The sequence below is a fragment of the Netta rufina genome (genome assembly GCF_964035555.1).
Source record: "Netta rufina genome assembly, chromosome: W".
NCBI lineage: Eukaryota > Metazoa > Chordata > Aves > Anseriformes > Anatidae > Netta > Netta rufina.
The window spans coordinates 960,902-1,244,571 of NC_140139.1; the positions used below are offsets into that span (position 1 = coordinate 960,902).

Sequence of the window (283,670 nt, forward strand, 5' to 3'; positions counted from 1 at the left end):
TCTGCTCTGGGAATATGACTTGCTCCCCCTTTGAACTGGGACATACGTGCTCGAGCGAGGTCCGACAAGGGCTGAGGCCCACCTCCGCGGCACGAAGGAGTGTTTGTTCCTCTGCTGCCCACGGCACGGCTGCTGTGCTCAGGAAAAAGGAGCTTTTTTAGGGGTTTGGTTCCTAAAAGAACAAAGTGAGGGGCTCGCCACCTCCCTGGGGCCTCGGCAGGGACAATAACATCATTTAGGTTGCTGTCATGCCTTCAGCACCTGGAGGCAGCACCTCGGTGAGTGTTGTGCTGCTGCCAGCATGCACCATGAGGAACGTGGCTGAAGGCCGATGGATGCATCTCCTCAGACACCCACGGGTTTATTGCTCTGGCACCCCAAATGCGCTGGAGGGAGAAGCACAGGCAGTGCTGCCATGGGAGCTCCCGGTGGGGAGTACCAAGGGACCCCTCCCCATTGCATTATTCAGGCTCTGGGGGTGGGAAGGCCTTCCCCTCCTCCAGCTGCACCCCAGGAGCTCAGCACCGTGGGACGTGCCCGCTGCAGGACTCAGCCCTTCACCAACACGCTTGGATGGAGAGGTTGCGCCAAAACCTTGGCGCTTCGGCACTTCTCCCCTGCCGAGACGCAGCTCTCCGGCTTTGTGCCACCCCATTAGACGGCACTTGCTAAACCCACCCTGACTCTTCTCCTTGCGAATAGCCCCTCATTTCTCTCCCGGGGTTTGCAGGGAGCTGTGGCCAGGCTGCGGTGCCCAGCGGCACGGCGAGGCCACCGGCGGAGCGGGCTGCGTGCGGCAGAGCAGCAGGGGGAGCTCAGACATCCCATTTGGCTCTCTCAAAATGTCAGTCCTTGAGACCTTCTGAGCAATTAAACAAAATTTAGTGTGAATCAATCATACAGACATGAGGGTGTAAAATAATGAAGATAGATGTTGTTTAAACCCTTCGAAGAGTTCCTGCCTGCGCCAGATATCATCCTGAGCAGTATTAGATTATCCAAGTGACCTTAGAAGCGTTCAAGTGTCCACATCAGCACGTCGAGATAGGAGGAAGCGGGTGGCGATGTGCAGCTCCACCAGCTCATTTGCCTCCTGGTTTTGGTCCCTTCTTTTTCAAAGCACCTCCTTCCCCCAGCTCTGTGGGCACGATTTGGATCCACATAGAGGCTGAGCACCGCGGCGAGCGGTGCCCGCAGCTGGGCGGCAGCAACTGCTGGAGCGAGAGGAGCTCTCCTCCCCTGCGTTCCTTCTGTCCTGCTACAGGGAAATAAATCTTTTGCTTTGAGAGTGAAAATCCGCCTTAAAAACTTCCCAGATGTGGGACCAATATATTCAGTTTCACTCAAGGTTCCTGAATCTGAGGTCTGTGCCGGGCTGGCCGCTCGCTCCTGTTTCCTCATCTGTGCTTTACAGAGGAAGCAGGTGGGTTTAAAGCTCTCTAAAGACACCAAAGCAGTTCTTTACAAAGTGACTTGCAAAGCAAAAATGAAAAAAAAAATAAAAGATTATTTTTTCCCAGGGATTTTTGAGCATATGAAGCACAAAAATAATCACATAAATGGCACAAAGGAAAAAAAAAAAAAAAAAAAAAAAAGCAAGCATTAGTCTAAGTCAGCAATCCAAATGCAGCCTCCCTGCTGCTTCGCCTCCATGCCACCGTGACACAACACGTATGTCTGGATTGCAATGAGCTCTTCTGCTTAGTGCAGACCCCTGTTCTGGAGCAGCCCCCATCTCCCTGCCCCTGGCCACGCACGCACAGGCACGAAGTGCTCTGTGCATCCTCCAGACGCCTCTCCCAAGCAGGGAGGTTTCCATCCTTGTTTACAGCTCTTTCCTCCTTCTGCCATTTCTTAAATTAAATAAATAAATAATGTGGTAAAAGCATTGTTTCTCCTGCAAAAAGCCAGATCTGTATCTCCCACCTCTAGGAAAACACGTACAGCATCAAGAACCTGTGCTGGCATCTCCTTTTGTCTTGACCTGTGCCAAATATGCAGGTGGCTTTGGAGCAGCCAGCGATGAGCACACGCAACCCCATCTTGAGCGGTTACCGCCCTTGGTCTAGACAGTTGTTTTTTTGCTCCAGAAATTCGTGATACTTTTCATTGAGAAATCTCTTCGAAAAAGAAATGCCTGGGGAGCAGCAGCCGGGGTGTGGTGAGGCCGGCAGGCTCGCAGCCGAGCGCAGGGCTTCCTTTTCCTTGTGCCTTCCTGTGGGGATCCTGCAGCCCCGCGTGCCCCAGAGCCTCACCGGGGTCTGTGCAGAGCCTCAGCCTCAGAGCTCACCCCCCTGCAGGGCCGTGAGCCTTCTCACCGAGCTGTGCTTGGCTTCAGGTGCACATTGCACATTGCACTGGGGAGTCGGTTGTTTTGTCTTGGGCTGAAACAAAAGTGGCATAAAGTCAGCTTCATTTCTGTGATTTCACTAATGTGGTGGGAAAAGAGGAAACTGGCTTCTTCCAAGGAAGAAATGCTGATGCTCTTTCATAATTTCTATAATGACATTTGATATTATGGTGATGAGTGCCTTAGAAATACATATGATAATCATTATAATCAAGCACATGTGTCTGGAGAGTGTAATAGGTACATTCGATAAATTGGAAAATAAACATGTGTTAAGGAACGACTTCTAATATTAATTTCCATTTTTAGAAAGCAAGGTCCCAGATCCAAACGGGGATTAAAGAGCCAAAACAGGACTTTAAATGGGACAGATGCCTAAATCCAGAATCATAATCCCCAGCCCTCACACTCGGCCGCTGCTCACGGTGGAAGCAACTGCTCTCGCGTGGTGACTCAGTGTGGGAGCGCGCACGTGGCCCCGCCACCCAAATTCTCCAGCAGTGAGGTGTTCCACACGCCTGCCTCCCTTGGCGGCTGGGTGCTGGTGGGGGCACCCTCGGGTGGGTGGGTGGATGCATGGATGGATGGATGGATGGATGGATGGAAGTACACCAGGGCTGGCTCTCGTGCCGTGGCTCTCCCATATTGTCGGGATGCCTGTGGGCAGAACCCGAGTTTATCTCTCCGTGCTGAAACACCGCTCTGCTCCTGCAATTAAATGCAAACATCCAAATGTGCCACTGCATCTCCAGTTTAGCAGTAAGTAATGGCAGGCCTCTTACAAGAGCCAGTAAATAATGATAAGTAACAGCCCCGACCCACCTCCACGCCGCTGGAGCTTTGCAGCGATGTAATGCGGCGGCGCGCAGCAGAATTACTCCGGGACAAAAGTAGGGCAATGCTCTGCTGAATGAGGCACATCGCATTCTTTCTGAATGGAATAAAAACAAAATCTCACTTCATGGACTTCTCAGGCAAGTCCAACAGCTGTTGTAAATCAGAGTAACCCCACTGGCTTCAGTGGATCTACTGCAATTTATAGCAGCTGGGAATCTGGCCTCGCGTTCCCCAGATAGGTACTGGATTTTACCATTAGCAGTTTAATCCTGTAAGTAGGGATTTATTACAGAAAGGAAAACATGAATAACTGTGAACACAATGAGCAGTGCTATATTTTGAAAAGAGTCAAAGAATATTATTAGAAGGCGCATAATAACTCTTAAGAAACAAAATTAATATAACAAAGCCAGGCGCTGCAGTTATTTGGCCTCCTGAGCTGAGGAATTTAACTTTTCCAGAAAACCTTGGCCCTTGACTGAAGTGCTGGTAAGATGGAAGACACTGTCTCCATCCCACTACACAGCCTATTGATTTTATAAGTCATCAATGTATATTGTCTGTCTATACTATTAACAGGACAAGCAGGAGGTGCACATAGTCATTTGACTGCATAAGCCAGTTGTCCCATGCTGTGCCCTATGGGAAGCCACTGATTCTTACACTTGGAGCAGGGACAATGCAACTTAATCAGACTGACAGGAAACAGGCAGCAATTACAGTGTGCAGCTACATCTGCTGGGTTCCACTTCACTGAAGGAAGAGTTATCTCAATTTTAATGTACATCCCTTTTTCATGTTTCATTTAACCTCTGCTGTATTATTAAACACATCAAAATATAATGACAGTCGTTAAAAAAGAAAAAGAGAACATTTTGGAAATTTTGGACTCTCCCCCTTTATCTGTAATTTAACAGTACCGGTTTTACTCTCCTGTAACGTTCTGCAGCAGTGGAAGTCTAATTTAATATATAGTCGTGTTTATTTTAAATAGCGAGCACAGACCCAATCCCTCTTCTCGCAAAGTCAATGGCAAAATAACTACTGATTCGCTGAGAGCAAGATGTGACCTGCTGATACCACGTCTTATTAATTTAGACAGCGGAGTGAAGCCTTCCCAATACTTTGCTCATTTTCACAAATTGTGTTGCTAACCTTGAAAGGTTCTTATTGTTAGTGTTTCACTGGCAAAGGAGCAATTTGGGATTCTTGAAAACGTCGGTGTGAAAACTGGGGTCAGGAGAGGGAAATCTGCCTATTGAAAACCAAGAGGAGCTGCCCCGCAGGCAGTGAGGGATGGAGCCTTGTCCATCCTGCCTCAAGCAGGCAGTCACGATGCCACATGCCTGGGGCCAGGACCAGGGATCCTGGAGATCCTGGAGAGCAGGGCGATGCTCAACCACTGAGCATCCCACCAGGAGTGTTTGTGAGATCAGGGACAGCTTCGTGCTCACGTGGTCAATGGTCAGACACCTCCACCCATACGAAGAACAAGCCAGCATTGAGCTTCGTTTAGCAACAGATACAAATTGAGATGCAGGAATCACTGGGCTGGAAATGGGACCAAAACCTTGGCTTTTCAGGTCTGTGAAATACCAAAACTCTTGGTTGTGGAGCCTGATGCAGATGTAGTTGGGTCTATCACAAGCCATAGAGCATTGTGCTAATGCTGCAGCGTGGTTTATTAAATACCTTTAATAAACTGCCTAAATGTGTTCAGGTATCCACTAAGAACATTCTTAACATTTTCTTTTTTTATTGCCACTGAAAACAGGACTGAGGGCTTACCATACCCAACCTGCCTCAAACTTTCAGAAATATCCTTTCTGGTCAGATGTTTATTTCTTTATTTCTTCATTTTATTTTTACACAATATTTCCAGTACATATGAAGTTCTCAATATTGTTGTAAAACCTATCTGCATGACATCTCCAGAGGTTTACAACCTGGCAGCAGCTGTCAAGACTTGGTGCTCTTTCCTCTCCAGCTGACCACTGGCTACCTTTCAGTTTTATCTGGGACTTTTACAGTCAAAACCACCCCAGGTGCCCCCAGGGATTCAGCATGGTCACATTTAACCTGCCGAGTGCTCCAGCTGGGGACCAGCACGGGGCAGTGGCCAGGCCCGGCCGGGAGCTGAGGCCAGCAGCGGCCACAGGGCACAGAGCTGCCATGGCCAACTTGGGCCATAGCCACATCTCTGCCTTGATCCTTCCTGTTTGCTCCCTTCTCCTCTGCTGGTGTTACCAGCCCGCTACAGTTTACGGTTTCCTTCTGCTCCTGTGTTCACACTAAGGCTTGGTTTGGTCCCTCATTCAGCGGCCTACCAAGCATCGCTGTCTTCTATCTGCCCCATCAGGCTGTAATTTGTAAAGCTAACCAAAGAGCGAGTCAGCACTATCTCTCGAGTTTCCAGTGTCATCTTTTATCAGTGTATATCTTCCAGATCCAGCCAACGCTGCCAGTAATCACTCTTGAGCTTGTGAGAAGTCTTACTGAATCACTTTCCTGGGTCAGCAGGGCCATTTACACGCTTCCAGCCCGGCGGCGTGCACTGCTGCTTGCAGAAACAAAGCTGCCTATGGCAAGCTCTCCAGAACCAAGGCTGAGTTTATTTGTGTAAAAAAAGTAAGAACAAACCAAATGAGTATGATGATACCATTGCACTAATTATTACTACTTGGTAATAATCCTAGAATTGGATGCAGAATAATCCCGCGGGAATATATTGCTATAATTTATTTATGTAATATTTCGTTCACTGAGGGAGGCATATGAGTTGTGCATCTTAAGTCAGATTCTCAATCGATTAAATCTAGACTGAATTCAGAAGAAATAAAGTGATTTACACCACTGAAGGATCTCTGTTTTGCAGAAGCTTCCAGCGAAGTCTTTCCACTGCAGAGACCACACAGTTCTCCAGGGTGACCGCATCGCACACAATGTCTGAATTGTTACGCAGGTAGTTCTGAGCAGCAACACCAGCTCATTTCGTACCGATGAGCTTTCTTGCCATAAAGGAGGGAAGCATTCTGACAGATACCAGTGTGAGAAGTCAGCGTGGTGAAGCTCTACCAAAAGCTGCAGCCAGGAGTGCAGTGGAGTAAATAACTCCATGGCTACAGCCCTCAGTAGTAGGGACGCGGCAGTGACAGAACACTTCGGGTTTCATTTCTGGGTGGCAGAAATGCATCTAAACCACAAAATCCATATGTTTGAGATGTTTCATAATCATAGTGCTTCACAGCGGTGCCTTCATAGCATCTAGGATACCTTTGGTATAATTCAGGTGCCTTGTAAACATCGGTCTCAAATTTTGACGAGCAATATGAGAGTACAGATACATTAGAGGCAAATTTGGGCACAGAAAACAATTAGAGCTCCAATATCAAGAAACTTTTACTTCATAGCAAGAGGGTTATTTCTCTGCCAGGGTGCCGCTGGGACCTGCTCCCATGACAACCCCAGAGGCTGGAACACCTTACCGCGATGTCAAATTGCAGCCCCTCATCCTCTGAAAATAACTCTCAAGTACAGGCCAGGTGCATCCATGCTGCATGCCAGATGAAACATCTTAGCTGAAGCCAACCAGCACATCTGGAAAGGCCCTGCTGACTTCTGCACGAGGCACAGCCTTTTTGCACTGTGCAGCTTCCACGATGCTGAGTGCCCTCCTGTGCCACATCTAGAGAGATGCTGCTGGGTATTACAATAACCTGTTCTATAACCAGGTTAATCAGACAGCACGCCTACAACCTGGGGCAGTGCTCCCATAACATCTTCCATGCAACAGAGGCCACCCTACCCCAACTGTACCAAAGCACAGACTGTTTGACAGGCGCTAACGAGGAGCCCCAGAAACCCACCAGCAGCAGAACCAACCCATAGGCCCAGAGAAGCTGCTAGAAAGTTGTCTGTGTCAAAAAGTTCAAATTAGTCCAGTAAGTGCAGGGCCACAGCCCTCTTCCCATCACACGGCTGAGGCAGACAGCTTACTCATGCCTCTGTAATGCTCAACAACTGCTCACATAACCCACAGCCCACTTGCGTTACTGACATCTCCCTGCATGAAGAGCACTGGCCGTGCCTTGGGGGTTTTTGCACAGCTTAATTCAGGAAGATGCTGCTTGACCAGCTCATCTGCTCAGGGAGAAGCTACTTTTAACAGGGCACTTTGAGAAAGGCCTAATACATGTTCAGAGCTAAGCAGGGATCAGGTCTGCAAGACCTTGTGCTGGAAAGTCTCTTCATTTTGGAAAACCAGCACAGTGCTGTAATAGCAGGGCAACTTCCCTGAGAAGCTGTCACCCGGCTGGCCTGGAGCTTACATGATCCAGCAGCTGAATTTGCACTGCTTGGGCACCCTCGGGGTCAGGCAGTGTGGCCAACAGGCTGATTTGGTGCTAAGGATGTGACTGCAGGGCAGAACACAAACAAACAAACACCGTGGGTAATTTGCGCAGGGAATTACTGCAAAATAAGCACGTATTTACATGGTATATCATGTTCTGAAATTGTGTTACCTGGCTGGGGCAAAGGCACAAGCGTTTTAGAGTATGTTCAAGACCTCCTGGCTTTCCCAAGCTGTGCAGGGCACTGGTACTACCCCAGCCCTGCTGCAGTGCCGACTCTCCTCCATTTACTGCTCCAGCTATCAGGCACCGCTTGCTGAAGGGCATGCAGAAAGCAGCTCAGCAGCAGGTGAAATGCTGCAGCTGCACTGATGTAAATGTTCTCCTTTGTGTAACCAAAACGTGCCAGGACCCATCGCCGAGGATGACAGGTTTTTTTTCTAGCTGGAAACCAGCTTTTCTAACCCTTTTTTTTTATGTGTGTGCTTCCAGTCTATTTACCCCAGCTACCTTGCACTGTCTCACTTAGTGCAGGGCTTGGATGTGGCCATTTAAAGAAGGGAGGGATCACTTTTCTCAAAGGTTTTACCTTCAGTTTTGGAACAGGTTTGTTCCCCCCTGTTGGAAGATAAGACTCCTGGCATGCATTGTGAGGCCGAGGTGAGAGGCACCCCACACCTCCGGGTTTATTACAGCTCATTCAGAGATGATTGCAGCTCCCACCAGTCCTACCTGGGTTGCTAATAAAGTCTGACCATTAAAAATTGGATCCGTTCTACCACTTCAGACGAAGGGCATGGCATTTAAGAGGAAGAAATAATTATCCGTTCTGGTTTGCTCTCTGTGTAAGCACGGTGCACAGTCTGTTGCCCAGTTCTCCTTCCCCGAGAGGCCCAGGACAGCCTCCACCATGCCACGATTCTCACCTGCTGGATGCCTACCCACAGTTCTTGCCTCCAGCCTCATTATGCACTTAATTAAGAATCACTGGTTTACATGTGCCAGTCTAAAACTGGCTTGTCTAACATAAATTGAAAGCGTTAAACCAAGATGATACTTTAAAGCTGTAACCTAAAGAAAATATATGAAAGCAAGTACTCCGCCTGGAAAACAATGAAGAAACCAACCGGAGGGGGTAATCAGCATTTGAGGAGTCTTTAATCTAACAAGGACATCTTAAGTGAAGTTGCCTGAAAAAAAAAAAAAAAAGAGAAAAAAAAAAAAAAAAAGGTTATGTGCAATTGCCAAACACCTACCCATATTCAGAGGATTCCTCTGAAGCACCACATGTTAAGTGGAAGGAAGTTGGAAAGCTTTCTATCAGGATCTGATAATAAGCTTCATTAATATGGGGTACAGTGGTGCATTGCATATTAATAAAAAGGCAGCCTCAGATAATTAAAGGGTGAGTTGGTGAAGAAGTAGATGTCTATATGATGTGGGAAAAAGGTCTAACCCAGCACTATCTGACATCCACACGCTTATCCAAATAAATATTTATATATACAGATAAGAGAACGTGCACCAGTAAGAGAGGCAAGGTGGTACGGGTAGCTGAGGAAAGCGTGGCTCAGCCGGAGGTGCTAGACAAAAGCAAACACCCTGAAGAAATGGGGGTGAGTACTTCCATTTCCTGAAGACTTTGTGAGTGCAGGGCCTGAAGAAGTTGTCTGCCTGGGACAAATGACCCTAACATGTAAAAAATATTGCTGCTCAACTCTAAGAACACAACTAAAAGAATCGTTCTGTTGAGCAAGACCTTAGATTAGATATGAATTATTCCATTTTCATTTCATTTAGTTTGATTTTCTCTCTATTTCCTATTTTCTAAATTAAATAAACCTTGCTTGATTTAAGATAATTTTCCTTTACTGACTATTACTTAGGGATAAGCGTTGCAAAGCTGTTCCATGAGAGGAGGAAGACAAAACTGGAGGTTTAGAGGAACAGAAGTAAAGCAGATATCCAAGTGAGATATATGGCAAAGGGTGAGCTGTCTACACCTCAGCCCAAGAACTGCTGCAAATCCAGGGAGATTCTGGATAGAAAGGAAACAGGGGAAAGTCTTAAAGCAAAGGTGTTAGATAAAAAAAGACATGGTCTAAAAAAGACCATGTACAACCTGTATATGATAGGTCTTGTTCAAATACTTCATCTCTTTCTCCACATCTAACATCACTGCCACATTGTACCACTCCACACACATACCCAAAACTCATATTACTGCCATCAATTAAATTAAATAATCATTTAGATAACAGAATTGTTTCATATTTCCGTCTTTTTCTGGTTGCAACATCATCTGTGAATTAAAGTTTTATTAAAATGTACTGCTTTAAGAAATAAGCTGGCTTTGATCTATACCATACTCTTTTCCAGTGCTTCTAGAGACACTGCCGAGCTTCCTTTGCTTCTCCTATCCTTAAAATTTTCATAAGTTGAGCTACTCTTGTATTTACAGATAGTACAGCAAGAGGGACCCATAACTGGTAAATAGAGTTGGATGCTGTACCTTTTTTCTTGGGAGTTATGTGAAGAGATTATGGGCTTCAACAACTTAACTGCCTTGTTTTATTTCTACTTTATATTGCAGTTGCATCTGGAAATCAGAAAATTCAGTTCTGAAAAGAAGAGAGGGAGAGAGAGAGGAACAGGGGAGAGGAGGAAAGCAAGAAAAAAAAAAGAGAGAAATTGGAGCGGGTTAGGCTGGACATGCCCAGTCGCTCATTTGGCTTGATTCAGTAACAGTTTTTTCCCAAACTATTAATGTCTACAAGCTGAATGGCATTTTTAATCCTTTTATTTATTTTTGTTTGTTTGTTTGTTTCATTTTTCTGCTTCCAGAGAGACGGGCAGCAAAGCATCTCTCTAACACTGTACCCCCAACCCCATGAGCATCTTTACCAGATTAATGCCTCCAGTCTCGTAGCTCTTCAGCAGCCACTCATGTATGCAAAGCAAATTGGTTTGGGTTTACCTAGAACATCACTGCCCACCCTGTAATTTGTAACTGCTGTTTGCAGTGACAGAACCTCTTAATCACGCGACAGGCCAGAAGCATGCCTTAAACTCGTGAAAAGCAGCAAACTTTTTAAGGACGAAACACCAGAAGCGGCTAACCACCACCTGGGCAATCAGACCCGAGCCACGTTTTCCCAGGGGACCAGTATCCATCCCATGAACCATGCTGGTGGGGTGGGCACCCAGAGGCTTCTGTCCCCCTGCTGCTCCCACCCCGTGGCCCCCCTGCACCCACCTGCACCCAGAGGTCCGGGTCCATGCTCAGTGCTGCTGCTGCGCCTGCCCGAGGACAGCCCCGATGTTCCCCCTGCACGGAGATTTTCCCTTTGCATAGGTTTGGATCCGAGAGCTGGCTTTGCATGGAGAGGTGCCTTCGCTCCCAGCTGTGCACAGCACGGTTCTGACACCGCTTGCACTCTCCAAACTCTTGCTTCACCGGAAACAACAACCGAAGCAAACTACAGGGGAAAAAAAAAAAAGAAAAAAAAAAAAAAGACAAAAATGAGCAACAAATAGAAAAAAAAAAAAAAAAAAGAAGGAAATGCTGAAGCAATCACTCCTCTTTATACATTTGTTTTGCTGTTTGACACACGCAATAAATTGTCAGAGTTACCAAATAACCATTGAAGTTCAAATGATGTACACAAATCTATAATCTTGGTTAGCTGCTGGCTGGCATACTTCAGGAATGCCACTGTGTCCTCCAGTGTAATTCTGTATCAATGATTTTTCCAAATAAATCTCGTTGCTGGTTTATATTAATGAACTGTCACAGTTCCCATTGTTTTCCCATGGTCTTGCAGCTGCATTCTTTCACAGGTGCTTGGCAAATTAAAATGATGCTGGTTTGGGGTTTCAGCCTGATACAAAATCACTCCTTCAGCAGATTGTTAGGGAGTTATTCAAGCAAGAAACACATCTTTCCTTCAGACATTCTGCTTTTCTCCTTAGCCTTCCCTTCCTTCACTGACCCTTCACATTTCTGGTGCTTCCTGGTGATGAAATAAAAAGCAAGATTGCTTCTTGTTCCTACTTAGAACTCATCTGACAATAATAAGCTGGGGGAGGAAAGCATGGCTCGAGTCTGCTCGGCTATCCTGCTGTAAATCAAAAGCCCTCCCAGTGCTGGACCCGGCGGTGGTGGGAAGTGCCATCGCCCTGCTGCTTCGTGGAGCTGAGCTCACTCACCAAAGGGCCTGGCACAGCTCAGACGGGTAGAGCTGGTGGGATAATTGGGCTGGAGAATTTGTTAATCCAAAAAATAAATAAATAAATAAGCTGTGCTCTCACCCCTCGGGCAAGGCCGATCTCAAGGGCGGGTGGAAAGGGCCACGGAGGAGCCTGCAGAGCCCACTGGCCACCGGGCTCCGAGGACCTGGGGGCAATGTGTGCAGCAGCTGTGCTCCGCGATTCCCCGCCGAACCCGAAGGCTCGCTGTTAAAGTCACGGGCGAGGATGAGCTATTAAATATTTGCCATGAGGTTCAACGGTTCTTGAAACAATCCAGTAGGGCATCGTTGCTTTTATTTAAAATCTTTCACTTGTGACTCGACGTTAACAATAACAATGAGAACATTTAATATGCAAGAGCATATTCATTTACACTAGCCAGGCGCAGTTTTGCTTTGAGTTTCCTCCCTCTAGTGCTTTTTCTTTTTTTAACCTAATCCCCTATTTCTTTTCAACTTTTTAAGCTCTCTCTCGTTTTACAGACAACACAATCAATGTATCTGAAAAAGGCTCTAGAGTTCCTGCTGGGGAACAGGAGATTATTATATTTTAGGGATAACTTCATGCGTTTCCATTACTCCTTCTAAACCAATTTGAAGATATTTAATTATATTGAATGCATATTAAGCAGCAAAAGAAGGTTGTGCTGGAGATGAGACGCTGCAGCAGCTAAGTTCTGAGTTCTCTTTTCCCAGCTTTGCTGCCCGGACCTCGTGGCAGTGCCCTGACAGATGCCCCGGAGCTGTCACCCAGCAAGCTTCCTCCAGTTCCCCAGTCCCAGTGTGATTAATGGGGCAGGTTCCTAACAAAGATGACAACTTACAGTAAATTATATGGATTCATACGCTTTTGAACTCGTAATAGGTTTATGCTGCAGGCCCCGGTGTCCAACACAACACACCCTGTCTATAACATGTTTTGCCCCCAGATTCCAGCTCTTGGTTTGGGTCCCAAAAGACTGGGATGTGTGGGGAAACTGGCCAAGCCATGTTGTTCTGAATGGGACTGGGGGAGAAAAGTGAAGGTCATTTTATTTTTCAGGAAGGACAGCTTACACCAAAAATAACCCCACATCTTGATCCCATTGGTTCTCATGCCAACCACAAGCTTTCAATGCAACTTCTTCTGTTTTTAGTCTTCCTCCCAAATTTACCAGTTCTGAGCACGAGAAAGTTCAGCCCATTGTGTGATGCTCATTGTGTCAGTAAAAATGACATATCACAATCCCATTTTTTTGCAGAAATTGTGGGTAGGTTTCTGTAAAAAAGGAGATGCCAGAGATTTAAGATTCCAGAGTTCCTATTATTAATATCACATTAGTTATCAATGCAGGACTCTTACCATGGATACACAAATCTGTCTAGTTTATTTTTAAAAAAGAATGGGAGAATCTTTGACAAAAATCCTAAAACTGCAATGTTTTTGCAGTCAACATGATAAAGGGATGATTTCAAGTATTTGAGGATTAAAATTTAGCTTTTTATTGCATTGAAAACATTCTACAAAAGCCAAGCCCTGCTTCACTCTCTCTTTTGAGTCTTCTTCCGGCTAAACCTTGACTCATTAGAAAATCTGCCCAGTTAAAGATGGAAAAAAGCTTTGGAATTTGATCTCATTTTTACTAAAAATGTCCTCTTGCCTTTTAGGAACCACTGCTTAAAATAATATTTACGTTGGATTTAACCACTGCCCTACGATGCTATTTTAGCCCACAGAGGGCTTGCTACTGGTTCGTGCAGAAATGACAAGACATGGGGTGTTTCATCTCTTTCTCACCAGCTGCTAATTGCATTACAAGATGCGAACCTTAAGCGTATGAAAGTGTTATTTCCAGCCTCGGAGCTGAGAGGCAAGTCCAGAGAGGTGCTGTGCACCTGCAGCTCCAGCAGGATTTGCTCTCATCGGGTTATTCTCCCTCTCCTGGGTGCTTCCAGGCAGCCTCTTATCTTAGCAGTGGGGTATTTCGGTTCGAACCCAACACTCCCCGGTATTTCAGGGAAATAACTCCGTCCCCACGAGACAGGGAGGCTGTGCTGAAGCTTAGCTACTGCTCAAGACCGCAGCAGGCATTCGTGAGGTTTGACCCAGTCTGCTCAAGACAAGTGGGAGCTTAGACATTGTCCATCCTTTTTCCCCTCTCTGTGAGCCAGTGAGATCCCGTTGGTGCCTGAATTACAGAAGTGTTACCAAAGCACAGGAAACAACCCTTAGACTTATTCCAGATAAGCAAATTCAGCAAACACAGCACTAAGACACTTGGGCTTGATTTTGTGCCATTTGTCAGGAATATTTCTTCCTGATCTGCTGGCTTATCACTATATCGTGCTATCCCATCTTTTCCCTTTGCCACGGGGTGAGGCATTGTGTCTCCTTGGTGCTTTTTGCCGGGATGTCTTTGATGTATTTTATGGCTTCTCGTAGCCGGAGGAAGTTTCTCCTTGCACTTCCTCAGATTGGACACTGGGTTGAAAGGCACGGCACAGGATTTGGTCACGAGTGAAGTGCAAAAAGTAAACAGATGTTAAAAAAAAAAAAAAAAAAAAGGAAAAAATCACACTAAATTAGATCGTGGAATATCAGAATTGTTTCATTTCCCAGACACAGCTGGGAAGTTATTAGGAACATGTAGAAATAAGGATTTGTATTTTCTTTTGCTAGCTTATTTTCAACCTGAGACAACTTGCTTGAGCTCATCTTAGCACTGTGGCACTACAAAGCCACCTCGCAGCCACTTTCACGTTCACCTGTTCTGAGGGTGTCAAACCCATCAAAGACTGTGAGGTGGAAATTTAAGATCCCCCCGTGGCCAGCGGAGATATGTGGGTGCAAGGTGGCCAAACATAGGTGTCTGCAGTAGGGTGAGCAGACACATACCTCCCATGTAAACATCCAAAGTGCAGACAGCCTAAATTTAGATATCTGAGTCAAGAGTAAATCTTCCCTGCAGCGATAAGAAGCACTTCATCGGGATCCAAGACCAACAGAGGTTTGATGCTAGAAAACTCATGCCGCTATGGGTTTTCTGCTCTTTGTATTACTGTTTCCTTTCCAAAATCATGAAGATGAAAGTTAAGCTGTTCCTAGGTCTGTGCAGTAATTGCACAGTGGAATATAAACCAGCTGCCCTTATAACTTGTGAATAAAAATAACAACAGAGCTGGGGAATTCAGATCTCACAGTTCAGCAGGAGCCTTCCCACTAATCCTGTTATGACTCCACTCTCTCAACAGAAATGTAACGCTTTATGAATCGACTTGCATAAAGATTGTATTCTTATTCATTGTTCCCCATCACTTGTTGAATGATACCGGCTAAATACGCCGCTTTTAAAATGCCATTTATAATTGGGCTGCTCTCCTTGAGCAGGGCACGTCTTCAGATAAGGCACGCCGTCGGTTTGCATTGTTAGATGCGGCACCTCAGAAGTTCAGAAGTAGGTTGAAGAGTGGACAAAAAAAAAATAATTTCTGCAAATATAAAGCAGAAGGTACTAGACTGACTGTTTCTTGGCAGAGGACACACAGACTGACTGCCTGTGCCCACACAAGAGGCTGGAAACCAGTGACAGATCTGGCTTCGAATGAGAGCAATTCATGTTCTCAGTTGGTTAAAGGAGCTTACGTTTTCACTGCTTGGGGACCTCTAAATCAGTCCAGCGATCTGGACTGAGATTAGAGCAGGTTATTTTAGATAAAATAAACAATAATTTCTGGGGTGATATCGATCAAAAAGATTACTCCAGCTTCTTTGCCAGAAGCATAACAGAATTCTGAGATCAGCGGCGCTCCTCTCGACAGTTGCCATGCCCATTGCGTTAAGGGTTCGTGCGTCCATCATTCCCCTACTGCCCTGTCCCCTCTGCCAGAGGCAGCCTTCACTCCTCTCTATCTCCACCGATTACAGAAAATCTATAGGGAGAAACGGCTGCCATTCCCTTCTCAAATCTTTCAATGCTGGCACTATTAAAAATCCAGAAATCTCCATGGGAACACGACCTTATTTTGGATGTTGCATTCCCTTTCTTTACCAACGTCAATGGGAGTGACATAGCTACTAAATGTGGGCGCACCACATTTGGCCCCCAAATCCCAACCTCATACACCTGAAAAGCTCCTCACCCAAGTGCAGAATAATTCAGGGCCAGGCTCCTGGCAGAGCAAAGCCCCCACATACAAAGACCCACGGCTCATGAGATGAAACCAAGACCCTCAGCATGGATAGCCTGGGCTGTTGGGACACCAGACAAATGCAACCTGTTTTAATTAATAAGAATTTCAGTCAATATTCATCATCTGTGAACGTACACACAGGAAGAAGTCAGCAGAAGAAGACAATGTACCAGCCCTTCCTTTCCGTTGTTAATACTCTTGGAATTCAATAACAGTAAAAGAAACAATTACGCGGACAATTATTTCAGTGTTTCCTTTTAAAACAATATAAAAGGTACAAAATGAACATTTTTATATGAGATACTATATTCGCTCCGATGGTATTCTGATGTTTTCAATTACTCTTGTTTCCAAGATTACTTTGCACAGATAAAATAGTCATCTTGGAACATTAAAAAACAAAAAGAAACAACAACAAAAAAAAAAAAAAAGGAAAAAAGAAAAAAAAATCACTCTCCATTTATGTAAATTTTATTCTTGACTTTTATAATAAAGGCCACATAGAGAAGTTAGTGCATTTGCAATATCATTCTATTCATGCCTTCATTTTTTTTTTTTTTTTGGCGTGATTGTTCAAAATTCCACTGAACAATTGAATGAATAGATGATAGCTCAGAAGAAATATATTCTTTTAAAGAAGACATTTAATTATTATGTTTTACATACTGTGGAACATTAAACTCACTTGGAAACAGCTTCAAAACAGTGGGTTATTATTTATTTCTTCATTTATTTATTTATTTATTTTACAGTGGGGTTTGTTCAGGATTATTTGTTTTGGGTAAACGGGTGTTTTAAAAGTCCACAGGTGACTTAGGAGCCTAAATCCAGGAAAAAGGCAATGAAAGCAGAGCTGCTGAGATTCCTAAGTATCTTTGTACAAGGTATCATAAATAATTTTGAACAAGGAAAGATTGAGATGAAGACAGGTTTGTCTATAATGTAAATAATTTGTCCATGAACTGGAGATGTCTTATGTGAAATGTCTTATGTGAAAAGTGAATGTGCATATAGATGTAAGCCTTATGTACACCTGAATGTGTTTTGTAAGGTCATGTATATTACACTTTTTATTATGCCTAACTTCATGTCCATGATTCAAAGGGGACCTAAGGAAAGGATTCTTTTGTGCGAAGCAAAACAAGATACAGCAGGAGCAAAACGAAGGCTCGCTAAGCAAATAGAAAATCAAATATTAATTTCAGGAAGAATTTGTGGCCCCCATGTATACTTCCAAGGTCTAAATCAGGGGCAAAGGGAGAACCACAGTCTTTGTGTTACCGAGTGCCACGGACAGGCGGAGGAGCCCCCTGTGGAGGAGTATTTCCCATCCCTGCGCACACCGAAGATATTTGGGCTGAATGGAACTGAGCACAATTTGCCACAAAGTGCTAAGCCTGCTCACCTGAGCTTTCTTACCCTTTTTCTGTGGAATTAGGTCAACAAGTGCCGTTTTGGCGCTGAAGAAGCTGCTTTACGTTCGTTTTATCAACTCGCCGAGGCTGAGGCCCCACGTGGGTAAGCACTTTGCTGGTGCCAGATACAGCTGGGTTAGATTTGCGAGGTGCTTGGGAAGCAGAGAGCTGGTGCAAAACCAGAAATTATGCCTGGGACACCCCACCCTGGGCCACCAACCCGTGCCCCTGCCCACCGGGTGCTCACAGAGGCAAGCTTGCAGGAACCAAGGGGGATCAGGCAGCCAAACGCACACCCAGCCCTACCTCTTCACATCACTGGCGCTACAATGGAGATTAACTGAAGTCAGTACGCTTTGGTTCGTTCTTTCAGTAATTGTTAGGCTTTACCCAGCGATCTGGCACTCAGATTTGCTTGGAGTGTATTATCCGCTGCTCATACGGCTCCTGCTCGGCAATAGCGAGACTCAGAGCTCTGCTCGTGTCCTATCTCTTTTTTTCAGAAGAGCTACTTTTAAAACCTGGTGCAGACTGAATTTCTAATCCTTAAAACATTTGCAGAAATAGAGATTTCATCCCACACAATGGATTATCCAAAAGAGAAAGAAATATTGGCACAAATATCACTCTGGCTGGGGTTTATTCTACAGCAAAGCAAATAATCTGAAAGAGCAGAAGAAGCCTGGTGGCCTGACTCCCATGTGTAGGTAGCATTGATGAGTAACGTCAAATTTCAATCTGCAATGCTTAACTATAACTTCAGCTAGTCATCTCGTGCCTTAAATAGACCAGAAAGCTCTTCATTACAACAAAAAGATATGTCAGCCTTTGAAAGCCGAGTCTCCTTTCAGGAAACAAGTAAATTTTACAGCCTTGTGCTTCACCGTGTTCTGACAAAATCTGACCATCTTCCTGCACATCTCTTGTGTGCTGGCTTTTCTGCTTTGAGAAGCACCCAGCCCAGCCAGGCTGAGGTTTTCCCGTGCAGTGTGTGTGTGGATGCTCAGGTTTTTCCGTGCCCGAGTTCACAGCCGCGTGTGTGCTCGGGAACCTTCAAGATGTGGACATTTGGGAAAGTGCGATGGGCTGCCACCACCACGGGTGTGACAGAGCACAAACAGAGTCCTCAGAATCCGTATTCATGCCAAAACTTCTTCGGGCTCCATGGAAAAAGTCATCACCCCCTGGTCTGACTGCCCAAAGGATGGACAGACAAACAGACAAAATCCTTATGTTCATTAAAGGAGCGCACGCCTGACCTCAGTCCTATAGCAGCGTTTTATATAGCTGCACCTTGGGGCACAAAGCACTCATCCCATTTCGAAACGAGCAGGAAATTTCCAGAGAAGCATGGGTAGAGAACAGTGTGTGGAGTTTAACTTCATGTGTTGATTGGTTAGGCAGCTTGAGAGAAAAAGGTGATGAGCATCTGCTGAGCAAAAGCAAAGAAAAAAAAAAAAAAAAGAAAAAAAGAGGTGGTAAGCTTGCTAACCCCTATAGCATATGATACAGTCATATATTGTCAGTATGGAAATCTGTGGTTTATCGAAAAGTAGGTGTGCTTGGATGAGTAATATAAATTATGCCTAATTTTATAACGTCTATATAACATGGGGACAAAGTGGCATTACTTGTACCATTCATTGCCACACTCCAAGAAGAAGCTCAGACTGAAATTCTAAAGGTAAAGCTTAAGTTTTAAAATCAATTACATTTTAGAAACAGAAAATGTGAAATTTAATTTTAAAGAATTAATTATTTAATTCTCAGCTGGCAACACCAGGACTAGAGGATGACAAGTGTAATGCAGATTTCAAAGGAAGATCTCCTACCTGAAGTATTGTGCTCTAAACTTTTTATTTAATCTTTGCAGGCAGCCTGGTCTTAGCCATCATCTCAGATTTTACCAGCGTGTTAGAAGTGAGGGGCAGATTTTCTGTGGCACCCAGATATAAAGTAAAACTTGGAAACTAACTGACATTTAAGGGGCAGATAACTTGATTTTCATATATTACAGCATTCAGTAGAAAGCTACTGTCTTATTACGTTAGCAACATCATACTGTTATCAATTTTAAAGCACATAAAAAAAATCCTTCTTTGGGAAATCACTAAGTAGAGGACAGAATCTTCCTTTCTGTTACATCGGTTTTCATAGCTACTAATTAATGTGAGTTTTCAAAAGCTTCAAACAACAGCAAGTCTCTGAACTTGGAAAGGTAATGTAATGAAACGCCCATGAAATGTAATTGTGCATTTCACTTCGTCTCGCAGAGAAAATCATCTAGAACAGTCTCGTTTTTTGCATGATGACTATATACACCTGTATAATACATGCCACCACTGCACAGGAAGGATCCTTGGCCTGTGGTTCACATACCAAGAAACTCATTTTTCCCTCTCATAGTTCTCAGTGCCATGATTAGATTTGCATTTCTATAAAGTCTATCGTTAACATTAAACTGAAATAGTTCTTTAAAGTCTTGTGATGATCCACCAAGCCTGTGGATACTTTACAACAGCCTCCTGTATGTAGACTGGAATACAGGGAAACTACCATGATTGAAAAATCATTGCCCTCTATTTCCGCATTAACGTGTAGCAACCATTAGCTGTTCTAACTGGACAGTTAGATGTTACATTGGACACAATATTGGATTTTTATTATTATTATTTTTGAATATCTGAAAAACATAACCAGTCAAAACCGTACCAGGTTTCTTTAGCAGCAAACGCAACTCTGTTCTGCTGGGGGAGTTGCAGGCAGTACTTGGTACAGGAGTAGCCAAAGAGCTATTTTTTTAAATCAACCAAGGCACTGAGATGCATTCTGCAAGCCAGGTTTTTTACAACGTAGCCCCTCAAAGTAAAGATTAAATGAAAGATGATGAAACATGCTGACACTAAATGGCCATAAACATTTTTCTTTATTTTTTTCCAGAAACATTTGCATGTGAGAGTGAATAGTTCAAGGAAGGGCTCATGATGGGTGCAAGAAAGGGAGGTTTTCTACACTGATTCATATCTAGGGTAAGCTTTTATAGGACACTACCTGCTCTAGGCTGCCACAGCCAGGACGCAGTTACAGAGCAGTGCAGCAAGCTTCTTGCTACGCAGCCATCAAGGTGCCCAGCCAGTTGTCTCATTACCTACTGAAAACAGCTTGAACTTTCTCAAGGCTCAGGGGGTGCCTCCTTTAGTTCACAGCTGACGTTACTGCTACCAAATAGGCCATTCGGCAAAGAGAAAAAGAGGAATATTTTTTATCAGGAAAGGTTGCTGTAGTCCTGAAGTCGCAGGAGGGAAAGAGGGCACAGTTTCTGAGGCAGAGCCTAAAAATAGCAATTTAGGTTTTGACTCCAAAAGAGCACTAAATACATGTTTAATTTTAACCACATGTGTGTTCCCATCTTGATTCAACACAATGTTTTAGCATGAAGCACATGCTTAACTAGGATTTAAAAATACACCCAGGGAGCTAAGCACATACGTGTGTGTTTCAGACCACAGAGATAAAACTGCTCATGGCCCTACTTCCGAGCATATATTTAAGTGTCTTCTCGTCATTGTGCATCAGAAAATGGAGTGCTTTGTTACAGTCAAGGCTGCTCTACTGCCACGGAAAGCACCACAGTGGTCCAAAGACATCTGCTTAGAGTGCTTGTATCATTGCAATCCTCTGAAGTAAAGCCTGGGGTGTGGAAAATAGAGGGAAGAAAGTAAGCATCTGTTTTCATACGGAATGTACTCCTGCAAGAAGATAGACTTTTTTTTCCCCCCCCTCCAATATCAAATCCTGCAAAGAAGGCCTGTGAAAGAAAGAAACTCACTGCAAAGCCAGCTGCGAGAGCAAAGGGTTTAAGAGAGCAGAGGAGACGTTTCATTAGGAAAAGGGAATGGGGTGGGAGGCCCACCTAGGGCTTTCTTGCTGCGAAGACAGAAATCCCTGAGGATTTGGGGTGGCTTTTTGCAGTGATCTTGGACGTCGGGCAAAGTGGGAAATGGGAAACTCAGCAACACCGCACCGAGCCGCTGTTCTGTCAGAAGGGACGGTGCTGCTGGTGCCCAAGGAGGAGAGCCTCACCTCCGACAGTGACAATTGCGATTGATAGCGGAGGTTGTGGGGTGAGACTGCAGGGTGTATGCTCACCCCGCCGAGCGAGAACGCGATCCTCCTGCCTTGCACGTCCGTCCGCATGACACACCAGTGGGAGAGCGTCCAAGGCACTTATTAGCCCAAAGTGTGAATGTTGGCCAGATGGTTTCCTTGGATTCGGAATAGTCAAGAGGATCAGACCTGTGATTTATTGTAGGGCCGCTAAGATGTGCGGCTACGATGGGCCTTGCTGCTGTTGTGTGGTCAGCGATGGTCGCACGTTCATGCTGCTCTTGCTTTCCTGAATCCAGATGCTTTGGGTGAAATGGTGGGCTTACCAGAAGCCAAAACAGCAGTAGCCAAAGACAGCCGAACAGATTGTCTTGCAGCTCTTTGAACTGTCTCATTGGTCATTTGAATATCTACTGCCAACTTTGATACAGCATTTTCCTTTCTGTCATTAGCAAGAGCAGTCAGTTTAAATCAACAGGCCAGAAAATAGCCCGAAATGTATTTCCTGAACGCAGGGACACAAGCTCTTTGGACTCACTCCCCAAACGTTTTGGCACTGGTGGAAAGACTCCCTGGGGATTTAATTTTCTCTTTACATGAAGAAGTTTTTTCATTAACTGCACCAGAATGAAAAAAAAAAAAAAACAGCTTTTGTAATATATAGCTGGTCTAGATAGGCATGTTCAATACTTAACTCTCTGATGGCTTGTTCATAAGTCTAAAAAAAACATTTAGAAAGCAGACCAGCCTTTTCTGCTCTCAGTTCACTTCACAGATTTAGTCCCCACTATGGGCTTTCCCTGTGCACGCTCTGAAATGCAGAATTAGCTAAAAAATTCAGACCAGCTCCCCAGTAGGAAACACAGTAATGTTCCCGGAGTTGCATGAAGCCCTCTGGTTTTCCATTAAGTACTGAGTTGTTTTATTGCCTTTGGTAATATTCAAATGCGATGTGAGAGATGCATATACGTTTACTCTTTCAATATATATATTTCCTCTTTCTGTGCTTATTTTATGATTGTTCAAACAATCATAAAATGGATTTAATCTATTAAAGAGTATCTCACATACCCCATCTGCAAGTTCAGCTGTGTTGCTAAATTCAACTGGGTTTGTACATCAGTATTTTATACAGAAAAACAAATATAAATCCATAAATACATGTTTACACTTAGCCAGTGTCATTTTTCCTCTTCCTGGCTGGATGAACAAAGACCTACTTCCACCCTTAGTTTAATATGAAACCTGCTTCCCCTCAAATTGTTGAAAATAGTTGGCCATGGATCGTTCACTTGGAAAGCAGACCTTATCCTAAATCTAGAAATAATAATATATATGTGTGTCCAGTTCAGAGCATTTAAATAAGCCCTGAAATTTTATTTTCAGTATCTTTGTTAAGCACAAATACATGAATGCATGTTTTGTTGTTGTTGTTGTTGTTGTGTTTTGTTTTGTTTTAATTAGGTTATGTCTTAAGATGTTCCCAGAAAACTTAAAACAAAGGTTGAAATTTCTGTCATACGCTGTGTGGTTTAATAAAAGGGGCTTAATACTGAAATGAAATAAATCTAGCATTAGAAAAATAAGCAGAATCAAAATCCATTTAACTGAAACCTGAAGCTCTTTATTTTTAAATCATAATACACTCACAGTAGAAGCTTCACTAAACACTGTCCCTGTCAGAGATAGCCCTTTATTCTTTCTTCTCTATCGCTTGTCAAGTAGCTAATTCAAGTAGCTAATTGTGCAAATAACTAATCCAACCACCATGTATTCTGTCAATTATTCTCTTTTTCATTCCCTTTCTGTCGTTACTCCCATGTATTTTTACATCATCTTTTAAGTAGATTATAAGGACAAGCAACACACATCACCACACAAAACCCCAAACCAAGGATCTCTGATCATCCTCAATGCATCTGGGCTCAATAATAAAAATAATATTTAATAATAATAACAACGATATGCCATTTTCTTCCACCGATGTTGAGCCTTCAAATAACACTACATTATTATATGTTAAATAATACCATTTTGGAGAATAAACTACTAAATCTCACAAGCTCTCTAAAAAGTCCCTGCACATGATGTACAAGCCAAGAAAATGCCATCTATCTTGGCATTTTCTAAGCAAGCTTTATAAAATGTTGTGAACTTTCCCCTTGGCCTTAGATAGTTTAAAATAATTTGTCTTGTAAAAACGGTGAGGTTGGAAACTCTGTAAAAGAAGGTTATTAGACAGAAGACAATCCTCGTTGTCTTAGCCTGACTTCAGTTGGGCAAAACTGGAGAAGAAAACTCTTGCCAACCTACTCAAAACTACTTGGTGCTTTACTTCGTGTTGAAAAGAAAAGCTAAGCAGCTATTTTTATAATACTTGGCCTTGAGTGCAAACATATCACCTCCAATGAATTGGCCATCAGGTTTTTAATCACTTAGTCATACAGCAGCTGCACGCTTGTATTCTTTCATGAAGTGTGTCACGTTGAAAGAAGTTTCCTATTTTTGCAAGTGAAGAACAAGCATGTTTGATTTCAACAAAAACAAGTAACTACGTTATTCTTGTTCTATCAAATTCTAGGAAGAAAGAATATAGAGGGGAAAAAAAAAATCTTCAAGTGGCTACATTTTCTTTAGCATTCTTCCATTATTGATTCAGCAAAATTGTTCCTGCGTGAATTGTGACACTTGTCCTATCTCTCTGAAGACATTTGAGGCTGCAGCACATCACCACCAGCTCCTGTGGGCTTGGGGCTGCTGACGACCCGAGCCCAGGCTCCATATTCTAATCCTCTTCCTGTGTTTCTTTAGAATGCTTTTTCTTGATTTAAATCATGCAGAAGACAGTGACAGATAGCTCTTCTGCAGATAATGAGGAAAGTGGTAACTTTTTGAAGCATTGAAATAAATTCATGTTTCGTTTCCCATGACATTTGGGAAATGATTGTAGATGCTCCCATGTGACTATTGGCACAAGATGCTAAAACCTTCCATGGCACTCATTCCTGCCTTAGATGTCAAAAAGATTTAAGTTCTTAGTGCTTCTTAGAAAAAAAAAAAAAAAGTCCATGATGTCTAATTCATCAGGAAGCATTTCTTTGCTGTGTGGGTGATGGAGCCCTGGCACAAGCTGCCCAGAGGGACAGTGGAGTTTCCCTCCTTGGAGATCTCCAAAAGCTGCCTGGATGAGGTCCTGGGCACCCTGCTCCACGTGGCTCTGCTTGGGCAGAGGGGTTTGGACCGATGGACCCAGAGGTTCCCTCCAGCCTCAACCAGTCTGTGACCCCATGATGCTGTGAATCCGACATCTGCTAGGATTAAATAAAAGTCTTACAAATCATAAGTCTGTTTTCAAATGGCATCATTTATATGAAAAAAAAAAATGTTTGAGACAATAGCGGTGACTTGTAGAAATTGCAAGCTTCGTCCTACCTTTGCGCAGATAAAAACAAATATTTAGCTCGGTGCCAAAAATACAGACAGAACTGCTAATGAGAATAAATTCATAGAAATTTAAATGATAGCATCTGAGATGGAAGCTGTACGCAAAAACTTTAATATGTGCTCAATCTGGGGATGATCTCCAGCCCAGAAGACTTAAGGAGCTGGCACACTAAATCATCAGTCTGTCAAACCAGGAGTGCAGACATATTATTGAAGCATAGCAAATGTGGACAACTTTTAAGAAAATGGAAGAAAAGCAAGCTTAGCAGCCACCAAGCTATCCGAGTTCAAGCTATACGGTGTTTAAGTTTCGAAGAAAACAACAATAAGCTCGTGGACATAAATGGGAGAAAGATTTATGAAAGACAGATCTTATTAGACAAATCTAATATTTGCTCTGATAGGAAACATTATGATTTAAGCAATCTAGACCTAATGCTATTGGACTGTGGAAGTATTTGATGTTGTAACACGGAAAAAGTAGTAGGTAGCTTTACAAAACATGATAATTAACTCACAAAGAGAAGGCGGCGGTGGGTTTTCTGAATGTATTGATAGAATGTAACCCACAGTATTCATCACGGATTAGTGCTGAAAACGATCTTCCCGCTTATTTCAACAATGATCTCCGTAGCAAAGGGAGGAGTGGGCTAATGAAATGTTCCCGTGACAAATTAGAGGAGCTAATGGCAGTGACAGGTGCACCACACTGGAAGATCTGCTCGTTGAAGACCGAAGCAACGCAGAGGAGATTAGGTTCAATAATACCTAGTGAAAAATAGACTCGGAGAGTGATTCACCTCCTCACACAGAGCCAGCCAGGAGACAGGTCTCTGGGCAAACGTAGCATGGTCAGGGACCTGCCAGGAGTGATTCACCACAGATAGTGCTGAAGACTCTTCTAGAGCTGAGCATCCATACCCGGCCCGCTAATATCAGGTGAGTTGTTCAGGTTGGTAACTGTTAAGAAAAAAGCTGAAAGGCATCGGAGAGAGATGATACAGGAGAATGATCTGGCCATATTGCTGAGTTCCAGGATAAATACCAGTGTGTTATAGCTGTAGGAAATCCAAGCGATCCTAGCTTGTGATCCAGGTTACTACTAGCATATGTAGGCAGCTATAAATTGCATTGTTCCAGACACGATATTGTCAACCTGTTCAGAAAAGATGAACTCAAAATGAAAAGAAAATGCAGAGAAGGGCTACTCAGAAGAGAATGGAAAATCTGTCATGTAGGGACTTACCATTTCTCCTGGCATGATGATTATTATTGCCCATAAACAAACAAAAGAAGCAAACAAAAAAGAGGAAGCACTACTTAAGTTAAAGGATGATACTAATAACGAAAATATCGTCACGAGGAATTAAAAGACATTTTTATCAAACAAATTACTGGGTTTCTGAAGCAAAGGGAGCAATACAGTAAAATTCTATATTTGAAATAAAAATGTTGCATGAAGTTAAAACATTAGTTGCAACTTTGATATAAGAAAAACAAAGGCATTAAACATTTCACAAAATACATTCAGAGTTAAACTTTTCAGACAAGCAATTTAGAAAAAGTTATTTTATCACGCTATATCATAGTTAAAATCTTCTTCTTTTACTTAGAAAACAACGTTTGTCACGTCTCATTCCAAACATCTCTCTTTATTTTATTATTTTTAATTGACCTAATTTGTGAAAAAAAGCCAAAAATCATATTATTATAAGTAGAATATTGCTGTGTAAGTAGAATTGCTGTACTTTAGTCATTAAAACTAGATGACAAGCAGTAGACAAAGAGTAACAGTATTTCTAGTTTTACTGGCTTGTCACTAAGTTAATTGGCCACAATATGCACCTCCAAATAGCATTTCCCCGTCTTTTCTTAAAATAAATAAATAAATAAATAAAAGATAATAATAATATAAAAGAAACAAAACCAACACTAGTATTTTTAAAATGTTTCCAGGGAAAAAAAAAAAATCATTTTTTCCAGATGCTGGTTCTTTAGGAAATATTAAAGATGCCCGCTGAAATCTTTATAAGAAATTGCTTTATTGCACATTTTGTATTCTTAGCCAACCTGTCATCACGACCTCTGCATTTCCATAACTACCTACATATGCCCATTTACTCGAGTGGAGTAAACTGACAGAACTAACTTCACTGCAGCATGGCTCAGGAAGAAATTTTCACATGCCAAACTTAAATGGTAAAAATATAACAGAAACAGGAAGCCTCTTTGCATGAAAAACTAAAGATTTTTTTTAAATTCTTTTGAATTAAAAATAATAATAATAACAATAATGTTTTGACCGGAATACTTTATTCAAAAATATATTTTTTTCTATGGTAATTTCAGGAGTGTAGACTTCCCTCGACTACAGAACATAGTGTACAGGTTTTTTGAGAACAAAACATCCCCAGCTACCGCTGCCAATTGGTACAGTGGGTGCTTGTAGCACGCAGCATTTCCAACCATCCATGGCTGCTCACACCCATGGAAACAACAACAAAATTAAGAAATCCATCAGCAGAAGGGTCTAATAAACTCCCCCAAACACCTGCAACTACAAGGGACGGCAGGCAAGAGGAATCCTCTGCCCCTGCTGAGCTCGGCTGAACACGGTGCTGGGCGAATACCTGAACCCAAAGATTTCCACGGTGAGAGCGAAGCATCCTGTGTACCTGCTGGCCTTCTTCCAAACCCACCCCCTTCTCCCTAATGGACTAATGTAATGCATACCCGCTAAAACGATGCAGGATGTCCTAAAATGATGACATTTCATTTTAATTGAAATCAAACACACGCTTCCTCCAGGGAATAAGAAAGTAAACCGAATTTTAATAGAAATTCACACAAGTACGGGAGAATATTTTTCTCCCTCCTATATTATCTTTCCATGGAAATCCAAGAACAAATATTTTTGAGGCAATAGATGAAACCTACTCTCAGTTAAACTGTAGTGAAATTAGTGAAGTTATATTGGGTATTGATTTGGTGCCTGTGCTTCTGTGGAAATGCAACTGTAGTGGATATATGTTTACTAAAATATACTACTTATCATAAACTTCACAGGGTATCCCTACCAGATTTTGGCTCAAATAATACAACTTTTCCTACTTATATGAATCCTAGCATAATACCTCAGATAGCAGGAAACTGTTCTCTGAATTTCCCTCCATACTCTCAAACCATCAGTCCAAAACTGGTTGTATTTGAGAACAGAAGAAGGGTGAAGGCACAAGTTTTGTGTCTGTGTTTCTCTGCAACGAGACGCCAATGTATAATTAACCAGGGACTGCAAAACATCAGGATTCAGCCCTCAGAAAGGCCAGAGCTGATAAGGTGCTGGTATCACAGCAATTACAACCTCTGGATTTTCTGGGCTTCAAAGGAGTGCTACGAACACCACTGGCTGCTGGTAACAGCTGGGCACAACAGCAACACAGATGCCAGTGGTCAAGGAATTTACAGTCCTACAAGCAAAGGAATAAGCAGCCTCTGAAACACCTTCCTAAACCAGACACTGTTAATACACCCTGCCTGCTCCTGATGCTGGTTGCATCCAGAGATGATGCCTTCAACTACTCCTTGCCATCAAACGATGCTGTTCTGCAGAAAGAAAAAATTATGAGCCAATCAAGAGCTCAACTACAACTTGTTGCATGTCAGTGGAAAACAGATTGCACTTCTCACAGCTGTAATTCTGACTCTACCCTCAGAACTTCAGTTAGCAAAGTTAAATAAAACTTAGGTTGGTTTGCTTATATTTCCTCTTTGTACCTTCCTCTCAGGAAAGCACAAAATCCCATGATCTTCCCATTGAAGAGCTATGAAACCTTTAGCTTACAAGACATAAGGGAAGAACTTGACAAATGTTTTATTGCCATACTTTCAAACCTGATCTCTAATCACTATCCAAAATTCAAGTACACTTTTATTTAATTTTAATTTTTATTTTTTTTTTAGGAATAAATCCTGTTTGACTGGAGAGTGGAATATGTGGAAAGATACCGAAAAAGACAAGTAGATCAGTTCGTATTGAAGAAACATGTTGATAAATACCTGTGGAAAACTAATGCATTGCAAATAAAGAGCAAAGTCATGATAAGGGAAAGACAAAGAAATGTCAATGGTAGAGTGCTGAAGTGTCACAAAACTTAAAATGAAATAGAGGTCCCAGGTGATGGCGGGGGGATGTCTTCGCTCTCCCAACAATGAAGTGGTTTTCTTACCGGCTCATGGGCTTTAAATCTGACATCCAGATAGGATTTTATTATTTTTTTTAAATACCACTTTCATCCCATCAAAATCAACAGTAGATATGCAAAATGATTTAACCACGTATCTCATAGGACTTGGACACATCCCTCAGGATGTATCAAGAAGTCTCTCTGCTGACAACATATTCTCTGCATTTTTTGAAAGGGGAAACATTTGTGACAAGAGCACAGTGAATAGGACCACTATGTGACACTTCAAACGCTCCTGAAGACATCAGAGAAAGCATTTTGATCTTCTAAGGCCAATTTTCTTCCTCCGGTTCACTTCCTCAGACTAAAGTTTGCAGCAAGGATTTTGAGGTTCTTGGGAAATTTCTTCGTTCTTTGCAGAAGTGAAAGTTTTCAGCCCTTCCTTAAACCTCCCATTCATTCTATTGAGAATTTGGCTACAGTGACTATGGGATTTAACCTCTAAAAATACTTACTGCTTACACAGTCTACCATGGATTCAAAGTTCCTTGGAAATATGAATTAACACTCATATACTTGTGAAGTCAAAGAGACTCTTACATATTTCTATAATTGTAAAATAAACCACAAACCATAGAAAAAAAATAATAGCTATCTAGTTAAGCCATAGAAATATTTACTGATGTTGCAAATACAAGTATCTCAACCTTATTCTGTCCCTCTTTTTTTTCTTTTCTTTTCTTTTTTTTTTTTTTTTTCATTGTTTTCAGAGAATGATTCAAAGTATAGCAAGAAAACACAAAGAACTATAGTAGAGGTTGCATGGAAATGATGAGCATTTTCTGTGCTTCTTTTTTCCATTTTTTTAAGGGGGGGGGAAAGTTGCTTCAAGAAGCATCCAGTTTGGTGTAGTTTGGTGTTGAGAAGCTCCTACTTTGTGGGATGCTGATAGGCTCTGAGCAGTGGCTCTGAGGTCTTCTGAGCTTGGTCCCCTCTCCTCTCTGCTCCATCTCCTCAGGCTGAGGTTGTGCTCCCCAGCTCCGCAGGCAGCGTGGCTCTGGGTACTGAGAAAGTTCTCATGTATTTAAGCAGCTCCAAGTGAAAGAAGAGAAATGACATTTTTTTACCAGTTTATAATTCACCCAACGTGAATCCTGACACATCTCAAACGTTGAGGGTGTTAGGTTTTCTCCCCCCCAAAAAAGGCCAGTAGTAACTTTTTCCCAGGCATGTGTTATGTAGCCTAAAAATACACGTCACTGCCATCTCTATCTGCAGTAAAAACTTGCAAGGTTTTTCCTCAGAATGTTCCACAATACCTGGCCTTTGTTCTGGTGAAGGGTCCCTAAATTTACTACTGCTGGCTTCCTGACACTTCCATGAGCCTTCATCGTGGTCACACAGGAGCAGTGAGTTTGTATCAGAGCAGCTTTGCAGAGCACAGGATGGGCATCATGGCATGAGAGTATTTTGAAGAAACTCACCAGGTCTTATCTGCTTATTTCTAACCTGGTGAAAACTACTGACTTGCTTTTTGATTCTGGGGGTTTAGCGCTTAATATCAGAAGCACCACCATGAATAATGTGAAATGTATTTTATAGGGGAGTGTGGTTGGTAGTCCTCTGTCTATTTTCAGTCTTAAACAGTAGATAAGTGAAGGGTGGAGGGAATCAACTGCAAGGTCTTATCTCTGGGCAGAACACGGCTGTGTTCTAGATTCAGTGCCAAAAAAATACCCAGTTTTTGAAAACTACCTCTCCCTACACATTACTTGAAACATACCCAAGCAAAGGAAGGCCACACCCAGGGAAGGAGTCATTAGCAGTAGTGTGGTTTCAGCCTCGTTCCTCTAAAAATGACTCACCAGAATAAAAAAAAAGCTCAGAAAAGACCTCTGTCATAACTGTTGTCCTGGCTCCAAGGCGGCTCACGCAGAGCCATCACGCGAGGAAGTGGCCGAGCAGCAGGCTCGGGACCCTCCTGCCCTGAATCCCACTAGTGGCATCAGGCAGGAGAGCAGCACTGCAACGCCGCAGCAGCCGCCAGCTTCCTCAGCATAAATTGTTGAGGCAGGCATTAATTACCTCCTCGCTTGCCATTTTTTCCAGAGGGCCCCTGCTTGGTCCCGTGCACGGTGCTCGCCGAGCAAAGTGCTGTTACGCCACTTTTTTTGTCGCCCTTATTCATATGGATGGCACGGCACGCAGGCTGGGCACGCCACGGCTCCAGCATTTGCAATTTCCACTTGGGTTCTGCCATGGCACCAGTTGTTGTGGCAACACAACGCCTCATAACATTAATAGGTTTATTTTCAAAACACCCTGGTAAAATTTCCAAAGAGCGTGTCTGCAAACGCCGAGAGAAAATCTACCGAACATGTGCACACTCAACTTTTCGCAGGCTTATGATACGGCCAGATTTTGCTGGATTTTTATAGCAATGAAAAAGGGCACAATCATAGTCCCCAACTCGAACAAAACGCAGTCTAGTACTTTGCTGTTGTGCTATTAAAGTCTGCAGACAGGGTGAAAAAATTTCTTTGGAGACGTATAGTTAACAGACACATTCGGGAACCTAAAGATGTGAATTTTTGTCTAATGCTCTTACTTGTAACACCGCTTATCATGTTAACAGCGCAATTCAGCGAGCGTTGCATGGATCCAAATTGCTTCACATGTCTTCAGAGGTGGGAAAAGACCCAACTGCCAATAGCTCCTGCCGGTCCGCAACAACATCTGCACTTGTGAATTGTCGATACGAAATTCTGTGGCACGTTGAGAACTGAACATATGGGGACAGTATAAAATACAGTGGATTAAAATCTCAAAATAAATAATACTGGGGCCAGTATGGCAGTTGTGTTATTCTTTTGCCTATTTAATTTAAAAGCAAAAACCCAAAGCCTATTATTACGCGTAGCTTCTGCATTAATTTTCAGTCTGCCAACCCAGTGTACTCCAGAAAGACAGGGTCTTGCTACAGAAACTAGCTGCACTTGTGTTACTATGTGTGAAGTCGTACATGTCACCGTGAATTTACATTTTGTGTTCTATGAATATTTCACTGTTGTGAGGTGAATAATTATATTTACCTCTATTTTCCCTGAAAGTACAGCATTTTTATATTACTTTAATGCAACCAATGTTTCAGTTATTGCTAATATTAAAAATGGATTTAATTATGACTTGATTCATCCAGAACTAAAACATGGCTGATATCTGAACAGGCCAGGCACAAATCAGGTGCAATTTACATCCCTAATTATTATATTAACAATTTCTTGCTTCTGAAACACTGAAATGACATGCCCAGTATAATCATGATGAAGAGCAGCAGCAGGCCAGGAAATGCGGCAATCTTAAATAAGGTACACACTGCACTGAGATATGTAAGCACAGCAGACAGGAATTACACCAGTGAAGCATTCAGAAATTACAAAATGGGACCTGGACAGCCCTGCCTGCCATGCTGGCATGTAATCTGTGGGGTTTCCCTATTGCTCCGGGGGGAAATTGTCTCATGGGAGGGTTTATGAAACCTTATGAAAGGCCAGCATCACGGCAAGCAGTGATCAGCACCGAGGGGACCCTCAGTGTTAGCAGCACTTGTTGTCCTGCTCCTTCCTGGCCAGGGGGGAACGAACCTTGTCCAGGTTGGCAGAACTGCTTTAAGTCTCTACTGGTGCTTCAGTTCATCAGTGGTATCTGGAGATCCCAGGTTAAATAATAAAACAAATGTGTCTCTCCTCTGTGGGCTCACACCATTTTTTCATCTGGTTTTCTGTGTATAGATTTACTTGGGGAAAAAAAAAAAAGAAATCTGCATTTTAAACAATAAGCATTTTGGCACTGGGACTGTCTTTTCTTTGTACCATGTATACTGCTAAGGCTATTGTTGGTGCCACAGGAACAACTCACAGATAAAAGAGCTCTAATAATACAGGGAAATGACTGTGCTTTCAGCCCTACCAGGCTGCCAGGCCCTGTGACACCCACCTCTGGGATATGGGAAATGAGGACCCCCCCGCCCTAACCTTCCCCCTCCTGCATCTGCGTCACCTCCAGGCAGAGCCGCTCCGTTCCTGCTCGTTTCCCCACCTTTCACCCCCTGAAACCCGCTCCCGTCCCCTTGCAGGGGCTGCCGGCTGCCAGACGCTCTGTTGGGCACAGCAGACGGGTGGGCACAAGCTCTCCATGCTCACGGGATTTTTTGGGTGCCCTCAGGCCTCCCTTGGTGCCGAACTTCATCTGGCAACCACAGCAGTGATGGTGATTTCAGCCCAAGGCAGGAGCACGGATGCAGTGCCCACCAGGTCCCCGCCAGCAGTTGTGTTCAGGGGCAGTCTCGGTGTGAGTCGCACTTAAGGCAGTATTCCGGTCACTTAGGCAGTCGTTGAAGACAAATTGAAGCTGATATGCTAAAAGCACTAAGTCATAATGGCTGTGTACACTGCCCTTAAATGTTCCCATCAGTGCCCCGAGGCCCAAATCCTGACTGCCCACATTATCTCTGCCACGGACTTCTTTTCTTCTTTTGTCATCCCCTTGTGCCCCTGCTCCTGGATGTCTCACACCTGCAGAGCCCATCATGGCTCTGTGAATACCGTCCCATGCAGCGTCACCCACTTTACATATTCTGGCACCACACCACTGCCAGGCCCTACAAACAGGTTCCTCTTCCTAACATCATGTCTGGGCCCAAAAACAGAGCCCTCATGGCAGCAGGTGCCACCTCCTCCTGGGAGGAGGCCTGTGTCCCTCTTCCCTCGTGGCAGGACACACATCAGCTTTGTGAAGCTGCTCTGAAACCGGCTCTCGGTAGCCCACAGCACCAGCAATGTCATGGCAACACGTGCTCGAGCAGTACAGAGAAGGGCATCCTTGACCTGTATGCAGTGTGTGATGGAGTTGTTGGAGGCACTGAACGTGAAGCTCTGCTCAGCACCCCCTAGGAACAGAAGGGAAGGCATTGGAGGTGTTATGTGGGACTTCAGCTTGTCTTCCATGGGGCCAGCAGCTCAGCTGGAAGCACGAGGAGCAGGTGAGTGCTCTCTGAAGCATTACATCCCATACAAAATGGGGCTGTGGCGGCCTGGGGGCTCTGGAGAGTCTATTAGAGCAGGGTATGGGCTGCTCTGACTGGAGAACAGCTGCGAGGGGGCACACCCCGTGCCTGGGCATGGTCTCCTCCATCCTCATCCAGGCTGAGCCCAGGGAGCACTGGCAGGGGCATCCCCAGCCCCATGAGGCCATTTGAGCACCCCAGTTCCTCACGTGCTTCAAGGCCAGGCCGAACACAGTTTGACATTGCACTGGGAAAGCCCCTGTGCTGACACCCTGCTCGTGGGGCGCAGCTGAGGGCAACCAGTGCTAAGTGGTGAAGTTTTTGTCGTTGTCAGTGACCGGTATTTTTGCACCATATGTCTGTACCCACCGCCCTCAGGATAGGCCCTTATCTGCCACGTGCTTTTTGCTCTTCCCTCGCCTGTTCGCTGTGGGGTGCCGGTGACCATGTCTGTGTGTAGGAACAACCCCTGAGCGTGCTGGGGTGCGTGCATGGCAGACACTTCGGGGGGAAACTACAGACCCATGAAAACAATGCCCAGGATCTCAAGAGACAGAGTTTTGCAGTGGGGTGCACTGGACAGGCCTGGTCACACTGCAATGCCAGAGCTGTCCTGGGAGGAGGAGGACATCACCCCTAAAGGCATGGGCACCGTTTGCATCGGGGTACGTGGTTAGTGCAGGCCTGGGAGGACGACAGGTCTGTGGTGACACTGAGTTGTTTCTCATTATGGTGGTGATGGGCAGCAGTCTGGTATGTATCGTGTATGTTTCACCTCCTGGGGCCAGGCCAGCTTCCCCAGCCCCATACCCTGCCTTTTAAAAAGGTTTGGATCATGCCATCCTTTCTCTTCCACTGCTGCTGGCAGGTTTGGCCGTCCATCCACAGACCCAGCAGAGCAACGCGCGTACAGGGAGGACTCTGCTCATCACTGAGGGTCTTTCAGTCACCCCTGCAGCCTCTCACTCATCACTGAGGGTCTCTCAGTCACCCCAGTGAGCTGAGGAGGCAGAGCAGGGGTCCACAGACCCCAGAAGAGCACCCCACTTCTCATTACGACCTCCTTATGACCAAGGCCATCTCCCTCCTCCTGTCCACCCGTTCCCCTGCACTCCCACCCCAGAACCCATTGGGCGCACCATGCGCTCACAACAAAACCCCACAACCCCCCGTTTGGGTCCCCGACCCCCGCCACCCCAGAGCCGCTCGCATGGGCTGCGTGGGGCTGCGTGGGGTTGCGTGAGAGCGGCGTGAGAGCGGCGTGGGGCTGCGTGGGGCTGCGGGGCCCCTCCATCTTGTGCGCGGCACCCCGCGCCTGCCCGCTCGCCTCGCCTCCCTCCCTTCCTTCCCTCGTCATTGTCTGCGAGCGGCGGCGCGGCGCTTATAAGGCGCGGGGCATTGCCCGGATGTGAGCGGCTCGCGATGGGGCTCCCAGGGAAACATGCCATTAGCCGCGGCTCCACGGGGGAGGCCGTGCTGGGGCTGGTGGTGGTGGTGCTGAGGAGGAGAGCGCTGTAAACTTGGAACAACAACAACTTGGGGGAACCGGCTGCTCCGCTCCCGTGTGTGCGTGTGTGTGTGGTGGTTCTTTTCTTTTTTATTTTTTCATTAATTTTTTTTTTTTTTTAAAGGAAGGACGGAAGGGGGGAAAGTCCCAGAGCCGCCACGGTGCGAGCAGTTTGTCAGTCACCATGTGTCTGTAAAAACAATAGGGGCAAAAGTTGCTGGACTTTTTTTTTTTTTATTTTTTTTTGCTTTTTTTTTTTAAATTTTTTTGAAATTTTGTATTTTTTTTTTTTTCCGGCCGGCTGGTGTTTCGGCTGGCCGGGTGGGGGAGCGTTTGGCGGTCGGTAACCCAAAAACCCAACAAAGCCAGGTGTAGGGTGCCTGTAAAGCTGTGGAGTACCCGGAGCAGCACTGACCCCCCCAGTACTTCTTCGTGGTTTCGGAGGGTCACACACGTGTGAGATAATAAAGCACTTTGGCAGAAGATTTCCTCTTCTTTTTTTTTTTTTTTTTAATTTTTAATTTTTTTACAACATTTTTCCTTTTTTATTTTTTCCTCCCTTGGAATATTGTGAACATATTTGTGGCCATTTAAGGTAAAGTTACAATTTGCTGTTAGAGTAACTTGTGTCGTTTTTTTTTTTTTAATTTTTTTCTCCTTTTTTTTTTATTTTTTTAAATATCTCTATAAATTGTCGATCCCGCCGTGTTCTTGTACAAAGAGCTGCAAACTTCTTCCATGGGGTGGAAGTGCAAAGGGAGCGAGCGGACACCGCGTGTGTGGACGTGTAACCGTGTGGCTAAACCGCTGTGCTCTGGCCACGGCGTGCTTCCCTGTGCGAGATGTACACCGAGGTGCAAACGCTGAGCTCCACAGCTCGCTGCTTGCTCTTTCCTACTGGAAAAAAAAAGAAAAAAAAAGAAAAAAAATATATATATATGTAATGAAGTCGGACTCGTTTCGGTGGAGTACGGCCGGGCCTGCGCTAGCGAGATGCAAAATAAAAAAGTGCTGCAAAGGAGGGGAGGGGAGGGGGGGGCTGGCAGCGTCCCCAGAAACTTGAGCGTAAAGCGAAGGCGACGGTGGGGTTTTGCAAAAGTTTTGCAGCGATGCTCCCCGTAAATCGAGGCGAGGGCGCTTGGGCAGTTCAGTAGCTGGAGGCAGCGGAGGGGGGGCACAAACAAACCCAAACAAAGCGGGATAGCGAGATCTGTGTGTGCGTGTATATAGATATATCTATATAAAAGAAACCGGACTGGATAATACGAGGGGAAAAATATTGTTCCTCTTGGCAAAGTCCCCGCATCACGTGTACGTGCAGCCTCGTATAAACTTGCTTTGCCATGTGGATGTGTGCGAGCTCGGGGAAATTTAAAGTCTAATCCGTGCAAAAGTGCGGCGCGGGCGGCAGTCGGCGGCTCGCCGGGATCTGCAGCTCCATGATCTGCGGGTATGGAGGCGGCGCTCGGCTCCGGGGCCTTTTGGGGCCGTTCGGGGCCGATTGGGGCCGTTTGGGGCCGCTCGGGGCCGTTCCCAGCCGGGCGCGGGGGGCGCGGGGCCGGGCGCGGGGCTCGGAGGGGCCGCGGGGCGGGAGGCGGCCGCTGCGGCGGGCTCCGCGCCCCTTCCCTTCCCTTCCCTTCTTTTCCCTTCCTTCCCTTCCTTCCCTGCCTCCCTTCCCTCCTTCCCTGCCTCCTCTCCCTTCCCTCCCTTCCCTTCCTGCCTCGCCTGCCCTCCCCGCTCGTCCCTTCCCTTCCCTTTTCCCTCCGCCGCCTTCCCCTCCCCCCCGGCCGCTCGGAGGGAACTGATGACTTCGCCCAGGCCCGAGCCGCCGCTCCTCGGTCGTTGTTATTAACCACCCGTCTCGGCACTAATTAGAAATTGGGGCTAATTGGCAAGGGCTCTCCGCTCGCCGCTTCCCTCCCGGCCCCGCCACCCCCGCCCCGCGTCCCTCCAGCACCGGCGCCTCCGTAGCCTGCGACTCCGCATCTATTTGTGTTTTTTTTTTTTTCTTCTTAATTATTATCATTTTTTTTTCTTCTCGCTGTTTTTTTTTTAATTATTTATTTTTTATTATTTTTTTTTCTTTCCGTTCCTCGCCTCCCAACGCCCCGCTTGGCGTGGAAGAAGGAGAAGGGGAAAAAGTTGGGAGCGGATGGCTGTAGTTTGCTTCTCTGGGATCCTCATTCATTCCTCGCCGAACCTCCTGTTGCATAAATGATGCTCCGGGAGCGAGCCTTTCGCTTTTTTTGCCTCCTCCGCCTTTGGGTTTAGAGTGGATGTTACCGGCTTTCCATCGCCTCTTTGGAAATACAAGATCGCCTTTTTTTTTTTCTTGTTGTTGTTGTTGTTTTTGCTGCCCCTCCATCTTTTTTTTTTTTTTTTTTTTTTTAATTTCCCTCCCTTCTTCTCAACCACCCCCCCCCGACCCCTCACCCCCCCTCCCCCGACCAAACCCGATTGTGTTTCCTGCAAGGCTCGGGACTGGGTTTCTGATTGCGGTTATTTCCATGTTTCTAGGTTTGTGTGATTTTGCTAAAATGCATCACCAACAGCGAATGGCTGCCTTAGGGACGGACAAAGAACTGAGTGATTTACTGGATTTCAGTGCGGTAAGAAACAACGGTGGAAATTAACAACAGCTGTAAAAAAAAAAAAAAAAAAAAAAATCTTCTAGCTGATCTGTTAAACTGGAAAAAAAAAAAAAAAAAAAAAAAAGCAAAAACCAAACCCAACTGCGATCTGAGTCCATTGGGTAATTTTTAATCAGCAGCTAGAACCGTGCTAAATATATTTTTTTTTGCTTAAAAACGCAAAAAAAAAAAAAAAAAAAAAAGAAAACCAAAAATTAGCCTTTTTTTTTTTTTTTTTTCTTATTTCTTATTGTGTGTGATGGGAGATGCAGTCGTGTGCACGGCTTATTTTGTAATGTCTTGGATGCCTAAAATGAGAGATATATAATTTTTTTGGCCGAAAGAGACGCCCCTAAAAGCGACCGTTTCTCATCAGCAGCCGGTGCCACCGCCGAGCGCTCTCGCCGTGCTTCGCGTTGGACGGCGTGCTTGGCACATGAGCTGCTCCGTGCCTCATGAGTGCCTGCCATTCTCCTGGCCCGTTCTTCCCTTGTTGCGAGTTTTTTTTTTGGCCCGCGGAAAAGTGCAAAGAAATCCATGAGCGGCTCAGTTGAAAGTTTGCCCCCCCAACCTGCCCTGCCTGTAGCTGCCCCCGAGCCCCCCGGAGCCCCCAGCTTGGCTCTCCCCGGGCCCCGTGCACTTGTCTGGCTCCTGGAGGCTCGGCTCCCCTCCCCCTGGCCCCTTCCTTCCTCTCCCCTTCCCCTCCCTTCCCCCCGATATGTCAGGAGTAGCTCTCTCCATTTATTTATTTATTTGAGGGGGGAACCGGCTTGCTGGGAGATGCGTGTGTGCCTCGAAATGAACCCCCCGCAAAACTCCGCAGCACCCTGCTAAATGAGGCTGCTCCAGGCTGCTGCTGCTGCTGCTGCTGCTGCTGCTGCTCCAGCCTTTGCTTGGGAGGAATGGCTTTGGGAAGTTTGGCCAGGAAACGTAGCCTGAGGCAGCTTCGCAGCCCCCTCTTTGCTTGTTGCACTTTTTCCATTTGTTCCTTGGCTTTTTGCAGGCTCTGACTCAGGGAAGGTGCGTATTATCCACTAGACACGTCGAAGAAGAGAGAAACCAATTAGGGTCGAAATAAATGCTAGAGAGAGAGAGGGTGAGAGAGAGAGGGAGAGAGGGGGAGAGGGAGAGAGGCTCGCCTCAAACTGCTCTCGTGGTAGAGACGAAATGAGAATTTAGGGCAGGTGGCACTTTGCATTATTATTATTTGGGTGCACAGATGACAGGCAAACCCTAAAGCGGGCTGGACATGGACGTTGCTACCTTTATGGCCAAGGTTTCGACCAACAAACTTTTTTTTTTTTTTTCTTTTTTTTTCTTTTTTTTTTTTCCGCCTTTGTCGACGAGCGAGCAGGAGAGGGGAGCGAGCCCCGCTCCGGGGCTGCGGCCAGCCCCGCGGGGGAACGGGGGGCTCCCAAATGCTCGGGGAGCAGAGCTTATCCGGGGAGCTAATGAGCCCGAGCGAAACGTGCTGCTGGTGGTGGTGAGGGGCCGGGGGGGGGGCTGCAAGAAATACCGAGTTGGCTCTCGGGGCTGTGGGGGACGATGCCTCGCATCAGGCAAACTGCGAGCAGAGTTCGCAGCGAGCGCGGAAGGAACTTTTTGGCGAGCGGTGGACCAGGAGTCGCTTCTTCTCCACTAGTAATGTCTCTTTGTTTTTCTTGTCGTTTTTTTCTGTAGATGTTTTCACCTCCTGTGAGCAGTGGCAAAAATGGACCAACTTCCTTGGCAAGTGGACATTTTACTGGCTCAAGTATGTAACGTTTTTGTTCAGTGCGGAGTTGAAATGCTCTTAGATATTTATCCATAGGCATTACCTTTGTTGTGGTCGTGTTAATCTCTTCTGGGGAGCAGATTCATTCAGATTTGAGCGGAATTATTCCTAAGTGCTGGCTATTGTTATTATTGCTGTTATTATTGTTGTTATTGCTATTTCCACAAGGCTGGGGTGTTTTCACAATATTTCCTTGCATTTATGATTTTTTTTTTATTTTATAAGAACTTTCCCTCTGTGTAATTCTTCAAGGTGGGCTAGTTTAAATATTTTTCCTTGTTTATTTTATTTTATTTTATTTTTTAATTTAGCACTGGAGATTTTGATTTACAATTTCGGACGCTGTCTTTTCTCTGTGAGAACCGATGATCGCAACACCTCGAGTGAGAATTAATTTTGCGAATAAGAATGAAGGCTGCCTAAATTAAATAAATAAACGAGCGAGTATCCGCGTGTAAACACCAAGCCCTTCCAGGAAAAGCACTCTTTGGTGTCAGAGATCGGAGCTCGCTGACCAAATATTTTTCCTTGAATTAAAATCTCCAGGCTGGTTTCTGGTCCTGACCGAAAGCAAGGCAAATATTCCAAATATTTGACTGCTTTTGAAGAGTCCCTGAAATTTCCCGGGCGGATTTGTTTGTTTGTGTGTGCGTGCGTGTTTGTTTATTTGGCTGCAGTGGGACTGCATGGGCAACTTCTGCATTCCATAAAAGCAGGAGTCCTGTTTGATGACAAAAAGCAACACCCGAGCTCTTTGCGGTACAACATATGTGTGCAATAATTGTCTGGCAACTGACGTTTTATATAGAGGCTTTTATATGCCTGACAAATTAGGAGTAAAACTAGCGAGGATACTGACGCGTTTTGGAAATTGCCTTGCTCTTCTCTGAAGTTTGTTTAAGAGGGTTCCCTGCTTTGGGGATGCGGGGTTTTGAACAGGACACAAATCCTGTTGCAGTGTTTTAAAAGCCCAGGCAATTCCACATACCAGCACACCGTACGTAGTATTGTTAGACTCAGGGAACTGTTCTAAATCAGATGGGAAATTTGGACAAGTCTTCACTGCAAACTGCCAGTGGATATCTAGATACAAACACGTCACTGCGTATAGTTTCGTGCCTGGTATTTGCAGTTTGTGCTCAATTAAAGGAACCTCTTCTGTGCACTCAGTATAGGCATTTTTATTAAAGGCACTGCTATATTAATTAACTTAGAGAAAGCCTTCCAAATCTGAAGGCAGCCTGTAATAGACAGTTTTAGGACACTGTATCAAGTGCCACCTGCAATTATTAGGCACTCATTTTAGGCATTTTGTTCTGTCCAGACTCGCGAAATAACGTGCTTTATTTTCATCAGTTTGGTTATATTCTGACTATAGTGACTTGGAGAATTTCATTGTCAGGTTCGAATAACTTTCCAAATGTGCTTTGCCTCGTGTCTCGCAAGCTGAAGATGTGAATCCCATTTTGTGTCCTTTTCTGAATTGTATAATTTAGGTATGCGGTTTAGGCAAATTTATAATGCTCGCTATATTTGTTTTCGCTGGAGACAAGTGAAAAGTATTTGTGCCAGGCAAATCAATTTGCCATGCTTCTATCCCAGGCAATGCAGCAACCAACACTTGGTCTAACAGCAATTAACTAGATAGCTGTATTTAATCAATGCATCGCAGACCTCACCTATGAAGTCATTTTGCTCCGAAATAGCAAAGCCAAGCCAGGCAGTGGGTGAAATGGAGGGGCTGTGGTTGGTTTTTTATCGTTTCTGAAGCCGAGAGCATTCAAGTAACTTTGACACATCGTTTTAGACGTCCTGAGGATTTAATGAGCTGGGGTCAGCCGGTGATAGGGAGATGGGGAGCATCCTAAATACCACCTGAAGGCTCCCACCGGGTGACAACTTGTGCGTGCTCAAACACACCGGTGGCTTTGCTCCGCTGCTTGGCGTTGGGGGTGGATTTTTGTGGCGAGCGGTCAGTGGTTTCCCAAAAGTTGTCAAAAGCCACGGACTGGTGAATCGCCCCGACCTGATCCTCGCAGAGAGGGTGGGTGCGTGGCCTGGAGGCAGAGGGGCGTGGGGGAGAAGTGGGGCCGCTGCTGCTGGCCAGCTGCGGGCGGTGGTCTCGCTTCCTAGAGATCTTGGCTGTGTGTTCCTCTAACGAGCCTGGGCTCGAGAAATTTGGGGTTTATATGACAGTGCCCAGACAGCTGCTTCAAGAGATGGGCTTCAAGAGATGCTCCATGCAGCTATCTGGAAGGTTTAAAGGTACCTTCGTTGCTGATATATGGATGGAGGTGATTATTCTAGCTGGTAACCTGGAATTTTAGCAATCAGCATGCAGCACGTTCCTCCTCCTGGACAGATGCCCTTCTCAAGTTTGAGCTCGCCATCCCTTAGTGGTCTTTTCAAAATCCTATTTGCTGTGACAGGGAAGCACAGCTGTCATTCCTCTGCATTCACCTGAAACTTCACTTAAAAAAAAAAACAAAACAAGTCCCCAACAAAAAGTGATCCCAAGCAGTGAAGTGAAACTAACTGGACTTTACGAAGTGTGGTAATATTTCATGCTTAAAGTCATCCTAATGGCTTTTTACTCATCTAATATATGATGCTCCATTGTGATTTGTAACGTGTGAATGAAAATAAAGTAAAGCCACATTTCCTTTTAATCTTTAATTTCACAAACATGGCTCCTTACCACGTTAAGAAATGGTGAGGGCTGCAAGGGAGAAAGGAATGTAACCTGAGCCACAGCCGTGACATTCCCATGGAGCATTTTTCACATGAAAGGCTTTTGTCAACCCAGTAAAGGACCAGGAGTTTTTGTTTGATGTTTGCAGGTGTTCAGCAGAGAGCACTAAAACAATTCAGCCATGCTGGCTTAGAGACTCTGACCTTAACGGGGGGAATTGGTGAGGACTGAAATTATTTTTAAGAAAACTCCCCTGGAGTTACCTCAAATTTCTGCTGGATTTGCGGAGTGATTTAATACCTGTGACTTAAATTGAACAATGCACGTCCATTGGAATGAGGTTTTTTTTTTTTGTTTTGTTGGGGCCGTTAGGACAGTTGCCAAAATCAAATGAATTTTCCCGGATGTTCAAAAATTTTCCGAATAGTTCGGCTTCCGCACCAAGAGCGTTTGTCCTAATCCGAGTGTGAGCCAGTGGAAAACGAGGCGCGATTGCTGAATCAGATGCTCGCTGGTGCTGGGTTTGAGGATGGGTTTCGAAGCAGCTTTGCAGCACTTTGTGATGCTGAAGGATTCGCCAGGTCTGTCACATCGGCCACGCTCAGGTTCCTGAACCATTCAGCAAACCCCCCAGCTTCCTGATCAGGCTCGATTTCTGCATCTTCTATTTTAAGTATTTGATTTTACCTAAGTTTTTGGGCATCTGTGCGAGGTTGCCCACTATGGATGTGCCTGAGTAGTGTGTGGGTGGGGGTAGCCCAAATTCCTCTCGTTGGCCTTTCCGACTGCCCCAGCAAATCTCTGCTAGCACAGGCACCGCTGAATCGAGCCAAGTCAGGTTTTAAAGAAAAACTTGCTTTTAATTTTGCCGTTGGTTTGATTAAGGCTGCGCTAGAATAACGGTGATCACAAATTAATACATCTTAAACGAGGGAATCGCAAATTCAGCTCGGTTTTGAAGTCCTTATTTACTTTCCACGTGCCTGTGAGGAAATTTTAACAAAATAGAGGTTATTTAGGTCCAGGTCAGTGTTCGGAGCGTGGCCTTTTGGGAAAGGTGCATCATTTTGCCGTTCTCAGTTGATCAAGGAGAAAAAAATGAAGTGAAATATGGAGATCTGTGAAACATCTCCATTACCTGGAGGCGTTTGAACAGCCCCTCGGACTGGGCGCCCCTCGGCACATACGCAGGGGTCCCACGGGCGTCCATAGGCACAGGAATTTTTAGCCTGTGGATCAGCCCCGTGGGTTTTAGTACAGAAGGACAAGAGGTGTGGGGACGTGGCTCTGGTATTGGGGTGGGTGCCGGGCTCGCCGTGGCAGAGCCCCGCGGCTCCCGGCCGCGCTTTGCCTTCTGGAAACGGCGCCAGGGCTTCGCGAGGGAGCCGCACAAAGGCGACCAAGCGCTGCCATCTTCCTCAGCCCTCCCATTTCGTAATTATGATTAAGGGGAAGAAGAATGCTCGTTACCTCCCGCCCTCCCAGCTCTGTTTCCTCGCCAGGAGCCGATCCTGCTCTCCTCCTCGCGGCGCCCGGGGCAGGACGGGACCCAAAGGCTGGGTTAGAAAGGAGAGGGGATCCTCCTGCCCAGGGCGGTGAGCCGAGGGCATCCCGCCAAGGCCAGCCAGCAGCATCACCCCAGCTAAAGTCAGCCGCCTCCGTGCTAAATCTGGAGGCGAGGCTCCTCTCTTGGCGACTAAAAACCGACCAAATAATTCCCCCCGATTTCTGATCCTGGGGAAAGCAGCCCCGGTTGGTGGCAGAGGGTCTGAATGAATCGGCTCCAAAAGGGGATGGCACAGGAGAGAATTGTATCCCAGGCAGTGCAGTGGTGCCCCTTGGATACTGTTGCTTCTTTAGAAACACTTTTTCTCCTAATCACTGGATGTCTACCTTGTCAAGGCTCCTGCCTGCATTTAATAATTCAGAAACACACACATTAGCTGTCTGGGAGGCTGAAACGCTCGGGGGCCAGATTCAGCCAAATGTCACTTGGAGGAGACGTTTGTGCCTGCCGCAGCCAAATTTAGCAGCGGCAGCGCTGCTGTTTGAGATGATTCAGTGGATCCAAGTTCCCTGTGAACGAGGGCTCTGATAAACGGGTGAGCTCGGGGCTGGCTGGGAGGTAGGTAGGTGGAGGAAGCTTGTGTAACGCGCTCGGGAAGGGATGCAGAGAAAGGAGGCATTTGGGAACAGGAGCCACAGTTTGGCTTCTTCCCGTTCGGGTTTGCGCTCTCCCCGCTCCCAAATTCAGATCGATCCGTGTCGGGCAGCTTCTAGTGCCTGAATTCCCACAAAACACTAAATAAAAGCATAAATAATGGCCAGCCTGTGCACCTCCTGCATACCAGCTCCCACAGATTTTAACCTTTCACCACTTACGCTTATTTTTTGGCTACTGCAGCAATACTTTGTGATTTAAAAAAAAAATATGAATTTTCCCCCATGATTCTACAAATTACCGAATTTAGGATCACTTCAATATTTAACTTACCTACTAGGTATAAAAAAATAAAAGCTTTTAAGCACGCACGCTTTGAGATCCGAGGAGCGGAGCGGAGCGAACGAACTGCCTGGCGGTTTTCTACAAGATCAGCAAATATCTTCACCCTGCCATTGTAATGAGGAGATCACTTAAATAACAGATGAACAACTAAGCCACATAAACATATATAATAGAACTATGTAATGAAAGTTTATGCCGTTAATTGCTTGAATCTCTCTTAAATGCACAGAATCATGGAGCACTAAAAGCTGTCATATAAACAGTTTTGTTTTGAGTTTAAAATTATTCCTTTTTTTTTTTTTTTTTCCCCCTTCTTTCATCTGCTATGATAAACAAAGTCGTTTTGTAAGCTTTACAGATCAAACATTTACTCCTAATGGTAAACTACATTTTGGATCTGGCAGTTTGTGTCTGAGGAAGGCCCAAAGAAGAGGAGAGCCCCGGTGGCCCCAGGCTTGTGGTTTCCAGTGTTTGATAGCACGATGCTCTTCGGATCGGTTCCCATAAGCCGAGATAGCGGATCTGTGATTGTTTAGCAGGGAGCAGGGGATGTGTTTGCAGTGGTTTAAAGGTCTTGTACCCAAATTCTGCCGGATAAACCATAACCAGGGAGGTGGACGCAATCGGAGCGCAACTAAAAAGGGCCAGAAATCATATTTCGAGAGGTGGGAATTATTTTTGATGCTGTGAATCCCAGGCAGCCTTTTGTTCTGAAACCCAGAAAGCACTGCCAGGTGCCTGCACCTCTTGGGGCTCCTCGTGGCTGCCGGGGGGAGGCATCACCCCGGGGCATCACCCCAGGGCATCACCCCGGGATGTCCCTGTCCAGGGCCCCGCGTCGCGTCCTGGAGGCGCCTGCCGAGGGGTCTCTGCTCCCTTCTGCATCCACTGTGGGACCCAGCCCAGCCCTGAAACCTCCACTTGTGCTGCTCGAGGGTCCCCAAACCTTCAGCTTTGGGGTTCGTGCCTGGCTCCTATAAGGCTGGCCAGCAGAGCTGTTCCCTTCCACCTGCTGCTGGTGGTGGGAGCTTTCCCCCAGCGAGCGCGCTCGCGGAGAATTTTTCCAAACATTCCCAAAGACGTTCCCTAATCTCTTTTCTTGAGAAAGCTTGTTGTATTTACCCTTCGTGCCAAGGTAAACGGCGGTGCCGTCGCTGTGCATATCAGCCAGGCAGGTGGATTTAAACCGGGGTTATCTCAGGGTCTTAGGGCGGTGAGGATTTCCCGCAGAGGTGCAGCGGGCCCATTGCTGGCGCCGAGCTCTCGGGACGGTGGCCGGTTAACGATGTCTTTTGAGGCTGCTGCTGGTGGTGCTGACAGTCTGGAGCTGCGACCCATTGTTGTCTGGCTGGGCATTGATCTATTTTGGAAACAACGCTTCCCCGGCGCTGCTGTGGTTGTGGAGCACCCTCGTGGAGTTTGGCTAATCCCCCGAGGGTTGGGTTGTTGGGTGGAGTGATTTGCTTCTCACCTGGGGAAAAGGCTGCCGGGGTTGGGGTAGTGAATCTGGGTGCCTTCAGCCTCGCTCCTCACCCGCAGCTGGGTCCTGGGCATTGTTTTCTCATTTTGGGGCTGTGCTTGTAGCATTGTCAGCGTGCCGATGGTGCTGCGGGCACCCTCAGTGGTTGCCCGTGCCTGCAGCAAGGCACCAAAGGCGTCGGGGGTTCCCGAAAAATTAACTTCAAACGGTAAAGCACAAAAAAACCCTATTGCGTACTGCATCCATCGTGAAGTGATGGGTGTGTTCACCGGGGTAGTTTTAGGGGTCTGAAAATTGAGGAAAAATAAAATGAAATCATTGAATTGATTCATAGGCATGTGTGTAACCCCTGACAAAATAGGGATGGGGTTCTTTTGGTTGTGTGGTGTCTAAAAATCAGACTCCCTCCTGTACAAACCCCGGTTCCTGACTAAAAGGCTGCCTTGTTCCCGAAGGTTTGGGGTTGTCGGGTTAAGGCGGCACGGGGCACTTTTCCTCCTGACCGTACATTTAAATCCGATCGACCCGTTTGATAAATAACCGGTACAAAGGTTTTGTTGTATTAAAAACAGCTAAGTACGACTCCTGATCGAATATCAGGGCTGTAATTGAATCTCGGGGGTTCTGGTGCTGTTCATAAAGCATCGGGGTTGTTTTGTGCTTCGTGACGTCAGCCAAAAGCTTGATTGAATTATGTCCTCGCATTGTGGGAGCACCTGCCAGTGCCACTAGAGCGAGGGGTCCGTCAGCATTTCCATTACAAACCTCGCCGATAAGTCGGTGACTCGGCTGCAAGTGATGCAGGGAGAGGGGCCACGGTCGTAGGAACCTGTCCCGAATTATTTCGGGCTCCTTGTAGGTCTGCGGCCTCGATCGTGGCGGCTCCACGTGGTGGTTGACCCCGAAAGGCGCAGGAAATGTTGGGCGCCCTGCTGCTCGAGGGGCAAGAAATGCTCCTCAGCCCTAGGTGACTGCGGGCCATTAGGCCTCGGATCTGGTTTAATGCTGCGGATATTTGGAGAGAAGGGCAGGGATGAGGCGGCTGGCTCCGTGAGGAACAGCCCCAAATGCTGTTGCGTGGCTCCACCTGATTTTTCAGATTTTTTTTATTTTATTCTTCAGACCCCAGGGTAGTTTTTCAGCGCTATCCCAGCGCTTGTGGCAGAGATCGGAAGGAGAAATGGAAGCAAGGGTTTGGAAAATTGCTTTTTTTTTTTCCTGAGCTTTTCCACGTAAATGAATTCCGTGCTGGGGGATTTCGGATCTGCCTCTTGCTCGGGTGGCAGGGATGCAGATTTTCTGGCCAGACCTCACGAGCTGATCTTCCCCGGCGCGTTGCCAGCAGTTGGGTTGGGTTTGCCCTCACCTCGTGCTGCTGGGGACCGCTCGTCCTCGCTGTGCTCCTCTGGCCTCTCCTCAGCCAGCTTTCTTCACCAGCATTTTGCCCGATGACACAATCCTTTGGGGAGAATCGTGCGTTAGGTCCTGATGAGAAACTCGATAACGCATTATTCTGCGGGAGCGAAGCTGTGAGCAAAAGCCTTGCTTAACTTTTGTTTTCTGGGCCTAATCGCTTTGTTGATTTTATGCTCTTCGGAAAGATTTACTTACTTAGGAAATACTGTGTCCTGCTGTATAAACAGGGGAAAATTCACGTTCCTAAAATTAGATATTTTGTAAACATCAGAAATTAGAGCATTTAATTTAGGAACCAGCTTATTAACTAATGGACATTGTCTTTCTCCCTCGCCTAATTTTCTCATTTATATTCCTTTTTTTTTTTTTTTTTTTTTTTTCCCTCTTTCATCTCTGTCTTTTTTTAAAACCGAAGCAGCTAATTGGCACTAGTGGCAGCGCGGCGGCGAGAGTGCTTCAGGTTCATGCTCGTGTCAAGATGTGATTAAGCGGTTTGGTCAGTGTGAAATGCTGATGCTTCTTCGCATCTCCCTGCCTGTGACTGAAGTACACAAGCTGCTGAAAGCGCCTTGATGCCCCATTAGGAAGTTAAGGTGGCAGAATTACCCGTTACCTGCCCGCTGGTCAGTGGGTGCCCTCTTCCCATGGGACTGCTGGTTCCCTAAATCCTTACCAGCAACGTTATTGGCAGGAAAATAGCGTTTATTTAGTTATTTTTTAAACCACAAACCTCGTTTAATTGAAGCACGAGAACGCTGTCACGTTGAAAATGAAATTGTTAGGAGCCACGTGTTACTTCTGGTAGTCTCTGCTGAGAATTCAGCTGAGTTTGGGCTGCTTCAGCATCACGGTCGCTTCTTGCCTTCCTGTGCATCCCTGCTTGGCCAGATGTGGCGTTTATTTTCACCATTTCTTCCCCTTTACTTGTTTGTAATCTTTCCTTGGACTTGTGAACGTGAGCTCTGTAGGAAAGGAGAAGCACTGCAGCCATTAAACCTTCATTCTCTGAGCTCTGTAGGGCAAGATTTAGGCTTTTTGCAGCTCAAATCCCATAGAGAGAGCTCTGCCATTGCATTGAGTGTGGGATGGGGCAGCAGGGGAACACTCTGCTAACAGTGAGGGTTCTCCTAAGTCCAGAAAAAAAGCCACCACTGGCCCACATCGCAGGCTGGGTCTGTCTGATACAGCCACCTGAAGCTTGGCTCCCAAATCCTCCCCTTTTATTCCAATATTGCTCTGCTTAGGGTTCAGGAGAGGTGATTTGTTTCAAATTTGGAAGTGGAGACAGGGATAGAGGAAAGAACTGAAAAGACCATAACCCAAAACTTCAGCAGAAAAGAGGCAAGGTGATTATTTCTCTGCTTCTACCTTCTGCCGCCCAAGTGTTTTATGTGGCCATCACACCCAGAGTGTCTTAGCACAAAGAGGAGATGTTTGTTACGCCAAAAATGAGATCTTTTAAACTTCTGGAGACTGGTATCTCTTTTTCAACATATTCCCAGCTGTACAAAATCATCCGCCTCAGTGCCACTGGGCGAACTGGGGGTGTGTTTGAAAGCAGGGCAGTGTCTAATGCCGTGCCTAATGGAGAATTGTTATTTTCTTAATCCAAAAGAGAAAGAGCTTAAATAGAAAGTGCGGGATTATAAAAGAAGCAGCTTTATTCTCTTTAATATAAACTTGTTTCCTCCCGCTCAGCTGAGTCCTGTCCCCACGGCTGGATCATCGAGGCTATCAGTGGAGGGGGCCAGGCCTCTGTGCAGAGATCAGAAGGCTTTTCCCTTTTTCAGGTAGTGCTTTCAGATGAGTTTTGCAAGGCACCCGCCTCCTCGTGCCGACTGTAGACAGAGCTTGGTGACCACACGCCTGCTTTTTAGATGGTTGGAATTAAATGAGATGAATCCAGTCTTAAAGGTGCCCTGGGTCTACTTGAACCCTTATTTTTTGTCCTTTTGTCCTTATTTTTTGTAGAACACAAAACCCTTCGTTCTCGTGTCTGAAGAACCAAGAGCCCACATCCCATGAGCTCGAAAACCGTTCTCTCGCCGCGGCGCTCGGTGTTATTATTTCTGTATTTATTATATTTATTAAAGACTGCCACTGTGCTTGGCGTGGTGCGTTTCGGAGGGTTAATTGCTTCCAGTTGCAGAGTTAATTGATTTCAGTGGGCTCCCAAGGAGGAGACGTGAGATGGAAATCCTTCCGAGGGCGACGCTTCCCGGGAGGAGGAGAGCCCTCCTCTCCCCTTCGCCTTAGGTGCGCGCGGCTTTGTACCTCGGGAGGGGAACAGATCCCCACGTTGCCATTTCAGCTCGTTTTGAGCAGCCTGTCCTCCAAAATGCCTCCTTCCGAGTGGCAGGGTGTCTGTGCAGTCCTGAATGCGCATCGCCGTTATTAGCAGCTTTTGATTTTCGTCCAACTCGGTGACTAATAGCAACAGATTCCAAATAGTTATTCTGAGCCTCTCGATTCCGTCCAAATTTTGCCTTAAAATGGGTTTGCTTACATACAAGAGCTATTTTGCTCTCCTGCATTCATTGTAGCCGTTTCAAATGATTTTCGAGTTGAAAAGGGGTTTGATCTTTTTCTAATTTAATCAGAGTTTCCCGCGAGGACTTCAAGGAAGAACATCTCATTTGCCCATCGGTGGAACGGGAAAAGTTCCTTGCAGAGGATCATCACAAATTCTGGCCGCTTGCTGCCTAGTGCTGGATTTATGAACCCCGCCGAAACAGTTTTTCTGGTGGATATTCACACTTCTTGTGTCTGGCTCACTCAGAAATACTGCAAATATCGCACTTCTCTTTCTCATTAAAGGCAGCTAATTAATAAATATGAGGAAAGTTAAACAACGGATGGGAAAACGTTGTCTGGGCATTGCAACTTGGTGACCTTGACTTTTCTTTGGAGCAATAAAAACTAATAGATAACATGCAGAAGGAAGTGGTGGTGGATTTATATAATCTGTCAGATCCACAACTGGAATAAATCAGCGTAACTCTGCAAACACCCACGGAGCTGTGCCATTTTACCCTATCTGAAGATCTAGCGTTCTGCTGGGAAACTAATAGGATAAGTCTAAAATATCTTTATTTTAGTTTGGGCAGCGGGGAGACTCGTTGCTTTCTGGGAGGAAGACGTGCGCCAGCTCTTTAGGTACTTGTGAAGATGCCGCCTCGTCCCCTTCCTTTTCATCTTTCATTGTAAAATTAAAGTACACATTTCCTGGTTGCTTATTTGGTTGAAGCCTCCTTCAAGTGCACATTCAATAATTTGTCTTATTCATCTCCTCATCATGCTCATGGTTATGTTACATTCACCTCCAGTAAGGGTGCAGTGAGAGAGGAAGAATGAATATGGATGAATCAATGAATACAAGTGCTGTAAGTGATTTTTAGAGCTGCTCGTATTCACTTTGACAGTCTCAGATGGAAGACTGTCAAGATCAGGCCTATGTTTTGAATCGTCAAGTGCACTTTATGTGCTTCTCCCCCTGAGCTGGAAGCCGGGCTTTTGGATAGCGAAAGCAATGGGAATTTTCCTGCTGACTTCCCTGTGCAAAGGATTGGGCTCTTTGTCTGCCCGGCTTCTGCAGCTTTACACATTTCATTGCCCTACATACTCATGCTAATGAAGGAGATAGGTACAGGAATGGAAAGGCATGATATGAATAGGTGGGCTTGGGAGAGGAGGCTCCCAGTCATTTATTTAGTCTTTGGGGCTTGCCCGGAAGAATTATTTTCTCATATGCTCCGCTTTAGATTTTGCTGGAAGAAGACGTTTGCCAGGATTGGGACGGCCAAGTGAAAAGTTGTTCCCTTTCAGCATTTTAAAGCGATTCAAAAACGTTTTTTCCCCACCAGCTCCACGTTAATTTGTAAGGAAAACTTCGCTTCAAAAGATTCACCACCGTCCGCATATAACTAGTGTGTGCTTTGTATTTCCTTGTCCTACTGTTTGGGTTATAAACATATTTAAAAAAAAATATATTCACATACACAACATTATCATGATTCGGCTTAAGCATCTGTGGTTATAAGTGCACTTCATTTCACCTAATTAAGTTATTTAGTCATTTACACATTAGCAATGTACTACATATTCCACTTTTACAGGAACTTATTTTAATTATACCCACAGTTCTGTTCTGCTCCATTATAGCCATAGATCAAGCTGAATAATAACCATTCTAAAAGCCATATGCTAAAAGAGATTATAGGTCATTAAGGCCAAATTAAGGTAACATTTCTGATGGTCACAAACAGAAGTCTAACCAACAATTATCTTCTTTCAGGTCTGTAGATACAGCCCTCTCTGAGCTTTTAAGATGACAACCAAAGGACAATCTCTGATTCCTAATTGTTGGCATTGGTTTCAGAGGTTGTAATTTCTGAAATTAATAAGGTTTGCTAAGGCATAACAATGTTTGTTTGTTTTTCCTCTCTCCGATTCTGGTATTTGCCAGAGGGCCCCGATGCAAACTTGATCTCCCCACCGCTCGGCTCCTGCTCCGCGCAGCATCCGCGCGCTCGGCTCCTTCCCGTGGCCGCGCCGATCGCCAAAGCTCATTTTCACTGGTGTTGGGTTCTACAGCTCTGGGCTTAACTGTCTTCTGCTGAATAGAGTTGAATCTAATTGTCTCAAGATTAATTTTGGCTCGGAGCTTGCACCTAAGAAGCTTACCCGTAATTCCCTTTTGACTGAGCCTCGGTGGTATTTTCCCCTGGAAAGAGCTGAGCCACAGACGAGCTTCCCGCAGGGAGGGACCTGGTGTCGTGCCTGCTGTGTGCTGCCCTGCAAAGAAACATCCTCCGCCAGTCCCCAGCATTTGGAGTTAACTTCAGGTGTCATCACTTGCTGTCCAAATGCAGTCACACCCACAGAAAATAATAACAAAGCCCCTTTGTCTATAGACAGCAGATGTGTTGCAAGCAGAATTACCTACCCACCGACGGGAATGCAGGTTCCTGTCCACCCAGAAGGATGCAGAAAAGCCCTGAGGATGTGGTTCAGGTGGGACAGCACTCCTTAAAGGTCAGAGATGACCAGCCAGTAGGGTGAGGAGGGCCCTGTGAAAGCTTGTGAGGGATTTCAGGCAGGAATATCGCAGCCACCCCTGCTGCTTTGGGGTCTGGGAGGCTGTGTGCAGGGATAGAGACCCCTCTGGAGCACTGCAGGTTGTCCTGCCTGGCTTGTAAAATAACACATTTATTTTCCTATGAGAAATGCAGATTTCTAGCCAGAAGGCTTACAGACAACACTTTTCAGCAAAATAAACTGGAAACCATTCCCGTCCACATGTTATTGCCTTTCTGCTCTTGGGGGTATCTCAGCAAACTATTGACAATACCCTTGCTGGAGTGAAACAACTATTTTAAATATATCTATGTATAAGCAGAAAGAGTTGTTGGTCATATCTAAAATGGTGCTCGGTCCAAACCAAGCTCCCATAAGCAGGCTGGAAAGGAATCACGCTCCTCTTCTGTCCAGCGCCATGCTGGCGTGTCCCATAATGGTTGGCCCACCCTTTTTTATGTTGGAGCGTGCTGTGAGATGTTGTTGCGTAGGATCCACGAACAGCCGGGGTTCCTGTTGCGTCTCACAAGTAAGAGCAGAGAGAAATCCCCTCTCTTATCTCAGGGATTTGCTCCAAACAGGTAATCCCGCATTCCTGAGCAGTTTCTCTCCCTAGATAGCTGGCTGGCCACTCACAGTTCATCATTCCCATGGCTGTGTCTTCGCTTGCCAGCCATTGGAGTTCCTAATATTGTATTGCAAAGGGCTTCTTCAGCGTTGGTAGACATGGGGACGTGTATCAGTAGTGTCTGAGAAGGGAACCGGGGCTGGAAGGGAGGCTTTGGGTGCGTAGGGCCAGGTGCCGGGTATTGATTAGGTTGTCACTCTCTGTCTGAAAATCCTCAGGGTTTCGGATCCAAACATTGCCTTGGAATAGCGTTCCAGCATCTCAGACCTGATGGCCAGAAGTCTTACTGGGATGTTTTGACAAAAATTAAACACGGCCAGTGTGTGCTTGCTGGTTCCTGTTCCAGCACTCAGACAGCATGTTTCCCGTCTCCATCCCACCCCAATACAAGGCACATCTCTATAGGAACGTGCCTTTTTTGATGGGAAGCCCCAACCAGGAGGCATCTTTGCCTCCCAGATGCAGGCAGGCACTTGTCCTGGCTGCCTTTGCCCTGTTCCCATCCCGGGAGGGAGCAGAGCAAGGCCACGATGCGAGGTGCCAAATCCCTCTGTGCCGGTGGGCACCATCCAAACCATCTGCAGCTGAGAGCCCTGGGGGGAATTCAGCCCCCCCTGGGCGTGGAGGCACCCCAGGTGTCGGTGGGCTGCTTAATTGCAGTGATTAAAGCAGGGGCAGCTGGAGGAGGCCAGGTTTGGGTGGTGGAGATGGCTGCTGGAGCGTGTGGGGGCTCTGTGCTGGGGAGGTTGCTGCCTTCCTGAAGGTAAGAAGGGGCGAGCAGGAGGTTTCCAGTGATGTATTCTGGAAACAACAGCACGGAGACTGGGGTGCCATGCCCTTTGTGCTCTTATTCTGTGGGATTGAGGGTTTTGCACAGTTTTTTTTTTGTTAGGGACTCTTCCTTTGCGATTTCTGACTTGACTATTCCTGCTTTCCTTTAGATTAGAGAGGTGATGTGGGGTGCTTTTGTGGCAACTCACGATGTGCAAATCTATCTGTACATCCATGTAGCTGGTTTTTGCTGCTTGTTTTCAAAATCTTGTTACTAAAATGAAACAATTGTTACTGAAATAATACTAAACTTGCTTACCCAACCTATAGGTTTTGGTGTTTTAAGAGAACTTTATTCACAGGAGACTAAAAACCTTTTCATTATGAGGGTTAAAATGGTTAAATCCTGTCTCCTGGCTGGAGATAAGATAATGACCCAAAATACAGCCCCTGTGGACTTGATAGTGTGGGATTCCTCTGCTTCTGTGGTGAGAGGCCCCTGGTGCCCCTCTTGTCCCTGTGCATCACCTGTGCTGCTGCCCTCCTCTAGGGTGAGGCAGGTCCTTGCACCATGTCATTCACCATGGGGGTTGTAGAGGCTCAAGAGATAAGGAAATCTGCCTGGGTATCAGTGATGAGATGCTTAACTTAAGCGTGTGGGTTTTTTTCCTCCCAATAACTCTTAAGCCTTTCTGTGCCCTCCTAGTTCAGCCAACTAGCACAGTCCTTTTGCTTGCACTGATGCTGTTGGGGCTTCTGCCCACCGTGGGTACCGAGATGAGCATTGTTTGTGCGTCTGAAGTTCTGTAAATGATAGCAGGAGCAGCTCTTCTACTGTTAAACCTTTGTTCAGGGCTCTAAATGTAACACGCATGGGACTTTTCTTAAACTGTGGTCCCAATCCTAAAGCATCCTACTCAAGGCAGCATCCCGCTGGCTTTGCTAGAAGAAGGATCGCGCCCATTGGCGATGTAGCGTTGAGCTGGGCTCTGCTTGTACACAATGGCTCGAGCTGGGCGTAGCTTGCCTGAAGTCAGTGGATTTGTGCCAGACTCCTGCTCGTGCAACTAAAAAAACTTTTTTTTTTTTTTTTTTGTCACAGAAGCCGATAAGTAGTACCATGGAATCAGAAGTGCGCACAATGTGCAAAGTCAAACTCTATTTAAAGCGTCTGATTCGCAGAGGAACACCTCTAACCTTTCAATATGTGAATAAGATGTCAACCTAGTTCTGTAGCTCCACCAGGTTTTGACATGGGAATGCATTTGCCGTCGCTTAGAGGCTTGCATTGGTGAAGTGCAATGATTTGCCCGTGTTTATTTAAATAGTGCAAACTTTGAATGTTATCACCTTTTTATTTAAGAGAGGAGAGGATGAAGATGACATCACGGGAGCATCATGCGCTTCTAAATGGGACTGTCTATGCTTGGATTTGAAAGCCTTCCCTGCTCCTCCTCCTCTCCTCTTTGAAACTGAATTGCAATATCCATGGAATTCAGACTTTTTTTTTTTTCCCTTAAACTGAAATTTCTATGTCTACAAAAACAGTTGTAGCTTTCCTTTTTGTGTACTTAGCCATCTAAGTAGGTGATTGGGGTTTCTCATTCTGGTAGCCGTGAGTTGGAAGTAGATGGCTTTCCTTGCTAAAACCCAGCCACTGATTGAGCGAGGGGAAATAAAGGTGTGGAGTACTGGCTCGAAATCTGCCCTTCCGAATAACGAGGGTTTTTTTTTGGTCCCTGGAACCGGCGGAGGGATTGGTATTGAGAAGTGTACATTTTAATTTGAAATTTCAGGAAGACTCCATGGCAACTGTGATATGAAAGGAGCAGGGTCTTTCATGAATCCTTTGGTCTTTTAGGTAATCAGGCTTTGTTTACTGGCTTATTTGGTTTTTCGGGGAAAATAGCCCGCTGGACTGCCAACTCCTGTGCAGTGGTCTTTCTTCAACGCCTAAATTATTTTTGAAATACAAATTTTGTGCTGAGGCAGCCTCGGAAATCCATAAACCCCGTTGCGCTCTTGTATGGAAAATATGGACTGGGATGGTTTTGCGAGCCAGAGATTAAAATGAAGGAATTAAACTGAAATTTTAACAGAGCAGTAATTGTGAAAGTGGTAAGAATGTGGACAACTATAAATATAGTTTGTGTAGGGGACCAAAAATAACTGTGGAGTGATATGAAAGCAATGTTAAGAGTGATATCAGATAAATCTAGTATTTATTCAAGATTTTACTCCTTGCTTCATTCATCGCAGCGTATCATTAATGTTTATTTGGGGTATGAATGCAAGGGACAACTTGACCAGTGTGCTTGTCACAGAAGTTGATATCTGAAGAGAAATATCACTGATGGAAAACCAGAAAGACTAAATAGATATACTTGGTCTCACAGGCAGTCCATTAATTTGCTCAAATTAAATATTATCTTTAAATATTGAAAGGTTAAATGTACACTGATAATGGATTTAGACAGCCATTAAGTCATAATTGCTCTCTAATGTAGTTAGCAAAAGACATTATTTGATATAACTTATTGAAAAGGGACTAAAAGCACCGGGATTTTTTTTTTTTCCTCTTTGGCTTGCCCTTTCTCATATAAAAGTCCGAGATTAAATTCCATTTTCATTTAATGCTGTGGGCCCTACCGGGGTGCAGGTCGGGTGCTGAGCCCCACGATGAGGCTTTGGGGGATGTGGGGCTGCTCCTGACCCTTTTGGGGTGCTCCAGGGTCCTCGGGGGCTCCTCCTGGGGCTGCCCCCTTGGCTGTGAGATGTGAGGCATTGAACACAGCCTGGCCTACAGGTGTGTTATGGTCAGCACGATTTTATTTGGGTTGCGATGTAAATATTAGGAAAGCTTCAAAATATTTCTCTGCAAATGTACGTTTGCGTCGCTTCCTGGCCGGGTTTCCCCGACCGTTTCGGGGCCGTGGGTGCTCCTTGGCATGGTCATCCTTCAACTGAAGGTCTCCTGGGGTTCAGCCATTATCAGGTGCAGCTCCTTGCTTGCTCCGAAACCCTCTGGGGTGTTTTGGAGGTGACTGCCCTCAGCTGGAGGATATCTGGAGAGGAAGGATGCTCAGAAGAAAGCTGGGAGCCTCCACGGTGGCTCTGGGTTGAGGTCTGGCCATGTCTCGGAGATCTTGCAGGGCTTTCTGTAATGTCAGGAAGAAAAAGATAAATATCAGTCTTTTCTTGGGCAGCGTCTTGGGTTTAAAGCCTGGAAGGGGCTTAATCCTAAGTGGCTGTTATCCTGCTGCAAATGGGATGTTTTTCTTCTCTGGCGATATTTAATGAGATGGTATCAAGGAGAAAACTTAAAAACGAAGGAAAATGCTGCTGTCATCTACTACAGATGTAAAAAAGCAGAAGTAAAAAAGTCTCTAGAACTCTGTACTGTTGGATTTTTTTGCCTTTTTTTTTGCCTTTTTTTTTTTTTTTTTTGTAGTCCATGTAAGGCTGATAATGAATCAGGATGTTTGTCAGTTTTTCTGAATCTTGGGAGGTTTTAAAAAAAAAAAAAATTGCTGCAGAATGATTCACAGTGAGAAACTTTGGGAGGTCTGAATTAGCTGCCAATAACAAGGTTTGGAAATGAAGTTTTTACTTCTTAAAAATGCCCCCAAATTGCGGGGTTGTGATGAGGACCTGACCCTTCCTCCCTTGGCTAGTGGCAGCAGTAAGTAGCCGGTGACTCCGTGAATGGGGAGCACATTTTTCCTGGGTTAGGGGATGCCTATAAATAATAAGCAACGTAATTGAGTCGTTGGGCTTTGGCTCTGCGACCGAAATCGTGGATTTGAACCACCGCAAAGTGCCCTGATTAGATACCTCCGGGTATCTCCTGCGCTCCGGCACGTGCGAGGAAATAGCTCACATTTCTCACCAGTGCAATGAGTCAATAAACCCCCGTCCTAATGAAGCAGACTCTTCCTTTAAAACTCATCACAAGCTTCTTAATTCCCGGTGTTTTATTCTTTGCCCAGTTTAATTTGGGGTCGGCTTTTTAGCTGTTAGCGCTGGTGCTCTGAATTGGAGGGCTGTTGGTGCTGAGTCCACACTGTCTAGTGGTCCCCGTTGCTCTCTCTGGGTATATTTTGGTAGTTGGGCTCAAAATGAAGTTTTCTGCTTGTTTCAAGAGCTACGTGCAGGCTGTGTGCTCGCTGTGCACCCGCTTCCCAAAACCCAGCTTGATGCGTGCAGCATCGCCCCTAGACCAGCGGTCTGTGGCCTCGTGAGCATCCCCTGTGACAGGTTCCTGCTCCTTTATCCCTCGTAGCTATTAAACAACATCCAAGCTCCTTTTCAGAACAGGTAATTTCTGTCCAAGCAGAAACCAAGAAAAAAAAAATGAACTACTTTTTCCTTTTGGTCAGCCTGCCCCTTTTCCTGACGTGCTGCTTTTTTTACCAATTTGTGTCATCTTTCTTACATTTTCTTCCAAGCGTTTGGAGAAAAATGTGGAAACCAGGAAGCAATAATATCACTGGCTTTCTGCCTTTGTCCAAGAAAAGTCTTGCTACATTTTGTAATTGTTTGCTTCCCTCCGTCCCCGTTTTAGGCAGAATTTCCCGGGAATCGATGTTGGATTTTTCTGAGTAGGTTGAGAAAAATTCTGGGAAAGTCACTGCTTTGACTAAGGGGAATTATTGCTTAAAATTCGAAAGTAAAAAAGGTTTTAATGAGTTAGATGCAAGTAAAATTTGGATTTTATGTATGTGGAAAAAAAATCCTCGCACCGAGGTGGTCTGCTCCTGACCTGCAACCTCGTGGTGACGGAGCGAGCCCCGAACAAAGAGAAGGAACCTTCCCCAGGAGCTTAAAACCGGAGTGTAAACCCGGGGAGAACAGATGGATGGACAGATTGGGGAGCAGGAGAGAACAAAGAGACGGCATTGTTCGGTGGAAATAGCTGCGGTGGGCTCGTCCCCGCAGCACGGGGCTGGGGGATAATTGGGGCTGATCCCGTGAGGACTGGGAGACCCTGGGGTGCAGGGAGGGTGGCCAAGGGGGTTTGTGGCTGGATGTGGGGTCAGAGCAGAGGAGGAGGGGAGATGGGTGGTGAGGGTAAAAAAGGTGTCGGGCTTGGGGAAGAGCTGTCCTTGGGACAGGGAGAGGGGGAAGAGCAGTGAGGACAGGTCAGTCGGCCACTCTGGGACTGAAGGTGATGGAAATGTGCGTGGATGAGAGGCAGAAGTGTCCCCTCTGAAGGTGTCTGGCTGGTTTGGAGGTGGAGGAAGGATGGGTGGCACCGTGGTTCAGGTGGGTAAGGGCTTGGGAAGTTGGTGAAGATGAAATAATTATTTCTGGTGCCCAGGAGTGATTGGGGATTGCCCACCAAGTGCCTGGCTATTGCTCTGCCAAATGGAGCCAGCAGGTAATGGCCTGGCTCCATGGGTTGGCAAGTGGAGGAAGAGAAAGACGCCACCTCCTGAATCCCCAAAAGAGTAGAAATGCAGGGGAGAGCAGAAGTAAAATGAGAAATGGAGAAAAAAGCCAGCTGAGGAGTTGTAGAGGCACGGCACCGAGATAAAGAGGTGGGAAAAAAAAAAGTGTTGATGATATATTATTCAAATTAAAGAGTAGGGAGGGATAAAAGGTAGGGCTTGGGAAGGGCAAAAGGGGATGGGAATAATTCAGCATCCTTTTCTGGGCTGCAGAGGGGCAGGGAAGGGCAGGTGTCCCCAGAGGCAGCTTGGAGAGAGGAAGAAGAGGGCATGGGTAGGATGTGAGCCCCTGGGACCTTCCTATATCTGCGTCGAGCCCCCTTTCCCTGGATAATGGTGCTGCTGGGATGAGACCTTCCCCAGAGACACAGGAGGGGTGGGCAGAGCAGTGCTGCCAGGTTTTTTTGTTGTTTTTTTTTAGCGTGCTGTCTTCCAGGTAGCGAAACGTGCCAGTCGCTGCCTCCTTCCTCGGATAGGAAGCCGCTGCTGCGGAGCAATGGGAGGGCTCTGAACAAGAGAGGAGCCTCTCCATCTGGTACCCTCCTCGTGTTTTGTGTGTAAAAATGGGAGAAGGATACCCGGGCTGGGTTCGGCGGTGCCCTGCTCATCGTCACCGGCCTCCAACAAGCGGAGCTGGTGGCCACCAAGTTCGCCGCTCCACTCGAGGTGCGCTGTGATTGCTCCTCTCCCCGCCGGGTGTCACTCAGCCGGGATTTAAATACCTAATGGCTCTCATCAAACAACATTTAAACTTTCTATGAAATCCCGCAAATGTTCCGTTAGATCACATTCGGAGGAACAATGGGTGAAATGAGCTTGAATGGGAGGGCTGTGTTGCAGGCTCGGGGGTTCTGCAGCTGCTGGTGATGACAGTGGAGCACTTCAATTGAGCTGCAGCCTGGCATTCAGCAGCTCCCTGCCCATTAAACGACGTAGAAAAACAGCCTAAATGGGCCGGCACATTTCCTTTGCCACACTTATTTTCATCTTAGTCACCGGAGTGTTTCTGTAGAAAATAATTTATTTACCGGGAAGCTAACAAGGAACGGTTTTTGGGGGGCGCTGGGAGCACCAGATGTGGCGCTGGGCTCGTGGCACGACCCAACTGGAATCGGACAAGGAGCTCTTTATGCATTGAGAGGGACCTCACGCCGCGGGAGCAGACCTGGCCTCGGGGGGGAGCGGGGCGGCCCCGAAGTGGGGATTTATTGGTGTTTGTTTATGCGGATGGTGCCCTGTTTGTGGTAGGAATTTCACGGGGACGTGTTGGGTCGCCCAAGGATATTGCGATGCGGCGTGGACAGATGTCACGTCGAGGGAAGACATCAAGCCGTGAGGGTGGGAGAGCGGCGATGTGATAACGCAGGGGGAGCTGGGGAAGCGTGGCTGGGAAAAAATAGGTTTATTATTAAGAGTGCTATTAGGGAGAAGCTGAGTTTTGAATATAGCTGAAATCCCGCTGTGAGGTGTGTTTTAGTCGATAGCAGTCGCATCCGTGGCCATAGGTAATCACGCTTCCCCCATCCCCGTCGCAGTTCAGCTGCCTTCTAGGGTTTTGCTGCCTTCCAGAGAGGAATTCACACACCCACCGAAGCCACTGTCATTAAGCAGGAGAAAACAAAGGAATAGGATCAAGGGCAGCACCGTGTCTTATCCCCCAAAATACTCAAATGGCAACAGCCCCGGCGAGCAAATGCCCTCCTACTCCTTGTGTGCCCCGCTGCTCTGCCCAGCCCTGCGCTGCTGAATCGCTGGCAAAATCCCTGAAACTGGATTTGTGCTGTTGGGTCTGGGGTTGGTGGGATCCAGAGGAGGCTGGGGTGATGGAGAAGGTTGCCCAAACCTCTCGCTCCGCGATGCAGAAAGCAGAAGGGTTTTGATCTTTGTTTTCGTACGGCTTATGAAATGTTCAGCCACGTTTCCTCAAATGGGTGACTTCACATAATATGGATGGGAAAAAATCCACCTCCTCAGCGTCCTGGAGGGCTCCTACAGTGATAGTGCAGCTCGAGACACCTTTATCTCACTGCAAGGAACCCAATGGAAACGTAATTCAATGCTAGTCCATAAAAGTTTGAATGTGCACCAATCCAAAGTTAAATATAAAAGCCGCTGGTGGCTTGGCTGCTCTTAAAAAGCATTCAGTGGGGTCTTTGGGAAGTTGATAGGGTTCTTGTCCACCTTGTTGGGCAAACACCGGGATGATATTTTGTGCTCCTAGGGCAATGGGTCCTCTAGAAGCCTGGCCGAGGGCTGCACCCGCTCGCCTTCCCTTTGTCTTCGTTCCCTCCCCACTTCTCATTGATGATTGATGGAGATGCTCACTGGGAGTTGCTTCTTGACATCCTTAAAAAAAAAAAAAACTACCACCAAACATTTCATGCTTTTGTTGTTTTTTTATGATAGCGTTCTGTCTATTTTTGAAAGTAAGGCTGCTCATGTTAAAAAAAAAAAAAAAAAAATGGTGCTGGAGTGAATTGTAAAGGCAGGATTATTAAATCCCTGCAAATTGCTAATTTATTAGTTTTCTCACCTAATTTTGATTTCTGGTGCGTGATTGTAGTGACACCCATCTTCAAAAACAAGTGAATTGCTGAGAAACTATTTGCATATTGCTGAAATTTTTTTGAGACTTGATATTCAACATTTGCCAAAAAAAAAAAAAAAATCCATCCCTCCGGTTCTCTGCTTTCATTTGAAAACTACAGGGCTAAAAAGATTGAGGTTTCATTTTCATTGCTGCCTTGGACAAGGAAAAAATGGCCTTATCTTATGAGTAGTAAGGTTTATTATGGGGTTTGGCTGTTAGGTTTGCTGCCATGGGGAACGTTTTTGGGTTCCTGTTGCTGTATGTTGCCCGTTGAAAGCTCTAGCGCCTTCATACATGGAAAGATTTAACTAAAAATGAACCAGCACAAACATGTATTAAAAAGAGTAGTGAGAACAGGATCGTGGCATGTTTAGTTCTAGGAAAATCGGTGGGGTTGGTTTGGTTTCCTTTGGGTGAACGAGGATCTCCAACGAGGGTCTCCATCCCCTTGGAGAGGGAAGGTGCTGATGCATCCCACTTCTGCGGGGCTTTGTGCCGAGGCTTTGACCAGCACCACCAAAAAAAAAAATGTGTGTGCGTGGTGGGAGATTCATCAGCAGGCCCCAGAAATGATGGGAAGCATCGCGGCATGGCTGGGCGCACCTGAGTCTGGCGCGGCTCCAGGCTTCGACAGATGTGGAAAAGGGCCCAGATTAGCAACATGCCTTCCTTTTTTTTGTGGGAACGCCCACCTAGGAGCACCTCGCTCTTTGTGTGCGGGAGATAATTGAATCAGCGCCTTCATTTAGGGCTGCCTCCATCCCCCTGGAGTTGTGGGGAAGCTCCCGTTCCCCGTAACAGCACGGGATCGGGCTCCGACAGCCGGATTTGTAGGGGCTTTGGGTGCCTGGGCTGGCAGACAGGTACCTAATAGGATTTTAAGAAGCACAGAGACATCTAGCCAGTGCTGAGAGTCAGGTATCCAGGCACTTGTAAAAATCCTGCTAAGCACCTCTCTGCACCTTTAAATGCCCTTCAGCTGTCTTGCTCTGAAAGCCAAATCCGGGGGAAAAAACAAATGAAATCAGTGGCAAAACTGACCTTAGTGTGCAAGCAATAAAGCAGCTGAGCATAGGGGAAAACCGCGAGCCCTTGGATTTTTATTCATATATGAAACGAGCCCGAGACTTGTTAATTTTGCTTAAGTGCCATGGCAACATACATATCTGTTTTGCAGCTTATGAAGTGTATTTTTGGAACTACTGACTCACACGCTTGCATATTGCTGCTGCACCAGGCCAACGTGGTTCCTTTTGCTTTCATGGGGTGCTCAGCTCGAGATCAGCCTCGCTGCTGCCCCGTGCCCTGCCGGCTGGGCGCTGGGTGACCGGGACTGGCAGCAAAAACACGTGAATTAACAAAATATTAACTCAATTTGGACACAAATCACCAGATTTCCAGGCCCTCTGCCATAGACGGGGTGGCTCGTGGTGTTGGTGTGCCAGTGAGGTGACCCCAAACAGCCCACCGGGGCTGGTGCCTTTAATCCTGCTCCCACCACAAATGTTCAGGAGAAGTTTCTGCCCTCAAATACTTGCCCGCGAGGTTTTATTGTGTGCTCTGTGCTTCTTCCTGATGCCCTGTGCTGCCATCCTGCTGGAGAACTTCTCCTGCTGCCCTGAATCGGAGGCTATAGGGCTGCCCTTGTCCATCAAACTGAGTTCCTTCAATTTTGGGTTGGCCCTTGCCGGGCTATAACAGTACCTGCTTACCTCCCAGGCTTTTACAATTAGCATGGAAGCGCTTTGCAGCGTAGTATGCAAATTATTGCCTGTTATTTCCCCTCTAAGCGGTAAATCCACGCGTGCGCTGTCATCTGGAGAGCATCAGAACCCATTACTTAAGATATCCGCCTAGCAATTTTGATTAGTTTATTGTACTGCTTTAATAATAATAATAATAATAATAAAGTAGCAGTAGGAAAAAAAGTGTATTTAAAATGGGAGTTTTCTGTGCTGGGTTTGGAGGCCCTAAAAGCAAAGCCCTGGAGATGAGCGCAGCGGGGTGATGGGGTTCTGTCCTAGGGGACTGAAAATGGGGTTATCCTAGGCAAATTTTGGCAAGCTGTAGCCCAGGGAAAGCTTATTTTTTACAGGGAGGAGGAGTGGGGTGCTGTGAAGGAGTTTAAGGACTTAGATCTTGTTGGAGCTCGGCTGTCCTGGCGAATAAATGGACAGGGTGACCCCAGCAGGGCTTCTTAGGGCTCTGGCTTTAATTGCGTTTGTCACTGGGCTGCGTCTCGAGGTAAAGGATCGGTTTTGTAGCAAAAGGCTCTGGGTTGTGCTATCGGGACCAGGTGGCGGCGGTTTTACAGCATGCTTTTCCCCTTGCAATTTTCACCACTGAAACTTGTAGAATGTCTTTAACTGATAATTTAACTCCCTACCTACTAATTGGACCTAGGCGTAACTTTGGAGCTTTATCTCTTTCCTATTCCTCGTTTTATTTCTGTTTCAATTAGCGAGTGTGCCTTTAGCGAGAGACTAAGATTGTTTTTCTATCTGTTACAAGATTTGCCTGCGAGAGAAATACATTTTATTGCCTGTCTTCTCAAATGCTCAGGCAGCATCCTCCCCGTTACCATCAGCGAGGAGACCCACGAGCTCGTTTGCTTTAGGTTTGACCCCGTGACACTTCTGTTTTAACCCCAAATCGCTTCAATCTCCATCTTGGGTCAAATTTTAGAATTGAGAAGAGTGGGTGTGGGAGCTGGAGGAAACATTTCAGCCATAAACTGCTGGGTCAGTGCCCTGTTTCCAGTGGGGGCACCCGTTCTGAGATTAAATAGGGGAAACGGGAGCAACTGAGGAACCTGGAAGTGGTCCCGATCCAACCTGCAGGATGATGACGTTGTGCATTATGGCACGTGGATTATTAAGCTGGATCCACGACTGTTCCATCCTTGAGGGGGTGGTTTGCACTGAAGTCGCTTTGTTTTGATGGTTATTTTTGGTTATTTCAATCCCAGAAGTTTGGGAGCTGCTGGCAGACCCCTCCGGGGCTCAGCTGTGTTCGAGGCAATACAAAACGGGTAGCGAAAACTTGAGGCTTGACCAAATATTTAAAGTTCTTCTAAACAGCAAATCTCCCTCTGCTGACTTTGGCACGAGACCGAATGCGATGGAGAAAATAAAAAACCCACTGGGTAGTGGTGTGCGGAGGTCCCGGGCAGGGACACCGGCTCGTCACCCATGCGGAGCTGGCGGTTGGACACGTCTTGGAGACAGCCAGCGTGTCCTCACAGCTCCTCACAGCTGCTGGGCTGCTAGAAAATGTAAATTCCCGTTGCCACGGTTAATCAGTTAGTACTCGATGTTTGTTTAATGCCCTTGTTGACCACTCGCTCAACTGATTTGAAAAGGCTTCGAAGAAATTGTCTCGTTTCTCTTGGTTATTAACGAGCAAAATAAAAACATCAGAAGTCCGAAACTTTGAAGCCTTCTGTTTCGGAGCTCATGGAATAACTCAGTGGATGTAGGCTGTCGGTGTCTCCAGGTACTACAAAAAGCAGAAGCTGTGCAATTTGGGGTCCTGCATTGACCTGTAGTCTGTGTGGGGATGCTCCTGGTGGTTGGTGTTGGGTTTCTGCTCGTCTTCTCCAAGAAGAGCATCTCAGGTGAAAACATGCCTAAAAAGCACCCAACTTCAAACATGTCATGCTTTGTCCTGGTGTACCTCACTTTCCTAATTATTTTAATTCCTTTCAATAATTAATCTGTTCTAAGATGGCTTCCAAATTACATCTCTGCCCTCATTCCAACCTCTTTGGTGGTTGCGCTGGGTCTACAGGAGGTCGGATGTGCCTGGGTTCGCACCCTCACTGCTGTCATCTGTGGCTCCTCATGGATCCTCACTCTTCCCTCAACAGTTGCATGTTGGGGATGAATTACTAATTTAATCCCTTGAAAACTCCATCTTTTTGTTCGTTTCTTCATAATTTATCACGGCTCATTCAATTTTAAATAGCTTCTTCAACCTCCGTGGTGGTGGTTGTCTGTTGCGCAAAGAGCAGTCCGAGCCTCCCTTCGCCTCAGGATCAGTGCCCACGGGTTAAATAATCAGCTTCCTCCGAGGAACTTCCTAATCTGCTAATTTCTCTTGATTTTCTTCTCTCGCGTTCTCCACCCTCCTCTTCCTGGCCTCGTGATCCCCGTTTATCACCGCGTAATGTTATTTCCCTCCAGCCCAGGCGAGCGCATCTTCCTGCCCTCCTGCAGCTCCGTGCCGTGCCCGTCACCGTCCGTGACCCCCTTCAAAATTTGGGGGTCTGCTGGGGGTCTCTTTGCACCTCTCTGCTCCCCAGCAGACCCCCTTTTATTGGGGAAGCTGAGTGTTTCTCCAGTCAAGGTTGTCTGTAGCTCATTTATAGCCATCGGTTCTGCTCGATCCCTCCCTTCCCTGGCAGCCAGACATCTCCCCTCTCCTTCCGGGGGCTTTTGAAGAAGAGGGAACTTGTCCCGTTTGCCCTGAGGATGCATAAAGGAGCCCGAGATGCTGCAGCTCCTTGCCTGAAATTCTCCTGTAGCCGATGTTTTTCACAAGCTGGTGGCAGAATCTTCTGGTGGCGTTTTTTTTCCCCGTGTTTTGCTCCGAGCACGCCTCTGCGCTTCCTGCTTTGGCCGGGACCAGAAGTGGAAGTGCTGAAATGCCACCAGGCAGGCTGCTCGCGGGAGGTTTTCCACTCGTTTCCCAGACCCGAGCGGTCTCAATAAACATCTGAAATTGTGGCATGCCGATTTGACCTGAAACTTGTGGCTCTGAGGTGCTTAACGATGCCCTTTTTTTTTGCTGGCTGACTCTTGGTCCTCCTCGAAAGCACACATTTGGCAATCCCTTGCACGGTTTTGCAGGCAAAAGAAACCTTTTGCACCGCTTACCAGATAATTCTGTTCATCTGCTGCTCTCCTTCTACATTTTGTCCCCTTAGACCTCAAGATCACCTTTTGGCCACTGTAGAGGTCTCGTTCCCGAGGGCTTTTCCTTGGAGCTTGGCCCCTGCAAAGCGCAAACAGGCGATGCTCCCCTCCAGGTGGAGAGGTTCGGTAGGGAGGGAGCTAAATCCTGTGTCTGAACCACAGGCATCAGCTCTCTTCCATTTATACCGTGGATTATTTTTATTGGAAATAGCGATCCTGTAAGGTATCGCTTGCGTTTCGACAATTATGGCACTAATTCGGGTAGGTAATCTTTGTATTTGCACTGCACAAAAAAAGGGTGAATGAAACTTTCATTATTTATTCAGGCGTGATTTTTTGAATTGTGGTTTCCAGCAGGTTTTGCTTTTGGATGGAATTTAGGTTTCAATTATAACAGGCAAAATCCAGCAGTTTAAATCAGTGTTTAGGAACTTGATGACTAAGCTTGTGCAATCGTTCCGCGTTGAAATGTGCAGAGGCACTAAAAATACAAACTATTAGCGATTTGTATTAGCCGGTGTATTGAACTGATTGTTTTTTGGTGCAGGCATCCTTCAGCGTGTTCGAACTGGCAGATCTCATGCTCTGGGGTTTTATTTCCATTGATAGCTTATCCTTTACTGCAGTCTCTCATCCATTTTCCAACCCTAGCCTTGGACAGCTGAGCCACGGAGCTGTACTGGTAGGACAAATGGGAACGAAGGAAATGTTCCCCGTGTGTTAGGGGAAGAGGCTGGTGATGTCAGGAACAGTGCTGCTTTTCCCCACGCCACAGTGCCAGGGATTGGGCTCCTTATTTCCACTAGTGGCTTATATTTTGAAATACGAGCACCAGATTTGCAATGTCCGAATATTAACTTTTCATTCCTGTTGTTTAATTCCTGCGGATTTAGATTTTAAAAGAAGCCGAAGTTTTAAACGTACTTTGAGTTCTCTTGTAAATATTTCGTTCAACGTGTTTGCAGTTTGATTTCTGACTGATAAAAGTAATTGTTTCCCCTCCCCTTGTGTTAGTTTTCCCCTGGAGCCCCTGGTTTGCAGTCTTGTAGCCCAGCCAAGGAGGCTGGGGGGAGGCAGTGGCAGTGAGAACTCCTTTAAGACACTAAATATTGAAAGATTAAGTAAAATAAATAAACAAAAAAACAGCACCAAAGAGACTAAAACCTCCCCCCCAGTTGACTGTAAACAAAATGACTACCAAAAAACCCTCACACCCCAGCATAATCTATAGCTTTTGTCTGATATCTTTAAAATTCAGTCTGAATTTTTTTTAATTTGCATTTATTAGGTCAATAATTAATAAATGCAAATATGAGTATTTGGTCAATACCTAATAAATGCAAATACCAGCGCCGTAGTAATAAGCACAGGTTTTGTTCTCCCTATTCTTCCTTGTTTGTTTTTTTCTGCCAGGTATTCCCCCTTTGCTGAAAATGCATCTGTGTCAAGACATTTTTGCCAGCTCTCATTATTAGTTTCCTACAAAATTATAGCTGACAAAGGTCAGGGAAAAATAAATGGGAATCTCTCAGATGTGTTCGTATATTTGGGGTAATTTTCCTGTATTTATTTTCACTTCTTCCCTGGCAATCCCTGCTTTGACAGGGCAGACATAGGAGAGAGCAACTCTTCCGGCGTACGGCAGGGATGCTGCAGCTCCTTCTGGCAGGGGCCGCAGGAAGGCTGCTGCTCGCCTTCCTCAGCATCTTGGGGTGCTGACAACGGCTCTTGCTGGTCATAAAAGTAACCCCTCGCCAACCCAATTTTCTTTTGGGATCCCAATGTTCTTGTAGTTTATACAGCAATTCATTCAGCCCAGCCATTGCAGGTCCCTTCTAGAGTGTGGCCACACGGTGCTGAGCCACATCCTTCACCTTGTGCCCTCAGCAGGGTTCGTTCTCAATGGAAATGCTCCAGCACAAGGTCAGAGTCCATGCAGCAAGGCTGCTTTCCACTAGACAAGTCAGGCCAACCTATTTTTTATTCATTTTTTCAATGGAGAGCAAATTTTATATGGAGTGCTTTGAGGGGTGGGCTAGGCGCAGGGCTAGTGGGCACCAGCCTTGATTTTTGGCGTGCTGAATCTAACACATTATTCATTTTTTTTTGGATCTGAGTATAATTTTCCCATCCCTTTGAAGTCCAGAGGGAGTGGTGGGATCAGGGAGTGAAAATTAAAGAGGGGGGAGTGAAAGGGGTTGCCTGATGGAGGCGCTGGGTGCAGAACAACTTGGGGCCCCCCTTGGTTCTTTCCCCTTATCCTCCCTGTCCCCAGCGTGCTGGGAAGGGACCACGATAGAAAGATTGCTAGAAATGAAAAGCACTTGTGTTTATTCTCTCTAAAACACATTTCAAGCATCAAAACCTGTGCTCAGTGTAAATTCTAAATGAGAGAGAACGGAACGTATTAGGACCGAGGAGATTATTAAAGGCTTGATTTAACTAGTCATGTTGCAGCCCATAAACCATATCTAAATCTCCAGAGTGAGCTTAAAAGACGACATTGAGGTCAATCTTTATAATACCTGGATTTAAGGAAATTGAAAACAAATTTGTGTGCGGAGGAGTTGAGCAGAAACCTCCGGTTCCTTCGGCGGGGCCAGCTCCTCTCCCCGGCCCCGCTCGGCACCCAGCGCTCGAGCCAAGGGCTGCTGCTGACATAAGCAGCAGCGGTGACTCATTAATGCAGCTTTGGGTGGTTGGGCAAGCAAAGAGGGGGAAAAAAAAAAGTGTCCTAATCCTCTTACGTGCAGGAGAGGTGCTTCTGGGTGCCGCTGCTTGAAGCGTGTCCTCTGCAGCCCGCTCCGTCCAGCGCCACCTGCACCGAGCATCCTCATCGGGGCACTGCCTGGCAGCTCCCAGCCCCGTGTCCAGCCATGGTCAGCATCACCTGAGGTCCTGCAGGGGATCCCCAGCGGGGTTTGTGGCTGAGGGCTAATGTTAAATGCCTCACTGGGTGCCTGCGCTGTGCCCTAACCAGGGTTTGTGCCTCGGGAGCTGCGGGACCTTACAGCCATCTCTGGGATTCTTAACCATTTTCCTTTATGGGGCAGCAGGGGGGGGAAGGACAAAATTAGATGTGTTTTCACTCATTTTATTGTGGATTCTGGCTCTGCCTGAGCAGGGAGGTGGGACCAGACGCCCCTTCCCACCCCAAGCGGTCCGTGGCTCTTGCTTAAAGCCATTTCTCCTCCTGTAATCCTTTCCCGTGCTCAAGCACCAGCCCGGCGCATGACATCACCTCGCTTCCCAGGAAAGTACTCTGATGTAGTTCCTGTAATTCAAGCAGTAATTGGGTTAATTTGGAATTAAAAGAGTTATTTCAAATGAGTTTAGTGCAGGATCAGAGGCCGGCTGGGAAGAGTTTTTCCTTTATAGCCGAGGTAGGCTCGCTAATTACCTGACGGTAAGGAGGGATGGGGAACGGCACGGAGGACAGGAGGACCTGCATTTGTCCTCCCCTCAGCTTGCACTGATGCCCACGGGGTTTTTTCTCTGCGCAGTTTTCTGTCAATCCCTGAATCACAAGCCCTGCAGTGGTCAGATGTTGTTGTCTCTGCCCATCCCGCAAGCACAGTAGTGGTTGTCATTGTTTTTAATGTGACCAAAACAACATGTTTTCCCCTTGACTTGTTCCCAAGAGCGGCCAGAAGTATTTTGTTGTTCCTCTCAGCCACAACAGGGGCAGGAGGCTGGAGTCTTTCAGGAATTGTTGCTCCTCGGCAAGCGAACATGCAAAGTAACCATTGCTGCTTGTGTGTATCTGGGAAATGCCATATTTTTTTTTCCCAATTAATATATTTATGCAAGCCCCGAAGTGTCCCTTAGATCTTTTATGTTTTTATTCAATGAATTTCCAATGCTGGTGTTTAGTGATGACCATGGAGCTACCAGTCCTGTTACAAACCCCGTGCTCTTAAAGGCAAGCGAACAACAAATTAAAGTCACCGTGTAATAAACGGAGATGCTTTGGGGCAAGCAGAGATGTTCCCCTCCCAGTCAGCCCCTTCCAAGGGTCTGCAAGCAGCTCCTGCAGCCCTGACCCTAGTTTTTTTGGGTCCACGCTGCCCCTGCTCCTGTAGGGTGCTGCATCAGCCCCATTCAGCTATGGGATCTGGAGGGGACCTGAAGCTTTGCAAATTGATTTAAAACCCGTTATAAGTATGCGACATCCATCACCTCTACTGGTCTATGCAATGTCTGTAAATTGAGCTGGCAAGGGATATTATCAAATATTGGGGTTAACAGTCAAAAGAAGCAAATTTTATCGTGGATCTCACAAAGGGCTGTGAGGACAGGACGGGCGAAGTCCGGTGTTGAGCCAGGGTACTGAAAATGGGGAGAGGAATGATTAGGGAGTGGTGTCTGATTGCTTCATTTAAAATAGTGAAAATAATGCTTTGTACTGCCCCCAAGCCACCCAGGGGTGCGGGATGTGGAGTGTAACCGAACAAGAGCCTCAGATGCACGTCTATTTAGGAATGGTCCTAATATTTTATAGGTTATTTCCAAATAACCTACAAAATTGGGAGGTGGAGGTGTTCCTGCGGCCGTGCCTGTGTCAGAAGCGGGTCATGAGGGCAGAAAGGGGGCTGTATTTTTTACCCACACCTACAAATTCACTTTGAACACCAGAACCTGTGTAAACCTTGTCCTCAGACCCTAAACTCAAGCAGGCTTTAATGACGGCGAAATAAAATCACCCGAAATCCCCCGGGCAAACAGCACACGCAACTCTTCCAAGTGCCGAAGTGTTAGCTGCAAGGCACGGGTGGGAAGAGAAGACTTCCTACTGAATCCTAGAAAGAAAGTTGAGACACACGTTAGCGGCGAGGCAATTCCAAAAGGTGAGAGGAGAGACAGTGATTATGGGGCTTTCTGACGGGAAGTCATCGAGCATTTCCTGCGAGAGGTGGAAGAGGAGCGCGCTCGCGCTCTGCTCAGCGATTTGGGAGCACTTAGATATTTATAGGAAAATTCCGAGGGGTTGCGTGTGTTTTCCATTATACAGATTTCCTATAAAAAATAAATGTTGCCCCAGCCGGCTGATGGCTGTGTTTGCTGCTCGCTGCTGCAGAACTTGCTTATTTTAGCTCACACCGGGGCTGTTTTTTTTTTTTTTTTTTTTTTTTTTTTTTTTTTTTTACTGAATCATTAATTCGCTTTGCAAGTTGGCAAATTTTTATCATCCAAAATCGGAAAGTTCTATCGTGCTGTAAAATTGATAGGGCTTTGAAAAAGAAACGCCAGCGAGCCTTGTAAATGACGGTAAAAGCTAAACGGAGCACCTGCTTCTCCCTTTACCTGTGGAGCCCTTACCACTTCCACTTCTTTTGTTGTTATTCGGTAGAAAATCCCATGCCTTGTAAGGGTAACTTGGACACGAGTTGGCTCTGTGGGTGACCTGAGTGTCCTGGAGTGCTGAGGATGCCCTTGCCCTCCGTGCAGCATCTCTCCCTTCTGCTGCTGGCCTTTCCACTTTGAATTTGTTCATCCCAAAAACATGAATAACCACACGGGAGGAGGAAGGGGAGTGGGATGTACACAGAAATACACATATAAACTTGTAGAACTTCGCCCCCCAGCCTCTGGGATTTTAAATAGCCCACTATGTCCTGACATGTACATCTATTTGCTGCGTGGTTCCAGGCAAGTTATTTAGCGTAAAGGTGCCGGCACCCATGTGGATGCCTAATTCCCTGTGTGAACACTGAGATACGTGGTTTTCAGAGAGATGTGGCTTCAAGAACATGAGCCTGCGTGCCCCTCTTGGTTTTAATTCCTGTATAAACCAAGTCAGAGCCACTTTCCCAAAGAGAGGAGAAGGAAAATATTTCCTATTGTTCGATATGGGGTGAGGAGGTCACAGTTCCCCTAAATCAGGAGGGGAAATCTGATCCTATCGATTTCATTTGTCCCGTAAACAAATCTTCCCCCTCACATCCCAATCCTCCTAGCTCTGCCTCAGTGTTTTAACAATTAATCCAAGCCACATCAGCTCTCGTTAGTGCTGCTCCCTACACAATGGCTTTTGTTTGGCTCCCAGTTGCGCTGTGTGTGCGCTTCCTCCTCCCGAAGCTGGAAAAGCCAGCGCTGCTTCTGGGGACCCGGAGCTGACTTCCCAGCCCCGAGGAACTCCTCTGGCAGCGTTTATCCTGAGGATCTGAAGGTTTCTGGTTCAGAAATGGAGTTTCTGGTTCAGAAATGGAGTTGGGTTTGCTGTGTGGCTGCCTAGGAGGTACAAGCGGTCGATATTCTTCCTTTGGAGCTGGTTCCCTGGGAACTGTGCGTGCTCTCCGTGGTGAAATTCAAAATCCCCCATTATTGAGCTGAAGAAGAGCTGGAAATCCTCAGAGCTGGTCGGCTCGAGCGAGTTTCATGGCTCTGTCCCTGGATTATTCCCTTAACCAACACGTTGTGTGCACAAAGGCCCGTACATCGCCTCTATTTTGTTCCGAGGTCGATCAGCACGGGCATCAACAGGATATTATTAGTCCCCCTGAACTGACGACAGTTTGACAGCCTGATGCGTAGAGGAAGGAAGTTTACAAACATCTCGGAGAGAGCCATGGTGAGCAGCCGAAGGAAATGAGGCATGTCCTGCTGTTATTGTGCTTATAGCGCTGGGATCCCCGAGGGACGGCGCAGGCCCATCTTGAGCCCTCAGTCTGGCAAAGCAGGAGTTGACTCATATTTTATTTCTGTTGGTTTTGTGACTAGTCTGTTATTGTTCCAATTGTGATGTTGCTTGTAAACAAACTGCTGCTATAATTTTATTTACAGCTATTGGAGGCTGGCTTGGGCACATAGAGAAAACAGGCATCTGAGGCTCGTGCTTGTTTTTCTGCGTGTTTTTAATGTTGCTATACATCGGCTCTGCAGTCTCCCAGATTAAAAAATGGGAATTCTACATCCGATTTGCCCGGAATAGGAAGCTCGGTGTGAAACGTGGTGTCCTGAGAGCTGTTTGTCTCCCAGGTGGGCATGCCTCCCCTTCCTCCTGGGGACAGCCCCGTGCCACCTTCTGCCACCAAGCGCGGTGCTAAGGGGGTCGAGGAGTCCCCAGGCTGTGTAGACAGCTGCTAAGATCTTGTCAAACCCAACTCCTGGCCCCGAATTGCTTGGTCTTGGAACAGCAAGTCAACTATTGCCTCTTCCAGCATTTTTTTTTCACTATTTTTTTTATTTCAGTAGCTAAAGTGAATCAAGACGTAAGCAGTCGTTCGCAGGAGGGAAGTGAACTAGGCTTCTAAAACTTATATGCTAAATAAAAGACTTCATGCTGGCACGTTGATGAGTATCTCTAGCTCTTTCTAAAGCCAGTAGATTATCGCTTGTGTTATGATGAACAGTTAAAACACCCCAACCCCCCCACCCAAACAAGGTTAGCGCGTATCCTATCTTCACGGTTATAGCACGGTTTTATTACTGAAGGTAAGACAGATAACTGGGCATTACTCCAAATTCCTGGCAGTTCTCCCTTTCCGAGGCACTAATATTGGGATTAGCGTGTTGTTTTAAAGCCGTTACCTTTCTTCACCTTCATAATTGCTTGTTCTTAGGGGAGAAGACTGCAGACTCGGTGCTCGTAAAGCAGCCTTGTTATGCAATGCGTGCACTTAGGTTTTATCACCTGGATTTACCGGAGCCTTTCTCTGGGTGCATCTTCATATACTTTGATATACATCTGCGTGTTCTTCGGATCAGGGTATATCTGGTACACAAGTAGCGAGGAAAAACCAGAACTCGAGGCTTTGAGCTTCAGAAAGCTGCTACGACATCTTATGGGAAACTTATTTGCCTGGTTTGGGCATCAGGGTGGCGTGTCCTGTGCTGGAAGCTGTAGATATGTATGAAAGGGAGGAGACTTGATGCTGCTTAGTGCTGGTTTCTGCATAGAGAAGCAACTGAAGATCCAATTCCTTTGGATGCTCCTGGCCTTCCCGGAGTGAAAAGTGTCACAGCTCTACGTGGAGAACTGAGCTAGGGAGCAAGCACCATCCACATCGATTCACTGCCCCACTGCTCCGGGGAAAGAAAGCCAGCTCTGCCTAGCGATCCCACTCCCGTCTGGCTTAAAACAGAAGGAAAAGAGCAGAAAAAAGTGGCCTCGGACTGGGAAATAGGTAGGCAGCGAGGCAGCAGCAACCTTGGCTCGCCGCAGCCAGGAGAGGCTGAAACAGGCTGACAAAGAGACAGCAGGAGAGAGCATTTACTGCTAACAATTGACTGGATCCCGTGCCCTTGGGGAAGTTTTTGTTCTGTTCTTGGTAGGGGAAATAGCTTGGATGAAAGATATGAGGATATGAAATAAGTTTAACAGCGGGAAGTTGTGTAAACATGATTAATTCCATTAATGGAAACTTTCAAATTGAAGGTTGTCAGTCCTTGTGTATATACCTCTTGTTTTCTTACCCCGTGTCACGCAGAGCATCGAAACGCTCTTCTACAGGAAAGTATTAAAAAATTAAGAGAAGAATACGCTTGGTTAGCTGCCTGGAAAGAGTAAGAAAAGTCTGCTGCCTTGCCCGAGCTTCTAGCAGCTTTGGAAGGCTTCATGTTGTATTTTCCTGCGATGCTTTATAACAGGGCTAGTTTGCTGAGCGTGTTTGGGGACGAGGCATGCAGAAGAACACAACCAGCTTCTCAGCGGCTGCTGGTGAGAAGTTGTCTTGAAACCAAGAAAACCCCCAAATTCAGAAGCTGGTAGCATCGCTCAGCAGGAGGACAGCTTGGGTTTTCGAGATGGAGATGGTGTTGGGAAAAACAGCCAGTGTCACTGTCCCATAGTCTGAATTCAGAGGTGATGAGGTCTGCAGACACCAACAGGCTACCACGGGAGAAGCACTGCCACCAAATGCCTTGGCTCTCCCCAAAAATCAAGGCAGCGCTGAGATTTATTTCAAAGGAGAAGCGTACAAGGTGCTGTACTCTGCTTTGGAGGAGGTAATGAACCTGCGCTCATTTTCCTGATTAATTACTCAAGGAAAGACTAAGCGTACACGTGTGTGTGTGTGTATATATACACATGTATGTGCACGCGTGAATTCATGGACAGTCCTGCTTTTGCTCCACGAAGCCTCCCCCCCGTCCTGCACGGTTGAAATAAGATGCAGCTGACGACATTCTCTTTGCCTTTTTATGATATGGGGATGCGGTGGTATCAAAGCAGGCAGGATGAAAGCACAAAAGCTTCCTGTTTCCAGCTGTTTTCCTCGGCAAAGACTCTTTTTTCCAAAGATGATGCTTCCTTTTAAGGGGTTTTTAATCTGCAAACTGTTTCCTCAGTTTATTTCACTACAGTAAAATGTGTTCCCTTTAGGTCATATCTGTCTCTTAAAAACCAACCTGCCCTTTTCAGTAGTTTTATTTGCTACTCAAAAGAACAAACATGACTTTATAAAAAACCTTTAATGAAGTACAAAGACCAATAAACCTTTTGCCACTAGAGCTGAAAATTTATAGTGATTTTTTTTTTTTTAAAGAGAGACCTTGAATAAATTAAATGGGGGAAAATATACCGACTACATAACACTTTAGGGTTTTAAGCAGTATTTAATACTGCATTTGTACCTGTTTAGCATACAAAAAAAAAACAGGTTTAGATTTATTTCAAATATTAAAAAAAAAAAAACTTGGACACAACTTTAAATAATGGAAGAAATGGTGATTTGGATTTAAAAAAAAAAAAAAAAAAAAAAAAAAAAAAACCTTCCAGCTGCTTCCATTACGTTAGTCTCTTTTCATTAAACTGATCTTTGTTTACTTTCCTCTAAAGTAAACATGTATAATTAAAATATATTGTGCCTCTCTCTGCGGCTCTGGTTCTGAATGTGGGCTTGTCGCAGTTGGAAATACCCGAAAGTGCTGCCAACAAGTCGCTGGGAGAGGGGCCCTGAATTTTAAGGTAAAAACGTCAAAAGGGGGAACCAGGGGTGGCTTTGGGCTCTTGGCCAAGCTGTTCCTGCCCAAGCTGTCCTCCCCAGTGCTTGGGCAGCTGCTGGTGGAAGCCCCTTGGTGGGTTCCCACCCGTTCCCTTCCCAGGTTGGATGGGGAGCAAGCAGAGGAACCCCAAAGTGAGCTCTGGATGCCGCCACCAGAGGAGGGTGGCAGGTCCCGAGATGGCATCGAGGTCCCGAAACGGCAACGAAACCGAAAGCATAAGGCAGAGAAGCACCTCGGCTGGGTTGTGCTGCAAAGCTTTCTCTAACATATGTTTTGAATGGCGATGGTGTCCCAAATGCCAAGACGTGTTGAAGGATAGCTGGTTGTTTTTGGATGATTGTCCTATATTTACTGCTTACAAGTTTCATTGTTGTTGAAAGTCTGCTGTGGTCTGTAAATATGTTCTGGAGCTGTATAAAAATATCACAATTAACATATTCAGAAGGACAACAATTGTCATGGTTGAATGACTTAGAAAGTAGCACAGGCTGTAAACAGGATGTGCTGAAATGAACTAGCACTCCCTTCCCTTGCAATGGTCTCTTCAACAAACGTCTGCTTGGTATCAGCACTTCTGAAAATAAGCTTTGGATCCTCTAAAGGACATAATGCTCTGGTTTCAAAACCAGCTCCTCTAAGACGAGAAGCGTAGCTGGCATCGCTACCCTTGGAGGTAGCCAGGTTCGGTTGGGAAGTGATGGCTGGGTTCGTGTTCTCTAGCTTAGCAAAGTGCTGTGAAGGGAGAGGGGGAGGACAGATGAAAGTTCTCCCCTCAATTCTGCTGGAAAAACCCTTCTAGAAAAAAACCCTTCTAGAAAAACCCTTCTGTTGGCAAATTCAGAAGTTAAGAGCAAGGCAGGATGTCCTGGGAAGGACTTTCATCCAGACATGGTGGGTGTAAAACTTCCATTCCTTGAGCTTGTGGTTGTTTTTCCACTCCGTAACCTTAAGGAACGTAACAGCAAGAAGTATTTTATCGGAGTGGTGTAGTGTGCTCCACCAAGACCTTGAATAAATTGCATTGCTCCATGGAGGACACGTTGAACAGCTTCCCATCTCTGCAGGTTTAAGTGCTGTACCTTCATTTCAAAGGCTACTATCGTTCTTTAAGGTCAATTTCTTTCTTGATGGTGGAAAAAGTAATGGAAGAGGAGAGAATTAGCTAAAAACAGCTTTTAGAAAGCTATGGGCTCTTTCACAGGTTGAGTTCTCAGCAGTGTTCTCCAAAGTCCCTGTAACTTAAACAGGAGACTTGAATGACGAGCTAAGGACAGGATTTCCAGCAACACGTTGGAACTTCTCCTCTTGGCATCGTTCCCTGCTGGAGCTGCTGCTTTCCATAACGTTGGGAGGAGTAATTTCAACTTGGGTTTGGGTAGACATCTGGGCCTCGAGTCCAGCAAGGAGGACCAGCTGCTGAAACGGTTTCCATCCTTTCCTTACAGGTGGCTTTTGTGTTTGTTTGTTTTTTTCTGAGTTCCCTTGCAAAGGTATTGGGGCCTTTTTGGGAACAGCGAGAGACTCGAAGCCCCGTAAGTTTCTTCCGAGCATATGGCCAGGCTGAAAAATAGCAGATGCTGCCTGAGCAAAGGGCAGTGCCTCAGAAGGTGGGAGATGAAGGAGGCTTCAAGAGCCCCTCTCTCAGTGATCTCTCAGTTCAAAATCAAACGCTGCCATTATGTAAGTTATCCCTGGCACAAGCTTCAAGGCTTGCAGCCATGCCTCAGCTGTTCCTGGAGGAGTGGAAACTTTCCAAAAGCGCAAAACAATTTCTCAAACTTGAGTTTTGTCAAATGCAGTTGACTCAAGAGTCCAGCGAAAAGACCTTGCTAACAGCCTTAATGTTGGATCCCAGAAGCTATATAGGAGAGATGGTGAAGACAGAGGAATTGGAGCAGATTTATTTGGGGTATTCCTTATTATCCTGTAAAAGGACAAAGCCTGGAGAGTTCCTGGAATGATCTGGTTTGGAAAAAGGAAGCGTCGTTGCTAATTCTTTATATACTAGGGAATAACGTGTGCTGGAGCTGGCCATGCTCATAGTCTGTATTTGAAACCAACCCACGTGTTGGGGCAGGTGGCTGAAATCCGTGTCCACGTGCAAGATTGCTCCTGAGCGGGCAAGGCAGCGGTACCTGTGACCTCCTGCGGCTGTTCGGCGAGGATTGTCATCCCTGTATTGTCGTCAGCAAGCCTAACGAGTGGGTAGTGCTCTGTGTATTCTGCAGTGATGAATTAATTTGGTGTTCATTGTGGTAGCGCTGATCATAATGAATTAATTTGGCATTCATGCGGATGTCATGCTTTTTTTTTTTTTTTTTTAAAGCTTTTCTATTACAATGCAGAATTAGTAGACACTTAAAGCATTACGCATCCGATTCAGTTGTCATCATAACCTGTTTATACTGTTCCCTTGTCTGGATGTTGCAAGTGCATTGTGTTCGTTTTCTGGAGAAAGACTTGCTGGGTGGCAGCGGGGAAGGCTTGGATAGTGGTGATGTGGCAGCAGCGAGGCGTTCAGGAGTCGTTTTCCTCTCCTGCCCTCCCGTTTTGGAGTACCTGAGCAAACCACAGGGGTGTAGGAAACACGTGGCTGGTCCTGGACAGCTTGGGGTGAAAAAAGGGAGCTTAGTTCTGCTACGTAGGCCCCAAATCAAAATGCATCACCGCTAATTAGTGGCGACATTGAAGAAAAATAGACTTCCTTTTGTAAATATTGAATGGTGAAAATCGCATGAAGCGTTTTGCTCCTTTCTTTGTGTTTTATTCCCCAAATGTGTCCGGTTAAGATAAATAACGTGGGTGTATGTCTCTCTTTTTGAGAGTTGGACTGCACATGCTTTTTCTTTTCCATTACAACGTGGTTTGGGTGAACTGGGAGGCTGCTGGTGAGCTGAAACTGTTGGAGTTGGTCTCAAACTGACTTTGCATGTCCTCCTCCTGCAGGAAATGTGTTTAAAGTCCGAACTACTCTCTTGATGTGAGCCAGAAGTCTTTGAACAAATACATATTTTATTAGTGGATGCTCTTGTATTTAGTTCTGCGTATAACGTACATTAAAACTTAAGACAAAAGATGGAAATCTCACTAGAGACCCCGTGAGGAGGTGCCTTACACACGTGGTACCATTACCTGGGATTTCTTGTTCATGAAGTGAGGAATTGTGAGTGATCTGGGCCTGAAAAGGTACAAGCAGTGGGAAGAGAACCAGAGCTGCAGTCAGCAGAGCATTGCGAGCCTCCTGTGTCGTGGTGCCAACTTGACATTGCACCACGAGATTGGGCCAGAGGAAAAATGATGCAATTATCCCAGCATTTCTTTTCTGCCCTGAATCAAGGGGAAACTTCTAACTCTTGTTTGCAGTTGAAAGAAAAAAAAAAAAGAAAAACACACCAAAAACCAACAAACAAACAAAAAACAAACAAAAGCCATGAGCTGAGGTTAAGACACCATGAAAACTAAAAACAGAAATCAAAGAAAGGAAGCTTTCTTTGAACATTGCGGAGTTGCAAAATTGCAGGCTCAGTCTGAGGTCTTCCTTGGGACCAAGGAGTCTCCCTCCTGACCTTTCTCTCCTTGCAAATTCAAGTCTGCGAGAGTGGAAAGAAAAAATTTGCATCTGCCAGCAGTTTGCTCAGGTCCGTAGCCAGAGCCCCCCCTTGGCCACCAAATTGATCCCATTCCGATTTCCAACTTTGATGGCAAATGCATTTTAAGAAGCTTTGTGAGAGGTGGTGACTGTTGGAAGCCCAGACCTGTACCAGCACCACTTGTGCATGAATTTTGGTGGTTTCCATCCCCAGCCCGTTCCCAGTCGAACCAGCGGTCTGTCCTTCTGCCAGAGGCTGCTCGAAAGAGAGAGGATTAAAGTCAGGTGAAGTCACAGCATGGCCTTGAAACCGTAATAAACTCCCTTGCCTGGAAAATCCTTTCTCATTACAGCATGATGGATCAGTTAAAATGTCTGTAGCATTGATTTCTGGTGGATTTCTCCCTTGTCAGTTCATATTCGGTGCCCAGAAACACACGGCTCGTCCTGCGATAGCGAGGGGTCCGGTTAAATAGCAAGTGTTGGCTACAGGCTGTCGTAATGCACTTTAAATGCAAATACATCCAGGGCAGTTTTAATGGCATTTTCATATAGATGAAGTCATTCTAAAGTACACTTAAAATTAAAGCGCTGTTCTCCAAAGACTACAAGTGTGGCAGAAAATGTCCTGTCGTTTTGTTGGAGATTTTTCTTCTGTCTCCATCTGATTTGCCTTTCATCGGCTTTGCATGGTGTGCAATCAGGATGGGATCATTTCTTTTGTCGTCCATCTAATTTGTGACTTTTGCAACAGCCAGTTGGACGATCTGGACTGGTGGAGGTTGTTTTTTGGTTGTTTTTCCCTCTTTTTAGAAAAAAACCTTCGCCTTTTCCAGTTACACATTCCTCACTAATCTTTCTGTTTCCAAGAAACATAAATATTGGGAATTAACCAGTCATGTACTGGCCAGAGAGGTACAGAACCCAGCTGCTGGTGTGCTCTGCAACAAAATCTGGTTTCGATAACGGCATCGCAGCGGAGTGTATACAGAAACGGCCCCAGCAGATGCGCCCGCGATCCCGAGCCATCCGCTCAACGCAAACTAGCGATCCCTGAATTTATTCCCCACCCAAAACAGAAAGAAGTTTGCATGTTTTTAGGGTTTTTTTTCCTGTGTAATGACCCAAGCCAGCCTTCATCCCTTGTGTCATGGGCAGGGGTCCTGCTGGAGATGCAGTGATCCCCAAAGCAGTGGTGAGGAGCTGGAAGCCCCCAGCGCAGAGGGGTGAGGAGCCGACCCCTTCCCCGTGCTGCTGCGAGCTCGCTTCTGCCTCCAGACCTTGTAGAAAAGAGGCCTTAAGCCCTCTGGATTGCCTCCACTAATTATGGCTTTCATTTATTTGTTTTTGCACCCTCAAAGTCACCAGTCAACTTTAACAGTTAGGGACCGTTTGGGTCAAAGTGAAACTGCACGAGTGATAACAAATATTTACATCTTTTATTATTAGGTAGGAAAAGTCCCTAGATGTACCTTGCACCTACGTGCCTTTACCATAAACCTTCCTGCACGGTCTGCTTGTGGAATTGGGTCTCAGGGTGAGCTGGAGATCTGTGCCAGACCCCATCCAGCCCTATTTAGATGCCAGGACCCTGGTTTTTACAGAAGTTCTTGGATTAAGCTGAGGGTGCCCCCGGAGCCCTCCCCAGGAGGGTGTGATGTATGGCAGCGGCACTGCCCATGCTTAACGAGGTTCCCAATGCAGTGGAACCGATCAGTGAATTATTAGATGCTGTTCCCTACAATTATTCAGCTTATTTTAGCAATCTGGGAGAGGGGTGCTCCTTGTGAATCCAACTCTTCATGTATTTTTGTTAATTAGGAGCTAAATTAAATCCAACGTTTGGAGCTGTCACTGCTCGTGTTTCCTCCGTGCCTGTCTTTGCTCTATCAAAAGGCTTTGGGGTCCTTCTGTGGGTAATAAATCCTACAGGTGTAAACCTCAGGAATTGTCTAGTTTTCATGACTAAAGCACAAATTTACCTAATGTTTCATGGCACAGTAAAACGTGCATCGTGGTATTACTGCTCTGCTGGAAAAACTTTGGATACGGAGTGCCAGCTTCTTCATATAACAACTCGGAGTGTTACTGTGCAAGCGTGCATCACTTCTTAGAAATGGCATCTGTGTATCAGGCTAATGACACTCCTTGAAGCTTGGGTTCTTGAAAGAGCTCGTCTTACGTGGCTAAACATGAAATCATTCATTTGGCTTGGGCAGCGAAGCCGCGTTTCTGTGATTCTTCTCTTCCACAAGCCCATGTGCTTTGTTTATAGCATGTTAGCACACGGCTGTCTCACAGAACGTCAGGGTGTTGGAGCTGCATGCGGATTTTCCATGGAAAGCCCATGCTTCCATAGGCTGCACGAATGCACAAAACAAAAACGTCGATTTAAACTCAACGCAGAGCTCCCAGAATCATCTAGGTTGGAAGAGCCCTCCAAGATCACCGAGTCCAACCTCTGACCGAACGCTAACCAGTCCTCCACTAAGCCGTAATCAGGATTTTAATCAAATGTCTGCCACCACCTCTTGGCTTTGACTGCTAGTTTGGAAGTCAAACGCCCCGTTGCTTCACGCCGAGACCTTCATAATCTGGGAACACAAGGAGAGTGGAAGTAATCTGCCCCTAAATATTTCTAGGATGCAGTGTAGAATGCATGTATGGGGTTCAGGTAAAATTAAGTACTTTAGTATAGATTATATACAAACATACAAATTAAACACTGTTTTATGAACTCTGTAACTGAGAGAGTCCTAAGAAATGGATGCTTTCCTGCTAATGTGTCCTCTCGGGTTAAAATCAATCAAACATTTTGCTTCGAACCCTGTGTCCAGCACAGCACTGTCAACACTAAATCGATCCAAAACCAGGACAACATCAAACCTAGAGTATCCTGATGAGCTGCAAAGGGCGTTACAACACTTGGCACCTCGGTACCTTAAACTTTATTGTACTGTCTGCTTACAGTTTCATCAGATCTGATAGGAGCTGATTAAATGCCGGAGTTATGCAAATGGCATGGATACGTGAAAGTCGGCTGTCCTTACAGGCAGAAAGGCTGTCGTATGTGTGTTAGAAAATAGCTTATGTAACTGTGGAAAACACAATGTGAGGTTTTATGACCTCATCCGAAGGCGGGATAATGCAGTCCTTTGTGATGAATATTAAGATGGAGAACAGTTTAGGTTGTTTACCCTGTTGATGTTTTATATAGCAAGTGCTGTCAAGTGGTGCCTCAGACTGTCCGCGGGTATTTGTATAGACTGTGAAAATCCAGGCGTAAAGTAAAATGACCATCTGATTCGAATGAATTTTCCAATTATTTGTGGCTTTAACAGAAGCTATTGAAGTGTATTGTATATATTTGGCAGCTGGTCCTATTTCCTTGGAAGAAAAAAACAAAACAAAAAAAACCCTAAAGCTTTGTATCTAATCCCTTGAGCAAACCAATAGTAAATTGTTTATCAAATAAGTCGTAGAGTTTTTCCCATTTTGAGCCTGTGCTTTCTTTACGTTGCTCTCACGGAAAGGCTAATTGTATGCAACTTGACGCTGGAGGTGCACGGCGTCGCTGTTTGTGCTCTCCTCTTCCCTCACCGAGCTGTTGCCTGAGCTTTGTGCAACTTCCCCCATCCTGTGCCGCAGTCTGTCAACATCCTCTGCTGCTTCCCGTGTCGGAGTGAAGTTTTCTTCCCCGGCTTCCAGGGCCCTGCAGTCTGTGCTTTTGTTCGTGCCTCCATCTCCTGACTCCTTTCTCTCGCTGAAGTCAGTCCTTGACTTCTCCAGTCACCTTCCAGATTCATGCAGCCCTTCTTCCAGATCCCCCCCCGTCTATTTATTTATCACGTCCTGATGATATTTAGCTCAGAATCTTCAAAAAGCCTTGCATCAATGGATCTGCATTTTCAACTTGCCAGTCCTTTAGCATACGAAATGTCCAGGTGACCAACTTTTATTCTTCCCTTCATCTGCTGGCCTTTAATCCTCCTTCTGTACTTCGTCATTTTCCGCTCGGCTCATTTGTTATTGAGTTCTTCAGCCATAATGCTCCGAGGAAAAAAAAAAAAAAAGCAAAAAACAGTCTTTTGGAAAATCAAACGCTTAGCAGAAAAGGTCTCAATCCACAAGATGGGTTTGTTTAACTTAATTTGTATTAGCAGTATCTGACACGCTGTTTGTAAGGTGCTTCAGAGCACAAAGGGGTAATAGCGATCCCGAGGTATCCGTTTATCATACTTGTCTGCGGATGGTAATCATAATTAGAGTCTCGGATTTTTCCCACCCTTCTCATTTTTGACACAACTGTAATTCATACAATGGGAAATGCTAATCAAACATTACTGTGGTGCGTACACAAATCTCTCTTGTGTAGAGATCGCGGTCCTCTTCCTTCTAGTTTGAAGATATTTTGACTGCTAAATCCCTTATAAAATTACTTTGGGTTAATACGCTATTTTTTTCCTTGAAGATAAAAGTGGAATTTTAAGATATTTGTCTCTTCCTTCACTGTTCTGTGTATTTTAGCTCATGTTAGCAAATCAACCCAGTTGGCAGGCTCTTCAGGGGAAATACTCGGGGTTAGCATATAAAAGGGGTTTCTGATACAGGTCAAGTTGTACTGGCTGGCTTCAGAAGTGAAGTGTGTATTTTGCAAATAGACCACTTGCCATACACACTCAACGTATGGGCATAATTATTACTTTATGTATATATTTTTTTAGCAAATAAACTGTATCTTTGGTTGTCTATGGTAAAATTATAATGATGAAAAAGGTGGTGGTTTTATTTGTAGTCCATACCCTTCCTGTTTCTCCTTTATCCAAACTCCTTTCCTCAAGGACCTTAGCGCTGAAGCCCTCAGAGATCAGCTCATACCACTCACCCAACCTGCTTTTATCATTCTTCTGTTCTGTCACTCCAAAACCAGCACCACAAAAGCCCGTCTAGGGAGGGATTTTCATATTTTCGAATGTACTTTCCCCAGTAAACGTGGGCTACCTATTCCTGAACTGTCACTCCTGCTCCTCTTAGCTGCCTTGGGTACCTTTTTTGTGTGTTTTTGTGCCATTTTTTGTAGCAGCCTCACTGCCAGACTTTCCATTGCAATCCTTCTGGTGTCATCTTTGCCCTCTGTCTTTTGGGGAGGTCGGAGCATATAACATGTTACTCTGATTTTATGATGCTACAAACGAAACAACGGTCTGAGCCAGCAAGCCTCGACCCAAGCACGGCGTCCGGGAAGACGCCCACTCCTCACATGCAGGACGAGCACTGCTTTTTTAACACCCTTTTCCTTGGCACCTTCCCCCAGCGCAAACACATTACGCCACTTTAAGGGAGGTTAAGCAAATGTATTAATTCTGAGTACAGTATGTTGCCTTTTGGCTTTGGGAAATCATATTAAGTAATTTGCGTTCACCAACAACTTCTTGGGAGACTTCCCTTTTGCTCTAGCCGTCCATAACTGATCCCATTTGCTGCATAGGTAAATTCAAGAGCACGGCACTTAGCATCTGTGAAACGCGTGCTCTAGTTGGTCGCAAAGGATAAAATGTCATTTCAAGCATTTTTGTGCGCTTGAGTGTTAAAATATTTTCCAAATTTGTTATAGGATTTTTGGATTTCTAACACAGTTCTATTTCTGAGCTACTAACACAAGTAACTATATCAATATTATTTTGCACTTGCACGAAATTATCGGTCTTCAGGAATTATCTTTGGCTTGCTCTGTCGTTTATTCAGCCCCTTTCAAAGAATACATGGCCCTAGCACTAAGTTAAAGAAAAGTTAAAGAAACAATTCTGTATTTCTTGCTCTGAAACTGATGGGTAAAGGCCAGATTTTTCACGGGCATGCTTCTGAGTACAGGCTGCTCATGCAGCTACTGTTTTACCACGTTCTCTAAAAGTCATGATTTCGATTGTGCTGCTTCTCTGGATATTGCTGTTTAAACATGCAATATTATTTATTCTGGATTCGGCGAACAAAAATACTAAAGATGAAATTTCAGACTTAACTGAAATCAAATACAAATCAAATGGAACTCCCACAGAAGCCAAAATTCACCCGGGTCCTTTCAAAGCAAGGAGGTTCAGCCAATGAAAACAAACTGAATTTGCCCTTTCGGCTCTCTTTATTTGAGCATCTTAAAAAAAAAAAAGCATATAATGGGTGCCTCTCTATGTACTTGCATGAGCATAGTAATCAGGTTACTTAATTTGTGGGCAGAAGTAGGGATGACAGCATGAGAAGGGTGGGAAGAGGTGATCTTAGATGATCTTTAAGGTCCCTTCCTACCCAAGCCATTCTGATATCAGTGTTGCCATTTACTGGGGTAGAGCGTGAGAATATCATTTTCTAGCTTGTGATTTTAGGATTTCATGTACGTGCTCGAAATTGTTATTGGAAGTGGTGGGAGGCTCAAATGAAATTATTTTCCAGAGTCATCTAATTTATTGTCCTGCGTTATTGCTATAGTGTTGGATGATTTCCCAAGTATGTTGGCTTATACCTGCAAAGAGGAGGGTTTTTTGAGGGTAGGGTGGATTTCCAGAAAAATATATGCATATATTAATTTCTAAGCCTAACGCCTCCCTTTAGGAAGCTCTTAAGGGAATGAAATGTTTACCAAAAAAAAAGTTGAAGGAACTGGGTGTTACAGCCAAGGTCTAGAAGCCTTGCTTTGTGCTTCAGGATCATCGAGAGAGGTGGCAGGGCTTGAATCCAGCCAGCCTCAGCCTCTCTTTTAGGATCCGCAGGATTTGCTTTCCCAGGTTGTGAGGATTTGCTTTTGGTAACGTCGCATTGCCTCGTGCTTCTGATTAAGTGAGGTTAATTTCCAGGAGCCAGATTCTGGAGAAAATTACATCTGTGTCCAAGTTCGTGCACTGTGGGATAAACCCAAGCGCTGAGAAGAAGTCACTGGAGATTTCTGCATTGACTTTGGTGGCATTAGGGCTTCGGTGTCCTAATTACCTAAGTGGCAGTCCTCACGGGGTACTTAATAAATTCCCAGCGTTAGGTTTAGGGGACTGCAAAAAGATTTGTAAGATCTGCCGTGCTAAATTATTAGCAATCCAGGCTAGATTAACTAGGTAGCAATTACTGGGGCTTTTTCTTCTCGTCGGAGGGAGAAGTGCTGTTGGTTTGAGCTCCGTTTAGAGGGGGACAGAAGTTAGCTGGGTTGGCCTGTCGATAGCTCGCTGGATCATGCTGAAAGAATATTTTTAACTGTGATAGAGAGGCAAGGTGCAGATGTCCATGTATTTATTGAGTGCTCCTGTGTTTTGCCCCACCGTATAAACCCTTTGTGGCCACAGGCAGAAGGAAGGGCTGAGAGCTCTGGGTGTATCACACAGGTAAATGGGAATTCCACTTGAAAATGCAGGAAAAAGAATATTTCTTGGCAAATCTACAAACAGAGTAAAATTATTATTTTTTTTCTATTTCTAACACTAGTTTTCATCCTAGTAAGCTCCTGATTTCCCAGCTAAAGAGCTAGTGTTCTTTTTTTTTAAAAAAATAAAAAATCTTAATACATCTTATTCTTCAGCTCTGGCTTAGGTTTTTATAGGGCTCCATGATGTGTTTGAGACCAAGTTCCTTCTTTTTTGACTGTAGCCGAGATAAAGAATTAGTAGTTTAAAACAATAACTACATGTTCCACTGTGATCAAGGAATTAGATAATCTGGCATGTTTGCTTAAGGGGTCTGTATCTTGGGGCTTTTATAGGGCAGTATTAAAGCCCTGAGCCTTCTTATTATGCCAATACCCAGAAGATTGCTTTAATGAGAAGTAAAGGGCCTTTTTCCAATTACAAGGGAATAACTGTATTAAGTTCCTGTGTTATGTCAACCTGCTTTGATTTGATTACTGCGAAAGAAATGGATTTATCTGTCAGTGTTACTTAATTAAGCCTTCTCATTGATGTTTTGCAGAGTAATATAGTGTAGTTTGCACATTTAAGTCTAAATACAAAGAAAATTGGTCGAAAGCTAAGACACGACCCCTGAAGATAAGGCACAAGAGCCATTGCTTGTCATTTTCTGATCAGAGTCCAGAACTTTTAACTTTGGTGGGCGAACTTGAGCTTTGTATGGACTCAAATTAAAGCAAGACAAATTATAAAGAGCAACCCAGCCCTGAGGTATGTGTTCTTCCCGGGTCATTTTAAGGATCTGATGGTGCCCTCTGGCCATGGGCACCTTGGCTCAAGGGAGGAATGGGGATAACACAGCAAAGGGTGCCAGAAAGGACAAGTGGGCAGGGTTCACCTCTTCCCCAAAACCATCTGTTTAACTGTAAGCCCATAAGTAACCTTTCCCTTCTTGGGAAGGGTGCCTGGGGCTGCGTGTGATCCCCCTCTTGCCTGTTCTTAGGGCCACTCGGTAAAAAAAGATCCCAAAATGCAGTTCTCAGGTGTTTGCTTAGGTGACTCATTGCCGTGCCCCAAGACCACGGCATCTGTATTCTTAAAATATAAATAAAAAGTACGGTATGGCAGCCCAAAAAGCCTGCTAAAGCACTCAGATCTTGCTCCTAGCCCTGACCATAAACCAGTGTAAGGGGCCTTGGTGGCTCGGCACTGCTCCTAGCACACGTGTTGGGGTACATGAAATACAAAGCAGAGGTGTAGGAAATATTGAGGGATGTGCACGATGTCAGCATCTCTGCGTGTGCGTCTCTCTTGCTAATTTTTCTAATGGGTTTAATATGGATTTTGGAAGCTGTGCTCCAGGGTGGTGCGATGCCCATCAAAGTCAATGGGATAATATCCATTGATTTTTAACAGGCAATGGATCAGGGCTCTACAGAGTTAATTGCCTGTTACATAACACAAATGATTTTTAAAAATATGCCTAATTAACCTAATAGAATGGTTGATCTGATCTGTCAGGTAAATGATACACATTTTCTTTCTTTTTCTGGAGCTTAATTAAATATTTACCTAAGAGTGTCTTGTGCTATTAACACGTTCATCTGTTATTGAGATAATAGGAATTGTAATTGAGGGAAAGTATTAAACTATACACTTTTTTTTTTTTTTTTTTTTTATGTTGGAAACCAACCAGATTTGGTCACAGCACCTGTATTTCGAAGTGCTAATGACCATAGCTGTGTCTCAGGTGACTCAGGTTCCCGCTACTCCTCCAGGAGTGGCTGAAGCAATACCAGGTGGGGAGGTAGCTCTTGTGTTTGTAGTCTTAGGGAGCACTCAGAGTTTCTCCAACCAGCAAAAAAAAAAACAAACGCATCTTTTTCCAATTAGATTAAAGCTACTGTTTGTGCGTGGCAAAAGGCAAGCAAGGTTTTTATTTCATTAGGGCGCTGGTGGGCACACGGGAGTAAGTTAGAAAATAGCACTGAAACGTGCAATAACGCTATAGATCGACGCCAGGCACATTCCTTGATATTTAGCACACAGTATGTAAAAAAACAAAGCAGTGTGGTCCATCAGGGTACTCAAGGATGTGTTTGTGTTGAGTGTGAGTGATCTCAGCTGAATTCACACCGGTGTGAACTGGGGTTTTGGTGGAATTACTCGCAGGCTTCCCTGAAACGTGTGCTGAGGTTGCTGGTGTACGTCTACCCATCCAATTTTTAGGCCAGAGGAAAGTCTCTTGAGGCTCCCAACTTGCTTTGGTAGAGGTTTTGTGGTGGCTGTGGTTGTTTAAGTGTACATCTCCTGGGCAGAGGGTGCCAGGCCTGCAGGAGGTGGACGTCAGTGACTTCTCCTGGGCCGTGGGGCGACCTCCGGCCTTGAGGTGCGCGGCCTTGTGTTGGGCACCCATGGGACACGGCCTCAGCAGCTGGGGTGTGTAGTGAAGAAGGTCCTATGTCTTTTTTTTCATTGTTCCCACAAACGTGGAGCCTTGAAGCATCACAAGGAAGGTTTAATACTAGTAAATTGGTTTCATTGACAATATCTCATTTTTTACTGGGAAAAACCCGGGGAAAGTGGAATGGAAATACCACCATCAGAAGAAATACTGGGGATTATGAAATGTGGAGAGCACCTTATGCAAAACGTTTGATGTGATTTTTGTCAGACTGTCTGAAACGCTGTGTGTCTCCTAACGATTGCAATGAATTTTGTATTAAACAGTGAAGGCAAAACCCGAGCTACCTGCTATGTGCTGAGCTTTAGGAATGTGCTTTTCTGTGCCAAAACGTTTTTCTAAAATGGTAGCCTCGCCAGGGCGGTGAGAGTTAACACCCTAAATACGTCTTTACTTGAACTTCCCAGTTGCTCTGTTTTCTCAGATTTTGGTTTTTTACTGTTTGACCATACCTGGTTTTGTGCTGGAGGCTCTGGCAGGACTCGAAGTGGTCGAGTGCAGCCACTCCTCAGCGGCGAGGAGCGCTGAGCCACTGGAGTAATTTTATGCTCAAACCTCAGGTTCCTGAGGGTCCGGTTCATTTCTGCTGTGAATTTAAATGAGTTAATTTAAGCAGTGGGTCAGAAGCCACTACCATCGTAGTAGCCCTGTGCCTGATTCTTAATTAAAGGCAACAGGAGATTAATTTGAAACATTAATTTAAAAGTGCCTATACAAAAGGAAAGAATTATTGCAATAAAGCCTAAAGAACTTTTTTGTCCCTAGATGTAGAAGACAGAACTAGCTCAGGGTCCTGGGGGAATACAGGACATCCTAGTCCATCCAGGGTAAGTATATCTAATCTTTTTCCCCAAACCAGACATCCTGCATATGTAAATTTGCAATCTTAAATATGAGTTTTACACCTGATTGTGCAGAGAAATGGGCATGCGAAGTTGGCAGCGGTCTTGTGTTCCCTTTAAAATTGCCTTTTTTTTTTTTTTAAAAAAAAAAAAAGCATTCAAACCTGATCCTGTGATTGAATTTGGCACCTGCTCCGCTGCTGCTAACAGGTAGTGAGAAGATTAATTAATCATTTTGCCTGGTGTGGTAGCAGCCACCTGGCCGTGGAGCAGCGAATGCTGGTGTTGAACATTTTGTAGTGAGTTTTTTTTTTTGGGGTGGCTGGTGCTGATGCCCCCAAAGAGGGCCGAGGCAGCGCAGCTTCTCGAGGAGATGGGGAAGGGACCCCGAGGGCAGGCTGGTGTTCACAGCACCAGCTCCCAGACCCTTTTAGAGACCCTTTAGCCGTGCAGACCCTTCAGCCATCTCGGGCTGCAGCGGGGCCGAGCGCTGCTCCGTGCAGAGCCCCCCTGCACGCCCGGTGCTCCAGCGTCACGATCGTTATTTCTGTTTACATCCTGCAAAGGCATGAAGTACTCTTAGGCTGGGCAAAAAGTGGCTGAGCTCTCACTCTACGCCCTTATTCAGCCAGTTTGTTTAAATTGCTTTTTAATTGTTTTCTAATTAACGTGAAGGAGCCAGGCTGGTGAGCAGCGCAGGCTGCTGCTTGGTGCCCCCGAGTGCTTTTGCTGCTCGTCCTTGGGCCCGTCTTTCCCCTCGGGGTGGGTTTTTGGTAGGTGCCCACGTTCAAAGGGGGTCCCCAGGTGCTGCCCGGCGGGGACCCTGGCCCTGTCACCGAGGGCTGGAAGCCCGACACCTTTTCTTCCCTCCCGCTTAGCATCCATTACGTCATTACCGCTCGCGTCTGTCACTTTTATTTTTATCCCCTTTTTTTTCGCTTGACACTTGTATTGCTTCCCGGGGAAAAATGTTTTGAAAAGTAAATTCTAAATTTGCACACACAATTATTTATGCATGCAAAAACTTGAATGTGAGCGCACAATTAAGTTTTGCGATAGAAAGAAAAGAGCACGAGCCTGGGGAGAATTCTGGACTTTCAATCAAGGCTGTGCATTAACTTGCAGAGTTACACCCCAAACAGCCTGACCTCTCTCTGTTTCCCTTTTTGTGAAGTGATGCTGGTGTTTCCACGCTGGGAGAATGAGTTTCTTGTGCGCTCTTCCGAAGCAAAGAAACAAAACATTACACAACTCCCTGCGCGGCCAATATTTGCAGTTAATTTTAAGATTTGGCTAATCTGCTGGCTGAGAGGGGAAGGTTACTCTCAGGCTGTTTTTGAAAGTTAGGGCCTGATCCTGCCAAGGTTTGATAAATTCATTCCTCTGTGGGTACTGTGATGCTGCTGATCACCCCAAAAATACTCACAGGCCAGCACAGGAGGGGCAGCAGGCACTCACAGGTCACTTAGAGAAGTGTGTGCACAAGCACTAGCACCACGGAGGGTTATTTTTCAGTATAAAGTTATCCTCCACACCCACTGTGTAACAGTTTTGGAAATTCGTTTTATAGGCACTTGCACGCATATAGCAGCGAAGTGATTCAGAGAGCAAACTTCTACGTAGAAATAAATTTTAAAAGCAAAACATTAAAAGAAATACTTCTTCCTTTTTTTTTTTATGTTATGGGTAAGAAGATTTTCATGCTAAGAGGGCCTTTTGCTGCATTACACAGCAGAAAGCTCCAGGAACCTCATCTCAGTCCCCCATTCAGGATTACCCACAGAGCAAACCAAAGTCAATTGCTAACAAAATAAAAATTTGAAACAGCTTTAAAAACGCTCTGGAACACATCACTTCCAGCGGAATCAATAGAGGAAAACAATAAAAGGACTAATATTTCTTATAGATGACTTAAGACTTAGAAGGGGAATATGGGCCTGTAGGTTTTGAAAAATGCTGTAAAAATGTGTAAAATTGTTTTTCCCCACTTTGTTAACAGAACTATGGAGATGGGACTCACTACGATCATATGGCGAGCAGAGACCTCGGGTCACACGACAATCTCTCTCCTCCTTTTGTCAATTCCAGAATACAAAGTAAGAAACGATTTCCTAACTTAACTGTGTTTTTGGAAGTGGAATTAATGAACGAGAAATAAAATTCTGAGGGTATAAAATCCTTATCCTCATTCTTGGGGCGATTGCACTCGGTATAAGGGTGGGAACATGCTTTTTTTTTAAAGCTTCCGTATGATTACAAAACGTACATGAGTTGCATTTACGGAACAGGCTGTTTTCCTCTGGTAAGGGGGGGGGTATGACTTCTGATGTGGTGACTGTTTGCTGAAGGAGGTAAATCTATGCGTCCTAAGGCACAGCCTTTCCTTTCTAAGATGTGACCGGTTGGCAGAGAAAATAAGGATGTGCCCTGAGCAGGACTTGAAGAGTAGGAAAGGCTTTCTGAAAGCTTTAGAAGTCTATGTTCACAGAAGGGAAGAGACAGATAGCTGCTGAGGGACACCGAAACCCTTGTTTGTTTTGGAGCGTGATGGGTCGCTGCCTGCTGGGACCTGTGAGCTGCAGGCTCCCGGGTTGCACATGAAGGTGGCTGCAGCATGTTCGGCTCAGAGCAGCAAGATCTGCCCGAGGCGTTTGGCAGGGACCCTCCTTCTGCCCCACGCCCCATGATAGGAAGTTTTGACACCCCTGAATAACCATTTAGCTTTAGCAGCAAGCACCACGGCAGTATGAAGCGAGGCTGTAATTATTTGTCAGTGAATGATAGCTACTTTCTTTAATTACGGTTGATAAATGAGTTTGGTTAAAGTAAATATATGATGTAAAAATATTAGTAATGTTTGCGCTTGGCCAAGATCACACCCTTCTTCTGCAGTTGTCAATGAACTAACCAAATGCTTTGCTTTAAAGGGTTGAATGCAAGCCAAAAAAAACATGGAGCTGTAACTGTGATATATCATTCTTCAGCTCTAATATATGTCCCTAAAATATGCCTTGTCTTTTAATATTGGGAAATATTTGTGAGTTGTTTAACATATGGGACAATGTTGGAGCTTGTAGTCATTTGTATGTATTCACGTACAAAACATGGTTACAACAGTTTTAAAGGGTCTAATATAAGCCAAAAAAAGCATGGAAATTTCAACACTCCCTTCTTAACTCACGCCATGGGGCTTAGGTAGTGCACAGAGACACTTCACAAATAGCCACACACTTCTGTGAAACCCACTGGGCTGTGGGATGCTTTCAAGTTTAACCTTTAATTTGAATCTGAAGAACTTAAAAGTGTCTCTTGCTTCTGCCTGCCCTTAGGTTACAGAAAAATCTCATTCCTGTCTGATTGTTTTTGCCAATCTTACTGAAAATACTGGTTTCGCTTGGTTTAAGACGTTTGTTTTCTAGAAGCGTGTTCAGAGGCACACAGTGAATTAAGCCATGTAGGACTCTTAGAAATTTGGGATCCCCCATTTCAGTGTTGTTCAAGTCCCAGTTGTCCCCAGCGGAGAGGTTTGCACAACCACTGCTAGCCCAGCTGTGGGCTCTGTGCTCCAGATGTCTTCTCCTGCCCTTGGTAGGGGCTAGGAGCATGGCAGGTGTCCTACAATTTCGTGTTTCTGAAGCACCCTGAAACTTTTGTCTGCTTATACAACTTGAAATTTTCAAGTTGTTATATGTGCAAGCCTGTGTTATTGTGTGTGTGTGTGCTGCTGGGGCCATCAGCTGCCTCCTGCAGCCGAGTTCAACATAATTGTCTGGTAATTGGGGTGGACTCTTCTTAATCCGTTTTGTCAGGCAGCAGAGGTGGCAGGGCCCATGCCCTTTTGTGCCGTGGTGTCGGTGTGTTTCTCGATGTGGGGCATTTATCTGGAGGAGGTGGGGATGATGTGATGTGGACATTTCCCTCCAGTGGAAATTCTGCTGGGCATCCTTGGCCAGGATCTTCGTTTTGTGTGGTGTTGGACTGGAGATGGGGCTGTGAGTAGCTCTGCTGGGCTGGATGACACTTGTAAATCCATGCTGATCACCTGAATCTGTGATTTGGGGAGTATTATAAATATTGCTGTGATGAATAATGCATGTTGTTGTTTAGCAGAGGTGTCCTGACCCCAGGACTTTGAACCCTCTGAAGGAGAGGTCCCCATAACTGCTGGTATAGCATGACTTGCACCTCCACAAGCAGGCAGTAACTTTCTTTTCATGCTGTTATTTCTCTTGGCAACTGATAGAGCCTGATTATCATCCATTTTGAACCAGTTTCGTACTGGTGCATGCTCCTGACTCGAACGAAGCTGCTCCTAACGCGAGGGGTGTGGCAGCAGCGAGGCCTTCATGTCACCTCTGGTTTTATTGCTCTTAAATAGCATAATTGGTACATTGATTAAATGTCTTGTCTTTACGAGTAAGAAGTTATTAGTAATGCTTAAATCAGAAACAGGCTAGATAGCTATATGGTTAATATGTTTCACAGAAAAGAACCACAAATGGCAGTTCGATCTCATGTGCTGCTGCTTCTGCTCTCGTGCCGGTTTTAGAGCAGCTCGTTGCTGTTAACACCGACATCCCCTGAATCTTTGCAGCTTTTCATTTGCTGACATTTGCTTGTGTCCCAGACAGTGGTCTGGATGGGTCTGGTGCTGTCTTTATGGATGGAAAAGACCCCAAAAGTCCCAGGTGGGAATGGGACGGGGCTGCAGGCGGCCAGGCCCTGTTCTCCCTCAGAGCTGGGCCAGATGAGTGCCTCCCTGTCACACTCACCGTGTTCATTCCTTAAAATCTGTGAACCACAAACCTCTGCAGGGAGTGGGTGTGCTTAAATGAGGGCTTACGTTGTGTTTTATTCTCCAGATGCTTATTTTTAACACACATTGTGCTGTGGCTGGCATCTAGCAGGCAGCCTGTGCCTCAGGCTTCAGGGCCGGCTGCGTGGTGAGGAGCAGGTGAAGCTGCAGAGCTCCTTGCGTTGCTTACCGTTTCTCAAATCCTTCCTTAAACTACTGCCTGTGTGTTTTCAAACACAGCTTCTTCTGTGCATTTCCGAAGTCCAGGTACTCTACTGGGTATTTTGGTTTTGTTTTAAGAGTAACCAAAGAGTACTCGCTTGGCCCAGAAATGAAACATGCGCGGGCTGATAGCTGCAGCGGGCATGGCGTTGGTTCTTGTTGCCTCTCCATTTCCACCTGTGTCTTTGGTGAGCACTTTCTCTCTTGCTACTTTGGATATTTTGCTAGTACATTGTATCAATATCGTTTACCAATGTACAGTAACTTGTTTCTAACCCCGTTGTAGCTTAAAGTAGCATTTCACTGCAAGGATTACGCTGACGTTTTGGGTGCTGTTGAAGAAAGCTGCTGGCTTGCGTGGTGACCTTCGAGTCTCATCTGGGCTGGTGGTTGATATTTTGATTTGGTTACTGTGGTCGTACTGTGACAGCTGCTGGGTTGTTGTAATTCAGTTCCTCTCCTTGGTTTGCCTACCAGGAGTATTTAGGTTTGTGCCGCTTGGAGCTGCCGCAGCCTGGTGTGCTGGGATGTGCTGTGGGTGCTCTTAGCTGGAGTGACCGAGGGCATGGGGAACACTCCACGAGAAAATTGTCCCTGACTTGATTAAGTGTTAGGTATAGTACTTCTGAAAAGAGATAATGGAAATAGAAAATATGGAAGTAATAGACATGAAAATAGAAAAGAGCAAAAATATTTTATTTGGCGGCATGGACGGTTTGTGTGCTTCTCCCCTCCACCTGTAATATTTCTAGTGTTCAAAGCAGTGACTTTGATACCTTACTGAAAAAGGTCCCACCCCACTCACTGCCTGCAGTGCTGGAAGGTGGATATTTTACTTCTGATACTGTTGTGAGACTCTGAAGGGACATAAGCTCACTGAATGTACCTCTCAATTTTTATAGGAGTCGGTCAGTGGTCTGGTATGTGAAGACAAATCTCTATTGCTAAATGCAAAATAAAGAATTTCAACCTTTTTCCCTCCTAATCGTCTACTTCGAATTGATCCTGCGCGGTGTGGGGTTGTGCTGTTACACAATCGCTTGCTTGCCATGCTTTTTGGAGGGCTGGCACTTGGATTTTCCAGAGGCGGTTGTATCACGAAACAAATATTTTCACCTATGGATTCTTCCCTCCTTTTAAAAAACCTCCAAGTCGATTTTTTTTCCTCTCTGCATTGTTATTTCTGAGAAGGTGGTGTTTTCTCGCGGTTAAGTGACCGAGCCCTGACCATGCCAGGAGGTGCAGCTGGGCTGCTTGGTGCTGGGAGTGGTGCTTGCTCCCAGCTGGTGTTCCCAGCAGCTTGGCTCCGCTGCCCGGCTGCTGCTTAGCGAGTTGCCGAATGTCTTTGTACTCGAAGGAGCCTTCCTATTTATCTGTCTGAAGAATGCGCAGTGTATATTTTGCAGGGATATTGTGCGATTTGATAAATTACTGTCTGGAAAACATCCTGAGTTCATTGGATACTCTGTGTATATGCCAAATTTTAATATTATTTTTAATGCTATGATAGCACTTGTCTCCATATGAATATTGCTGTGGTATTTGCTTTTAATCCGGACAGCTTTGATTCTGTTACTGTTATTATAAGTAGAGCTGGAATTTTTGCAGATTAGTTAAGTTTACCCAACACAGCATTATAAGGCCTTGCTTTCAATTGCTAAACTATAAACATTTGGGATGAAATTTTCCATGCTGTGTATCTGACTCAGCCTGATTATTATTTTTTTAACCTTCTGCAGAAATGATTTCAACATTTCCTAAAATGAGATTACATTTCATCCTGGCAGATTTTTGATTTTCTCAGTTAGCGCCTGGCATGTCATGAACATTAATTCTTTTTCACACCGCCTCTGTTATGTCAGGTGGCTTTGGGTCCCCCCTTTGCAGCTGGAGAACTTAAGGTACGTGAAGAACCACGAGGGAAACGTCAAAAACTGTCTAGTAATAATTCAGAAATGCAGAAGGTTTTGATTCTCGTGGTTGTGCTGCTTCTTTCTGGTCATCCATATTACGAGAACACACATTCAACAGCCACTTATTTACCATAGTGTTGTCTGATTTTTTTTTCTTATTGTATTTTTTTGTATCGCTATTGCTTTTTTTTTTTTTGGTATTGTATTATTGCTTTTTCAATGCAGTGTAATTTCTTAGTATTACAAAGAGGGTCTTTATTAAAGGCATCAGACAACTTACAGTGGATAGAAATTAATACATACGACTATGATAATTGCAAAAAATAAATTCCATGTGACAGACAGACAGAACCACATGACATTGCTTTTTGGATAGCAGTCAAAGGTGGATTTTCAGGACTCACAAGCAGCATCTCTTCCAGAAATATCTGTCACTCTCTGGCTAGTTTTACCATCAAGTAAGATGTTTTTCAACAACAGAAAAACTGAATCTAGCAGCTTGAAAGGCCTTCAGAAACCAAAGAACTGGAAATCCCGGGCTCCAGTTTTCACTTAAAATATTGTGTTTTGGTGCAGCTGGCACAACACCACACTGGCAGCTTTAGGAGGAATCGCACAAGGGGTGAGGAAGGGGCTTCCCCTTCTGCGTGGGAGCTGTGGGGAGTGGTGTGAGCCCACGCGTGCCCAGCTGGGTGCACTGGATCCTAACCCCAATAACCCCAATCTGCTGCGGAGGGCATAGGCTTAAGTGTGACGAGTGTCAAATCCCCCAAGGAAGCTGAGGCGTGATGTGGCTGGGCTGCAAGGAGACCTTTGACGTGGTCCGGTGTTTGAGGATGGAAAACATGCCGGGAATGCCAGCAGCTCTGCTATATTTATCCATAGCAGCTATGACCTGGAGAAGACCGGTCCCACCACCTAGGACTGCGGTGTCCTTGCTTGTGCTCGCAAGAGAGGTGGGAAAAGGTCTGAAACCCTGGCTTCAGTCGCCACCTTTGAGCTATTGGGCTGATCTGTCACGTGCTTCATAATCTGCCCCTGGCATCTCATTTTTTGGGCAGTTTTATTTACCTCTAGACTCACTTAACTCTCCTTCCACCCACCTTGTTGAATGTCGCATGGATATACGTGCTCACCAACATCACTTCTGCTCCTTGGGAGTGCAGGAGGCTGTCCAGCCGAGGCGACTGGAAGGTCTGAGATAGCTTTCAAATAGCACCCAAATTCAGAAAGAGCAGTGTTGAATTTTTTTTTTTGGCCAAATCTAGAATTGCTTCACCAATCAATGTTTCTTAACATCTCCGAAATTCAGAAACAAAACTGATCTGAGAAATAACTGCATCCCCTTGAGTATTTTTCAAGTGGGGCACTCTAAATGCATCTCTGAGGACCAAAAGTCCGAGTTTTAGCTACGCGGGGTGTCAAGGCTGAGACCTGAGGTGCTTGGATGCAGCATTTGGGCTTTGGAAGGTAACCACAATGGAAATCACACCATTTTCTGTTCACGGGGGCCTTGAAAGAGGCCTTAAAAATGCTTTGTGGAAGGCAGGGGCTCACATGCCTCTTGTCATGCAGTATACCTGCTGCTCCTGCCATGTTTCAGTTATATACAAGCAAAATTATCAGTACAGATCTGTGCTGAAAAGCATTTTGTAGATGAAGATGGAAGTACATCGTGGTTCCTAAGCACGAGGTAATGCATTTTGCAGCGTGTCGCTTTGCAGGGCTCTCAGCTCCAAGCCTCTCGTACAGTCCCAAAGAAAAAGAAATTGCAAGGACATCTCCATTTATTTGGGGCGCGAGCAGCAGATGTATAAATAGAAACCGTAGACTGTGGCAATTAATGTCTGCATACTGAGCGAAGAATTGAAATATTATTTTGTCCTACATAGTTTCAGCGCAGTTTACATTCCGTTGCGTTTTGTTCTTAAACAAGCCCGAGCCTTTTTAATAAGTTATTTGGGGCGACGGTTGTGTTCTGCATAGTGTGGCACGGGCTAAAGCTGTGTGAAAACGGGGTGTTGAGCTGCAAACGTGCTTGATCGGGCTTCGGGGTGCGAATTGCAGCGGGTTGAAGTTGGCAAAATGCTGGCTGAAGTTATTAAATAGAGAGGGGAGTCCCCGTGCTGGCAGCCCAGCCCTGTCTCGGGAACGGAACTGGATTTGAAGGGAACATCTGTAAGGCCCCCGAAATGGTTAATGAGCTTCTGCCCTTTTTATAGATGAACTTAGTTTGGCTTTCAAATCAGCATTTGCTGCTCTTCTCCAGCTGAGCTGATATTCGTGGCAGAGGGAATTTGAGCTCACACCTGTTTGAGCATTAAAAGAAACCTAAGAGTGACTTCCTTCAAATATTCATGGAGAGGAAAAAATGCAATTTCTAGGAAGTTTTTCAGCACCAGGAAAAACATCGATAGGCACATTTAAAGGAGGGGAGGGATCAGCAACAACAACAAGCTGGCGTTGGTTTGTGAATTACTTAAAATCTTGATATTTTCCAGGGCTGGTGATAGTCACGTAATCGGGGAGCACGCACTTAAAGGTAGAGGCGTGCTTCTGGAGGACGCGGCCGGCCTGGACGTGGAAGGGATTTGCATTACAGCTGGAAAGCATACATGTGGGAAAATCTGTGAAACAAAACAAATTTGTTGAATTACTGGGTCATTTACATAGCTGCTCCAGTCATGGTCCGTTAAACAGGCAAAAACAATGGTTTTGTTCTGCTCTCTAGTTAAGGCACAGAATGTGTAAAACAATGCGGAGTTAGCGGGATAATTAATGATGATTCGGGGCCTTGCTCTTACCTTAGGCCCGAGCTTCGCAGCGTACAGAGACGTTGAATCGAGTAAGGCGTTAGCTAAATAGGGTCGACTTCCTTTGTTTAGGGCCTGGCGCGTTCTCCTCCAAAAAAACAGAGAAAGCTGCAACCGCCTGGGCTAAGCGCCGTATTTCTGGAGCAGATTTCCTCCAAGCTTTTTGTCTGTAACCTAGGGCACGTCCGGGAGTGAAACGTATCCCGTTGGCTTCTGCAGGAGGACGGGATTGTCTCGTGACAAAGTCGTTTTTACTTTCCCGGTTGCATTTTTAATCCTCTCTCCCGGCTCCTGCTGCCAGTTGGTGTGCTGGTGTCTCTATTCCCGTCCCCGCTCTCCGGCACTGCTCTGGGTTTTGCACGTTTGGTCAGATGCACAGAATATAGAAAATCAAATATAAAAGAGCTCGGATGAAAATGATAAAAAGGGTATGACAGGAGGGTACAGTAATCCTCCGCCGCACCATGCCAATAGATACATCTTGCCATATGGTCGGAATTAAGGACAGCACCAGTTCTCACACTACACGAGGCTGCTGGTATACTAGGTCCGTGCTTTGATCCTTGTACCATGTGAAATAAAAAGATATGGAGCATGCATTTAACAGGAACCATCAGTACTTTAATTAGATTATATTTCTTTTTAACTAAAATCAGAGTCCCCCAAGCCGTTGCGTTACTTTGCAGACTTTTACTATGTGATTGTGGTCTGAAGCACATTCGATAGATCTAAAAAGAGTGCAGAAGGGAAAGCGATAAAGGAGGGTATTCTGGGGAGCAAACATGCTGACTGGGTGTGCTGAAGCAGAAATCAGGCTAACTATCAAACACTGCAAGTGATATTATTTGGAAAAAGCAGTTTTGATTCCTGGATGAGGAAGCTGTGTGGTTAGATCAGCAAGAATTTAGTTACAAGCATTTTTTAAACTGTTGTTTAAATAAATTTTAATTATGGTGTTTAGTTCAAGCATTCATATCTTTCCTACTCTCTCTATTTTCATGTGTGTTATATCCCTGGAATTGAAAATGCCAGCTTCTGCTTCTCACAGACAGCAACTTCTGTTTCCCCAAGTACTTCCAGGACAATATTTTTCCTTCCCTAAATGTTCCCATTCCCATAAACCTCCTAGGGAATTATTCCAAGGCCAGTTTAGACCTGGATTTGCAAGTGGCTGAGATTACAAATCCCCCACGGCAGGGGAAGAGGCACCTGAAAGATAGCAAAATCTGACGAGATAAGAGCTTATTTTAGGAACTACTACGTGAAGGAGTTTGCAAGTGTCCATAAAATTTGGCCCAGTGGCAGTGCTCTACGTAATCGGTCTCCATTTCAAGAAGCAAAGACGATGCCGTGTAAATACACACCATCAATATAAGGTGGGAAACATCGAGTACTGCTCAGAGAATGCGTGGAATGAGGTGAAGTGTTAAAAAATAATAACACGAAAGCAAAGATAAAGAAGGGAGAGACTGGAGGTGAGGTGAGGATAAATAATCGTGAAAGATTATTGCAATGCATAAGGAAGAAGAGGTCAGTAAAGTAGATTTTAGGACCTCTTAGAGATGGAAAGGGTAATTTATTGACAGATGATGTAGACACTGCTGAAAAATAAATGGATTTCTCGCCTCAGTGTTCACAAAAGAGGATGGGGAACAGATGCCAGAATCAGATATAAATTTCCCAGGAGAGAGTCAAGAAATATTGAAGGAAATAGGGATTATTCCAGAATGGGTGATCACACGGTGGGTGAGAACATCAGTAGATGGATTAAACCCTGTAGAGGAGCCATCACTGAATGCTTAAATAAGAAAAGAGAAAGGGGTATTTAATGCTGTGGGGTGGGGGGAAGGAGGGATGAGCAAACCCAACAAACCCTCTCTTCTGTTCCTTGGTGTCCTCGGTTGTCCCCAGTGGTGACCATCGAGGAGCTCTAGTTCTCCGTAGTGGCACGTTGATAAAGTCCTTAAGGGACAAAAAAAATAAGTTTTGTGCTTGACTGCTTCAGTCATTTTAAAGTAGTTTTAAATACTTGGAATATTTTTTTTTTTGGAATGAGGAGTCTGATCTCCACAAAATGTGCCGTCCTGGATGGAAAGGGCGACCATGAACTTGTGGCCACCTGGAAGGAACGGCTCAGATGGGTGAGAAGCCACACTTGTGGCCTTCTTCAGCGCGGATGTTAGAACAGCAATTAAAACGGATGGATCTGTGGATGGAGGGGAATAAAACGAGGCAGGCTGAAACTGAACTTAGGTTGTCCGTCTGGCAGAGGAGATCCTCACCATTTGGATACCAAGCTGATTCAGCAAAACCCTTCTTTTAAAAACCTCGCAGTGCTTTAGAAACAGAATCCAGATCAAACAAGATTTCCCCCCGAGCAGAAGTTGCTCTCTGGTCCTTTGGAAAGCTTTTGCAGAAGCCCAAACCCTTTCTTCTGTCCCCCGAGTGGAGGCTCACCCTCTTCCCGAAGGCAGCTGCCGGCAGATTTCCTCTGCTGCTTTCTCATCCCTGCAGCTGCAGGGCAAAGGTTGCAGCCGAGATCCCCTTCTGCCTTCATCTCAGCTTCCCCCCTTGACAGATTTGCTTTGTTTTTGTTGGGGGACACCTCCTACCTCCACCCATCCTCTTTGGGGGCGTTGGAGGTGATGGTGAGTGGGGGGAATCTTTGAATAGAGACAAATCGTCTCGTAAGCCCTGCTTTGTGGATGGCAAAACCTCAACTGCTTCCAGAGCCTCTTGCCCGTAGCCATCCACCCATCTGCATTTTAATTCCTCGGACTCCGTGTCACCCTCCTGGCTGTGACCAACTAGCATCCCTACTCCTCAGTGTCCTAAATCTTTCATAGAGACACTTTTGACCCTCTCCGGTAAACATAAAATTCAGCTTTCCATGCCCCTAACCAAAATTTTCCGTATTTTTCCAAAATTTTCCAGCACTCCTGCCATCGTTAAATCCATTTTGTGCCTTTTTGGTGCTGCTGGATTCACGGCGCTGCCATTTTAGCCTTTGCATCTTTCAGCTTCTCTCCTCCTGTGGTTGGAAGAATTACCAGAAAGTCCCTATTGAAATGTTTCTGCTTTTCTGGGGAATAAAAGCCTTTTATCTCCCCCAAAACCCTTGGTTTACGCTCAGAATATTCTTATTTTGGGTCAGAATGTGCTTGGGGTGGGGGGGACCCAGCTGAGCCTTGCTCCTTGAAACGGCCCGTCCCTTGCAGCGTGTTTTGGTCGCCTGGACTTCACCTCTCGGAAGGGCAGAGCCGTTCTTTGTCTAACTTTGATATTTTTTTCACCACGCGAAATGGTTTTGATCACGTCCTCCGGAGCTGTCATCGCAGCCCGGCCGGTTGCGATCCCCGTGCCTGCTCATGTGGCGCACACCTGTAACATGTTGGGAACGGAGCGGGCTTTGAAGCTCGACTCGTTCCCTCATCAGAGCCCGCATATTTCTTCCATCGTGTAATGAGATTTGCTGATGATACAAAACGGGAGGGGAGCAGGCTGCACTTAAAAGAGAGGCAATATAAAATCCAGCTTTGGCCGTGCTCCTGCGCTCGGACGAGCCCTGCCCCGGCGCAGAGCCCTCGCGCACGGCTCTGTAAAGCAATAAACCCCCCCCTCGCCGGTTTCTCCTGCTGCAGTTTGGTTTTAATGCTTTAAAACACGGAGTAAAATAATTACTGAAACGCCGAGGGAGAGCAGAAGGATGAGGGGAGGGAGGAAAAGATGGGGAAGGGGAAGGGTGACGTGAACCTGCTTTTTCTCTGATCCTTTAGAGGAGAAGCAACGCCAACAGCAAAGCGAAAGGGAAACCAGGCTCAGCTCTCAGGGCTGTCGCGGGGACTGGTTCTTGAAATATTTTGCTGCAGGTAGGAGCAGGCTCCGGTCCCCGTGTCCTGTTCAAACTGGAAGGGACCTCAAAGTGAGGCGGCTCCGTGGTGCGTGTAGGCTCGTGGTGCTGGGTAACGGACAGTCAGACCCCAGGACTGATGGCAAACAGTCCATCAAAACCTTCACCCGCGTACAAAACAGGATTTTTTTCTTTCCTTTTTTCTTTTTTTTTTGAGCTAATAGGCTCAAAAAAATAGGCTCGTGAGCGAAGGTTGAATAAAAGTCAGAGGAAACTATGTTGGCACTTCATAAGGGACGAGCGAGGCCACATCCGTAATCCTGCGCACGGTTCTTGTCACCTTATTATTAGAGCTGTGTAAATCTGGCAAGGATTTGTATTTGCCAAATATACCTCTGGCCTAGATTTGGGCTTATATTGGGAATTCAGGCCAGTTTTAACGCCTGTGCAGTTTGGAATTTTTGCCAGTTTTAAGCAAAATAACAGGAAAGAGGATAATGAAGGACAGAGGAGTCAGGAAAGCAGAAAACTACGAAAGGCAGGAACTGGAAAAAGAGGAGAGGGACAAAGGAATATGGAGCCCGTTCCTTCTCTTCCACCTTCATTACATCCCTGCCTTAACAGAGCTTTTCTCTTCCCTTTCGTGCTTCAGCGTTGCTCTCTTTGAATTCAGAAGAATTAACTAAAGCTGGGGTTAGGGTTTAGGATCTGCTTTCCCCGAGGGCAGTGAATTGGATCCGAGTGGGCCAAGCAGATCCCAGAGCAGCCAAACATCCTCTGCGCTCGGGGCACTCGAGATTTGCCACCTTCTTCCTTTGGCACCTTTCTCGTGGGGAGACGGACGAGGGGATGGGGAAGAGAACGGGAGTGTGAGAAGCTGCCCCTTCCTCAAGGTCACCCAGGAGATCAGAGGGAAAACTGGAACAAAACCCAGCAGCAATCAGAGCAAGAAGCGCTGGTTCTGCTTGTGGAAGTCCTCAGTGCACGTCCGTGACCATATTGTGCCGGGAGGCCACCAAAATCTTCGCTTTTAAGCCCAAGATGCCTCTGCTGCTCCTCCTCTCAATGAATCGGCGCTGAAGTCGGCCGTGCAGGTTTGTAAGGATGAAAACACGGCAGGTATGCAGAAGGTACCCGTGGGGTGAGATAAAAGGAGTGTTGAGAATTCCCCCATTTAACGAGGTGAAGGGGCTGCCCTTGCTGCTGTGGGCCTTTGGCAGGAACTGCATGCAGAAGTTCTTGACCAGAGAAAATAATACAGGGATGTGAAAATGGCCAGCCCTAGACCCAGATCTGAGATAAAACGGGGGTGTTTTGGTGTTTGCGGGTTGCTCAGAATTTCCTCTCTTCGCGCACTTTTGGCTCCCCGCGTTCTCCGTGCCGGCGCTGCGGACAGCATCGCAGAGGGCTGCCGTGCTTTTCTTTCAAAACATCCCTTTTTGGATCCGCTTCGTGTGCCGTTGTGACTGCGCGCTTCTCCCTTCGGAGGCACGTGGGAAGCCGCTACGTTTTCATCCCTTTTTGACAGCATCCGAACTCGCAAGACTCCCGCGCCCTCCCTCACCGCCTCTCGTTGTAGCAGTGCTAAAATCTTTGCTTCTCCACTGCCCCAGCCTCGTGCCAGCCCGCGGCACATAACCTCGGCTGCTCCTCTCAGCAGCTCTGGCACGAGGCTGGTGGGGAGCAGAAACCCGGAGGAGCCACGCCGCAGCACACGGCGATCATTATTCCCCAGGTTTTCGGGTTTACCTGTTGTGCTCGGCGCAACAAAAGGAACGAAATCTCCGTAATTATCCGGGAAGGGGGAGGAGGTGGCGTTTTAGCCCCTTTGATCTCCAGCCGCAATAAGCTCGGCGTTTGGAAATTCGATTTGAAAGATTCCGCCGCGCGCATCTGCTTTGCGCGCCGCGATTTCTTTTGAGCCAGAAAAGAGAAATTTATTAATGCAAATGTACAGGTTCTGTTTGTTGGGAGGGGAGGAAGCCCGTTCAAAACACGAGTTGAGTCTCTTTCTTTCTAGCACTAGAAAATCTTAATGGGTACAACGGGGTGTTAGCGTTCTGGAGTTGATAGCAAAGTTTTGGGGGAGCAAGCGGACAGCAGAAAATGGCAGGACACTTCTGGGAGATAAAATACATGAGCAGTTGCAAGGTGCTAAGGACAAGAATTGGGGAAAAATTGAAGAGAAAATTGAAGAGAAAGGAATTGGGGAGCGGGGCTCGCGCTCAGTTGCTCTGCGGATGCCCAACGTGCTGGAAAATGAGTCGCGCCTTGCCAATTGAACGGGATCCAAAATTCAAGGTAGATACTTTTCAAAACATTACTTCAGAGATGCGACTTGTGCTTCTCGAAGCTCTGCACACAAACCCAGGGAAGACGGGTTGGACAGCGAAGCAGGTAGGAGATATACCTTGGCTCTAGTAGATGTTCCATCAGAATTTCCCCTCTGCGCCTTTTTTTTTCCTCCTCCCTGTCAAAACCTGCCAAACAGGAGCTTGGTCAGCCTGCAAGAATGCCGTATAAATGAGAACGTATATCCTGAAGCATATGTAAAGAAACCCTGAGCAGTCTGGGTGACAGCAGAGAGCTAAAATAAACCCGAAAGGTTCCGTTTGTTTGTTTTGAAATTAGCCCCTTTTTGTGCTTTGCGACTGGAGCGTATTGTCAGGATTTCAATGCCATTCATTCGGCGTTTGCCTGGCCAAGACCTTGCGTCAGGTGAGCCTCTCTGGACCAAGAGCATCCCTCAGATCTGTGCAGCCAGACAGGACGACTGCCTTGTGCTTGCTTTCAAGAATTTGGGGTCCACGCAATGCCATGGGAAGTGGAGACGTGGGCAAGTACCCATGGCGTTGGCTGGCACGAGGCTTTTGAGGCTTCTTTTTTTATTATTATTTTATTTTTCCCCATGGTTAGGAATAGGATTCACCCCGTTAAGTTTATCAGCACATCTTTCCTTCCCTCTCTGGTATCCCATACGACTTGGCCATGGCTGGCTGGGATTCCTGTTGCTCTTCTTGGGTTTCGTTGGTAGATGGGAAGCAATTTCTGCTGGCACGAGCAGAGGTGGCTTTGCTGCCCGATGGCAGACGGTGCTGGAGCTCAGCTTTCTAGCGGGGGCGATCCCTTGAATTCCTTCTCTTCCCCTCCAGTTGGAAGAGTTGGTGAGCGCTGCTCCCCGGGTGGGTAGGTGGAAGCTCCCCTTTTGTTGCAGTGCCGCCCTGGGCATTTTGGGACCACATCACGGGGACCCGGGCACCCCTTGGTGTCCGTGCGCTCCTCCGGGCATCTCCGGAGCCCTCCAGGAGCATCGCGGCTCCTGCTCCCCTCCTTTCCCCTCGGCGCCCTCGCCCCCGGCCCCGCGTCGCCCCCTCCCCGCGCGGCGGCGCCGAGACAGGGCGATTATGAAGACGTCAGTCGGAGCGGAGGCAGGCGAGAGGGGAGCCGCGCTCCAGATGAGGTCCTGGGGGAGCCGAGGAGGGTCATTCATGTACGACCATGTGTATGTGTCTGACAGACTGTGAAATGGTGCGTTGTTGCGCGGCTGCGCTGCACCTGGGCCCTTCATCTGTGATTGATTGGTTTGGTCATGTGTAATGGTCCCATCTGCTCCGTGTTGTTTTTCTTTTTTTACTTATAAACACCGTTCCCAGCGGCTGGGAGAGGATGAGCTATGTTTTGTCATCTTCACTTACACTTTAGCTCAAAAAAAGTGGTCAAGGAGGTAAGCTCGAAAGTCTGTCCAGGCAGCACGGAGCGGGAATACTTTTTTTTTTTTCCCTTTTCTTTTCTTTTTTTTTGATTTTTTTTGCCGTTTTTTTTCCCCTCCCGCGTGGAATTGAATCCCGACTGATATTTGACTCGTTCGTGAACCAGGAGAGACCCCAAACCGGCGAGCGAAGCGATTTGCACAAATCTGCCGATAGCGACTCTTACTGCAGCGAGGAGTTTTTTTGTAACCGAGCCAATACTTAATTAAAACCGCTGACATCATGGTGTTATAATTAAGCGTGGCATTAATTAAGCTGGAATAACGATTTTTTTTTATTAAGAGCCGCTCCAATTGTATAAGCGCGCGATCGGCAAAAAAACAAAATAATTTTTTATTAAAGGAGGAGAAATCCGGCCCCGCGCTCCGGCGCGCTCGCGGCACGGCGCCGCCACAAGTCTCGTCCCCAGCACCAACTTCGGGGGGCTGCGGCGCGAGAGAGGGGAGCGGGAGAGGTTGGGAGCGAAATTTGGTTGTTTTTCTTTTTTTTTTTTTTTTTTCCTTCTTTATTTTCCTTTTTTTTTTTTTTTTTTTTTTTTTGCCCAAAAATGCTGATCGGCTCCTGGCATTCTGATGGCTAATTATGCATCGGAGAGCTTCGACAGCTGCATTCATCATCATAAAATGTAATAATTAATGACATTCCAACAAAGAAAAATATGCAAATGAGAACTCATTAGCATTTTCATATTCAGCTTTGATAATGCTTTTGCTGACAAGGTTGTAATTAATGAAAATTCATGTCGCAGTCAGGAGATTGGATCGGTTTCATTCCGCTCACAATTCCCAAATGCTTGCATTATGGAAAATCGGCGGCTCTGCCAACTTTTCAGGGAAGAAAAAAACACACACACACACACTAAAAGCACCAGATGCAAATTAATGGTAGGGAGCCTTTAACTCTTTAAAGTCTTCTCCCCCGAGCCCCCCTCCCTCCCCGAAAAACGTGAAAGCAAACCAGCAGCCCCCGTGCAGGAATAGTTGGATGCGCAAGTTTCGGGGTCTTTTGGAAGTAACTCCGGCTTTCTGCCCAGAATACAAAAATTCCTGTTAAACTTTTTTTTCTTTTCTGTTTTTCCTTGTTCTTATACCTGCACGGTAATAAACTCTGAGAAAACGAGGCTTCTCGAAAGGTCTGCTCTCCCCTGCCCTTCTTTAATTAACTCTACAGTTGTTTCTCCACCCGAGGCTTCCCAGATCTGTGGCATCAGCTGGATGCCGTGGTGATGGGTGCAGGATACGGCCCCGCTATTTCCTGCTCCTCAGAGGCCAGCATTCGCCCGGGTGTGTATAAATCCCTGCGAGGCCTTGCAGAAATGCTCTGCTCCCTTTTTCCTCTCTGCTTTTATTTTGGTTTTGCCAAGCGGCCGCCCTCGGGTCGGGAGCGCTGGTCGCGCCGAGCCCAGCTCCAGGGCTGGCAGCAGCCGGGATCTCGCTGGGCCATCACGGCCACACCAAGAGCCGGTCACACCTCGCCGTGCCACATGGGAAGCTCCGGTTTTGACAGCAAAATGACGGAGGAAGGGATGCGAAACACAGCCAGGGCCCGGTGGTGGGAAGGCAGCGATGCTCGACGCGCAGCGGCAGGGAACCGAAGCGTTACTTCGAGGGCTTGGGGCAGCAAAAGGCAAACTTGGGGCCCTTTGGGCACCCAGCCACCACCTGTGTGTGCTCCCAGCCTGCAGGTTTCTCACCGAAATGCCACTGTCCCTTTTGGTGCCGTGGTCGCGCTCTGTCCCCACGGCACCGCCGGGCGCCACGTGCCCGGTGCCGGCGTCTTCGCAGCCGTGGGATTTTCGCGGAGTGGCTTAATTTGTACTTCCCTATAGCATCGCACGGATTTTTTTTTTTTTTTTGCAGAACTATTTCTTTAAAATGCAGCAGGCTTTACTTTTCCCTCTACTTTCCCTTTGTGCGGGCAGACTGCCCAAGCAGATGGTGTAATGTCACCTGTAAGCAAGCTGAATAGATAGGTTCATTCTTAGGTTTTCGAGAGCTTTTATTTCCTTTCTATACGGTACGACCATCGCTGGGAGCCTGCTCAAGATGGTGTTTCTTTTTTGTTTCCCTTTAAAGAGCTTCCTGCTGCCATCGGGCCTTTTTCTTCCCCCCCCCCAAAGTCTCCAGTTTTGGGCTCAGTTAAAAATCTGTGACTTGAGAAACTTTCCCGGGATTGTTGTAAGAACATCACAGGAAACCCTCGCCCATTTTTCAAAAAGCGTAAACGAGGAAGGTTAGAATAAGTCAAAAATGCATTGAATTGTTCAGACGCACGCTGTTTTAATTTTGTAAATTCAATATTTGTTTTAAAAAAAACAATTAACTACTTTTAAAAAGAACATCTTTTAATTGCTACCCATTTTTGTAAGCCCGGCTTTGCTGGCCCGCAGTCCCGCTCCTCAGTGGGACCCCCGTTAATATAGGTCTTAGTGATCCGAACCGGGGCTGCTCTAGATAAGCCTCAAATTAGTTAATTTTGTACTAATAAGGAATTAGGGATTGTTTTAGTGAAGGTCCTGCTTGTATTATCATGCAAAAACTCCCCTCGACTTCAGCGGGGCCGCTGGCAGGAATAGGGCGAGGAGATGGGTTTGCATTTAGAAAGCTGCAGAGAAACTCTGGGCATATTATCGGGCTTCAATACATTTCTACCACGCAAGCTCCTTAAAAAAACAATCGTTGGGGTTTTTATAAGGCCGTATTTGCAGGTTTATCCGTGGGGAGGAGCTGAATAATAGGTTGCTTTTTAAAATTGATGGTGAATGGGAAGCCACGGGATCTTGAACGGACTGAGAGAGGTGGTTTTGTTCTTGGAAGGAAAGGAGAGAAGCTTTTACATGTAAGCTTGCTCTATCTTTTATTTGTGTTTATTTGATGGTATAAAATCCCGGGGTACTTGGGGGGAACTACTCGGAGTTGCTGCTGATGGCAGCGTGCGCCGGGTGACCTCTGGGAAGCCAGAGAGCCAGAGTTGGGATTTTTTTTTGGAAAAAAAAAAAATCAGGCCCAGTTTAGCATCGTCTTTATTTTTATAGAAATTTCATAATTAACCTGGATGTTTTATGCTTCTAATTGATGCCCAGTTACTGGTTAGTCCACCAAAACCCTCCTGAGAAAATTTTTGGGAAGAATCCGTCTTCAGTGCGGTTCAGGAAGGCAAAAACTCGCAATTCCTCATCGCCCCCAGTAGGAGCTGGGAGAACTCAACGTTTCTGAAAACCGAAGCGTTTTGGTAATAAATACGTATATTGGGGTGCAATTAAGAAGTTGCTATTTCTCAGGAGGAAAAAAATAGAAAAAATTGCTCTTGGCTGGAGCGAACGGGTTCTCAGGGCTCTAGTGCCCATTGAGATCAACTGGGAACTTTTGTGTGAGTTTCCAGCCACAGGATCGTTCCACCTCCCCTGTACGGCCCCAAGGAAATGCGTTTAGTGCAGGTGAAACACACAAAAAATAGGCTCGTTTTCCTACGAGGCAGCCCCCGGTGTTTCGATGGCGGTGAGCAGCCCGAGGAGCAGGCTGTGAGCGTGCGGCTGGGTGCTGAGATGCTCGGAGCCGAGCTGCTCGATGGCAGAGTTTAGGGCTTTAGCTTCCCTGCTATCCCGAGCCTTTCCCGGTATCCCAACCCTGCAAAACGTGGACTCGGCTCCCTGCGAGGTGGCTGCGGCAAGAGATTGGTCCCGTTGGAGGTGGGACATGGAGCCATCCGCAACGCCGGCACCATCAGCAGGAGCCCGCGAGTGTTTTGGCCTTGGTGTCTTCTCTCCGCTGGGTATCTTCTCTATTCTTGCCTCGTGACACTCGCGTGGGAATTCCCTCGTGGGGAATTTGGGGCATTAACAGCACGCTAGGCTCGTAGTTGAACTTATTCATAGATGCGTCAAGTTTTGTAGCAGATAGACTTAACTTCTTGATAAGGAAATAATGAATAGTTCCAGTATTTATTTTAAACTTTGCGTTCCCTTCTTTCAAACGTTTCGTTCTTCTCTTTACCCTTCCCAGAGTTCATGATGAAGGGAAAGTAAATGCTTTGCTGAAGTTTTTATTCCATTTCATGAATGGCTTAGGAAACAGCCTGCTTGAAAACGTATTGGAAATAAATTTAGGGATAATAAATCCAGGCCAAAATTTCAGGGTTGGTAATGAAAAGTAGGAGTGGAGCACTGGCGATTGTATTTAAAATCTCCTTGGATCAGGTGTTGCTTTTACCATGTGAGGATTTCATCAGTAATAACAATGTTGCTCTGGGTTTAATGGTAGAATCTGGAAAACTCAGATATCTGCCTCGTTTGCTGGTGAATTTAGCCATATTTCTCTTTCTGCCTACCTTTGCTTCATTTGTGTGTTTATCCCTATTGCTGCTGATAGCCGGAGAGAACTCAAGATGGAAGGGCCCTTCCAACCCAACCCATTTGGGGATCCTTTGATATTACGGGTTGTACCATCGTGGAGCGTTGAGTTTGTTCGTATTTAGGTGAGCAGCCCGTAAAAAATATGGAAATTGATTTCAAATTGATGGAAAGCATCAACTTGAAACCTTCGGCCTCTCGATGGTGGGAGTCTCATGATTCGCTAGTACCAGGAGCGTGGTCAAGGGCCGTTCTCTACGTGAAATAAATAGTCCCAATAAATAGTTCAGAAACCCACATACGCCAGCCCCTGGGAGCCCGACAGCCCCCGCGATCCCTCCCTGTCGCCTCTGACAGTAACCTTAAATCGTAAAAACACATTCTGAACGATGTGTGACTTTTTGAGAAGTTGACGTCCTTTTAATATGCAGGATCTTCCGAGGGAGAGGGGGGGCAAAAAAAGTCCCCTTTTTGAAAATGAAAGCACGTGCCGCAAAAGCATGCATTTATAATCATAGGGGGCTTTGTTTCAGCGCCTGCAGTACGAAATGCTAAATCAATAATAAATTTGAGATCAGCAGGAAGAACTACAGCACCAGAGCCGTGGAGCTGCCTCTCTTTCAGCAGTGGTTTTGGTAATGGTCTTTGTTCTGCCGGCACGCCAGGGCTCCCATCTTCCCTTCACGTCGTGTTTCTGGCCAGGGCAGTCCCGAGCTATCGAGTTCAAAACGGTCACTGCTTGATCTGTGAAAAAAAGGCTGTAAACATTTTGGAAATCTTTACAATTTTTCTGCTTAAATATTTGTTCCCGGTAGCAAGAACAATAGCGGTTTCCCAAAAGCACAGAGTTACCAGTAAGACATTTAAAGTAATCTAAAAATATTTTTGCGTAAGGAATATAAAATGCTAATATATTTTGAAGGATTACGTTCTTCTTCCCACTGAAACTGGTGCTTTACCAGTTCATTAGTGACTGCTTCAGTTAAGTGACCACCAGAATTCCCGTTAAGGACTGTTTTAGTCCCAACTTCTTGAAATCTGAAAACAGGAATGCAGTTGAACTTAAATTCAGGAAATAAGTACATGTGAATAGCTCTGTATTTGATCTTCAGAGATGATCCTATCGCCGTTTAGCTACCGAGAACGTTGGGTTCCTACAGAGATGCTCCCAATGGGAGCTTCCGAGTCCCATCAATAACCCGTTGGCTTTGCACATCTGAAACCTGCTGCTGTGTTGGGTGTTTGGGAAGTGTGTGCTGGTCCCAGCACTGGGCAGGACGGGCCCTTACTGGTAGCAAAGCTGGCTCAGCATTTATAAGGTCAAAATAAAAAAAAAAAAAAAAAAAAAAAGGATTCCAAAAATAAATGCTTAAAATTAGGTTCCCAATTCCAAGTCCGTGGTTTGTTTTGGTTTTTCATGCACCAGCAGCTTCCACTACCACCAGTGACACTGGCTGGGATTTACAATACCCCTGGCTACGAGGCTTTAGTTCAATGCCTAAATAAGGACGTAGCTCTAGGTCACCTCCTTTATTTTTGCACCGTGACCCCAGGGCATTGCCCAAAAATGGTTGCGCAGTTATTTCTGCATATTTTATTTCTGAACCGTAGCAGACCTGCATGATATTGGAACGGGATTATGACAAGTTCATAGAAGTTTTGCTGTCATCTTGTGCAGAAGAGATTCTTTGCAAGGACTTTGCAAAGTTTTGCGGAGGACTTTGCATTGCTTTTCTTCTAAGCGGTCCCTTTGTTATTTATGGCAGTGAAGATCCAAAGGTGTGGCAAGGCAAATATTCCCAGTTCATGGGAACGCACGGCTCCCAGTCCACTGGTGTGTAGGTTTGGTACATCTGCTCCTTCCAAAGAGCTCAGAAATTTGTCTCCTCCAACGTGGGTAATTATGGGCGGTGAGTGTCTTGTGCCACATCATGGTTTGATCCATGAATATGGTTTGGTAATCAAAATGGGATAAAAAAGGGCGATGGCAGCTGTGGGCTCGTACCTGGTAATCGCTCCGAAGTGGGTCTGGCTACCGGTGTTCATGGAGCAAGCATGGCCATGATGTTGGGTTGTGCCCAACACGTGTAGGGTGTGTAGGGTTCTACCATTCTGCCCCGTAGATCGTAAAGTCATGGACCTCAAAGATGGAAACGATCTTTTAGGTCATCGGTGCTGTTATCCTGCCTATGTAGGAATTCTCCTGACAAATAAGGGCCAATCTGGTGACGAACACGGAAATGTGGTGGTTTGCAGTAGGATGACTGCTGTCTGCTCACGCCCACTCTCAGGTGTCTGAGTTGTTCTGTGGGGTGACGTTTCCATCGAGAACCCATCGCCAAGGCTTTGGAGGCATGGGTTTTCATCTTTTTGTCTTATTTAATTTTTCTTGGGTCTTCAACAAGCTACTAATAACATTTACACTGGTTAATAATAGAAATGTCCTGCACTTAGCAAATGTACCAAGAATAAAAACCGGCTTACTCAGGAGTTATTTAAAATAACGAAGACCATAAGATTTCAGAGGAAATAATTTTGGTGAACCACCTGTTCGCGTACAGCTATTTTGGTGGACAAGGTAGAGGCTCTGGAATGGCTCTACGAAAATTGAAAGGCTACGATATCTGAAATTTAATAAAAAATAAAGTAAATCAAAGTAAAGTCTATAGTCAAACTCCTTAATTGTGATGCATTTGCTGAGTTTCCCTCTTCCATCGTCGGCCCTGCTCTGATGCCATATGGTCTACCATGGAACATTTAACTTGTCAGATATAATGGATTGTCCTGGAAGCAGATTTTTGCTTTGAGCGTTCGGCTCCTTTCTTGCATTTCACTCTCAGCTCCAGGCTGCAGGATGAAGGATTGTGGTGGAAATGCAAAGAAGAGACACACAGTTGATTCCCCTTAAGAGAGTGACCTATATGCCACAAAATTTTACCCACGTAAAGAGGCATTATCCCTGTCACTGACCCTAGCAGGCTGCATGTCAGAACCATTTAAATTTGTCTGGACTTAACAGATTGTGCAAATGTTTCAGAATCGAGTGCTTAGGAATAATAAAGGCTTGTCATTTCAACTTAGGCAGCGGCGGCGCAGCTCGCGATGGCCAAGGGATGAGTATTATTTATTGTGACCTACATGTAACCTAAGCCGCCTGCCTTGTAGACCTTGTAAATTAAGTTCATCTCCCAAGGCTACCGAAACTTAAAAAAAAATATATATTGTCCGATAAGGAACCCGAAGAGCCATTACTCTCTGGGCTGTAAAGCAGAGGTTAAGGTTGGAAGCGATCGTTGCTGCGGCTGGCCCAGTAGCAGTTAATTACCCAAATGTGGTCCTGCGGCAGAAAAAGGACGTTCGTCCCCTTGGACCCACCTGGACACGGGGTTTGGCCACCGCCGGGAGAAGGGACCGGGTTCAGGAGCCGCGCGTGCAGTGCTTCCACGGGAGGAATCTGGAGCAGGAGCAGACACTACAAAGTTGTCTATAATGCAAACTTAACCAAGCGGTTTCCGAAACAAGCATGACAAATGACAAATTTTGGATTTTTTTTTTTTTTTAATTTACTTGAATTCAGTGGAATAAATCACATTGGAAGCGTAGGTAACATTGCTGTCTGATTCTGTGGAGTAATTAAAGAGTTTAGGGTAAAAATCTAACCTAAGATGCTCGGTTTTATTTAGCGATAGTGCAGCCAGTGTTTCACCTATAGAAAACAAAATATTAGTAAATCTGAATTTTGCTGTTCCGTATAGCACTCCTTTCACTTGAGACGTTTGCATTGAGGAACAATTTTTTTTCACATTAATGTTATTGTTTTCGCCTCTAGGAGTGGAAAATTTGAAGCTAAATCATCACCCAGGAGTGGGGGGAAATCCCTCTCTCAAGGGATTTTTTTTCAGCATAGGAATCACCCTTTCTGGATTAGTTTGCATGAGACAGCTTTATCATTTTAGCTCTGGCTCTGCCGGAGAGTATTTGTACTGCTGCTATGAGTTTGCCTGTATTCTCAGCCCCAAATTTTCCCTGAAACGATGAGGAAACGTTAGGTCTCAAGTGTAACAATCTTATTAGGGTATGCATGCCCTCTGCTGGATATTACCGACTGGAGACCGGTGGGTATTTCATACGCTGCAATATATTTACCACATTCATTCCCATTCATTCCATACACATATATCCCACATAGCGTTTTGCCATAGACTAATAGCTCGTAGTTTGTTTCCCCTGCATACCCAGCCCGAATTACCCCATCCAAATTGGTTTTAAACCATCAAAATTCTAGAAAAAAAAATAATGCTGTTTTTTTTTCCCTTAAATTTCCTGCGCCGAACAATATTACCAATAAATAACAGCTCAGTGGGGATGTGTGACTGAGTATTTAATAGTCTAGTGGGCAATCACGGGCTCGGGTACTGCTGCCCGTAGTTGCGGAGAGCTTGGGAAAACGGGGGAGAAAAGGGAGATAACTGGTTCAGAGACATCTACGTTAGCAAGTCGCCGTTCATCTTGGTGATCAGACCTTTGAAATGGGCCAGGACCTGCTCGTGGTTGTCATTTGTGCCCTCCTCTGGGGCTCGCAGAGGATGCTGCGGGGCCGAGTCCCCGGCACGGGGAGGGCCGCGGCCGCCTGACGGGCAGGGTCTTTGTTAATCGTGGTGGGGAGGTGCAGGTTTGACCCCCAGCCTGGAAGATAAGGCTTTTGATCTCTTTATCCTTGCTCTTGTCCAACATGGTTTGTTTTAGTAGCCTTTTAATAAACGCTACTAGATAGGGGGTGGTTTACAGAGGGAAGATTTAGAGCCCAGACTTGGCTGTGGGAAGGTTTATTGTCCTCTTTCAATTCTGTGTCTTTCATGGCCTCAGATCCTTATCTAACTTGTTTTAAAGCGATTCTGGTTTCATGCTTGAGTGAAAACCCAGGTTTCCAGATACCCGATAAGGATCTCCTGAACCGGTCCCTGAACAAATGATGAGGGATCGCCCCGCGGTATATTTCAATTTGAAATAGCTCTGGGAGGCTCACTTAGGATAAAACAATATCCAGCGCTTTCCATTCAATTCTTAGATATTGCTTTCAGGTCTGGAGCCTTATTGCAACGTGTTTTTATTTGTCTCACGTCTTTATGAAAATGCTGCCCCTCGTTATTACTCTGGTTCTTCAGTGCTGTATAATGCTTTGGGGTTTTTTTGGTTGTGTAATGCCCCTGCCCATCTTGTGACTGTTGCATGCTCCGAGAATGAGAAGGGTGAATCACGGCGAGTAGGTTTTCTTAGAGTTTTTGTTTCTCTACAAAATCAATTTGCCCATTCTTTCCAGAATGATACAGGTGTTCAGGCTTAGATGATCATAATCATTTCCTCTAAACTTAAATTCCGTGCACATATGAAAAGGAAGGGAGGCTGAGGGGTGTTTACGAAGTCAGATGCATCTTCACGATGCGAAATGAAGGATCCCTTCCCATGGATGTCCCTCTGCTCCACGGCTTTTGGGTTTGGTGCCCAGTCCTTCACTGCGAACTGTGACGATTAGGATGAGACCAGTCTTTGTGGGACCCAAACGGTGGCCACGATGGGGAGGACTCTCTAAGGTTTCCTTCACTCATTAAATATGTCTTCAGACAACATTGAAATAAACATTGTTTTATTAAAATACCAACTTTAAATACGAATGTTTATTATTCTGGTCTCAATTAGTGCGTGCACTTGCTGTGAAAGACGGCGACGTTCCTTGCCCACGGTGCCATATCATCCATCAGTTGCCCAATTGCACCGATGGCTCTGACATGGCAATACCTTCGTGCCCTCTCCTTAATTTCAAGGTGCTGAAAACCTGTTGCAGAGCGTGTGATGTGCTTGTATTGCCGGGTTAGATGCCAGTTGGTCCCTGTAATGCAGCCGTATCGTGAAGGCAAATCGGCACCTGTGTCAAGCGTTACCTCTTGGAGGACAGCGCGATAATCTTTGCACTGATTTTGGTGGCTCTAGACAAGGACTAAGGGACTATTTTACGTATATCTGGCTGAATGTGATCTTCAATATTCTGTCTTCACATTCTTATCATTTCAAATGTAGTTTTGCCGCAGCTATTTTGTTTTAAAAGCACGCAAACAGCGACATCGCGTACTGCCCGGTAATAGATGCTATTATTTGGGAGCTTACAGAAATAGACGGAGCAATTTGCCTCAGTCTTTTGATTGGGGGCCAACGTTTCATGAACCAAGATCAGCGACAAAAAAAATAAAAATAAATTGCTCTCCTGACTGAATATGCAGAGAGGGGAGCGTGGAGGGGTCAGGGCTGCCCCGTCCTGGGGCGCAGAGCTCGCGGGGAGTGCGGCGACGTGCGCGGGGCCGTGATGCCAAGCCTGAGTGCTTCATTCAAGCCAGCCATGATCGCTGTGAATATAATAAGCGATATGTCCGGGCACACGTAGAGGAAGGAGTTTGGCCCTAGGGGTGTTTGGGAATTAACCCTGCCCATTTAAGCAGGAGCACTAGGGCAGCGGGGGCAGTCGGAGATGAAGCACCACTTCTGCCCGGGCTCCCCTTCCGTTCCTTCGCTTGTTCAAATCAGATCCGTAGCGTTATTTTAGTACAGGTCTTAGGATTTAATTTCCTTTGCGTTTTGATGGTATTGTTTAAAAAAAGAGAAAGAAATCTCCTTTTGTAACAGCACTTGCTCTGGCATCGTAACGTCTCTTTAAAAACCATTACTGTTTACTGCACATCCGTGTAAGTGGAAAAATCCTCTTTCATGTCAAGCAGATCTCTTTCTCCTGGCATTGTGCTACGTTTTGGGGTGTGATGCCATTAAAATTATTGGGATTAATACCTTCCCTTAGCTTTGTCTCTAATTTATGGAGCTTCCCCGGATGGGTTGCTGTGGCATTTGGGCTATATCGCGCCCGGTCTTGCCCAAACTTTGTTTAAAATCTATTAGATTCCTTTCTTATTGTCTGTACTTCACATGGAGCACAAAGCAGAAATAGCTCATTAACATGATACTTCCATTACCATCGGGTGAGATGCTTTGTGATGTAAAATATGCTGTTCAGAACCTCGCTGAAATAAATAGGATATTTTGACTGTATATCCCATACCAGGAAGCGCATTACTGTTGGAGAAATATGTGTACATAACCTAGGTCAAGCCCGAGTTACTAACTGAGCCGAGCTAAGTAACTCTCTGCTGTGTAAATGTTGGCAGAGGAGAGATTGCGCCCGTACCCCCAGCTCCAGCACTTACTGCTCAGCCCCGCTTGCCCGAAACCGAGTCCAAAAAAAACCCTCATTTAATACTAAAAGCATTCTTTACTATTTAATTTACATATCTTTTTTTTTTTCTTTTAAAGAACAGAGTACACAGAAGTTCTGGAAAAAAAAAAATAATAAAGAAATTACCTGCTGGCTCCTCAAAAGATAACGTGGGAGGGATAGGGTTGGTTTTTTTTTTGTCAAGGTCAAAAGATTGCAAAGCCCAGGAGAATATTCCTGGAGGGCACAGGGTGCGTGTATTTATTTCCCTGAGAGGGAGCTGCTCGTAGGTGTGTGTGGCTATATAATGTAGAATAGAGCTCATAAAGAGTTTTTTTTTTTTCTTTTTTCTTTTTTTTTTTAATTATTATTATTTTATTTTTTTTTACTAGGATAATTTATAATGCAGTAGAAATTTTAACTTGGTTTCTATACGCTTCGTTTTTTCTGGATTTCAAATCTCGGAGGCAAAAATTAAAAAGAAAAAGAAAAAAAAAAAGCCAAGAGTCCTGCTAATCTGGCTCTCAGAGACAAAAGCTGCTGTGCAGAGCCAGTCCCTGTGGCAAACGCAGAGAGCAGAGGTGGTCTTCGTGCACACGCGTGGGCGCGGAGAGGAGTCCTGCCCTCCTCTCCGCAGAGCTCGAGCCCTTCCAGCCTTGAGCAACCAACTTTGAACAAGCGTAGGAGAGAGCTGGAGATCGAGGCTGAAGTCAACTGATCCCCGATCGTCATAATAATGCAATTAAGCCCTGCTCCGGCCAATTCGGAGCCATTCAAATTTCAATCTTTAATGCTTTTTTATTTTTTTTTCCCAGACAGGTTTTCATTCTTCAATCTAACCAAGAACCAAAGCCCAAATGTGGGGCATCAGGAACCTGAATTAGAATATTCTGGTTGAACTCATCTCTAAAAAAAAAGATGTCAAAGACGGAATCAATGTAAACATTGAATTCAAGTCGTTTATAGAAATAGCTTCACTTCCTTTTTCTCTGCAGATGGAAAGAGTTGCCTCATGCCTCTCATTCTGCCTACCCAAAAAAAGACAAGGTGCCCTATCTCCCAGGGCAGGGGAATCGGATGACTGGCATTTGTGCTTGGGAAGTTGCTTGAATTTTCTACTTAATTCGATTAATTTTTCAAAGCGCACCATGGAAAGGCGAGCGGCTTCTTTATCGATTGATTGGCAATCCTGGGCTGCTTTTATTTTATTTTTTATTTTTTTTTTATTTTTCGCAGTTAAAAATGCGAGCGGAATATTTCGGAAGCGGTGGGTTCAGCTGAGTGAGGATAAGCAGGGCTCGTTTCTTGAGGTATTGAGGGAGCACGGCCGTGAGACTCGGTGTGTTTGTCAGGAACCAGGAGCTGCATGGAGTTCTTTGTCTCTCCCGTGATTGGCATGCACGGTGGCAATTAATTCAATAGATAGATTTTATAGAGAGATATTTACGCCCCCGAAGTTGCTACCTCGGATGGCAACCAAAATGCCTTTTCGGCATCACCTAAAGGATAAGCGTGCACTTGGAAGTGATTAACCACCCTTTGTAGGTCAACTTCTCCCATGAAGCTCCCGATTCAATTGTCAGACCAGAAAGCCACGGAAGGCTACGGGGTTTGTCGCACGCGTGGAGTGCTGCTAACAAACGGCACGTTTCAGCATTTGGTCCTCTAGGTAGAAAAAAATTCATCAGACGTCTGCCTGGATTCGTTATTCGTCTGTATTTCAAGCTCCTTTTTTTTTTTTTCTTTCTTTCTTTCTTTCTTTCTTTTTTTTTTTTTCCTTCCCCCTTCTCCTTTCCTGGCTCACGACAAAATATGACGGAGGGGTACTTTTCGGTTTTAAAATATGGACAGCGGTACTCCATGCAGTAAAAGACTCGAACGATTAATGCTACCCTTATGCCTCTTTTGAGTAGTTTTAGCCATGGGGCTTGGCACTGCCACCATTGTCTTTGTGCCAAAAAATATCCGCAGCGGCTGCCGCATTCTAGTACTAGAGGGGTTGTCTCGAAAATTCCGCAGTGAATGCGTCGGGTGTCTACATCGCCGTAGACGCTCTCTCTTTTTTAAAACATTAAAAAAAAAAAAAAAGGAAAGGAAAGGGAAGGGAAGGGGGAGAGGGAATCTTTTAGCTCTCGGGAAAGGCGCAGCGCAGGCTGCGGTGCTCGAGCGCCTGAAAACGATGCATAATGTACAGGAAAGGGAGAAATTCAGGAGACGCTTTTGTATCTGCAGAGCACAAATAGTTGCTTAAAGAGCCTCCTCTCGCATATTATCAGCGCTCCCGCAAATTTTATTATCTGAAACAAATGTGCCAGTGAATTTGAAGCAGAAAATCAACATCAAGACTGTAGCTAATTTGAAATGGACAGTTTATACAAAAGATATTCCTCCCCCCCCCACCCCCCCATCCTTCCCGAAATGAAGTGTTGCTACGAAAAGTATGATAATTTCATAATTACAGTGAAAATCCGTGTGTGTGTGTGTGTGTGTGGCTCTTTGGAACGGTTTTCTTGACTTTTTCGTGAATTTGGGGTTATTTATTCTTAATAGAGCAGGCAGATCCCCGGCTGCACGCGGGAACAACACCACCAAGGAAAGGCAATAAAGTTAAAGGCTTACACCCGCCGGATGAAATTGTGCTCGCCCGTGATCTCCAAAGCTATCTGCTTGGTGGTAAAAGTGGATGCTAGAGATGAAATCTTTACAAGGAGCATAATCCTTAAAAAAAAAAAAAAAAAAAAAAGAAAAAAAAAAAAAAAGTCAATCTCCTGCTGGCTGCTGTGCCGCTTTGGTACCTCACAGACTTCGACAGAGTCCTGGACGAGTGCCCATTGATGTCATGGAAACACTCAAATTACTGAGAATGATTCATGTCTATGCTGTTCTCTTATCCTCCCCCACACAAATAGAAGTAGATTTTAACCCTGACAACTTGTAATTTGCAGCGGGTTTATTTTTGTATCGGGATAAATATTTTTTAACAACTGAAATTAAGCCCAGGCTCGCCTGTGGCTGATCCGATAGGGAACGGGGGCTGCCGGCAGCCGGGCAGCGGCGCGAGGAGCGCGAGGAGCCCCCGGCGGGGCCGCGTGCGCCCCTGCCCCTCGCCTCGTGGGGCTGCCGCTTCGCCCCCTGCCCTCTCGTTGTGCCGGCAGGCCCCGGCATCGGGCTCCCGATCCCAATTTCGTTGCCGTTTCCAGCTTGAATGATCTCTGCGGAGCGCTTGGAAGCCGAGGGGGTGATCCGTCATCCCCCCGCGGCCAGATCCCAGCGCTGTCAGAAGTTAGCACGGGTGCAAAACATCTCCCGAACCGCAAATAAAGCGCGGGGGTCCCCCCCGTGTTTAAGCGAGGGGTTTAGGTGGCGAGCGACAAAAGCAGGAACAAAAAGAGGGGCGGCCAAGCAACAAAAGGAAGCTCCGGGCTTGGATTATTATAGGGGAACGGCAGGGGTTTGTTCCCAGCCTCTGAGCCAGCCTCGTGGCCGGCCCCAGCCGAGTGCCTGGTGTGGCTAGCGAGGAGGTGTGCTCGGCCACCTAGGTGTGCTGGGTGATTTGGGATCTGACGTGAGCTCTCCCGTCCTTTGTCTGTCAGTCTGCCTCCCCGTGGGCTCTGCGGGAAATGGGGCCGGCGCTGGGAAGTCCCAGCAGCGGCGCTGCCAGCCCTGGGCACGCGTGTGCCGCTAGCCCCGCGTCCCCATGCCCCTGGAATTGCTTCTGGGACCATCCAAGGCTTCCTGGAGACGTCCAGCGGGTGACACGGTGCTGTCGGGGCTGTGTCTTGGGGTGTGGGTTCATTAGGGCACGGGGTGGCACTGGGGTCGGAGGGAGCATCCCGTCCTGGGGCACTCCTGGTGCTCCAGCCGACGGGACCAACTTGGATGTCAGGAGTGAATTTTTTTGCTGCCTTCTTGGGTGTTGTGTGAGATGATGCCTCCCCCCGCCGGGATTATCCTCACCATAAGGGTGGTCTTTTAGTGTCAATATGTTTTGTATCAGCCCTCTTGACTGCTCTTTGTCTCACTAGCACGTGGTGTAGCGCTACTCAGCCGTGACTTAATGCTCTGCAGAAACCACCTCTTCCCTCCTCGGCTTTGCTCAAGCCTGGCCGTTCCCACCTGAAAGACCCTTGATTTTCCTTTGCAAACACGCCGTAACCCTACCGCTGCTGCACGCCAGGCCGGCAGGGACGCGTTTTAAAGCCTTCCTGGGGGGGAAAAAATAAAAAAGGAGAGAGTGGGAAGGGCTGCTCGGGGCTGGCAGAGCGTCTCGGCAGCCGCTGGGCCCCCGTTCAAGTCCCCGCGCCGCTGGGGCGGCCGCAACTTGGGCAGGGGATGGCAAATTTCCAGCCCGGTGTCCGGCTGCCAGGTGCTGGGAAGGAATTTCCCCGTCCCAGGGATTGATGGAGGGGCTGTGCGGGTGTCCCCCGGGGAGAAAAGGGGCAGCACTCGGCATGGGGCAGAGCGGGGGCTCTCCACGTCCCGGTTTCTGGAGGTGCGTGGAGCGGTGCCGCGGGGGTTAGGAAGTTTCTTGCACGTTGCCATCCTCAGCTGGAGAAAACCTGAATCCCTTTCTGCTGCCTGCGTGCATTACGCAGCCAGCAGGGCCTATTTTACATAAGTAAACAGCAGTGGGAAACGTGGGGAGCGTGGTGGAAAACACTCAGAGCCGCCGAGGCTGGCTGTTTGGATCCGTTACACACCTATTTGTCTTCTCTTTTATTAACAGGTAAAACAGAAAGGGGCTCGTACTCGTCGTATGGAAGAGACTCGAATTTACAGGGTTGCCACCAGGTAAGTGGAAGGCTGCTGAGCAGCGAGGTTGCGATAAATGCTCCGCGAAACGAGGCTCGTGGCTGCAAGTTGGGCATCCCGGAGACGGGCACGGCGAGGGCTGCGAGCGCGGGCTCTGTCTGCCTCCTTTAAAGCTCCTGCCCGAGCCGTGCTGGCCAGGATACGGTTCCTGGAGGCTGACCTAACACTGCCCTGGTCCACGCTGCTGCAAACTATTGATTCTTGTCCCCCCCCCCGTAACAATGCTGCAGTGTTTTCGGCGCGGCGGCTCCTTCCCAGCAGCGCAACTCCAGGAAAGGCACCGCAGAGCTGGTGGCGGCCCCCAGCTTTGGATGGCTACCGCAATAAATTATAGTTTTCCTCGAATCTGTATGATGTTGTGTGAAAACAAGGTTGTATTGAGGGATAAAAATGTCTGTGAAAATATGATTTGTTGTCCCTTTTTGTTTCGGAATTGTTTTTGGCTGGAAGTCAAGGCCAGCAGGCTAACAGCAAAGCCGTCTCAAGGGAAGCATGCGTGAGCTAGAAAAATAAGAGTAGTTTAATTAAATAATAAAATGCCAATGTAATACAAAGGTATAGCATGTGTGTGTGTGCCTCTGTGCACTTTGCATTTGCATACTTTTAAGTCTCCAGAGAAAGTCTGAGTCTAAAAATACTATCAATAGCCTCAAGTCTGTGCTTTGTTTCGAGACAATTGATTTTTTTAAAAGACACTTTCTTTTTAATTTCGGTAGCAATATTAATCATGTGTTTAAATTCATTTTGCTCACGAAGAGTGCCAGGCTTCCTTTTTTTTTTTTTTTTTTTTTTTTTTTCTGAGCGCGGCAGCTTCTGACTTTTGGGAAAGTATTGAAAGAGTTTAATGGCCTCCTTAATATTCAGAGCTTTCCGCTGTTCAAATATGCCAGGAGAGAAAAAAAAAAAATAGGAATATGGGGATGCAGTTGGTTTTTGTGTTTTGAAAACAAGGCTAGGAGCTGGCAGGACGTGCTGCTGCCCCCAGCGCTCGCGTGGCACCCGGGGTCTGTCCACACATGACTTTCAGATTTCACCTCAAAATGCACCTTTTCTTCGCCGTCTCTCGGTTTTCTTTCAACCTTCCTGTATTGGAAAGGGCTTGTAATACCCCAAATAAGTCAGAGATGAGTTCAGGATGCCTTGTCCAGGCGTTCGAACCGAAACCTCGCCGATTCCAGTAAGCAAATTGCCTCGTGGTGTCCACAGAGTGCTCTGCAGTCCTGTAGGGTCAGCTGATGGAGAAAACTTACTGCCCCGCCTACCCTCTCTCCTTTTTTTGGGGGTTTCACTCGTGAAAAATTGAAGAATATTAGGTAAATATTGCAAAAGTAACACGAATAACAGAATTTCCAACCCGGGGAATTTTCTTTCTGCCCATGCATCCGCTTTGTTGAAGTGTAACGGAGAAGGGGATGAAGCAGATGACCAATGGCCAGCCGTGAAGGAGAGGAGCTATTTCTAAAAATAAGAACCTCTTGAATTCCTGAAAGGTACAGAAGGAATAATGCTGAATGCCAAGGCTGGACCATCTGTTGTCTGTTCTCCAGGCTGCAGAACTATCAGGATCCACCAAATTATTAACAAGCCTGAACCTTCAGGCTGGGAAGAAAATTTCAAAACCGCAAAGTCTACTGCGAGATTTCCGGGACGTGCTTTTGTGTGTGCTGAGAAAGATGAGCTAACCTAGACAGGAGATGCTGAGGAAGAGGATATTTGGTCAATTCCAAGGAAAATATCAATGGTGATGATACAGAAAATTAAGAATACCCGGAAACTTGGAGTTTTCAGAGGGCCCTGTGCAGCGGGAGGAGTCGCGTGCGCTCCCTTTTCCGAGACCCAGGAGGAGCGTGCAGATTTTGTTGATTTCTGAAAGGTAAATTGCTACCTCCAGATGTGATGCATTGCTCTCTGTAGATGAGTTCCTGGAACAATTAAGGAAAACTAAATACCTAACGATATTGAACTTGCTACCTATTAATCTTCTGGTACGAAAAAAAACACCAAGCCCTCTTGGTGCAGACGGCAGCGGCGAGCTGAGGTTTCCTCCCCGTGCTCTGCTCACACCAAGGAGAAGAGGTCGGGCACGCGGCGAGCCATTTACTCCAGGATGGGTTTTATTCCCGAGCCCAGGGCCCAATTCTGCTCTCACGGAAAACTGTAGTAAATACGACACTGATTACAGTGGGAATGGAGGCAAGCTCATCTTGGGAACCATTTAATTCCATTAGAGAGAAGGCAGCGAAGAAACATGTACCCAAGTTGTTGTCAAGGCACTTTTGAAATACTGGCTTCATTCAAGTTAATGACAAAAACCTCATTTCATTCAGTCAAGTCAGGATTTTGTGTGTTGTCTTAATTCTGCGCTACTCACCATCTCCCCACAGATCCATTTTTTTTCCTTATTGGGCTGGTTTGGGGGGCATTAGCAAGGCAGTGGCATTTAACAACGCGCTCCTACTTTATCCATCTAACTTTATCCTGGTTCCGCGCTTCGGCTTCCCAAATGATAGATAAAAACGTTACTTAAATAGCACGATTTAAAGATAAAAGAGCGTTTGTGAAACGTTGATTTATCTTTCTGCCAGAGGGTCTGGATATCTAGAATATCATTGCTAGACTATTGGTAGCGTGTGCTGCTCAGTGTAGCGAGGATCCACTCATCGGTTAATAGGCGATGGGACCGACTTTGAATAATCCAGGGCCACCGTGCTTTGCTGGGCAATGGTTAATTCCCAAAAGCTCTGAATAAAGAGACCTGTAAAGTGAGCTCGGTGGCCAGAAAGCATCCACCGTAGATTTCCAAGGCAACGCATGAGATTGTCTGGGGGAATAAATTAAGAGTTCCTGGCCGATTTGGATTACGCCTTTTTGGCAAGTGCCGAGTGAAGGACGTTTGGCATGAGGTGCTTTAACTTCAAGCAGAACCCCCAAGTCCTGGGATGACTTGTTTTTACTATTAGGAAAGCGAGCCTCGGTGTTGCTTTTGGCTGTGCTGGTTTACTCGGTGTTGCAGAAATACTCCGAGGCTGGCTGGAGCCATCCCATCTCCAAAGCTGGGTCAGGAACGAAGCGTTAAGGTAACGCGAGTCGAGTTACACAAGCTCCGCCAGTTTTTGCTCTTTTTTTTTGGGTTTGTTTTTAAATACCTGCTCCCAAAACGTAATAAATCCCAAATGAGATCATATCTGCCGGACTTCAGCTTGACTCAAGGCACCGTGGCACAGGGAAGGGCTGCCAAAGGGAAGGCCACAGGCTCCCTCCTGACCTCCTTGCTGTGTGCCCGGGCTCCTCTCTCCTCTCCATCCTTCCTTCCCTTGCTCCCCCATCTCTCTGGAGCATGGTGGCAGGGAAAAAAGGGTCACACATCATGGGTGAGGGGGATCCCAGCGTGTCCAAACTCCACGGGACTTGGCGAGCCTGAGAGGAGTCCCTGGCACAAGCCTTGGGTTTTAATTTTTGAGCGCTCGAGGCTCGCTGAGCAGAGCAGGGGGTGTTTATAACACACCTTAGACAGGGATTTTGTACGGGGGCAATGGAAATATTGCTGGAAAACTCGAAAATGAGCATAATGGGGATGAAAGACCGAGGCAGCTTCTGTGGCAAGTGCGTGTGGATTAATTCAGCCCAGCTGCCCGTGCCTGTGTGCCCACGAAGTGTGTAAATCCTTGCATAATGGCGTTCTCGTGCTGAGGAGGGAATGGCCAGAAATAGCGATTGCCCATTTTCTTTTTTTTTTTTTTCTTCCCCAAGTCCTGGGACTTCCTTTTTCTGCTGCGAATTATTGAATTGTTGCAACATCTCTAATTATGTGAAGAGGAGTCCAAGCAAAGAGAGAAAGGAGGGGAGGAAAAAAAAAAAAAGAAAAAGAAAAGGGATTATCTTTTTATCTGCCATGTACTTTTAAAAGGCCCTTCTTCAGTGCTTCATTCAGCACGAGATTGAGCCTAATGCATATTCTGAAATCAGGCTTCCGACTGAAGCCACTGCAGAATAACTGCTGGAAAAATCACTCTGGTAGCACATTCTTCACTATCTTGCAGAGCGCTTTGGGGTTTTGTTTTTGGGGTTTTGCTTTCCTTTTTTTTTTTTTTTTTTTCCTTTTTTTTTTTTTATGGCCTGACCACATTTTCCTAGTAAACAGTAAAAAAAAAAAAGGCAGCTCTCTGGCTGCAGCCAGGGAAGGTGTGAGCAGGGGTTGTGCGTGTGTCAGCACACAGCGCCGCTGCGCTCGGAGCTGCTTCTCATTTGTACTTTGTTCAGGACCGGCAGGGCAAAGAATCTCTGCGGTTTTATTGGGATTGTATACAATAAGTTATTAAATTTCATCTCTGTAATACACCTGCAGTAAAATAACAAAACATTACTGCACTTAAGGAACATGTGTGTGTGTTGCAATGTTCCACCCCTCCCTTCCCAACAGCTGCTTACGGATTTCAAGATCCATTGTATGTATTCCCTAGAGCCCACCTCTAATAATCGAGACACATCTGCCATTGCAGTGTTATAGGCATATGTAGTTTTATTGAAAACTATACCTGTATAAAAAAAAAATTAAATAACTCCTACCGCAATTAAATTGGCAAGCTACCTTTTCTGCAGATCATATTGCAGACCTCTGGAGACGCAGCGAGTTCATTTGATTCTTCTGTTACAAATCACTTAGCAGTTTTTTGCTTAGTCAAATAACGAGATTTCCTCGCGGTTTGATGGCGAGATTCCTCTGCCTGTAACAATTCCTCCATCCCTAGAAAAACACACACAAAAGCTATCCTAAGATGATAGAAGATACCTAATGTACCAAGGAATGCGGGTCCTACAAGTCTATTGCTAATCCGTTTTTGTGATGAGATGTGAAGCGCCAGTACCCTTAATAAACCCGACGGTGCTTTGTTTATTTGCTGTTAAATATTTGGAGTCTCCGACCTCTTGGCTGGGCAAAATGTGCTTACCAGCCACAGCTGCGTAGGGATGCGATAAATAAAAATTAAAAAAAAAAAATTAAATTATGCTCTACTGTAAGCACAGCCTTTGATACTTTGATACCAGCTAACATCCTGGCTACCGTGAGGTCTGTGATCAGTGGGGCTGGGAAGCAGCGCTTCTCCTGCTAACTTCTGTGGTGATTTATAGCTGGAGAAGGTTCACCTCTTGTCATCGTTTGTGCTCCAGCATCTTGCTGTGGGAGGTGGAATCATTGCTTCTGCTCCAGAAATTAGTTCTAGCGCCCATAAACTATCCTCCTGTGATCGTGGGCACGCTGTGGACTAATGTTTTGGATGTTACAGCACTAAAATAATGACATAAGAGATAAAATTTCCATGTTAATCAAATGTATTAAAGGAACAGACTTAAGTTCAGATGTCTGAATGGCTCATTTAGCAGAATTCCTCATGCATCCAGAAAGACACGGTTTCATTGTCCATATCATAATTGAAGAAATGCTAAAACCCAACACTGCAATTTAGTGGTAAAAGGAAGTGCTTTTCTCTTAGCCCTTTGGATCAAATGTTAAGCTGAGGGCTATTTTGTTGGAAGTGAGCATTCCAAGGGCACCTTTCTGGAGCTTATAACCTGGCAACAGAATAGCACTGCTATTTGTAATGTGCAATAATAGGTTTATGTTGTGGTTGAGTGCTAATAGGAGCTGGGTTTGCCTTTGCAGTCACTGCACTCTGACTTTCTGTGCTATCGTCAAGGCGATAAAAAGGGGAGTGATGCTCGCCCGCGGTGGTACCACAGCGAGCTGTGACCCCGCCACGCTGCACGGTGCTGGTTCAGGTCTGGTCAGGGCTTGATGGAGGACCTCCAGCAAAAAGGCGGCCTGCTTTGACCAATTCTGGCAATTTGCAGGGCTCGGAGTTGAGTGGTGAGTGCCCTGGCGTGTCCAAGGGTGACAGCCGAGGGTGGTGGCCTTGGCATATAAGGTATGGCTTGGCGACTTTTGCTGATCTAAATGCATAGAGCCTGAAAAACCACCCCCACCAACAAAAAAACCAACCCATCCATGCCCAGGTGGGTCTCGTGTATCACCCCCCATCCCAGTAAAAACACGTTTGCTGGTGTTTACGTGGAATTTCCCCTCTTTCCAGTTGTGTCCTTTGGGTTACTGGCCTGCGAGGCGTTAAACTCCAGCTCTACCTGGCCATTTTCAGGAAGCACGGCGAGACAAGGAGCTCGTGTGTGCATGCACACAAACAGCACGCGTGGCCAGGCTCTTGGCAGCTCCCTGTGCAATAGAGGCGATTTTAAATCTTCTTTTCTTGGGGTCTGTAACGCTGAGGAACGCGTCGACCTCTTGTCGTTGCCACAAGCCCACGTGGCCGTTTCTGTAGCATTCGCTGCGCGCTGTCGCATTGCTCATTTCCAACAGACCATTGCCAATAGCCTTTTTACTGCCCAGAAGTTACTCCGCGCTTCCACCACCCCCTTCTGACATGTGGTTACCTGCTGCTTTGCAGGGGAATGAATAGCATCTTTAATCACACTTAATTACCATGCGGCTGCAGACAGGAACTTCACATACAGAACAGCTCAAGATGGAGAAACGAGATCTTTCACAGGCACGGATAGACGCAGAAGGCTGATTATTAAAATAAACACTGTTTTCAAAATGTATGCTACACAAATTTTGGTCGGGATCTGTACTTTCTAAGAGAGCTATTAATTCACATTTATAAGGAATAAAATTCCTCTCGTTTTGCAAACTTCTTTGCAGCGTTTCTCGTTGCAATTCAGACAATCTGCAAGTTGTCCAGATCTCCCCGAGTTTCGAAACCTAGTGCATCTCTTTTGCTTACGCTTTGCATGGGCTGATATTTATATTTTAAGTCATTCAAATTAGTCAGTAAACAGTCCGGTACGTGTAAACACCGAAAAATCGGTGTTTTAACAAACCGGTGCCATAAATTCAGACAGCAGACATTTCTTGCTGCATTGGCTCTAGAATTTTTTTCACCTGTTTCACTGCATACTCCTCGGGAAGGTCCAGATAAACACAAGCCCATGATCTGTATATTTTTAAGAGCTTTCCAGTAAACTCTCACCACCTGATTTTCACAGAAAGCTCTTTAACTTCCTCCTTGGTAATAACTGGAGGAAAAAAAAAGAAATATGTTCACATCCCCCTTGAAAGACCATGTTTCAGCACTGCAGTTGCCCCTCGGTGTCTGGTGCCAGCCTTCACCAGCAGTGACCTTAAAGGTGGTTTTCCTACAGGAGATGATGCTCTGGCCGGGCTTCTTTTGTTGTGTGATTTATTCCTTTGCTTCTTGGCTTAAAAAATAGGAGCAATTTCTTCTGACAAGTAGAGATTTCAGGGAATGGATGAGGATATGAATCCTAGCAGCTATTTATGTATGGAATAATTAAAAACAATGACTAAGTTGTGCTCTCATCCTGCCTAAAAAAAGAAAACCCGCTGATACCTCAGACACACAAGCACCATCAAACGACTTTGGAGTTGTCATGGAGCGTTCCTCACTTCTTTAGGAAATTCTTTGTCTTCTCACATCTGAAGGTGCTTCTCTAGCTTGTTTTAATTCACTATTAAAGTAATTCTCAGAAAGAGAAAGGACTGAATGACAAACTGCCCAGGGCAACACAGTGCGGGGCATCCCAGGTAAATGGGATTCGGGCTCCAAGTCCCACCTGTGTTGCCTATGACCCTTGGGGCCCCCCCCCCCGATTACCTAAAGGCCTTTCCTGGGCCTTATGGGGCCATTCAGAGATGTGAGGCAGAGGGGTGGTCAGAGCCTGCGAGCAATTCCCGGTATTGGGTTCACTGAATCACCCCCCGGGAGCAGAAACCCCTATTTCAGCGCAGCCGTGCCCGACTTAGGCCATCTGTAGGCTGGGGGCCATCGACCAACGACTTAGCAAGGCCTTGTGGTGTGTCTTTCTCGCTTCCCCTTTCCTGTTTTGCTTGATTTTCGTTGTTCCCCTTTCACAGCCTTTTTTTTTTTTTTTTTTTTTTCCCCTGTAACTGTCTTGTGTTTTGCTGCAGTCTGTGGCTGGTGTGAGCACAGAGAGAGGAGGAGGAGGCTTTGTGTGAGGGGCTGGACGTGCTCCTCACAGGTGGAGGAGTGGGTCTTGAGCCCCGTCACACCTCTAAAATGGACATTGCTTGATAGATTACACAAACGATCAAACTTTTTGTGTGAGGGAGTGGGATTTTTTTCTCGCTTTCTCAATCCTGTGGGACACTGGTGCCTGCAGGTCAGCAGGACAGTGCGTGTGGGCTCTGGGACAGCCCGCCAAAAACTTGGCATTTTTCTAAAGTTCAGTTTTTGGCTCTTGAAGGTATCAGTAAGAGGTGGTTGAAGGTATCAGTAGGAGGTGGTTAGTGCCAGCCACGTGCTGGTGTTTGTGGAGGATCAGCCGAGCTCGGAGGAGAGCCATGGGCCCGCGCCTGCCCACCCACCAACGTGCCCACTGCTGACCAGGCCACACTCCTTGCAGGTAAACTTAAAATACCTCCCTTGGCCTCTCCTCCAGTCAAACAGTGCAAAACTCTGCTATTTCCACACTTGCCAGCTCTACAGGCTGGATATTTTCCAAATTCTTCTTATTTCAGACCTGTTATTGTTAGGCCGGACGCGTGGCCGCATGGGCTTCCCTCATACCGTCCTCCTGCTCTCTCATGTCCTCGGTCTTATTTACCTCAGGAGCAGCATTTTTAAAGTAGATTTTCCCCCCCTCTGGCTTTGAAAAGTGCCGAACACATTGTTGGTGCTTAACAAATAATAAATAATAATACCCCAGAAGCCAGGTATGTCTTTATGCCTTCGCAGCAGATGAGGTGCATGTCTGCCAGGCATTCAAGTCTTGCTGCAGTATGTTTAGCAACAATGGAGAAGTTAATATTTTTATTTTGTTTTGAAGTTAATGACAGAATATAGCCATCTGTCTGCATGTTTATAGGTCTTTCCATTTTATTTTTTAACTGTTTTCCTTCTTTGAAAATGGATCCTGCTTGACTGTCAGGAGATTATTATTTTTTTTTAAGAGTAAAGGTATAAGCTATACGAGAGGTAGAATTATGGATATTTCCTTGCCTTTCAAAAGTATCTGGGGAAAATGCATATAAAGTCAAATAAAAACCAACGGAATCACTGAAAATATAACTCACTTGGGTATTCCTCTGTTGGTTTTTTACATCCCACTGTAATATACAGGATTACCTTTACAACATAGACAGTGGATAACAAGGTTCTGTGACAAATACAGTTTCTAGACAGAGATTGTTATTCTTTAATGCAATGCAAAAAAAATGCCAATTAACTGCACAACACATTATACTCATCTACAGAGAAAATCAGCCAGAAAATCCCCCTTGCTTTATGGCCTTAGATGAGGCTATCTTGCATCGTCCCGGAGAGTCACCTGCATCTTGTCCCATGTCTTGTTGGGAGCAGAGCTCCTCTGCCTTCACCTAGTGCCCTTCCAGTCCCTGTTGTCCCAAACACTACCCAGTAGTCATGTCTTGGTTCATTGCTCCCCTTTTTGGAAGGCTTTGGTGTTGAACAGTGAGAATTTTCCATGAGTCCTTACCATTTTCTTTAAAATATATATTTCCTCTTAATCGTTTTTTCAAGTTTTATTCTGTGATGACCAATCTTTGGCAGGCTTTATAAAATGACTCATTTGTAGCCCAGCTTTGGAAGACTTGTGAGAAAGGACGCTTTCAATTCGTGCTCTTCCAACAGCACCAGAGGAGTGTCCTTCATCCATGGTGCGACCACGGCGCAACACGCATGGAAATTTCTACTGCTCGTGCGATTTATGGGCACATCCTGATATCATACGATGGACTTCATGTGGTCATACGCATGTGGAACAGCACAGACAATTTCAGGATTGCAAGTGTACAAAAGGAAATCGCCTTTGATGCATGTTTTGAAGTAGCCCAGCGAGGACAAGCGAGGCTTCTTCCTCACATATTCTTGCCACTGGGTAGGGCAGCAACGATGCTGTGCCAGTGTCCTTTAGTTTTCCAGTTTCTCGAATCTCATTCTGAAGTTGGTGGGATTCACGTTTGTCGTGTAACTTCTGCTGGCTCTTTGCTTTCTTTTCTGCTGCCTTCCTTTATCGGTTCCGTGCTGCAAGGCACGTCGTGCATCTCCACGGGGCGCTAGGTGCAGGCGAGAAGAAAGCAGTGTCTGTGAAACGTTGCTCTCTCTGCAGTGCTTCTGTTTGGCCTGGTGTTTCCTTTCTGCCAAGGAGCTTAGCTTAGTGGCTTTGATTTATTTGTAAACAACGTCTTGCAAATAAACCGAGTCCACATTTTGTGACGTTTGTCCCTAATGGCAGCCGGGAGGGGTGCTGCCAGCCCTGCTCCACGCCAGCTCTTTTCTGCATCTTTTTGGCTAGGAAAGCGTTACTAAACCTTGTACTGATGGTGGGAGTCGGACTTTGTAAAGAAATAAGAGAAAACCCAGGTGGGGACATGTCCACAGGCAGTCCTTTGCTGACTATGGGCATCAATACCAGGCCATACAGGCACTTGCTTAAGTGGATGGCTCGTGCTGGCTTCCCCAAAAGCAGCAGTATTGCAGAGCAGGAGCAAAGCCTCTCTCTGCAGCGTAGGCAACCAAAATGCTGCCTCCACAACAGAGAAGATCCTCAGCACCTCTTCCACGCAGAAAGGAGGGAGGAAATGCAGCCGTGTGATAGCAAGCAGGACACGGAGCAGGTCTGCTCTCCCCTAGCTGCCCCAGATGCCCCCTTGGAGGCACCTAAGTAGGCAAAACTGCATTTTCACTTGAAAGTGCATTTTCTGAGCTAGCTGCAGGGCAGCATGGAGAGCTGGCCGGGTGGCACACTCTGCTCTGACTCACCCAAACGCCAGCTTGCTATCCTTTCACCTGTGTCAGCACAAAAAGGTGCTTTTTCTTCCTGCCCGTTCCTCAGAGCAGCTGAATTTGCCAATTTTGTTGTTGTCGCAGGGCAATTCTAATTTATTTATATTTTTTTGGTCCTGTCTTCAGCACAAGGTGACCTGAGCTTTGCAGACTGTACTTGAAGTGAAGAAGCCTTCACGTTTTGTTCAGCCACAGTTATACATCATGTGCGGGGGGATCAGTTTCCATCAGGCAGCAAATGTCTTAGCTACGTGAAAAAAGACCCTGAGGAGCAGAGGGAAATTTGAAAGCGAGGATAAAGGAAAGTTCCTGTAGTTTAAGCTCCACATTCGTGCCGTTGGTTGGCTTTATGTGTGTTTGCATGGATATAGAAAAACAAAAAAGTGATGTTACAGCACCGAGAGGAGGCTGGGGGGACCCGGCCACCCCTGCCCTCCCCGTGGCGTGCATGGGCTGACGGCGATGCCACGAATGTGATTTATTTCCAGCTTGTCATGTACCGTTGGGTCCCAAGCCCACTTCTTCCCCCCAGCTTCCTTTCCAACGTGTGCTTGAGGTTTCACTTCCCTGCGCCTCGCCCCAAGCAAGCTCAGGCTTCTTGATGTGAACGTGGGGATGGAAACATCCCTCCCAAGCCCCTACGGGTCCTAGGTCCTGTGTCTGACATGCAGGATCGTTTGAGGAGCTTTAAATAAAAGCTTTTAGTCTGCGGACAGCTTTTTCTTTTTTCCTACAAAACCTTGCTTCTGCCCTAAAAAAAAGGGGGAGGGCGTTGTTTATCTTTCAGGCTGATGAATAGTAATAAGTCTGAAAATAAAAAACAAAACCACGCACTCACACACACATCCTCCGAGGCGCTTGAAGTATTTAGCATGGGTTTTGTTATTTTTTTTTTTTTGGACAGGAAGTTTCTTCGGTCTCTTAGATGTCTGTACGGCAACTTTTCTTTGGTTAAAAATATTACTAGCATAATTTCAGCAAAAGGCCGTTTCCCATGCATTTGAACTTCTGTAAGCCTTTTTCTCTGTGTTCTCCCATTCAAAGGGAAAACAATAATTATATCATTAAAAATGGGAATTCAGCCACCAGACACCTTTTCAAGACTGAGGCGTGTCAGGGTATTTTACCCTGCCTGAGACAACCTGAGCCAGGATTTTTGTTGTAAGCCCTTTGTAGTCGAACGCTTACACGGGGAAGAGTGATGATAATTGACTTGTTAGGTTAACGGGGCTTTTTTTAGGGTTTCTCATAAGTTGCCAGCGAGAGCCATTTTGAAGCGAGCAGCGGTAGGACACCCTCACTGAATCATGTTGAAGTGCTTACTTGAACTGAAAAAAAGCAGAGCCCGGCGAAGGAATTCCTGCCAGCGAGCCTTCGGGATTTTTTCTCAGGGAAAAACCGGTGTAAAAATGTCCTTCTCCTCACAGCGTTGGCTTCTGCGTGTCATTAATCCTCCCTGTCTCCTATCCGTCTCTGGGAGATCTCTGGAGATCCACTCTGGATTTCCGCGGTGTTTGGTGGCAGATTGTTCTGGGCTGGATCTTCTCGGGCACGGGCGCTTGTGCAGGGCCCCGTTCTTCATGCTCTCAGCCACATCCAGCTCCTTTCAGGCACGCTGCTGTTTCCAGAAGCGTTTCTCTGCTCGGGGAGCACATCTGCAGGTGAGGACGTGGGCTTTGGTCCCGTGTGGCACGGGGACAGCCCTGGCACCTCGGCCACCTGCAGCACCGGGGAGTCACCAACTGCATCATCCCGTCCCCTCTGGGCACAGCCAGCAGCACGAGGACTCTCCAACCACGAACCACTGCCCATGGACTTGGACCAAAGTCTCCACTTGCCTCTTTCATCCCGTTTTCCCCTGCCACCCTCACGCGCTGGGCGCTTTTGGGATCATCCCCAGAGGTGGCACGGGGCAGCCCCTTAAACGTGGCTGTTGTAAGGCTGGTTTTGGGAACCCGCTGGCATCGCCGTTTGGGCTGTGGCAAAGGAGCTATCTCCAACTCCAAGCACTTCCAGCAGAAGCTGCACAGCAAAAAAAAATAAAAAAATCACAAATAGAGCAAAGGCTGCATTTAAAAAACTCCTTAGTTAGGAGGAAGTCCCTTCTTCCCTTGATTTTTTTTGTGCCTCGCACTTGTTCAGTTGAATCGCTTTTTATCCACGGTTCCCCGACCGCTAGGAAACGAAATATTTTCATTCTCCTGAAGCTTTAGAAAAAACCCTGAGAACTGTGCCGTTGATGGCGAAATCATTCACTGCAAATGCGAAAGCCGGGATCGTTAATGCAGACGAGTAGCTAACCTTTCGTGATAATCAAGCGGCGGTGTAATCATCTGAGTCATCGTGCATAATGGTGAATAAAGGCAGGGGAAGAAGCAAACATACGAGAGTAAATGTGGGGAAAACGAGCTCAAAAGTTACAAATATATATATATATTTTTTTTTTTTTTTTTTTTTTCTCCTGCTCACCTGGAAGAGATGAGGAGAAGGAGCGGAGAAGAAATTGGAAATATGCTGCTGGAACCACCGAACAAACTTGAGAAGTTCCTTCTGTTGTGCTGCTGTTACATTCAACCCCCCCCCCCCCCAAAAAAAAAAAAAAAAAATTGGGAAAAATTTCTCCAGAAAGCTTTAAGCCTAAAGAGCGATTTTAAATTATGCAGATGAAGAGAGAGTGAAAAAAATAAAATAATAATAAAAAAAAAAAATAGAGAACTGCTCCTGATGACATTAATGCACGAGGGCTGGTTGAACATGAAAAATGAGTTGATGATACCTGCAAGCGTTTTTTTCGAGGCAAAGGTCAGAGTCGAAAGCAAAGTGCTGAGCACCGCACGCAGCCGTCTGAAGGTGCTGCCCTGGAAGGCAGAAGGAACGAGCCAAAAAGGTTATTTGCCGTCAAGATGGAGCAAAGAAAACAACCAGAGGAAAATCTCTCCTGCTCCGTGCTCGTGAGCCTTCCCCAAAAACCAGAACTCGGTGAGAAATAAAATCTCGCTGCGAGAAGCTCCTTTGTTCCCTCCAAGCCCAAATTTTTCTGTAAATACTTTGAAGAATTACGCTTGGTTGAGCAAAAAGGAAAACAGTACCTGAGCTCGAAAACATCCTCGGTGGAACCCGAGGAAATTGTTGCTCTGTGTTTGCCATCAATGCTTTGCAATTTACACTTGGCATTAGAGAGGACTACTGGACGTAAACGACACACAGAAGATTTTTCAGAGAGCTGCCAAATTTCCAAAAGCCAAAGAAAGGAGTATTTGTAGGAATTGGACAGATTACGAACAGATGCCCTGATAGTCACATGATAAGTGGAAATTTAGTTTCCTAATTTGATTAAAAGCAGAGGATTGAAATCACAGAAGGAAGTAACCAAGGAATGATTCAGATGTCTATGCGGCATGACTTAGTTAACTTGACTTAAGTGAAAATTCATAAAGCGAGGGGAGGGCATGGAGAAGGAGCCGCGACCTGGCTGAGGAGATGCACTGCGGCATCCTGCGAGCTTGCGAGAGGAAGAAGCAAACAGAGCGGTTGCAGTTCGAAATCGGGCGTGTTGAAAAAAAAAAAGAAGAGAAAAAAAAGACCTCCCGTTCCTCTGTTTCGGCATGAATTAATGTGATTTCGTCAAATTTAGGTTGCTTGGGGTGCACTGGGTGTGGAGAAGGCCAAGCGAGGTGGTGGAGGCGCGGGTTGCCGGCGGGGGAATGGCCTGGGCCACGCTCCCTTGGGCTGGTGTTTGGTGGGAGCACCCCAAATTGTGCCGTGGGGCTCCAGCACTGAGGGTGACTGCATCCATCTCGGCTTGAGCTCTTTTTTTTCTGGAGGAAAATGTAATTTGATCGCAGAACGGGGAAAGCAAAAAGGTTTTGGTCTTCAAGGGTGCACGGCCTTTAATGCGAGGGCTGCTGGAACAGCAGGGAAGTGGCCGGGCTCTTCTTCTTGGCCGAAGTGCCCGAATTCTTCCTGTCCATGGGAAGTTTATTGCGAAAGGGGCTTGCTTTTCGATCCATGCGTTTTCCCGTGCGGAGCGGGGACCATCTGTCCCGCGGCCCCCATCCCTCCGCCGGGCTGGGGAGCGGCGAGCGGGGCTGCAGCTGTGCGCGGGGACGCTCGGCCCCGAGCGCCGCGCACAATCGCTTGGCAGCCGTTCAGAAAAGGAGCTTAATCTCTCCTCCTCTAAGCCCGTTTTTCTCTTCCCTGCGACGTCCCCGCGATGGCGCGTTTGATACCGGATCACGATGCGGCAACAAAAATAAAATACAAAAATCTATCCAGGTTGTCAGCAAAAAAAAAAAATAATAAAAAAGGCCCTTTCTGAAATATTTTTTCCTGCTCAGCTTTATCATTTTATCAGAGGATTTTGGATTAGGGGCTTCGAGGATCTTTACCTTTAATCTGAACTGATGTGCTGTTAGCGAACGGCAGCGCTCTGCCGTACCCTACCCTCACCTGCTTCTACAGTAAAGGGGATAGAAAACCATTTTTAGAAATCTGTTTCCTACCTACACGGGTCTGAAGCAGGAATTGAAGCGAAACGCTTCTTGGCATCCGTGTGATTTTGGTTGGAGGAGCAAAACTCCAGGTTGGTAATGGAGCAGCGTTTGTGTTTCTCCAGGAGGGGTAATATCGCATCCATATGGATCTTCCTTTGCCGGAGCAGGCGCGCATTTCCTCCCCATCCAGCTTTCAGTCTTTGTCTAGTTATTCAAATCTGGGAGGCAGGACCCACTGGTTAGTGACTTATTTTACAGATTACCAGAAAGAAGACAGGATTGCGTGGAGCAAAAGGCAAAAACATTGCAACTGATGAAAAACACAGCCGCGTGCCTCCGCGCCATCTTGCTCTGTTGCGTTTCTTTTCTTCTGGGGTTGGATTTCACTTCAACCTACCATCCGACTGGCAAATCCCGCGCGTTATTCGCTTTGTTTATGAGAAAACAAACAGGCTGCCAAGTGTACAGGTCCGCGAGCATCCGCCGGCAGGATTTGTAGAGCTCGAGGGTTCGGAGTGTTTGGTGGCTCGCCGGTTGCACCCAAAGACGCGCCACTACGTCGAGCACATCCACGTGGCGAGCCCCTCTGTAAAAAGTCTGCAAGGAAGCTTGACCAACGTAACATTTTGGGGTTAAGCTCATCTTTTCTTAGTGGTAAATACCAACTTTGATGCCCAATCATTCACGCCGCGCCTGAGACCCAATTGGGAGCAAACGCAAGCTCCAAAAGCTGGGTGATCTATGGCCCCGTGGCTTGCAAACGTTTCATCTTTCCCTTCGTTGCAGGCCATTAGCAGTGTGACACGGAGGCTGAGCAGTAATAAATGCCCATTGTTCCTTCTAGGAGCATCTCGGAATAAGTACAGATATGTTTTTTAGCCGACTTTTCCTCCCTGGAGCGCTCGCAAGGTCCCCTTAAGCGCACAACCCCACCTCTTTTTGTAGCTTGTGCCAGACAAAGGAGGGCGCTTGGGTGGTTGGGGCAATTTGGGGGTTCGGGCTCTTTTTGGGACCGAATGAAGAAATCAGCACACAACACTCAGGATGGAAAATTTGGGAGATATGTTTGAGAAAACCCAGTCTTTGTGGCAGCGAGAGCTTCTTGTAGCCGAGCTCCTGTGCTGAAATCACTGGGAGGTGGACACGTAGCGTGAGCCGGGAGCGGGCTCCGCACGGGCGCTTGCGTGCGCCCAGCCCGGCCGTGGGGAGCCCCGCGGGCACCCCGGTGGGTGCCAGCTCCAGCCGCAGGTCCTTGAGCCCGTCCAGCCCATCCATCGCCAGCATTTCAGCACCTACCTGCTAGGTCAAGAGGAAGGAATAGTCATTGTGAAGTGCAACTAGTGGCAACGAGAAGCATTCGATCACGGAGCAAACAAAAGGCGGGCAGCCCGTCGGACCGGGGCATCTGTTTACTCCTCATCTAATAACGCAAATTTGGGATCTTTTATTTTTTGTTTGTTTGTTTGTTTGTTTTTTCCCCGTAGAAACCTCTGCATCTTTTTTTTCTAGAGAGAAATGTTTGGATGAAAAAACAAAAACAACATAGGGTATGTGTGTGTTTTCTGCTCCCGAAGTGAATCTTGTTTAAGCTCCAATAGTTTGCAAACGCTGTCTTAGAGACTTTTTTTTTTTTTTTTTTAAATCAAATTAAATCTAGTAGGCTGGGTATAGGAATTTATACAGCTGATGGCTGTAAGTCTTTCAGACTCCCCGACATATGGATAAACCATGCACAGATTTAGCAGGTCTGTCTTTATGTTAAAACGTATACGTGATAAAAATATATGACTGCATCGGATTTTTGTGGTTAGCACTGTTTCATTCTGAAATGCTCCGAGACATTCAATAAAATCCCGTGTATTTGCAGAGGATATTCACAATGAATTGATAACCTTTTTTTTTTTTTATATATATATATATTTATTTTTTTTTTCCCCAAAGAGTTTTTGCATATATTTCTTTGCCATTATGCAATAGGCTCGCAACCATTTTTGTGCCGGTGCAGGTGCTGTTTATTCCGAGGAGCGTAGGCATTGCAGGTGTATATTAGGCACGAGCTGAGCGTCAAGATATTAGCCCAAAGTACGCTTCTGCCTGGCGTGCCTGCATTTTTTTGAGGTCTTTGAGGGGTCTGCGAAGCCAAAGGCTGGACTGCACGCCAAGAAGGGGGTCGGGGCCGCGTCCGTCGGGCGTCGCTTGTCCATACGTCGGCGGCGATTTTCCTGTGGCTGCTCCAGAAAAAAAAAAGAAAAAAAGAAAAAAAAAAGAAAAAAAAAAAAGAGTAATATAGTTTTCGTGCAGCAAAAGTTCTCTCCGAATGTTTTTAGACGTGTAGGAAAGGCAGAAGGATGTTTTAATTTCTGATTTTCCAGCTCATGGCTCATATTTGACCAACTGCTTTCAGCAGAAGACATGCCACTTTGTTGAGCTATTTAGGAATCAAAAAGACTGTCTTAATTTAAAACAAGGAGCCTTTGTTTTAGTTGGTGACTGCCTTGTGAAATTTTTCAGTTCTCAGCGGGTTAACCAGGGAACAGGGGCAGAGTCATAATTGGCCTATTTAGAGTATTTTGCATGTGAATAGTGTGTTAGTGAAGCATTACTAAGTCTGTTGTGAGTGACATGGTGATTAGAATTTAGATTAGGGAAAACACATTCTGTACTTTATCAAGTACAGTAATTAGTTCAGTCAGTAAAAGTTGATTACAAGTAACGATAAAGTTAGATTTTTGGTGCTTAATTTTAAAATTTCTTTATTAAATGGTAAATTTGTTCTTAATATAAATGGTGGGATCTACACCTGTTTTATTGCGTATCAGAATAATTAAAAGAACAATGTGCTCAATGCAGAGTATAATCAGGGGATTTATATATTATGGGTAAGTTTCCGTGTAGTTTATAGCAAATAGAACATTACTCAGGAAATTGTTCTTCTGCCGGAGCCTCTTGGAGATGTGTAATTTCTCTGGCGGCGGCGGTCAGATAACGTTTGCCGCTCTCGCAGGGCAGCCGGGCTCCGTTCGTAGCCGGGGAAATGCCGTGCGTGCCGGGATGCTTCTCGTTAGTTAATGGGAGAGGCAGAAAATGGATCTAGTGAAAGTCCGCTGCTGCTGCTGCTACTGCGGCTGCCGTACAATAGCCTTAATTGTTTGGGATTTTCGGAGGTGCTTTTTGTTGGTTTGTTTTTGTTTTTTTTTTTTGTTTTTTGTTTTTTTTTCTGATGGCATCGCAAAAAAATCTTCTTAGCGCACCGCTCCCGCTTGATGCACAGCCTGCCGTGTAGGTTTTCGTCTTGCACACCGCGATCCGTTTAGGAGTTTCGCCTTCCGTGGGGACAATGAGGCTGCTTCATGCGCTCCGAACCAACCGCACTGTCAACAGCAGGATTTTTTTTTTTTTTTTCCCCTTCCCTTCAGTTTTATGATGGCTAAATCCGCGCGCGCCTCACTGTCTCGCGTGCAGCCAGGAGACTAAATGGCTCCCAAACACGTCGCTGCACCGAGCTCCCAAAGTTTTTCAAACACTGATTGCGCTCGACTAAGTCGGCACTAAGTCTCCTTTAAACGTAAAGAATCGGATCTGAAATTCATTCCTTTGCGCTTGTCCGGGGGGAAAGGAAAGATGCGAAGCTGGAAATTTTTGCGCTGTCGCCTTTAAAATGTTGGCAGGTCCTGCTTTCAGGGTTCCGGGTGCTTGGGAAGGCTGCTTTGCTATGTTATTTTTAGGGGTGAGAAACAGCTAATGATGGGGGGAAGGCAGCTTGCACATGCACGCGCGCACACGTGTGTGTTTTTTCGTCTTTTAGCAAAGTCTCCTGGGAGGGGAGATGGACATCGGCAACCCCGGGGCGCTCTCCCCCAGCAAGCCGGGCTCCCAGTACTACCAGTACTCCAGCAATAACCCCCGCCGGAGGCCTCTGCACAGCACCTCCATGGGTGAGTGACTTCGTGCTCGGCGCTTTTTGCCCCGTTTCCACACAGCGGGAGCGCTTCGGGCCCCGCGCGAGGGCGCGGGGAGGTGAGCGCAGCGCAGCCGCCGCCGCTCCTCTTTGTGGGGCACGCGAGGAGCCTTCGAAAGTCGCTTGCTCAAAGCAGACCCGCGCCGGGCGAAAACAAAGGCCCCAGGGCTGGAGGTGGAAATATGAGGGGTAGGCAGGAGGCTGGCACCCCTCCGCCGTGCCCACGCCGCTGGGAGTGGGGAGGGAGCGGCGGGCAGGGTGATTAGCCGGCTCGCTCGTTAGAAAACCTCGCTGGCAAAAGAAAAAAAAAGAAAAAAAGAAAGAAAAAAAAAAAAGCCCATCTTGACGAAGACACCGTTTTATCTTTTTTATTTTTTTTTTTTTGCAGAAGTACAAACAAAGAAAGTTCGGAAAGTTCCTCCAGGTTTGCCGTCCTCAGTAAGTACCGCGCGCGCCCGCCCGCCGCGCCGTCGCTTTGCTGGGGGGAAGGCAGGCACGGGCACTCGTAGCGCGTGGCACAGGTTGTGGGCAAGGTGAGGAGAGGCGCGGAGCCTCGTTGCATGGCCTCGTCCGGCCTCAGTGACACGTCGGGGACGAGCGTGCGTGAGTCACGTCGAACTTTGAGAGGCAGAAGCGCCGAGCCGCCGCGCGCCTGGTGGGCCGGGCGCAAGCTTCACGTGCTGGCCAGCGGCGCTGTCGCTGCGAGGCTGATTTATGGGTTCGTGGAGTGCATGGGGAGGGTCCCCGCGAGCTGGCCCTGCTCTCAGCCCACCCCGAGGTTTCCCTCCCGCGCCAGGGCAGCGGGCGGCCGTACCTGCAGCGGGCGCTGCTGGGCTGGCACCAGGTGGCCGCCAGCGGGAGCCAGCTGCTGCCGGGGCGCTGGGGATGCTCAGGGCATAATGAGAGAGCTGCTAATTACCCAGGGCTTGCCCAGGTATCTGCGAGCATCTCGCTGCTACCTCTTTGTGAGGAGGACCGTGGACGCCGTCCATATAAACCGCGCTGATTTTGCAGCGTTTGTCTCGAAACCCTGGCGCCGCGCGGCCGGGACCGGGTGTTTCTGTGTGGCTGGGTGAAGCCCTTTGTCTCCCGACCCCCACAACTCTCCGACCACTTTGCAGCTTTCCGTGGCGGTGTAAAACCTTTGTGGTTTGTTTGTTTGTTTGCTGAAAAAGCCGTACTACAGTCAACCGCATCTTTTGAGAGCGTTTACTTTAAAAACCATTAATACATAAAAAATAGTGATTTTAAAAGAAACGAAAGGACATTGCAGTAAATGAAACATCGAGTAGTGCTTTGAATTTCATTCTAGTTACCATTACGTTTCATTCTAGTATTTTTAGTCTATTTTTCTTCTCCCCCATGGCTTTAAAAATGCATAATGCCTATTTTCCTATCAGTATCTGCAAACAGAGAAGAAAGCACTAATGAGGGGAGAGCGTCCTTTTCATACTTGATAACTGTGGTTGCTTTATCTGTAAATCTGGTTATTAGGAGGAGCCGAGTGGCAATCAATCCTGCAGCATATATAACAAATTGACATATTAATCTCAGATGGGTTTTCTGTTTTTGCCGTAAATCCAACTAAATTTGCAGTTTGCAAACCAGCCTACTTTGAAAGCCTCAGTTAGTGCAGTGAATGGGCTAAGCAGTAGTTTCAGGACCGGTCACTTTATAAATGAAAAAAAAAAATTGCAATTTAAAAGAGAAAAACACATAGGAAGATCCTAATTTAATTGCAATTTAATAATTGATCATTGTAAGCTTTATCGTAGGGAACAATACAAGCGTAAATCTATTTATAGTTGCTGAAATAGGGAAATTCTCGAACGAAAGGTTCCAGCGAAGTCATGATACTAGCTTGTTTTAATTCAAACCAAGTTCCCACGTGCGTATTTTAAACCTCTTTCCCGGTGTGTTTTTTGGGTTGGGTTTTTATTGGAGCCCTTTACAGCAACAGCTCATATCCCCCCCCCCCCCCACACCTCCCCGAAGGCTTTTATGGGCACCGTTACGCCTGAAGTCAGGGGTGGATTTCATTGAGACGAAACTTTAGCTCTCCCTGCTTGCCCTGCCAGCCTCACATGCTCTGGCCCTCGCGGCTCTCCCCGGCTCGAGGCCAGCCCGTGGCGCTGAGGATCCGAGCCCTGGCAGTGCAGGGGAGCTTTGTGAGCACTTAAAGATGCAGTGCCCTGGCTTGCTTTGTGCTCGCTCCGTCACCGCCTGCCAGACCGCTGCTTTTTCCTTCAGGCATCCTCGGGGACAAACGCCCACGTTTATTTTATGCTGTACAATATTTCTCAGCAGCGAGGTGACCATCTCAGGACATTTACCTGAATATTTTTGCGTCCGTGTTATAAAAGATACACTCTGTAGGACGGTACCCGCTGTCTGCTCTTGTTTTGAGCAAGAGAGATGACGCTGATGTTGGAAACGTCAGCATTCGGGGATGTAAAACCGCCGCAAAAGTTTTTTTTTACGGATTGCTTCTTGCTTCCAAAGAATGAGACGCGATTTGTGTTTGTCACAGATTAGTCTCAAACGCGCGCTTCCTTTAATTTTGCCTGAATGCTGCTGTTGTGCAGAACGGAACCGCTTCCACAGCTCGGTACTCCTTAACTATTTTAACACTATTGGTATTTTTCAGTCAATTATCCCCAAGTCGAATACACGCTAAAAACTTGAAGTGCTTTTAAGGAGATGCACAATTTATGAGAAAATAAAACGCAGGAAGGTACGCCCCGATATTTTAATCGCCCATAGCTGTGCCTTCTAAGAATAAGGAAATGAATCTACAACGAGTCCAATAATGTGAATACGAGAATGGTTTGGCTCTGAACGAAATACAGCTTTGCCTGCGTGACCATACAGATACGTGTTTGAGTCTGGTCGTCTCTGGTATATCATGGATCATCCGTTTCCCCTGAAACACCGCACACCCAGGTGTCCCCAACAGCAGGAGCATCTGATAAAAGGTCAGGTTCATTCTGCCGATAGCTCGTGGCACACCGAACAGCCAGGATTTATGATGCTGGATAAAGTATAGGCATTTATAAATTGCCTAACTGGCTGATAATACACTTAGTTGATAGGGTGGAAATATTGCCGTATTTCTCTTAAAATATGTATATTAACTTGTGCTCGGTGTGATTTATGCGGTGGATATGGAGATTAATGCAGCAGCGTTGGAGAGAGCAGTTATTGTTGATTAATTCATAAGTAGTCTTATAAAAATTTCAATGATAAATGGTAATAAATACGTGGTATCAGCTCCCCTTTACGATAAGAAATGGCTATGAGTTTTGCAAACAAAGTAAATTAAACTAGGGAGCTAATCAGCATGTAGAAACTACCGAGGGGCGGGTGTCACGAAGCCGATGCCGTCGGCCACGTGGGGTGGGTGCAGGTGGCTGTCCCCGCGCCGCCCCTTCCATTTCCCCAAATCGGGACCCAAAAAGGGTGGCGAGTTTGGGGCATTTGGGGCTGAGCCCCCTGAAGGTGAGACACTGACTTGACAGAGCAACCTCAGCAGCTACTTCACGAAGAGCTGTGCAGCCATTTGGTAAAATGCTCTGTGCAAGCAGCAGCTGCTGCCATCGCCGTTGTGCAATCAGACATCTCTTCTCTACGATTTTCTTCTCCCCTTAAACTTCATTCAAAGGTTTTGCTGCTGTTTTAACCGTTAACCTGACGCCTTCACCCGCTTTGGCTGCCCCTGCACCTCTCACAGGCATCCCGGCTGCAGGAGGCAGGTCGCAGGCTGGAGAGCTCCGGCAGAGATAATTCATAGATAAAGATAACGCCGAAATTCAGCCTTCACGGGGAGCTTCTGGTGCTGGGATGGCAGTCAGCTGCGGGCATGGTGTGAGAGCTTGGTGGCTTTGCTCGGAGCTGGAGCATCGAATCGCAGGCAGGATGGCTGTGGGGTGGCGCGTGGCTGCCTTCTGCCGCACAACGGGGCCGCGGGGCTGGAGCAGCTCTGACAGAGCCCTCGAGCCCTGCAGGGGGCAGGCAGGCAGGCTGGCAGTGAAGCTTTCTGCAGCCTGAGGTGCTCTGCTTTGGGGTCAGGCTTCCCAGGGGTTAAAGCTTGTCGTTTCCTCCATCGCCAGCCTTATTTCCTTTGGCCCAGTTGTCCTCTGGCAAGGAGTGCAGTCAGACACAGTCCTTATACTTCCTATTTCCCTTCTCCTTGGACACTCTTTTCCCTTACAAGCACACCGGGGGCTCTGTTTGATCCTTACAGCAGGCCTGGGAGCTGCAGCCCGAAGTGAAGCCCCTGGAGCAAAATGCAAAGGGTTCAAAAAGGAAGGGGCAGGGAGTTATGGCTGAGCTGGGCTGGCATCCTCGTGATGGGGGGAGCCTTGTGGTGCGGACACTACAGCCAGAATAAAGGCTGGGAGAAGCTGAACATCATCCCAGTTGTGTTAAAGGAGAAAAGAGGAACCAGAAACCTGCTTTTGTTGAAGAACCAGCAGGTAAAATCTCCCCAGCCTCACTTGCGGTGGCAGCAGCCTCCCTCTTCCATCTTAACTCGAGGTGTCCCCCTGGGCAGGAGCCATCTCGTTGCACTTGCTGGGGTGTGTTTAGGACCGTATGGGCTTTGACCTTGCTGCCCAGACAGATAAGGAAGTGTATGACTCAGTCGTACGTCCTAAGGAAACACCTGCTTTGTTCCAAAAAGCAAGGAAAGAGAAACACTACGGGGATGCCACCTGGAGCTCTTCCACGGCTTTCTTCTGGGAGCCTTGGAGTAGCTGGGAGGCGAGGAAGCACCCTTTGTGCTGTTTGTGCAGGCTTTTCGCGGACTTCCTACCTCAAGCAAATAAAACACAACCTTAGGAATTTCCCTTCGACTTGATGGGGACTTGTCCAAAACAACCACGGTGTCCCCGACTGTCCCCGTGCCTCCGGCCGCCACCTGCAGTACCAGGAGATGGGCCAGCACCTCTGGGGCCCTGCCTCGGCCCCCGGTGCCTCAGAGCTTGCCAGGAGGACACCTCAAGGTCTTCCAGCTGCGGCCAGGCCTCCTGGGATGGAGCTGACCTTCCTGAAGTAGAAATCTGTGGAGATTTGGGGTCCCACGGGGAGCAGGCTGACAGCTCGGGGAGAGGGGCCTGAGGAGGTAACAGGAGCCGAGAGGGGCAGGAGGCGGCCTGAGGAGGTAACAGGAGCCAAACCAGGCACTTTTGTGGAAATATTTCTGTGTAATTCAGCTACAAACCCAGAAAATTACTTAAATTGCTCTCGAGCAGTCAGGGGATGGGTTAAAAGAGCTCCTCTCACAAAACGCACCTGAAAGTGCTCGCTGACCCCACAGGACTGCGGCGACATCTTGCAGGCCGAACGCTGTGGTGGTGTTTTCAAATGGATGAAAACGCAGTGAAATGCAGATTAAAAATGCTTAGTTTTTGGTTTCGGGTAAATCGGACAGGATATCTTAAACATGAGAAAGGATCCGGGGAGAATGGTGTGATTGGGGTATTTTTCTGAGGCCTCGGCATTGTGGTATATTTAAAGGCAAAACTTTTAGTGCAGGCTTCACACACTTAACTATCCTGGACTCAAAATATATATATATATAAAAAAAATAAAAAATCCCATACAGAATAGCTGTGGCCAGCTGGTGACAGAGGTGTGGGATTAGTGGGGTTTTGGGTTTAGCTTGAGCATAGACTCCCTCTTCAGAGTACTGGAGGTAGTGCAGGAGGCGATTTTCCCTCATGGACATCACGCTTTGGCCAACGCATCCAGATGATCTCCGTGTGCCTCCAGAAAGGGCAAAACAGAGCAGAGAGCACCGTTTTTATGGCAGCTCTTGGCAAATCGCTGCTCCTGTGGAGCACCATTTATCCCTCGCAGTGCCTGCAGCGGGGTTTGTAGGGTCGCCTGAGCGGGGTCCACCGGTGGGACACTGGGCTCTGTGCTGGGGAGGAAACCCATCGCGTGTACTGGAGCCTAACACCTTTCTCCCCCCCTCTGAACCACACACACATTTTTAATTTCACAATTAAAATTGCCCAGACTTCTATTTTCCTCCTTTATACATCCATGTAATTTCTATTTCTTTCCTTTTTTTTTTTTTTTTTTTTTTTCCATTTGGAAATTAAGCCCAGTTTCACAAGTGCAAAACTCAGCGCTTAATTTTTTTTTTTTTCTGTTTGAATTCAAGGCTAATTGTTGGCAAAAGGCATTCAGAGATAAAAAATAAAAACTAAAATTGCTCGCTGCAGCGATTTGATTTTGTAGCTTTTCTTTAAATATTATCTCTAGCTGGTGTTCATTACAAGCACTGCAGTGGCTTCAGATCTCTGATTAGCACAGTCCAGCATCGAAGCAAAAAACATTTCAACCCTATCTTGTATCAAGCCTTTCCAAATCGGTTTTAGGGAAGGGCGGCTTCCTGGGCTGGGGGGGTTATTTATTTGATCTGCTTTAAGTTTTTCTTCCATTTTAGAAGTGATTGGGTCGGGGTGATGCGGTGTGCGGAGGGGAGAGCGCAGCGGTGCCGGAGTTATCTCGGGAAGTTGGAGATAATCTGCCAGGATTGAGACGTTTGCACTTTGACTCGCAGGCATTCGTTAACCCAGCCTGTGTATTTTATCAAAGGAACATTTATTTTTTTGCTCCGGAGTAATTTCTTTGCCTTTACGCCGAAGCAGTAAACGTGCAAAAAAAAAATAAAAAAAATCAGCATAAGCGAAAACAGAAAAAAAAAAAATGGCATGGAGAGCTCCAATAACTATTAATGTTGTTAAATGCATAGCAAAGCTCCCCTGACAGTTTCTTGGCACAAAACCTAGGCGGCCTACAATGGCTGGTTGTTTTTTTATTGTTATTTTATTTTGAATGGCCTTCAGCGCGTTTCGACAGGCCAAACACGCGCTCGATGTCGGCACCCGAGCCGAGGGGACACGGCCGAGGGGACACCGGGGCGCGGGGCCGTGCCCGCCGCTGCCTTCGGCTTTCTCACCCTCGGGCCTCCAGCAGGAGCAGGACGGGTGTCACAGCAGCCAGACAAAACTGGCAGTGCCCCAAAACGGGCTTTTTTCGAGATCCCTGAGCCCACCCAAACACGGATGGGACACAGATAGGACACAGATGGGACATGGACAGGACACAGGACCCAGACACCTCATGCTGGACGCACGGTGGGATGTATCTCAGAGGCAGCATCCATGCAAGGCCATCCTCCCCGTGCTGTAAATAGTCAAAGGTACCCATTTTTGCATTTTTTTCGGGCAAATCCAGGTGACTTGCACATTTCAGGTGCCCGCAAAGGCCCCTGAGGTGCATGGTGCTCACGCATCGAAGCAGCTGGGCGGCGCCCATCAGCTCCGCAGCGAGCAGGCCGTCAGTAAAGTTGCAATTTTCGGCAGGATTTGCCTATTAGCCACGATTTAAGCCTGTTTCCAGACCAGAGCACCTTCTCCCTGCCAAAGGCCAGGCCGCAAAGCGACGAGGAGAAGCCCAAGGGCTTTGGTGGGAGGCCAGCCACACCGCCACCGCTCCCCGGCCGCCGCCACCGCGCTCCTGCCCCGGCCCCAGCCCGCGCCGTTGCCACCTGGTGGAGCGCAGAGGGTGCGGGTTCGCAGCTCGCTCCCATCTCACTCGGGCTCTTTTATTGCAACCACACTTTGGCACCCGTGCGCCGGAGTCCTTAACCAAAAGGATCCTCTCGTTTGCTCTGCAACACCTCATTTCTCCGCTCACAGTTCATTTATGATTCTGATGAGAGTGTTTTTTCAGGAAACACACATTTCACTTTTTGACCTAGGAGCATCTGTTAGAATTTTTTTTAATACTACTTTGGCATTCTGGAAGTGTTAATGTCTTTCATATCTGTTTAATGCTATTTAGGGATATTTATGATCACCTCTTGGTTACTTGGGGTAAAGTGTGTTGCAATTTTTTTCAAACAGACAGGAAAGCATTCATATGAGGAAACAGATTGCTTTAAACATGTGCTTCCTGTGACAGTAAAAAGAACAAATTAGATTTAACACTGTGTAATGAATGCATAAATGTGTACGTTTAAGCTTTTAAAAGCCTTACATTCGGTTCTGGCCTAAACAAAAATCGGGAGGCACCTAGCGAGGAGCGACGCAGTCGATTTAACCACGTGCAGCCGAGTCTGGTTGCATTTTCCGAGCGTTTTTGCTGCAGTTTCCCCTTCCAGCCTCGTGGTTTTCCCCTGAAATTGGGCAGGGTGGTCTCTGGCACCGCTGAAGCCTTTCGGTAGGGAGGGAGAGCTCACGGGGCCTGGGCAGGAGGCAGGGGGGTTCAGGGGCCGGGCAGGAGCCCCTCCAGGCACTGCCGACCTCTGGCTTTCGAGCAGGGCTCACAGAAGCCACAGGGCGAGTGCAGTGGCCCAGGAGGGCTCCTGGAAGCACTTAGGGGCCATCCTGTGTGTGTGACCCTCACCTCTTGTCGTCTCAGAGCCGTTAGGGTTCCGATAATGCCCCTAACCAAGGGTTTTCCAACCCCTGGCTGTCGCAGGGCTCTTGTAGGAGCTCTTTGAAACGCCTGCGTCTTGGTTGCCTCCCTGTTTTGCTTTGAAGATGCATCTGGAAAAGAATTAAAGGCGCTTTCTGCCCGCCTTCACCCAATTAGTTCCCTCGCGCCCTTTATCTGCCGCCTTCCCAGAGCGTTTCTGAGACAGAAAACCTACCCAAGGTGAACAAGGAGCGGGGGCTTTTGTGTCAGAGGCACGGGGTGCAGGTGCCGTGGTCCCAGCCCAAATCCCAGTGGATTTGTAGCCAGCACCCAGCCGTCCACCGGCCGAGCAAAACGCCAGGACGATGCCCAGCTCGTGCCGAGCCTGAATTTTTATTTATTTCATTATTTTATTTTATTTTATTTTATTTTATTTTATTTTTTGTAGGCTGTGGGAGTTGGGTCTGGAACACAGTTTGTTTGATAATTAGTGCACATCTCCGCAGACTTGCCGAGGTTCCTGGGTAACCTTTGTGCCACCACATTCGAGCACCAAATTAACACACCTTTTATCTTCCCCCGCTATTTTAAGTAAATATTTTTGAACCGTCTCCGTGCAACAGGTTTCCAAAGATTTAAAGTATGCCGCAGGTTTCCAAAAAACTTCATTTTTTCTTATATTTTAAATGTTCTGTTTGTGCAAAATTTTGAGAATCACCATAAGGGCTTCTTTGCATTTTTAATTTAGTAACTAACATATGAATAAATTTGCATATTAATTAGTTGCAGATTAAATCATGCATACATAATTGCCTCCTTACTGTGTTTAATGTTTGTCAAAATCTCCAGCCTGGTTTGATGGATGTCGTATGAAAGATTACAATTTGATGTACCCTTGGAAGTATTTACACCAATAACGCAGGATTCTTAATAGCAGAATTCACGAGTTATATCCAGTTCCTAATAAACATGGGAGCTAGGTGCCTGTCCCTTTTGCCTAGATTTTTTTTTTTTTTTTTCCTTGCACCAAGTCGTTTACTATTCATAATCATTAATGCATCTCCTAATTATACAGCATATGTCTGTTAACCCCTTCGGTGCCGATCTGGGGGGGCTGCGGCGCCTGAATTTCTCGCCCAACCCGTGTCGCTGGAGAGGCTGCTCCCGCATCGCTTCGCCCCCAGCGGCAGCCAGCACCTCGGCTTTTCCTGGCGGGTGATCTTTGGAGGAAGGAGTTCGAAACGCCAGGTGCCTTTTGCGGTTTGTTCCCCGGGCTGGAGGAAAGGAGCGGCGCTCGATTCGTGGCTGAAGGCTCCTCTGCTGGGGCTACTGCAGTAAAGCAGCAAGGGCGTTCCAAGAGCACAAATCATGCCTAGCGCAGCGGTCCCGAAAGCACCGCGAAGCCCTGCCTGAAATCCCGCAGGGAAGAGCCCTGCTGGTGGCTGCGCCCCTCCTGCTCGGGGACAGCTTCGCCCCCGCCAGGTCCGTGCCACCCATCTCCGGGGCGCAGAGGGGTTGTGCGGGGGCTTTCAGTTCCACCAGGCTTTTAAAAGATCAGGGCATGGTTGCCGACCTCCAGATCCGTGTTAAAAATCTTCCCCCGGCTCCCTGGCACGCCAAATTCAGCAGGCATTTTTAAACATGATGGGTTTGTGTTTGCTTCTCTTTTTATTTTATTTTTTTCCTGAGCTTGTACCTCTGCTCGCATCGCACCTTCAGGTTTTGCCCACAGCAGCTACCAGGGCCTGAAACTAAAATTTTTAACCGAGTCCAAATTTTTACCTAATTACAGCATTTTTGGAATGAGGCTTTAGGGGAGAAAACACAAAAAAAGAAGCAACCCAAGCCCAGGAAACAGTGCAGGGCCCCTGATAAGATCCCAAGAGCTGGCTACGCAGGATTTATCAGCCAGCAATTAGATTTTCTTCTTCATTTGGCTACGCCTTACCCACTTCTCAAGCAGCAGCAGTTTCCGAGGCCCTCCAAATAACCATATTTTGTTAGAGAAGCTGGCACCAGCATGTGTTAGGCATTTAAGTGTGAATTTGAGCAGTCGATGGGAATATGGCACAGTGTTAGGAAACAGAACCGCCGAAGTTGGATCTTGCTCCCCAGGCTCCTTGCTGCAGGGTTTGCTGGCGATCCCCTTCACCTCTCCGGGCCTCAGCTCCCTTCTTTTTGGCCGTCTTTGTTTCCCCGGGCTGTAACCCCTTCGGGCCAGGCTCTGGCTCTGTGGCAGAGGCTCCTCGGGAGGGCTGTGGGGTGAGGATGCGTCTTCTAGCACGGCAGCTGGATCCTTACCACCGAAAGCACGCTTTCGAGTATGAATTAGGATTGTTGGAAAGCAAAGTTCACAGGGAAAGCGCGTGGCATCGCAGCAAGGGATTTCCCCTGTAATGTGCCTGCAGTTGGCTCGCTGCATGTTTTAAGGGCGTGCATTTTGGGTGTAAATAACCAAATCTGCACAGTGGGTGTAAAATACCCGGCAGAACCTCTGCGCGACCCCGCGTGCTCGCAAAATCCCGCGCTTTGGTTCACAAGACCCAGCGTCGTGGCATCTTTAACCCAACCGGTCAGTTTGCAAGATGCATTTTAGCACATTATTCGCTGTGAAAAGCCCGGTGAAACCAAAGGTACAAACACCCGAAGGATCTCGAAGGATTTTATATGGTAAAAATAAAACGCAGAGTGCCCAAAGACCTCGCGGACTTCTCCTCTCATCACAGAAGAACACAAACTGCGTAAGACTTACCCCTAATTATTCTCCTGCACTGTGCAATTTGGGAAGAAACCACAAAAACATGTTCAAAACCCAGTAAGGGACAAATCTACAAAAAGAAATAATGTGAGGTTGGGCCAAGCTTGGCAAACTGAGCCCGGCGCTGAGCGGGTGCGGCGTGCGCTGCGGTCTCAGGACCTGCCCCACGCACACCTTACACCAAACCCCTTGTGCCATTTCAGGAGCTGCTTCGTTAGCGTGTCCTCATTTAGTGAACTGTCCAAACCTTCACTCCCCAGCCCCATTACGGCTTTTGGGTCGTGGAAGAGCCACGCTCAGTGCCCGTGGCCCAAGAGCACGGCTCCGTGCTCGCGGTGGATGAGGAAGGTGAGGTCCCTGCACCTGCTGCCCGGGCGCCTCATCCTAACGTCACTGTCACATCTCATCCAGCTGTGCTATCCGAAGGGTTAACAGCCAGTCGGAAAGCCGAATTCTTCATGTTTAATGGGAAAATTGACGCTCAATGTTGCACAGAACATCTTTTGTTTGAAGATCTCCAAGAAAAGATGGATACCCGGCAGTTTCCCTCCTCCGGGCTATGTTCCTGGAAAAAAAAAAAAAAAAAAAAGAGAGAGAGAGACACAAAACGATTTTATGCAAAGAGAGAAGAAAAAAGACCGTGAGAAACAAAAATGCTAGCGTTGGTTACAGCCCGGTCCAGCTGGTGCTGAGACCTGGGGCGGGTTCGGTGCCGGTGCTCGGATCCTGCACTGCTCGGGTCGTGTGAGCACCAGCACGGCAGAAACCAGCCACAGCGGTCCGAGATACAGAGGGAACCGTGCTAGGTGTGTGCTTTTGGGAATCCTGAGCCCTGGTCCTCCTTGTGGCACCAGGAAACTCTCTGGCTGGTGGGTGGGATCACCAAGGAACACTTTGCGGTCCTCAAATACCCATTATTCTGGTTTCTTTCCTTAAATACCCATTATTCTGGATCCTTTCCTTAAATACCCATTATTCTGGATCCTTTCCTTAAATACCCATTATTCTGGATCCTTTCCTTCTTTCTTTGAGCCTTAACAAAAGCCTTGCACTTGGTCCCCCTTTCCTTCTTCTGAGCGGCCTCGCGGTGTCATGAGCTCCGCTTTGGCCAGATCCAGACCCAAAGCCGGAGCTCTCACCGTGCCCTTTGCACCTCGCCGGGTCTTCTCCCAGAACAGGGTTCATCCTATTTCTTTGAGGTCCTTCCATCCTATTTCTTTGAGGTCTTCGGGACCAGCCACTTCCATCTCTGCGTGTGATGCCCCCGCTGGCAGCCCACAGCAAAACCAAACCGCTTTGCTCAGCGGCGAGGGTGACGTGCATGGGTGGGCAAAGGAAGAGTTATTCATTTCTTTCCTTTATTTCTTTATTTCCAAACAATGTACAGACACAAATTCACCCCAAATGCCTCGTACGGGCTCCTCACCCTCACCACTGGGTTCCGTGGGGACGTGGTGACGAGGTGCCACCATGCAAGCGCTCGTCCTCCTCCGAGGTGACAAGTGTCTAGGACCGGCGCGGCCCTAGGGATTGCAACCCCTGGCCCCTCCGAGCTTCCCTTCCCCGTCTATACAAAGGGAAATAGTGACAGAATAATATTTAACTGCTAGATGGAGGGGCTGCGAGGCCTAGCTATGTAACAGCTGAAAAGCCTTCCATATGGCAATGTGCAATAAATGAGAAGCAGCGTTTCTCTCCCTCCGCAGATTCTTGTGGCAGAGTGGGAAAGAATACGGCTTTGCAGGATCCCACATCTATGTTCGGTCCTGCAGAGCGTTTAGCAGAGAGCAGGCTAGTGAGAAACGCTTTTGAATGCTTTGATCCGCTCTGTTCGCGTTTTACCATGTAGACACACTGCTGCATGTGACTTTTTTAAAAAAAAAGACCGAGTTTGGGTCCGTAAAAATTAGCCATGTGGCCATTTGCATGGTGCCCACAAGTTTATTTTTTTCTTTCACTTTTTTTCTTCTTTTTTCTCTTTTTTTTTTCTTTTACTAGAGAATTGCCATCCCATTTACATCAACTCCATGGGGGCAGCACCAGGCACAGAGCCCCGGTGCCCATCCCATGGAAGGGGATTTGGGGAAGGGACTTTGGCATCTCCAGGCCTAGGCATGGCTCTGCAGCACTTTGTAGCCAGGGAACTTTGTGGAAATGCTCTTGGTTGTATTTAGTACTAATAGCTCTGAGTGTAGAGACACTGAACTCTTGTATTGTTTTAAAAAAGAGTCGTGGAACATCATAACATATATAAATTCCCTCTCCGAGTCCTGGTACAAGTAGGTTTTTTATCGTTTATAAACCACTGAACCGATGTGGGGGAATATATATTGTTCCTAATGAAAATTGTTGTGTTTTAGTGTGCTTTCTGTTCCTAAACACCAAATATAAGATCAGGTTCTTGATTGCCTTGTGCTTAAAACATGTATTTAGCTTGTACATCCTGCTAATGGAGAACAGTTGACCAAGAACATAGGGGAACCTATTGGTGAGGGAATAGGAACAGTAGCTCCAACACCGGTGGCTACAGGTTGTATTTTACTCCACAAGCAGTGACTTCCTTCATAATCCAAACAGATTTGGTGGTGGTGAACTGCTCAGTACTCCTTGATGTGTAAAAAACCATCACTCTGCTGATTTATTTTGCCAAATAACCCCACAGCGGGTTCCAGGCTGTAGGGCAGATCCAGGACATCTTGGATCTCGTATTGGGACAAATGGCACCAAAATTCCCAAATATCCAAACCTCCCACCTCTTCATCCCCAGTGCCTTAGGGACACATAGAAACGGTCAGAAATGATCCTTAAAACAATTTTCCTGTTAATTTCTGTGGTGAATGGTGAATCGAGGCCAGTGGGAGGCTCCGGCCTGCAGTCGGTGCCGGCACTATTTCTGAAGGGCCTTGAAGCCCCAGTGCCACCTTACAGTCATTTCTAGGCCTCTTTACGTTGCCAGAGGGCTGTGGAGAAGCCATCACAGCACTGCTAACCTCAAAGGTTCAAATATCCCGAGTCAGCCGCCCCGCCACCCACAAAAAAGACGAAATCGTGAGGTTTTAAGGCCTGGGTTTGATGCCTCAGAGTCCCCATTTCCTAGATCTCCTCCCCAGCTATCAGCCTTCAAAACGTGCCGTCTGAGATCACCCTGCAGTCGGTGACTCCAGAAGCTCCGGCTTTCCAGAAGGGCTCACCAAAAGCTCTGAAACTGGAGAGAAAATGGTAAAAATTGGCAGCGGTGCCTCCGCGCGACGAGAAATCGGGGCCCATGTGTTTTACGTTTCTCCCTTGGCTTTTCGCAAGCGGCGGAGTCAAAAATAGACCGGGTGGCAAATGGATATTTTAGATAGAGGGTTTTGTTCAAAATAGATTAGCTGTGAAGGAGGTTTCGATGCCGGAGGTTTCTTTCGTGAGGGGCATTTTGGGGAAAGTGGCAGAATAACCAGGGGGCCTCAGGCGGCGGGGAGCAGGCCCACGCGCAGGCGGTTTTGGGGGTTTTGTGGTGTGATTATCCGTGTGCTATCTGGTCAGTACATTTGAGCTAAAAGGAAGAGAAGTTTGATGCTGGGCTGATTAAAGGTGGTTTAGTGAGATGTCCCGTGGCTTTTGGTGGCAGTCTCGGCTTGCGGTGGGGCTGCAGGCCTCCGCCACAGCACCCGCCCCAGCCCTTCACCTCGTGTTTTTGGCAGCACAAGGACAGGGGTGTGTGTCATTATACCACCGAATCAGTCACCTCTGAAAGAGCAATTTGTGTAGGAACTCCTCTGGCTCCGGCAGATGTGCCTGGCTGACATTTGAAGTCCATAAAAACGTGCAGAGCAAGAGCTTGGGAGGAGCAGCGCTCGCGGTGATACCTACGGGTGGCAGCTGGCTGACCGCAGCCGCCTGGAAATCAGCTCGAAAACACGGCCTTACTGAAACAACGGTGCCCAAAATTCACGTATGGCAGGCTCAGGTGCTGCCCAGCTTGGTCCCAAGCCCTCTGTCCCCTCAGTGGGACGAACAGCTTGGTTTGGGTCTGGGACCACGCGTCCCCTCAGCCTCCAGGCCTAGAAACGAGGCTTTTGTAGGGTGGTGGGGTCGATTAGGGGTGCCATCGCTAGGCAGCCCTCCGAAAGCAGATGCATCCACATTTGGCTGGTGTAAAGTAGCTTCTCAGAGCCGGTGGCTTTTAGGATCTGATTTATTCATACGGCATCTGTACAATCAGGCAGTTGTGCTGCTTGCTGTCTGCGGCACACGAGGATCTGAGCACGAACCTCCTCCCGGGGAGAGGGGGGAATGTCAATGCCCAGAGCGAGCTGCGGTCGCTGCGAAAGAGACACCCACAAATCACTGCCCGGGGTGCTCAGCAGGTTAATCTCCAGCGGATTTGGGATCCCCCAAAACCAAGGCCAGACAACACCCCTAGCACATGCAGCTTGGGGTTTATTTGGCGTCCCTCTGCGGTTTTGGCTGTGTACCTGCCGGTCAGTTCCATGCACATCCCTCTCTGAGCTCTGCTGGTGATTTTAAGAAACCTTGAGCTCAGAGCTGGCATCCTATAAAATGGACCTGGCTTTGTGGAGAAGAGCTGCAGTCGGCTTTTGTTTTGTTTTCTTTAACCAGGGGAGAAGCTGGTTGGGAAAGGCCATCGGGGCAGCAGCTGGGGCGCCTTCATGGGACCTCTCCGCTGAGATCCTGGGCACTGATTTGGGGCAAAAAAGGCCCAGCTTGGCAAAATTCCCTTCCCCTTCAGCCGTCGCATCTGGGGATGCGGAGCCACTTGTAGGGTCCGTTTTAATAACGACACTCAAGGATTTGTGTAAGAAGGATGAGCTTATCCAAGTGACCCAGACGGAGAGGAATACTGGTTATTTTAGCCGTCTTACTTGAGATTTCACCATTATCCCTTGGAATTTGTGGCCAAGCCCGTCATCTCACAGATCGCTTCCCTTGCTTTGCTGCCGTCGTAGGGCTTCGGTCGCAGCAGTGGCACTGTCCCCACAGGCCTGTGACTCTTCCCCTGCTTCCAGTGTCCTTTGCTTTGGTGTTTTGTGCAGACCCGAGGCGTGCCCGGGGCCAACGGGGTGCCCTCCACTGCGGCACCAGGACGGTTTCCTTCCCTGCCTCCTCCTCCCGTGGGAGCTCAGGCACTCGGGGCTCTTTCTTCTCCTCCTCGGGTGTCTCCAAGGTTTCCTCACCCTCTTCTGGAATTTGCTGCTGGGCTGTGGCAAAAGAGAAGTGAGGAAAGGATATACCAGGACACCGAGATGCTACCAGGGGAGTTAGGAAACTCGGGGCATTTCTAGGCTTATCCCTCTCTTTTCTCCCACCTTCAGATACTCGTTCCTGTTTCTGAAAAAAGAGAAAAAAAAAATACATATCCGGGACAATCACAGGTCCCCCAGCCAGGCAGGAAAATGCATTAAAGTTCTCTCAACGTATGTGCGAATGCAAATAGGATATGGTAAAGTAATTAATTTTTATTGTCGTGTGCTGCGAATTCTGTTACAGTGAGGGGCTTACTGCCCTGCAAACCGCATTAACTTCTTATCGCGCTGGGTACAAGACATCGGGACCGAAATTCTCCCGCTCGGAGGACTGAAAGCACTCATGTGCCGGGATCCAAACGGAGTCGGATCCCTGTTCCCCGCTCCGAGCTTGCAGAAAACAAACCGAAATCATCTGCAGCCATTTCCCTGACACGTCGGGCACGATTCGGGGCTTGCTTTTTCCGAGTCCTGGCTCTCTCTCCCCGTTTGCACGCTCCGTAGGCATCAGCAGGAGGAATTTTTAGGATTACCTCGTGCCAGTCAGCGCAGGCGTCTTGGGCTGGAGTTGGAGGCTTGCTGGGTGGCAGCGCAGTGCTGAAGTTGCGTGATTTAAGGGTCCGCCCGATGCCATTCCGTGCTACAATCCGCACTAAAAATGTAATGCCCGTTGTATAACTTTGTGGGGAGCTGTGAAACTGCAGCGGTGAGCAGGAGAGCAAAGCCGGGGCTCGCAGTTTGAAAACACAAGAGGGGAGAACTCGTTCAATCCTAGTCATTGAGGTTTTTTTGGGACCGATCAGGGCACTTGGGTATTTTTCACCTCTGGAGCGTTACCACCTGGGAGCCCTCGGGTTTGGGGAGGGTTTCCTTTCCCTCCCAGGCGCGGCTGACCGGCGGTGGCCGGGCTTTTTGGCCCGCCGAGGGTGGCTTAGAGGTTCCAAACGCGCTCTTGTCGGATTGACAACGAGCCGCCCTAATGAGGAAGAAATCCGCAAAGCATGAAATGGGAATGAAATGTGTGATTATAATTCAAGGGCTGCTTCCCCCCAACCTCCGGGGAGCTCCCCGAAGCTGGCGACTTGGAGAACCTCCTCCCTGCCGCTGCGGCCACGCACACGCGACCCCAACGCGCCGGGGCCAGCCAGAAAAAAAAAAAAAAAAAGAAACTCGGAGGCGAAACTTTGCCGTGGCCGGGCCTTTGTGGGCGATGAATACTGCATGCGCTCCGCCGCCGCGGCGCGGGGTAAGGCAAGAGGGGGCTCTGAATTATTAAAGTTGAGCCCGGAGAAGCGCTGCACGCTCGGCTGGCATTTGCTTCGCCATATGCAAATGATTGAGTCGCATTTGGGATCCATTCCCAAGGGGGCCCTCCCTTCCTGCGATGCTCACGGTTTGGCAGGCTCGAGTGAAGCCTCCGACCCCCCCTGACCCCCCCGGAGCCCCCTCGCAGCCCCCTTTTGCCCCGCAGGGGGAGGGGGGCAAAGGAAAGGAAGGGGGCTCGGGGGCTCGGGGCTGCGCGGGGCGGGCGGCGGCAGCTGCGCACAATGCTGGGAGCGCGCCAGCAGCACGGACAGATGGCGGAGTTATTAGATGTGCATCATACGATTCCCTTCCTGCCACTCGCTTTTTAATCAAATTAAACCCCAAAATAAAAAAAAAAAAAAAGGAAAGAAAAAAAAAAGGAAAAAAAGGAAGAAAAAAAAGAAAAAAAAAAAGGGGGGGGGGAAGAAAAGGGGAAAAAAGGGGAAAAAAGGAAGAAAAAAAAGAAAAAAAAAGGAAAAAATAGGGGAAAAAAAGGGGAAAAAAGGGAGGAAAAAAAGGGGAAAAAAAGGAAAGGAAAAAAAAAAAGGAAAGGAAAAAAAAGGAAAGGAAAAAAAAGGAAAGGAAAAAAAAGAGAAGGAAAAAAAAATAGGAGGAAAAAAGGGAAGGAAAAAAAAGGAAAGGAAAGGAAAAAAAGGAAAGGAAAAAAAAGGGAAGAAAAAAATGAAAGAAAAAAAGGAAAGAAAAAAAAAGGAAAGAAAAAGAAAAGGAAAAAAAGGGGAAAAAAGGGGGGAAAAGGGAAGAAAAAGGGGGAAAAGGGGGGATAAAAAGGGGGAAAAAAGGGGGAAAAAAAGGAAAAAAAAAGAAAGAAAAAAAAAGGAAAGAAAAAAAAAAAGGGAAAAAAATTTAAAAAGGGGAAAAAAATAAAAAAAGGGAAAAAAAATAAAAAAAGGAGAGGGAGAGAGGGGGGGGAGAAGGAGGGGGGGGGAGGCAATTAGGCGCATTTGTATTCCGCTCGCTAATGGGCCCGACTCCGCGGCCCCGCGGGCGGCCGGCTGGGAGCGCGCCGGGGCGGCGCGGGGCGGGCGCGGGGCGGCGCGAGGCGGCGCGGGCGCGGGGCGGCGCGCGCGGGCGCGGGCGCGCGGAAAGGGGCCGGGGAGGCGGGAAAGAGGGGGGGTGGGAGGGGACGGGGAGGGGATGGGGATTTGGGGGAGGAGGAGGGGGGGGGGGGGGGCGCGCAGCCTCCGCCCCCGCGCCGCGAATGGTCTCGCCCTGCTTTGCATATTGAGCGCGCCCGGGCCGGCCATCTGGGAACATGCAAGTGCAGGAATTGTGGTGAAAAAAAAAAAAAAAAAAAGAAAAGAAAAAAAAAAAAAAAGAAAAAAAAGAGCAAAAAAAAAAAAAAACCAGGCAAGAGAGAAAAAAAAAAAAAAAAGCCAAGCAGCAACACACAGGGCGCTCGAGCGAGTTTGAAATAAAAGTTGGGAAGAGTGGGAACCGGAGGGGAAAAAGGCTCCGGGACCATGTACTGCGCGTACACGATCCCCGGCATGGGCGGCAACTCCCTGATGTACTACTATAATGGCAAAGCGGTAAGGCGGCGCTGCGCCGGGACCCCCGCCGGGACCCCCCCCAAACCCCGGGCACCGGGCACCCCCCTTGGGGCCGGGGGCGCCCCCAGCCCCCTCCCGGCCCCGGCCCCGGCCCCTTCCGCGGAGCTTTTTTTGGGGAGGGGGGGGCGAGGGAAGGAGAGGCGAGAGCCGCGCGGGGCGTTCCGCGCATAACCCCAGCAGAAGGTTTATACTCGCCATCTGGAGGTTTCTTTCCTTTTTTTTTTTTTCTCTTTTCTCTGTGTTTTTTTCCTTTTTTTTTTTTTCTGGCTGGGTCTCGGCGAGGAAAAGTATTTTAAAATATCTCGGGGAGGGGGGGGGGGAGGAGGAGGAGAGCCGCGGCTGGAAAGGAGAGGAAAATTGTCGGGAAAATGGGGAATTTGGGGAGGTCGTGGGGGGGGGAAGAGCCCCGATTCCGGCTCTGCCAACTTGCTGCCCCGCTGCAATTTTTGGGGAGGGGGCCGGCGGGGCCGTGCGCGGGGGGCGCAGCACCCCGGGGTGCCCCCGGTGGCACGGGGGGGCGCGGCGCCCGGCGCCTTTTGGGGTGCGCGGTGCCCGGCGGAGCCTCGCGGACCTCGCCTTTTGTTCCCAGCTCTAGGGGGGGGGGGGGGGCTGCAAACCGAGGGGCTTTGCTCAGCCGAGATTTAACACCGCTTAAAAGACGAAAAAGAAAAAGCTGGCGAATCGGTGAATTTACCGGGAGGCGCTTTTTTTTTTTTTTTTTTTTTTTTTTTTTTTCCCCCTTTTATTTTATTTTCTTTTATTTTTTTTTTTAATTTGAATTAGTTGCGCCTGCTGCTCGTCAGGACGAAACCTGGCGTTCCCACGCGCCGCCAGGCTGGGGGTAGCTTTGCTTTGCGAGAAAAAAAAAAAAAAAAGTTGCCAGCCGCTGCTCTTCATCCCCAGTAAGTAATAAAAGCCCCGAGACAGCGCGCTGTAAACAGGAAGCGGCAACGCAGGGCGCTCGCCTGGCGCCGGGACCCTCCGAAACATTTTTCAACACTTTTGCCCAAGTTCCTTCTTCCCTGGGCTCCTCGGAGCAAAGGGAGCCGGGGAAGAAGCACAAAGGGGCTGCGGGTGCAGCCGTGCCAAAAGCCACGGCCGCGCAGCTGCAGGAGTTCGGCACCGGAGAGCTGGGGAGAGAAAGTATTCAGCCGGCCACTTGGCCAACAGATTTCGGGGGTTTTGTTCCGTGGTTTTTTTTTGTTTTGTTGTTTTTTTCATACGGTTGGCATTGTTCTGGCTCGGGTCGTGCGTTGTAAGGCTCTTGAGTTGGTGCCAGGCAGCTCGCCCAGCCCGGGGATGCCACGCGTGGAGCGCCTTGGCGAGGGGAGCCGGGCTGGCGGGGGGGCTGCGCGAGCAGAGCGGGGCTGCTGGTTGTTGCCCGAGCCCCCGGCTGCAGGAAAAGATACAGCCCTAAATTCCCCCGGTCCTCTTTTTTTTTTTTTTTTTTCCCCCTCCTTTTTTTTTTTTTTTTTTCTCTGCGTTTTTTTTTTGTCTTTTCCCAGTGACAAGTCAATTACTTGTTTAAATTCGGCTTGAACTCCCTGAACCGAGCGCCGGCAGCGGAAGCAGGGCTTCCCTGGGAATAAACAAAAGCCGAAAAATGCAAAATCCTTCCAAAGCGCTCTCGGGCCCGCTCGCTGCTGGGGGAGAAAAGCAACCTTGGGTACGGGAGTCACGAAAAAAAAATGACCCAAAAAATAAATAAACTGCCACGAACGCGAGGTTTGCAGAAGGCTTTTTCTGCTGCTTGCTTTTTTTCCCCTCGCTCGCGGGGTGTTTTAGCAGAGCTCACGCCGGGGGAGCTCACTTTTGCCTTGAACTATTTCCCCGTGCCCGGCGGTGAGAAACCTTTTCCTCCCCGTGCCTCGGAGCAGAGGGCATTTCTTGGGGGAAAGAAAACGGGGACGTGTGAGGCAGCGATCGCTGCTTGCCTTGGTGATGCCATACACGGACAGGGAGAGCTTTCGGTCGGCTTTTTCTCCCCGAAAAGATTTTGGAAGGGAAGTTTCCATGGAGGAGTTTTCTAACCCGGGAAGCAGGGGAAGGAGAGGTGAGGCGTTTTTGCCAAGCCCGGCTCCCCATTCCCCGAGCTGTGCGGGCGGTGTTTTAGGACGTGCACGGTACCTGCGAGGGGATGGCTGCGGGATCGCTTCCCACAGCTGATTTTCCAGATTGCTTCGTTCCAATTTCCCCTCCCGGAGCTTTTATTAAAGCGTTATTTCCCCCTGTACCTGCAACACGTTTCAACGCAGGGGGCTCTAAGGAAGGAATTACTGCAGAGGAAAACGCAAGGCAAAAGTGGCAAAATTTTCTTTTGCTGGTCCCTTCAGATCGCAGCAGCAGCAGCTCCCGCCACGCGCATGTGTTCAATCATATAGGGAACCCTATAATTATTGTCATTGCTCTTTTTGCTTTACCCTAAGCAGCCCCGAACCGGCTCTCCGCCTAGTTGTTGGGGAAATAAGTTGTTTGCCAAGTCATCCAAATCCCCCAAAGTGGATGCTAACGAGTCGTTCCCGTTCCCGTCCCGTCTGCTATTCCTATCCCAAAGCTTTTTCGAGCCCGGGAAGTTCCTGGAGGAGGATGAATGCTCGGCGGTATCGCTCCTGCTAAGGGGCTAGGCCACCGAGTGCCATAATTCCACGGGCCGCGCTTCGTCATGACAAGTGCGAAGTTGTGAATGGCGTGAGCCGGGTGTCATCCCGCCGGCGTGGCAGGGAAAGTTAAGCTTTGGGAGCCCGAGGAGAAAGAAATCTCTAAATCTAAATTAGAGACCTTTTGTGCTCGCGTGTGGCGTGCGTGTCGTCGTGTCCCCGTCCCCCCCCCCCCCCACTACCGCCGCCTCCGAGCCCCGAATGAAGCTGCGGCGATTCAGCGCCGCGCGGTATTTTACGCTTCTGCTTTGTTGGAAGGGCTGCGTGCGCTGGAAAGGAGCGGATGGTAACCAGAAACAATAATAATTAATAATAATATTTATTGGCCAAACTTCCAGGCTGCTTTCAAGCGGGTTCCTAAGCGCGGGGAGAGCTTTTGCGCCGCGGTTCAGGTAGCTCGGCCGGGGCGCGCGTGGAGAGAGGGGGGCCGGGTGCGTGGCAGGGCGAAAATGGATCCGGGCGCTGCTTTTTTGGGGCCGTGGGTCGAGGCCAAGCCGTCTGGAAGGCTGGCCCATTGTTTGGGGGGGGGGGAGGTTGCGGCGAGGCTGCGTGTTTTATCTCGTCACCGAAGCGAATCCCGTAAGCTGCCTCCCGAGAACGAGGGGAAAGCAAAAATTGGGCGAGTTGTCAGTCTGCAGGTTGAGACCCGAGCGGTGTTTGCTGCCTTTCACATTCAGGAAGGGGGGGACGGGGGGAGTTTTTGTGAACCCGGGAGCCTGCAGAACCCAAATCTGTTTAAAAACACCCATTTCAGGCTCAGCACACCTCGCCGGGCGGTGCAGCATTGCCTCCGACGGGTCCCAGCTCTTTCCTCCTGTCGTGCACGCCAGAAATGGGAGCAGCTTTAGGGTGGCAAAGCTCTGGGGGGGGGGTTCCTAAACCATTTCGGGCATTTCTGGAGCTTAATGCTCCCGCAGGATGCATGCGGGGTTTAAATACGCTCCGAACCGAGCCGCACGTCCTCGGCCGTGCCAGTTTGGAAACGAACCGTGGTCGGGTTTGGTTTCATTTTATTTTTATTATTATTATTATTTATTATTATATTTTTTTTTCTTTAAAAAAAGCGAGTCTAAATAGGATTTTCTTTGGTTATTGATTGATGGGAGGCACGGCGAATTACGGCCTGGTGTTGACATCCTCTGCCAGCGTGCGCTCCGAGCGGCTTTTTTGTGGGCAGGGCCGGGGGGTGTGTGTGTGTGTGTGTGTGTGTGTGTGGGGAGGGGGGGGGTTAACAAAAGATCTAATAGCTGGTGCAGTCTTTAAATACCTTTCCAATTGATCTACAGGAAATTGTGCAGAAGAATTGTTTGTTTCCTGTTTCGGCATCAATCTGGTTTGCATTAAACTCGGCTTACTGTAAAATTGCCGTGGCACTTTGGAGACGTGGGATTTGCTGCTTTCATACAGGGCATTTCTTTTTGAAAAGGGAGCGTTTCAGCCACTTTCTTCCTCTTTTTCTGACGGCGCAGTGCTAGGGGAACTCGTTTTATTTTATTTTATTTTTTTCACCAGCTCCTGAAGTTGTGCAGCCGCCGTGGTGGCAGGAGAGGGGCACGAGCTGCCTGCCCCGGGCTGCCCTGCCTTCCTGCTGCTTTTTTGATTATTTTTTTATTAAAAAAAAAAAAAAAAAAAGGCAGGGAGGGGGTAAGGCAGGCTGTCACGGCGAGGTCAGGCCGTCAGAAGCCATCTCCCGGTCCCTCGTGTGCTTATTTCACGGCGAAGAAACGCTCGGGCTCGGGAAAAAGTTTTGCTTAAACCTCTTGGGATTTAACGGGGGGGGACGCACCCCCACACCTGAGCGGGGATTTGGCAAGATTTGGCGTTCAGCTTTCCTCCTGGCATTGAAAAAATCCCCAAGATTTCCCTGGGAATTATTTCATCCAGCTAATTTAGGCTAGGCCTCGTTCTGGGAAGCTTTCTAAATCGGTGCCTCTTGGTTTGGGAGCTCTGCGCTCGTTACTCAGTTTTGGTTCTGCTTTCTGGGGAGGTGTTGGCACGGTGCTACCTCCCGGATGCCCAAGGGGGGGCTTTCAGGTGGGCTGCAGGAGGAGCAGAATCGGCCCTGGAGCCTTCAGGGATTTGTCTGCTGGGTGCCCACTTCTTTAGGGCAGAGCTTTTGGGGTTTTTCCCAGCGCAGCCCCAGCGTGCAGCATCTCAGCCCGAAACCTGCCCTCCACAAATCCCCCCTTACCCCGGCCGCAATTTGCGGCGTGCAGCTCGGTGCCCAGGTTCCCAATTCCTTCCCCGGCGAGGACCCGAGCTTCGCCTATAAAATTAATAATATTAAAAGGCGGAAAAAAAAAAAGGAAAAAAAAAAAGTTGCGGCGGAGGAAATTTCGTGCACCTGCGGGGCTTTATTAGGTGTCTGAACAGGAGTGGGGCTGGTGTGAGAACCCATGTGCGCGGGATCGAATTGTTCTTTACAACGCCTGCAAAGCCCATAATGAGAAGCACATGAGCTGCAGCTCGGATGCAAGCAGGGCACTGCTGCTGCTGCTGCTGCTGCTGCTTCTCCTGCTCCGGTTTTGGGCACAGAGGGGTCCCAGCAGCTCCATCCCGCTGCGGGCAGCACCGGGGTCCTCGGGCAGGCGGAGGGCACGGTGCAAACAAGCCCCAGGGCTGCTGTCGCAGCTCCCTGCTCGCCCGGCGGCCCTCGGATTGCAGCTGGAGGATTTTGTCGTGCAGCATCTGGCCAAGCAGTGCCGCTAAACCCCGCTCGGAGCCCCGCTGGATTGCTTTTTGCCCTGGAAATCCGTGCCCGGCGCCGTCCCTCCTCCCGGAAGGCGCAGCCCACAGCCGCACGGGAAGGGCCTGGGGGTGGCATCTGAAAGGAGGAAAGAAAAGGAAGAAAAAATAATGATAATAATAATAATAATGCCGAATTGCTCAGTGGCTTTCTGATGAATAAAACAAACCCGATCGATGCAGCATGCGTATTTAAGCCCATTCAGCTAAGTGCTGGCGCGATTGAAATAATCAGACGTATTACTTAAAAAATGAAGGAGGCTGAGCTGTGCGCCCCATTATTTTACTGACTTTTCAATAGGGATCGCCGAAATGTTTACGTTCCTGGTGGCGTTATTAAGCCAGGCTGGCAAAGCAGAGGGAAGGCAAGTTGATTGCCCAGCGTCTTATTCTTCCTGCACCTGTTAGCACACTGCAGCTCGGGCTGCTTCCTCGGGCTCTGTCCCACGATGAGGGTCTTGAGCCTCTTTTCCCGAGGGTTATGAGCAGCAGGGAACGTTATCGTAGGCACAAGTCCCGGCGAGGTAATGCTGAAGCTGCTTTAATGCAGTTTTACCGAGTGCTGCCCCTCCTGTGTCCACTGCCATCAGCGCCTCGTGGTTGCCCGTCCTCTGCCTCGGCTCTGCGCTCGCTGTCGTCGTGCTCCCGGCTTCTCCCAGCCTCTAACTGTCAGAAATGGGGAGAAAGAAACCTTGTGCCATCCCCACGCAGGATAGGCAGGGTTTAAGAGCCGAAGACGTGAAGAGGTGAAGCTGGAGATGTCTTGGGAGTGGTGCTTGGTTGAGGCTCGGAGGCGATTGCAGATTTGGAGTCGCAGAACGACTTGAATCCCCGTGCTTGTGAACACCTGATACACCCCGCGTCTCCCGTTTTTATCAGGAAAAATAACAACTTTGGTATTTTTTTATTTTTTTTTAATTTTTTATCATTGCTATTTTGTTTTTCCCCCCGCCCTGCTCCTTCTCGCCCCGACACCACGTGTCGGGGGGGCTCTGAGCTCAGGAGGGCGCCGGGGGCTGTCGCCATGTCGCAGCTCCAGGACCATCAAGGGCAGGTTTTGCCGGATGGTCCCTGATCTCCCCGGCATGGAGACGAGAGAAATAACCCAGCCGTGCCCCCAGCACACATCTGTCTCGTGGAGAGGGGCCTCTGGCTCTGCCAGAGCCATGAGAGGGCAGCTCGTAGGGGTGCCCCGTGGCTCCGTGTTCACCCCCAGAGGTGATGGAGGTGCTTTTAGGGCCGTGGGGCAGCAGTTGGGGCTCGCAAGAAGGCCTCAGAGCACTGCCAGGGTCCTGGGCCTGGTTGAGGAGCTGAAAGCCATGAGGGGCCGGTGGTGGCGGGGCTCCCTCCTCAGCTTTGGCCACCAGGACGGGCTTTGTGGCTACGGGCCTGCGCTCGGTGACACCAGGCCGCCCCCTGAGGTGCTGGGAGGGACCGGGTGCCTCCGTGGAGCTGTCGTGTACAGAAAAGGGAACCATGGGGTATTTTTTTTGGTGTTTTTTTTCCTAATCTTCGCTGGCATAGAGCAGGATCTCGTCAGCACTGCCCGCGGTGGCGTCACGGGAGGCGTTGGGGTGCTCGCCCGGCCTGCTGAGGCTCCTGCCACTGTCAGCACAGAAGTGGGAGCATTTTTAAGGCTGGAAACCTTTACTTTGGTTCCTTTCGGGCTCGTTTCAGAACCACGGTAAGCTTTCACGACGTGGTTTCCTCCTTGTCAGAGCAAAGTGGGCGGCCCCAAAAGCGCCCAGTCTCCTTGCACCGAGTGAGCTGGCAGTGCTGGGGTGCTGTAGGATCTCAAGGCAAGCCCCCACCACAGGGCTGAGCACCTCCAAGTCTAACTTTTCTCAGACAACACACGAAATAAATCGTGGGGTGACCTTCTGAGTGACTGATCTCCCTGATAGCTCTACAAAGGAGGCCCGGCAGTGCTCAGCTTTATTTTTAAAACCCGATTTGGCGGCTGCAGCCCTACAACAGTTGCACAACCCCCGGCTTTGCCCCCTTAGGCTCTCAGCTAACAATCTCATCTCTCAGCACTACCAGCAGTAGGTACATCCCGTTTTGTACCGATCTCACCAATTACCCCATCGAGTTTAGGCTTTTCAGACCCCCTTTCCTCGCTGAGACCGGGCGTCGGGAGATAACGGTGTCACGAACCAGCAGCTCCTTCATCCTCGAGCTCGCGGTGGCTCTCACAACCCATCTTTTTTTTTCCTTTTTGCCCCCCCCCTTGCAATAATTGTGGTGCTGAGAGGCGTTCAGCGCCGCGTTGGGTTCCTGTTATGCAAATCCCGCTTTAAACTTAGCAGCGCCCATTTGCATTCATATTTTGGTTTCGGAGAGCGAGCCATTGCGTGGCAAAAACAAGTGCATTTTAATGAGCCTGGGGCAGAACGCTGAAAAAAAAAGATATGGGCCTCATTAAATGCCATTATCTGAAAGGCAGCGGTTTGTTGCCAAAAATCGTTAGGATAACATACAACGCAAGGGAAGGCCGCGAGTGTAGCCCTCAGCAAAGAGGGCTGCGGTGCTGGGGAGCTGCTCCCTGCATCCTGCAAACTTCTCCGTGAAGCCCACGGGAATATCGAGGACTTTTGGCCTTCCTTCAAACCATCCCGGTGCCACCTCGCAGCCTTCCCCTTCCCGACCCCGCTGCTCGGAGCGAGCTACGCGTCGGCATCTCTCCTCGCTCCCTCTGATCGATCTGATCCTGACGCGACAGCCCTCCTCCGACTCTTCTTTTTGAGTTTTTTTGGCTCAAAACCCCCCCCAAAAAAATGATTTGTTGGCATCTTGATCCTGGAAACGCTTCCAAGGCGGAGACTCGAGAAGCTGCTTTGCCGCGAGCCGGCTGAAGGAGGACGAGGACAGGGTTAAAGGAATTCTTTTCTTCGTCACTCAGAAGTGATAGAGACTTTTCTTTGACTAATGTAGCTTAATTAGTGGTCAATTAAAACTGAACATTGTTGAATGGGAGCCCTTTGATCAAAACCCTTGGCATGGGCTCCCTTTCTTTAACTAGCCACCATCTTGAATTCATTTGGAACCAGTAGTGTAAACAAGTTTAAAACTGGTTCTTTTATAAGAAGTCAGCAGGCTCGGAGAGCTGTGGTTTCTTTCTTTTCCTCTTTTTTTTTTTTTTTTTTTTTTAACTTCTGGAGGCGGCAATTCAAAGCAGCGTTAAATGAAAACAGTGCTACACCCTGAAAAGTGCGTGTTTTTTTTTTTTTTTTTAATATATATATAAAAAGGCTGCATTAATTAATGGGAACGGAGCGCTTCTTCCTTTTTCCAGCCCTTGTCACAATCTCAGCTTTCCCCTTTTTGTTGTTATCCGAAATTTATCTCGTCCTGTAACTGGGCAGGGGGTGCTCAGGGTGCGTTTGGGGACTTGACGGCCAACGAGCAAGCGTTGGCAGGGGGAGAAACGCGTTTTTAAATCTGCACAGGGCCTGGAGATTAATATTAAAGTGCAGCTCCTGGTGATTTTGGACGGGCAGAGCTTTGTAGGACGTTTGGTGCGTCCTCGGTAAATTTTGGCTGAGGGGTTTTTCGGTGCCGGGAGCTTTCTGGCTGGTGGATGCGGCGTTCACCGTGCAGGTGGTGGTGATAACGCATCCTGTGAAATATTTGGGGTTAAATTGTCGTCGTTTGAAAAAGAGCAGCCTTTTCCAGCACGGGCAAGCCGATCTTCTCCAGGACAGCTTGGGAGACAGCTTGAGCTGAAGCAGCCCAGCCCAGGAGACTTCAACGCTTCCTCCAGGCACCTTGCAGCCTCCTGGGTGCTCACCCCGTGACAGTGCCGTGCTCCCAGGAGGGTTTTGTAGCCCTCCGAGTGCCCTCACCTCCTATCTGCAGCCAGAACATTTGTTTTTTTGAATGGAAATCCCCTGCTGGATCTCACCCTGAAGGAGTCGACCCAAAGGATTCGCACATCTCCTTGCTCTGGGCTTCAAATCGTAGGAGGGCCAAAGAGGAAATTGCTCTGACACCAGCAGATTTCTTCCTTGCTTTGAATGATGGCGTTTTAAACTTTAATCCCTTTCCTCAAAAAAAAAAAAAAAAAAAAAGAGTAAAAATCGGAGCCCTAAACAATAATTAAAATAAAACTTCCATCTCTTGACAGAGAGAGAAATTGTTTAGAGTAAATGTGCCTTTCAGCCTTCCCTCGTGCCTTCTCCCAAAAGGGCTGATTAGGATGTAATAATTGGGGATGATAGCAGGAGGAAGACGACAATTCCATTTAATTAAAGATAATTTATTTTACTTTAACTTGGTGATGTCCCCCATGAATAAGAGTAGATTTAGCGGATAGATTTATTAATGGGGACTGACATCTCCGCTGACACACAAAGCAAACGGTTCTCTTTTCCTCCTTGGTTTTTCCTGTGGCTCAGCACCTGAAGCTGATGGCACCCCAAACCAAGGGGGCTCTCAGAGCTCTTTGGGCACATGGATAGCATCCGCTTCGTGGTTGTCGACCCGAAGTTATGGGATCGTGGTGGGTGAGGTCGATGTTGGCCAAGGATGGTGGCGAACCCTTCGCTTGCTTGAGATTTAAGAGGAAAATATGGGCAGACCATGGTGCGTTCCCATCTCCGCGTGTGTCTGGAAGCAGAGAATTGGAAAAAGAAGGCAAAAAAAAAGCACAAAATGGCTCTCGGTAAAAGCAGAGCAGGAAAGGAAGTTGGAAAGCAGATCCCGAGAAGAGGGAAAAGGCATGAGATGGTCCTTTTCTGGGAAGTCCTTCACTTAAAAAAAAAAAAAAAAAAAGCCTAAAAACTCGCTATCTTCTATTGAACGTGAATTGAAATTCACATCTGAGAACTCGCCCTGGAGCCTGGCCAAGTGGCACCTTTGTTCTTTTCATCATCACTTTTATTTCTCTTTTCCCACTTTTTTTGCTCTTACTCGCTCTTTATTGCCTTTTTTTTTATATATATATATTTTTTTGAGGTCTGGTTCTGCCTCGCTGCCTCTCTGCAAGCTCCGGGGCTGTGGGCAGTGCAGGATGTCAGCTCCGCTCCCCAGCTCTGTCCCATCTTTCCTCCCCAGTCACACCCCTGGTGCTTTGTCCTCCCTTCCTGCCTACTCCCTCTCCCTTTTGCATTTTGGTTTCCCCTCCTGGCCGTGCCTCCTGCTCCTCTCCGCTGACTTCTGCATTCAAAGGGCCGCTCGTTGGTCTTACCTCAAGGTAAGGTGGCCACCTCTGGCCCTTGGCTCCTGAGACCCAGCTCCTCATCAGCCTTTACAGATTCGGTGGCTCTGCAATCTGTCATTCCCTCTTTTCTCCTTCCTCAGCCTTCTTCTGGCTCTGGGAGGTGCCACCAGGATGGGGCTGAAGCTTGGGGAGCCCTCGGTGGCCACCTCCCCGGCACGGGCCGATCCTCCCGTGCTCCCATCCCTGTGCTGTGCCCATCTCCGTGGCACCTTCCTAACTTATTCAATTCCCCTCTCTACGCATTTTTCTTTCCGTTTTGCCTTCCCATCTTCTTGTCCCCCATCCCCGGGACTTCCTCTGCAATATTTGCTCACTTCTCACCCCCACAACCTTCTGTCCCTCTCGCCTTTCTTCCTTTTCCTTCCCCAACGCCTGGTAGAAACCACTCTGGTTTCTCATCAGGATCCGCTTGGTGGCTCTGCCTTCTTCTCACCCAGCACCCCAGAGCTCCCATCGGGTGGGAGAAGAAGAGGAGGAAGAAGAAGAGAAGAAGAGGGGGAAGAAAAAAAAAAAAAGGGCAGCTAACGTTGAGGGTACTCGAGGGTCACCGTGCCGCGGGGACAACCGCTGCTGGTGCCGAGGGCTTGAGCGACCCCACACCTGCACCCGTCCCCCCCGTGCACCTCACGGCTTCGGCATTAGCCCCGGGCAACCTGTGGCCCCCGGGGCTCGGTGGTAAGCGTGCAGGTGGCTCTCTGCTCGGCGTACACTTGTTTTTTGCCGCTGCACCGTGCACTTAAAGGCTCAGCGGGACCTGCAATTTCATACCTCTCGCGGGGCCGGGGCTCGCCTCGCATGTGCTTTGCCGTTCCCGGGGCTCATCTGGTCTCAATTACCAGCTGCTGGCAACGCCGGGCCCCGGGCCCTTTGGCGTGTTTGTCCTGCGAGAAAGATCTGGAAGAGCCGACAGCTGGTTTTGATTGCCTCAATTGCAGGTTGATAGAAGAAACGCGGGGTGAGGTGGGTGGGTTTTCCTTCCGGCCCTTTCCACTCCGGGCTGGTAATGTGCTTCACTTGTGGAGCTGCTCTTTTCATCAGCGCGCCTCCCCCCCCCCTCGGCCCCGCTCCCTCTTCCTCTCCCTCAAAACATGTGGCCGAAATTAGGGACCTGCCAGCCCCTTCTGCAGGAAACCTGCAGCAGGTCGGCCCGGGGAAAGGGCATCTGCGCCTCACGCGGGCTGAAAATCCCAAATTCATGCCATGTCGGGTTGTTTTAAAAAGCTAAAAGCTGGGGAGATTCATCCCCGGCCTGGCAGAGCTGCCCCTGGGCAGGCGGCGGGGCTGGGAGGATGGCAGCTGAGGAGGGTGGCCCTCAAGTGATGAGAAAGGACAGAATGCTTTTCTTTTTCTTCATTTTTTATTGAGTATTTTAAAATTCAGTGTCCCTGGTGAGAGGGTTTCCCCTCCAAGTGCTCGAGCAGGGGATGGTGCCGCCGCCTGCCTGTCCCAGCCCTGTTTTCGGCCTCGTGTGGATCTGGAGCTCACAGGTAAAGGAGATGGGAGCGGTGGCACCCCACGGATGACAAATTGGGACAACCGGTGGCCAAGAAGGCTTTCTTGTCCAACACAGCACGTGGCTGTGGTCAGCCCTTGGCTCGCTCTTAGCTTTGAGCCTCCCCAGCGTCACCTCAAGCCACCAAGCCAGAGGAGGACGGCGCGAGGGGTTTTGCGAGGGACTCCTGCAAAACCCCTGGGCAGGTGCTGGCGTCGAGGAGCTTTTATGATGTGTTTCTTCTCGTCGGAGATGTTTCCTTCCATCGGGTTCCTGTCGGAGCGGATCTCTCTGTACCCAGTGTTTTACACCTCAAGCTTTGCGCCCTGCATCCGGGTGCTTGGAGGCCTGAGAGGGGAGGAGAGCAGAGCCAAGACAGGAGAGGAGGAGAAGATCTCTTCACCTTGCTCGAGCTCAGTTTCCAAACACCAGCAGCCAGGTGCCTCCAGACAGCTCGATGGGGAGCTGGGGAGGCGGCCACGCTTTCTGGAGGCACCTCCTGGTACTTGGACGCACCTCAGCGAGCCCTTTGGCAGCAGCCAGAGCCCTTCACTCCAAAGCCAGCAATGCTACGACGTGTTATAGGCATTCCCGAGGCTCTTTGCTTGGAAAACCCTGGATTCCTGAGGTCTGAGCATGTCACCACGGGTGGAAAACAGCGCACGGTCCTGGAAAATGGGAGATTTCTGAAGCACGTCCCCGGGACGGCGAGCTTTGCAGAAGAATGAAAGACAAAAAGGTGCTTGGAAGTCGAAGGCAGGCTCCCAGAAATGGAGACAATGTGATAATTTTGTCATCCTGTCACATTACAGCAGGGCTTGTTTTTTTTCCCAGATCATTATTCATCATCTCTTCAAACCTCCCAGCATGAGTCAGAGTGATTTTCTAAATTCGGGCTCTCTTTAAGAATATTAACATCTTTAAATCTCTAATGCACTTTCTGTCAAATCAGAAAGTCACTCTTGTACACATCTCGTTCCTCTCTCTTCTCGTAGGCAGCAGATTGCCATTTCTACCAGGGCCACGAATTTAACCTGTTCAACTTTCGCTCTCCTGCATCGGGTTGTTGGGTTGGTCCCTTTATCATGGCTTACTCGTGAGGATTTCTGTCTGTTTAGCTGGGGTTGGAGACACAACTCCTCTGTGAAATGGTGTGGCCAGAATATTGTCATTCATCCCATTAATCATTTATTCTGCATCATGTATCGCCCGCTGAAATTGCTGCAGTCCCAGTCATACAAAGGCAAAAAATCCAGAGACTTCGGCACAGTTCAGGACAAGAGGAATTTCCAGGCGTGCTCCTAACCGAAGTCATGATAACTTGAGAATCCCACGGTGACAAAACTCTGAAAATAAGGAATATTGATGGTGAAGGAGTGACGCTTCTGTAGGAAATACAGGAGTTTTTCCAAACGCTTCCTCGCATCTCCTCAAATTCCTCCTTCTGACTGAGCCTGTCACAGCAAAACGAGTTAATTTCCTTCAATCCAGCGGCTTGCTCTGTGTGAAAATGTCGCTATAAAGCAGCAGAAAAAATAAATTTAGTCAGGAATTTAGCCAGCGAGCACTTCTGAACCCCACTACAGGTGGGTGACGTGGGGCATGGGAGGGAGAGCGCCGGGTAGGTGAGGATGAAGAGGTGGTGGTCGCCCTTAAAATAGCAGGAGCTCCGTGTATCTGAAATCAGAAGGGATTCAGGAGGGTTTTCCTCATCGGATGGGATTCAGGAGGGTTTTCCTAATCAGATGGGATTCAGGAGGGTTTTCCTCGTCCATCTCTTCTCAGCCCAGCGCCCCTCCTGTTTTTTCCAGGTGGGAGCTGCGGCTGTGCTGCCTCGCTGCTGAGGTCTGCTGAGCCAAAAGGAGGAGGGCCGTAAGCTCAGGTGGCTTTTCAAACTGGCAAACATGAAAATCCTTCTTTTGGACTACTCTTCTTTCTCTCAGCAGTCTGCACCAGACTTTATGCCTGCCTCGTGAGCTGCAGCACAGCCATTAGGGGAAGCTGTGCCAGAGCAGTGCTAGGAGGAAAGCAGCACCAGAGGTGGCACCATGGGCTGACAGCTGGTGACAGGGCAACCCTAGGGCTTGCAGACCCATGTGCTTGTGTTCTTGTGCCTTGGATCTGGCTGAATGCTGACAGAAAAGTAGAAAGTTGGCTGTGGCCTTGGCTGCCACTGCGCTACCTCAGCTCCCCCTGTGTGGGCAGCTCTTGGTGCCTCACGTCAGGGCCGTGGCTTCTGAGGAGGGTTTCTGGGGCCCCTGAGCCACCATGGCTGAGCCGTTTGGCTCTGCTTTCCCCAAAACTCTCACTTCAGCCCCAGTTTCTCCGGGTGTGGGGTTGCTGCTGGTGCTGCCCCGTGTGGATCACATTTTGGGCAGGGCAGCGCTTCAGGCCCGGCCTGCACCCAGGGGCACGGGTGGCACCGCCGCAGCCGGGCCCGAGGGATGCCAGCGAGCATCTCGACATCCCACAGCCCTTCTGCTTGCCCTTTCCTAAAACCCTCTCTCGATTTTGGGACGAGGGGATCCCTGAAATCCCCTCCGCAGCGGCTGCGAGGTGCGGGCCGGGGGGCGCGGCTGCGCTCCGCTGCTGCCTTTTCTCTTCCCGTTCGCCGTGACCTGCGAACGGCGGCGTCGGCGCTCTGCCAATTTTGTGATCTGCTGCCTGCTTCAAAATGGAGGCAGGAAGGTATCCATTTTCATCAAGGAGATGACAGTGCTTCAGTCTTCCTGACCATCTGGAGAGAGGCACCTCCAGCGCAGGAACAAAACGCAGAGGAATAGCACGAGCTATAGGGAGAGGGGGTGGAGAGGGAATAAACCACGCTCGAAATAATGAATTACGCTCAGCAGCCTGCACCAGCTTTTCCTTTTTTTGTGTGTGTGTGTGTCTGCTTTTCTTTTGTGTGTTGTTTCATGCTGTATTTTTTTTATATTTTACTATTATTTGGTATTTTTTTTTAAACGCCGTCCGGGTTGACCTAGGCACGAGCAAGGAACACAGCAGATATGTTATAAAAGGCAAGTCGCAGAACCCCTCCGGTGGATTAGCAAACAAACAAATGCAAGGCAAGCAGTCTGTTGGCACATGCACCAAGTTTATTGCACACACAAATACCGTCGGAGTCCGAGGGGAGGAGGGGTTTTCCCCCTGACGTGTACACACGCTGTGTTGGTGGTCCTGTGGCAGCCCAGGTTTCGAGCAGTCCCTTTCAAGCTTCCCTGGAAGGGGCTACGTCCATGGGAATTCAATATCCCAAGATGTGTTTGCAATTTTCGGCGTTCCCGATAAGGCTGCTCTTCTAAACGTCCATTTTCTTTTTTTTCTTTTTTTAATTTTGGGAAATGAAGTATTTCGCTGGCTCGCGCTGCTTCCCTCTTTGTTTTTCAACGTGCTAAGTCCGTAGGCTTTCAGATGAGAAAATCGCTATTGTTTCAAGCCCTTGTTTATTTTAAGCTCCTCGGCGCTCTAGGAAGAACATATGTACATCTGCTGATTCGTTGTATTTACAGAAATAAAGAGTTTGACAAATACCTTGCAAATATCCTTGTTTAAAGCTGGGAAATGTCAGGCTGGAGTTTTCTTTTGAAGCTTCACATTTATTTCCCGGTCACACATATACCGAGGGTTTTGTGTTCCCGGAGAAGAATGATGTGGTGTTGCGAACTGATTTATACCCAGCGAGGTAAAAACTCAATATTTCTTCCCTGCTTCCTGCTAAAGGCACACTAAATTAGTCTTTTTTTCCATAGGTTTATGCCCCGTCAGCAAGCACTGCCGACTACAATAGGGATTCACCAGGTTATCCATCCTCAAAACCAGCAGCCAGCACTTTTCCTAGCTCCTTCTTCATGCAAGGTAAGAGGCAGCTTTCAAAAGGCGAGCTGTTTTGCATATTTTGCCTCTGTTTGCATTTTGGCTCGCGTGTCGTCGGGCCCCACTGGCGTATCATCCCGTGGTCCGCTAGCATTACCATGAAAATGAAGACCTGGAGGTCTTGGTCCGGCCATTGTGCCTCTGAACATCTCGCCTCGACCCCGCAGCGAAGCGGCGTGGTGAATAACTCGCCAGCTCCTTATCTCGGAGTTTCTTGAAGTTCGATGAATTTCTGCATAACTTCATAAATAAAACCCCTAGAGTTTGGCAAGATGGGCTGTGTAGAGGACAAGTGAATCTGTTTGATTCAGTAGGACCGCTGGGCTGAAGGACTTGCAGGGCATGGGGTTGGGTTTTGCTGCCTCTGTATATACTGCCCAGTTTCCACCCATGAAAAAAAATCGCTTTTGAGTCGAAAAAGAGATGATTTTTTATTTTGTGGGTGGAAAATGGGACCCAGCTAAAGGTGCTGGGTGCTGCTCAGTGTCTCCAGGCTTCTGCTGGGACTTTTCCCATCCCTGGGGGTCCCTTGGTGGACAACGAGGATGGGAGGGACGAGGACGTCAGCAGCACTGTCCCTTTTGTCACCTCCTTTGGTGCAGAGATCTCCATCCAAACCAGCTCCTGAGCTGGCAAGGACGGGCAGTGGCTGAAAAGAAAATGGTGCTTTTGGCTTCAGCATCAACAAATCCTGCCTCGAGAGCACCAGGAAGCTCCTCCCGGGTTATAAAAGCTGGAGGTTAATAGGTTTCTAGTGCCATCAAATATTTACCCTTTGTAGTGCTGAGCCATTCTGCCTTTTGAAGTGATACCTTCTCCCCGATTTGCATGGAAGACATAAATCTGCCTTAAGAGACTGTTCAAACAGCGAGGGGAAGGTGATGCTGGAAGTGCCGCCGTTGCCTGGGTGTTTGAAGTGTAGAAAGGAGGCAGGGTTGTAGGTGAGACATCATCATTTTTTATTAGACCAACTCCTGGAGTTTGAAAGAGCAGCCCACGTGCCTGTCTTTGAGGTCTGCTGCTCGTTAGGGAAAAGTTATCTTTTTTTTTTTATTATTATTATTTTTTAAGGCTTTGGCGTTCTTCCAGCCGAAAATAATTTTCGTTGCGTTGTTGCAATTCCATTTCAGCACGGCGAGCTAAAGGCGAAACGTGCAGCTCGCTCTCCCCTCGGATAAAATTTGGGGAGCCCCCTTTTTTTAAGCAATATAACAACTCCGACAGCTTTTTGGGTGTGGAAATACTCAGAGTTTGGGACATATCTCGGCATTTATCGAGCTGAGGCTTCTCCAAAGCTCGTTAGGCCATCCTGAGTGTTTGATTTCAAAGGTCGGATTTCTGCCTGCTGGGGTTGGTTATAGGTGATGTGATGCTTTCGAGCCTGCAGCAGGACGAACCGGGGGGGTGGTTTGGAGGATTTGCAGCCTTGGGACATCCACATCCGTGTCCTCCTCTCTCTTGCAGATGGCCATCACAGCAGCGACCCGTGGAGCTCCTCCAGCGGGATGAACCAGCCCGGCTACGGGGGCATGCTGGGCAACTCTTCCCACCTCCCCCAGTCCAGCAGCTACTGCAGCCTGCACCCCCACGACCGCTTGGTAAGGGGCCAGGGGGACCAGGGTGGGCAGCACATTTCAAAGCATCATCTTGGCACTTAGTTCCCTTGCACAGTTTTCCCAGCCTGTGCTGTACCCATTTCCACCGCCAGCCCTGATGGGTCACAGCTCCTTCACCCATCCCAACCCCTCCTGGCGCAACTGGGAAGAGAAAAGAGCAGAAAAAGCCACTGCGTGGGCTGGTGCTGAGCCCACACGGCGAGGCAAAGCGGCCTGGCCTTTGATTTCTGGCAGGCGCCGTCCTTTGCCGGTCACAGGTAGCCATCCAGCAGTCATTTGCTGGTTGCAAAAAGGGATTTTTTCTCATTTTCTCCGGTACATCCTGATCTCTCACACGAGGAAGTTGCTGGGACTGATTCCATCTATTGTATTGGAATAGAACAAAATTGGAATTAAATCTGATTTGAGTGCAGCTTAGTGGATATTCTCCTAATATCACGGCTGAATTGGATATGTAGAAACGACGCTGGGTTGCATCAATCCAGCCCTTCGTTTTGCTCGTGTTTTTAAGTAAAGGAGGAGATAAACAAATGAACAGGCTGCTGAAGTGAAGCCCTTTTTCCTAAAAACGCATGAAACATTTTGTTTTTTCAATCTACACCTGTGCTTTTCGCTCCTGAAGCCCATTAAAAAGGAAGAGCAGAGAGCACTGGTTTTAGGGGAGAAGGCTGTGCCTAGGAGAAACATCGCTTTAGGAATAAGGAGAAACAAACTTCGCTGTTACAAACTGAAAATGAATTTGCAAAACAAATCTTTAAAGTCTCACGTTTAATGAGGGTAGCACGCTGCCATGCAAAATTAATAGGAAGGCAAAAGCAAAAAGGATTGCCTCAAAAACTGCTTAATCATGTCCTTCTCAAAAGCATAATTAAGGCACTAAGCAAACTTAATGTTGCTCTGAAGTGACAGGCATCTATTACAAAAATGGAGCATAACTTTTAAAACCCAATTTCGTCTAATTTGGTATCTACGCCGGTGCTCATCCATCAGAATTAGGTAGCTCTTCCATGCTACCAGCTCGGGATTCAGGTCAGAGAGCCGAGTACCTTGGCTGGGCAAGTCTGCAAACGTTCTTGCATTTCTTTTAAGTCTGCCTTGATTCTGAATTTCTTGGTTTTGTAGCACGTTGGGGGGTTATGAAGACTTAGAATATTTCTACAGTGTAAAATGAGAATAGATATTCCACCTATAGTCCCCAAAATATTGGTTTTTTTTTAATAGATACTCTTATTTTTCCTAAATTTCAGAGACAGGGAGGACCCAGCTCTCTCACTGATGCCAGTCTGAGTTGTAGGTGCTCAGTGCTGGCAAAGCTCCTGTTAATCATCCATTCTGGGCATCTGGACGGGCCAAATCATCCAATCTTCTAAGAAAAAATCTTCTAAGAAAAGCCCGGGGAGGAAATTTGGGATGGTTTCAGTTCAATTCCCTGCAAATGTCCTTAACTTTTCGGTGACCTGTAGGGAAACTGCAAGAAGAAGATAGAAAAGCTGTTATTACTCTTATTTTCTCAGACACATCAGTGATTTTCAAGATGCTGTGAGTACAGGGAACAGGTCCTGGCTAGGCTATATCCAGATCCCATGTTTCTCCTGAAATATTTAGCGATAGTGGTTGGATGTCTTCCCCTGAGAAACCAAAGGAAACGGAGTTTCCCCAGCAGTTACATCCCCTCCTCTGTGGATATTTATGCATGGCAGGTTGGGATGTGCTGCCTCTTCTCCAAAAGCTGTCAAATTGAGGTAGAAAAACACCCTCCCCCCGTAGCCTCGTGGCTTTTCTTGGTTGGGTGAAGCACAGCAGCACCTGGAATTGGAGCAACACGAGCAGCCTGCTGCCCTCTGTGTTCTCAGTCCTTAAAATATTGCAAATATTGAAAATATTTCCTTTTTTTTTGGCCTCCTCTTCGGCACAGAGCTACCCATCACACTCCTCAGCAGACATCAACTCCAGTCTTCCTCCGATGTCCACCTTCCACCGCAGCGGCACGAATCATTACAGCGCCTCGTCGTGCACGCCGCCGGCCAACGGGACCGACAGCATCATGGGTGAGTGCGGGCGGGCGCTGCGCCTGCTGCCCGGGGCTTCCCCGCTCTCTCCTGCCTCTTTTTTCTGCTCCAGGGCACTGTGCTGGTGCCAGAGAGCCCAAATCAAAGATACCGAGTCCAGGAGGCTCAGGGAGATAGCAGGATGTTCATGGAAATAAACACATCCTCAATGACCTCGCCCTCCTTTGCACATAGATCCGAACGCTTTTTTTTGGTGAAATGAGGATTGCAGCCAAGTGTTTGCTTCAAAAACTGTGCAGAAGGTGGTCTGGTATCCCCGCTGCCTGCTCTGGCTGGTTTTGAAGCCTGGTTTTGCTGCCCTTAGTGATCTGCTTGCCTGCAGCAGCTCGGGAGCACCTGGTGATGCACCTTGTGGTCATCCCCTTGGGTGTTTTCCCCATTTCCCCGCGGCGTGGGGGACGTGGAGGTGGCAGCGTGTCCCTGCAGCGGGGACAGCCCCCGCTGACATCGCTCTGCAAAATCAAAGAGCGTGCATTTGTGTGCTTTCCTAAAGAGTTGGCAAACACCGGGCCAGGCTTCAATACAGGAACTAAAAAATAAAAAAAAATAGTGCTTTGCCTGTATCTCAAAGAACAAATAAAGCTAATGAAATAATTGGTAAATAGGGAACACATCGCTGGACACATGTTTCGGATTACACACATGATTCCGGATTGAATGACGGGGAGCAGGACTAATGCAGCAAGAATGGAGGGTGGGTTCAACCATTAACACATGGGCATCAGATTTTTCAAGGGCTCTGAACAAAGCAAAAACTAAATACGGTCTCTTCTTAATTTGTCACTGTCTGAGAAAAAGGGATCCCGTTTCAGGGTAGTGTTTCCGCGCTCAATCTTGCCATTCCATTGAGAGTTCTTCCTTTACAACGTAGTTGCTGCTTCTGTGGGCACGACAGGCAGAAATCACTCTCGTTTTTGCCCTCAAAAGAGGCCTAATAGAGGCAAACTTAATTCTGCCATTTCACAGCCGCGATGCAGGCGCCTTACAGATAACAGAAAAAGATGTCGCAGAGGGACACGAGCGGGCAGGAGTGAGAATCCCATCTCCTGTCCATGTGCCTCAGTGCCTGAATAAATAAATATTCAGTGCCCGTGTAAAAAAATTCCTCCAGACTTTCATCTGGATCCCTCTCCTGAAAAGCAAAGCCAGAAGAGCAAGGTGAACGTGCCCCGAAGGCTGCGTGCGTGCTGCCCTTCCCCTGGGTGCCCTGGGAGCCAGCTTCTTCCACGAGGCTGCGCGATGGCATCGACGGGAAGCAGTGGGTAGTGTTATGCAAAGCGTTGGCTCTTGTTTTCAAAGGTCTGAAGCAGTGCAAGGTTTCGGCAACCAGTCACTGAGCGGGGCTCGCCGAGCGTATGCTGAAGGCGCTCGGTCGTAGCCATCTGATGCCCGCATTAATCCTGCGCGCTGCTTTCAGCCCTAATGACGTGTTGTTTGCATGACATTATGCACTGTGACATGCAGCTTTTCCAGGAGAAACATTATGTGCATTTCCCCTTGAGGCACTGGTTTCACAGTAATTTTATTACTCGAGCAGTCACAGCGTACCGCGCTGCCTATTTTACAAGAACGCCGAGCTTCCAGTTACACGAGGGTGGCGAGCGGTCGCGCAGCCTAAGAAGGATGTGACTTCGACCCAGCAATGTCAGCTCCCCATGATTTGGGAAGATCATCAGCTGTGAACGCCGATACGGTGCAAGTTTTTCCACTCCTCTTTACACAGACACATCATTCCCAGCCCTCTCAGAAAGCCCCATGCCAGCAGAACAGCCTGAGTTTGTGCTGGAGTTGATCCTATAAAAAATCAGGTGAAATTCTCTCCGGGAAGGCTGCAGCCGATCTGTTACACTAGATACTTTGCTCGATATAATTCCCCTCGTTGAGATACAGATCCCTGGGAGTTAATTCAGTAATCTTAAGATTTACAATCCGAGTCCCACCAGAAGGATGGGAAGAGGCTGTGCTCCATCATCCTGTCCGCTCGCCTTCCAGCGCAGAACTGCTCCTCGCAGAAACACGCTGAGAAAGTTTTAGGAGATGAAGGAGAACAAGAAAAGGCGCTCTGCAGCGTCGTTAGAAGCGATCCATCAAAGGCTGCAGTCCTTTCACGCTGCCTTCGGTACATGAAGAGCTCGGTGAGTGGGGGAACAGCTCCCAAAGAACGGTGACAGCTCAAGTCCTGCCGTGCAGTCCCGTTCCCGAGCTACCTTCGACGTGGCTTCCCCCCCGAAAACTCTTGGCTTTGCAATGTTGTGTATTTATCCATTCATATATTGTTCTTTGGTGTTTTTTTTCTCATGGGGAAGTCAGATTTGATGTCTGGGGGCTCTTTGAACTCACCAAACTTTGCTTTCAGTATTGCTGTGATGTTCTGCACCTTCTTTGCTCCAGCGCTAGGTCAGTCCAAGTTTTAATCTGCAGTAAAAGTTAGGGAAATTTGTCTTTGAGTTGCTTGAGAGCTCTTAGAAATGTCATTTCATTCTTCTTTCTTTTTCTTTTTCTTGATTCATTTTAAAGCCTTTACACTGACACCTCGGTCGGAGCCAATTTTTCTGACTAATCCCTTTTAAAACACCATCCATCCCGTGGACGAAGCTGATGAAAATAATCAGTTCAGCGTTTCTTCTGGGACCTTTTTTTTTCCCCTCTTACATCCTGCTATTGCATCATCATCTGACGAGCTTGAGAAAGTGCTTCAATATTAGCTTCCAAGCCACGAAAATAGTTCTTTTAAGGTATTTTTGGCCCCATCTGAATACACTCCCTGGCTTTTTCCTAGGAATTTTCTTCCCTTCAGTGTGCCGCTCGGGGCACCAGCAGTGCGGAGCCGAGGGAAGCATCCCAGTTATTTCAACGTGCCCCACGTTGTGCAAGCCGAAGCTGTCAGCTCGGCCCCCACGGCGTCGGCGGCTGCGTTTAAATAGCGTTTCCGTGCAGCTAAAAGGACGGGCCAACAACTGGGAGATATTAATAGAAACCCTCGCTTATATCCCGTAGCCATCCGCTGCACGAAGCAGCGCTGGGTGTCACTTCTCTCATACACTCGACATCCATTTTCTCTGCTTAGTCCCGCGTCCCGGGATGATTTTTGGTGCTGTCGCCTCTGAAACAGTTGGGCTCTTGCAGTGGACGGTGCTTGCTCTTCTTAATTATTATTATTTTTTCTGTTATTCCTTCAAATGCGGAGTTTTCTTAATCACCTACAGGTTTCAGCCACGTCTCTTTTAGTGCCAGAATAACTAAAAACCATAATTTCTGCATAAAGCAGTAAAAAATAAACCCCTACAAGTTAGGTTAGCTATATTACACCTTTTTTATACACCTCAAGGTTAGCTATAGTGAAACAATCCTGGGTATTTGGGGGAGATGAAGACTTCTACCAGATCTCTGGTTATGTCCAGCTTGGTCTTCCCCACAGAAGGTTCCTCGGCTCCCTTCCTTTGCCCGTTTTCTCCATCAAAGCATCCGTGAAGTCTTTGAGGAAAAGCCAAATATTTGGTATATCCAAGGAATTCCTTTGTTTTTGACAGCAGCCGAGAGGCGAGGTGGCCTCTTAGCTGCAGTCCCTGCGCTTCCCTTCTCCCGCAGGAGCGGTACAGCTCATCTCATTAGGAGCAAGCAGCCTTCAGACAGACAAATGGAGGACTTAATTTTAGAATAATGCAGTTAGGGTCGCTTAGAAAAAGGAAAAAACAAGGCATGATTTACATTTCGATTCACAGTTCACTTTAGAGCGAAGTAACTGGATTTCTGGACATCTGCCTGGTTGCCAAACCTGTAGGTTGTGATTTACAACATTAAATTAGCTTGATGAGTTGGATCTCTAACCGAGGCCATGTATTCTTGCTGGTGCGCTTTCGCATTTCTGTGTTAGCATTTGGGGCTGTAATAACTTCATACTTGCCCTGGCAGCTCGGTGGAGTAAATCCTAAAACTTTAGATATTGTGATTTCAAACTGAGATGAAACTACAAATGGGCTATCACTGCCATGTAAGCATATTTCCAAGTGTACAATAGTGAAAATAAAAGTGCAAATAAGAATTTAATGTGTAAATTTATGGAAAAGAGGTGAAAGAGGTAGGGACACATCATCCTCAGAGCTTCTTTAGATGATTTTGTTGTAGGAGAAGTGCCAAAACGGGGTTGTATGCAGTCAAATTAAATGTGTAGGTATTACATTTGGGCAGGGTGGAGGATCAGTAACACCTGGCCCGGGGTGCAAAGGTCCCCAAAAGTCAGATTTCCCTACAGATTTCCCAACCCCCGTGGAGCTGCAGCATCGACAGGCAGATATACACACACAAGTGCATCCCTTCAGTAAAAAAGTTGCAGAATCACACACTCAGGAGGTACAAAACACGAAGCTTGAAGGCTGGCATTAATAGGGATGCCAGATACCAGCCCGGCCTTTCCATGGGTGGTGACTGGCTGCTTGCTTCTCATTTTCTCTTCGCCTGACTCCCAGTCTGCGGGGCCCGAAGCAGGAGTATTGATCACGCCCAGCAGTCACTCAGAGCCGTGCTTTTCCTTTATAAATGGCCACAGAGATGCTGAAGCCGCTGCAACTTTTCCGCCCTCGTTTTTCTTGCCTGCAATTTCCCCCGTGAACGGAGACGTTTCAGTCCTACCCCTCGAGGGTGAGGAATTGGTGGACGGTTACGCCACGATTTTTCTTCCCCTCAATTGCTTCTCTGAAAGGTGCAATCCTATCGCTTGAGAGATGGTAAAAAAAAAAAAAAAAAAATCATTTAATTAAAGGTTCGCGCGGCGGTTTAAGTACAGTCAGAAGGAGCGCTTTGGAGGAGTCTGTGGAAATTAATAACGCCTTTAAAACATGCTTTGAAACGTGTACAAAGGACTAGGGTCACCGAGTGAATGGGGAGCAAACAAAACCCCGGGTAGCTGCTTATTACCAGCACTTTGTCCTTCCCGTGCGCCGAGCGAGGCTGGGGCTGCGTGGAGGAGCAGTAAGCGATCGTGTAATTAATGCCTGGCTCGCGGTACAGACGCAGAAGAGAGAAATTAGGCTCCACTGGCAGACTGAATTCTGGCATCCCCGGCTCTGGGGAGTTTATCTCTGCCGCCTTTGCTCCTGATGGTTTCGATGTGGAACATTGCCCTGATGTCTAAGTTTTGGGAGAGAAAAGCCTTGCTGGAGCTAAGGTCGAAGAGCCCAGAGCGCAGGCACCGAGGCTGAGCACACCCGAGCCCGGTCTTTAGCGTTAGGAACTTGCACAGTGTCCATGCCTTTGAGCATCTTCGCTGAGCAACCTTTTATTTAGGGAAATGAAGCCATATGGCCCAGCACTGTCAAATACTCGATGCATTTTTTATAAAAGCAACATCCCGAGTTTATGTTTTATCTGACAAAATGCTGCGTGAATGTGTTTGATATCTACCTTAGCAAACAAATTAATGGCAATTAAAGATTAATTTGATGTAATTAGCATTAAAATGCAATTAAGTTATGAGTAAGTGGACCAGGAATAGAAACGGATGATGTCTTTCTGTCTGTTTTTACATTGAGTCTTTTGTTTTTCAGCAAACAGAGGAAGTGGGGCGGCAGGCAGCTCGCAGACTGGTGATGCGCTGGGGAAAGCACTTGCCTCTGTAAGGAAATATTTACTTTGGAATACACGTTTACCATTTGCAAAGTGTGAGCTTTAATCAGAATTGGACGCCTGGAGTTTGAGAAGATGAGCAGCAAAAGAGGAGAGACCTGGTCTCAGAGGTCACCCACTGGGAGTCACTGCCAACTGAGATATTACCAGTGCAAAACAGTGTTTACAAAGTCCTAGAATGAATTTTATGCTAGACTAGAAATGGAAAGAGTGGAAACCTTGGCCTGTTCCCATTCACTGGGTGACAATGAGCTGTGTCTTTCAGTCTTTCTCACACGTCATTTACTCGGGCAAGGGAGGTCTGAACAGAAATCGGCAGCAGGATTACTTCTGTGCTACCGAGCGATCTGCAAACAGGATTCGCTCTAAATTTCCTTTGCCTTCAGCTTTTCTCTTTTTCACGGCAGTTTCCACCTATTGAGTTGCCGTGGTTGCTGTTAAAGTCAGGAGTTACCAGCTCTTACCGGGGTAGCCGGGGCACGGCAGTTTTCCAGCTCGAGCAGAAGGAAACGCTGCCGTGCCTCAGGGTTTGGTAATTGTTGGCACGGACTGACTGTTAATAAGGACCACGATAGTTATTTTCTGGGCAGAGTGGGTTCCATTGAGTTCTCATGAGAGCTAATTTTTTTTCTCGCATATTCTTCGATGCCTCATTGAAAAGACGAAAAGTCAGACTCCAAGATTGCCTGAACTAACTGATACAGTACAGAATCCACTTTGAAGTGGTGCCCTGACCAATGGCACGGATGGCGAGCGGTGCGTGGCCCCAGGGACACCGCGGGGCGGTGGCACCCTCGCCGGGCACGGGGCAGGCAGGGGCTTTCTCGCTGGAGCAGCGGCCGAGTAGCTGGAGTTTGCTGCTGCAGATTCCCCGCTGTGCCAGGGCGACGTGCTCCGTGCCCTTTGCTTTATTTTGGCCGTTAAGGGATTTCAGCCGAACAAAAAAGCAATTTTCAGGCTTGCTCGAAGGCCTGTCAATGCCAGTCAATTCGTAAAGTAGTCTATACAATGAAAATGTGTACATCGACCGTGGCAGATCTGTGTGACAATCAGAAACCATCGCTTAATTGGCTAGTGTCTGTTCCCAGCAAAAGGGGTCTGTTGTCTAGCTTCCTGCATCTAATACAGTTTTGTCTTTATAGAAATATTAATATTTGAATAAGAGGCTTTTTAACCTGTCCTGCTTTCATTTAAATGAACTGAATGCATAAGAATTCCATATTTCTTTCTGCATCAGTTTGTGATGGCTTTAGATTAATTCTGTATCATCTTTTAAAGATCTATTCTCCAGATCACACCAACAACAGCTTTTCATCAAATCCTTCAACTCCTGTTGGTTCTCCCCCTTCTCTCTCAGGTATTGTTGTTACAATTCTATTTTACTGAACGTTTCAACGTATTTTTGGTAGGAGATGCCTAAATGAGCTCCTACGGTACTGGGTGTGCGACGTGCATCCAGCCAGCAGCACCGGGCCAGTGCTTTACCCACGTGCAGCACACGCAGGTGGCCGGTGGTCCCCCAGAGACGAGCAGAGTTTTCCCAAATGCTGCAGTGCCAGCGCAGAGAGAAGGTCGTGGCAGCTCGTAGGTGGATGCCTGTGCAGTAAAGCAGGATTTTTATGCATCCTTATTGAATTTCCAGCAGTGCCCTCGGGGTTTTGTGGCCGGTGCCTTGTGCACGGAGCCTGTCCCGTGCCATGGCCGTGCCCCCGTGGCAGCCTCGCCCCGGGGCCAAGAGCATCTCCTTGGACATTCCCCCATCCCCTCCTGGGGCTAAAGCAAATGCTGGCTGGAGTTTGATCCATAAAACGTGTCTCTGGACAAACCGAGCCCCCACGAATCCCATTGATTTATTTTATACGCTGTTTATAAAGCTGACATATTTCAACTAAACCCACTCATATTAATAAAAGCCTAAGCTTGAAAAGATCCAGAGGCCCAGGGTAGTTCTCATGAGCATCGGGAGTTTTAAATATTTATCTGAATCTAATTCAGGTTTCATAAACCCTGAGACTTTTCGGCTAGAGCAGTAGGCTTCTCCTCCCATGCACCCACACTAACGCCTTGGAGAAGACCTCTTGGCTTTCCACCCTGTCTTTGTGACGAGGTTTTTATCACCAGCAGCCTCCAGTCCCCTTTCCATATGGGCCCTGCCTCGTGTTCAGGCCATCCTAAAAGGCAACCGAGGCTGTGTGGGGTAGTGCTGGTGAGAGTTGTGCTCCTTCTCCATGGGGCACGAGCACCACAGCAGGCACCTCCCGTGCTGCCTTAAAATGGCGGCGCCGCCTCAGAGGCCTGGGCCTAACCTGTCCCCGCACTGATGGCACCTCTGGGAAAGGAGGGGTGGCAGGGAAGCTCGTGTCAGGTGGCAGTGTCTAAAGGAAGGAGAAGGGAGCTAGGTGATGGCCCGGCCTCTGGAGGTGGGGGTCCATGAGGAGGGGTAGGAAGACACCACGTCCACCTCCATCCCACTCACCTGCTCTGAAGGAGCGTTAACATCGGGGTACAATTCAGTCAGCAAAAGCCCCTACCTCCCTCAAAACCACCCCTGGCAGGACTGCCTGCCCTGTCGCAGCCTTGGGGCTTCAGGAAACCCTTTTCTGCCCTTTTTTTTTTGGCCTGAAATCACCCCCGAGGTGTTAAGCGACACCCCGGCACTCTGAGCCGCGTTTCCCCTAGCGAGGCGTTGCCATTGTTCCCCATGAAAGGGTCCGAACCAAAAGGAAAAATATTGTGCTAATTTGGGCTGCCTTGCTTCCTGCAAGTTTTAGTGACTAAATAGAAAGAACCAAGTGTCAAAATAAAGAGAAATAAGGAGTACGAATGCATTTAAATAAGAACTGAAAGTGTTTAGCATGCGAGACACTTTCCCTGAAGGATATCAAGGGCTAGTTAAAAATGATTTTGAAAGTAAAGATTGCTGTTCATTGCTCCATTCAGTGCAGTAGCAAAATCTCAAATAAAAGCTCCATGGGGACCAGAAAAAGGGAAGATTTAAGTTTTAATTAGAACTGACATAATTTTTACTTTTATGAGAAAAAAAAAAATCATGCTGTCAGAGCCTTAAAAAAACGTGCCATGAGTTCCACCCTGGCCTATCTTAGTCCAAGCAAGTGCCATTCAACGTAGACATTAAGATTAAAATCCTAATATTTCCATCTCAAACTCTTAAGCCCATTTTATAAGATCGTTCAGAAGATGACTCATTGAAAAGAAAGAACTTTATAAATGGTCTAAGCGTTGTGCTATATATAAACGCTGTTGGAAAAAAAATACTTGAAAAAAAACTTCTTTTCCCCGTGTCTGCTTTGCTTCTTTTGCAAGGGCATTTTTTTTTTTCTTTAGAAAGCATTGCTGGAGACGAGGAGACCTTTTATTCCTGCAGCAGGAACAGATGTAGAGCAGTGGATGCAAACCAGATTTTTTTTGAATTTTTTATTTTTTGGTTAGACCTTTGGCATTCTGAACCTGCCAAACCAAATAATCTGGCCGAGGAGAGCGGCGACCTTATCAGAATATAATAGCATGTTGTGTGCGGTGCTTTTACTGGTTTTCTTTTTTTTTAAGATTTTGCAAATTTGATGATGGGATGACGTAATCAGTGGCACGGACTCCGGCTCGAAGTGAGGTTAGGATAATGGGCTAGTATGTGCCGGGGCTCGCGCAGAGGCCCAGCTGCCCGCAGCACCGTGTGGAAGTGCTGCTTCTCCTTTCCCCAGCGAGACGTTTCCTTCTCCTGCAGCCGCTCGTCGGTACAGCTGCGGAATCAATGCAGCCCTCTATGTGGAGAAGCAGCCTGGGGGAACTTTGTGGCCTGCATCTACGTGCTTTGCTACAAAATACCTTTTTTTTTTTTTTTTTTCACCCGTGTGTATTTTGGAAGGTCTCCATATGTCTGCTCTATAGTCTATCTGGAAATACGGCATTTACATGTCTACAAAACTGTCCAAAAAGTTTGAAAGACATTTTTGTTTGCATAGTTCTAATGGTAATTCCAATTTTACTATTAGCAGGCACAGCTGTTTGGTCTAGAAATGGAGGTCAAGCGTCATCATCTCCCAATTATGAAGGTCCCTTACACTCTTTGGTATGTTTTGATTAGTGACCTCCTCTGCCTCAGTATTTTACTTGCTGTTCTTTCCATTTCTCATCCATTCTTCTCACACAGGTTTTCATTTCGTTAGCAACTGCTATGCCCTCGGACTTGATTTTGCCACCCCTCAATTCGCAGCAGGGTGCCCCGTGCTCTAGCTCTTGTAGGCTGGTTGGAGCTGCAGCTGGCCAGGACCTCCTGCTTGCTTGCACGGCAGGGGATGCAGTACTGAAACACCCCGAAAAGGGAACAGTGCATACAAAAAGAGGGAACAGTGAAGAGGCAGGTGGCATGTATTGAAGAGAAATAGAAAGCAGGGCAGAGCGTGGTCACTGTCCGTCAGTCCCACGGAGCTGGGAAGTGAGAGCGACCAGCGTGGCAGCGATGGTCTCACCGGGAGAACATGAAGGGCTGAGCTTGAGGGGAAGAGTCAGGGGCCGAGCTGGTGATAAATGTTCATCTGACAGATAGGATTAAAGGGATATCAATAAGATTTGTTATCTTTTTTAATGGAAAGATTAAGTCACACATTAGGACAGAGGAGAACTTTAAAGAACCTGATATCCTCTGTCTGAACCCTAGCAGCTGGTTGTCGGTCTCAACTGCAAGTCTAGAAGGTTCCAGTGATCGGTGCGAGATGCCTGACGTATCGTTGGGTGTAAAATCGATGGTGCTGAAGTTTTAAAGTGTCCTTTGAAAAGAGAAAGCAGGTAATTCCCAAGAGCACAGTGCTAACCCACCTAGTGCTGGGGGATGCGGCAGTCCTGTGGATTTCACTGGAAAATTGCCAGGTTCAGGAGTTAGCAGGGGCTATTTTTTCTGCTCGAGCATGTAAATCCTTCCCGTGATTGACTGTGATGTTTTCTAGGCTATCTGTCTTCTGGAGGTTTTTCAGTTACCATGTGTTTTGGCGACCAGTGGGTCAGTTAGGAGATATGCTTAAGAGATCCATAAGATCCATAGATCCATAAGATCCATAGAGCTGTGTCTATTTTCACAGCTGAAGCTCCGCAGAGCTCTGGGACTGTCCTGCTGAGCTCCTCTCCTATTCCTTGAGTGGAAATATTTCTTGGAGTTGTTTTGGCTGAGCAGAAAGACGACAGTGGAAGGAAGTAACTCAGGACAGCAGCAGCCAGGTTGCTTCAAGGAGCTCCCCGGTGCCGTAGCTGGCGTTTGGGATGGTCGGAGAAGCAGGGAGGAGAGGTGGAGGCTCCTGAGGCAGAGGGAGGTGGTTGGGTTTCACAGACCTGGCTGCCACGAGGGTGCACCTTCATCCCCAGCACCAACACCAGTACCGTGCCCATGGGGTGTACCGGCCAAGGATGAGTGCTTTCTGCTGCTGGCACCAGAGCTAGAAAGGGATCCAGGGTGCGTACCTATAGGGGAAAAACCCGAGCAGTGTGAGGGACTGTGTGGCCTGGTAGTGTCCTCCTTGTGTGTGATCCTGTGCCTAGATGGGGGGAGGAAAATCCCGGTTAGAGATTGACTCAAATTAGAGGGATATTTGTTCCTTTACTCCTACTTCTTTTTTTTTTTTATTATTATTATTATTATTTTTTATTTTTTTTAAAGTATCACTAAAACTTTTCAAAGAACGTAGAGGGCAACATATGTACTGTAATGATTATGTTCATGAGGAATCATTGAACCTGTTTTGCCCATGAAAATCAAAGCTGCACTCGTGTTACCCATGCTCGCTCCTTCCCCGCAACGCTATTTGAAACGTGTCCCTGAGGAAACAAAACCACTCCTGTAAAAAAAAAAAAAAAATAAATATATATATATAAAATAAATAAATAGTGTGAAAAGCGAAAAAAAAAGGAGAAAAGGGGTTGAGAAGGCAGGCCTGGCTGCGGGTGACCGTGCCCCCCGTTGCCCCCCGCGCCCAGCCCTGCGCCCGCCTCCGCCGCTGCGGGGCCCCGCGGCTGCTGACGCTGCTCTCGCTTTTCTTTCTCGCACGCCCACAGCAAAGCCGGATCGAGGACCGCCTGGAGAGGCTGGACGACGCCATCCACGTGCTGCGCAACCACGCCGTGGGGCCCGCCACCGCCATGCCGGGCGGCCACGCCGACATGCACGGCTTGATAGGGCCCTCGCACAACGGCGCCATGGCGGGCCTGGGCTCCGGCTACGGCACTGGCCTGCTCTCCGCCAACAGGCACTCGCTCATGGTAAGATCTGACAGAAAACGGGCCCGGGGGGAAGGACGAGGGGACGTGAGGGCTGCTTAATGTGTGTGCGGGAGGTGGCTGCGGGCCCCCGGCACGGCCGCCATTTGCCTTGCCCCTCCTGACGTGGAGCGGCGGGTGGAGGTGTGAAACCTCGGGGTTTATAAATCGGCTTTTTGTGCTCAGCCTGCACTATGTAGAGCCACTGCCCCACACCGGTCTGGAAATGCCTTTCCTTTCATGCTGTTAAGATTTCGGGAGCGTTGCGTTTCGTGTTCGGGAAGCTGGGGGCAGATCTTAGCGCAAGGCAGGCAGGGCTGGAGAAGGCTCAGAGAGCAGGAGCTAATCCTGGCTGTGTGTTACACTTGTGCTGAAATCCGGGGAGAGAAAGTGGCTCCAAGCCTGAGTCTGAGCTGTTCGCACTCGGTGTGGCTTCAGTTTCACTCTGGATTAAGTGGCCCCTCTGTAGCATCGAGTGGTCGCTGCTCAGCAGCCTGCTCCTTCCTCGTGCTGCTGGCTCTTGCTTGTGTTACGGAGTCCCAGCTCCATCCCTGCTGCCATAATGCATGGTGTCAGGTCCGTGTGTCACCCTGACAAAAGCCTCTGACCCGTTCTGTGGTGTGCTGTTGGGATTTCCACTTCCACGGGGCCTTAAGTACACCCTTATGTCTCCAGGGCAAACGCCTTGCACTTGGAAAAGGAAATATCTGGCAGCTAATTTCCTTTCATGTGAAGGAAAACCGTGTCTCCTCAATCTCTTTTTTTAAATATACTGAGGAAAACCATCTAACGCCATGTGTTCGGGTCTGCAGACATCTTAAAGTCGCTCAGCGGACGTTAATGACAAACCAAGGGTCCTGTAGGAGGCTGGGCAGAGCCGAGCTAGATGTGTGATTCTCATCAGGATTAGAGGGCAAACTTTGTTAACGCTTCGAAATTTCGTTCTCGAAATAGAGTTGCTTGTTCCACGCGGAATGGGAGAAAGGACCGAGGAGTCAGCTGGCAGCATTTTCAGATGGTTCGAGGTATTTAGGTTAATTAGGACTGGGGGAAAATATGTGGGAATGGGAAGGGACTTGACAGATCCACGGCCAGTTAGCTGCCGTGGCGTTGTGGGAGGACTAGGCTTGATCCCCGTCTCATCCCACATACTGAGGGTAAGGCCGAGCAGATTAGAAGAAAGAATTTCAATTAGCCATATACATCTTGGGCTCTATTCAATTTGGGAGGAGAGCATGTGCCTCTGTGAGGGTTGCCTGGAAATTTCTCTCCAGTGTGCACGAATCATTAAAATAAATAAATGGATGAACGAAGAAATAAATGAGACCTGCTGAACTGAACGGGAACATGAGAAAGGACACCAAGACTGATGGAATGACAGTATATATCTCGAGTGTGGACTTACACACACACATATGTGTTTTTATGCCTTACCTGGAGTCGGTCTGTTTTGGTTTTCCCGTCTTAAAAAAGTATAGGGGGATTAGGAGAAGTTCGGTGACAAACAGCGAGAGTGCTTGCAAGCACGGAAGGATTTTCATGCGAAGGGAGATTGAACAGATTGTGGTGATTTTGTTTAGAAAGGAGATGAATAAGAGGAGACATAATAGAGGTACGTCGAATAATGGATAGCATAGAGAAGGTAAATCTAGCTCTTCTATTCATCCTTCCTTATAATTAAAGAACAAGGGGACATTCAGTGAACCTGACAAAAAGAAATACTTTTTATTCAACACACAATGACCTGTGAAATTCATTGCTCCAAGATGTAATCAAGGCCAAATGTTCAGAAGCATTCCAAATAGGATTAGACATCATATGGAAAATGCAAACATTTAGAGTTTGATTTGACAGGATTCAGACAGGATTCCTCCTTTTTTTTTTTTTTCACAAGGAGAAAAAAAAAGAGAAAGAAAGAAAAACTTTGATGCCGGAGCGTGAGGCAAGTGCTTGGGGAAGGCAGGAGCTTCTTCTGGTGGCCAATTATTTGATAATTGCCGCGTCCTCCAGGCTGCTGCACGCTGGTGATGCCCCCAGTGCCGGGCTCTGTCGTGATAGTCGGTTAGGTGATTATAAAATAATTAGCCCCAGCGTTACTGAGAGCCTTGCTTTATTCAGCACAGCCATTCCTGCGTCCCGGGGCTGTTCTCAGGCGGCCCAGATGAGCAGAGGGGACGGCTCCGCACCCCCAGCACACCCCAGCACCCGCAGGGGCAAGATTTTGGGGGTCAACCTGGAGCCCAAGGCCTTGCTGACTGAGCTCTGCTGTCTCGGGTGGAAATCAGAATAACCCATCCACCTCCTGCTTTCCCCCTCCGAGGAAAAGTGGGATTTCCAGATATTCTCACCCAAATACTCTTCACAGTTCTCCCCTTCATATTTGTCCACACACAAGCTAAATATTAGCCCATAGATTTTCAGCTCTGAGTGAAATAGTTTCAGGTTATTAAAATGTAACATCAGTTGCTGGAATCTAAGAAACTAAAATAAGTTTTTTTTATTATTATTATTATTATTTATTTCTTATTGGGGCGGCTTTGTGATAGCCTCTGCTCCTCATGAAATTAAGCATTACTAGAAGTGACTCTGTGAGTGAAATACCATTAAAAGCCACAACTGAACCTGTGCCATTTGCAGATTCCCCCCCAAAAAAACGTTAAGTGTTAACTGAAAACGGCCTGGCAACAGGCTCCGAGAGGTAGAAAGATGCTTTTTCAGCAGCTCGGTTAAATCCATCTCCTTTCCCCTTCCCCAATAAAATTAGCATGAACCAGACATTGTTTTGCTCTCTGTGGCAGTTGCTGCGAATTCACAAAAGGAAATTCTAGATTGTAATTTAGCTTGGCCTCAGGTAATATGTTAAATACACTTGGGATACATATAATCTAAGATTTGAGTTTGTACAAAGCTATTTTTTCCTCCAGTGTTTAAACAATACTGCTTTTAATGAAGAAATCTGGCTTTATTAAAAGCCAGATCTGTGACTTACAACTGGTGCTGCATATCTGCTCTCAATCAAGAGAGAAGAGTTTAATTTTTGTAGCTTTGTTCGCTTTGCATATGTTAAACCGATGCAACATGCACCCAGGGCATCACTTCAGAGAGGGTTTGTTCCATAAATATGTGCTCCTCGCCTAACTACCAGATGTAGGTGAAGTGAGATGGAAGCAAACAACAACAACAACAACAACAAACAACAGGGCGGCGACGCGAAATGGAAGCGGTCGCATCCCGCGTCGCAAAAATACGCTCAGATTTGGGGCTTTTGGAGAAATTCGCGTGTCCTGGCTTGGAAACGGGGATCCAGGGGGGCTCACGCTGCTGTGGTTTCGGAGGTGAGCCTCTGTTTGTGTCTCCAAAAGCCTCTGTAAGATCAATAGGTGGGCACAGCAAGCAGGATGAGGGGAGTTGGAAGCCAGATACGGTGCTCTGAGGGCAGTGCTCCTTCTAAAAAACGAGCCGGGCACAAGTTCCCTGAAAAAACACCAGTCTGCCGAGCTCCCAAACAGCATTACTCACTGTCTGAAACCGTAACTTGCGCGAAGGAGGCAGGCCGGCTCATTTCTTTTGGAAAACTGGGCTGAATTTGGAAGCAAAACCAGAAGAACAAAGGAAATAGTTTGGGAGTGGAGTCAGGCTGAAGTTAGCCTTTGACCATTTGATACATTCCACGCTGAAAAGGAAGTCGAAGGGGGGGGGGGGAAAAAAAATCCCCCCCCCCCCCCAAAAAAAAAAAAAAAAAAAAAATCAAGGAGGATACTGGTAATGTTTTCCACATTTGAATTTTAATACATGAAACAGGCTATAAAACGCTGGCCAGCTGCAGTAAATAAAGTAGCAGTGGGAGGTATGGACCGGAAACTTGTACAGAATGTGCTGGTGGAAATCTCCTTGCCCACCGTACACCTTCGGGCGCTGCCTTCGGCCCCGGGGGGAACTCGAGCCCGGGGCTGGGATCCAGCGGCCCTGCCGGGCCCTGCACCCTCTCCCCAGACAAAAAAGAGGCAGGGGTAGGGCAGATGCTGCTCCCCCGTGGAAAATATGTGGACGGGGTGCTCCGTTTTCGGGGGAATTAGCCCAAATTTGCAGCTGCGAGCAGCGTCCTGCTGGCTGCACAAACCCTTTGCCGCAGCGAGCTCTGACTTTCTTTCCCTCCCTAATTTTTTTTAGCAGCCTGGTAAGGATTTGAGCACTTGCTAATTTTGAGCAGGCCCCTTTCTAAGCTCTCCTTTGGCTTGGGCGAGCGGCACACGTTTATCCACGCCATTTATAAACGAGCAAACGGGCTCCTCCGCTACCCCCAGAGGGGGCGCACGGCGAGGTGGGTCGGGCTGGGGGGGCGCACGGGGAAAAGGGGCGATCTCTCCTCTGGCAGGAGAGAAGCAGGTTCAGGTTTCCCGTCCCACAAGGGCCCCGCTTCGGCAAACACACGTGTGCGGAGCTTTATGGCCGCGGCTCGCCCCGCGGGGACCGGTGGTGAGCTTGAAACGAAGCACGCGCGCGAGCAGGGCCTGGAGACGTGGCAATTAAAAGGCAGGTAGAAAGCGGGCAGAAAACAACCCTGGACACCCATAAAGAAGCTGCCATCGACTGGTTGTGGATGTCGGCTTAAAAATCCGGGCGATGCTGGCTTTATTTCCGAGCCTCTCATAATATTTCTGCCCCCGGAATGGTTTTTACGGCACCAGGCGCGTGGCGAGGAGGTAAAAGCTCGGAGTTTTTGCGGGAGCTGCCCATCTCCAGCTCTCAAGGGCATGAGCTCAGCAGATATTTTCGGCTTTCCCCGCGAATTTCCTGGCTTTTCGGTAGTTCCTGTTATTTCAGGGGTTATGCAGCTCGGAGGGATTTTATTGGAACATTGCACATGGAATGGGAGCAGCCAGCGCCGAAACGCTAACTTTTACACGGGAATCTTCGCAGACACATGTTTCTTTTGTAGCAGGGCATGAAGGGATTGATTAAAATCATTATAAAACACAAACTGGTGCACATTCCTTTTCAGACAGTGCTTAGAAGTCCAGCAGCTCGCCTGCGAGCTTCACATGAGGGCCCACAGGAAGGGAGCATGCTCGTGTATATTTTTTTTACATCCACATTAAATTAACTTACGGAATTTTCCACCCCTAGGAATTAAAGTAGCAGCTCATGAAGTAACTCGGTTATGTCATTCATACATAAACAAAAAGAGGCAAGCAACTTGGCGGTGTTTAAAAGGCGAAATCTGGCTTTTGCTGGTGGGTTTTTTTTTTTTTTCTTTCTTTTTTTCTGATTATCTTTTCATCTTCTCCATTCGCAGCGCCGCCGTAGCCGTCGCATCTGTTGTTTGTTTTGCCTCGCTGATGTTTTTTAGCTAACAGGTATCACGTACATCGAAAAAATATATATATAAAATATCAAATAAAGGGGCAGAATGACCTTACCGGGATAAAATCTGCCACGACGGGCACCGGTGTAGGGTTTTTGAGGGAAGTTTTCTGCCTAATTGGCTGCCATGCCTGCCGCCCCGCAAATTACGGCCTCCCTATCATATTTTGAAGCCATTTTTGAGGCCGTAAAGTTGGTTCTGGCCGATATTGAAGCGACACCTCCTTCTGGAGAACGCCGCCCTGGGCACAAGGGCTTCATTCATTCGTTCCCCGGCAGCTAATTAGGCTCATTGTTCAAACCCCGTGATTCGGGGCTCGTCCACGCTCCGGCCCCGGGTTTCTCCTCGTTCCCATTATGGGACAGGCTTCCCAAAGTGCCAAGTCGATGAAGAAGAGTTCATATTCTTAATCCCATCCTCCAAGCCCCTTTCTATCTCCGGCTCCGAGAGCTGCAAGTTGTTTTGTTTTTTTTTTTCCTCCAGAAAAAAAAAACTTGAACTTTGCTGTTTTCCTGATTTAATGCCACTCCTAATGTCTCTCTCTCTCTTTTTTTTTTTTTTTTTTTTATTATTATTAAATCCTTTCTTTTGGCTTTTGATCTTATTTATAGCCGAGCCACCGGTCATATGGAAGCTATTATTGTATAGCGTGGAGATGAAAGGCTGCGAGGCAGTTAAATAAGAGGGAATAATTGGGCCCAATAACGCACACGTACAGTGAGAGGCCGTTTGTGTCGGCGTGCCCCGCGCCGTTCCCTTTTTAATATCGCGCTGGGGCTTTCGAAGGGCTTTGCCCAAATCTGCTTCCCGTCAGCCTTATAAATTCTGACAATATTGAACACGTGTTAACATGCCTCACCTTCCAACTTTGCTGCCGCGTGTTTTTATTTGTCTAATCGGATAACACGGGGTCATCAGGTGGCAAAGCACAAAGCCCCGCTGCTCGCCGCGTCCCTTCCTTACAGGAGCTGCTTCGGAGCCGCCCCTCGCTCCGGAGCATCAGCCAGCAGGTGATCGCTCTTCCTTTTGTGCCACCGTGCTCAGAAAGTTCATCCTTGCGTGAAGCTCAGCACGACAAGGGTTAACCCTAAGGATCAGGGCTTTGGGATCGGTTTCCCCAAACCCGAGGATCTTCCCAATTTGCCTGACATCCACAGGTGAGCCCACAAGCGCCTCCAGCCCCTCCTGCTTTCAGGAGGCAGAACCGCACGGTGCGTTCACAGCCGAGGTAACAGAGGAGCAGTGGTGGCTCTGGTTCATCACCCAGAGAGACAATATTCCCCTTTCCATGGACTATGTGTCTGAAAATCCCACTATTGTGCTGTTCATCCTCTCTAACTACTGCTCCACAGCTCAATCACGAGGTGCTGAGTGCTCCAGAGCGGATTTCCAAGCATTTTTTAAGAGCTTCCCATCCGCGATGGAGACGGAGATAGCGCAGGTAATCAGAAATGCGCACAGACCTGTGCAACCAGAAAAACCTGGCTGGGTGGCTTTCACCATGCGTAAAAAGGAAAGCAGGAGGTAAAAGGAGACGAGCTCTAGCCTTCTTCCAGCGCTTGAAGAGTCGCAAAATGCTGGAAAAGACAAATCAAGATTTCAAAGAGGGCAGAGATTTGCACATCAACAGCACCGTGTGTACCTCCCGTGCGCGTTTCTGGCTTCGCTGTTGGTTTTGCTTTGTGTCTTCTTTCCACCCCGATCTGCTGAGTGGTGCAGTCGGGGCTGTTTGAGGAGATGGAAAGGAACCAAATATTAATAGGACTTCAAAGCGAGCCTGATTCTCCAAAGATAAGTATTATTTATAGGTCTGCCCTCCTGGGCTGGGGGGAACGATGCGTATCTTCGCTCCACCTCGGGGCAAGGCTGGTGCTTGGACGACAGACAAACCGGCGGCGCTGCTGGCTGCGGAGGGGGAACGGGAAAGGCAGCGTTTGTGCGTCCCCAAAACGCGTGGACCTGGCTGCTTTCGGCCCCTGAGGTCTCACATGGGGCAGTTGTAGCTGATGGACCTCGAAAACCCACAGCCCTTACGGATAACGACGTGACCGAAATTGTAGGATTAAAGTATCCGGGAGAATACCCCGTGGGAAGGCAGTGTCGGGCAGGGATAGTTCGTATCGGGCAGATGGGACACATGACGCTCACGGTGACCTTCTAGATCTCCTGAGAACCTAAAGGAGGAAAAAATTGATTTTTTTTTAATTTTAATCAGAACTATTTTGAAAAACGTGAACAAAACTGTGTCGATACATCAGCGGTAGAGCGATGGTGAGCTCGTGGCACCTGATTTAGCCTCGGAAGTCAACAGTTGAGTTAAAAAACTGTCCCTACTGTTAGCCTTTGATCGTGATTGCTGCTTCTGCCTCTTGATGTGATAAATAAGATTTCGTCCCCCAGCAGCCAGGCCCAGGAATCGAGATATCCGGGCTGTCTCGCTCCAAGCTGGCCCACCCAGCTCGAGGCATCTCGCGGTGGCCGTGGTCATTCTGACTGCATGGGGGGTTCAATCACTCCAGATTGAAGGAAGGAGAAGTGCAGACCCCCCCAAGCCCACCCTCTTAACAAACCTCCCTTCCTTCAAACCGAGTCACGCCGGTCCCAGCCCTTCCTTAGCACCTCACGTTTCTAAAATCCCAGCGTCTCAGCGAGGAGAGAGTTTTTGTCGGTGCTCTTTTACACTTGCTTTCGGTTATTTGCATTTCGTCTAGTAGTAAAAGATTTTCTCAAGTTCCCCTTGGCAGGATTCCCTTTTATCTTCCCTACTGCGGTCTCGGCTCGCTGTTAACAATTATACCATATTATCTTGTAAGGCTGATGAGAAACATTCCTCCATCTTTCTTTATCTGCCCGAGCGCTTCACGTAGGGAGAAGAAAGAGAGATTTACAGCTGGCTGCTGGCTTCATCAGCCACGAAAACCCTTTTCACACCGCTGTTAGGGGAGGCGCACACCTGGGGAAGACGGGAGCGTGTAGAAAATTTTCCTGCCTGTAGCTCTGGACACAGGGTACAGACAAATGGAGCTTTGCAGCTCCAACGTTGCCCTTTTTTGGCTTTTTTCTAGCTTTTTTTGACAGTTTTGCTCGTTGGCTCTTCTCCTCAGCCTTGATTGAGGCAGGTGGGAGGAGTGGATGGGTTTCCAGCCCCGCTGATGGCACTGCCGGAGTGTTTCATAAAACCTTCATGGGGACGTTACCCGGAGCCAGACCCGCTGCCCCTTCGGCTTTGGGGCTCGGTGCTTCGTGAAATGGGGCTCATTTGGTCCCGGCTGCCTGGCCCCCGCTGCCAGAGCCTTCTCCGGGCTCTTCGGGACGGGGAGGAATGTCAGGCCCGCCAAGCCCGGCCCCGAAAAGCGAAGCGGGATGCCGAGTCGCAATTCCTGCAGGGTTTCCCGCCGGCAAGGGGGGAATTGCGAAGCCCGCAATTAAGCATATGGGCATGAAGCTAATTGTCAGATCTGTTGGCGGACATGATAGAAGACAGATGGGCGCCAAGCGGCGCGCTCGGCGAAGGCACCCCGGGAGACGCTTTGACGTTTTACCTGCCTGAGCTCGCTCGGCCTCCTGCGCGCCCGGCCGGGCTTCGGCTCCGCGGGCTCACGGCGCCCTCTGGCGAGGCACCCAGCCTCCCGACAGCACCCTAGGGCAGCGGCAGCACCCCAAGGCTGTAGGGTCGCAGCCCCCGTGGTCCCGTTGCGGGTTGTCACCTCTCACCGCCCTTTTCTCCTCTGTCTCCAGGTCGGCGCCCACCGCGAGGACGGGGTGAGCCTCCGCGGCAGCCACTCGCTCGTGCCAAACCAGGTGCCGGTGCCCCAGCTGCCCGTGCAGTCGGCCACCTCCCCGGACCTGAACCCGCCCCAGGACCCCTACAGGGGTGAGTACCGCCGGCAGCAGCCCCCTAACACGGGGATCAGACCCCACACCTCGATCCCGCGCATCGCAGAGTGATTGGGGCGGGAAGGGGGCCTTCACGGTTGCGGGGTGCGCAGCAAAAAGATGTGGATTTAAGGTGAAAGGCTGAATTTCCACCACAAGGCCTTTTTGCTCATTCATTGCAGCAGGGATACTTGGTGTATTTGGGGAGGAATGACGTATTAAAGATTTTTATTTTTTTTTTAAGATGAGGGAAAACCTAGGGAGTGATTGCAGCTAGGCGTCAGTGAACTATTCCTGAAGGCTGAGGAGCAGAACAAGACCTCAGAGCCATCACTAAAACCTGTTTTAGGGCCTTCACGCTTCGCTCAGTGCCAGTTATCTGGGGCTGCACACGCAGGTCACCCTTCACTGGGCTGCAGGGACGGAGGATTTGGCCCCAGATCGCTCCCATGTTTGCGGAAGCAGCGTTTGACAGCTCCTCCGTGTGTTTTCTCCCAGGCATGCCAGCTGGACTGCAAGGGCAGAGCGTCTCTTCAGGGAGCTCCGAAATCAAATCCGACGACGAGGGAGACGAAAACCTCCAGGACACAAAATCTTCCGAGGACAAGAAACTAGAGGATGACAAGAAGGATATCAAATCAATTACTAGGTCAAGATCTAGGTAACAGTATATAATAGTGTCGCTTCATTTAATTCCTTTACTGGATTTTGATGAAGTGAACAGCACAGGAGGAAACTATGAGGTTTTTTCCTGGCAGGTAAAACCACAGCCTAAGTGGAACAGAACGGCTGTCCTGGCAGTACTGAGCACACTTCTGGTGCTTGTACTCCAGGACTTCCTCAAATTTGAACAATTCACAAATTTGGACCCCGACCAAGTTCTCCACAATCTCTAAAGAAATTATATTTTGCTAAAATGCATTAATTATACTGCTATTCCTCTCTGCCCTTGCTTGCAAACGGGAATGCAGTACGGATTGGCATCTTGGTAAAAACGAGCCTGAAAGTCGAGCACACCTGCATCTGAGCTAACAAACCGTGTTCTTTGCTTTTACCTTTCAAATAAATCCGTCGTACCTTGTCCTCAATTTCTGCAAGCCTCTGGAGCTGTCTAGGTTGAACTGGAAGATTTGGTGGCGTTGTTCCAACAGATGAGGATCTGCCCCTCCTGTCGTTTCTGGAAGATGGGAAGGGCAGGAGGATTCTCTCCTCCTTCGAGGCTGAGATGCTTAGGAAAGGCAGGAGTGTATCGGGACTGCTGGTGGGACAAGGCTTGTTCTGCACATTGTTTATACATTTTTGGAAAGCATTACTTAAATCCTAGCTGTATTGTATCATCTGGGAGCTCGTGGCCATGGTGAGCCTGAGCAATGTTTATGGGCACAGCAAACACGAACCACCTAACAAAGGACAGGCCTCAGCTGTCCCATTTATCCTAAATTTCCTCGTCTCACCTGCATCTCAGCACACCTGAGGTACAGCTCAGGAGTGCAGACACTCTTTAGCATCACTTGAGTCCCAAACTACCCAGCCAAATTGCAAATAAGGCTGAAATTCTGTTTTGTTGGAGGATTTTTTAAATGATTGCGCGTGGCCATGTCTTACTGCCTTTTCTCCTTCCGTGTCTGCTTGTCTGTGCAAAGGCTGAGACAAGGTAAGAAACATCTGAGCAGACATTTTGCCACGGAGAGAGCACCGAAATTCTGACCTCTCAAGCCTGCGCACACTGATTTTTAAACTGTTAGTCGCATTCACATCTCTTTTGACCAGAGAAAACGTATGACACTTGAGATTCTCTCCGAATAAATGTGTTGGAGTAACCTTAAGTGAGGCTTTCATGTCCGTTTCCAACCTGGTAAGAAGAAAGGAGCTTGATGCTGCTGTAAGGTGGTTGTAGTCCCTGTTAATTCAACAATTACACCATCGCTTATGCATATTTATAGGTGCTTTGATGCTTTTGTAGGCTAACAGTTTTGCTTTTAACATGCTTGCAGCTCTAAAAGGTTACTCCCGATATTTAGTTATGTATCTAAATCCGTGTTGTTAGGGCTGCTGGAAATTTATGACTCTATTTGCATAACCAATTCAAATTACATAGTGGCAGTGACTCACCAGTTGATGTGTTTTCAATTTAAAATCATTATTTCATCTGGCTGGAAAGCCGTTTTTGTTGCAGAAATGATGCCCAAGTTCACCGTGGGGCTCTCTGCAGCCAGCAATTCCTCCCGTGGCCGTTTGCCCGCAGGCATTTCGGTGCCCGGGCTCTGCTCAGTGCCTGGTGGGCTGCCTGCCCCCACCAGCTGATAGCAGAGAAAGTTATTTTCTAAAGGACAGTCATGCTGGAGCTTCTTTATGTTTTGGTGTTTCTGCTTTGACCTTCTCTCCGGTCCTTGTCTGGGTCACCCGGAGACGGTCTGCTGGGGGGCCCCGTGCTCTATAACTTGAGCTGAGTAGATCTCAAGTCTTACATTCGGCACAGAAGAAAGTCGCAGAAACATAAAAAAGTGTCTCTCAAATGTATAAAGTGTCCCTCAAACATAAAAAGGGCTCTCAACATTTGTCACGACGTAACAAGCTGAGGTATCGAGCGTGAAAAAATATATTATTGAAGAAAAATCTCTAAAAAAACTCTCTAAATTCTCCAAAGTGTCTCCCTTGCAGAATGTAGAGGTTGATAACAAACTTTACTCAGTGTAAAATTTAAGGGGACTGAATTTTGCCCAGGTTTGCTGGAAGAGGAACAGCAAGTATCTATATCTTATAAGGTGTTTGACTGATTTGTAGCCCTGTTCTTGGCCAAATCCTGTTGCAAATCTTTTGACCCTGCTTGTTGCCCACACCATTAGAAGATGAGGTGTTCCTTTTTGTCTCCCAGCAATAACGACGACGAGGACCTGACACCCGAGCAGAAAGCCGAGCGAGAGAAGGAGAGGCGGATGGCCAACAACGCTCGGGAGCGCCTGCGCGTGCGCGACATCAACGAGGCGTTCAAGGAGTTGGGCCGGATGGTGCAGCTCCACCTGAAGAGCGACAAGCCCCAGACGAAGCTCCTGATTTTGCACCAGGCTGTGGCTGTCATCCTCAGCTTAGAGCAGCAAGTCAGAGGTGAGTGCCACCCGAGTTTGGGGACGGCTGCCCAGGGGCACCCAGAGTCGCCGTGGGGCACTTGTGTTCGCCCGTGGCTCTGGCACCGCAGGCGTTGGCGGCGATCCTCGGCGGTCTCGGTGCGTTTTGCATTCTTCAGCAAGCTCCAAATTCAATATTAAGCTTGGCTGCTCCTTCACAAAGCCCAAACACGAAGGGATTTGCAGCGGTTGTGTACCGAGTTGCGCTGCCTGCGTCCCAGCACTTGACCTGACCGGGCTGCATCATCCGCTTCAGCCCCCTCAATTCCTGCAGCCTGACTTTATCGAGTCACTGAGAATGTTTTCAACGCACGTGCAACGTCAAAGCCAGCCTGATAGAAAAACCTGAACGTTTCAAATCGTGTTTTGCTTCCTTTCCACAGAAAGAAACCTGAATCCTAAAGCAGCCTGTCTGAAAAGAAGGGAAGAAGAGAAAGTCTCTTCGGATCCTCCTCCACTTTCCCTGGCAGGACCCCACCCTGGGATGGGAGATGCCTCCAATCACATGGGACAGATGTAAAAAAAAAAAAAAAAAAAAGGCAAGTTTGGTTTGCAGCAGTGCCCAGGTGCCCTCCAAACACCCGGCCACGGGGAGTTCAGGCACAGAGAGCCCCCTGGGCTGCTGGGGGTGGGCAGGTGGGCGAGGGGCACCCTTTATAAACTGGCCATCAGGTCATCCTGCCAGCAGGCTTGATGCCAAAGCCACGTTCAGATCCTGTGTTTAGAGAGGATTTAGTGATGCGTATTCATCTGTCCTTGACTGATGTGTTTTTTTTTTTCACTTCTTTCGCAGGTCCAAGTTGCCACATTTCTTCATTTAAACAAGAGACCACTTCCTTAACAGCTGTATTATCTTAAACCCACATAAACACTTCTCCTTAACCCCTTTTTTGTAATATAAGACAAGTCTGAGTAGTTAAGAATCACAGACGCAAGAGATTTCAGCATTCCCGAATTATTAAAAACAAGAAAAAAAACAAACAAACAAACAAACAAACAAAAAGTGCAACTTGAGGGACGACTCTCTTTAACATATCATGCAGAATGTCTAACGCAGTATGTTACGAGCTGTAAGTGCACAGCCTAGAGACTGAATGGCAATCTTCTCCACACTGTGGGACAATGCATTTGTGCCTAAACTTCTTTTGGAAAAAAAAAAAAAATATAATTAATTTGTAAGTCTGAAAAAAAAAAAAAAAATATTTAATTTAAAAATTGTAAACTTGCAATAATGAAAAAGTGTACTTCTGAAGAAAAAAATGAGCGTTTTTGTTGGTGTGCTAGACAGCTAGTGTTTATACTTACTGGATATTAAAAGGGAAGCTTTGCTGCCCAGATATTTACAAAACCAGCAAACGTCCTAATGAAAACTGAAGTGATGACATTAGCCATTCCTTAGGGTAGGAGGAACAGATGGATCTTATAGACCTATGACAAATATATATATATAAATATATATATAAATATATATTAAAAATTTAGTGAATATGGTAAGCTTTTGTTCATTTGTTTCAGACTTTTTTGCTCCTGTAAAAAAATAGTACTGATTAACTTTTTTAAAAAGAAGATTTTACTGTAAATAAGGATTTTTTTGTCTTATTTCTGTCCCTCTCTCCCCTGTTTTTGTTATTGTAACCTGTAGTGCCAACTCTGTCTCTGGAGGGGTAGTGCAGGAACGAAACGCTGACCCTGACGTTGCTTCTCATTCATAAATAAGTAGAGAGTTGTTTCTTCGGTCTTTTTGGGAACACGGGACTGAAACACAAAAAAAAGTCACGTCGTGCGTAGATACGACGGGCGGCGTTACCCAGCCCGGCCAGGCGAGCCGCTCGCGTGGTGACGTTGCTCTGGTTTGACCCTTTTTCTGGGATTTTCAGAGGTACAAGGTTAGAATGCTACAATTGTTACCACTGTGCCTTCCAATGTTTATATCATCCGAAGCATAACATGAATCAAAGTGGCTGTGATTTAACGACCCGATTAAAAGTGTTACCTATGTGTGTAGCCTAAATAGTGTGCAGTGAGGCGTTTCTGAATACATGGTCAGATTTCGGGGGGGACGGGGGGCGGGAGGGAGGGAGGGGAAACCATCCTGGGGGTGGGGGGGGGAAAACTGCAAGTAGTGTGACAGATCCGATTGACTTCTTTGCGTTGTTCTTCTCTCGTTTGGAAGTGGATTATTGAAGTGTAGACCACTTGCTGCCTCCTCCTTTCTTTGTAAAATGCCAATTTCAGTCATCATGCAGCATTATACCGAGCCTTATGAGTCCTAAAGCATTAAGTTGCACTTTCTCGAGGAGGGGTGGTAGTACAGTATTTCTCTGGCCAGTATGAATGAAGTTTTTACTTAACATATTTAATAGTAACATAGCTCAAACTATGGCACAGCAACTCATCCGATAACTAGCTTTGAAGTCTGGGCACAATTGAACCAACTTCCATAGTGAATCTTTAATACTGATTGACTTTGGTGTACAGTACAATTAACAGATAGTGCTCCTAGTTAAGTATTTGTCAGCATCCTTTTGTCTCTAATTCCAGTTTCTATTTTTACAGCCACACAAACCTGGCATGTATTTTAAAATGAAATCTCCCTGTTCGAGTAGATTTTCCACCTATCAACACTGAATAAATGCCATAAATCCATCAAACGGTCTAAATGTTCCATCTGTTCTCCTGTTTTGCCAGTTATAGAGTAATGAAAAATACATTTGTAAATTTTATGCAACAAATGGCAAACGTATCATTATTTTGGAATTGTGTATGTAAAAGTTATATTTTTACATGTAGACTCTTGTTATTATGTGTTTTAATACATTGTATCCGTTTTTGTTTATAAAAGAGAAAAAATCTGTGTGGTTGGAACAAAAAAAAAAAAAACAACAAAAAAACACAAAAAGTCTCATTTAAATGAAATAGTGAGATACGAGAATCTGAATTTTATGTTTGTTTCTGAAGACGTAAAGAACAAATATGATAGCTACCATGTGATCACCTTCGCCATACCCATCGCCATTTGGATCAGCTGTGTGCGTGCTGGAAAACTGTAAATATGTTCAGTAGCGATAAACCGTGAGGAATGTTTTGAGTTGTCGATAAGTTTCTCAAATGTGGAGGTGGATTAAACCACTAGGGGAAAAAAAAAAACGAAAAGCGGTAGAGGAGGAGGCACGGAGGTGGGGTTCAGAGTCACAGACGCGTGTCCCGTTGCAAACGCCGGACTTTGGTTTCCATGCCGGGGGGGGGGAAGAAAGACGAATCCCAGCCAACGTTAGCGCTGGTGGCCTCGGCAGGGTGGAGGCTCCCGCGTGGCGCTCGTGCTGTCACGCTGGATGGTGGGGAGAGTAAAACGACGCTGAACAAGCCATAATTTTTTCATTCCAGGAGATGGCAGAGCCGGCGGAGCCCAGCCGGTGTCTGTCTGTAGCGGGGTCTTGTAAGGAAGCCGCCAGGAGCCCCTCGATTCACGGCGATTTTAAGAACTGGGCTTCTGTAAAAAAAGAAAAAAAAATAATGACGAGCCCAACTTGGTGTTTATCTAAAACGATCTGTGGACAGAAAAATGAATGGCGAGTGTAGTTTGTGGCACGCGTGGGAAAGAAAAGGAGAAAAAGCTTTTCTTGTCCCGCTTTCACTTCACTCGAGGAGCGGCTCCGGGTTGCGGCCGGCGGCTCTGCTGTGCGTGGCCACCGCGGGAGGAGCGGATCGCACGCTGAACTTCACGTTCAGGCTCACGGTCCCTAGTGTGTGTATGCCCTTCCCGGATGGAAGAACTGAAGATCCTGTCCTGGCCAGATCCCAAAACCCCAAAACCCACCCCAAAAGCAAACCACAAAGTGTGCACTCCTGATTTTTTTTTTCCATCCGTTCCCAAAGCAGGTAAGGTGCGTGCATCCCCAGTTGCCTTCGTCAGGGGAGATGTAGCTGATGATACCTAAAGCAAGGAAGGGCTTAGAAAGCTCTACCCCGTGCTAACACAGCGGGGCTGAGAAACTCTCCGAAAGAAGTACCGAAATAGCAGCTTTTGACGAAATGATCCACCTCCACATTCAAGTAATTTATGAATATGCTGAATAGGGAATCTGTTCATCTCGAACTTTTTTACCATTTGTCTTCTGTGTAGCTGCAAGGAACACTAATGTTTATACAACTGTCAGTCCTACCAGTGATGCAACTTGTACTGATTCAGTCTTCCGAGTTTTGTTTTGTTTTGTTTTGTTTTGTTTTGTTTTGTTTTTTGGTTTGTTTTTGGTTTTGCTTTTCATTTTTTTTATTATTTTTTTGGTTGGTTTTGGTTTTTTTTTTTCAGGGGGTTGGGGGGGAAGGCGATAAAGAGGGGTGGTCAGGGAGAGGAGGGTTTCAACCTTTGTAGCCAAGGGGCAGAATACGATCCAGTGTCCAAAAGCGAACAATGCAGTGCGTTGCCAGGAATGAAGAGATCTCAGCGGAAACAAGCACAAAAAAAAAAAAAAAAAGGAAAAAAAGGAAAAAAAAATAAGAAAAAAAAAAGGAAAAAAATAAAAGGAAAAAAAAAAGGGAAAAAAAAAAAAGAAAAAGAAAAAAATTAGTCCACTGGTTGACTGGAAAAAAAAAAAAAAAAAAAAAAACAAAAAACAAACCTAGAGGTGGAATATGATGAATTCCAACACAACGGGGCACCAGGGCCCTTGGGGGGCCCTACCTTTTTGTTTTGTTTTTTTGTTTCGTTCGTTTGTTTTTTAAGAACATGTTCTTTCTCATGGGACTTGAAGTTGATTCATATTTGTGCAGTGCTGGTTTGACCATACTCATTTCAAGTATTATAGACTTATGTAATGGTGAAAATATATGAACTGTGGCCTTTTTCATTCTTGTTACTTGTGATGCAATTAAGTGAAGATAAGAAAAAAGAAAAAAAAAAAAAAGCAGAGATTTACCATGTATCAGTGCCTGGCTTTTTGTTATAAAGCTTCGTTTGTCTAGTGCTCTTTTTGCTATAAAATAGACTGTAGTACACCCTAGTAGGAAGAAAAAAAAAAAAAAAAAAAAACTAAATTTAAAAATAAAAAATATATTTGGCTTATTTTTCACAGGAGCAATCCTTTTATACCATGAATATTACGGGAAAAAAAAAAAAAAAATTGTCAGATTCTGAATATTTCTTCTTTGTAGATTTTTGGAATCATTCTGAGTAAAAGTTTGTTACTTTATTTTACTATTTAAAAGATGTTATTTTACCATGTGTTATTGAGATGAAACTGTATGGTAGCTTTTTTTTTTTAGTTGTAGGTCGCAACGGGGGAATTTTGCGACTATACACATAGCTGCAGCAGTAAAAAAAAAAAACGAAAAAAAAAATGGGAAAAAAATGAAAAAAAGGGAAAAAGATCAAAAAAGCAAACAAAAAAAAAAAAAAAAGATGAACAGTTACACCTTGTTTTCAATGTGTGGCTGAGTGCCTCGATTTTTTCATGTTTTTGGTGTATTTCTGATTTGTAGAAGTGTCCAAACAGGTTGTGTGCTGGAGTTCCTTCAAGACGATTAAAAGCAAAACAAACACAGCTTGGTGTAGGCCATTACCTGTTTCTCATCTGTAGTTATTCGATGCCGTCATGTACATGACCGTTCTGTAGCAATAAATGTGCCATTTTTATAAACCCTTTCCGACACCTTGGTTTCATTTCATTCCCCGTTGCCGCCGGGCTGGGGCCGGGCTCTGGAGGACGCCGGGCGCGCGTGCGTGTCCCCGGAGAGCGCCGGCTGTGCCCTATGGGGTCGGCTCCGTGCTCGTTCCCGACCCCACTGCTCCCCACGGCGCTTCTGTACCCGCCGGTGTAGCCGCAAGGCGCTTTGGAGTCCTCTTGGAGGAAGGCGCTGTGAAAAATCGAGATCATTTCCATTCTCATTTCCATGTAGAGCTCTGTGTTGCCTAAGGAAACCATCCGTATCGCGCCCTAAAACTGCTGGATCCCTCGGAGGAAAAGCCCTTGTCAGAACAAACGGGGCCGTGCCAGCGTGCGGCGCAAACCAAACCAGCAGCCTCACCTAGGCAGAAAACCGTGGAAAACCAGACCAAAATGTGTAAAAGCTGAGGCGGTGTCTGTAGAAACGCCAACTACACGCGTGCCGTGCCGTGCTCTCGCCTTGGCCGGATCGGTGTCTGCTCGGAGCCTTCTCTCTGCTGCAATTTTTGTGGTTGGTGCCGGAGCAAAGAGCTGAGATGCGTAATGGTTTGAAACCCACAGTCATGGCATTTCCACTCCTTTTTGCACAGCGCGCTGCTGCTCGGCACCGTCGGACCTGCTCGACCCCGATGGAAACCACACAAGCTCCGTGCACCACGGCCTGCCAGCGGGGACGGGGCCGGGTGGCCTCGGGTGGCGTTCGGAGGAGTGAAGGGGCTCAAACAACCTTCATACAACACCCGTGTATGTGCATGAAATCCACCGCAGGTTTGCATTCAGGAGGTGTTCACCCGTGTGGTGTATTTGGGGCCATTTCTGTTACGGTTCAGGCTCCTGTTGAGGGGTTGGGCTGCTCACTGGGGCACGTGGACGGCCTCGGGAGCAAAATGTGAGGATGCGATTTAAAGCACTGTACATAATGCAAAGGTTCTCAGCGGTAACACCGTGCGTTTTGCCAATGAATGGAGCTGCATCACGTTCACCGCTGTGCAACGAGTCTCTCCGTGGCCGCTGAACCACGCAGCTTCCTCTCCTGGAATATTACACCCGAAGCAATGCCTTTAACCAAGTTTTCCTCCCAACCAGGGCAGTCGGGCGCTGCAAGCACGGCGCCTCTTCGCCATTCCCAGTGGCGGGGGCAGGAACACTCGTCCATCAATCCCCAGTGGAGAGGTGGAGACAGCGAGCCCACAGGGCCACCACCTGATGGTTGTGGCCTCTGTGCACCCCCTCGGGTCCCACCGTGCCCGGGGGACGTCCGCCAGCACCCGCAGCACCGCCGGCACCGCCGCCTGCGGGAGGGCGCGGGGTCCGGGCTGGGACCGCGGCCGCCGGCAGCAAGCAGCCGCTCGGTGCGAGAGGGCTTTCAGCAGGACATCGACGCTGTCATTCGTTTATGAGGAGCTCGGCCTTGTTTTTTTTTGTTTCCTCATAAAGCAACGGGGCTCCGCCGCTCGTCTGAAAGGCGAAATGAATGGCAGAGCTGAAGGCTGGAAGAATGGTTTTTATTCTTCTGCCTTTCTGTATAGATAGGGCTTGGATGAAGAGACATCCCACCCCGTCCCGTCGCTGACAGCTCGAGGAAAGTTGGCTTGATATCACATGCAATTACGCTCTCATTATGTTGGTAGCCAGTAAATACATCGCAAGTGTCTGGAGCTTGTAAATCTTACAAGTGGGAGCACTGGGAGGGAAACCGCCCTGTCCCCACGGCTCGAGCCCAGGGCCAGGGCTTGGATGTGCTGCACAGCACTTGGGGGGGTCACTGGGGAGGGGAGAAAGGGGCTTCAGCCCCTCTCTGAGCCGGGGGGAACCCCTCCAGCACCCCTCGGTTGTGAAATCCTCCCACAATGATCTGTGCACCGGGGCTGACAGCCACCGAGGGATGGACAGGATTGATGTGTAGTTTTCTCTGACTGGTGGTTTTGCTTTTGGGGAGGGGGTGGGTTGGTTTGGGGGGGGTTGGTTGTTTTTTTAACATCACTGCTGAGGCCGAAGAGCAGTTTCCCAGCTCTTGTTCTCCTGCTGTGATCTGTACTTTAAGATCTGCTCATGTGGGTGCAGAGAGAAGGTGACCTCAGCACCAGGCTGTGCCCCCAGACTGCGGCGGGGAAAACCTGGAAGCTTTTCTGGTGAAAAATGAAAACTTTGCCCCAAATACCCTGAAATAACCTGGAGTTCCCCAGCACCCTCCCCTGGGGGCTGCCCCCCAGGACTCGCTGCAGCCACAGCCCTCCTCCAGCCCCTGTATGCCCAGAAGTTTCTCTTCGGGTAAATAGCACTTTTGACAAAAAAAAACTGAAAACTCTCAGTTTGCTTCTAGGCACTGATTCTCTCCGATGCTGCCGCTGATACGATCAGATCGCTTTCTGTAGCATGATCTGCTTTTAAGCCCTTAAAAAACCACTCTGTTGTAATCTAGTGGTAATCAGCTTGCAGTCAGCTGTCCCTCGCATAACCCAGTGGGCGAGTGAGGCTGGGAATCCTTCCTGCAGGCAGCCGAAAAGCCCCAAAGTGTTTGTACAGTGTAGTTTTGTTAGCAAAGAGGCTGTTTTAGTGACCTGTGTGTTTGGGGTGAGCTGCTTGGGGCACAGAGGAGCACAGGGGGAGCAGTGAATGGGGCTGGTGTGTGCTGAGGAGAAACCATCTCTCAGGCTCCGCTTTATGGCTTTCTACTTGCAGTCCTGGCCTCCCTCCAGCAGTGCTAAATACCTTTGGTATATCCTTAGCTAGAACTCATTTATCTTCTTTACTCCGCTAAGCCAATATTGTTATTTATGACAGAAATCTGGCGGCCTCCTTCCAAACCCAGCCTCCCAGCGCATCTGGGCTGGATGTTGCCCATCGCGGGCGATGCAAGGCTTGTGGTGGAGCACAACGCTCTGCCCAGCCTCGTGCTCCTCTGTTACTGTGAGAATGATTAAAATAACATGTTAATTGAGGCCCAGGCCTTGCAGGTATGGGTTTGTGGCCAGGGGAGGTGCAGCCCCAGGGTGCTGAAGGAGCCACACGGGTTGAACCCAGTCAGTGCCCGATGGGAGCAGCCATCCTCTTTGACACCACCATGTAGGAGCCTCCTGCCGATAGAAGCAACTCTCTGTCCTCACATATTCAGCAAAGAGCATCTGGAAGGTGGCTCTGGAATTAAATTTCGCTCTTCCCCTGAAGGGACGCCCAGGGGAAAGGTCCCTGAGGCGCGACCGGGCGCGGCGGGGGGCTGTAGGCCGCCAGGTTCCACACAGATGTGCTCCTCACTGAAACACGCTAAGTAACTGTAAGCCTGGGATTCAAAGGAGTCGAAAGAGGATTAAATCGTGCAAACTAGGCCAGAACCGCCTTGTTGTTGTCAGTTTTTAACTTAGTCCAGGCTGCAGTGGCTAGAAGGAGGCCGGAGAGCTGCTGGCGGCCCCAGAGCCACACAGGCGGGAGCCGCAGCGTGAGCAGGCCGGGGGCTCCAAGCCAGAGACACAAATTTTACCTGTGAAAACAAAAAACATCTCCTGAGCTGCAACCAGCACACGGAGGGGCCGAAATATCCCCTCATGCTTTGTGCCCTCATCCTTCAGGAGTCCTTGTCCTGTGGTATTTTAGTGCCGGCATCACCTTAGGCCTTGAGGCCCAGTCAGCCACTGGGATTCAGTGGTTTGTGAGAGAAAATATTGAAATCCCAGAAGGGAAAATGAGCTTGCAGGGACTCTGGGGACCCCAAGTGTGTGTCTGTGCACGGGGACACACGCAAAGTCCTGACACCAACGCTGCTGCCCTGCCCGGGGACATCCCAGCACAGCCTTGGTGCTGGGTAGGGCCTTTCTGGTGGAAACGCCTGGAAGAGGAAAAGCTCTGAATAACAAACAAACAAGGAAAAAAAATAATAAAAAACCCTAAAAACAAAACCACAAAAGAATAAAGAGCCGCCTGAGGCTTTCTCCTGTTTCCTGGGTTGGTTTAAGGAGAGCCCCAGCACTCAGCAGGACCACAGGATAAAAAGTGATGGAAATACTGGGGTTAAATCAACATAAATCCTTAATTTTGCACGTGTAGGTAGAGGAAGAGGGACTTAACACTCAGAGCTTTGGGACCATCAGTGGGTTAGGCAATATAAAACGGCAGTGGAGGAGAGAGAAGTGGAGAAGAGGCAGGTCCTGTGGGGTGCTTGGGTCGGTGGCTGGGCTCAAAGGGGGCTGAAATCGATGGGCATTTTGGAGGTAAATCAAATGATATGGGGCAACGGCAGAGAAAATCACTGTCAGTGTAGATTATTAAGCTTAAATAGGAAAAAAAAAAAAAAAAAAAAAAAAAAGGAATGAATACAACACGAGCCCCTCCAGGAAGCAGATCAGATGCTTTGCAGATGCAGGAAGGGCGCTGGGGATGGAGGGGATGGAGGGGTCGGGGGCTGAGCCCCGCAGAGTTCCTGTTCCCTGGGGCTGAAAGCACCCCACTGCTGCGAGCTGAGGATCTGCCATTAGGAACTAACACCTGACCTGGCTGCAACCGCACAGGGGTTGTGCCATCCCAAATTGCCCCTGCTAACAACACCGCAGCACCAATTAATGGTAATAATACTAAAAAAGCGTGGCACGGAGTGAGCAGGTGAAAAGCAAAGCCTTGGGTGGAATGTGGAGCAAAGCCAAGAGGAAAAAAAAAAAAAAATGTATCGGCGTGGATTAAAGACAGCAGAGACACACTTAGATGCAAAGATTATGTGGAATTCCTGAATTATGGGGAATAAAAGGGGCTGAAAGATCATTAAAATTAATCAGAGCTTAACCGAAGCAAGACTGCTGAGCCCGTGTTATCTGCTGTCAATTGAACTTATTTTAGCTGCGAAATAAGACTGTCAGATTTGGAGCAGAGCGATAAGGATAAATAAGATCTCTTCAATCTCCGGCCAGACCCTGCCCGGAGCCGCCAGCCCTTTGGTGACCCCCTATGGGTTTGTCCCCCCACCACGGGCAGCCTTGGGACCCTGGGGATCCTTGTCCCAACCACCCCTGCCCATCCCTGCTGCTTCTCTGCTGTCAGAGGAAGGATAATATTTGGAGAAACGCTGCCCATCAGCAAAAAGCGTGCTGCTCCCCAGGGAAAGGGGCCGGGTTTTGGCAGGGGGGTGAGGCACAAAAGCTGCCTGCTGGGCTGGTGCGAGCTGGGCCAGCTCCTTTCAGCTGCGAGAGAGCTACAATGAGTTACATCCGAAGAGGGTCTGGCACGCAGGATTTATTTCAGGAAAAAAAAAAAAAAAAAGAAAAAAAAAAAAAAACAACACAGCAAATATGTAGAGGCTTGTTGGCAAAAATGTGGTTTGGATTAAAAGAGTTAGGCTAAAAAAAATAAAATAAAATAATAAATAAAAAATTAATACTGCTTTTGAAACAGCACAGGGGAACAGCCACGCACTTGGGAACGAGCTGAAGCGGGCGGTGGGGCGTTGCAAAATGCCCTTCCCAGCCCCAATGAGGGAAGGTGCAGGGGGAGATGATGCCGAATGTGGTCCCTGCTCAGCACCAGCCCCAGCACCAGCCCCGGCCCCAGCCCCGGCCCCCAGCAGCGTTTGATGCTGTCAGTCGGAAGTCGGTGGGCTGGGAGGGAGCTCAGGATATTACAGCATCAGAGCCGGCGTAATTAGAGGCAGATCTGCCGTCGCTGTAAATTGTCTTAGCCTCATTGAAGTCGCTAATCTTTGAAGTCGATCGAGGTATGATAACGTACACCAGCTGAGGATCTGCCAACAACTGTTGGGTTTTTACAGTCCGTTATTCATCCTTACAGCCCCAAACACTAACCATCGGCCTCGCCTGGGCAGGCAAAGCCCTGCGTTGGAAATGCTGTTAGAAATGCTGCTCCCCAACCTTGGGAGCCTATGTTGGATCCGAAATAATCACTGTGTGGCTGAGAGTATGAAAATCAAACGGGGGAAGGAAAATTATCCCGTGCTACAGTACCAGCGGTGGTGCAAACCGAGATGCAGCATCTCCTGCAGGGTTACTCGGCAGCAGGGCCTGGAGCTGGGGGTTACCAGGAGTGCTGAATAAATAGCTGTGTGCTATTATAGAGGTTATTGGTTATTTATTATAGAGGTTAATTAGCAAACTGACATGTTAGTAAAGATGAAAAATGACAGTCACCTGGTCACAGACCAGCTTTAACTTTTAAAATTAAAACCTCACTGTTTTTTTTAGAGAATTTTTAGAAAGCTAACAAGGAGACTTCTCGTCTCTCCCCCGCCCTGCTGATTATCGGGTTCCTGCAGGCTCTGCAGTGATGCTTTTTGGACCAGAGGAGGCTGCTCCACCGAGGGTAGCATCACAACCCAGCTTGTGTCTGCTCGGAAATGTCGGCTTAGATGCTCGCCACCTCTCCACCTGGTCTGAAAACTTGCAGATGGAGGGAGGGGATTGCCAAAACCTGCCTGGCCCTGGGAGCGAGGCACACGGGGCCTGAGCACAGGACAGCACGGAGACCGGGGGCACCCAAAACCCAAGGACAGGCTGCTTCGGGCACCTCCGAGCACCCGGTGGCTGCCGAGCTGTCCCCTCGGAGGCTCAGCAGGGTGGGTTCAGCCCACCCAGACCTTTCTGTCTCGCTCCATTCCCCTGATTTGTGGGCGAAACCCGCTGCTGTGTTGCTGCAGTAGCTCTACCTTCCAGCTCCTTCTCAGACCGTGAGAGCAAACGAATATGGAAAGCTAAATTAGACATATTGCACAGGAATGCAGGCTCCAATCAGACCCTTGCTGCTCATTCCTCTGCACAAAGCACATAAATTCATCCCAGATGGGTAAATAAGCAGTCAGCTTTTATTGAGAAAACTGTGTATTCATTTTGCTGCTGCTGCTGACTAATTTCTCATAGACATTCCTTCCTCTGTATTGAGCAAGCATCTTCCCGCAGCCCTCTGATGCGCTGTTAGCCGGCGAAATTATATCATCCTCCTCCTAATTTGTGTTTAGTCATTCGAGCTCGGTTTAAAGAGCCTCAACCCATCGAGCTGGGGGCTGCGTGATGGAGGCACGCCAAAAAAGCTGCAGACCGCCTGCCAGCCCCTCGTGCTCTCATGCTCTGGCCGGGATACGTGGCCGGGGGGCGACGTCTCCAAGACCCCTTTGTAGGGGAACGGGGCCGTGCCTCTGGCTGGCGGTGCTTTGGGCTGAGAGCTGGCAGCCTGGGGTGCTGCAGGCTACGGGGCTGCTATTTTGGGAGCTGTGTGGGGGCGGCTGCGGACCCCCCCCCGGGCTGGCCCTGCACAGCCCCGGGTATTGTCTCGGCGGTTTGCTCTGACCGGCTGGGGCTGGCCGGCCCCGGCAGCGCGCCCGCGTCCTTCGGTTCCCATTCTTTGGGAAAACTCGTGGGGAAAAGGAACAACAACCAAAAAAAACCCACACACAACAAAACCAATCAAGCTGAAAATAAGGAAGTTTCTTCATCCGCCTCCCTCAGGGGATATCAAGGTCCTCTAACGGGCTTTCAGGCAGCAATTTTTGTATTCTGGGGGCTGAGAGGTCCTGAGCAGTTTCCCCCCATGTCATTTGGTGCTCAGCCAGCCCAGCAGCACCCTCGGGGCATCCCCATGACAGGACGGATCACCAGATTCATCCCAGTCCGAGCTCTGCTCCCCGTGAGGCCTCACACCGAGGGGGGCTCAGGACCACCTGCACGGGGGCTGCTCCAGCCTGTGTTCCTGCAGCCCCGCTTCTGCTGTGATTTGGTAGTGAAATTTAGTGGTGGATGTTTATTTTTTTATCATTTCTGTCCCTTCTTTCTCCTCCTCCAGCCCTTTTCCTTCTCCTCGCCCCCCTTTTTCAGCTACTTACTGGCCAACGCTCTGTTAAGGAAGCCCGGTGGTGGCACACGTTTATTCCTTATTAATTTTCCCCGGGATTTTCATATGTGTCAGCAACACGTGGCGTACTTCCAGCGGGAGAAATTATGTGTTAAGGGCTGAAATTTATCCATTCCGGGATCGCAGTTAAAGCCCGGGTGGGTCAAGCAGCCTCCTGGAAGGCTGGTATCAATTTTAACCTGGTATTCAGTTATTGCACAGGTGCAAGTTCTTAAACCCGCTCAGGAAATGAAAAGGAGGGAAGACATCAGGCCAGGAGATCGCCACTCGGGCAGAGGTTTGCTTGGGGCTCAGGGGTGCTGTGGGGCAGCTGCAGGGTCCTGGCCAGGCGAGCAGGGGGATTTGGGGACATGGGGTACGGGGAGCAGCCGCTGCCACCCCTGTGGTGCTGGGACTGTGTCTCTGGGCGATCAGTATGAACAAAAAATGCCCTTTAGTTACATCCTGCTAATTTGGAAGGAGGTTCAAAGGAAAATTTAAAAAGTCCTTGTGGTTTAGGGCCAGTGCAGTCATTAAGAGCAGAGCCAGATCCTGCCACTTGCCAGAACCGCTCGCTCAGGCGAGGGCTCTCGAAGCCAGGAGTCACCCCGGGATAAAATCGGGGACTGGACTCGGGCTCAGAAGGAGAAGATCTGCTAACAGACCCCACTCCTGTCAAACACTGCTGCCGTCCCAGGAGGAAACATCCCAGCCCTAAGAGGTGAGGCTCTCCGAAACCATCTGGCAGCTTTCTCCTTTCATCCCCGGCCCCAAATACTTAATTTTCTCAGCATTGATTTTGCAAACGGCCAAAAGAAGCCCATGCTGTAGGCTGATCGAAAGCAGAGAGAGAGAGGTGTGAGGTGCCCATGGGCCCAGCACATCCGTAGGCGTCTGTGCCCTGTTGGGGTTTCTTTCTGACGTGGGCAGCCCCAAACCCGGCTGCTTCACGTGCGGCCCCAGCAGCTCCTGAGCCCCGTCCTGGCTGGATATGAGGCACGCAGGGACACCGACAACAATTCCACCTAATGGGAAACAAATGCTCTGCCCCAAACGTCCCTGGCTTTCAGTGGGAGTTTTACAAGGAAGTCAGAATTGGATTCAAAGGGTTTGTCTCACATTTGTCTTCACTCCTGGCTCTGCACCCCAGCTTGTTCTTATTTTATCTAAATCTGGTCTTAGTCCCTAGAGCTCTGGGATTTGTCCAGCTTAGGGCTCAGTTCCCGTCTCACCTACATGGAGCACCCGCACTGACCGGCCTTCAGCTGGGACCAGTGGCTTTCAGGTGGGGCTGGTGGCCGGTGGCAGTGTCCCGGTAGCCGTGTCCCCACACTTGTCCCCTCTCTGGAAAGAAAAGGACCCGAGGAGCCGTGCTGCTACCACATCAGCCCCAGCCGCCCATGGCCATTCGGGTCTGGTACAAATTAACGTCGGCTTCCGGCAGGGCTCCGCATAACGCAGCACGAAGGATGCACAAAGAGCAGCAGCAGCATGGGGGCCGGCCGCGGCGAGAAATCAAAGCGTCCCCGGCACCCTCCGGCCCGCGCCCGCTGCGGTTGCCTTCGCAGAAGTGCCTGGTCTGGTGCGTGGCCAAACCCTTTCACGGCCACATCCTGAGGCCTTCCCCGTTCCTCAGAGGGCCAAAAGGTGAAAAGCGGTGTCACCTGTGGAAAGCACAAGGACACAGCCATGAAGGTGACGTGGAAGAGGAACCTGATCGCTCCCACACCAAGCGTCCCCTCGCTGCCTCAGCTACCAGGGCCCTATGGCTTTCGATGTACCGCCAGAGTTTTTAATGCACCTCAAGCACACTTTTTGTCTCCTAAACCCAAAATGTCCTGAAAATGTGCCATTTTTTGTAGGTTTTCAATCAGGCCTGGAGAAATCTTCTTGAAAATCTTGATTTTGTTGAGTTTTGAATGCAAACCGTGATCAAATCTCACTTGAAGTGAAGCTGCAGGCCTTCTTTGAGGGCATGCTGTCAGCAGCCCGTGCTGTGTTTGAGTGCAGGCCGGACACTCCTGCTAGCAGACAACAGCAAAAAGGCGATTTTTGTCAGAAACTGACACCGTAGGCAGGGGATGAAGCCAGGTTTGGGGCTGTAATTCCCCCTCCCAGCACCTCCTTGAGGCCGGGGAGGCTCCCAGGCTGGGCCGAGGCCTCAAACCGCCCGCTGCAGCCAGGCACTTGCCTGGGTCAGGATACAAAGGCAGCATATATTTCAAGTTCAGGGCTAGATTTGAAAGACAGCACATTAAAAACACACCCTTTCTTTTTATACATATACATATATAATTATTTTTAAGTTAATTTTCATTAGGGTTTGAATGGTGGCTACTGCCGGATTATACACACTTCCCGTGGACCCGTGAGGTGGGCTTAACCTACGTCATCCTCAATCTGCAGAACAACCACTCCTGGGCCAAATCCCTTGATTTCTCTAGAGACACAGAAACCAGGAGTGAGCTTGACCTGACCTCGCTGTTTCCAATCAACTTTTCACCAGCTGAATTGAAGCAGAGGTGTGGTGCTGTGAGGATGAAGTCTTATCTAACAGCAGCTGTGGAAACACTGAATTTTAGGGACCAAACGACTGAGGTGGCACTGTTTTGTCATGCTTCCCTGTGTGAAGGAGCTTGCCTACCATCAGCACTCGTGGATTAGGGTCATTAGAGTGGGCCAAGACTCAAGCACAGCTCCTGGGCTTAAGGCCGGTGGGTCTGGGTGAGGAGCGGGTTCCCACAGCCGCTCACCTCATGGGGCTTTGCTGGAAAAGCCCACTGGTCTTTTAAAAGTCGTGCCTTGAAAGCCTTTTACATCAAATCGTGATGCTCCTGCCATCACACAAAGGCTTTGTAGGCAGAAAAACTTATCATGAGTAAGGCCATTTCCAACCATTTTACTCCAGAAATTGCTTCATAAATGAAACATGTAAGAGACTATATTTATAGTAGAAAGAACAACTCTCTCGGGATGTGAATAGCATTATACCATATCATGTAATTAAAAGCTGAATATGACTAACACATTCCCATACAGATGTATCACAGCGCTGGCGACCATGTGGGCTACGCGGAGAAAAAAGACTTAGTTAAAGAAACCACAAATTCCAGGGGTGGGAGTGTGAGGAGGGGGATAATGAAGCGCTTCGCGATGTATTTTTCTTCTCCCTTTTTTTTTTTTTTTTCTTTTTTCCCCTTCTGAGAGGAGGAACACATGAGAAGCATTAGGTGGCTGCATGTCTCTAGCCCTCGGAGACCCAACCGAGCAAAGGCAAGGGCTCGTCCCGAGCTGGAGGGGTCCTGCTGCAAGATGGGTGTATGGCCCGTACCGTGGTGACAACACCGGGATGGGGGCTCCGAATGCCAGGAGACCTTAAAACACAGCTCTGGCCACCGGTCCATCCCACGGGGCTCCCCTCCAGCAGCCGCTGCAGCCCAGCACAAGGCTATCCGGGTTGCTGTGGTTGCCTTCCAAGCCTGCCCCGGCGCTGCGGTGCAAAGGCCCGATTGCCCAACACGAAATTGCATGTTTCGAGCGAGACAATGGGTGTTGAAAGGAGCGAGGGAATAAACCAGGGTTGAGAAAACAGTGTAAAATAAATCCATAAATTCTGGGCGAGGGGAGGCGAACCGAGAATGTAGGAAAAAAAAAAAAAAAGAAAAAAAAAAAAAAGGTCCGAAGAACAAACAAGTCTGGGCGTAGAATTATGTCATCTGCGAGGCATCCCCCAGTGCCAGCCGCAGTCTCACAGGATGTGATCCACGGTCTTCAGCTGGGCAGAAAAATGTCTGTGCGGCGCTCCAGCTCCGGGGAATTGTGCAGAGTAAGGGGGTTTGGGCCACACAGCGGGGACCAGGCCTGGGCAGGGCTGCTCGGGAGGAAAATGTGAGGTGGAGGCATGCCCGGGGAAGGTCCAAAGCACGGGGTGGGGGAGTTTTCCTTCATGTGCTTACAACCGAGATGATTTTGTGAGTGTGTTACAGCTGGCCAAAGCGGGAGGATGGGAGCTGTCACCTCATGGGGACAGGGCAGGGGGGTGGCGAGGGAGCGGTGCAGGAAACCACGACCCCACGGAGCTCAGCATGAGGGATGCTGCAGGCCCGGAGGGTTACTGGTGCCAGACCAGTATCTCCCTGGGGATATCCCAGTGCTTCACTGGGAAGCACGACTGCTTCTTTAGGCACCGAAACATAGGTGGGAGCTGTACAGAGCAAATCCCACGGTAAATAACTCTGTTCTCGGTCTTCCCTAATGCAGCCTGTGCCTCTGCCTTCTTTTCCTCTTTTCCTTTTCCTTTTTCTCTTTCTCTTTCTTTTTCTTTTTCTCTTTTTTTTTTTTTTTTTTTTTCCTCTTTTTTTTTTTTCCTTGCCGCGTGGAGACGAAATCTTGTTTTTCCTCAGCAAACTTTCTACAAACACAAACACCAGCAGCACGCCTTCCCCAAGCTTATTCAGATTCACTCAGCCCCAGCACTCGGGTCACTCCGTGAGCAGCATTTCCACCACTTTCTGAGCTCCCCACGGTCAGTCCCCTGCTGAACACACGCTCCCATCCCGACAGGTCAACGTTGGAAATCCTCCTGGGGTACGGGCTCCCAGCTCTGGCTTTGTTTACCGCGTAGCATTCTCGTCCAGGCTTGGATGCTTCAATCAGAAACCTTGCCAGAGCTCAGCCATATGACATCCACAGCCTCTCCTACATGCACAAGGCCTGTTGCCCTGCTGTAGTATGAAATTAGATTGGTTTGACATGATTTATTCCCGACAAAGCCATATTAGTTGTTACTCATCTCCTTGTTCCATATACTTAAAAATTCTTTGATTAATTGCTCCAGTACTTTTCTGGGGCTTGATGCTAAGCTGACAGCTCCGTAGCATCTCTGGTCTTCTTCTGCTTCTTCTTCTTTTTTTTCCCTTCTTTTCCTTTTTGTCTATTTTAAGGCTAGAAACCCTGTTTTCCATTTCCTAGACTTTTGGGACGCCTCCAGTTCTTACGGCTCCAATTCTTGGAGGGACCGACCAAGATGTGTGCTGGCACTCCGGGGAACCCAGGACATCCCAGCCTGTCCTCCTGGCCGGTCCCTTACGATTGAAGGTGTCAGCGAGCCACAACAGACCTGGTGCACGGTGCTCCTACCCCAGGGATCCAACAGCGAATATTTTCATATGAAATAGTTTCATGGCCCTCGGACACGGCTCGCTGTGCCTGCAGAGCCTACTCAGGGTTAACACGGGAAGCTTCGGAAGAAAATCAGATGCCTTAATGACACATCCCTACTTTTATTTATTATACGTTCTCCTTCTCCGATCACACATACTTGTCTGAACTCCATTGTAAATCAATGTGCCCTAATTCAATCTCGCGTTAATTAATTCTTCCACTCGCCTTCTACTTCGGGGAAGCAGAAGAATAGATGTAAAAACCCTGATAGCGATGTTGGAGTGGCTGATTATTCTTTTTGTACAATAGCGTATTGATAAGAAAATGAGCACGTTCTTTTCCCATTTGCAGCACAACCTTGGGCAGGAGTTTGTTATATTAGAAAAAAAAAAAAAAAAAGAAAAAAAAAAAGCAATTTGAAAAAATTGCTCCCTGGCTCCCGTACAGCCACTTGAAAATTGATTTATTTTGGGGTTTCCGCAGCTGTGTGTGGGTTTCCACAAGCCTTTATTTCATGTTATTAAATCTGGCCGTTGAAATGTTCCTTTGATTTCATGTGAAGTGCGTTTTATTTGATAATTCCTTATAGATATGGAGGGGAGGCCGCGTCGAAGCCCCGGGGAGGAATAAACAAATAAATAGGTGAGGCGACGGCTTGGTGCCGCGAGACACGGCCCTGGGGTGCGTGGATGGGAGAAGAGATGAGGAAAAGAAGAGGAAGGCAATGTCCTGAGGGTCAGGAGGCAAGGACAGTGGGGATGGGGACAAATTAGGGCCAAACTGAAGGGGGAGCAGTGTGGGGATGCAGGGGCAGTGCTGGCCGGGCTCCCCCCAGCCCTTATTTCAATTGAAATTAGAGCAGAGAGGGACCCTGCCCGCCCTCCAAATACAATTTTAAAAAGCAGAATGCTTTCCTCATCGGAACGAGCCACAGCCTTCATCCTTTATTTGTGAGTTTGGTGGCTTAGCCTCATACGGCACGTGGACACCCACGGGATGGTGCATTCGGGCAGATTTGTAACAGCATTAAAATTAACAGAGAGTTTTGCAGCGAGCCTCGGATGAAATCGCCGAGGTTTGGGCTTGAAAAGCTCGCTCCGGGTCAGGAAAAGGCAAACACTTTTCCTTCCAGTTGCAACAAAAGATTTCGGACCTTATAAAATGTTTCCCGAGAAGGCCTGGCTGAATTTGTTGTGACAGCGCTCCCAGAAGAGCCTTGTGGTTTGGTTTTGTAATGGAAATCCTAGTCACCTTAGATCGCTTTTGAATTACACTCATAATTTATGGACAGAGTGACTCCAGTAGTGTTTTTATGTATTTTCATTTAACAGCTCTGGAAATACAAGGTTTGGAGCTTGTAGCAGCTGGAGCGAAGCTCCGTCTTAATTTATGTTGGGCCAGGTTCAACCTTATGTGACTCTGCTGAACTCGTTCACCCTTCATTTCCCTGCCTGCTCCAGTTATGCTTCCTAATATTCTGCTTCCCTCCTCCCACTTCCTTCCTGCTCCAGGCCTTGGCTCGCTGCCCTCCCTCATCTGCCTGGCCTTGGAGCCAGCCCCTGCCCTCCTGCTCCCTCCTGCCTGCGCCCGCAGCCCCTTTTCGGCACGCAGCCCCATTTCGGAGTCCCCTCACCATCTCTTCTGGGCTCTTTGCTAGCCCAGAAGGTGGATTTGGGCGGAGAAACACGTCTTTTCCTACGACTTCTCGATGCACGGGGAAGAAAAGGTTGTCACCTGTTAAAGGGCTTTTCAAGGCACAACGAGATGTTTGCACCCGGATAATCAATGGCTGTGGGGCCCAGGAACTTCCAGATTTCCTGAGCATAAATGCTCAAGTGAGATTTCTGAAAAAATAACAATTCCTGCATTGTTGTCCCAGAATCATCCCGGCCTTATATCCTCTCGGGATGGTGTGCACAAGACCTGGCTACCTCCATTTGTGGGCACAAAGTCACGCCACGGGGGCCAGCAGCCACAAAAATCACCCCCAGGCAGCATCCTCCCGTGCTAGCCCACGTCCAGGCGCGCAGGAAAGAAAGGCAAAATAGCAAAATACGGCCAGACTGCCCCAGAAAATTGCCGCAGCCCTTGGGACGTGCGGGGGCAGAGGCGCTGCCGCTGCGCCGGGAGCCGGAGCAGAGCCTGACCTCGGCTCATTAAAACGCCCTGACCTAATTTAGCTGATGGCTCTCTGGATTTGCATAGGCTGCCCGCAGAACGGGCTGGCGCTGGGCAGATTAACTGCAATTATTGGGGGACTCGCAGAGCCTGGTTGCAGAAGAAGCTGGCGGCTCGAGCAACTAAAATCATTTGGGCTTCGGGCAGACTTCCCACGGCAGATAGGCGGCCCCAAATGAAATTAGGAGAGAAGCAGGGGAAGTGCGTTTGTCCTGCTGCGTTCAGCGCGGGGCAAACTTCTGCATTCCCTCCTCGCGCGGATCCGTCTCCCACCCCCCAAAAAAAAAAAAACAAATAAAAGGTTTTAAGTGCATGGAGCGATTGATCCTTTTTTTTTTTGACCGTCTCAAACCCAACGAGAAAGCAATTCCGGATGGGTCGCCGGCCCCGGCGGCCTTCCTTCTGCTTTTCTCTTGTATTTGTTGTTGCCGTTGCCTGTGGAAACGGCGCTCCTGCCTGCAGCCCCACCGCCACGCTCCTTCCCCTCCCCGAGCGCGTTATTACGGCCTTGATTTACGACCTGGGAGCAATTAGGGGCCTGCTGCGGGGCCTGGGGCCGAGCTCCCAGGAGCCATGTGGGAGGCGAGGGCCGGGAGGGGGGCACAGGTCCCCCGGCCCCAAAAACGGGGGCAGGAACTGAGCACAGGCAGCGGGCTGGGAACCCCCAAACCCCGCATCCTCGTCCCATGAAACAAAGTTCTCGTGCTGGGCTTTCACTGAAATCCTACACACATGTGTGGCCCGGCCTCGTGTTGACCCTATTAGCAGCTTTTTCCTTCCTTCTTGCCACTTTTTGCCTTCTCCTCACGGCATCTTCCCGGGGATCCCATCCCCGAGGATGCTCCAAGGCTCTCGGGGCGCCCCGGGAAGTGGCAGCTGGGCTTGCGGGGCCTGAACCCTTTGGAGGAGATAGGGAAAAACCCCACAGCACACGAAGCAGGGCCGCGAGGGGCCGAATCCTGCTGGGGCCAGCCGCCAGCAGCCGCACGGCTCCGCACGGAGTGGGGACAGCCAGCGGGCCACAGTGCCACCTAGCGCGGCACGGCCGGAGGAGAGCTGCCAGCCAGAGGAGCTGCCACTTCTGTGGGGTCTCCGCCACCAATATGGGGTCTCCGCCACCTCTTTGGGGTCTCTGCCACTTCTTTGGGGTCTCTGCCACCTCTTTGGGGTCTCCATCATCTCTTTGGGGTCTCCGCCACCTCTTTGGGGTCTCAGTCACCTCTTTGGGGTCTCTGCCACCTCTTTGGGGTCTCCGTCACCTCTCCAGGGTCTCAGTCACCTCTTTGGGGTCTCTGCCACCTCTTTGGGGTCTCCGCCACCTCTCCGGGGCGTTGCAGTTCTCCGAGCTGCCATAAAGGTAGTCAGGCAGACATTTCCATACCGATCGTGGCAAATAAACGCAGTGGGAGCCCAAAGTACCTTGAGGGACGCCCTGCTGTGCTTATTACCCTGCACTTCTCCGCTAATTACTACAGCCTCAGCTCGGGTACTGGGGGGGGAGCGCTTCACCTACTGCTTCCTCAGCTGCCGCAGCCTGCCGGTGAAGTTTTCCTTCCCGACGGGCTGCAGTGGGGTGGAGGCTAATGGGGCAGAGATCCCAAGACATCCAGGTCACCCCCGAGCCCGATTCCACCCTACAGGCTCGGCCGCTTCACCCCGTGGGGGACCCCGCCACGTGGGGGATGCACGCACACGAGCGATGCTAACCTGCACCCATCCTGGGGGACATTTGGGGCGCAGGGTGCTATGGGGTCAGCCCTATCCATAGGAAAGCTGCTGCCACCCCAAAAAGCACGGGGCCGGGGGGGGTCTGGGTGGCGCTTGCTGCCCGCTGGGCTCCAGCTGGCGCCGCGGCAGCGCCGCGCCGCCTCGCAGGGCCCGCTTAGCTGACAAAATTCAAAGCATTCGAGGCCAATAAATTGGATTATCACCCGATTGTTGGATTAAGATGAATGACTTCGCCAAATTCTTGGCCTGTTTGCTTTGGCCGCGCTTGAATCCGCCGGCCTCGGCTTCTGATAACCGGGTTAGCACGGGGGGGGGGTACGTGGCAAAAAAAAAGGGTGGAACTGGGACGGCGTAATCGGCAGATTACTTGCCGGTGGGTTTTTGTTTTATGTCAGGACTCCGAAGCCGTCCGTAATTACCTTCATTACGCCCGACCCCAGAACGAGCTCAAAGGCACTTCTAAAAGGGATTAATGGAGGGATTTGTGAGGCAGGGGGGACGCTGCGAATAGCGGCGTGCCTGTCCTGCACCGGCTCGCTGGGGTGGCCACGCAGAGGGCCAAATCTCTCCCGACTTCCCTGGAGCTTACAGGGGCAGAATTCAGCCAGCAGGAGGAGAAGGGCTGCCCCAAAGCCCATTTTTTGGGAGCTGGCAGGGCCCGGCCCCGGACCTGGGGGGCTGCAGCTGCTGCTGCTGTGCGCAGCGATAACACCATGCGCAGAAGCTTCAGAGAACGGCGAAAAAAAAACCCTCTGGCCACCTCCAGCCGGCTCTGGCCGTGGCCACCAGCCAGTTTCTTCATCACACGGACACACGCGGTCCTTTTAATGCATGTATGTCCGAATGTAGGCTGCAGAGAGACAGAGACACCGGGGCTGGCACCTTTGGGGTCGCCGCGTCCAACCCTGCTGCTCCCGGGGCTAAAACCAGAGCCGGCTGCCCAGCACCACAGCCAGGCGGCCCTGGGCGCCTCCGGGGACGGAAGCTCCGCAGCCTGTGCCAGGGCTCAGACAGACAAATAGAAAAAAAAAATAAAAATAAAAAGAATTCAAGCGGAACTGGGTGTGTTTTAACCCGCAGCCGCTGTTTTTCCTTTCCCCGCTGGGCACTGCCCGCTGATACGCGGCCGTATTTTAAGTTTGGGGTTTGGGGATGCGCACGGATGGCTGTTTGGGGAGCAGGTGAGGAATGAGGACTTGCAATCCTGCTGCAGGCGCCTCCTGTGCTGCGTTTGGGTTTGCTTTCAGGTTCCCCAGCTCCCCCTGCTGCACCGAAGGACGGCGCAGGATGGAGAGCCGGGAATGTTTCCTCGCTGCTGCACCTGGGTGTGATGCCCCAAAAACAGGACCACAGAGGCAGGAGGGGCTGGAATCGCATGGGCAGGGCCCGTCCCCATACAAAACGCTCCGTTTGGGAACTCCATCCCCTAAAAAAGCCCCGGAGAGCCTCTCCCCAGTGGGTTAGGTATAGGAAAACGTGTTTGCGCCCTAACCGTGCCTGGCAGCCCGGCCCAGGGTGCCTGTTTCGCTCTCCTCTTGTGCAAAAAAAAAAATAGTGCTTCTATTTTGGGGTCGAGCCATCTGCTCACCTTGTTTCTGTTAGGTGGGGAATTAATTGCAGGCCATCCTCGTTACTGGAAACAGAGCCCGCCTAATGGTTTTATTATCAGAACCTGCTTCGAAAGGGTGTCCCGTCCCTGTCTGATGCGGGGAGCTAATTGCAAAAGCTGCTTTGGATTAACTTGAAAGGTATTGTGACATCCAGCTTTGAACATCTGGAATGAAAAATGGGATTTCTCTTAGAAAGGAACTGCCCGAGACAGCTCAGGAGGCGGTGGGAACACATTATTTCGTTAAAAAAAAAACGCTGCCTGCCGAAACGAAACCTTCCCCGCGGCGCTCTCAGGGCCGTGTGCTCGTCCTCACACTGAGCGCCCCTCACCTCCCTCTGCATTGTATGGATGGAGGCTGCAAGGTAGCGAGAAGGGACCCCGCTAATTAAGGATCTGGGCTGCAGGAGGATGAGGTTTCTGGGGTAAAAGGGCGGCCTGTAGGGCTGGGGTGGCTGCGGGGTGGTGGTGCAGGTCGGCAGCGTCCTGGGGCTGTGCCGGGCATCCCGGAGCAGCCAACGAAACCAAGAGGGATGAGCCGACGAGCTGTGGAAAGCAAAACCACAAAAACGACCGAAGAAAAGGCTTGTGACACCCACGAGGAAGGAAACGGGGGAGGAGAACAAGAACTCACCCCCAAATATGTTGGAAAGGACAAAAATAAGAATATCAAAGGGCGCCCTTCAGGCAAAGGGAGAGCTTCCTTCCTCCCGGCCGGGGCGAGGGAGGGTGCAGCCTCCAGCAAGCCATCAGCCTGCCCAGAGATCCCCAAGTCCCCCGGCCCACCCCGGTGGCAGCAGGACAGAGACGTGGCCCTAAAAGCAACCCGAAGGCTTTGAGCCCACCCCGAGCCCTCCCCGCATCCAGGAGCAGGGTCTGCGGGAGGAGCGCGCCCTGGGTGAGCGCCACAGGTAGTTTGCAGTCACCAGTTCGGCGTTTTTCTTTTTTCTTTTTTTTTTTTTTTTTCTTCACTCCTGGGAGAGCTAATTACAAAGAATTTAATTAAGATCTCGCGCTCGCTAATGTTCCAGCAGTTCAGCAAGTTTGGGTTCGCTCAGCAGGTTGCAAAGGTTTTATTCTCCCCCTGATCCCCCCATTAACTCAGCCCGTGCCAGCGCCGTTCGCTTACCCCCCCCTCCTTTGTGGCACAATGCAAAGTCTCCTGGAACAGCAGATCCCGGGACACCTTGTCAGAAGGGACCAGGAAGATTAAAAAAAATACAGGCGAGAAGGGAAGGGGGCTGGGGAAAAGCTGGAACCAGTTCCCTGGGTATCAGCTCAACAGCCTTCTCTGCCTGGGGCAAAGAGAAATCCGAGCACTAAGGCCCTGGAAAGCGGAGAAAAAAAAAAAAAAAGAAAAAAAAAAAAAAAACAAAAAACCATCACAAGTGACTGAGAAAAGAGAGGAAATGTATTTTTAGCCCGTTTAGAAATCTGGTTTGGTTTTGGTTTGAATTAGCTTTAAAGAAAAAATCTGCTTTGGGTTTGAGCTCAACGCCGAGCTCTTGTGCCTCGTGTCCCCAGCCCGGAGGTGGCCGCGGCGCTGCTGCAGGGCAATGGGCTGCCAGGAGCCATCCTGTGTCCCCTCGGGAGCAGTTGGGGACACTGAGGTCCCTTTCAGCTGCTGGGGACCCTGAGCATCCCCAAGGCTGTCCCCCAAGTGTAATAAAAACCAAGGCACCTGCTGGGGAGCCTGCCTGGCGAGGGAGTTGCTAACCACGATAACCACGCAGCGGGAGAAAGAGATGTTTAGGGAGTCACCTGCAGCCTTGATTGAAAAAGCCGAGTTACATTAAATTTTATTTTTTTTTTTTCCTATTTCATTATCGCTGGGATAATATCGCTTCGATTGAGTTTCATATCTGAGCAAATTAGTTGTGCCACCATTATTAAAACCTACTTAGGAAACTCAATCAGCGCAAACTACCACTTTGAGGCTTAGCACGTGCTAGGAGCAGAACTGGAGAGGTGGTGCTTTGGTTTTTTTTTTTCAAATGAGCTGAAGTATCTTTATGATGTAGATAAATGTAGGATGCGTGAATCCAAATTAACCCCGCTTGGGAAATCGCTTTTCCATTTAGCATTGCTCCTCAAAGTGGGGAAAACTTGGAAAATATCGTGCAGGCTTCAGCCCGGGGGAGCCCTGACACCCTGGTGGGAGAGAGGTAAATGGAAATCCATGGAGCCTTTGCACGGGGTTCACGGGCTCTTTTCTGTGGGACTGCCACCTGAACGATAGAAATTGGCCCTTTTCTTGTCCCTCTGATTTTCCCCGAGGGATTGGAATCGCAGAATATCCCTGGCTGGAGGAGACCCATCAAGTCCAACTCGTGGGTCCCCAAAGGACCACCCAAAAAATCAGAGCATGTGTCAGAGAGCGTGAAGAACACATTATGGAAAATATAAAAATTCTTCTCCAAAGTTTAACAAGTCATTTTATACGTGTGTATATATATATATATATATATATATATACCAGCTTGGTTCCAGCCCTGCAGCAGCCCTTGGCACAGCATCAGCTTAGTACAAGAGAGGGCTCACCAAGGTCTTAATTTTGGTGCAGCTGTGGGCTGAGCTACACATTTATTTCATTCTGTATTTTTGAGTCACTTGTTTTATGCTCCAACTAAATTTTTTTTATTTCTCTTTTAGTTTTTTTGTGTGGGTTTTTTTTTTTTTTTTTTTTTTTGTATTTCCAAAATGCAATTAAAATTACAGCTGCGCCGTCTATCATCAGCCCTTGACAAATCTTTCACCTTAAGGCTTCCTGCTTTCGTTTTCATCCGCTAATGTCTCATTCACAAGGTGAACCGTAGCATCGAGCTCGATAACTCGATGTACCGTAGGCTCTTCAACCTCCTCTTAATTGCAAACTCCTCTGATGCTTCACAGCTTTCTGTATCTCACACCTTCTTCATGTCTACTTCTCAGTCATCTTCAAAAATAAAGCATCCCAGATTAACACGACTGAGGCTTTTTCTACTAAATCTCTTCTGCTGGAGTATTTCGGGTTTAGTATTTCAGGATGCTGACCCCAGTGCGGGAGGACCCCGTGCCATGGGAAACGCAGCTTGGGCAGGGGGAGAGTGGGGTGTGCTCCTGCTGGGCAGCCCCTGTTGGGGGTCTAACGGGGGATTTGGAGGATTTCAGCCCTAAATAATGCCAATAACGAGTCCTCTGCTTAGATTTCCCCATGGTGAGCCCATGGGACAGGCTGCCCTCCCCAGAAGAAAAGCATGGTGGCTCCAAGAAATGGGGAGCATCCCACCTCCACACCTCGGGACTAGAATTTTTAAATCAAAATAAAACTGGAACTTAATATTTTTTGAAATTCTGAATGAACAAACAAAAAATATATATACATGTAGGCTTCTACACTATATTTTTACCGCTGAGATACCCACATTAACTTTTTAGCTGACACAGGAAAATGCCATTTCAAAGTAGTGAAGATTTAGATAACCCCCTCACATTTCTCTGTCACCCATTCTGTACAAAACAAGTGCTATTTACAGGAATACTTCTCTATGTAATTACACAATTATTAAAAACATAGGAGTGAAGTAGGAGCTTTTATCAAGTCATTCAAATTAGAGCTGTTTCATTCTAATCACTATCTACTTGAATACGTATCGCTTGGATGAAACTGTAAAAAGCTCGTTAAATATATTTTTCTTTAAAATTTAATTACTGGGAACTTCTTCAGAGAATAATGATTGTGGATCATAATTAGGATCTTTGTTGCTGTTTGTATTTAGGCTGAAAGGTATAAAGACGGGGAGAAAAAAAGAGAGAAATTGCAGATCCAACATTTGGAAACGGGGCTGTCAGAGGGGGAATGGAATATTAACAAGCCAGATCCAGCATTACAAAGCAGAAAGATGGTGCTATAATTTGATAGACTTATTAAGCCCTTCGTTTCTGGCGTTAAGAAAGCTGTGTCGTAGTCTTCTGTAAATGTGAGATCCTAATTGCATTCTGTTTCCATACAATGCGTTTATGTGCATTAACTTTGTTTAAACAACCACGATGCATTTGCAACTTCAGCATGACAACTGGAGGTTGCCATCCATGTGACGGTTCTAGAGCCCAGAACTGGGGAGAAGAGATGTCAATGTTTTCCATCATGTAGAGCAAAGTAAATCACTCATTTATTCCAATTTTTTCCAGGGATTGTGACAATGGATGGAAGCAAAGCGGGAAACTGAAGGTGGTGGTGACGGAGGCAGGATGAGGCATGCTTACTGGAATGGTTCCAGAAGATAAAAACAACAATGAGTAAAAGAAAAAGGAATTGTCCTAAAAAATAGTAATGAAAGGAGGAGACCAGAGTCTGAAAATATCCATTCACTTGCACGTACACAGACAGAGATCATGAGAACTTCTCTCTGAGGGATGCAGACTCTGATAGCAATCTTAAAATCAAAACCCAAATGCAAGTGATATCAATTACTGACGGTTTTGTTTGTTAAAGCTTCCTCTTTATTGATGATTTTAACTCAGATGAAAGACGGCTTTGTTTATGAGGGAATACACTTGGAGCTGTTGGGATCCTCTCCTGACGGGGAAGGAGGGATGAGGCGAGGGAAGGGGACGGGCACGGCTCTCCCTGCCTGCCCGGAGGGGAGCACGGCAGATTTATAGCCCTAACCCACGAGGCCAGAGCTCCCTTCATCCGCTGGAGGCCATGGCTTCATCTTTCTAGATGGAGAAGGAGAGCAACAAGGATTTATTTTTTGAATAGCACCTCTGAGTAGGTGCTTCGCGTCATTTCCCTTAGATGCCCAGGGAATGGCGGCGACGATAAACAAAGCTCACAGAGCTCAGCCAATTTAGCAGCTACGTTCGCTGCCTGCTTCCAAGGCCTGCTACCAGCAGGAACCTGACTGCCTGAAGTGTCATGGAAGTGTCATGACAGAGGTTTCACCTCTCCCGTTTCCTTGAAGGGCTTCAAGGAAAGTGGGGCCTGAGGTGGCAGCGTGGGGTGAGGGCGGAGAGCAAGGCCATGTTTCTCCTGGGCCTAAAAACCCTTTTTGGGCTGGCCTGGGGACACCTCCTGCACCCGGAGAGCTGCCACACGGGGCTGCAGGGTCACACATGATGCCAAAATAGGGTCAGAGCCAAGTTTCAGCAGTCACACTGCCCTCAGAGCAATGCCTTCAGGCCCTGGGGGCTGAGGGCCTTGAGGTCAAGCTCCTCCTGGGCAGGTGTCCCCAGCATCTCCTCCTGTCCCTCCACACGAGACGAGCAAATGGTTGTATCTGAGGGTCACTGCTTGTTGACGGGTGTCCCCACACTGTCACCATCCCTCCTTCACTTTCCATTGACATCCCTTTACTGCCACACTGCCAACCGAGGCTGAATACGGGATACTGCCATTTTCTGGTGCGATATTGCAAACCTCTGCTTCTTTTTTCGAGGTGATACGTTGAGGAAAAACCCCCCAAAGCTGTTAGCTGTACATTTTTCTTCTAGAGATGAATCATAGGCAATTAACAGGAACAATTCTAATTAACTGACATAATTAAAAAACTAATAATGTTTAACATTATTGTTTTATACAATGACATTAGCTTTAACAGCCTAGCAACACATCAAGGCTTCATTTGCATAGTCACTGAGTATATTATTTATTCTTGGTTTCTTTGGTAACCAAATTGACAATAAGAACTGCAATGTGAATTCCTAAATTGTTTTGCCATATAGCTTCATAATTTATGCCATTGGCAGTAATTGTAATGTCTGTATAATTTCCTTTTAATTATCAGCTAATGAAATTTACATTCATTGGGGTAAAAAACAAATATTCACATTCGACTTCCAATCACCTGGCCAAATTTCCAATCAATTTGCCCGCGTTTAGCTGTGCCGTATGTTTATTTAGGTTTTCGAATGGCAAAATGGGCAAGAAATGCCGAAACCTCTTGGGCTGTTGGTGGCCGGAGGAGTCGCGATTGCTCTTTCGGCCTCCGCTGGGTTCTCCTTCCTCCCAGATTTCCATGATCCTTTCCAAAAAGAAGATGGAAGACGTGGACTTTATCGCGTTAAACTCCACGGATTGCAGGCGGAATTAATTCTGTAAACTTTAATTGCAGACTAATCTCTGTGTGTTCCCTTATCTCTTGATTTATTGCAGACATTTACTTCTAGTTTGAAAATTCCTCATCAGTTTCCCAAGGAATTAATTCAGTTTTTTTTTCAAAAGGACAAAGAAACAAAATAAAGGAGGGTTGGGGGAAGGAATTGGTTTCTAAATTCAAATTGTGAGGCTAATTACGATAATTATTTCATGAAATAATATAGGAACTTTATCTATATGAGCGTAGTTGTTTCGCTGAGAAAAAAAATATCTATTTGCACGTAATCTTAATTGAACGCAACTTCTGAACAAGACAACACTTTGGATCATTGCATTTTAAGCAGTAATGCTTGGGAAAGCCAAATTGGCCCCAAAATGTGCTCCTTGGGCTCGGGCAGGGCTGTCCCAGTGTGTGCAAGGTCCTGGGGTGCCCTCGGTTGGGGTGTCCCCATGGGGGGCAGCGCTGCCGCACCTCGGCGAGCGGCCTCCGCGGCGACTGAGCGATGAAGTCCATTATCCTCAATTACCTTTAAGTGATTCCAATCGAGATTTGATGCGAATCCACATGAGACAAATTAAAACAATTAATGGACAATCTGGGCCAGTCCTCGAAGGGAAGTGCTTATTGTTTGCGTCTGGGTTTTTCTTCTCCATCAAGCGTGCCTCCCGCACACAGAACCTATTAGCTCCTTTTTGATTAGGAAAAAAAAAAGGAAAAAAAAGAAGAATCGTAATAATAATAAGTGCTAATATGCTGCGTTTCTTGAGGGAGAAAGGCATTGCTGCTTGGAGGGCTCACTTCCCAACAAAGTTCAGCGTGTCTCCTTGGAAAGAAGCCACCTGGGTGGTGATGGAGCATCTCTGCTTGGGAAGAGGAGGTCTCACCCGGGCATCCTTAGCTTTTAGCTGCTGGAAAATGGTTGAGCTGGAAAGCAGGGAGTTACCCTCCCTGCCTGCCAAATTCCCCCTGGAGCTCAGCGGGGTCGGGTCCGGGCCTCGGGGATGCCAGCACGCTCACGGGGGGCTCGTGGAGCACACGCTCCTTAAAACTCAAAGGGATGGGACGCTGCTACGAAATGAGCAGCTGTGCTCAGGCTCATTTTGCTCAGCAAGCGGCAATTGTGATCTGGGTTTGGGTCCACTGCACAGCATTTCTATAGCAGTTGAAAATTCATTTCATTTCATTATCGGAACTGTTCAAGCACCCCACTTTGGATCAGAGAAATCTTTCTAAACCTGCAGGAAACTCATTTACCCCTGCTGAGGCTCCAGCTTCTCTTCCCGTATTAAGGTAGCGTTGTCTTCCCTAGGAGTTCTGGCAGGCACACACACAAGATTTGTTCTGAGGAGGGAAGGAACATTTGCCGAAATCCGGGGTGGAAAGGAGCAGCATTATTACTCTTCCCTGCTTTATTTAGGTCTGTTTCAAGGCTACTTTACTAATCTCTCATCTGTTACAAATACAGTTCCCGATGCATCAGAAAGGAGAGCGCTGCCTTTGAGGTGTTGCGATGTAGAACAAAGAAAAGACCGTCTGCCCTCCGAGATTTTACTAATGAAGACACTTGCGGTGTCATTAAGTTGAAAAGAGGGGGAAAAAAGGAAAAAAAAAAAAAGGCAGTAATCAAAGTGGGATGCTTTCAGACTAATGCATGAGGGCAGGCACCTTCCCCTTCCCAGCACAGCAGGACTGGCTGATCCCCGCTGCAAAACTCGACCCCGTTTCCTGATGGCAACGATTCAAAGACCCGCGAAGTTTATCGAAATCAATCCGTTTGCTCCAGAAGTGCACCAATAAAGATTAATCCGAGATCAGATTGCCTGCGTTCATCGTATTGAGCTTCCACTAGCGCAGAATAAACGCAGGGTGCGTAGCAGAGCTCTGCGTGCTCGTGCCCTACGACACCTGCAGCAACTCCTCTGCACCCTGGGTGATGCTGTGAGCTTTTATCGGCCCCGTAAGCTTTCACCATCAAATAAATGACCTGCATTGATCCTGTGCAAGTTACTGAATGCAATTAGGGCAGCTGGAATGAGAGGTGTGCGTTGCAGAGAGGAATGCCCCCCCGGCGACGTGTTTCGGGGCTCGCACCCTCATGCCGCAGCCTTGCCGGTGCTGCTTTCGGCTTCTCGTGGCACATTTTGGAGTCTCTTGCTTCAGCTGAGCAATATGTGGAAAGAGGCTGTTGCCTATCACGTTATCTTGTCTTTGAGGAAGGGCAACTGTTCTGGAGTTCCTCTTAAAAAAAAAAAAAAATAATGACAAATAAATAAATAACCACAGTGAAGGAATGAGAAATGAACTTTTTATTTTATTTATTTATTTTTTTTATTTGGTGAGAATCTGCAAAGCAAAGCTCAGCTCAGGCAGCGCTGAGTGGCAGCTGGGTGGCAGAGCTGGGTGACAGAGCTGGTGGCAGAGCTGGGTGGCAGCACTAGGTGGCACTGCCTTCCCACTGCTCCACCCGCACCTCCTGCATCGCCTGCATCTCCTGCATCCCCTGCATCCCCTAAACAAGAAAAAAAAAATAAAAAATAATCAATCTCTTTGCAGTTTCCTGGGAAGTGAGGTGATGGATGGGGCCGAGCATTAAACACCTCTGGTGTGGCTTGTGTGAGCGATGCCGCAGACCCTGGGCTGGTGCTCGTGGTCCTAAATCGCCAGCAAAGCTCCCACCCCATTAACACCAGCAGCAAAGCGCCTGCTGAGACTGGGGATGGGGCCGTGGCATCATGGCAGGCACCAGCACCCCAGCACCAGCACCCCATGTGCAGACCTGCAGCATCACCCCCCACGGGACCCCAGACCCCATGGGACCCCAGAAAATGCCTTTAACCCCGTGCCGTGAGCCAAAGGCACTGCACAGAGAGACGCTGAGGTTTCCCATTTGGGGATTTGCTTCTCACACTCGTGTCTAGATGGCTTCAGAGGTGTCAAGCTGACGTGTTCGTACACATGGCGCTTCCACTCGCTACCGCAACCCTATCAAAATAAATGGAGGTACGGTAAAAACACCCAGAAACCGTATTTTTGAACAGCTTTTCGCTGCGCTTTGCACGGTTTTTGAGCAGCGCTCTCGTTTGCCATCTGACATTTGCTTGGCACGGTTTTTCCTGGCATGGGAGCCCCGAACGTAATGCCAAGGTATGAAAGGCAAATCAGTGCCGAGCAGCACAAGGATGGTGACAGGCGAACCGCCCCGCTAGAAATAACATCAGTGACGGTGTTTAAAGACAGGAGTTCTCCAAATGTGGATTTCAGCCAACCTGTCGTGGACAAGGAAGGTTTATGGGGTCTGGACCTGCTGTGCTTCGAGAAGCGCAGCCGAGGGAATACCACTGGGTCACTTTTCTTCTTCATGTAGGCAAGAAAACGCGTCTTGGATAGCCTTCCTCAGCACCATCCTGTGGAAATAATTGTATTTTCTAAAAAAAAAGGGTCCGTACTGACATGGGGAAGGGTTAGGGCTTTAACTTTTGACCAAAAGCAGTATTAATGGCTTAAGGGGTGTGCAGTAACCATTCTCTCCATAATCTAGTGTTGGCTTCAACATATCAGGGTTTCTCCCCCTCTGTGCCCACATTTCACTCACCAGAGGGCTGCTGTCCCGTTCTGTACATGGGGAAGCCCAAACCCTGTCAATGCCAACCTCTGGCAGTGCAGATCAGGATGAAAAATAGTCTCTGAGGGCTACATCCACGCGACCTACTTGAGGACCTGCGCGGCACAGGGATCAGGGTGGAGGCGAGTGCCGCCCCTAATTACAACACCACTGGAGTGGGTTTTATAAGGAGAGATTTTTTAGAGCAAATGATTTATTTAGGAAAAAAAATAAAAATAAATAAATAAACAAGCTCTTTGGTTCACAAGCTCTCCCGTACGCGTGAAATGGAAGGAACACGTTTCAAGCTTTCGTTCCTATTTAATTAATTCCAATTAGCGGCTGGCTAGACCAGGCGCAAATATTCCTTCCCTTTGCAAATACTAAATATTGCGAGGGGACCTATTTAGTCGGGGGTAAGCAGGCGTTGCCTAGTCTTGGTTAGACGCTTTTAAAATGTCTCTATAAACCGGGGGAAGAGTGAGGGCTTCATTTTCCTGCTAATGTTATGTTTTCAGCCCAGGCACGATAAGAAGAACCCTTTTTTTTCTTCTTGCCCAAACTGCTCATGCAACAAAACTCTTATCTTAAAAAGACATTGACAGGAACAGTTAACGCACTGTATAATTAAAGCAATAAATTAATTACCAGGCTTCCCTGGTGACTGTTAAGCACTTGAGGCAAAAGAGCTGTCTTTTGCTCCTTCTTGCAGGATTATTGCTGTTGGGTTTGAACACTAGCTTCAGTGTCTAAGTGAGGGCACTTTCCCTTCCCACCTGTAGGCACGTGGGCTGCTGGAGGAGTGTTACCAACAGGTATGCAACCTGCTGGCTGTGACATCCTGCAACACACCCTGAATTTTGGGGTGATTTGGGGTGATCTCGGGCCAGCCTCGCTCACAGCTCCCTCCTTGGGGCGCAGCCTGGGTGCTCGATACCTCTGCTAGGACACAAGGACAGCATAAAGGGACACACGGACAGCATGAAGGGACACACGGACAGCATGAAGGGACACGTGGACAGTGTGCTGGGACATTTATTGAGTTTGCCATCACGTCGAGATGGCTCGAACACACCTTGGCTGCGTGCTTCCCGGCAGGCAGCAGACAGATGACTCACGGCTCTCGTTGAGCCTCTGGGCCTGGCAGAGCCAGGACATAATCTGCTGTTCTTATCTAGAAATCCCAACGTTAAAGCTTTGGTTGAGTAACTCCTTGCCGTGTTTGTCTGTGGAGAGTGGCTCAAAAGCCGTCAATAAAAGGCTGGTTTTGTAGGGTGAGCTCGGCTTGAAGGAACTTTGGGTCTTTATTAAAATTTCTAAATCCTCATCTTTAATCTTCCTCGGCTCTGGCATGAAGGCTGGCTTCGGGTAAGGGATTTGGGGAGCAGGCGGTGCAGGAGCTGTGAGCAGCCAAGGGCAAGGCGAGCTATGGGGCCGAGCATCAGTGGGGGCAGCACGGGGACCGCCGGCCGTGCGCTGTGACCGGAAAAACCTGAGTGGGATCGGACGGGTTTCCAGCGAGGAATGCACTTTGCCTCGCTAATCAGTGATCCTCCCACCAGGGAAATTGCTGACTGAATGCTCACGGTGTCTGCTGGCAAACCTGCGGTTACACCCACGGGGTTCATGGGCAGGAGCGGCCGGAGCTGGGACGAGGAGAGGATGGCATTTCCGCGGGCAGCTCAGGAGCCAGCTCCACGAAATGGCATTTCTGCACGGGATTTGGATATTTGGTGCTCCTTTCTGGCTCTCTCCTGCCTGAAAGCTCCTGAAAATGCAGAAGCGAAGCACAGAATGAAAGAGTCATGCTTCCAGAGTTTGAGTGATGCAGCTGCATTACTGCTTATGTTTTCAATAGAGAAATAAAAATAAGTAATCCTCCTTCAGAGATATATATAAAGTGTCTTTCCATATTATTCATCAGGCTTTGCTCCAGACCTCAAAATTTGCGAATGATCTTAATGCTTTACTCAGCAAAGCCCACAATGGAAGTTTGGTGGGAAAACCTGTAGTGACATAATAATTTTCTCCGTTCTCTTTTGAACGAGTTTGTGGCTATAACTGTGCTTTTGTGGAGGTGAAATGGAGATATTTGAATAATGACAGTACGAGGATGAGTAACTGAACAAGCTCCAGGGGCTGGGAGACCTTCCCGTCACAGGCTCAGCTCCCTGCACATCCCATATAAACCTGTGGCTGAATCAAAACAGGATGCGGCGGGGAGGAATGATGAATCCCAGGGCAAGTCCGAATCACTAACCTAAATTCCCGTGGCTCATCGGCCTCCCCTGCCATGTGGGTGCTACACGTGAAGCTTGCACAAGGCTGCGTGGAGCACTGCAGCATGCTGATAGCTGGGCTGGCAGCTCCTGCAGTACCCCGTAAGTCACCTCGAAACGTCTCCCCATGAATAAAGGTCTTCAGGCATCACCCCGTGTCAACGCTAGCAAATGATTTAGCAAATCTTACACCCTCAGAGACTTCCTGGGGGAAAGCACAGCGGTGTTTGCAAACCATTTGAGACGCAGCCTCAAGGCCACGCCAAGCTGCGTTTTGCCTCCCCTGCCGTAAGCAGTGAAGGGAAATGAAATCACCTGGACTCTGCCGTCCTGGGCTGCTAAACGCAGCTGGAGCCAGCTCCAAGGCTCACAGGGGACTAAAGATTAACCACCAGTGGGTGGGTAGGAGGCGAAAAACCTCCTCTTGTGCCCCCGTTTTAGAGATTTGAGTTTCCAGAGCTGAGGAAGGAGCAGTCCTGGGGGATGTGCTGGGTGCTAACTGGGCTCGGGGTGGTTTTGGGGTGTGCTCAGCCTCTCACCTTGCTGAGGAGAGGAGACTTTGGAGCTGGGCGCTGCCTCGCCACTGTTTGCTCTCTAAATGGGGCTGGGACCAGCCTGACTTTGTCCCACACCTCACACCCAAAGGCGAGAAAGAGGCAGCACGTCCCAGGCAGAAGAAAAGAGGAGTAATGCTTTATTATTCTTATTATTTCTAATTATAATTAATAAGACAATCCCTTGCCCTCCCAGAGAACAGACAGCTCGCTGGGGCCAGCAGCTCCTGGCCCTCAGCCCGGGACAATGCTGGGGTCCCAACAGTGCAGGGGGACACCATGGGGGGACACCATGAGGGGACACCACGAGGGGACAGCATCATGTGGGGACACTATGGTGGTGGGTGGGTGCCCAGCAGCTGCGCCACACAGCCTCAGCTTCAAGACGCTGCCGGGACGAGAAAACTGGGTGCAAAACGGTGGATTTTGGGGTTACGGGCGCGGAGGGCTTGCTGTGGGGCAGACCTGCTGACAGGGCTGCTGTGTTTGTAGCACTTTTATGACACGTTTTTCTCCCTCCGTTCCCATTTTACCCTCTACCCGTGCCGCTCCAGAGGGGGAACGTTATAGGGGGAGGGCTGTGAGGGCTGTGGGGCTGGAGGCTCCGACCCAAACCGGGCCGGGCTGAGGCGGGGCCGGGCGGGGCTCGGGGCCGTGCTCGGGGCTCCCCGGCGGCTGGGGCCGAGCCATGTCCGCAGGTGAGGCTGAGGGAATGGGGGGAGAAGGGTTTGGGGGGGCAGGAGGCTGAGGAAGAGGAGGAGGAGGAAGAGAAGGAGGAGGAGGAAGAGTGGGGGACCCGCTGGGTGGGTGCTGGGGGCACCGCAGCCTGCCCAAGCCCCCGGGGGAGCACCCAAAGGTGTTTTTGTTTCGTGTTTCGGTGTATTTTCTAGCAAGGGGTTGTTAAACAGCGCTGGGAGCAGCCACAGCAAGCAGCTCCTGCAGGCACAGGCATGAAAAGGGGGAGGAATGGTGGCTAAATCCCTGTTCAGCTCTGGGACGAGCGCCGTGGTTGTTTACCTGGCAGCTCCTGGGGAGCATGGGCAGGGAGAGACCGGGTGTTGGGGTACAGGGCTCTGCTGGGGGCTGTCACAGGGTTTTTTACCCGAATATCCCCACTAGTTGCAATGAAATGTGTTAATTCTGATTAGAAGGGCTCCAGCCCTGCCTTCGTTTTGTTGCTGGTCCCGTTGCCCCGCCTGGAAAGGCGCTCGGGGCAAAGACCCAGATTTGGGGTTTATGGCACAGACCCGTCCCCAGTCCCCGACAGACAGGGACTGTGCTGGGGACCTTCAGGCCACCTTGTGGGGCTTTGCCCACTCTTTATTTCTCCTGCCTCCGCTTCTTCAGGGCTAAAAGGCATTTGACCCCACTCAACCCCAGGGGACAGGACCCGGAGGCTCCAGGCTGAACCCCCCAGGCTGGAGGGAGACTGGTGTGGGGTGCCCCTGTGTGGGGTGAGCTGGCAGCCAGGAGGAAAACAGCAGCCCCAAAGCGAGAAATGACTTTGTGCCAGCAGGGAACCATCCTCTGGAGCTATGGAAACCTCCTCCGTGTGCTCGCTTGAGGTCAAAGCCCTGAGGGTTGTGTCTGGATCTCCAGCTCCTCCTTGCCAGTCCCATGAAAATTACAGCCAGAAAGGGAGCTCTTCGTTTAACATCATTTTATTTTTTTTTTTTAATGCTTATTTATGGCTGATTTATGATTTAGTTTTCTGTATTGTCCGGCTGGGACACAGGTTAACAGAAGGAGGGGAAGGTCTGCAGCGGGGCGGTTGTGCAAACAGCTCCTTGTGGGAACACAATTCCTCCTCCACCGCAGCAATAAATATTTCAAGTTGCCTAATTATATTTTACTAGAAAACGGGTTAATTAAGAAATGGGCTAGCCTGAGTGAGCTTCCTGGTAGTGCTGCAACACTCTGTGCTGGGATGACTCAATGAACACGAGGGTTTGCCTGCAGCAAACCATGCGGGGATGGCTCTCACCGACTTAACCCGCAGGAGCTAAGACCTTGAACTCCAGTGTCTTTAAATAAATGTATTTTTCAGTGAACTTTTATTGTAAATGATCTGCAAGGTTTGTAAAACCCAACCACTTTTTGTTTTGAGCCTGTCCACCACCACGCTGAGTGGTTTGATTAATCTCCTGTGCGAGCTTTAATTAGTTCCAGATGCTTCAGAGGGGCTCGTTTAAAAACCAGCTTGCCTGATGGGCACCTGTAAGCTTGCTGGGACAGGCTGGAAACAGGGAGCTGGAGCAATGCAGGCTCCTTTCAGAGGAAAGCAGCTGACACTGGATGTCACCATTGTACAAGAGAAGCAGAACCGAGGTGGCTGGGACCTTCCTCTCGGTGCGTGACACGGGAAGAAGAAGCTTTATCTGCTGTCTCCCATCCGTTCCCGTAGGTAGTTTTGCTCCCACCCCTCTCCCGAGTGTTACGATGTTGTTCCTGCTTTGTGCTGCTCCTCGCATCTGAGCAGGACAGGTTATCAGTCCCCGGGACTTGCTCTAGTTGGCGGTGGGACCGCTCTGCTGGCTGTAATTGCTTTTGGTGGATAAACTTCTCAGACGAGTGGCAAAAGTTTTGTTTTGCCCCGTGTCAAATTGCAGGTGCGTGCGAGGCGTTGGCACGTTTTCTGCCCGGAGTCTCCGGCCAAGAGTTTTCTGAAACGATGTAGGATTGAGGTTTAGGTTGCTAGCGAGAAGTCGGTGAGATCCTCAATGAGAATAATGTGCGAATTCATTTATTTTCCCATCTATAAAAAGAAAAAAGAAAAGGAAGTGCCTACATTTTATTTTTATGTGGTTCTCAGTCTTTGTTTCTTTAAGCTTGCAACGCCTGCTTGGCTCCAGCACACCCCTGAAGCCGAAATGGAATTAAATGGGGTGGAGAAATGGCCTTGCTGCATTGAATTAAGGAGCCAAGCCCCTCTTCTCGCCCTTCTACAGGTCAGAGGAACGCACGCATCGTGACCACCACCCTGCTGCTCACTGAAGAAGTAATGCGGGAAGACCGGGGCTCGGAGGGGAGCTACGTCCTGTACGGCTCCTCCTGCGCCGAGCTCACCGAAGAAGCTGAATATGTGAAAAAGGTATTTGTGAAGCCTTGTTTTGCTCCCTCCTTCGCTTGGCAGCATGGTGAGCAATCGTGATAGCTGCCGAAAGAGAAGATCCCGACCACGCGTGGCTATTTACTACAAATATGATTTTCTCCACAACGCTGCTTTAATTACAGCACGCGCTGTCTTGGGTCAACCACTCTGAAACCGAGGGTTTTCCACCCCTCATTTAGGGTTGTTGCAAGAGGCGTTGATGTGCTGTCCCCACCCAAATGCAGAGCTGGGGACGCTTTGCGATAAGGAGGTGTTTAGGATGGGTGCCTTGTGCTTCACAGGTGACAGCAGCAGAACAAGGTGGGAGCTGATGAAAATAAAAGGATAAAATGATGAAAATGAAAGGATAAAAGGATCCAGCCTCACTGCAAAAAAGGATATATTCGGTGGTGGTGACATTAACTCAGGAAGGGTGTGTGAAGGGGTGGGCCAAAACTCTGCTCATTAAGAAATAATTGATCACAACAAGTTCTTTAAAACGCTTATCCCTTTTTCTGCTCAGGTGAGGAAGGAGGTGGGAAGAAAAGAGGCGAACAGAAAGTGATTTATGGTGTTTGAGCTCTTTGAAATGCCCAGGCAGCCCTTTGTTTTTAGGGGTTTATTTTTAACAAGCGAACTGGGAGGAAAGGAAGAAAGGCCGTGCAAAATGCCAGCGAGTTCTGGCAGAAATCTGAGCGGCTGCGGGTCGCGTTTCCTGCACAAACCGGGTCTCAGAGTGGAGAGGTGGACAGCAGTTGCTAACGTGTGTGTATGCGGCCTCACCTGCCCTAGGTGATCATCTAAAAGCGAATTATTCTTGCAGAGTAACAATGGGGGGGAGCAGAAGGCAGCTGTTTATTAGGACTGATGTGCTGAGGCTTTAAAATATGAAGCCCTGGGGAGCTGCACTGCTCTGCTGGCATTGGGTAGAGCTGGCTGCTCTGCAACGCTGGCTCCCAGGAAAAGGAAAGGGGTGATTACAAAAAAAAACCAGCCTGTTTTAGGGGCTCAGTCATCTGTTTTTCCGATCCCTTAATCATTCTTTCCCTATTTGTTCCCTTTTAGCAGCACCCTCCGGTGCCGGGAAGTCGCGCAGAGCCCAGGAGCAGCGGCTGGAGCTCGAGCTGCAGCCCCGTGGCAGCAAAGATGAGGGAAACGGAGCAGCAGCTGCTGCTGGTCAGCAGGGAGAACCAGCTGCTGCGGATCAAGGTACGTGCTGGGGGCTTCCCAAGGTTTCTCCTGTGCCTCGTGGCACGGGGGACAACAGTTTTTGGGGGGGAAGAGGCAGAGCTGCCTCGCTTCTCTAGCTGGTGTGAGCTGCTTTGTTCTAGCAGACGATGAAATTCATATTAAACCTCCTTTGTTGACAGGGGAAAATAGTGAAAAATGATTATATTGTATATAATTATTGTGAAATTCCCCCTTTCTAGCTGGAAGCCACGAGAGAAGCGGGCGTGCAGGCTCTCCGGGCGGCCTCCCAAAAACTCTACGAGAGCTACCAGGCTCGCTCCGAAGAACTTTGCAAAACTCAGGAGAAGGAGAAGCAGCAAATACAGGTACGGATCTCCCTGGGAGGGGGCACGACGGTCCTGCTCAGCTACCGAGCTGGTCCAGGAAGGTATTCTGAGCCCCCAAAATCTCAGCGGGGTCCTGTGCCCTCCTCATTTTCAGGCCCGCAGTCGGGAGCAGGAGGGAAAGCTGCAGCAGCAGGAGGAGAAGGCCACGCAGCTCGCCGGCGCCGTGGAGGAGAGGTGCGCCCGCATCGCGGCCATGGAGCAGCGCGTGCACAGGATGGAGGAGGTGGGAGGCAAAACCACGAGGTTTGGCAAGTGGTGGAAAAAGTATTTTTGAAGGATTTGTGGCCTTCTGGTTAAAAAAAACATCCTGTAAATAGAGTCGGATGTAGCACTTTTGTGGTACCCTCTGGTGGCTGAGCGTGGCCACTCAGAAGACCTGAGGTTTTTGCTAATTAAATTAAGGCAAAACCTGTTATTTTAAGAGTGAATTTTCTCGTGGTAGGTCAGTACGCTGCCATCTCTTTCTGGGTTGGTTTAAAGAGGTCAGGTTTCTGTACCTACACCTGGAGTTGAGGTTGCTGTAGGCGGCTATCGCTGAATTTTTGGGGTCTGGCTAGCGGTCGGACCTAAAGCCGAATGTCTCTTGGTAAAGAAACGACAGGGTGTGTAATACCGTTCTCAGAAAACTGTTTTTATTTCCTTAGGAGAAGAAAACGCTGATGGAAAAGAAAACGTCCTATGAAAAGATGCTTCTGCAGATGATGTCGAGGAACGAAGACAGCAAACGGTGACTAAACGTGCACGGTGCAGCGCTCCCCTTGTTTCTGGGGGTGACTTTTGGAGGGTATCGCTCCTTACCCACCCCGTGGGGCTCCCAGAACATCTGCAGCCCCCCCTTACTCTTTTTTTTTTTTAATATCGGATAATGTTTTATTGCTTATGAACTCGTTTGCAAATCAGCCCGTGGAGTTATCGATGAGTTTCGCGCTCAACAGGGATTCGGGTTGGCAAGGGGGCCTACCACACGCAGTCTGGCTTATTTTAGGGCTTTATTTTATGGGTTTATTTGCTCTGCTCAGCCCAGGAGCTTTTATAAACTTGTGCTCCCCTCCTTGTTCCTGTCCCCAGGTGCCTGGCGGTGCAGCAGGACATCGCCACGCTGCGGGAGCAGATCGGCCACCTGCAGCGCCTCATCGGGGCGCAGCACCAGAGCCTGCGCCGCGTCATCCAGGAGGTAAGGCCCAGGATGGGGGATGCAGAGGCCTCCATCACCCCCAAAATGGGGTTATTGTGGTGGATGGGGCGAGCTCGGGCTGTAAACATGCTGTCACGAACAGCCCTCGCCAACACGAGGCAAAATAAGGAAAACACGACACGGAAATTGTCTTATACGTTGGGCAATCAATTAGCTTCGGTTTTTATTTGTTGAAAGAAGTGCCTGCAAGTCCCCTGGTGTGGCAGGACGCTTAATGCTGTGGTTTTACTCGTTTTTCGTGTTTTGGAAAAATCTTACAGCCTTCCTTTCTTAACTCCTAGGCGGAGGAATTGAACGAAGAACTCAAAATCCAGGACAAGAAAATAGAAGACCTGACCGAAAAGGTGACGGCGCTTGAGACTCAGGTAAGGCCAGGAAGGAGGAAGGGGCATTAAGCTGAGAGATCAGCAGTGGTCCTGTGAAATCCTCGTGTTTCTCAGGTGGGGAAACATCAGGAGAGAGGGCAGCAGAAAGCAGGGATGGCCCTGGAGGCTGCTGAGCTGGGGGCAACGCCTGGCTGTGATTTATTTGCATTACATCTTGTTGTTTGTTTTTTTTTTTTCCCCCTGCAGAATAAAGAACTAAAAGACAAAGTGGCGTTCTGGTCCGGCCAGCCCAAGACGAAAGTTTCAAAAGCCGTCCTGACAGAGTGAGTGCCTCTGCCCGGGGAGGTTTGGGAGAGCTGAGCCAGGCCTTGGGGGAAGGAATCGGATCGCAGCCTGCAGAGGATCCCTTCCTGATGCAGGAAAGGGAGGCGGGAGCCTGCTGCCCACACGCAGGGCAGCAGTTACACCTCACTGGTGGTGTGAGTGTATAGGGAGGGGTGGGTTTGTGATCTTTTTTTTAGAAAAAGAGGTGTGGGAAGGTTTCTGAGCGATCCCTGCTTTTCTCTGCTTCACTCCACAGCCCCCTGCGGGACTACAGAGCATCCCCTTACCTGCTGCTGACCAGGATGAAGAAGCAGGACTGCTGAATGAACTTAATGAAACGAGGGCGTGCTTCTCCTGCCTTTGGCAGAAGGACTTCTTGTGTTGCAACACGTCTTCAACACTTGCTTTTTCTGAGACGCGGTGCAGAAGAGGTGCCGCGGAGCTGCTTTTGGGAGAATAAACCTGGAACCAAGGCACGAGGTGAAGAGAGAGCCCAGGGGCATCAGTTCCATACCCACCGGGAGCAGGAGCTGTTCATGGTAAGCCATACGGGGCCGTCCCCGTGGCATTCAGCACCCTGGGCATGGCACTGCACCGTCCTCAGACAAGGATTTGAGCAGATTCCTCTCGGTGTTCGACCAGCTTTTGTTTTCCTGAACACTTTCCACGGTGAGTTTTGTGCTCCAGTCAGTGCGAGGACAAAGCTCCACGTGTAGCCTCTCCTTCCCTTCACCAAAATCCCGTTTGCATGGGATTGGACTTGTTTCCTGGATGCTTTCTGGCATTTACGTCCTCATTTTGATCCAAAATCGTGAAAGGGTGATGAACAGCTCCTGCTGCCTACCCCTGACTGTCCCGGTGCAGGTAACATCTCATCCGTCCAGCCCCGTGCCCAGGACAGGCTGGTCCCTCTGCTGTCACACCAAAGTGTTCTGGGCACCGTTTGTCCCTCGTTTGAGATGTCACCTCGTGGTGTGACTCATATCCCCCACGTGAGTGACGCTATTTGCACGTGCACCTTCACCTCTGAATGGAAAGGAAAGCCAAAGCCTTGTATAAAGTTTGTTTTCTCACCTGTTGTCACAGACGGCAGTATTTTGGGAAAAACAACCGTGTTGATCCTTAAATAAGACTTGAACGTACCAAATTTGTCTGTTCCTTTTCGTAGCTAGCTTCAGAAGTTGGGTTTATCCTTTCAGGAGAAACTGAGCTCAACTGCAGGTCAGGATTAAAAAAAAAATAACCGCTTTCCCCCCAAAGAGGTGAGCCAGCCGCTTAAAAATGTACTTTTATTGTGAAAATAACAGTGCAGAAACCGGATCACGGGCGTACATTCCTCAGCTGTGTTACACAGACCCACGCACCGGGGGCTCATCCGCCAGCACGGCTTGAAGCCCCAGGTGCTTTGGTACAAAAAAAAAGTGACAAGAAATTTGTTAAGCAAGCGCCGTGGTCCCAGCGAGGGGCATCTAATGCTAAAAAAAACACCGTTTGTGTTCGAGCTATAGTGTCAACCGCACTTATGTCACTAGGCGTCACAGGGGTCTGCTGGAGACGAACGTAAAACATGCTTACCAGAGCACAACAGAAGAAAACACCCGGGGAGGAACTGCTACAGGCTCCGTAGTGTTCATATCTGGACGAGGAAAGGGGCCTCGCCGAAGCCAAAGAACAATTCAACGTCCAGAAGTAGGTTGGTAAGACACAAGAGGCTTTTTTTTTTTTGTAATACACAGTTTGTCCATTAAAGCCCTATTGCACAATGAGGATGGACGAGTTTAGGGTTTATTTTCTAAAGTTACGTGTTCACTAGGTAACTGGAAAAGCACAAAGCCAAGAATCACCTCCTCTGTTGTCTTTAACCGGTTTAGACGGAAATAAGAAATTAGAAACAGCTCTGCCCAGCATCTAAGAGCATAATTCTAAGCCAGATAGCAGCCTCTTGGGGGAAAAAACACAAAAACAAGACAATTCATCCTATATAGGGGGTGCACTTCTGGTTTTCTTTTGGGGGGAGAGGTGTCGGAGTGTTTTGTGCTTAAAGTAAAAGAATTACGCAAGACAGAAAAGCTGTGAAAATTTGGCTCTCTTTAAACTAGTCTCAAGCCAGGTCTCACAGCAGTCAGGTAAAAAAAAAAAAAAAAACAAAACCTACTCATTTTAACATTTTCACATCAGTTACAAGACGTTGATTTTTTTTCCCCTTTCCTTTTCTTTGTGCAATATCAGAGCGTGGTCTGAAACGCCCACAGCATTCGCACGCGTAAAAATAGCAGTCACTTGAGGTTATTTTTTTACACCTCCTACTTTTCTAGGGTTATAGTGACGGGAATACAGATTTTAAAATAACAGCTCAATTTTTTTTCATTTTGTTTTACGTTTAGGCTGAAAAAAAACCACCACCCTAGTTACATCCAGGCCTTGAAATAGATCTAAGAGATAAAAACCTCTTACCTTGAAATAAGCCCAAGGAGTTGCTAGGGAGCAGGTATCAAAAGTCACATCAGGTACAACTTTTAATAAAGTTTCCTACAGGATCCAATCCTCTAAAATGTAAATGGATGTGTGACAACCCTTTACACAGTCAGAAAAAGGAATGCTTAGCCTTCAGAAAACAGTTTAAGGCAATTGTTTTTTTTTTTTTATAAAGTTACCAAGCCAGCTGCTGCTCTCAGCTCCATCCTTCACTACATCGCAGCCTCCTGAAGCCACTTGCAGCTCCAGGAGCAGCAGCAAATTCCCCATCCGTCCCTTCTGCTTTTAAAAAGAGCATCTTTCAAGCACCCAGCACTGTATTTCAGCTACCTTTCTTCTTTCAAACATCCCAAGAAAGCCACTGAAAGCAAAGGCAATAAAGAAGATGAGAGTTATTTAAGCCCCCTCTGCTGGTTTCCCACGCTGGACCTCCTCTCCCTCTCCCAGCCTCACGTGGGATGCCTGGCAGGCTTGCAAACGTGCTCAAAAGTGAATACTCCCAAATTCAAACACCTACAAGGAAATTCTGCAACAGCAGGATTCGAATTCAAGATCTGCTGGGGTGGGGTAAGGCCATATCCAAGCAGAGGGATTAAGTGAAAGCTAATTCATTTCCAAGGCCACTGTCCCAGAGCCACTTCTAGGGCACCACACGGTAAAAGCGAAACACTTCACCCAAGGGGAGTGCAAAAAGGGTGAAAATAATAGGATTTGGCACCTGGGGGGGATACATTCAGGAGTCCAGAGTGCAATCAGAAGAGGCAGAAGCAGTAAATAAAGTGCTGTGCCAACCTGCTGGGCTTTAATCCCTCCACAATAGGCTTCCACCACAGGGATGACTCAGATGTGGCCTTTCTGTGCTGCGGTTGCCATTGTCTCCAGGACATTACGTACAACCTGGGAACTTTGAACGCTGCTCTCACTTTCAGTTTGAGCTGCTCCCGCCCCAAGGAGTGGCTCTGAGGCATCCCTGCAGGGCTGCAGCTGCTCAGCAGGGGAAAAAAAGGGAGCAAGAGTCAAATGGAAACCGAGAGGTAACAGGTAACAGACTTACTTAAAACCCTGTCCTATTTTTTTGCAAGGAGGATTAACCTAATAAGCAACAAAGCTGTTGGCAGGCATTTAGGAACATTTATTATGTTCCTCTTTCCTCGCTTTAATACCTGAGAGCTTCCCTATAAAACCTACCTGCAGCACCTACCAGGAGGAGAAACTGCCATTTCTCTCCCTTTTCCTGTACAGTTTTGATAACAAAATCCTTTTGGAATAATAGTTTCATTGGCTTCCTTTTTTTTTTAAAAAAAAAAAAAAAACAAAAAACAAAACACATAATAATTAGCTTCCTGTATTAGCAAGGAACAAAACTTTTGCTGGAGTCATTTCCCTTTTACTCCTATATGGATCCCTTGAGTGGATCCCTGAATGATTTTTAAGTAGCTGAAAGCACAATAGCCACAAATAGACCTTTAACTACCAGCAGTATAAAACCCAAATCGTTATCCTATAAAAAAAAAAAAAAGGGATAAACTCTATGCTGTAACCTGATTTAGAAAACAATCTCTTTGCTTACAAATATAGCATTTTTCTTTACTTTGTCCTGTATTTATCTTTGCTCGTGATAAGCAGCGTGATATTTCACTCAAAGTGGTTTTCACCCATAGAAATCTTTGCCATCCACCCCACTGCTGCAGCACTGCCAGCAGAATAACCTCTGCCCACTGCCAGATTCAAAAGATGCTTCCTAAAATATAATTAATCTGTTCCCATGCGTTACATTCTCATCTTTACAAACCGTCCCCGCCGTGCCACAATCCCTCTCAATGCATTATTTTTTCCTGCCACGCTCCAATCCCTGCTTGGATTATTGGCAACATCAGCAATGCTGCACAATTCCCTGATAATTATAATTATTTTTTTTTTAAATTAAATGCCCTTCTTCCTGCCCAAAAGCCCAAAACACACACACACAGACACCACCCCCAAGCAGCTTCACTCTGTGCAAGCGACAAAGTTTTCCTTCAGAGGCCACACACCACCTTTCATCTCTCTGTTTTACAAAACACGCGCTCCCTGCTGCAGATTAAGAACCATAAAGAAAAAAAAAATCCGTGGAAAAATGGCACAGACCTAGAAAAGCACCCACCTCCATTAAAATTCCAATATCCAGCTGATGTACACAATATATTCTTACCCCTCCCCTTTTTTTTTTTTTAAATATATATATTTTGGATAGAGCTACTTTCCTCCGTTCAGCATCCCGACAAGGAAAGACGAGGGGCTGAGGGAACGGGAGCGGGGAAGAGCAGGTGGGAGAATCACTCAGGACGATGACACCGTACTCGGGAATAATGATTTCAGCACAAGAGCCTCACCGCAACAGGGGTCGGAGGTTTTTCAACCAGTCCTTGGGAGGGAAAAAAAAAAATAAAAGCACGATCCCACTAACACGATGGAGCTGCTGTGCACGGCTCGACGGAGCGGGATTGGATTTGGTGGTGGGTCAGCCACGTTGGGGTGCGCTATCGGCACCGGTCCTCACAGTTTCGGGGCGAGCTTTAGCAGGCACACTTCTTCTCCTCCGGTTTTGCTGAATCCAGCTTCCCCGAGCTTCCCCCGTTGGCCGTGTCGGAGACCTGCGTCTTGTCCACGCACTGCTCCATCCGTTTCATTATCAAGTCCAGCAGCGTGTCCACGGCCTTCTCCACGTTCTGGCCGGTAGCAGCACTTGTTTCGAAGTAGGGGATGCTACGGCGAAAAGAAAAGGGTTTACTGGAGGGGCTTTTAAGGCAACGGAGACTGAACTCTTCATAAAACCCTTGGCACAGCTATCGGTGGTGGGTTTAGAGTTAATGAAAACCGTGTGAGAGGTTTTTGGGTTGTTGGGACTCTATTTCCCAGCTCACCAGAACCCAAACTCCCGTTCCTAGCACGTGGTGGTGTGTTGATATGCACACAAAACAGACAAACTAATTAAAAAAGAAATAAATCTGTCCTGACATTTTGACTTCAAAGAGTAAGAACGTCAACGCAAACCTCGGCTGAAAGTCCTTCAGGTCACCAGAACATCAGCTTTAAGGAGAAACCTTGGTGTGCATCACAGAAAGCCTCAGGGACCGTATCACTGCAGGCTGTGTGGTTTCTCCAACAGGCTTACTTATCAAAACATTTAGAAAAAGTGACTGTACATCTTTCAGTTGTTAAGAAATTCCTGACCCACAGTGGATGGATAAGGCAAAACTGTTTCTCAATTGAGAACAGGGAGAGATCTTTCCCATATTCAAGTTGGAGTTGTCTTTTTTTTCCTCCAGGCATTGAAGAAAACATCAAAAATGTAGTTAATTTTTGCTTCTTTTGAGAACAATTTCTATAGGCAAGTTACTTTAACAGATTTAAAACTGAGGCCTGCTTATTTTAATACCGAGGTGAGTACAGTTTCTACACCTTTCTCATATGCTCTCTGGATGCTGAACTGGCACAGTCCCACAGAGATGTCCCATTACTGCCACTTCTGTCCTGGTCCTTATCCCTTCCAACCTGAGCATTAAACCCACTGAGTGCTGGCTCTGGCACAGAGCTAAAACACAGCCGGGCCCCAGCACCAGCTCAGCCAGCACCCAGCCACGTGTCTGAGCGAAGCCGTGCCTCCTACACGCCACGCTTCCTGCAAATCTGACTCACACCTCGGGTTGTGATCGATCTACTGCAAATGCAGGCGTTTCCCTGTTCTGAAAACGCCCCAAACCTGTGCTCCTTTTCCATAGGTGAGCACCCACCCATCTCCAGCACCTCCCTTCTCTCTCCGAGGGCTGCTTCCTACAGAAAACCTCTTCCAAAACACAATTTGAGAAGCCCACATAGGCAACAGACACATCGATGTCTACTACTTTAAAGTACCACCTATTTTTTTCCTGTAAAGACAACACCTGTATCACATCACCGTGATCTAGATGTTTTATTTTTTGGGTGTTTCTTGCCATTTCCTGTTCAAATAGGTTCACGATGAGCTTCACTACATCATGATGAGCTTCACTACAGGTGTGTGATACTGCACTGTCTGCACACCTCAGAGCATCTCTTCCTTGCAGGTGTCTCCAGCCAGCCATTAGCTGTGCTTCCAACAATTGGACCACTAAATTTGGCTTCTGCCACAACGTGCTTACCCGTATTTGTCCGCCAGATCTTTTGCTTGCCTTTCATTTACCTCCCGCTGGTCGGATAAATCCGCTTTATTACCAATTAACACGATATCTGGGTTCTCACAATACGCATTGGCTTGCAGCTGACCTAGAAGGAAAAATAAACAGGAGAATTAAGGGAATGCTGGAAGTGCTTTAGAGACTCAGGCAGCTGACAAAACAATTCAAAAGGCCTGCAACACAGAAGAAAGTCGGGACTCAACTCGGTAAGCAGAGGAAGATTGCGATGACACCAACCTTTTAGTGGGAGGAATGAATCTCTGAAGAAGAAATTCAGCTAGTATATAAAATCTGGAGCTGTTTTCACAAAACTGTCTGAATTTTTGCGTTATCCCCACTTCAGCTCCCTGGCTGGAAAGCTACCAGCTGGAAAAGCAGCAGCCTCCATCCTTCCAGGACTCTGAATACCCTCAATTAACAAGAAACTTTAAGAGTTTAACCTTCTTTTCCTTGTTAGTCAGGTGGTTGTCCTAACAAAAACTACCTACAGCTGTAGGTAGTTTTTTTTCTGACCCTGTTAAGGGCCAGAATACATTCAGCTGTTCAATTCTCAAGTACTATCTGCTTTCAAACATGAGCTTCAAAGACCAATCTGAATCAAAACCTCAAAGCCAGGAAGGAATCCCGTTCTGTTTTGCTAATACAAATCACACCATTAAACCAAACAGCGTTTTCCGAGCTCCTTTGTATCATCTCAAATAAGGAGATTGGCCAAAGAAGTGTCAAACACCAGAAATTTTCAGGAGGCGACAGATTTGTTTGGATTGTGCCAAATCCAAACGAGATTATCAAGTATGTGTTCAGAAGTCTACCATGCAAAAAATAAAAAATAAAAAATAAAAAAAAGAAGAGCATATCACAGAATCACAGAATCACAGAATTTCTAGGTTGGAAGAGACCTCAAGGTCATCGAGTCCAACCTCCAACCTAACGCTAACAGCCCTCCACTAAACCATATCCCTAAGCTCTACATCTAAACGTCTTTTGAAGACTTCCAGGGATGGTGACTCCACCACTTCCCTGGGCAGCCTGTTCCAATGTCTAACAACCCTTTCAGTGAAGAAATTCTTCCTAACATCTAACCTAAAACTCCCCTGGCTCAACTTAAGCCCATTCCCCCTCGTCCTGTCACCAGGCACGTGGGAGAACAGGCCAACCCCGACCTCGCTACAGCCTCCCTTGAGGTACCTATAGAGAGCGATAAGGTCACCCCTGAGCCTCCTCTTCTCCAGGCTGAACAAGCCCAGCTCCCTCAGCCGCTCCTCGTAGGACTTGTTCTCCAGGCCCCTCACCAGCTTCGTCGCCCTTCTCTGCACCCGCTCAAGCACCTCGATGTCCTTCTTGTAGCGAGGGGCCCAAAACTGAACACAGTACTCGAGGTGCGGCCTCACCAGAGCTGAGTACAGGCGGACGATCACCTCCCTCGCCCTGCTGGTCACGCTGTTCCTGATACAAGCCAGGATGCCGTTGGCCTTCTTGGCCACCTGAGCACACTGCTGGCTCATATTCAGCTGACTATCCACCATCACTCCCAGGTCCTTCTCTGCCTGGCAGCTCTCCAACCATTCCTCTCCCAGTCTGTAGCTCTGCTTGGGGTTATTGCGCCCCAGGTGCAGGACCCGGCACTTGGCCTTGTTGAACTTCATGCAGTTGACCTCAGCCCATCGGTGCAGCCTATCCAGATCCTCCTGCAGAGCTTTCCTACCCTCGAGCAGATCGACACACGCACCTAACTTGGTGTCATCTGCGAACTTACTGAGGGTGCACTCGATGCCCTCGTCCAGATCATCGATGAAGATATTAAAGAGGACCGGCCCCAGCACCGAGCCCTGGGGGACGCCACTAGTGACTGGCCTCCAACTGGACTTGGCTCCATTCACCACGACTCTTTGGGCCCGGCTATCCAGCCAGTTTCTAACCCAGCGAAGCGTGCGCCAGTCCAAGCCAAGAGCAGACAGTTTCTTGAGGAGAATGCTGTGGGAGACGGTGTCAAAAGCCTTGCTGAAGTCAAGGTAGACCACATCCACAGCCTTTATGCTGTGCATGCATCTTTCACATCTGATGAAGCTTTCACCCCAAATCAAGGGGCATATCCTGCTCGAGGCAAGTCAGTGTGGCCCCAAATTAAGTCACAACAGGGTGCCACGCTCCACAGGACCACAATCCACGTCCTCCTACCTCTGGCAGACCTTCAGTTGTCATCCTTGCATGCATCACTACAACTCAGCTCATGAGCATCTCAAACCTTGATCTGGAGCAGAGGTGCTTTAGAGCACACGGGTTGTGAGCACCTCACATATGGCTGCTTTAGACATAAAAACCTCTGAAATTTTTCCAGTTCACAAGCACATAGAGCCTGGAAGCATAAAAAATGCGCAGGAAAGCTTCAAGTCACCCAGTAAATGCAAAGTGTATGTTTCTACTTACTCATCCAATTTCTGACATTTAAGAAGCTCTGTTGACTGGTGAGATCAAACATCAGTAAAAAGCCCATAGCATCTCTGAAAAACGCTGTGGTGAGGCTTCGAAATCTGAAGGAGGAAGAAAAAAAAAGAAAAAATAAAAGAGAGCACAGCTCTGTTACAAAATGAGCTCTACGATTCGAGGTAAGCACATTTCTGGCAAAACTGAACTGGGTAAGGAGAAAGAGGTGAAGTAAATGAAAGGTTTTCCAAATCACTTGTGAAAAGCTCTTAAAAAAAAAATCCCAGTCAGAAGAGTCTGCATGATTTAGAGGATGTACATTCCCCTTGGAAGTGGAAAAAAAAAATAATGTGATTTTCATTTTAGCTATGATACATCACGTCAGTCAACACATATTAATCAGTGTGTTAGTAACGGGCCAGGGGAAGCTTATTTGTGAGAAATAAACACTGTCAGTGACTAATGTATCAGCTCCAATTCTGTCTGATTTAACCCGGGACAGAGATGGAGAGGGAGAAGAGCTGGCCTACAAAGCTGGATGAAAGTACCAACCACGAAACTACAGCTGTTTGTCACCCAAAGGTCACAACTCTGCTCAAATCAAAAAGGTGAAGGCAATCCAAACGATATCACACGTGTCAGAGTTTGTACGTGGCGGGGGATCGATCCCATCCCAAAACTGCCCTATGTAATCCTGCAAAACCTACGTGTCAGGAACAGAAACTGGTATTTCGTGGCACGCACCCATGCAAATTAAAACAAAAAAATACATCAGATGCCCTGACGCATTCGTAGTCTTCCTTTTCAGCAAAAAACTAGCCTCAAAATGTTTAACTTTTACTACATAAATGGCGTTTGGGGGTAAGCAGGAGAGATACAACCAAAATTTCGGCTGTTTTCTGCTTTTCACGTGGCAGTAACCCCTCCCACACAGTGCTAGCACTGCTTATTTAGAAACCTGAAATCTGCCTCATCACTACACTCGGCTTCCTCTGCTTCTTCCCTTGTCAACAGATGATAGCTGCAAAACCTCACACACAAAACCATGAAAGCAGAGGTTTCTTCCATACTAGTCAGCATGGGTAAGACTTGAGCTAGGACTCTCCACCCTAAATAAAGTGTCAGAAAAAGCTTCGTTCCCGGAAAATACTGTTCTTGTCCCAAATTAGGAGGATTTCTGAGATTCTTCACGTGAAGGGACTAATGGCTTACCCACAGACGTGGAAAAACTCAGACTGGACTCTCACCTTTCCTGTCCAGCGGTGTCCCAAAGCTGGAGATGCACCTTGAAGGCTTTTCCTGGAGATCCATTTGGTCCTCTGCTATTGTACACCTAACGAGAGAGTGCAATCAGTAAACGCAAGAATCACACAAAACCCTCCTTTGGAAGATTATTTGGTCATGTTCAGTACTTCAAATTAGATACCAATTCAATAAAACTTGATTCAGCACTGTGCTGAGCAAGCTTTCTGTGCTCTGTTTCGTTGCTGTCCTTGCAAGATTTGCAGCTGGCTGACAGCGTTAGCCACTATTACTAATTTTTTTTTTTGATTCGTTAACTCCTGTTAGACATTAACGACTTCCTGACCAACTGCAACCGTGGCACTCAAAGCACCGTGACCTTTTTTCTGTTCAATTCCTTATTGAACAAAAGCAACGTGTACACGAACTGTTACAGTAAAAGACAGAAGGAAAAAAAAAACACACAAATAGGAGCCATTTTTGCTCTCTGAACTTGCTCAGCAGACTCTTAGCAATTTTAAAAGCAGGGAAATGTTGCCTGTAAATGAATTTACAGCAGGAGGATATGGACTTTTTGGACGTGTCTTTATCCAGATGCTCCACTGACCTTATTCGAGGAATACTTCTTCACCTGCCCTCCCTGGGCTGTCAAACCCAGCGTTCAGCTTTCCTGCTCAGCCCAGTTAATATTAATTGGGGGTTGGACTAAATGACCTCGGGAGGCCCATTACGACCCAGATTATTCTGTGATCCTGTGGATTTATTTCATCTGTTGCAATTTCAACGCGTAGCTTCTAACCTGAACACCTTTTTCTTTCCTTTGTGGATTTCAACAGCTCTGAAAAGCCGAGAAGAACCAGCAGATCAACCACACACCACGCTTTGTGAATTAAATAGGCTCACTGAAGCATGTTCCTGCAATACCCAGCGCTAGAAACAGGGAATTTCACGGGCTCGTTTTTTTTAATATGACTTCCACGCAACAGAAGAACACGCATTGAACCTTTTGGAGCTCCTTCTTAAAAGGCCATCTTATTCAGACGGACCTTCCAGATGTTTTAAAGCTTGTGATTGCACGTAAGGCGTAGTTTCGTCCACCCTTATCAGCGATCTCACCCCCAAAACGTACGGCAGTGGAAAATTACAGAAGAAATCCGCCTGCAACCCTTAGCAGAAAAGTTCAGCCCCCTGGAAGGAAGCCAGCACCCGTCTTCAAAACACGTTAACGAGCGTCTCAACGAGGCAGGGAACGAGCACGCCAGCGAGCTGCGTGTTCAGACGTCTCCTTGCAATAAAACTGCTTTTCATATTTTCCTCTCTCTCCACCGGGGGAACCCAGCGGTGCGGTGGAGGATCCGGGTTCCCCTCCGACCCGTGCGTCGTGTTTAACCGGTCTGAACTGCTGGAGCGCTGATTAGGGCTAATTTAAGATGTAATCCATTTTATTCTACCTCAGGCCTAATGATTAATTCTCTAGTGCTGCTGATTTACAAGAGTTGCCTACTAATTGCCTGGTTCCCCACGGACCTGAATACACCTAGCGTGTCCTGACCACACCATAAACCCGTGGGCTCCTATGGCTCAAGCAAGGGACTGAAAAATGTGTGATTTACCCCTAAAACCCACACAGGGCAGGGGACCAAGAAATGTATGATTTAGCCCTAAAACCCATACGGGGCCATCTCTTCAGTGGGGCTGGCACGTACCCTTCACGATGGCACCACCGAACTCAACACCACAGCCACAAATGCTCTCAGCCATTAAAAAAAGTTATTAAAAAAAGTTATTAAAAAGGAAAAGCTGCCCGGGTCTGCCCCTTTAGCATCTCTGCATTGTCAAGACTTCCAAGGACTTTTCATGCAAAATCCTTCAAGTATTTAAATTTAAAAAAATGCAGATTTAAAGAGATCTCCATATGGAGATCTCCATAAAGAGGTCTCCATATCTCCATACTGGGCAAGTGTTTACATCTGTTTTATCAAATAACTAAGTAAAATCATCCTCCAGGGCCTAATATCTTGTATTTATCATGGTTTTGCTCTTCAAGCAAGCTGGAACGATTCCTATTAGAAAGTTGCCTTTGTCCCCTATATTTAGCTTGTCTCTGCTATCAGGATGTACGAGCAGATAGATTAGTCATGTGAAATTAAAACGGAGCAAGCATGCTCTCTTATTCCTGAAAAAAGCCTCTCATCTTCTATTTAGGATGAAGAAATGAGTGCATTGCGGAGCAGGCTGCACGCCCTGCGTTAGGAGCTCCATCAATCCTACAAGGACTGCTGATAACAGAGTCCTTGCACTCATTTTTCAGCCTTGCTGCTGACGGGGGAGCAGGGAAGCAGCAAGCTCGTTCGCTAGGTTACTGGAAGCGAGTTGAAACTTCTGCATTTCTGAAAGTTTCCACCTTTTCTGTTTAAATTTTTATGTTTTGGGGCTGGAGTTATTTCTAGGCATCAGCAAGCACACCTCATTCAGCAGCACTATGGAAACCTGCTCTTGGAAATAAACCACTTGCCAGTCCCACATCGGGATAAAGATAATGGCGTTTTTCTCCTTTATCCAGTTCCTAATTATGATTTGTTTAAGCCAAGAGCTGGAGCAGGAAAAGCGTTATCAACACGTTATGTCCCACAGCAAGAGCAGCAGCGCACATCTACGTCAAATTTGTTCTCAGCAGCAACGAGGACAGATAAAAAGGAAGCTGCTATCGTTCAGCCGAGACCACTTACCACTCGTTTTTCCCGAAAATCTATCCCTACTGTCGTGATGAATTTGGGATTGAATTTGTTGTCGGTGTATCTGTAGAGGAAGGTGGTTTTGCCAACCCCAGAGTCTCCAAGGGCCAGGAGTTTGATCAGATAATCGTAGTCTCCATCAGTCATAGTGCTAATTTTTAGGAACCTACGGAAGAAGAAGAAGAAAAAAAAATGTTTAAAAAACCAGAATGACCCCCTCCTTGATGGAAGACGACTTGCAGAGACTTGCCTTGGGTGACGAGACTTGGAGGGCTCGGGCTAATAACAGCATTGCATGAAGTTATAAGGGCTGCGTGTTTTTATCTTGATAGAAACGTGTGTTTTTTAGACAGAACTAATTAAAAAGCAGAGTAAGCAATCATCCCGGGGTCACGGGGGATAAAGGCAGGGCCCTCACACACACGGTTTTTTCACCGGCGCGACCAGAGGCACGCACATCTGCCTTGCTCGGCGAAACCCGCCCCCTAATCAAATGCTGCCGGTACTAATTGGAGTGGAGAAGAAAGCCAAACAGATGGAAAACCCACAGCGTGGGCTCAGCTCCGCCACAGCCGAGTTGCTTTTTTGCCTGCAGGTTGATTTATTTCCTGCGGGCTGGGGGGGGGAAGCGTTTCGGGTTAGGCCATGTCCCGAGGAAACCACAAACAGCTCCCGGTTTCGCCAACGAGACCAGCAGAGCCTGCCTTATTGGGTACTTGCACAACAAAACGCATCAGGAAATCACAAGGCAAATTTCCCAGGAAGGGGAAAATATCTCCCTCCTCTTTGCCAGGCTGCCTCCCAGCCCAGGCAGAGCTCCCAGAGCTAAATGGATGCCACCGAAAGGATTCCCGGGAGATTTTCACGGCCCCACACCGCACGCACTGAGTTTCCCCAACCTGCTGAGTCAAGCATGGTATATATGGGAGGGAAAATCCCATTATTGCGTTGGCTTCGCCAATTTTTGCTCTGCAGAGGATGGAAAGGGGACGACGTACGTAAGAAATAGGCCTGTAAAATATTTATTCACCTGCTTGAAACGCCCCGATGAGGAGAAAGCTGGAATTATGCGAAACTCAAGCTGGTTTGCATCCTCTTCGCTTGCTCTCAAGGTGATTTAAGCCTCTTGCTTTTTCCAACGTTTTGTTAATCCTGAGCCCAGATGAACACATCCGTTTCATTCAGCTCGTTATGCCGAGATTAATTACTGCGCTGCCAGCGCGGGAGACCCTGGGTCACGCTCCATTCATAAAACCTCCTCCTCCTTTCAGCGCAAGCCCTTAATTTCCACCCGGATAAAACCTACGTTCTCGAGCACTTAAATTAGCAAGCACCGACCTGTTTCGACTGAAATAGAGATCTCAGCCCGTTTTGACTCCCCTGGATTTCAACAGCTTTCAGGAGAAAAGAGCTGGCTGCGCACCAAGCCGTCTCATTGTGCGAGCCTTCTACCTCTGACAGACACAGAGCCACCCAGAGAGGCAGGACAAGCTCAGGAGAAATCCATCTGCAAGATGACAAGGGCTTAAAGAAATCCGAGGAAAAAGCTCTCACCTGCCTGCTTTGCTCTGCCTGACTCTGCCTCTGTCCTGTGCTCCTCGAAGGTCAGAGCACCAACGCAGCACCGTCACCAAAATTAATCCAATACCTCTCATCTTTTCCCTGATATCTCAGGTTTTCCACCAGGGCAAGCCTGCTTTCTGCCCAGATGGTTAAGGATGATCAAAATCAACCTATTTCTGGCCAGCACGGGAACTTTTCTTTGGGTAATTCATTCAAAGAAACAGGAAAAAAATGAATTTCTGATTTCTAATAACTATTATTAAGTAAACATCTACACTTGCTTTTAACTGTGTGGTTTAACAGGGTTTAAAAAGTCTGAATGTTTCGATTTGCTCCATGTCCAATGTTGACTTAAATAGTATCTACAACTGAAGCATAAAAAATCAAACTATAATATCTGAAGTTCATATCAAAAAAAAAGCCCTTTCTTCAAGGGTTTTTCTTTTTGCAAAAATCTGAAAAAAACACTTCCGAATTTTCCCCTAAGAAACGAACGAGGCCTTTTTAAGAAAAGTTCAATATACTTTTCTTCAGTCTAATTCATCTCTAATTTTAAATGGCTCGATAAATTGCGCTCCCAAAAAGGAACACCCATGGGCTGTGACGTACAAATCTCATGTAGTTAAAACAACACAACTTAATTCAGGGTTTTCCGCAAAGGCATCCAAAGAAACCCAAAACAGCCCAAACCACCACCACCAACCTCTCCTTCCACCTCCAAGCTCTCGCCCTGGTGGCGTTTTATCACCCAGAACCCAAGCAGGGCTCGCCGCCGTCCCTCCCCAGCCTTCCTGGCCACGTGGCCGACAGCCAGAGGATGATAAATGTGTCGTTTTGCTGCTCTTCTCCCGGGCTGCGCCTCGAGACAGCGCCTGATTTTAACAACGCTTCCCTGCTTTCTTGGCAGACGAGATTCCCGTCTCGACCAGAAGCAGCCTCCTCTCTCTTGATTGATCATTTTCTCCCAGCCCTATTTAATGCTCTCTAACTACAGGGCAAGAGATCATTGAAAAGCTGGCGCTTGTCAGCAGATGCTCCAGCGAGCGTTTTCTCAATAGAGAGCCAAGGCTTCAAATAAATCAGCCCAACCTGAAGACATTTTAGTTGTAGCCTACGGGAGAGACAAATCTACTCCTCGGACACCACACTGCAGCTCTGCACCCGATGGGGAATTTGGAAGAAGCAAATTTTGGCTCTCACTGCACCCTTGGAGGAGCATCTCGAGCACAGCACCATGACCCTCCGGCATCTCGTACCGCGGGGACAAAAGGAGCTCCAAGCACATCTGCCAGTATCAGCATATTTCAGCCTGGTATCAGCCGAAGCTGCAAAGCGTATCCTGTTTTGCTTCCTGACAGCCTCACCCTTTCCTCTGTGGATTTTCCCCATTCTTTTCTTGAAGTTTCCTAACACGCCAGAGACGGCACGGCTGCTCCGGGCTGACCGCACGCCGCATCCTCTCTTCTTCCATTCACTCCTGAAAAACTACAAGTCTGAACTGAAATCTAAGCTGGTTTTGAAAAAAACATTAAGTTTGGCAGGGCACAAACTGCAGAAAAACGAACTCGGAAACTTCCTGATCTCAAAGCATTTAGATGTAGAGCAAAAAAACAAATCCAGCGGGCTAAAACCCGCACGAACCTAACCTACAAACACAGCCCATTCAAGCCATATTTTTACCCTCTCAGAACTGGAGGAGGTTATTTTAGGAAATATCTTCGAACTTCTGAATTTCAAATGACAGATTCTTGAATTCTGAAAGGATTTTTGTTGAAATAAACTGCGTGCTGAACCTCCTGATAACCCCTTTTCTACTTGTTGTTTAACAGAGGACCTCTTTCTACTCATGGGAATATCATTCAGGAAAAGCTACGCCCGCAACGAGGGAGAAGTCGGTTCCAGAAAGCGAGATTTTTTTTTTTTTCCCTTGACACATTATTAGTTAAAAGTCCAACAAATAAAATGTTGGGTAAACAGCGTTAGCTCTAGGGGGTGCGGGATGTAAAATCGCAGCGCGCGTATTGTGCCAGCCAGACCAGTTTTACCCCAAGTGAGAGGGGTTTGAACCATACCTTGAAGAGAGAATCCGCCCCCCTTGGTTTTCTGGCTTCTTTTTGTCTTGTTCTCAAGCCCTGAGGCCTCTCGAAGCTTTATGAAAAGCTAAATCCTAATCCCACCTCAAATACCTACAGCCTGTTCGTCTTGGGGTGGGACAGCATATCCCAAGGGACGTCCCCTCGCTGATCAAGTCCTGAGCATCCAACTCATCAGACACCTCTTCCCTAGCAGAAAGCCCCTCCAGGGAAGTCTGCAGCACGAGGCGGGATGCAGACAGAGGTTTTAAATGAAAATTAAAAGGGTGTTATCAGAAAGTAGTAGCATCATTACGTTAAATATCTGTCAGGGAAAAAAAAAAAAAAATTCTATGAAAATTTCAGAGTTAATAGGGTCATCGGACAGGCATGAAGTGGGTTAGGCTTCCCTTTTAACTGCAGGAACACGATATCATCATCCATGCCTCATCTGTCCCTGACCTTATCAACTTCTTGTTTCGGATCCAGACCTCAGCACCAATCTTTTGCAAAGCTCCTTTGACAAAAGCCAGCCCTTGCAACCACACGCGTGACTCTCGGGCTGGTTTTTGCCAGATCTCTGCTTAAATTCAGGAGCCCTGATAAGCTGGCGAAGACTCCAAACCTGTTGATTGCATCTTTAACCCCATAACCGATCCCCAAATCAAACCCATCCTCTTTACAGAAACTTCTGAAATGGAGGAAAACAAAAAGCTTTGCTTTTCATCCTCCTAATTTTAATATAGATATATTTTTTAAATAAAAAGCTTCTAATTTTTCATCCTCTAGAGATGGATCCCCATCCCCGGAGGTTATAAAACACGACTGAGATATTCAGCCAGCCCTGCCCGGCACAGGAGCAGGGATTTTTTGTATAACTGGAAATTAATGGGTTTCATTCCCTGTTGCTGAGGACGGGCTCGGGAAGCTCCTGATGCTCTGAGAGCTCATTTAAACAAGCCATAATCTTACGGGTAGCGCTGAAGCAATCTGATTATTACACCAAAGGTTTGGGAATTCAAGGCTGTGGTGCTGCCCCGACCCAAAACGCTGCCACGAGCGAGGTTAGCAGGGAGTTTTATCACCCTCAGCTATAGGAATTCGCAGGTTTTAAAGAGTTAAAAGGAAACAGAGGTCCCCAAGCATCTTTTCCGCTACGATATTTGAAGATTACATCGTCCAGGCTCAATCAGCCACTGCAGAGAGCTCCTCAGTGCCTGATAAGCCCGCTGGGTTTTAGATCACCGAAGCTGTTTCCACGCTGCCCGGTCATTTTGTGGGGCTGCACTGCTGAGAACAGAGGAGGAATATCCCAGGTTGCACTTGGATTTCCACTGTCACACCAAGATAACTCCACCGAGGTGGCAGGGAAGGGCAGATCGCTCGGCCCTGCCTTGCCCCAGCACCTCCCGACTCAAACCCAATCCTGCCCTGCTCTGCTCCACAACAGCCATTGCCTCACCGTGCCGGGTTTCAACACACGGCGTGCGAAACGTGGACTTTCTGGGATCTTCCAGGATACCTTCGCTCGCAGGAAAATCGGCTCCGAGGTTGGAGGCTGCGAGGCGTGCACAGGGAGGAGAAACAGCATCCAGCAGCCTGCAGAAAAAGAAGCTGCGCGGCTTGCTCGAGTGCAAATCTGGACTTTTGGCCGGCTGGACTCGCGGGTATCTCGGTAAGCAGCACCCAACTGCGTTTTGGGGCACCTTCCCAAGGGAAATATATTTTTCCAGGTGTTATTATGCCAGTTTCTGAAGTGCAGCAGCAGGCACTTCGGTACTGACCGGGCTGTGCCGTGCGAGCCGTGGCAATTCCTAGGCACGCTTTAAGGGAGCCCTCCTGCCCCGCGGTGCTGTTCCTCTCAAGGCACCAACCAGCCCCGTGCCGTGAGAGCCGTCGCTTTCCTCTGCAGCTGTCCAAACCTCCCCGGCACCAGCTTTGGGCTCAGCTTTCCAACGCCGCCTTCCTGCGCCTTCCCTCGTTCATCACACCCCGTCCTGAGCGCTTCACAGACCACCGAGACCCACCAGGTTTGTTGAGGAGGGTTTCTCAGCAGGGGAAAAGCATTCCTCTCATGCCAGATTAAGGGCTGGGACGCAGAGGCACACTTGCTTTCACCGGAGGGGATTCACACGACTCCAGCTCTTGGCCTTTCCCCCCCCCTATGCCTGCAAGCGTGCAATCCCTTTCACCTCCAGCACTCTCCTCCACCCCCAGCCCGTATTTTAGGCTTACTTTAAGGGCTGTTTAGCCAGAGTTTGGAGAAGAGCTATTTCCCTGCTGTTCCCACAGCCGCTCCGAGTGAACCCTGCAGAAGCCGGGCTCCTAAACCCATGGGTTACCCCTGTGGGGTGTGCCAGGACCCCGGTACCCACGAGCCAGGCGGGTTTCCAACCACCAAGGCTATTCCGTGCGTGTCTGCACATATCTTTTTCTATGCTTCACCTCCTATTTTTATGCACTCATCCCCGCAGCACGGCGGCGGAGGTGCGGGCGCCGGCAGCCACGCAGGAGCTATTTCGGGGCAACGTGGGGCACGGGGGCGCGACGAAGCCGCTGCGGGCACCCCAAAAAGCATGAAGCGAAAGGAGAAACCCCCAGATGCTGGCAGGGACAAACCTCAGGGGCTGGCGGGGGGGCATCTCACGGACCCTGTGGGGCTGCAGGAGCCCTCAGCCCCCCACCAGGGATAGGGACGGGGTCCGGGACCGGGTCTGGGACCACCTCCCCATCCCCATCTCCATCCCCATCCCCATGGCGCAGCGCAAGGCCGTGCCGGCGGCCGCCCGGGCTCCATCTCAGCTCCCCAACCGCGATGTCGGGGACCCAAAAAGAGGACCCGAGGGGGGGTCCCGGTGCTGCCCAGCCGCCCCCCGACCCGCTCCCCCCCTCCGGCACCGACCTGCTGCGGGGAGCGGCTCGCCGCCTGCGCTGCTTCCTGCTGGCGGCGGCGGAGGGGCCGGGCGCCGAGCGCCTCCCTCTGCGGGGCTGGAGCCGGGGAGGCGCTGCCGGGGCCTCCCCCGAGCTTTAGGGCTCAGCCCCGGCCGGCCCCACTCGCCCGGGGGCTCGGGAGGGGGTTTTCTCCTCGCCCCCGTGCGCCCCGGTTGCGCGCTCCGGCGCAGAGCGCCGGGCACCGCTCGGTGCCTCGCTGCTCATCCCCCCTCTGAGCCCTGATTGAGAAAATTAAAGGGCTTCACCTCACCCCCTCGGGCTTTAGTCCCTGCCCCTGTTCCCCAAAACCTGCTGCTCAGGCTGTGCTTCCAGCCCCGAGCTGCGGGAGCCCATCGGGTGCTAACCCCATCGCCCCACGCTCCTGAGATGAAACGGTGCTTGGGAACTCGAGTGCGGCTCCTTCCGAAGCATTTTCACACAGCAAGGATAGAAACAAATAATTTCAGCGAGCTGACAGCCAAACAGCAGGGTTATCATCAGCCCTGCTGCGGGCTTGGGGCTACTGGTGCATGGCAAGGCCCCAAGGGGTTTCCTTGGGGCTGGACACCCGCCTGCCCCTAAGACACTGGTGCCCACTACAAGCATATTTTAGCTCTCAAATATCTGCCTTAAAACCAGAAACACAACAGGTGGGAGAGGCAAACAGGTCTCCCAGCCGGGCTCATCAGCTTCGCACTGCTGCCACCAGCGATGCTCCTGGTGCCCATCCCAATAATTTGCAGCCTGGGTGCTGCCCCCATGGGCAGAGCCACGCAGGAGCTCTCCCAGGAGGAAAATCCCCCTTTAAAACCCTGCCAGGGCTGAGATTGGCGTTGTTCCAGGGAGGCAGGGGATTTCTGCAGGGTTCAAGGTCCTTCAGAAGCGATGGTGCTGCTCTTCGGAAGGGCACATGCTGTAATACAGACCAAAAACTTCTCGGAAACTGGAATTTGAGGTTCTCCTCCTGCTCGGATACATAGGGATGCTCCGTCGTTATCCTTCTATTCTGAATTTTTATCTTTTCAGAGGTTGCTGCAGAACCTGGGTGGCTGCCTGTAACCTTTCCCGATGCCAGGAGGATGTTCCAGCTGCAGTGCCCTGCACCCCGGAGCAGTTTCCAGCACCCGCAGCCACTCACAAATCTCTTTAAATGGCCGCTGCCATTTGCTGGGATTCGTTACTGGCAATATTTCAAAAATAGCATTGTCAGTACCAAGAAAAAAAGAGGTTTTCTGGGCAGCTTTGTTCTTTGGGCTCGATAGCTAACAAATAACCCATCTTACCGATGGCACGGACAGAAAGCGCTGGCCAGCACTTTCTCGAGGCCTCGCATCGCCCCCACGCCTGGCCTGCGATCAGCAGCAGCTCACTTTATGTCACTGGAAACATTTTGCTGTGACAGGAGGTTTCGGACAGAAGCATTTCACCGAAACACTTGCCGTTTCTAAATAGGTTTTCTCTTCATCTCCCCTAGGCTGCTAAATGGCAAGCCAAAGGATTTTTGGTTGCGTTTCTCTTGGGTTCCTGAAATTAAAGGCGTCTTACTCGGTAACCTCAGCTTCCTGCTCGGTCTTCTAACAATTAAAACTCAGCACGGCTCGCAAGGACAGGAAACGTGCCTCGATTCTGCTCTTCCTAGATAGAGAAATGTCATGTGAAACGGCAGCTTTGAGCTCGTAGAATAAACCCGACAAAATTCATACCGAAGCGGTGGCATTTCCCGAACCAGCCTCTTCTGAAAGAGGGCTGGGTCTCCTTTGGAAACAGCAGCAGGATGTGGTCTGTAGGCTCGCCGTGACAAGCGTGTTTGCCTTCGCTGCTGTATTACACCACAAAGAAAGCAAATATGTTAGCTCACCTGTTCTCCCTGTGCCCACGGAGGGAACGAGCAGCAGCCCTGCATAGCCTCCGTGTGCTCCAGGAATAAGGAAAAGGCTGCAACCAACTCTCTCTCCCCCCCCGCGATTTTTTCTTTAATTATCCCACGAAGTTATTACTCATCCAAATTTTTTTCTTCAAGGCCTGCACTGCTTTGGGAAAAAAAATGTAATAAAATCATTTTAACTAACAAAACCGGTGCATGCCTTGAAGTAGGCTGTCTGAAACCAGTTCCTGCGGCTCACTTGTGGTTTTTCACAGAGTAGCAGCAGCATTTTTCCTTTTGCAAGCTACATTCGTGTACACTCGACCTAATTAAGCTGCTACGAGCTTCTCATGCAAATGCCCTCAGCCTGCTTTATCCTCGCTCAGCCCCCTCGCATGGGGCTGTAAGGACGGAGGCCCTGGGACCATTTAATGACAACGGAGAACCGAGATACACGACCAAGGCGAATCTGGAGCAAAGAGTTGACTTACCAACACAAAGGCAACGAGTTAATTAGATAAGGCATACAGGGCAGATTTATTTAATGACCAAGTCCTGCATATCCTGCTTCCTCCCCCATCGCCCTGCCACCCACGTCCCCTCCCGGTTGTGCCCCGTCCCTGCCTCTGACTCCTCCAAGTCCCTCTGAACTCGAGTATTTTACCCTAACCACACATTTAATCCCCTAGATCCACTTGCTGAAAGTATAAATCAGCAGGATATGCTCGTATTTTCCGTCCCCTGAATATGTGGCCAGGGATTAATTAGTTCAGAGTAAGAGGAAAGAACAAGGCTGGTCAGAAATCCCTTTCTGCTTGAAATAGTGTTAGAAAGAAAAGTCCTAAGTATTTTTTTTATTATTATTAATATATATATATTTTGCTACAGAGGTTTTGGATTAAGATTCATTTTTCACCTAGAAAGTTGCCCCATATTTTTTCAGACCCAGAACATTTTTATTTTCCCATAGCGTTATTAAGGCCAGCAGGTGAACACTTGGATTTCTACCAACCTGCAATGGACTCAGTCTGCATCACTTTTTTTAAATAATCAGATCTTTAACTTTAAAATGCATGCATTAATTCCCCGTGTAACAATATTTTAAATATATATTTTAAATATATTCACGTTTCATTTACAAACAAGCCAAGATCACTTTGATGTTGGAAACACCGGGTTTTAGTACCTAAATAATTCTGCATCTGCACTGATGTATTGGTGCTGAGAAAAGCCATAAAATAACACAACTTGTGCTGGATTTCCTCAAGCCTTGGACTTGGATTTCACCTTCCACTTGCTGCAGAAGCAGCAATCGCTACGTGCTGACCAGTCTGAGGTGCCTTGTGTTCCTTTCCAGTACCCGGGGCGGTTGAGATAAGGGAAAAAGGCTCTGAGCTGGACAGAACTGCCTCGTTATCATTATCATTAGCTTCGTTTGCACTGATTTATAACAGCTGTATGATCATACACTATCGCATACAAACTTTCTTCGCACCGAAGGCTCTCCTCCCCTCGTTACATGCAGCATGGAAAGGGCTGGAGAGCTCCGAATTAAATTAATCTCTAAAAAAACCCAGCAGCTGAGTGCTGCTTAATGCACTGAGCAAATCTAATTTGCCAGGCACTGCAAAATAGCACAGAGTGCTGAGAAAGAGGAGTGAAAGGTTTTTTTTTGGGGGTGTAAAAACCCAATTCCCTCCAGCCTGCAAATATCACTGGTGTTCCCTCTGCGTCGCCACACGGAGCACACGGAGGCTCATAGCCCACAGCGAGAGCAGCAGGGACTTCTACCTATGCTGCTGCCTCGTGAAAGCTGTTTTCTAACCCTTCAGCAGCTGTCCCAACATTTTATTAGTGATTATTTCCCCTCGCTCTGTTCTTTTCTGTCTGTTTTCTACCTGCAGGTTTCGTGCCCCAGCGTTCACGCTGCCGGCGCCTGGAACGCAAACAGCATTCAAGGCTCGTGGCACAGCTCAAGCCTCCTCTGTGAGGACTTTTAGCTGCAGACACACAATTTTCTTTCGTCTCCGATGTCCTCAGAGCTTGGCACATGCTGTTTTTACCCGTAGACATTTCTTTTTGTTGCTCCTCTGCTTAGGGGATCTAATTCTCAGTGTTGTGCTGTACGCATGCTTCAAATCCCTTTTGAAGGGACCACCAGTGAGGAACTCCTCTGTAATTTTTGGGGGTATTCTTTGGGATTTGGGAAAATTTTTATGACTTGTGACCTCAGCCTCAAGGTCATCAGACTTGTCTGCATCCTCCATCCTCAGTGCAGCTCTGCGCTGGTTTTCCATCTGTACCCGCTGACCTCCTGGGAGACCAAGGACTATTTCTAGGGGGACCACAAAGGGTAACTCAAAAACCAGTCTAGTGGAAGGAAACGGAGGGTAATGAAGCGATCTGTTCCCCAAGGAAAGCCTGGGCTGAACAGACTGCATTCACCCAGTCAGGGGAGCCACGCATCTCCTCCCATCCTCGTCACCTGAGCCTCAAAGCAGACTGAAAACAAACAGTACAGGCTGTGGGGTTATTAAAAATGCCAAATTATTCTGAAGTTACTCATATCGCTTACAAAGATGTTCAGTGCCACCTTATTGTACGATGTAATTAAAGAAAAGATGGTAAAGTAGGAAAAAATATGATTTCTTCACTGAAAAGAGGAAGGTATTTCACTGATGACACTAAAATGATGGAGATGTGGAAAGCAAATAGTTTGCAAATTCAGTGAAGGTTTCAGGGAGCTAACGCACGGTGCTGGGATGCGACTTGGGCTTCCTCACCACAAATCAGCCTAAATAACAGCCTACATATTACCATCATACAGTTACACGCTACTAATATTAAAATCTTGTCTAAACCAGGGGTAATAGGGCAAGGATGCAAACAGGGCTGGGCGTTTGCATCCAAGAGAATACAGGAGCTAATTAAATTAAAGGCTGTGTAATAGGGAACGTATATAATAGCGCTGTCTAAACGAAGAAGTGATCATCTCAAACCAAGTTTTCCAGTTCCACCACCCGTCCTCGTTGCTATTCATCTGCTTCCAGGTGCTGGAGATGAAAGTTGGCTTTGTTTCGGTGTTCAGCAGGTCGCCTGTAGCCTGCTGAACTGCCTGAATTATTTTTAAATGTCGTATGTGTGAGAACGAGGGATTGAACTGCACTGAAACACAACAGGTTTCACGCCGTCTCGGCCCTACTGACGCTTTCCCAGGGATCTGCTCCTCCTCGTTCCCATGAAAAGCCAGGGATGTGCTTCGCGTTTTGCATTAGGGGCTCCTCCTCGTAACCTAAACTTGGCAGTTTGTTCACAATTATGGGATGTTTCCAGCACAATTGCCTTATTTTAAACCCATAAAGAGGCAACGAAGTCCCACAGGGGCAGCACCTTTAGGAGGGAGCTGCAGCGAGCATCTTCAAGTCAAGGTGAGAAATTAGAGAAAGATATTCTCAATTTTTTGACATACCTTGGATATGAAGACCTCCCCGTGTCCTCCCTACAGGACAGGGGCTGTTTTTCAAGGTGTACAGATCCCTCGCTGCCTGTTTTTATGCACGCACACCCAAATAACTTCACAGCCCCAGCACGAAGAGCAGCCTGATGGCACGCTGGTGCTGACCCCAAAGCAGGTGACTTCTAAAAGACCTCGATTTGCAGCCCAGCTGTAAACGGAGGAGCCTTTCATTGGCATGGAGGAAACGAAGAGCAGTTCAGCATTCAACAAAAAGCCAGATGCGACAGTCTGAGCAGCAGAAAACTCGGTGATTGATCTCCAAACCAAAGGCGCATTCGTTATCCAGAAATATAAGCATCTGTTTGCAGCATAAGTAATTCCTCCCTCCCACCCGAGTGACAAGCGGGTGCCCACGGAGCAGGATGGATGGCCCCAGACAGATCCCTTTATTGCTTTCCCCCAGTTTCTGTCTGGGAAGCGCTGGGGAGGAAGTTATTAGGGAAAAAGCGCTTGAAAACAGAGCCCGATCAGAGCAATCCCGTAAGATAAATGAGCATTTTGCTACCATTTCACTTTCTGACACGCAGTGTGTCTGCCTACGTTACCCCAGACAATCATTTTACCCATCCAACCCCCTCCTATAAATTTGCCGGGATGAGAAAAGTTTATTTGCTGTCTGTCATCCCGCTCACTTCTCCCACGGGAACCCAAACCGGGGCCAAGGTCCCCGTTGTAGGGCTCCCCCCACTCTCCTGCAGTGGGAAATGGGTGAAAAAAAACCCATGTGGGAACAGGTAAGGGATGGTGGAGCCATACCCAAAGGTTCCCATTCATCAAGAAGGCCCTGGGGATGGTCCTTCCCATCCCCTGTATGGGAACAGAGCCCGGGAGAGCTCCATAACAGCACTGAGCACTTCTAAAAATCCTCTGCTTCAGCACGGGGAGGTGACCGAGGGGCTCTTCAGTGGTGGTCTGCTCCCGGGTCAGATGGAATTAGTAAAATAGCCGCTATTAACGGAGCCACGCTGCAAAACCGTGCGTAAAACCCCAGGCTTTTGGGGGAAAATGTTGCCTTAGCAACAAATTACCAGCCTGCTCGCGCCCAGGAGGAGGCTGCTGCTGTGTTTACACTCAGGTTACGTTCACTGGGCCACAAACACCGAGCCTGAGCTCCCCTGAAATGCATACCCCAATTATTTTGGCCACCACACACAGCTTGGCATGACCCCAGCCCCCTGCAGGAGGCTCTGGTGATGGTGACCGGACCCAGATCAGCCTAAGAAAGGGGCACAGAGCCCCCAAAATATCTAGGAACCAGGGCTGCATTTCCCGGGCACGTTTTGAAACTTGGTTAAGTGCCAAATCCCAGGGGTTGTGCTACAATACAAGGCTCCGTAATAATTTTAGCAATGATGGTCTGAGAAAGAGAGGTTTCAGAACGGTCTCCCCCATTTCATCATTTTAATTAAGTTCAAACACTACTAAAAAGCAACCTCGTGGAGATTCACCCGCACTGAATTTGGTGGCTTGAGTTCCAAATAAACCCAGTCGTCCTCCTCGACTGACTTTAATTCCTCTGAATTAATGAGCTTTATCCATTTTTAGCCTTTACAGTGGAGTTTTGTCCCCAAACGAGCGGTTTCTTGAGTAACGTTTACATTCATGAACGTAACTCACAGATGGGCATCAAACAAAACGCATTAAACCCCCCCCAAAACACCCGACAGCCTCATCGTGCTTGCTGATAGTGAGGATTTACCTGCTTATTAAATGGTTTCTTATCAAATTATTGGTACCGCACTAGCATCACAGAAGGGTTTGGGTCAGAAGGGACCCTAAAGCCCACCCAGGTCCAACCCCATCCCGCTAGAGCGGGTTCCCAAACCCCATCCAGCCTCTGCCCCATCTTCTATTGCCCCCTGCTGGGTATCTCTGTGCTCGTAGGGCTGAGGCTGGTTCAACATCCAGCAGCATTTTAAGGAAAAAAAGCCTAGTTCCTCATGCTCGAGTGACTTCAGGATCTGGGACTTCAAGTAACTTCAGAGATCCATGCCAAAATCCAGATTTGGGATCACATTTGATGGGGAGAGATGTGCAAACAGACCCAAAGGGCACGCTCCTCCAAAGGTCCCTGTCAAAAAGTCCCCAGCACCCCTCAGCCTGCCACTCAAACACCCATTCCTCTGTATCTCATGAAGCAGAGCATCTCCTACATAAGAAAATCCCATTTAAAATCACCTTCCACAGGGCAGAACAGAAGCACGGGTTAAACACCGTGTGGCGATGAATCGATTTTTTTTCCCCCTCCTATCTTCCTCAGATGAGAAACTTCATATTAATCCCAGCTAATCAAATCATATCAAAGCATTCCTTCAGGAAGCAAAAATACGCTTCGCAGAGATGCGGCTAAAGCTCAGGTTTTCTGCTGCCTTCTGCTGTTTTTCCAAGCTCTGAGCAATAATTTATTATGACTATATAAAACAGCGAAGCCAGCTCATGCAGCATTGCCCCGTTCCTAAGCCCTCACATCTCCCAGCAGGTCTGGGACTGTGTAGGGCCCACCCTGCTGCATGGGGCTGCTGCCAGAGCTCAGCAGGGACCAGATGTGGGTCCCTGCAGCTCCTCGATAGCCCCCTGCGCTTGGCCACCAGCCCGCTGGCACAGCTTGCCACTCACCTGCGGCTCGCCAGCAGCTTCGGAGCCCTCCTGGCATCCATCCCGAGGCACCACCTTCCTCTTCAGCACCAAGATCCCCCGCTAGCCCTCTGCATCACAACAAAATAGTCCTGATTTATAGCTAAACACCTTTACCCAGTAAATCAGGGGGCTACATCGCAGCGTGCCCTCCCAAACTGCCCTCCTTTCCCCATGCCGAGGCTGACAGCATCACCCAGCCAAAGGATCCCTTTAATTAGCCCCTGCACAAGGACGAGGACAGCACGTGACATCTCTTAGGGACTTTCTGACATTTCTTGAGGATTAGCAGCGCCTTAATTATTTAACACCTGCCATTTACTCCCTGCCCTACATCGCCCGAGTCAATTAAAACGCAGCGAAATGCCAGCAAGGGCATTTCAAACCGCTCCTGTGCGTTGGGTCCCAAAGGATGATCACAGAAAAGCTTCCAGAGGCAACACCAAGGGCACATACCCAAGGCCATGCCTGGCCACAGGAGGGGCCCCAGGACCCGTACTTAAAGTAAAGGGCCCCAATTTCCATCCAGGTTTGCAGGATGCAGCCCATATTATGGCAGCAACCATCGCCTTTGGCTGGGTTCAGGCAGGTTTTGGTGGCCAGGAGGACAAATGTCCATAGCCCTAAGGATATTCTGAAGGAATGCACCCAAAAGAAATCACTCACCCACCTTTGTGGCTGTCTAGCCATCAATATGTGGGGGGAAAAAAAGATTGGGCACGATGCTATGGTGTTTGTAACCGCAAGGAGAGAGATGTTACTCTGAGAAACGTTAACATTTTTTATGTTTTTCCTCCTCTGGTGCGAGGACATCCATTTATATTATTTCAACACCAGGGCAGAGGGATGCTGAATGGTCCCTTGGAATATGGGGGCTGCATGCTGGCTGTGGGGTCCCAGGTCCCATTTGCAGCCCCGTTCCCTGCGAGGAACCCTCAGCCTGCACACAACCCCGCTCGTTTTCTGCTCTGCCAAGACGTGAAGCGCCTTCCCCGCGCTAGGGCAAACACAGATTGCTCCTCAAAGTTGCTCTTATCTCGCTGTGACTGGCTTTTCTTTCAGGAAAAAAAATAATGCAGGACCCGATCCAAAGCTCAAAAGCAGCGTTTACAGCCTGCTCGATGAGAGAGGAGCCCACAATCCTGCTTCCCTCCCCTTTCTGCTGTTGCGTGTAAAGGATTTGTGGCAGAATGAGGGCTCCAGGCAGTGTTGTGACCCCAAAGGTTGTGCCTTGTGGGTGCTGGAAGGGCCACAAGGGCTCAGCAGAGCATTTTTCCTGCAGCTTCCCCCACAGCCATCGCCACCTCCCCTAAACCAGCCGAGCCTGGCGCAGAGCTCCATCAGCTCCAAGCCTGAGTCTCCCAAACAACTAAAAATACAAAATTTTCCACAAAAATGAGAATCTGGGCCTGGGAAGTGATGAGGAAAAAACCAACAGGTGCACAGTTTATCAATAATTAGTTGAGAGAAGCCCTTATCTTGTAGGTTTTGGGTTCTGTCCCTCAGGCCCTGCAGCAGGGCCACAGCACCAGCCCCTGAGGACCCGGAGGCTCCTCGTGGGTGGCAGCGGCAATTAACGTCCAGCTAATTAGCAGCATAAAAAGAGGCACAAGGAAACTGCTACATCCAGTTTCAAACCCTGCATGGACGCGATCAAAGAGAGGGTTTGGATGGATGAATGCCGTGTGCTATTTTGGGCCACGCAGCTTCAAGCGCTGCTCTCCTCCAGCCACATCAAAGGCGCCGTGAGCTGCTTGCAGGCAAAACCACAGCCAGTGCCTCTTGTCAGGTGGCGGATACTTGTCCCGAGTTCCCCCACACAACACGGACAATGGATGATGTAAAAAGCTGGACAAAAAAAAAGAATCTGGTGTCTAATACATCTTTTGCTGTATACCTAGGGGATACGTGGCAGCACGTGGCGTCTGCTGCTCGTTTTCTCAATCTGCCCCTCCAGGGAGCTTTATGGTTAGTTTTATGCCTGCTGAGAGCAAAAAGGTGGGGAGAGGAGGGAGAAAGGGAAATTCAGCCAATTCAACAGCCATCAGCAGCAAAATTACTTTCTTTTGTGCACCGCTATGTGAGCACAGCTGAGGAGGAGAATGGAGAGCTGCTGAGGATAACCAGCAGCACTTGGGACTGACGGACAAATTAATAGAAAAATGGGCTTTGTGAAGAAGTTTGATCCTCAGAAGGGACCTCGTTCACCACACTGAACAGGAAACAAGCTGTCCAGGCTGTGTGCTGGATGTGGCCAAAGCAGCACCCATCCAAATGCTCCCTGCAGCTGCACAGAGCTCACAGCCCGGAATAACGCTGGAGCCCAGAGGCATGACAAAGCTGGTTTGGGCAAAAAATATGCACCCCTCACAGAGAAAGCGAAGTCCCCAGTGCCCTCCCTTGTCCTGTGATTCTCTCATCATTCACAAAACTAAGCCATTATCCTCAAAACAAGAATCCCCTCTTTGAAACCCTCCCCCATGTCATCTCTCCCAGAGGTTTGCACAGAGCCAGGAGTACAAAAACAATAACTTCAGTAAATAAACATGAAACCTAAAGGCATTAAATATTTAATATTTTGATTTTTTTTTTTTAAGACCAATCTCTGAATTCAATTCATCAGCAAGGAAAGGCCAAACTCGTGGGACTAAGAGACTGAAGAGGATTTTGCATTATTACATCTCCACAGCACCAGGGAAATCATTCCGCTCTCACCGTACCCTCTCTGCACAAAGTATTGTCTCATGAATTTTTATTACCAAGTAGCACACTGTAATCTAAATTTCACCTTGCCATTAAATTAAGTCCTGTGGAAACTCATTCACTGTGTTTAATCGGGGGTTAAAGTATACCAGAAAAGCCATAAATTCTCCAGTCTGTTTGTCCTGATCCCACTGACTTTCTGCTCAAAAGTAGGAATTATATACTTGTGTTGGAACTAAATACAAACAAAAAAAAGGTGTAAATACTGATGGTGTCCAGGAGAATGAGCCAATTGGATTTACTATATACAGTCAAAATATTTCAGTGCATTTATAATAAAAGGAAAAAAACAACTCCAAAGAAAGATTTTGCCCTAGAAACTGATGTGTTAGTAAAAAGTAAATTATTGTAAGGTCTTTTCTAGCAGGCAGGCAATTGGGTTGTCCCTGCAGCAAGCTCTTTTTCCCAAAATACAGGCAATAATGTATTTTTATGGAAAAATTTACTATTTCACCATTTTCTTTGATCTAGAGTGAATAAAACCCCTGAACTTTCAACTTGCCTACCGCAGAGATGGGCTAATTTCAACATCCTGCCTTAGTAGCGGCATTTCTGTGATGTACGCTCACATGAGTATCCACGGGCAGGTTTTTCCTCGTATTTGGGTGCTGTTGCCACCCCCGGGGCTCCTGCCCTTGACTCACCCTTCCTTCCTGGAGGGGTGGAAGTGCCAGAAGGGGAAGGGGAAAGGGTTTGGGGCCACCGCAGCAGCACACCCCCTGCCAGCACCCCAGGGTCACATCCCCTGCCTGCTTCCCCAGGAAAGCAGCGGGTGACACCAAAGATGACCTCACCTAGAGCAAGCTCAGTGTGGTTTTTATGATGGCCCTCTGTCAGGATTTCAGCCGAGAAGAAAACATTGACACCAAATCCGGATGTTTTACACACATCCTTAAAAGAAACACCACGAGGAGGGTGCAGGAAATTATTAAACCATCACATGTCAAGGCCTCTTGAGACCCCACCAGGCTGCCGAGGCATTTTAGCTGGTGGGATCTCAACAGAAACGTTGCAGACATTTGGATGTGTTTGTGTGGGCTCACAGAAATAGCTCAGGTCACTCGTTATAAATGCATTATTGGTAAGAGGAGACTATTTAGGTGCTAAGCATTAGGAAACGAGCACAGAAGTGGGGCTACAGCACTTGTGTGAATACACACCAACTCTGAAACTTGCTCAGAGGATTTTTTTATTTTTTTTAAATGATGTATTTCATGTGCTCCATGAAGCAGCAGGTGGTTTATGACCATGGGCTGCAGCAACACCATTGCACCCATGGCTGTAAAACCCAGCCAGCCTCAGCAGGAGGGCTCAGGAGGAAGACAGAAGGAGAGGGGATTTCCCCAAAAGGGGTAGCCCAGATGCCAAATCCTCCAGACCCCCGTCCCCGTGCTGGCTCAGCGGATGTCCCAGCCATGCCAGGGACTGCTGTCACCTCCAGCAGCACCGCACCCTCCACCGGGGAGGTCTAAAGCCAGTCAGAAAACCTCAAAAAGAAAGCAGATTGAGGAAGGGGGGTTGTGTTTGGGGAAACTGGAAGGGAACCCAGCTGCCCTGGGCTGTGTTTTGTGCACGGGGCAGAGCAGACAGCCCTGAAATAAGGATGTGAATCAGGCTTCTGCTGGGAGCCCAGCGCCACAAGGCCCTGAGTCAGGGAATTGGTGTTGTCACCTCCTGGCAGATTTTAAGCTTTTGTATCAAGGGCAGAAATAGCTGGACAGTGCAGTCCTGCTGTCCCAACCCTGCCCTGGTCTCCAGCTCTTGAAAGCATCCTTGGGCTGCCCATGCCTCCATATATCACATCAGTTGTCCCCAGTGCGAGGCTCTCCCTGTCATGTCCAAACCACACCACCTCTTCTCTGCACAAAAGGGCTTCCCTGGACCCTGTCCTTAGGATTACATAGCACTCA

General features: G+C 47.9%; 3 protein-coding genes across 17 annotated transcripts; 2 read left to right on the forward strand and 1 right to left on the reverse strand.

Moving 5' to 3' along the window:
• Positions 1 to 35,669: 35,669 nt before the first annotated feature.
• On the forward strand, positions 35,670 to 212,441 carry TCF4 (transcription factor 4). 15 transcript variants are annotated; one of them, XM_084304348.1, is made up of 19 exons: positions 35,672 to 36,276; positions 38,199 to 38,290; positions 39,992 to 40,064; positions 91,753 to 91,814; positions 93,829 to 93,925; positions 125,522 to 125,586; positions 144,765 to 144,894; positions 145,306 to 145,355; positions 180,101 to 180,206; positions 181,689 to 181,822; positions 183,756 to 183,888; positions 189,453 to 189,520; positions 190,810 to 190,888; positions 193,542 to 193,618; positions 195,592 to 195,795; positions 204,896 to 205,031; positions 205,532 to 205,694; positions 207,909 to 208,138; positions 208,542 to 210,206. In XM_084304348.1, exons 2-19 carry the CDS (start codon positions 38,219 to 38,221, stop codon positions 208,676 to 208,678), a joined length of 2,016 nt encoding a protein of 671 aa, XP_084160474.1. In that variant the 5' UTR covers positions 35,672 to 36,276; positions 38,199 to 38,218; the 3' UTR covers positions 208,679 to 210,206. The 15 variants fall into 15 exon arrangements, 14 of the variants coding, with proteins under 14 accessions (XP_084160477.1, XP_084160474.1, XP_084160478.1 ...); XM_084304349.1 differs by lacking the exon at positions 35,672 to 36,276 and adding an exon at positions 37,004 to 37,131; XM_084304350.1 differs by lacking the exon at positions 35,672 to 36,276 and adding an exon at positions 37,808 to 37,822.
• A 33,078-nt stretch (positions 212,442 to 245,519) lies between these two features.
• On the forward strand, positions 245,520 to 251,667 carry CCDC68 (coiled-coil domain containing 68; the record flags this gene model as incomplete). Its single annotated transcript, XM_084304482.1, has 10 exons — positions 245,520 to 245,529; positions 247,780 to 247,922; positions 248,988 to 249,131; positions 249,353 to 249,478; positions 249,594 to 249,722; positions 250,144 to 250,226; positions 250,568 to 250,673; positions 250,976 to 251,059; positions 251,267 to 251,343; positions 251,601 to 251,667. 10 exons carry the CDS (start codon positions 245,520 to 245,522, stop codon positions 251,665 to 251,667), a joined length of 969 nt encoding a protein of 322 aa, XP_084160608.1.
• A 4,707-nt stretch (positions 251,668 to 256,374) lies between these two features.
• On the reverse strand, positions 256,375 to 264,563 carry RAB27B (RAB27B, member RAS oncogene family; the record flags this gene model as incomplete). Its single annotated transcript, XM_084304365.1, has 5 exons — positions 256,375 to 256,564; positions 257,980 to 258,103; positions 260,443 to 260,546; positions 261,687 to 261,772; positions 264,411 to 264,563. 5 exons carry the CDS (start codon positions 264,561 to 264,563, stop codon positions 256,375 to 256,377), a joined length of 657 nt encoding a protein of 218 aa, XP_084160491.1.
• Between the last annotated feature and the right edge of the window lie 19,107 nt (positions 264,564 to 283,670).

Coding starts and splice junctions, on each gene's coding strand:
- TCF4 (XM_084304339.1), top strand. CDS start 38,189: ATGTTTCTAGGTTTGTGTGATTTTGCTAAAATGCATCACCAACAGCGA. Junction 145,356..180,100: donor CTCCAGGTTTGCCGTCCTCA/GTAAGTACCGCG, acceptor TTTTTTCCATAG/GTTTATGCCCCGTCAGCAAG. Junction 205,695..207,908: donor ATTACTAGGTCAAGATCTAG/GTAACAGTATAT, acceptor TTTGTCTCCCAG/CAATAACGACGACGAGGACC.